This window comes from Parambassis ranga, chromosome 24 (assembly GCF_900634625.1).
Source record: "Parambassis ranga chromosome 24, fParRan2.1, whole genome shotgun sequence".
Classification (NCBI taxonomy): Eukaryota; Metazoa; Chordata; class Actinopteri; family Ambassidae; genus Parambassis; species Parambassis ranga.
The window spans coordinates 8,735,567-9,023,924 of record NC_041043.1 but is presented as its reverse complement, the minus strand read 5'-3'; the positions used below and the strand labels follow the sequence as shown (position 1 = coordinate 9,023,924).

Genomic DNA, 288,358 nt, shown 5'->3' with positions numbered 1-288,358 from the left:
ACAAATATGACTGGATGTGAAAATGGGGTAAAATGGCACCAGCACTAGCAGAAAGTAAGAAGTCAAAAAGATTTCTTATTAAAGACTGCCAACCTCGAGTTCTGTCAGTGATGTGAAGCGGTGCAGTAGTGAAAGCGAGATGGTTCGCCTCAATCATGTGAATCCTCTCCCTAACCATGTAAAACCATGTGGCTGCTGGTGAACTAACTCCAGCCTTACTCAGCATCTCATCATTACTCCCATTCTGACGCTTACCTGTCAGTTAGGCAGTGATATGTCAAGACTGCTGGACGGTATAGGCAGCCACCACAGCGTAGCATACATTGACTTGTGTCAGTCAGCATCCCAGTTAAATAGAAGCGGGGGGGGGTGGGGCAAGCTAATTGGCTGCTTCAGTTCAGAATAGCTTTCAAGGAGTCTGACACATATGGATAATATTAAAAAAGTAATTAATAAGTGCTGCAGCCGCTCAGTAATTAATCTGAACCACCATCAAATCATGAGTTAAAAACTTCCACAGACAGGAAGTTTGGAAGTTTAGGACTTGACACTTGGATGCAAATGTTATGCCAGATGAATTCTGGGATTGATAGGTGTTCCTTCCTCACTGTGTCTGTTCTACTACGAGGCAGAGCTACCATGCTGTGAGAGCTGTCACTCTCCTGACTGTCGCTCACCGCATGATGAGATTAAAAAGAAGCAGACAGGCAGATGGATGTCACTGCTAGCCTTCCAGTGAGCGCTTCACTGGACCATTTGGCAATAATAAATTACTGTGATGATCATACACTGTTGGATACCAATTAATCCTAAATCAGACTCCTATTTATATTTAGACAACTGATACTAATGTTTAGCACATATGGTGGATGAAGGTGGGATTGCCTAATTGTTGCAGAATATCAGTATGTGAAAGCCTGTAATTAAGTTCCTGATAATAGTAATATGATTTTAAAATTGCCCCTTTTTAACACAAATTCAACAAAAAAAAAAATCAGTCCTGGGTTCATTGGGTAGCTGGTACTGTTCACAGTTTTACATGCAAAATTAATGTAATCCACACAAGTAATCCCAGATACACACTTAAACTACATTTAGGTGTCTGTAGTGAGATCCAAAGGAGGCAATAGGTCTTTTAAATAACCTTTACTGTCTGATTAGTTTCTTATGACAGCCCTACTGATTACTCAAACTTAACTTTTTTTCTGTAAATGTATTTGTGGATCAAAAAAAAACTCCATGTAAGAAAAAAAAAATCTTCAAGAGGTTTAATCTGCAGGAAATTCAGAAAAATACGTAGACATAGCTCCAGGGTATCAACTCAGAGTACATGTGATTTGATAAGAGAGTTCTCCGCACATCTGAGAATAAGCAACTGAATCAGGTGTTTCCCAGAACAGGAACAGCCAGGAGATAAAAAGTTTTTTTTTTTCTTCCTTTTTCCTTTAATTTATATTAATGCGGAACAGAACAGAACACCACTTCTATTGAATCTGTTCTTGTCCCTCTTTAGTGTTCATTAAAACTTTCTAAATCTTACATTTTTTTTGCTTATATTTAATTAACAGCTGTAGGTGTGAATGTGTCGTGTGCACAGATTAATGTGTGTATTGATGTTACTACTGTAGTCCTGCAGTGTGTGCCTGGTGTGTCAGCAGTTCACAGAGTTCTTCGCTGCGTACTGTAATGGTGTGACTCTGGAGGTCAGAAAACACCTCTGTATCTAAATTAGAGATAAGGGAGGCTGAAAGAGAGAGGCAGAGTTTGAGGTGAAATGTACTCATTCTCTTCGCTCTCAGGCATATTCTGTCTTTTCTCCATCACTGCAGGGCTGACTCTTATCAGGGTTCAGACACAGCCGATCAAAAAATATCCCTGAGGTATGGTGGGGTGAGAGGTCGCAGTCAGTGTCAGGTGTGGAGTTGCTTGCACTGAAATGCCTATATCACTTCCATAATGTCAAACTCTTTGCTTCATATCATTCTCTGAATCCATTTGGAAGCAATTCAGATGGACAATATTGCCTTTGATAGAGATGGATACTGCCAAAAGGGAAGCTTTAGTAATAGACAATCTCTTGACCTATTTTCAGTCTTTCTATTGTAACTACTTCCATAGTCCACTTAAATTACTATATAAATTGCAGGACTCAGATTCAGCACCTGCAGGTCTTTTTCTAGCTTTTCAATAGTGTAATTTTATGCCACCTTATGATATTGATAGATTTGAAAAAAAAAATTAAAAACTAAAATAAGAACAAACCGGAAGGAAGCACAAACATGATGCTGGGACAAAAAAAAATGAAATAGCAATAATTGATAAACTATGATATAATCTTATATAATTACTACATTCATTCTCTCAGGTAGAAAAAAAATTATTCCAACACGAGAAGACATGCAAAGCTATGACTCATACAGATGACCGTTCCTGATCCTGGTCGTTACAATGGACGAGGTAGATAAACTGAAAAGAAAGTTCACTGCGTGTAATATGATGAGGGAGGCAGATGTAAGCAACAAGTAAACAAATCCAAACAGAAAGAGTTCCCAAAAGCATCTCTCTCTCTATATATATAGATATATATATATATATATATATATATATATATATATATATATATATATATATATATATAGAGAGAGAGAGAGAGAGAGAGAGATGAGCTGATGTATAGGTATAGATGTGTATGTATATAGGAGATATAAGGAGACCGACTTTGTGTTAGGTTTGAGTGCAACACGTCCTTCATAGTGACCCTGGTCACTCAAGGATCTCTTCAGTTATGAATAGAAAGCAATTTATATCTGAAAAGAGAGGGCTTGAGATAAACGTCCGATTGCTTGTAATCCTAAATAATATATAGTATGGGTAGATATCGGCTTATAACAATTATATTGCTTCTTACAAATGAATATTTATTCAAGAATTGTATTAGTTTTAACCTATGATTACAGATAGGAAACAAATTCTTACATAGTTTGTAATGTTTGATTTTTTTTTCCTAATATATGTCTAACATTACAGTACTTCCTCTTTTGCTGCAGTTCTAATTGAAAAACATCTCATGAGAGGAATTTTTTTCATCAAAATGAACTCATATTGTTTGGGGGCATGAGCTGAAATGACTGATGCTGCTTCATCAAACATTCTCTAGTCTGATGAAGTGGGAACAAAGCAACTGCTGTTTGGATGAAGAACACTCCAGAACAAAGGGTGAAGTGGAGGCTGCCAGGCAAATACATAGAAACTAGAATCATCACCATGCATGCCTCCACCATACAGTCAAGTTTACAGTATTGACCTTTAAACACCAAAAAGCTTATCAGTGCATCTTTGGGTCTCAGAGAACTTCAAAATCTGTAAAAACTAGAAGTGTGGGGAAGGGGGGGGAGTGTTGCCAGTGCAGAGGCATAAAAATATACTGGCTGACACCATTGAAGTTTTACAGTAGTAGGTCAGTTTACTTATTAATTTATGTTAGAGCGCTGTCCCTCATCATGCACTACAGTCTAGGCCAGGTTCATTTAATCATAAAGCAAAACAGAACAAAAAGGACAAAAGGAAAGAGACAAGAAAATGATGTTATTATTTCAAACATTTGGTCCACAGGGAAACCGGAGCCAGACATAAAGTGGCTTGTTCCTTGAGCTACTCCAGCTGCTATACTCACAGCCAAGTACAGAAGTGTGTAAATAAATAATAAGGCCTAAATTCACGCCTACAGAAACCTATGTGTAGTTCAGCTGGGAGTCCCTACGTTACTAAAAACTACTCTGGAAAATCTGCCACAGTTAGAAATCTAACATGTGTAGGTGCCGAACACCAGCATGCTTCCATTCTCAGCAGCTTACTTTAAAAAGCAAGGTCCACGCTGTCAAAAGCTTCAGTGAGATCTACAGAAGGAGCGTGCTGCTCATGAAAGGTCCTTGGGAGAGCACTTTCGTGCTGTCATGTGCTTTATGGGAGTTCCCCAACAATCATTATTTTCACTTGTAAGTCAAATATTAAAGAGAGATGAGAGACAAGTGATCAAGGCCAGCTGAAGTGTCTTCGAGTGGCATTGCTTTTGTTCTTCAAAGGAAAAATACCATCAAGAGCAGCCAAAAGGGCAATTAAGAGGATCAAATCTCCTCTCAGTATTGACCAGGAGCATGTGAGTGTGTCCAAAAAAGACCTTGAGGTTTTTTACTAGAAGAGGTAGCACAGTGTGTAAGGAAGGACACGGTGGCTGTGAAATTTGCAACAGGTGGACATATATAAATTTTAGATCGGCCAGAAACAAACAGGAGCAAAACCTCTCCAACATAGTTAATAAATTAGCAGCTCACAAAACAGTGAGACAATCACATGTTCTCAGAGCCTGTTTTTCTATTGTATTCTAAATACTCTGTCCAACCAATAGCTGGAAATGAAACATATTTCATCCGTGATGATCTGAGTGTCATAACCTCACTGTGTCTCAGGTTTCTCTTTACTTCCTAGCCTCTCTCTTGTTTTCCCTTCCTCTGTATCTCCTGTGTTTGCCTGTCTCGTCTTTTCATTTCTCAGTTTTCACCTCTCCTGCTCAGGTCTCGCCCACCTGAAGACAAGAAAGATACACAAGAAGCTAGAAGCTAGAGGCATTTCATACGAAGCATACACTTTTTTTAATGCAACATGTGGCCCAGCTGCATCGTTGATTTGTTATATCCTATTTAAGGATCTATGTTCATTATAGCATGTATTTATTTACACTCAGGTGCCCCAAAAAACATCAAAGTTGTCAGATTGCATCTGTCTTTTTGATATGCATTTTAGGAGCTGTGATATTTTTCAAGATGCTGAGATCAATTTCATGAGCATGGGCAGGAGGAGACAGAAAAGAGAGGAGATCAGATGGCACAAAATAGGAAAGGGGAAAAGACATGCCTCGCTCTCTGTCCCTTCCTGTTGCGTAGATATAAGTCTGGGTGTGGTGCCTGCACCTCCTCCTGATTACATTACAAAAGGCTCAGACTAAATCCCTGATCCTGAAATCAGTTTGTATCACACTGAAGTCTGAAAATAGTGTCTACTCGTGTAGTAACTGCTAAGACCTCCTCATGTTTTTGCTCTTCTTTCTTCAGTGTGTTTAGCCTTTTAAAAACCTTATGTATCCTGTTGCTCCATCTCCTCTCATCCTGCTTGCCTGTCTGCTGTTCAGCCACTCCTAGCCCAGCTTCACCTGTCGTCGGAAGCCACATCAAATCTCCCTTCCTGCCACCCTGCTTTGCCGCTTACGGCCTGTTTGCCTCTTTCATCCACCCAGCCATGCTTCCTCCTCTGCCAGCCTTCAACTTAACAGCCCCAGCCTTTAGCCATCCTCAGTCCCCTGCTTCTCATCAGCCAGCCTTCTATGCATGTGACAACCTGGCAATAAATTCAGTCTCACTTTCTTACCCCGAGTGAGTCTTTTGCTTTTGGGTTCAAGCAGCTACTAATAAAAAAACAATGCAGCAATGAAATCCTCCCCACTGAGACAGTAAAAGCAGGTGGTGTTCGACAGTTTTTGCTTGATTAATAATTGGAAACATTTAATAAATCCAAACATCTTGATGAATTTAAAAGATGAGTGCAATTCCTAGATAGGTCAAGTAGGCACTTGAATTTATTTGTAAAATAATTGCATGTATCTTACCTCAATTAAACTTTACCTTATCTGCAGAGAAACTAAAAACAGCACGTTGTTCTTTATCGTTCTGTGCAGCGGTGTTGCCATTTACATCAGAGCAAGAGGAGCTGAATAGCAGTTGTTTACTTCATTGTCATTTGCGTCTATTGTATCTAAAAGGACCACCTGCTAGCTGGGAAGTGTGGTGGAAAGCTGTGTTGGGTGCGACTCATAATTGCCACTGGGGGGCTGGTAAATAACAGCATGCTATTTCACGGGCTCACAGCCCTGCCGCCGTAATAAGCCACAGTGTTGTTTCCACTTTTCATTAGAGAAGGTCAAAGCTAATTTAGGATTTTTTGGGGAGAGAGAGAGTGAAGTGGTGAATGTGTTAGTAGGGGAGGATAGAAAAGGTGCCTGGTGACAGGGATGGGAGGAGGTAAGTATTTAGCTCGGTTGCTATGGCAGTGGATGGTTGGGGGTGGGGGGGCGTAGAGCTGCTCTGACACTGATAAGACAAGTAAAACAAAACAGTGGTGCAAAACACATGCACACACGCTAACCGCCCCCTTGCTCACACACACACACACACACACACAGACATAAATACAACAAAACATCTTTGCCTCCAGCAGCTAATGTCAGTAACCTCTGCCACTGTAATTCATCCCTAGTGACACGAAGCACAAAACAATTTACACTCCTCGTTGAGATGTGTGCAGTATTAATATGATTAAGTGCTGTCAGACATGATGCTAACAGCAAATGTCGGTGCTCTCACTGCAACTTGAGGAATGCCTGGTTAAGTGCACTGCAGACTACTTAAAGCAAGGGATTATATGCTGTAGCTGTATAGACTGTGTATGAGTAAGCAGGAACATAATCAGCTGCTCCTAGGCTGTAGGTGAAATTCATTTTTAAAATGAGTGGTATCTAAATATAACTTTTAGAAGACAAGATTGCTCGTTGCCAGCTGCGGAACCCATCTGGAGCGTGTGTTAAAATTAAATTGATCATCTTTAGAGGTATTTGCATCTAAAATGTGCACATTTAGCAGGGGGATACAGCTAAATATAGTCTCTTATAAGCATTTATAACAACCTGGTGATATTTAGGCAGCATTAGAGCACAGTGGTTAGAGGCTGTCTCCCCTCACAGCAAGAAGTTTCTGGTTTAAATGTGTCTTCCTGTGTGGAATTATATACAGTAAAAAGAAAGTTAAACACAAACGTAAAATCTATTACTATACAATTATCATATAATAATATAACACAACCAACTAACACAGTAGAAAGTGGCATCAAGGATGTTAAAATGGTAACTTTACAGAGGTTCAGTCAACACTGACTGGATGTTGTGGGAGGGCTGACTGAATGGATACATAAGACTGAGATGGCAAGGACTCACTGGAGACAGTAAAATATGAGAAAAATGGGCTTTGTATCAGTTTGGATAAACATTTTTCACTAACCTCTCTTTGAGTACATGGCAGACAAATAAATAAGCAAAAAAAATAAAGTCATGCATGCTTCACTCCACTTGTTTCGTATATATAATATGCTACATGACCTTGGAAAACATCCCAGAGATCTGCCTTCCACCTAACCTAAAAAAATCACAATACGACAACATATTGTTCTGTTTTTCCCCCATGGTTTATCACACCATGCACAGCACTGTCATTACAGGCACTGGACGAGGAGTGCAGAGAGGAGGCAATTACCTGTAAATTGGTTTCATTATGTACAAAAAACAACAGGAGGACAGCTTGAGAATGCATCGCATTTTGCTCTCAAGGAGAAACGAGAAGGAGGCTGAGATTGGAGGTAAATTAAGCGTGGATTTAATATGTCTTCTTAATGTGTCTGCATGATACCAAATCTGCTTTAATTTTAGATTTCTTCTTTTTTTAATTTGGATTACCCAAGATAAAGTCCCTTAGAGCTCTCCTAAGAAATACAGCTCCTTGTGGAGAGATAAACAGAGAGAAGTTTTTGCTGAGGCCAGAGATAAATGTACACAGTGAGTATAATGTGACCTTGTCACAGAAGGAAAAACAGAAGCACTAAAGGCTAAATGAATGTAAGTTTATGTGTGCTGGATGCTTTATCATTAGCAAATTGTATAGGAGAGTTAGTGATTAGCAACTTGGAAACATCAGGGTATACAGAGAGTCAGTGAACCAGAATGAGTCAGAAAACAGGGGAGGAAAGTTGTACACATGATAAGCACTTAGCATCAAGTATCATGGCGACAGTAATAATAAGAAACTGATATCATTCTGGTAACCATGAGACTATTTTTACTGTCTGTACCACTAAAATGGTTGCACTGTACTCTTTAATTTTTATAGTAGGAAGGGACATCGTTTTTAAGCTCAACAATAAGTCAACAAAGAATCCAAAAAACACTCCTACACATTCTCTTCCCTGAAGAAATTAGAATAGGGTTTAAGAAATAGAGCAAACAACTTCCTTATCTCTGCCGCCTGTGGGATGAAACTGTAAAGAATAATAGACTAGATATGTAGAGGCTGGCACAGAGTGAGAAAAAAAGGCAGAAAGGTATCAGAACACAAGTGGAAGCGAGATATAAAGAGAGATGGTGAAAATGAGCACAAGAAAAATGAGGAAATATGAAAGAAACGGAGCTGGTGGGAGAGCTAGTTGGAAATCTCCCCAGCAAAAATGTGGTTTAATTTAGTGTTATTGTGTAGTTCAGCCAGCTTGGCAATTTGATCCAATGGGCTCTTGGCCAACAAACTGCAGCTTCTTCCATCAGAGATTTGGAATAATTACATGTAGACATCAACTTACTGGCAATAGGTTTAGATAAGCTGACACATGGAATAAGTATTCCCACGTGGGAGGAAAGTATAAACTCTTTTTGGTTTTGTATTTATAGTATTTATAGTATTTATAGTGGACAGAGAGAGGTGGACACACAACTCAGGAACATGAAGCATGAGAGGTTTATCCCTTTACTTTTTTGTGTCTTCATAAGCTAACACACAGTCAAACACAAATAAAACTCAACACTTGTGCACACTGACAAAATGAAACACACACTCAAGTGTTTATACTGTAGTTTATAATGTTCCCAAGCAGCTCAGACTGTGCGCCGCATCTTGGCAGGAGAAGTACTGAGCCCCCTACTGCTGATCTCTGTAGCATAAGAACACACTCCGCAGGATACCAGGCCCACTTTCATAACCCACTTCAAAAGCCACCAGGACACACACCTCTGTCTATATCCCCCTCTTAGATCTGCTTTGCACCCTGCTAGCTGCCTCCTTACTTCTCAACCTTCACACCCTCTCTCACCTTTTCTCTTCAGTCACATGACCTCTCTCAATTCGATCTTTGCATTTGCTACAGTGCACCTTCCCCACCGGCGCAGCCCAGCTCCTGCCTCTCATTCTGCTTCACCTGCTGTCTACATCTCCTCCTCCTTCCAAGAGAAAGAGGGAGGCTTAGAGTGTTTTGTCAAGAGGGCTGATGCTAGTAAGCAAAACAGTGTGGGAGTTGCGGAAAAAAGAACAACACTCCTGGTAGAGAACTACAGTTCCCATGACCACAGAGGCATGCTTAAGAATGTCTCTACTCAGACACTTTACACTTTTTGAATAGCTATAAATCACAGGAAAAAAGCAGTGCAAGTATCTCCCATTGCTTTCGTAAGTGCTCTCACTCGTACTTGCACGCTCTGTACTGCAGCTGAGCCAAAATCCATTAAACGCTGCTTTGCTTTGCTTGAGCGGCAGACTCTGTGCAGTGATATTGCAGTTAATTGGAGTCATTTGCATGGTGCTGGGTTGCAGTGTCTGTTTGTCCTCAGTCAAGTGGAACATTGAGTTCCTGAACTCTAATCGTCTCCTGAACCGCTGCCACAACTTCTATAAACAAAGTGCAACCCATTATTTGAAATTCAAAATGTTCAGGTAGAGTCACGTAGAGGTGGATGAAAGTGTTGCTAAGCTCGATGATTAGACTGATCACAAATGATGTACAAAGAAAAATGATGCAAAATTTCCATAGGCACAACTACTCCTACATAACTAGTCATATGCCAGTGAACATCCGGGCACTGGACATTGAGATAGTGGACTCTTATAAGTACCTGGGTGTTCATCTGAAAAATAAACTAGACTGGTCTGACAACACAGCTGCACTTTACAAAAAGGGCCACAGCAGACTCCACCTACTGAGGAGACATTATGACTCTGTGGTGGCATCTTGCAGCTTCTATGAAGTGGTCTGCTGGAGCAGCAGCACCTCGACAGCAGACAGGGAGAGACTGAATAGACTAATAAGGAAAGCCAGCTCTGTGCTGGGGAGCCCTCTTGATCCTGTGGAGGAGGTGGGAGATGGGAGGATGCTGGCAAAGCTATCCTCCCTGATTGAGAACACCTCTCACCCCATGCACAGCACTGTCACAGCACTGAGCAGCTCCTTTAGTAACAGGCTGCTTCATGCACGCTGTGTGAAGGAGCGGTATCGCAGGTCCTTTCTTACCTGCTGCTGTCAGAAATATATATGTGTGTGTGTGTGTGTGTGTGTGTGTGTGTGTGTGTATACACTCACAGTTAGCTATTCTACCTCCTGTGCAATAACCTGGCTTTTTGGTCTTATGTAGGTTTTATAGTGTAAATTGTCACCATGCCCGAGCATAATCTGCAATAACAATTCAGTACTGAAGTCACTTTATTCTGTTATCATCACAAGCATTCATTCTTTTTGTTTTCATTTATATTTTTTATTTATATTTTTGCTATTTTTCTTCTTACAATATGTGCTTCTATCTTTCCTGGCTGCTGTAACACTGAATTTCTCCTGTGGGGGACTAATAAAGGATTATTTTTATCTTATCTTAAAACGAGCCTTCACTGTGATCTTTTACACAGGGTCTTTTATTTCAGCCAGATAAACACCTTTCATTTCTAACCTGCAACAATCAGCTAAAATGTTACCAGAGTTATTACGTTGGCCTGTCTTAAAGATGTTAAAATAGAGAAAAGCTAACATGCATGTGTTCATGAAAAAAACAGGATTTTTAACATCTCCCAGCAATGGAGACTTAGATGGAGGCATTATATATGTGCATCCGCACAGTGGATCATGAACAAGTCTTATTTTGTGTTCTATAACACCACAAACTAATTGCCTAGCTGTAGTCAGCAAGACCCTAACACTCATTAGAACAAATAATGTAACACTTCATCTGCTACAGTGGTCTCTTATTTCCCACATATCCACTCTTCTAACATACTGCTGTTGTTTGTCTTTTAACCCAACAGTATACAGTATTTATGTGTGGATGTGTGTGGATGTTGGTATCAATAGTCCAATTACACCCAAAACAAGCTTTTTAAAGCAATATATAAAAAAATTGTAAATTCAGGTGTGCGACTGGAGTATTACAAGATATTTAGGTCTGCAGGTCTGAATGTGTTAACTAATCCTTTTAAAGAAGGAAGGTTAGAAGTACCTTTGCCCTCTGAGCCCAGGCATGGCTACTAACCTGATCGGAGGCATCAGAGAGCCAGCAGGGACCCGCAGGCAGAGTGTTTTAGTGATGGATCACAGTGTGGAAGGGAGAAGGAGAGGGGGAGAGAGAGAGAGAGAGCCGAGGGGCCCGATACCATCAGTCCACCTGATGGTCTGAAACAGCAGATCTAAAGGAGCGATGTTGGAGAGTACACTGAGCAGCCTAATGGGACCCTAGATCTTGGAACCTTCTTGTCCCTGCAGCGGCCCTGATAGCCAGTGGATCAATTGATGGTAATGCCCCCCGCTGCTTTGCTGCCTTCCTCCAGGCTGTCTCAAAATGTTCATCCCAGATTTAACAGTTAAGTAGCTCAACTTCATTGGAAGATGACCGGCTATCTGTGCAATGGTTCCCAGATGATCTGTGGGTTTTACTGTGCAGATGGCTTAAAGGGTGCATTTATGTATTTAATAAATACTTAAGTAATAGTGCAAATAAATGTGGAATAGTGTATATAATCAGAATGATATCATGTAACAAATATGAAACTGAATGTTTAATACTAATATGAGAACACTCTCATTCTATTCCATAAAACATTTACTCAGGATTCCATCTCCTCCTATAAAGCCTAATATAATGAAGTATTCAGTGAATGTTAAATGAGAACTGATGGGAGTTTTAAATATGCAAACGTAAAAGATTTGCGCTGCAGGCTACATTATCACAAAGCTAAAACCCATCTATTTCAAAGGTGACACATTCCAATAGAGAAGGCCCCTGTCAAATAGCATTAGACAGGAAAAATCACTCTGTTGCATAAATAAAGATGCATAAAACGTCAGAACACAGAGCTAATGAACAATAATCAGAAACAATCTATAACATTTCATTTATAACAGTTCAGTCTGCACATAATAAGCTAAAGTAGAAACATGTTTTTTTACAAATGTCAAACTCTCTGGCTGATCGCTCTCAGGTCTTTAGGTCTACACTCTGACCCCCAAGTGCTTCTTGCTTTGTTTTCTGATTCCTTCTGTTCTTGCCTTTTTTGACTTGCCCTTATGCGTTTTGTGCTGCAGGTCAACAACTCATCCTGACTACCAACTTTCTCTGTTTCACTTGTTTCTCATGTTAACAGATTCCCTTCATTCATCCAGCCTGCCTGCCTTTCATTCATTCCCTAGCTACACTCCTACACCAACTGTGCTCTCCTCAGCCAGCTCAGCCTCCAGCACTACCCTCTTACTCCACATGCCCTCCTCTCCATCACCTCTTTCTTTGAACTTTGCGATAAGCATGTGTGCTTTTGGGTTGTTATATTCTTAACTCAAAGTCAACAGACCAATGCTCATTTGCCCTGTTGTCATGCAGAGTAACAGACACACAAACAGGTACATCCTATTTACTTCAGTTTTCTAGGTTTGCCAGGTGCACAGAGAGATCCATCAGTGTGTGTATATAATCCCTGAATTGACACTACACATCATGACAACAACCAAACCACAACACAAAAGCAACTCTCTGTACACCTGTTTGATAATATTGTGGTGAAGCAGCAAGGGAAAACATTTCCAACACACTTAATTTGCTCTGTCATCAGTTTGCTCACTATATTACTGTTGAAAACTTGTCACTGAGAACCCTACAATAGATATATATCCTTCATTTTTTGGAACAAGATTTCTCTTCCAAAACAGGATGTTTCATTTCTCAATCACATCCTTTTCCTGTCTGTAAATGTACAGTTAATATCCAAGTAAATTGAATTTGCCAGGATGCACCTCTATCTCCACCATATCTCAACCATATCTCCCAAGTCATCCATCAATGAGGCGCTGTTTTCAGGGCCAGTGTCCATCCCAGCTTCCATTATATGACCCAAACTCTCTCATAGTAATATTCCTTCCAGTCCAGAACTCATGTCCCTACAGTTTACTGTATGAAAAAGATTACTGGCAAAAAAGGGCGGTTACAGTAGTTCTTCCTGCTTGTATTTACTGTACTGTAAAACACATGAGATCAGGAAGTGTAAAATTTAATGGAAGAATATGAATAAAAGGTTTAGAAAAACATCTATTCAGCTCTGCTCTCATGCGTTATGCTTATGTGTGCTCAGAATCTGAATTTGTTAAAGAAAAAACAAATTTTTCTTACCGTTTTTGAAGCTTTTCTGCTTGTGAGGTTCTTGGTGGGGTGGGGGATAAATTTGTAGGAGCCACACAATCCGTTCTCCACCAAAGGAGCTGGTGACACAGGAGTGTGTGAAGACAAAGCATTGTGAGTTTAGGACATGCATTTTCAGCCCAAACTGCAACATGCATGCATTTATCATCAGCCATGTGGGTACAAGCAGCTCAGACAGGCACAAACAGTATGTATTAACACACACAACCCTTGCACACACATACACACACAGAGGCACAAGGTTAAACTCAGACTTATTAGTATAGCAGGAAGACATCTGCACATACAAGATGGGGTGAGACAATATGATCAGTGCTGTGGCAAGAGAGGGCAGCTTAAAGCTAATGGCATGTGATGCCCAGCTGCTGGCTTAAATCTGTTGCAGCCATCTGTTTTGCCTACTTTAAAACATTCACACACCTTAAAAGGAGCATTAGTTAAGAAGTCTCAAGGTGAATCTTCTGCATTTCAGTCTAATAACCTTCAATAAGAACAGAAGCTGTGACACACCAGTTGCAGCCAGATCAGTTTAAACAGCTGTATCTGGTATTTAGACCAACACGGTCTTGAATAATTATTGTTGCACTTAATTTTAACATCTATATTGATGTAGCTTTATGCTATTAATAGACACAGTAAGTGTGAAATCATCTCCATGAAACACTGCTGCCTTCAAAGTTGTTTTTTTCCAGCATTGAGAGGTACCTCTCGGGAATATTTGTGCTTTTAAGAGCACATCAGAGATCACTGTAAAAGCAATATTTTGTTGCAGAATGCCTTCTTTGTTTTATACATACACACACAGTCATGTCTGTGATTATAATGACTGCTAAATTAGTTGCTGCATGTGAACGTTTAAGCCTGAAGTTCTCATACATGACACACAATTACAAGTTGATTACAAGGGCAAAGGTGTGGTTATTATTATGTGCGTGCACTCCCATCCTCAGTAAATATAGAATGTCCCTCTGTGATAAGACGATAAGGTTATATGGGTCTCACACTTCACTGCAATACACGCTCTTCATCTGTTTTGCTTTCTCTTAACCTTTTGTATCCTGAAATCAGTGCACATATGCAGAATTTTCCAATGCAGATCAACCGACTAAAGAGGTGCTTGGCCTTCCAACTTGAGTTCGTTTCCCTATACTGGCACTTACAACCGCCTGAAGGCACACATTATTTCGCCTCATAACTTCAGAACTGTTGACATTCACTGCTTTCATCCAACTTTTCTTGTAAGTCACTGCAGGGTGTTAAAAAAATCCCCTGAGGCAGGATTTTCTTTTAACAGGGAGTCAGTTACAAGGCCTAGAGTTTTTAAGGATGCTTCATGAACATCTGTGCAGAGCACAGGCAATTTGAGATAAGCTTCGCACAGGGGAAGTTAATTAGCAATATGGATCAGGCCTAATGAATACATGAAGTGTATCTCAGGATGTAATAGCACTGGATGCGTCTATTAAATACAACTATTTGAAGCCACGTCTTGAAACTTACACATGTGCCGTTTTACCTTATAATTTAGCACACTTCCTTGTTTGTATAGTACAAATCATTCCAGTCTGGGAGCTATCACTAGTGCAGCCTTACAGACTGCAGTTCCATGGTTCACTTGAAAATGCACGCTGATTTCTTTTATTTATTATTTCCTTTTTTTTTCCTGTGCGTCGGGATGTAATTTGCTGTAATGCGTGATCAGGGTGTTTTTGAAAAAGCCATTTCATCTCACTGTGCTGGTCCCTTTCTCTGTGGGGGAGCCCGGCTGTTCCTGTTTCTCTATCAACACCAACCATTGAAGCTGAAATATTCTGCCGCCGCCGCTGAAACTAAATGAGACTTCACACCCCTTTTGCTTTCTTTTTCCTCTTTCTCTCTACTTCTTCTCACTGTGGCTTTCTCTAATTCTATATTTGTATCACACTCACCGTCTGACACCTGGAAATGCACAAAGCTCAGAAAAGGCAAACTAAAAAGCCCAGATGTCACCTAATAAAAGACCTAATGAAGAAAAACTAATTGAAAGAAAGTGTAGTAACGTCTTCATGGGTGCAGGTGTTTGTAGCCTCAATGCTTTAAGTTTAACAGGAGAAAAATGGTTTCAGCTATTGTTATAATTTGAGTGGGTGAAGGAGCAATTAGTGCAACCATACATACATACATGCCCACATTTGTTTTAATACGAGGTTTGAAACAAACCAATTCGGGCATTTAGCTCATTTTGCCGGGCAACAGCTGTGTCCTTAGTGAGAGCGATGTTTCTAGTTATCATTATAAAGCTGTGAAGAAAGAAAAATTCTTGCATGCCAGATGGACATACAGTTGGTGTAAGCAACATTTTATAATCAAATTTTAAGGCTGAAAAGAAAAAGAAAACTTCACAAAATGCTACACTTGTAAGCTCCACAAATAGTTTAATCCTCCATCGACCCTGTGATACATTCGTCTTGCCGTTTAGTTGCTAAATGCTCCACTATCTCTACCAGTGTGTTTACCTGTGAGGTTCAGCAAACTGAACCAAAACAAGGCTCAATAAAAGATTATACATTAGTTATGGTCCCAATCTGTCTTAATCCAAGTGTTGGGAAGCCCAGCACAACCTCACCAAGAAAGCAAATGCAACTGAAATGAGAAGTATTTATTTTGCAATGCGCCCTCCAGTGGTGGTATGAATAATGCATATAAAAATCAATTCATCGGCTCAAGATCCATAACCATGGAAGCCAAGAAAATGACAGAAAAGTTTGTTGTAGATGAGAGAAGTTTGTATCAGAAAATCACAAGTAAAGTAAGGCTCACAACAAGATATGAATATAAAAATTACTGTGAGGATTGTAGCGGGTACAGGACACAACATCTTTGTTTTGAGTTTCTTTGGCAATTGTCTACAGGCACAAAAAGTCTGAAGGTTATATATGCTGCTGTCACAGCTCTGGAAAAAAAGAAGGTACTTATCCTATCTGCTGCATACACACAGCCTCCCAAATGTGAACTGAAGGTGCTTCTCTATACATATAAAGCAGTATGTGTGTTTGCATTGTCATTTCTGATCTCCTTCTGATCTCCATATGACATGTTTTTCCCCTATTATGTCCCTAAAAGAAGCAAAGAATCAACTGACCTGATTAGTTTTATTGCCCGATATTTGCTGGTGATGTTTTCCAGAATTATTTTTTTTGTAAAGTCTGATAATGTACTTCATATTTAATCTGACATGGTAGAGAAGCAATAAAAACTATTTTAAAGACCTTTAAGAAAAAGTGGCACTGACACTACAAAAGCTGAAAAAACACAATGAAGACTGAATCAAATACCGACTGAATCTTTATAAAGCAATTGTACAGGAAAAAAAATCTCCAGAGGTTTTACCTCCGTGTTTGTGTTGAGACAGTATGTTGAACAGGTGTGATTGAGTTGTGTCGTGCCTCGCAGCTTTGCTCTCTCAAGTCTAAAGAGCTTCCCTTTCAAAGAGATGAAGGAGAGAGAATGACATTCAGAACAGCTATAAAGTAGACGTTTAATGCTCGAATGATTGCACCGATCAAGGCAAGGACATCAAATAATATGATGTGCCTTACCAAGGCTGGTTTCAATCATACAAAAGGTCATAGGTATGCTTGCTCTGACAAGTAGGCTTTGCACCTCAAATTACAGGTTTATTCACAAAAAAAAGGACAAAATTGCCTATGGCTCTGCTGAATGTGAAGCCTCTCAGGCCAGTTAGCTCAGCGGGGTGAAGTAACTTTTAAATCTGTTTAATACCGGCTTAACAAATGAGATTACTTAAAATGAAAGTAAATTAAAGTTCATTTTTATAGTACATATGTTTTATTATGAATGTCTCCGTTGTATTTTTTGCTTTTAAAATGTTTTAATGTGGATAGGACATTCTATAAAGAAGATTATGTGCCTTTAAGATTACTCAGATCAAAAGACAAATTAATAATTCAATACCGTGAATGAATGTGTTAACTAAAAAAAGACTGTATCAGGAGTCTCTGTAATGTATATAAAATAAACTTGTTTTATCTTCCTTGCTTTTTCTCAGCTTAAAATGGGTGAAAAGGAGATAAATAATAATATAGATCTGCAATGCAGCACAGAGCAGGGAATCTAGATCATGTACTATAGGGTAGCAATTTGACATCAACAATTTAGCAAGCTAGCTAATATGCTAACATAGACTACTAATAAATAATGGAAATTAGACAGATCTTGCAGTTGTTTTTCCATTGGTGTATCCCAAACATCCTTATATGAGAGGTGCTGGTCACAATTACTAATCTTCTGGCATTGAGCAGTTCCACTGAAGCAATTGGAGGTTTCTTCTCAGCTCAGGGACAACTTTACTCTTTGCTGAGGAAGCAGAGAGCCTCTTTTCATTTATTTTCTCAACCCAAACTGGCAACCTTTCAGTCTCAGGCCTATTCCCCAACCTCCAGGCTGCACCAGGTCTGACCTAATCTTTTTCACTAACACTTCACTTTACACTTACAGCTCTGTACAGCCACAGTGCAGTCACAACCTACTGTGGCCGCTCAGCAGCTCCACTGAAGCAGATAGGGGTTAATTGCCATTTTCAAGGACATCTTGACAGAAGCGGGTCTTTTAGGCTTGGGCTGCTCACACTGCGCCTTCCACATAATAAATGATAAGAAAAACCTTCCAAGCAGACAAAGAGAGAAACACGGTATGACAATAATATCTGTTTTTAAAGACAGTGTCTAAAAAAAAAGTATTGATGACACACAAAGAAACCACACATTGTAAGAGGGCTATGTGCTACTGCTGTGTTATCTCTTCATCTCCATTTCCACACACACACACACACTTACACACATGGATTTCCAATGATGAGTAATGGGCCATTCAGCTCATTGATACGAAGCTGCAACATGGCTGAAGATGACAAAGACGACCATCACAATGCTCCATCATTCATTCTCAGGTCCCATTTAGGACTGCAGGAACCCCATATTGTCCAGCCGTTCCGTTCATTTACACAGAAAGATGTATGACAGGTTCTATAGATCATTATCCATGGAGTAGAAGCAGGATTTATGTAGAAATATGGTGCTGTTATTATGTCACTAGAATCAAAATGACCTTAACTAACTCACTCTCTCGCACTCTTAACATTAGAAAAAGAAAATTATGACAATTATGACATTTCTCATTCAATCAATTTTTTGGACAGTGTAGCTGTTTATCTTTAATTACTTCTTGTGAAGAAATGCCAATCAGGCATCATATGTTACATTTTAATCAGCCTTGCAGGCAAATAACTTAAAAGACATTCCCTGCACTATCAATTTAAACAGTTAAACAGCTGGTTAAAAAGGTCAAGCAGCTGGAAGGCTTTACTGAGTACATTTCCATTAAATCACGTTCCCTGTCAAAATGAGATACGCTGCTGTAACACAAAGTTTGGCATGATGTCATAATGAGAAGCAGCTGTAATGGTACTGCATGTCAAATGCAAGCAGAATCTTGTCTGAGCAACAATATTATTGCACATCTTTCTTGTGGCTGCTTGGTGAGATCATTGTGTAAGTAAATAAGCACAGGTACTGGTATTTCTTTTAGTTAGGTGTGTTTCAAACAGCCAATGTTGATATCCTTGAAAAATCCAAACCTTAAGCAAGTTACCATGGTTTGGACAGCTAGCTACGCTGAAACAAAGCTCCATGGACAAATATCCTTTCCAATTATTTATTCACAAAACCAACATGCAAAGATGTAATTTTTATATTCCTAAGTGAAAAAACGACCCTTGGAAACACGTTTCATATATTTTCAGTCTTTATGCTAAGCTAGGCTAACCGTACTCTTTGTCCTGCACCAGAATAACCCCACAGACATCAAATGTATACTAGAAAAGGTGAACCACTCTTTTTATCCTCTTATAGCGAGCATGATATTACACCAATACACTCACACGCACACTTACACCCATAAGTTGTAGCCTGGCAACTGCAAGCTGACATCTTTGTTTCCTTGTTTCTTATAAATGACCTCTGGTGCACTACACAGTTTAAAACTTGCCTCTCAGATTTGTCTTTGTTTCCCCCTAACTTTTATTCTGCCAGTGAAAAATCAACTTGGGATGAACGGTGGTCTGGGAAGAGGGGGGGGGGGGGTTTGCTAAAAAAGATGCTATTGATCTCTTTATTCCTGAAATAATTTGTATGGCTTGGCAAACCGCAGCATCATCCCTTATCAACGTCTGCCAAAAGCCAGGCAGTAGCCTCCCGGGTGTAAAAGCTCTAAGAAATAATGCCTCTCATCACAAGTAAGAATGGCAGAATAGAAGAAATGAAAAGAAAGATGGGGGGAGAGGTGGGGCAGAGAGGAAAGGAGGCGGCGTGAGAGTCGAATGATAGAAATGGGGGGGGGATGCTCAGAAAACAGTGATTTAAAATTTTGAAATCCACAAAGGAGAGAGACGACATGGCAAAAGAAGTGAATGGAGGGGTGAGTAAAATGTGCGTGAGGGTGTTGTGCAGCCAGGTCTGTTGAGTTAATGAAGCGGTATATCAGGATTTGTTTACATGCATCTGAAGCCTGAGTAACAATTTACCCTTCAGGAGAAAATTATCCTTAAAAAAATTGTATATTTAGTGAAAATAATATTAAGCTCGGATATGTTCTGTTCTCTTCAGTGCATTTTTAATATAATTTTTCTGATGAAAGAAACATCCGATTATGTGATAAAGTTTTTGTTGTTTGTCCAAATGTGCAACAGAACTTGATAATTTTCAGTTTAATTTTCGTGAGCTTATCCAAAAGCCATTATGTCTCAATATTAAGATGTAAAAGTTTTATTGTGATGTGTTTTTTTTAAACTATGATAAAACTGAGCGGTATCTGACATATGTGTAACACATTTGTATTCCTTTAATGTAAATATTATTAATATTTTATAGAATAAACCCCAGTGGAACCACAGAGCTGCTACCAGTAGAATTATTTAGCATGGGAATGTGAAGCAATGTTAATTTAAACCACTTTTCTCGGATTCTTTCTACTAAGTAAATGTATGCAAATGCAAATCATGTTGATCAGTATTTGCAAAAAATAAATAAATAAAACATATCCACCCTTTAAATACAATCTTGGAGAGCAGAGTAGATGGAGCTGGTGGAGGCAGATGAAATCATGCATACTGTAGCCCCTGAGTGTAGTACATCACACAGTCCTGTCTCACCCAACAGTAACATCCACATATCAGCATTCCTGAGGTGAAAAGTTGTATATAAATCAGATTATCTTTGAAGCCTATTCTCTTAAATCACAGCAGTTTAACTGCCTCGAGTCCACCGGCCTCTGTGCAGGTACTGTTGAAACAGATGGAAAAGGATGGGATTTACGTACAGGTGCAGATGTAAATATAACACTGAATATGTAAGACTCAGAGACACTAAATTTAAGTGCAAAATGTGCTGGAGTTTAGATGAGTTTAAACATGCAATTATATCCCCAGAACCAAAAATTCAAATGTTAACCATGATAATGATTCATAAGTATAACAACAACCACAGCCATAGCCAGGATTTACCAAATACAGAGATCCAAAAAGGAATCTGGATAGCCTTTAAACTGGATACGTTCAGATGTCCCGTGTCGCTCGTTCTTTCATTTTTTTTTTGGTTCAAAAAGCAGTTTTTTCCCTTTGTATCCCTGTTTAAAATAAACTCGGGGCAAAGCTGTCTTTTGTACACGACCCGGACACTGTCGCTAGCTGGATTCGCTATCCGCATTAGCGTTCAGACCTGAGCCACATTTAAGCCAATCCAGCTAGAGCCACCTTCGAGAGGTGGATCGAGATGGATTTGCGTTGTTCAGACTCAGAAAAAAATTATCCGGATATATCCAGATATGTATATATATATATATATATATATATAAAATCAAAGCTAATAACTAATTACTAAACTCTGGACCTTGTTTTTACCATTTTTGGCTGCCCTGAGCACCCATACCATAACATTTTGTAGATGCAAAATCTAAAATCCTCACATTAGCTGGCTTGACCAAGCTGTTTTTCCTCAGATGATAGCTCACTTTACTGCAATAAAACCTGTGTGCTGATGAAAGATATTGTATTAGCAACAGAAGCATTCACTCCTCCCATCATCCACCCACTTATACAACAAACTAAGCAATGATGCCAGTCACCAGGACAAAGTGAAATATCTTGATATCTTTCCAGCAACCATTATAGGTGAGGTAATTCTTTTTATCACACACCACACCAAACAATCATAAACCACCATAGTTACATCAGAGTGATATTTTCATCATTCTATTTGTTTATTTAATTTCTTGTAGTGTTGTTTACAGAGGACTCTACCACCTACATGTCAGTGTGTCACCATTGTTCTGCAGTTTAGTCTAAACATACTGACCTTTGTGTGTTCCTGTTTAATTGACTTTTGTTAAAGGGCATTGCTATGCAGCTAAATGTCACCACTGGATTGTCCCTCTTGTCTGTCCCTTGTTAGGTACGAGTCTTTCCATCTGTGGCCTTCCATGTGGTCTGACAAAATATCCGTCAAAGTTGGTGCAACATCTTAGCAAAGAGCAATGAAAACAATAACAAGTGACTCATACTATCATGAACTTTGTTACTCACTGACTCAAGCTCAGATGAGACGTCGCAAGGCCAATATTATTACTGAGGCAATGATTTAAAATTTAAGTAGTCTGTCATACCACAGTGCAAGTTTATGATTTAATTCATGATGAATGTTTAATACCTTCCTCCAGGTGGTAGTGTGAGAGACACACTGATGCAAATCAGGTGGGACAATGACTGAGGAGGGAGGAGTGTTAAGACAGAATAAAGGTGAAGGAGATCACATAGTTTAGGGCAGATAGACATGTGTGGCTTGGATTTTCACGGGTTCAGGTGACACTCACCATCCTGATAATCTAATTTAATTCAAAAACACAGAGCATGCACTGGTATCAACAACGTGAGATTGATATCTGATTTTGTAGCTCCAAACTATGTGCAACTGCTTTTTTGCTAACTTTGTCCATTTAGCACACAGATTACAGAGGCTTCTCTACTAGAAGAAGTGAGTTTGCGAAACAGAAAATGTGTAGGAAGCGAAAACAATGAGCTAAAAGGCACTAAAATACTCGACTAAGCTAAGATGAATATTAGAGATGGGTAATAAGCACCGGTACATCACCTAAGACAGTTTTAGTGTTTGAGGCACACTAAAATGGAGAATTTGGTAACACAGACACCGTCTTAGTTTAAAACACAACATTAAGAATTAATTACAATGTTTGGAGACATTATGAAGTAAAATTCATCATTTTTTATGTTACTGCGGCAACTTGGGATGAAGTGAAGGTATTACTTGATCAATTGGCATCAATTCTGGCATCTACTTGTGTTACCAGCCATATGTGTTATTAGGTATGAATTGGAGTTATAGTTAAATAAATGCAGTATATAGAAAAAGCAGCTTTGAAATTGGTAGGCCAGTATATCAAGCTACCATTTTGTGCTGAATCTGAACAATTGGCAAAAACAACATACTGGAAATCTATTGGAATTCATATTTAATCTTGCTTTCCCCCCAAACCTCTGGGAATTTATTCAGCACATCCCCCAGTGATGCCTCAGTGCAGGCAGTGAATCTTAAAACAGGCCTGAGCAGAAAGACAGATGTCTGAGAGGTTGAGGCAAGAAACGGTTAAATCAGGGATAACCCAACTGAACCCACTGAAATACCAAGTGCACTGTTTCCCTCTGCTGAGGAGCTGAGAAGCTGCTCCTGCCATAAAGTGCCTCACCTCCTGACTACACACACTCACCCAGTACCATTAGCACTAGCTAGTCTATCAGATAGAGCAAACACTCCCACTTTTAATATTTAATAATAGCAAACAGTCATGCTGTGAATGCCTGTAAACACAGTACATACACACAGAGTGATGCACTAAATCAATAACTCGAGGCTATGTGAAGAGCAAAGCATTTGTTTTAAGGTACTTGGAAATAAAATGTTGGACTGCTCATTTTTTGCAGCATTTAAAGGTTAGAGCAGAAAACCCAGACTACTTGCTCTTACATTGATTAATCCCAAATATTTCTGGAGACAACCAAGAGAATCTAAACATATATACATCTCTGATTATAATCTTCAACACTATCAAAATATCTATCCTTTCAATGCCATATAGCTTGTGTCTGTATGTGTGTGAGACTATAGCAGCACCAAGTGAAAGAAGAAGGCTGGGGCTGCTCTATCAGTACCCAGGTCAGAGGGTATATTGTTCTGTTGTGTCTCATCAATCTACGCTCGTACAGTGGATGTATCAAGGAGCTAACCACAAAAGTGCTCATCCATACATATCAGATAAACACACACACACACAGCAATGCCCACTCCTGAGCAATCTGGTGTGACGGTCAAACTGCAGAGGTACCATCTCTATTCCTCTTTCACCTCTGTGCAGAGCCTCGGCTTCCCTGTCCAATCGATAATATGACAAATTGACAAAAACGGCTGTGATAAGGTTGAATAGCCATGGATCCTCCTTGCTGTCCACCTTACAAGTGATCAGCCATATAGAGTGCCTTAACAGTCTGTAACACTGGGTGTCTACACTGAGTAGAAAGGTCATTTAGTTTAGGCACAACGATTTGACATAATACAAATGAAAAAACGAGCTACTGGGGTGTCAGTTCTTCCTCTGTGGTGTTTTGTTTGCTAGTTTTTTTAAACTCAAAAGTTAGGAACTCCAACACGCCTCAGGTTTACCGCTTCTGTATGAGCCAGCCACAAATGCTCACTTTCTCGAAAACATTTCCAGTAATGACCCAGAATCCGGTTAGAGTGCTTGCTGTGGTTTTTCCCCACACACATCTATAGGTCTGTCCCCCACATTATTATTATTATTGCAGGCATCTCCGTTACTGCGAGCCAATTTGTCCCATTCTCTGCTCTTCCTTTCACTCCTTCTCTCTAGTACTACTTTATACATTGCTTTCTGGTTCTCATTGCACATTACATGCCCATCAAAGCTGTGCTGCACCACTAATTTAATGGGGAAACATTTAGAAAATGTTCATAAGTGCTTGTGTTAATGGGAGGAAGAGTCGGAGCATGAAGGCATTTTCACCTCAACAGTTAATAATTTATTTTGGTTGAATCAGTCAATTAATTGTAAACTTGGGTTGGTTTCTTCTTATACAATTATAAATTAAAGCAAAGCATCAATCACCAAAAGAGCATGTTCACACAGGAGGTGAATAGGGCCATTCTTTTGTGCAGAGACAACCAATTTGACAACTGCTGTTGCCAAACAATGGTACACATCAACTTTCTGCTTTTTCCCTTTACTGCAGAGAATTACTAACATTAGAGCACACTGTTGCACCATCATCTCAGTTTTTTTTAATATCTGCTTTCCCATGACATTGCGTGAGATACTCCCTCTAGCAGGATAATATCTCATAGTGTGTGTTGTGCTATTAAAACCAAGTCTCTTACTGTGAGCATGTTTAAGTTTAAATAGAAAATCTGTCAAGTTTCTCCTTTCAACCTCCAAACTAATGTTAAAATTCGGGGAAGCTATAAAGACTAAAGCACTTATGTACCATACATGATTCTACTTCTCAGTGTTCATTCACATGTGCGAAGTAGCCTATGAGTACAATAGGGGCATACGTACTACAGTGCTACTTTAAACTTTCCAAAGGAAGATGTTTAGCTTGAACTACAGCAGATTTTAATGACAGAAACAAACCAAAGACTGATATCGCTATGATATGATTCAAACAAAGTACACTTATCAATAAAGATCTGCAAACTAGTCCAATTATTTAGTCTTTTATGGGAAGATAAAGTGAAGAGGTCATAATATGATTATTATGAAAATGCATGAACCAAAGGGAATGAATGAACTTCTACTCAGAGGGCTGACTTCTAAACTGTGGACTTTTGAAGTCTGATGTAGAACAGACCAGAAAGAGAAAGCGTGGCCTGGAGTTGACCTCTACTGAATAATAATCCTTGAGACTTTCATCATATCCTTTGCACTTTTTGAAACTATTTTGAAGTGAATTCCTCTCTTTCTGTGTTATTTCAAATGGTGATCACATAAACAGAGGGAAAAACACAGACATTGGGGTATACATTTGAAGCATCCCAATAGAAATCCAGGGGTGAAATCAGCCCACACGTCTTTATGTTTTTATTGGTCAGAGTAAATGTTAAAATTATTCAACCTGCTGATTGGCAGATGAAAGGCAGAACTGCACACAACACTAACCCAAAGCTATAGCTGACTCATCAAGACCTGCACATGCACAGCAGCTACCCCGGCAAATCATCCATCCGAGCAAGAGCTCCCCCTGAAAGTCAATTATAAGACTCCCATTTCCATCTTCAACACCCACGTGGAGAAGAGGAGAGTTGTGTTGGAGGAAAAGAAAGTTTGGCTGCCATTTAAGAGCAGATGAGTCTGCAGGATGGATAGATGAAGATGTAAGTGAGAGGAGGAGGAGGAGGAGGAGAAAGTTTGGGGGAAGAACAGGCTATAGTGAAGGTGAGGGCCGGATCAGACCGGGGGAGTGCTGCGGTAGAGAAAGACAGAGGCAGTGATGGTGTGACAGTGCCCACTTAAGGCAGCCTGACAGGAGAAATCATCCACACTGTCAGTCTGGGGGAGTCAGCTCAGGAGAGCAGGATGAAGGAAATGGAAAAGGTGTGTGTGTTTTTGTAAGACAGCTGTATAAAGTGCCCACAGTGTGGACAGAGGAAGAAGCTGTCTATGTTTGGATATAATAAATTTCTGAGTGTTTTTCCTTCCCAAACATCATCAACATCAAACCATCTTTCAGGAATGACTAATCATGGTCATGATGCAGCATTTTTTGGATTTTATAGATAATTACACCGGCAGATGTAGGAGGAGCAGAACGCAGCATGCACATGCATATAACATGAGCACATGAGCATGTGATATGTGCATTTAGCACACAGCATATATAATTCATGGTAATTGGTAGCAACAGACATCCATGTCTCTGTGTTGACATGAAAACTCTTACAGTCTTTTAGAAGCCAGTGGAGACACTCCTCCAGATGAATGACATGAGACATTAAACAAGCAAACTGTGAACATGGAGAGGCATCCTAAAAAGACTGCTCCACTTCAATATTAAACTAATCCATCTGCCCCACGTCACTGAATGTAGATGGCTATCATGACCAGAAACAACCTTGAGCCCATAGACAGAAAAACCCTGACTCACATTGCCCAGTCTACACCTTCCTCTTGCATTGCATACAACTCTCTGACCAGTTTCTTACTGCATGGGCTCTGTATGCCTTCCCTCACTTTATACGCTGACTCTAACACATTTAATATATTCTCAATTTTATAAATTTATATCAATGAGCACTGATTGCATAGAGACCGCAGGGTTAATTTCCTGCTTTTTTTGTCCAATGTTTATGGTCATGCCAAATAATTATTCACCACTGCTTACGTAAATTAAAATTCCATCAAGCATTTTTCTTTCCACCATTCAAAAATCTTTATACTGCAAAGGCTACATCGATCAATAGCACAGAGGGGAGCACACAGCCCAGGGCTGAGGCAATGCAAATGGAATTGAATTCATTGTAGCCACAGTATTGACTCGAGAAGGCGAATCCATGTCTTGACTTTGTGATTGAGTTATAAACTGCTGCACAAAGCTTGTCGACTGGATGATTTCCTATAAAACTTCAACCTGTGGGATAAGAAATAAAATCCTGGCTAAACAAAAATAACAAGGATTTTATTTTCTCAAGTTGCTTTTCCCACTGCTTCTTTTTCAGGAGTCTTTTTCCTCAGCCCTCTGCTCCTTCATCAGTCTTCTATTCTGTCCACTTAGCATCTTCCTTTTCTGTTTTCCATGTCCTTTTCTGTCCCCTCTTGTTGTCACCTTCTGTTCCCCCTGTTATCACACCCTCCCCCTTGTTTCCATCCTACCTCCTGTATCCCTCCCCTCTCTGCCTCTGTAATCAGAGCTGTGACTGAGCAGTGTTTACAGGGTCGTCCCAGGGGCCTGCCAGCGTGGCACATTCACTTTACAACTACTCACCCCGCCTCACCCTACATTCCCTTCTCACGCTTTGGTCAGATTACAGAAGAAGAGACAGAAAACATGTTCACACACCCATTCAACTCCTCCCTCCTCCACCCTCAACCTCTCCCACCCCAGTTGCACGCCCCCAGCGATGACAGACCAGTAACAGGCTGCTTTATCTTTGTGCTCAAACAAACCCTCTACATTTGGGGCACCTTGGTTGCACAGCGAAGCTTGGTTAGACCATCAGACTGCAACATGATCATTTAACACTGACTAGGGGCGCCGCAACGTGTGGCCGAAATTTATCCAACAAATTACATGGATGCCAGTTAACACTACTGATGAGTCTGTGCACCACATTTGTGTGTTTTATGGAGAAAAGCGCAGATGTTTTGCTGAAGGACTTAACGTCTCTGGAGTGTGTAGCATGCTCTGTTTTTCCTCAGAGCTCCAAAAACCAAAAAGCTGGAGTATAGAGAGTTTTTTTTGACATGTCTATTTGTGTGAGCCTCAGATGAGCTGATTGGCACTGGAACTGACTGATTGCTCTTGAGGGAAGGTGGTAATTTCTCTGTCATATTGTGACTGATTATAGCTCTGAAATATGTCACTGTTCCAGCTCCATCAGAAGTTTTTGACAGGAGGCCGTGATGTGCGCTCGCACAGACTGGAAGACAGACAGCTATCTAGCACACATTACAAAGGAAGCAACACAACTGCTTTTGACTCTCTGCAGACACCTGTATGTTGCAAAATGTCATGAAAAGCTGTGCTATTATAGATGAATAAAATGTTTGAAGTTCTCCTGGTATGACAGCTCATCTGCTAAAAAACTGCGACGATGTTCACCAACATGTTGGGTGATAATTGAATACTGGACAGACTGACTACACACAGCAAAATATGCTGCTGTGCTTGTGCTTTTAAACCTTATTTAAGAGAAAATTTAACTTACTAACGCAGGAAAAAAATATATCTGTTAAGATCAAACTACCTCTAGAGTTTTTGCCTGGAGGATGCTGGAATGGCATAACAGCCGACAATTTACGGAGAGGCTCTTTATAAGCCGATGTTCCACCAGGGACGACTAACATGAAAACTGAGTCACATCCTTCGCTTGTGGGCACAATATTTAGCAAGTGATTTTTTTCCCTCTCACACCACACTAATAAATTCCATTTATAGTGACTGAAGCTCATATTTCAGGTGTATTAAATATAGATAGTTACATCAGTTATATTCTTCTGCAGCATAGATACATTATTTTGATCTTATAGCATAATAATGTGATACTGCAGCTCCTCAAATAGGTCATTTTTCTCATGGGTCTCTACTGGATAAGGCTGTGTTAATGACCATGGGTATTCACTTCATTTCAGGGGCCAGGCTGGAAAAAAAAAAAATTAAATTTCATCATCACACTAAATCTGAATAAGGAGCTAAGGGTCATAGTGTAGCATGGCCATTATCATACTCCTCATTATTACTAACTGGATTCATTCAGATCAGTTTTTTTTGTCCCTAAGCAGAAACCTTGGTGGAGCAGGTGATGATGGATCGGTGGGAATTTTATCAAGATATTGTATAGTATGTTTCCTGTTCCTTGTTAGCTGTAGGCTTCAGGGAAGCAGTGAGCGACAGCTTTCCAAGGGACACTCACAGCGTATTGTGTGTTGTGTGATAGAGCAGACATCAACTCTCCTGAGTGGAAGAAAAACTATAAGGGTGGAGGGAGTGTCACAGAGGTCAGATTCCTCCATGGTGTGTGATTCCCTCTCCGTCTGCACGTCTAGCACCAGTTCTTGTGGGGTATGGCATCAATACTCGCTTTTATGTCGGGAGACAGCGATCAATGGATCTCTCTCTTTCCCCGAACGGAAGCACTCCATATTCAGCGGTTGATTTCACGACTGGATATCCGACACGCCACGGTGTGTATGTGGTTCAGTGTACAGTTGTAGCATTGTAATTTAAGGTGATAAATTAACACAGTAGGTTTATTGAACTGAACAAGAGCAGACGTGATTTCTCACACTCAAATTAGTGTTGTCACAAATGCAAAAGGTAATGAGAGCGGTATGGCACATACAGTACAAACTGCTGTACTCCGATCCCGTTCAGCCCAGACATGTGTCTTCAGTGTTGTTTATTTGATAAACAACACTGAAGACACATGCCATTTTTCATGCAGTTTACCTTTGACTACAATTGGCAGCTCCATGAGCTTTAGCTGCAGCTACACCAGAGGAAGGCCATGGACCCAGAGGTGTGATGCTGCAACAATGGTTTGATTGCGATCACTTTAAGATCACTGGGCTGAAGTTAATGAAAGTAAGAAGCTGCATTTATTTTAGCATGAGAAATACTGAAATGTGATGTAGTGAAACAGTCACTTGATTTGTGTGCCTCTTATTCCCCCTGTCTTTGTCCCAGTTAAAGGGAGCATGACACTTCACATTCACCTGGTAGCTGACAACCTTGGAGTGGGTAACACTGCCACGGCAGGAAGGAGCGTGACTGATTGCACCCTGACAGCAGACGTGATGTTGATTATCAGCTTTTCTTTATTTACTTTAAATTGTTGAGAACTGCATCCTTGTCCATCTCTGACTTTAGTTAATGGGTTTCTACCATTAGTTTCAAAACAGAACCCTACTCTGAACTGTCTCTTAAAAAGTTATTTTAGTTTATAATAAATTCCATCAACAAGTCAGATGTCTGCTAATTTGGATAATCATGATAATTACAGCACATTATGGCTGTTGACTGATGATGACCACAAATAAACCTTTAAAAGCAACTATAAACTAGCTAGAATCTTCAAAAAAATCATCCATTGACTAACAATTCCACATTGTTGTTTGTGTAATTGCTTCATGAGACATTTTGCAAATAGACTGCTGTTAGGTTAATCTTTATACACCTAAGTAGGCATCTTCTGTAAAATATGGTAAAACATGGTAACTAGAGAATAAAAGAATGAAAGTCACACGCTGTCTTTGACCAACAAACATTTGGACCTCATTATGAAAAAACACAACTGAGAAAAATGTAAATGTGGGAAATAAAATCAGCGTTCATGAACGTATAAAACGGGCAAACAGCAGCAGTCTATTGAAAGATACTGAAAGTGAATGGTTGATTTGTGTGAAATTATGCCTGCAGGGGTAAATAACAAGAAATTCAGTTTCTCTGCCATTTCACCTGCTGCTCTTCATGTCCTGTTGAGATGCTAGGATACACTTAGCTTCGAAGCTGGGAACCGTAATCCGCTTTTCCACATGCAATTCAGCCTATAAATGTTCAGGTTATTTCTTCCTAAATTTTGCATGCAAGACTTTGTGGAAACTTGCAAGCTCAAAACCTGGAGAGATATCTAGAAATCTTCCATCATGACCCAGTGGGGGGAAAATTCTCAGGTACAGCATGATAAAGACTGCATCCTTCTTATGTATGACAGTAAACCATATACAGTATGCCCAGCAAATGTGTGTGAGCTTACACAGATAGCAGATTCTGGTAATGTGTAAGCTGTATGTAATAAAGGAGACTGCAGTTATCCAGTGAAAATGTGACTTTCAGGGCCAAAAACGAGCAAGTTTTGTAGAAACCCTACAAAATAATATCCAGAGCAAAAAACTGGCAACATTCCAGCACAAGTTTGATATAAATTGTTGTCCCTTTCTATAAATTCAATGTTTTTTTTTACATTAGCATGAATTACCTTTGGCTCCAAAGATGCTGTTTGTTTTCAAATGAAGTCCTGACGTACTGCATTATAAAGTGACTACAGTTCTTTTCCCACAGCAAAAGTGATGAATCAGCAATGGTGCTGGAAAGCGCAAGTTCAGAGTGAAAATCCTGTTGTGTGAGGAAAACTGTGCACACACATTTACAGAGCTCAGGCCCGACACACATCATCTTCCTCCTCTCTGACAGAAGGACATGCACGTATGCTTCCTTGTACACACACACACACATACAGAGTGCATCAGAGGAAAGCGATGGTTGTGCATGTGGTGCATGTTAATCATGGCCTTAACAGCCCATGGATCAGGCTGAGGTGAGGAAGGCTCGGTCTCAACTCTATGAATAGCAAAGCAGATCCAGCTGGCACTGCCAGTCATCAACATAAAAAAACAGATTAACATCTTTTCTTTTACAGATTAAACTTTATCTTCAGCCTGCATGCTAAATGAATCGCTGCAATTCAAACAGGGCTCATTTAGGATGGGTCCTGAACAGAGCACAGAGGCTGCATTAGTTTAGCTATGTGCATCTCATAAAGATTGAATTGCTAAGCTAATAAACATTCTGCAAATTAACTCTCCTCTATATGCCTTGCAGTTGCACGTCTGATCACTGTTGCTACATGAAACAAATCAAATCACAAGGTTATAAGCTTGCAGGTATCATAGCCTAAAATAGTACTTAACTAAAATGAAGCTAAATGAGACATTGTTTACATTGAGGCTTTTATTTACCGATAGCCAAGAGCTTTTAAGACTAGAAACTCTTCCTTTAATTTAGAAATATGTACCACCACTCAGTCACCAGGATTACAAATAGAAGAAAATAAATTGCTGAGCTCAGAAGGAAACCTAGCAGTGTGTAAGTGACGACAACGGTGGCTGATCGCACACAGATCAGTATTACACACTAGAGCAGACCTCCACAGCTGAGGGAGGGACTCGGCCCCAGCGCTGTCTGTCAGCCCTCTGATATGCATTTGGAGACAGCGGTTGTGGGGATGATGATGGGTACATGCTGCTCAAACAACAAATGGCCTAGGGCTTGTGTGTGTGCGAGACAGAAACCAAGAGCAAAAAAAAAAAACACTAAAACAAATGTGTAGCCTTTGAGAGATTGACTTTTATTTGTGGCATAATCCCACATTTTGAAGCGTCACACCGGCAGTGCGTTCTTTGTGTGCGCCCGAGGTTTTATAGCCTACCATTCTCTAAAATGCAAATGGTCCTTTCTGCTTTTTTTGTCCAATAAAGAGAAGAATCAAGATAGGGTAGAGGCATTGTTTGCTTGTCATCACACAATGACATTTCTCCTCATCTCTAGGCCTGCAGCAAGGTAGCAATTTAAATGTTAACATGGAACGGGTAGCACTGCCAGGATACAAAAGTAGACGTGGCATCTCCTAGACTGAAAAACCTATTCCTCCCCATGGGCTTTGCTGTGCTGTCTATCAAGAAGTTACTGACTGAATTTGCTAATAGAGATCTGAAAATCCATTTGGGAAAATTGTTAGGTAATCAAACCATCCAAAAAAATGACACGAGTTGCTTGTGAGTAAATGTTCTTTCACCAAAATAAAGTAGAATGGCTTCAACACAGTGCTGTTGGAAATACCTCCAAATTTAATTTCCCACAGGACCATTAAACCAAAATGCCACTGAGCAAAATCAAAAAATAAAAATCTCACCTAGGAATATTTTCCTCAGGTTCTCACATACACATGAGAAAATATGCTGTCACATTTAAGTGTTGCACCAAAGTGCAATCACAACAGATTATATGGTACTACGGTGCAACTTCTCACTGTAGATAGTTGGCATAAACATAACCATTTCTCGTTTCTAATGGATGGAGATTGGAGGAGAGAACGTGCTCACCACACCACTAAGTAAGACTAGACTCTAAACTGTGTTGACAATTAACAGCTACCTTCTCATAGCCGTGACCTTACGCAGCACTACATACAGTAGGTCATGTCCTCTTCTATAGGCCCTTACTGCTGCTCATTATTAAAGGCTTTCCTTCCAGACAGTGTTTAAAAGTTGTTGGGCATAGGAAGTGGCAGTGCTGTAACTACTCTAATTTCTTCAAACATGCAGTCCAGATGGCAAATCAAACACCCCATAATAAAACATTAAGTTTAACAGCACCACCGCAAGCAACTGAGAGTGACTGCACTACACCAGTTGGTACATTAACAGCCGTGAATCAAGTGGGGCAGTGTCGGTCTCTGAACGGTCTTCAAAAGGAACGTCATTTTAATGGGATCCTAGGGGCCCTGCATATCAAGGCTGAGGGTCGTGTAGGGGGGGGACGCCTGTTTCTGTAGGAAGTAATGGGGTCACCCGGTGTATAATGAGGCAACTGATGTGAGGAGGGGGAGAGTAGCGGCACACGAGGGATTTCAGGCTCTACTCAACATCAATTTGTCAAAACAGGTTTTGGATTGTGATTTCTCTCCCTGTGTTTTCTCTCTCCTGCTCTCTTCCTTCTCCTCTTGCTGTCTTTAACACACTGTAATTTTGTCGTGTCATCAGTACCAGCAGGGTGTGACAACCCGCTGCTTTTAATCATTCTCAATCAGGATGGACTGTCTCGCTCTCTCCCTCTCTCTTTCTCTCTGCATCTCTAGTACTGTCTCTCTCCCTCTGTCTCTCTGCAGGAGACAGACAAAATGGGGAAGAATGAAACATGTGCGTAACCTTTCCAAGGACAGCAGTGAGGATGGGCTGTCCGGCTAGAAAGCACTTTAGGAAAAGAAAACCACTGGTGCGGTTAATACAGAAAAGAAGAGAGGGAAAATAGATGAGGGGGCCTGAAAGCCAACTATGATGACTTCTATATATAGCAGCTCCAGCGCATGGTGAAGGCCTCAGCAGCTAAGACAACATGCTCTTCCAGCTAAAGGGATTTCACAGAGAATGTGTGTGTGTGTCAGAAAGAGTGTGTGCACGCACGTATTTGCATGTGTGCATGTGTTTATTAAGGCCAGAGATTACACTGAGCACTGCTGCTGACAAGAGGAGAGGAAGAGAGAGGTAAAAGGAAGAGGAGGAGGAGGAGGAGAAAAAGAGAGCCATTTAGCTGCAGGAGCTGTGCCGTCCTTAATTACAAAGCAAACAACCAAAGGCCTTCTCCCTTACAGGATAAATGCTTATGTATTTCTCTGAAGGGCTATTATTACAAAACTTTTCTACTCAGCAATTTCTAATAATTAAATGTTACAAGGACCCATTTTTCTTGCCAGGATCATATGGATTTTTTAGGTTGTGTATTATTCAGCAAAGAAGACATCTTTTATTCTCCAAGGACTACTTTATAAAAAAAAGGAGTCAGGCCACAAAATAACCATATAATTAATGCCACCACAGATAACACACAAAAGGGTTAATGTTCCCGGAATGGATAAAATACAACATGTTCTGTTAAAAGTGTTGCAGCAATCCATCTTCAGCTGGATCAGGACTGCAGCGGGTTTTTTGTTTTGTTTGTTTTCTCAGATGTTCATTGCTTGCTGCTGCTTCAGGAAGTGAATATGTGAATCACAAATAATCCAAATCTATCAGCCAGATTCTATATTAAACCACATATATAAGTCTAGTGAGCAGAAATCCTATTTCAGCTGTCTGATTCATTGATTTCTGTTGCAAAACTTTATACCAAGCTTAGAGGATACACTGATTCACATCACCTCATCAGGTTTCTCACAAGTCACATGAGATCACATTAACCCAATATGGCTGCGACTGCCAGAAGTGACAATGTAAACAGCTATGTACTAACAGTTGTTTGGTGAATGTGTCTTTTATGCTCACAGTGGCAAATATTACTACTTTTTTACTCTTTTCAGATTTTCAGGGTTAGTAAAAAGTAAAAAGCTGCGTGGATAACAACAACCTGTGTTACAACAGATACTTAAAGTCTTCATCAAAACATGACTGAACGAGTCACAGCATCCTGCTGGAGATGTTTATTTAAATCTCATAAATCTGACACCACTGATTAGAGCTGGAGCTGATAAATTCAAGTGACCAGTAAAGACAGATATTTTCCTAGTGGGTGTCCAGTGTCAAATGGGCTTAAACGTAAAGATTGTGTTTGAATCTTCTGATCCAGCTGAGAAACACCAAGCATCACTTCGTCTACTTTAAAACTATTTTGGCAGTGGTTTAACAACAGAATCTGCACCAAAACCAGATGTGCTATTCCAGTTAATATATCAGGATATGTTACACACAGGCCAAGCCTATTGCCGTGGACCTTGGAGAGCTCAGGTACTCAGCTGCTGAGCTATTCATTCTCTCGTATTCTCATTTTAATAGGAAAAACATTTCCATTAGCTCCCATAGAGACTAAGAGTGCCAATGGAGGTAAATAAAAGACTCCTGATTGTGAAATAATGAGTCCGCCAGTTGCAGCTTGCCAGCCAGCTGCTGCTGTCAGCAGGTTTTGAATCACTGTGAAAAGCAGTGGAACAAGGGAATAATGGGAGCTATTAAAATTGCTATAAAGATTACCAACATGTCCACCTACCAAACATTTTACTTGATGAAAGGAGATTGGCAGATAGGAGTGACATCCACTAGACACATTAGTTCATTCCGCTCAGATATAATAATGTCATTAGAGAATTAACAGGGTCATATTCTCAGAGCTCACACCTGCGGTGATGTGGAAACTGCCTCAGTGAAACTGGGTTTGCCCTAATACGAATATAAAACGACTTTATCAAACTGTCGTTTTTATTCCTGCTAGTCACTGTGAGAGAAAACTACTGATGGGGAGCAGCACTGCTACTAGGGCTGTGCAAAAAAAATATCAATAGTCAGATTACAAGTGATGCAAGTGAACGATTAAAATGTCAAAGAAGAGTCTTCATCACAGTCTCCCATGGAGTTAGATAAGTAGGATGCATTGACACACATTTTTGTGTCAATGCATGTTATGTCGTGGTCTGACCGCGCACCCACTAAGGTAACTTAGTCGACTACTTTGGACCGCTAACTTGTCGTTGATTCATCTGCCTCTGTGCTGCAGCTTTGATGTATGAAGCTGAAGATCTTGGGCCGAGGCCCTCAGTTCATGCCGTGTGTCCGTCCGAAGCGCATTACCGCCGATTCTGCACAGTTCTCATGGAGTCTGAAACAACCTTTCCTCCACACTGGCCTAACAGACGGCTCACCCTGGTTTCAAACCCAGAACCTCTTGCACCCAAAGCACCAATCGCCCCATTATAAAAACAATATGGAGCCAGCAGAGACATACTATAATGCATGAATTCAATTGACTGCCAATAATAGAAGTTCTATAGTCCAGGCACTTTTTTCATCACAACCTACATAGTCAAAGATTTGTAAAGTGTCAATATCAACACAAGGCCTGCTCAATGAAAAATGTTTAGTAAAAATGGAGGATAAAGCAATATCAACATGCGTGCAAAAACAATCAATGTATTTAACCGTTACAAAGACCTCAAACTCTACTCCAGAATTTCAAGTTAAGGTTAGTCTTTAGGCTCATTATGCCTTCTAGAGGTCCCGTATATACAGCATGCATGTGGAAGATGATTGATGAACACCTACTGTCTCACAGCTTAAAATGAATCCTAACAATGTGTGTTGCAATAGGCATAGTTTGTTAAATGTTCACATGGTAATCAGAGGTTTATTAGTGACATAAATACCAAGACCTCTGTGTTCACATTTAGTGGCATTTGCCATATGTTGAGAAGGGAAAAAAGCATACTGGAAACTATAAAAAAGCATTAATTATACTAGGCACAGCTTAGTTATAAAAGGCATGTAGGTTGGCATGGCCATGTTGGGGAAAAGTGATGTCACCCTTCCCAAGCTCAGTTTGCATCACACAGTGCATCACAATGAGGTTTACAATGAAAGGTTAGGGAATGCATAAAATGTGTCTGTTTGGTTTAAGCATGTATATGTGCACATGTGATTGAATCTGTAAGTACAAATCCCTGCTTTCATCTAGCACAAGCATGTGTGTGTGTGTTGTTATGCCAAAGAAATTGAGAGTAAGTGTGTGTGTGTCAGGTCTGAGCTGTGAGTTCATGGGCGCCAGACCAGAGCTACTGAGAGCAGTTAATGAGAGAGTTGGCAGAGTTATTAGCTGATCGCTGTAAGTCAGTGATCTGTGTGAGAGAGGATTAGGTTCCACACGTCTTGCACAACCTCAGTGGAGCCAGGAGCTCAGTCTCAGTGAAGCTCATTAGATTTAAATATGGCTGTCCTGAGCAAATAGTAGACAAGATGGATGTAAACTGCTATCGTGACGATGGCGCAATTCAAACGGTCAAGCATGAGTGTGTGTGTGTCTGAGTGAAGTGCTGGTGTGCATTAAAATGAAAAATGTAGATGTGCTTTGCCTAATCACCGCTTCACATTCAAATCTGATCATCTGCTGTAACAAGATGTTATTCACTAGAAGAGATAAACATAAGATGTCAGGGGACTAATTTTAGTAAAACCTTCTGACAGTTCATTCACATTCATTCTCCTTGGAAAAAATGCTCATGTTATAGTACAGCTGTTACATTAGACTGTTTTTTTTAAAACAAAACAGGGCAGCTCTGGAGACCTCTTTTGATGCTGCAATGACAGAATTCTGACAGGGAAACTAAGGTCTCATTTTGGGCTAAAAAGGCATAAAACAAGGTATTCAAATGTAAGCTTTGAAAGATTGATTAAACACATCATAACCATCAAAGATATTGTATGAAGTATACGGAGGGTGGGCAAATATATTTCAAACAGGTTTTCTGGTATTATTAGGGTTAAGGCTATTGCAATGCAATGCTGTAATGCAGCTCTAGAGAGTCTTGAGGTCTTATACTGGTTGTGTATTCTTGGACTCATGATGCCATCTAGCCTATCTGCCTGTGTTTCCACCAGCTCTGAGCAGAATCATTTTACCCATTGTACACCGGTGAGAAGTAAACAGTGGCAGCAAAGTGACAGATAGTATTGATTACCTACACCAGCTTTTATCTCTGGTATTTGTTTGTATCCAAAACAACTAAACAAAAAAACAGCATGGACAAACTGCAAGATGCTTCTGTATCCTTGCTTTCACTCTGTAGTATATGACACAGCCATCACCAGCTTTTGCTAAGAAAAATACAATTCATAAAATGTGGGGACAATGAATGCCACTCCAAATGTGATTTGTATGACAGTGGTTGAGTCTGCAAGGAATTGGTGGACAGATGTCACAGTACCATATCTGAACAAAAAAGGTCTTTATACTACGAATATACCCTCCTTATCTTGTAAATCCAATACTTTCCATCAAAGTTTGGCATACATTTAACACCCTACTACTAGACCTACTACTGGGTAATAATGTAAACACTACTCTCCAGTAACTCACCTTCAGATTGCCTGTGCTAACTGTAGGCAAGTGGCTGGAGAGCAGAACACCATTGAGGCCTAGCCAAGAGCTAGTGCATGCTAAGTCACAGCCAACAACTGGGAGACCAGCTGCCTTCGCTGGCTTGCTACCCAGTGAATGGAAGTTGAGTGGTATGCCTAGGCCAGGACAGCCTTTTACCACCAGACGTGACTTCAATTAGCCTGCTAGCCCCCTTTAACAATTATTGGCATTGTATGCTAAATGACACTGCTACAAGTAATATTGTAAAATAAATTGAAAATTTTTGTCATGAATATTTAGGCTTAGAGGAGAATTATTTGGGAATGATTGTTCTTACTGTTATTAAAGCAATGTTCTTCATCGGACAAAGGCAAGCCAGAATTGAGAGTGCAGTGTCAGTCTGAGGTCTGACCATTTTTATCGGCTGGTTATACATGTGGAGTTCCGCACCTGTTGCTGGCCTCAGAGGTAGTTGTAGATGCCCCCTGGTGGACAAACTATGAAACTTCAACAACCACAAAATGGTTAAATGCTGTTACTCTCTGTTTAGCTTTTTTTTTTACGGATAGATTGGAAAATAGCTCATATCGGCCTGGTCGATAACTGGTGGAGCTCTAGAGATAGGAGAGAATCAAGCAGGAACAGCAACTGATAGTGGAATTATGTTCATTTCTCATTTATTAAGCAAAAAATATCAAACAGAATAGAAAGCGTAGCAAGGATGGGGTCAAGGGTGACACAACAGAGAAGGTTATTCAAAAAGTTGCATGTTCCCTTCTCATGGTATTGTCTGCACTTCTGAATATCTGACTACAAATTACACACTGACACACAATTCCTGCTGTGTAGAGGTCATTATATAAAAACAAGGCCTTTCTGCTAGCATTACGCAACACAGTGGTGAATCAGGGAGATTATGACAAACACACAATGATGAGGACATCGCTCCTGCTATAAGATGCTTCTCTGCAACGCATCTCCTTTGTAATCTTTTCTCACTTGCTCCCACCCTTTTGGCTCCTTCTCCCTTTTCTCTGTCATTTCCTCTGCTCTTCTTCCTCTTTCTACCCCTGTAAAGAGCCACTCTTTAAACGCACCATGTGAGATCAGTGCAACCTTGCAATTTTTGGTTAATTTAAACAGGTGTACTTTCATTATGTGCGTCATTATGATGCTACACCGCTGAGCTGCATCCTCTGACTCTTACTACAACAAAATCTAACATATCCAAAACAAAACAATCAAACTTCAGTTTTGAGTCCATTTAAACATGTTTTTGATTGTGTGTGAAAAGTGAAAGCTTCATGGCCAAAGTGCACAAAAAAAACCCATAATTTGATTTTATCTATGTTTGCTGCAAGCACAATGAGTAGCTTCATTGAACAATCTGTCACTCGCTGGCAAATAGAAGCTTTGTGAACTCATGCATTATGATGTCTGTGTTCAAAAATGGCTATTTATTTACATATTTATTTATCAAAGTTCTCTTCTGTTTTCTGCCCGGCTGAAAACATCTACAACTCTTGACACATGGATAATGAGCAAAACATGGGAAGACTGAACAAGCACATACTCCATGTCTTAAAGTGATATGATTTGTAATAATAAATGGAACACTGTTTGCATTTGTCCCTATATAGACTCATGCTCTCTGAGCAAATCAGTTTTGCATTTAGGCAGAGAATAATACGTGACCTTCAGAGGGCTATGCACAGTCTAATAGAGCTACCCTCCTCCCATTTCTTCCTCTCTTTTTATATATATAATGAGAGCAATGACCCATGTAAGAACACTGTGCCAGCCACCACACTCCCTGGCTGTCCTTTTACTCTGTGTAACGTGTGTAAAGTGTCTTTTATCACCCTCTTCTCTGCACCCCGCCCTGCCCTGCCTCTCTCGTCCCCCACCCTCTTCATCCAAATGAGCCAATCAAGACGGGACAAGATAATGAATTACATAACGACAACTTCTGTTTAATCGTCTGCCTTTCTAACTCTTTGCCTTCGGCTATGGGGACTATAAGAAAAGAGAGAGAGAGAAAGACAACGCATGATGGGAAAAACACAAGTGAAGGATGGATGAGAGGATTTTAGAGTAAAAAAAAAAAAGGAACCACAAGAGTGCAAGAAAATGAGACATTTGACATTAACAAAGACTATTGAGTCATTTAAAGTTCATGTGGTAGAACGTTTTTATAACTACGTGCTCCAGAGACTGTGGAATAAAACACCAAAACATGGCATCACTGCAGAATCTGCGGTCAAAAGGTCAATAATAACCACAGCCTTGCATGGAGCACAGATACCACTTAGTTTGAGCAAGGAGGAAATTGTTCCTTGGAGACAACGGAAATAAAACACAAAACACAGTGATTAAGAGCACAGTGAGGTGGAAGTACAACAAACTACAAACAACATGCCACGCAGGCAAAAATGGACAGGTGGTTGTTCAATACCGTCGTCGGACTCAACATGCAATTTTTATATAAAGTTTGCTATGGCAATAAAGGACACTTCATATAGCAGATTGCTACCTTAGAGGCTGGTGATGTCAGAGCCACTTAATCTCACAGTCTTAGCTGGCTGTGTTAACAGTGACTCAAGTGACACCGCAGTCAGAAAGAGACTTGCTGTGAAATCTGGATGTCCTGAATTCTTCAATTCCTTAGAAAAAAACTATATTGCCTTTTAAACTTCCACAGCCTTTGGGGACACTATGGTCAGGCAAGGTCACCTATAACAGTGTTTCTCAAACTGGGGGGCGCGGACCACTACCGGGCTACAACCGGGTCCTCTTGTCGACCTTTGCGCCTTTAGACTAGCTACCTATAATTATAAGGTACTGTCAGTGTCAGTCAGAAACAGATCATGTAGAAGAGCGATTATGTTCTGTTGTCACTGCTTAATAGAGGTGTCTTTGACATGTCCAGCTGTCTATCATCTCTGGCTGATAAGGGTGGGAACTTGGGGCAGGTGCCCGCAGTGAACACCTTATCGAAACACTGCGTCATTTTGATTCTTACTTTCCATCAAAATCGCATCTCATGGAAAAGCAATGGGTCTGAGATCTGTTCACCAACCCAGATATGAGTGATCTGCCACCTGTGGTGCAGGATAAACTTCTGGAGCTCTCATGCGATGCTGACCTGCAGTCGAGAATCGTTTGGCTTTCCCTCCTGAATTCTGCCTGTTGTGCTGCGATGAATATCCCCAGCTGAGTGAGATGGCAGTGAAAACAATGATGCCTTTCCATTCAGCACACCTCTGTGAGACCACATTTTTACATTTGACAGCCAGGAACACAAAATACCAAAACAGGCTCAAGTCAGAAAACATGCTCCGAGTGGCCTTGTCCCTCCTCATTTAAAAATATACAAAAGAAATATTGGTTTCTTGGTTCTTAGGTAAATGACAACAATACTAACAGCCTAATTACTTGGCAAAATTACCAGATATACTGTTATGTTGGTACTACCACTAATAATAATAATAACCACTTAACCATCTATGGAGAAACCTATTGAGAAACCCTGACCTAGAATACCTTTTTCAATATTGTACAGCTGTGTGGAGACTGCTTAAGTTTGCTTAAGTTGAGACCTTTTTTTTCTTGTTGCTAAGGATGTGTCCAATAGGGGCTAACCTAACCCTAACCGAGCTAACGAAGAGTTTGTAAATGGGCAACCTCCTTCAAACTTAAGCCGTACGAACTTCACCACAGGCATGGTGACATTTGCTGAGGCCACTGATATTAACAATACACCAATAAAACACCATTGATGAAAAGGTGGAATGTAAAGGCAAGCAAGCCAGAGCAGTTCATTGTGCACCATTATCAAACACTCCAGAGCTGCGAGCTCTCTAGGCTACACTGAATCAACTGCACACTACACAGACTTTGTACACTAAGGATGACAGAATAAAGATTGTATAAGGACAGTTTTGACATTTGCTCACACAAGCAGTTCCTCTGGGTGAAGACTGAAGCTTCAGGGCAACAGTGACAAAAATGACTTTAGAGGTAAAATACACACACACAGAAGAGATCCTGGAAACTACAATAATCCTTTTCATTCACTGCAAGTTTCTAAAACCTATTCAAACTTGTTCAAATGTTCCCCAGTATAGTGAGCCCTTTGACCACATAGGCTAAAGCTTCTTTTAAATCCCTTTACAAAAACAAATGCTGGAAATACAAACATTTTCTATGATCAATATGCATGTCTTGTTCAGATTTTGAAAAAGGGAAATGCTGCTGTCTGTCACATTATTTTGCAGACAAAATAGATTATTGACTTTCCTCTGAAACACTATCCCCATATCTTTGATACCTTCTAAGTAAAATAAACAAGGAGAATAATAATGGATGCCAAAATGAGTCTAGTAAGTAAAGCAAGGGCTCCATCCATGCCAGGTAATAAAGACAATGGACCTGGATAAAGTAAAAAGTTTGAAGATATGAGGCCATTGTGAAGACTTTGAACTTTATAAAACTATTTTCATGCAAGAAAAGGCTTTAGGTTTGGACTTACTCCCTGATACGTGCAATGCATTAATGATTACTAAGCAAGTCCACCATTTGTGGACCTTTCACACCAGAAACACTGCATGCACAGCCCTCTCTGAACCAAGCAGCTATTTTTTAACACAGATAGAAAGTAAAGGAAACAAACGTTTAGAGGATCTGACCCACATCATTAAAATGTCAACCACCTTGAAAAGAGGGAGAAGGAAGTGGTGTCTTAGTTACTTGGTACCACTGTAAATGTTTGTACTGGTGTCAGCAGTAGGGCTGGATCCTACCTGCCCTAAATAACCAGTCACATCTGTGTAATAATTACATGTAATTATTCTGGTGCTGTGTTAAATGATCCTTGATTGAGGCATGTTGTTTGGAACAATGTGTGATTCAGATTGTGAGCCAAAAGACTAAACCTAAGTTTATATTGTTATGACACACAATTAACTCAAGAAAGTCAGCACTTCTGCAATTATTTTAGCATTTGCCCAGTAATCAGAATCAGAATCAGAATCAGAATCACTTTATTTATCCCCGAGGGGAAATTCTTTAAACAACAGACATACTGGATTTTCCTACCTCTACTGTGCCAAAGCACCAGTCCTGTTTAAATGAATTGGTGGGTGACAGTGCTGTTGTGTGTCTGAACAAAGCCTTAACTTGTCAGCTTTAATTTGATGGACTGTGGAGCAATTTTCCTGCACTCTGCTTAGCTGCATGATCGGCCATGGTGACTTCCAAAGTCATAAATAAAGTAAAATGGTGTCACTCAGCAACTGTTTCTAGCTTAAAGGTACTTTAGAAAAAGCGTGCTCTGTATGCTTGTACATTAGCCTTTAATATATATTTCATTACAACTGATATCTGTTTTTTTAGTAAATTCATAACATTAATCATGACATAAAAGACATTTGCACATCTCACTGTACTGCCTGACTGAGGCTGTGCTCCATGAGCGGTATTAAAAACACAGAGAAAGAGAAGGAAATTAAATGAAACTGCAGGATAGCGTGAAAGAAAGACGGTGATGAAGTGTGAACCTAAGGAGTGAGGACTGAAAGCATCACTAGGCGGAAAAGGGGAGTTAGATAAAGGAGAAGGAAGGAAATGAAGAGGAGTGAAGTGAAAGTAGAGGGGAGATGGAGTGTGAATGTTAAAGCGTCGCTGAGAGTCGCAAGATAGGAAAAGAGTGAGGGACAGCCTGAAAGGGAGATGAGGTGGAGACACAGGGACAGCTGTATTAATGGTTTTGGTCTGCAGCACGTCCCAGCAAAGGCTCAGGCTGGACTGAGAAGCCTGACGCTACGTGACATCAGTCTTTAAATTTGTAAAGGTGTTGGATTTTTCTTTAGCTTGACAGCAAACATATGAGAACACCTCCAGAATGGCAATTAGCTGCTCCACGTACAGTTTTATATGGTGTAAAACTGCATTCACTATAAATTACTCAAGGACTGTCACACAGCCCAAACCAGCCCCAACTCTAATATGTTTACTTCTTACAGTGACTCTGCACTTAGGAAGGCATGTAATACAGACCCAAAAAAAGGAAGCCATCTAATTTCCTTTTTTTTTCCTGACGGGAAAAAGGACCTTACTATCAAACATCTCACTGAGCCTGTCAAAACAGATTGCTCTGACACAAGCAAGGGCATCCTCTACTCCTCAGAGGTTCGGTAGGAGATAGAGAGATGTAGAGACAGACAGCGCTCATAAAACCTCCACTCACTGACAAACCCGATACCCCATAGGAACGGAGGCTGACAAATTGACATATAACTTTACTGTATCTGTCAGTATTTCTCATTTTTCAGATGCAATAACCCTCATACAGAACACACTGCCAGACAGCAAAGGCAACATTGAGTTTCTGACACCTATGGCCTTTTGTGTTTGTGATAAGTCAGATAAATTAGTCACGCACACACACACACACACACACACTTAGACTCACATACCTCATTCTGCTTATGTCATCAAATGTGGTGTTAAATTTGTGCTCAGAGCAAGAATACACTCTACCTGTCGCCATGGCAGCTGCGTGGGGTGATTGCAATCACAAAATCAGCCGAGGCTCTTGGGAAATAAGTTTGAGAAGAAGGAGCTCTCCTGAGGAACAGAAAAGACAAGACAGGAAGAGGAAAAGGGGGATGATGAAGTCAAATGGAAGAACACAAACAAGCTAAATACAGACAATAGAACAGGGAGTATCAGAATGACCTTTTGTCAACAGCGGCGTGAATAAAGTATTTGACTTTGTGTGTCTGGCACTGTGGTAAAATTTAAATGCTGCTCCAGTCAATGTGGAAAATGCGGGTATGAAAGAACAAATTACCAAAGAACAGGCAGGCTAAATTAATTATGCTTTTAATACACAATGCAATTGCCATTAAGCAGATAATGGGACAATAACCCTTTATCTCAATATTAGGCTAGGTCTAAGGACTGACTGATAAGTCAGTGGCCCTACAAAGAGGCCATCATTATTTCTAAAAGGTAATCTGTGTTGTTGGTAAAGTGCAAATCCACATAGCAGGCCAGCACATCTAGTGAGTAACCAGACAGAACAGATTTACAATTTTCAGTTAACCAAAATAGAAATATAACAAAAGTTACTGACACACATCTGTCTGCATCATCACTCAATGTGTTGAAAAGCAGACAGCTGTAACTTAACTACTGCTATGGTAGACCAAATAATTCTCAGTCACACCTCATATTCACTGTGACACTTTCCCATGTGAGAAACCACGTGGAATAAAATCCATGTAATTGTTGGTTTCCATTCTTTTTTGGTTTGTGGAGAAAGAAAACCTGTTTGTGCTTCTTGTTGCATTTCACAGGATTAGATAATGAGCGGGGTAATCTGAAGAGTAAACCACTTTTTTTAAGCTTGAAACTGACATGTGTGGGTGCTGTTAAATGATTTAGGTTCAATTTCTGACAACAGAAAAGGGGGTGACATTTCCCTTTAAACTGATTTTTGTGTATTTCTGTTCCAGACTTTAACACTAGCAGCTCCTTTTACATGTCATTATTCTCATCATTAATATCACAATTCAAACCCTATCCAAACACAGGGTTGAGACTGTATTGGTGAGCAGGCAGAGGGAGAACGAAGACAGAAAGGTAGTTTGTAATTCTCACTCTTGCTTATTAACAGCAGCCAAACATACCTCTCAACTACAAATGCCTGTCTATATTTGTTTTGAGACGAAGCCAAAATACTTTTACAACAACAACAAAACACGCAAAAACAAACAAACGTAGTACTCACCTGTGCAGGTGCAGGGTGCCACAGTACTGATGTTTAGCTTCCACATGAGCTGCTGACTTGATATGACAGGAAGGCTCGTCTCATTTCAAGCTAGGTCAATTAGCCCAACTGGCTACACACATCCTCCGGTGCTACATTTACTGAATGACAGCTCACACCAAACTGAGTGAGCTTCACGGGTCTGGCAGCATGTTCTGCTTTAGTTGTATATTGTATTTGTTGTATATTATTAGTGTAAAAACGTGAAAACGCCTACACAAAAATTAAAACTTCACTTTCAATACTTTACACCTGCCTGTTTGCACAAGATATAAGTCGCGCATCCACTTTCTTGTTTGACCGTCTGCTCACCACGAGCTCCGACATCCCAGCCAATCACGATACAGAACCACAGCTGGCTAATTAGCGCTTCCGCAACCTTCTTAAAGGTGAGAGACCTCCATCCAGGCTCCCACTGGAAGCTTCATCAACAAGCACAAATAGGCTGAGGTGTTTTTTCATTAAAAAAAATGGAAAATGGCTTCATGCCTCCACCTACATGCACTCTTTTTGACTTTGTGACATAAATGTTCATACACAATATATACTGTCGCCTCGACATATTTTCACTTAGAAAAGGCCTGACCTGCCTGAGTGCTACAGGTATGTAAAAGCAGATTTTGTTGTATCCATAAGAATTATCATGCATGACTGCCTGTGTATTTGTGTTTGTTGTGAATTGTTGAAAAGTGGGGAATTGCAGTCCCTCCTGTGGCCTCTAGGGCTTGGCTTCCCAACTGAGTTAAATTTATTAAAAACATGGCTAATAAAAAGGAAAATAAATATTGAATAAAATGACAAGTAGGTAGAATAGCAAATTGGTTAAAAAAGCATATATTTATTATTTCTATTTATTATTGTAATAAAATAATCATAAAACTGTCTGGGATTTAGAAAACAATGGATACAAAAATTATGCTGTTTTCCAATGTAAAAATAGACATGTTTCTTGAATTGCTGCAGCCCCCAAATGTTCAAATATCAGGTTAAATATATAATACCAGCCTTTCTTTTACTTTTATTGCTGTATCAGATTACATCTTCCAGCTGCATGCAAGAAAATAGCAAAAGTGGTCGTCTATATGCGAATGGAACACTGAATGGAATAGACTGCGGTGTTAGCAGGGGGCAGAACAGAATCCCCCGTGGTGGTGCAGAGCTCCATCCTGGAGTCTTAGAGGTGCAGACAGTAAGTCGTTTGACCCGGCAGTGGAGGACTGTGGGATAATAATCTCTTTGAGTTATTGGGCGGGATGTTGCTGTAGACAGAAAAGGCAACAGAGAGATTTTAAATTCAATCCTAGAGGAGACAAACTCCCACCTGACCCAATCTTTTTACAATTCTATGATGTAACACCCCTACTTATGCCCCAAGCTCATATTTCTCTTCTTCATTCCACCCTCCCTTTTTTTTTATATATCTCTCTCCCACCCACTCTGTCTGCCTCTATCTCATACGTTAGTCCTCTGTGGGAAAAAACTGAATGAGTGAACTTGACTGTTTGAGTGAGTCTACTCCATATCGCTCTACATTAGCCTCATTTTCATTCCCTCTCCCTCCCTTTTTTTTCCTTCTGGGTGCCAAATTAGCCTTTACCCCCCGAGCTGCTGTGAAACATGACAACACGATTCACCCCTTCACCTGCCTGATCCCATCTCTCTGTCATATTCCTCATTCCCATAAGCCCTGTATGTACTCATATCACCTTTTACATCCCTGCCTCTCCACCTCTCCCACCTTCTCTCTCTCCCTCTCTGTCTCCAGCAGCCACCTCCAGCTGAATGAGCCAGATTTAGCATAAGCTCCGGAAAATGAAAATGCTCTGTTGGAGGACGCCATCGCTGTGTGTTAGTGGGTGAAGTTTCACACCGGGGCCTGAGGTGTGCGTTCTCGCAACTACACAGCTGAAACCAACCAGATGCTCCACAGGGGGATGAAGGAGCAAGCGCAGCAGTTTCACTGTTACTGCTATTACTTCACGCTTCACAAGAGAGGGCTGAAGAGAGGAGGAGGAGGAAGAGAAGAACACACTACGCCTTCAAAGAAATGGAAACCACAACAATGCGGTAGATCGGGGGGGCTCCGGTGTAGGGAAAGAAGAGAGACAATACACCTCCCTGTGGTCAAGTGGCTTCCTATTCCTCAGCTTGTTAGCCACGTATGGTCATTTAACCACCATTATTCAAGGATTAGGATCATATTCATCTGTGACTGTCTGTCAACCACAGCACAGTCAAAAAAAAGTGCAAGCAGAGTGGAAATGCTACTGCCCTGGACAGGCTTTTCCTTGCCTTGCAGAACACCAAGATTATCATTGCCTCAAAAAAAAAAACATAATCTCCAGCACTGTCAATAGTGGAGAGAAACAAGAAAAAAAGAAACAAAACTCAGCCAATTCCAGAGAGTTAATTAGGGTTGGATGAGTGGCTGCAGAGGGTGTGGATGAGCAATGTGCTGCTCACCGATAAAGACGATTGGCTCTATTTATTGTTGTTTTTGCTGCTTTTTTCCATTTCTATAAAAAAAATAGCCTCCTTCCTGGGCTCGGCCGATTAATTAATGATGATTTCCTGATTGTTTCATTAATCCGATTACTGACCAAACTGTCTGTTATCTCTGTTTGGATACAGGACATTACAGAGATGAAGAAATGTGTGTTATCTTGCTGAGGCAATTGTAATTTGTACATGCATTTATTTGAAATTTAAGTGGAAAACTGCAAATTTTAGATGTGTATTGATATAATAAAGTGACTTTAATTGTTTCTGGGAAGTTGGTCCATCTCGTAGACGAGATGTTTTCCTCTCTGCCAATGACAAATACCTCGAGTTTGATGGTGGACAGCATCTACATTGGTAAAAAACAAAACTTATGCTAGATTTATGTTTTATATATATTACAAAAACTGCTGAATCATACTGTGCTTCCAAAGATTATAGATGTGCTCTGTCTTAGACAAATAGATTCTTTAAGGCATTAGTGTGTTTTTGAACAACAACATTTCCCATAGTTCCAAACATTAGGTTTGTCTCTGTGCAGAACTGGAACAAATAGAGCAATAATATCAGTTTTCATGCAGGTTTTAATGAAGTATTATTAACCTTCATGCACTGTTCGGGACATTTTTGTCCTCTGAGAGGAATTTCTCTTTTTATTTTGGCCATAACTTTGTCAATATGTGAACAAATTCATTTTTGCTCAACAAGCTTAATTTTACATACATTTTGTTAATATGATTTTAAAATTTTTCATAGGTCAACAGTACACTGTGGGCAAATTTTACCCCCTTATGTGTTGTTCGGGACAAAAACGTCCCCTAACTTTAACGGTTTTAAAAATATATCAGATAAATATTTTTTTGAATTTTTTTTGCATAGACCTTTTAATTAACTTCAGTTCTAATCAACAGTAGTGAAAAATCATTTTCCCCCAGGATTTTAACCCTTTAATCACCAATTTTATAAGGGGTGGTGCTGAAAATTGGAAAAAAACACACAAAATGGCTCATTTTTCATAGAAAAGGTGAATGTGGACTGGATTTTTTTAACCTTTATTACAGTCTTGGTCATGTCAAACATCAGTAAAAAAATTGACTTTATTGCATTATTAGTTTTTGCACAGCACTGGATTTTCATTTTTTCCAGTGGTAGTGTTTGCGAACAGTCCATGAGGGTTAAATATTGTGATGACATGCATGCAGGTATACTTTGTGTTGACTATTCCTGTATCATCTGTGTGTGTTTCCATGGGCTGTAAGGTACAGCTGTAAAGTAGGAACCCCATTTATAAGTATCATTCTACTGCATGTTATTGATGCTACATTTGCCTAGAATGCAGGAGTGTCATAGGCTCAAAGTTGCTGCACCGTGTACCGAAGACCCAGACCAGGTTGTACGTAAAGGCCCAGTCAAGATACACTCACATTAAGCAATTTCTTGACATTTAAATCTGCCTGTAGCTTGGAGGGAGTCTGCAGGTTTTTGTCATTGCAAGCGATGTTTCTATTGACTCTCCATTCATACCAAAACTGGCCCTCTGAGCTTTAATCAATGCACGCTAATGCCTCTATTATAATCCATGCTCTCAAATTAAGGTTGCATTGATCACAGGCCTTGGGTTGCTTCAGTGTGAAACAGCATGAGGGACTGGAAGGAAATTTTTGTTTAAAGAAAAACAGAAACTCCGAGAGGCAGCAAGAGAGGATGACACGAGTGTGTGTGTGTGAGAGAGAGAGAGAGAGAGAGAGAAAGTGTGTGTGTTTTAATTTGTTGTTGCCTTTCCCTCAGGTTTTCAAGTATGCATTGTCGCTCTTGGTTTAGAGAGGCTGAGAAAACGCATCATGCGTGTCGATCAAAGGTGTGCAGGATTTTAAACACCGCTGAGCTTTGGGGGGCGATCAGTGAAGAAATTGCTCCAGGTGTTTTTCAAACAAAACAATATTGCATCAGTAAGCCTCTTTGAGCATTGACATGCATTTTTTTCCCTTATATGTTTAGAATGAAGATCAACCTTGTGTAGGTCTGAAGTGTGGAAGCACACCTATACCTCTTTGTGTCTCTGCCCTTCAGCAACAATGAAATGAGATCTTTTTATTATATTTCATCACCCATGTTCCAGTGGAACAAGGACAAAATGTATTTCTTCTTTCTATAGCAGCAGCTTTGAGTCATCAAAATTCTTTTTCATTGTTCATTAGAAAATGCTTGGTTTTTAATCAGCTTTGTGTTTCTTTTCAAGCTGAGACATCCATCAATCCCACTAAGTGCATGTGCTATATGAACAGATAATTGATGCCATATGAAATGAGCCTCCTGTTCAAAGTATAAAATAATGAACACATATTGCTTTCTGTTACCTAGCAGAGCAATAAGTCCCATGTGTTAAGTTTCATCATTACAACTCCGGGTTTGATTAGATACACACAATCCTTGTTTCTTATCATGTTGTGTCAGAGAGCTGGGCTTCACTCTACTCCCCATGCTCTCATTTTCTCTACTTCTCGCCTGGAGGCCTGTAATTTATGCAACAATTCAAGTCGCTTCTTACTTTTCCCAGGTTGACCGGAGAAAACATCAGATGAGAGCAAAACATGACGTTGTAGGCAGATATACACAGAGAGATGTGGGGGCTTCTACATATGCAGGACAAAACCTCCTTCTTATCTATCAACAAGGGAAAGAATTACATATTTGTAAATAAGGTCTGAAACATTATTATTATTATATTTATTATTATTATTATAAGCTGGTATATACATAATATTGTACTTAAATTGAATTTTACATTGGTGCTGAAAAGCGGGATGTCTCTAAAGCCATGTTGTTTTCAGACATGTGATACACAATATTGACCTATTAGGAACAGCATTCTGTCATTCATTGGTCATTTACAGACCCGGTCACATTTGTCTTTGACAAACTTTGACAACAGGTCTGGGTGCCTTAATGTTTATATTGTTATATTTATTTATAACTCTTTTGGTTAAAATGTTTAAAACGTTTCTCTTTTCTTAAGGGTTTAGATTTCATGGACTGTCAAACACTTTGAGCTGCTTGTGTGTGTGTGAGGGAGCTCTATGTTATTGACAACCAGTATAAGTGTTAGACCTCCATATGGAAATTTTTGAAAAGTGAGGACATTTTGGCACAGCCATGACATTTGTAGACCCCTTTAAATTGTTATTTAAGGGTCAAAGGTTAGAATTAGATTTAAGTTAGGGTTAGGTTCTTATTGTGATGGTTAAGGTTAGGGTGTAGGGTGGGGGGGTATAGGGAACACATTATGTCAAAGAATGCCCTTACAAAGATAGCTGTACAAGGTTGTGTGTGTTATGAGTCATTGACCCTACACCATATGGTCCATCAACATCCTGTGTGTGTGTGTGTATGTGTGTGTGTGTGTCATAGCAATAACAGAGCTGACACTGAATCACTTGTACATCAAATACACAGATTTGAATACAGGACTCTGTGGCACAAAGCTTGGCCATGTAAACTGTCTGAATAAAAACCTAAATTATAGGAATTATCGCTTTAAGTCTGTTAACTTATCCCCAAAAAAGACACTTCCAATTCTTCTATTATCACCATTATCTCATGTCAACCCCTAAATTACATCTTCCTTTCTGTTAGCTGATCATTCCCACTTCTGTCTTTCTATTCTTTTCTCTTTCTTCCTCTATACTTCCCTCACACTCTGTGGTGACATTAATGAGGGGGGAAGTGATGGCACTCATTGCTTCAGTGTTGCAGCGGGTGTGTTCAGAAAACACACAGCCTGATGAAGTGTCCACTTCACACAACTCTGTGATTTATCACTTTTTTTGGCCGGCAGTGCTTATAGGCTGAGAATACTTATTCTATGCGTGGAATGACCTTAAACCATGTAAGGATATGTGCTCACCATTCCATCATGCACATGCAGTGACCTTTTGTTTTTAATGTAAAGATGTCCTATATGTATATGTCGTGGATAGTGAGCATGTGTATACAGTCCAGTTGAGTTTATTGCTCAGGCAAGCATTGTGCTCAGTCTGCAAGCCTACTTAAAGGGACAGTTAACCCCAATATCAAATATTAATACTTCTCCTGTGCTCTGCAGTTCTTCTTTACAAAATCCAGAGTAGTGCATGAAGCCTTTTGCTCAGTGAGATGGCTGCAGAGTGTAGTTCAGTAGTAGTTCCTACATTCAATTTTTCACGACTTTCTGGATGATAATTTCTGAAAAGACACATTACTATTGAGATTATGCTATATTTGGATGGCACTGATGTTGTGGGCTTTAACTCATCCAAAGGTTTTCACACAGGATGCCTCCAGTTTGGGTTAAAAATCCACACTTTCACAAAATGTTCCATTTTCTTCACACCCTTTTTTGGCTACAATGCCACACAAAGACACACTGTAGTGATACAACCATGGTAAAACTCTTAAAATGTTAACATATTATAAAGTTTCTAAGTGAGGATGGGTGATGTTTCTACACATGAAATCACATAGAAGAGAAGGAGGGACGACAAAACAAGAAAATTAATGGGCTGTATATGTTGGTGAATAGAAGAAAAAAGGGGATCCTGCTGCACATACAGACTGGGAACAAAAATATATTAAGACGAGGGAAGACAAGCAATAACAAAGTGTGCTTTATCAGTTTAAATTAGTCTGAATTCGGGGATGGCTCTCTAATCCTTTTTTCCCCCTCTGGCCTTAAATCACCTGCCATCCACAAAGTCACCGTCCATCCCACAGGAAAACACTCATTACAGGCTGCCATTACGTTTGACTGCATCTCTCTCCATAACCTTGAAACACTGTTCACTCAGCCAAAAACACTTCAATCCAGCGGGAGAGCCGGGTCAATTGAGTCAATGTCGAGTGACTCCCTTTCTCCCTCGGGCGCCGCAATTGACATGCTTTTTCTTTTTTGGTTAGGGAATGTTACTAGCAGGTGTAGGTATACAACACATGGGAACACAAAGCAGTCCGTGTAGCTACGTGCATTGATCTCAGCAAAACCTAGCCAAGACTGAAATGAAAGTCATGCGTGGAGAAATATCCTACAGAGTCAGTGTCCTTGAAGATCTTCTTTATGATAGCTATGCATGTTTCCATATTTTTAAAAAAAAAAAAAAAAAAGTCAATGCATAATCTTGCAGAAAGCTCTTTCATCTTTTCTGTCTGAGTTTATCGAGTGATATTTTCTTTTTTTTTAAGCAGTTATTTGTAGGGATTGGAAACCAGTTGGGACAGAAAACCTTGACATTTCAAGGCATTCTTGCTCTACTTTTCTCCCCTCATAAACAATTTCATACTTAAAACAAACTTCTCGTTAAATAATTCAAAGAACACCTCTCGGCTACTGCTATATCAAAATGTACAGTGCGTACTCATTTGAAATGCATTACTCATTTTTTTTAGTAGCAAAGCAAATGATGTTGCATTGCATTGTACTGTATGTACCCATTGCAGCAACTAATAACAAATCAACTTCATTTGTAATGAAAAATATAGCAGTACATACAGCAGGGATGTCTAGGGGAGACAGCTCGCAGAGGAGGGGAGCTGTAGCTAATTTCATGCCTTGTATTTTACTGTCATGCATGGCTAATTCACAGCGCAGGCCAGCTCAATGAAATGCATGCCCTGTGATCTTTCACATTCCCCATTCCTCGCCTGGGCGTCGGATGGTGGAGCCCATGCTATCTTTATGCAGGGAGGCCTTGAAAATCCATATTAGGGTTTGCTTTCATACAGCGCTAATTCAAAGAGAGACCAGATAAAGACCAACGGGGAGACAGTAGTGGCAGTTCCATTTGGGTTCGCTACCCATGACTGGCTCCTAGATGTAAATGACTATCCACCCCCACCGTCCAGTGTGCCTTCTCTGGTCAAGGCCTATTTGTAATTTAATACCTTTGACAGAATGCTACTATTGGCTGAAAAAATGTGTGGAAAAAAATGTGGACATCACTTTTAAAGAAATCATTTTAGGAACACGCCAGAGAATACAAATGTTACTCTCACGTCTGTATGGTACCACAAGTATCATTTAATTTAATTTAATTTTAACCTAATTTAAAAAGAAACAAAACACAAAGTTTTTGATGATCAGCCCAGCTCTAAAACCCACTATATACAGTATTATACACTGTTGTCAATGTGTTTGAAAACAAAATTGTTCCAACTGTATGGGCAACAGTATATTTAATACATGCAGTAGTCGGCCAGTATTCTTGCACACCTTCCAGTCCTTAAGAATAGGTAATATAAGAAAGTCCCTCTGCAACCATTGTGCTGATGTACCCAAGCTGTTATAGGGAAGGTATTAATTAGGTTTAAAGAGACTAATTTGTGCAAGGTTTTACAACACCAGTGTGTTCACTGCTGTGATCTTAGCAACATTAAGTTATAAATATGAAGAAAATTTGCTTCTGCCATCAAACTTTTGCAATGTTTCAGCTGAGGTGACCGGCAACATTATGGACTCACAAATTTCTATTCAGAAAGGTTTTAAGGGGTATTTTTTGCTACCTCGACATTCACGTATTTTGGATTTTTTGATACCATCATTTTCAAATGATACATCTGTAGAAACAATGTTTTTATAGATAAACAATATTGACTAACCAATATATTGGCTAACCACAACTGCTAGCATCCTGTCTCCAATAGATAGACAGAATGACAAGATATCAATATCCTGTCTCCACTTCCAGGTCTGATCAGACCACAGATATGTCCACTGCAATTTGAGAGAACAAAATTGATGATCACAAGTTCTAACTCCTGGTAAACCAAAGAAAAGGATATTTGACTTATTCACCTGCACATGCTATGATGATGTGTTGGCTGAGGCTCTGACTAAAGACAGTCTTCTTGGTAAGTTTACCTATTTGCCACACATGTTCAGAGAGGACAGATGGTTTGAAAGAGGTGTTAAGGAAGCATCTATGTTAGATTGGAAAAAAAAACTTCACCTAACACAGGTGGTGGACTCAGACATCATCGTTCTACCACATACAATGCAGCTTCCATCCACTCCCAGGACATTACAAAACCAACACAGGCAAGTATGGAGACATTTATATCTATTGTTTGTGAGTTTCTTACAGACCCACCCGCTGAGCTCCTCTAACACATATAAATCATGTTTCCCCCACCAAACAGTTGATGAAGCTGCTTGGAGAAACGTCTTCAAGAAAACTCTACAAGACCTCGCTTCAACTTTCTGAATAAAAATGACCTGGGCATGGTGTCCATCACTTCTTCTGGCTCCAATAAATGCATCTAAAGATCAGACTAATTAGTCAACACACATGTTTTGGGCTTGAGTATCTTGTGTTTCATGTGCCAACATTATGTCTTTAAATACCGTTTCTGCAAGGTGGAACGAACCCTGACTACCGCAGCTGTGTCCCTTCCTCCTCAGGAGACGAAGCCAGCTGATCTGCCACCAGGTACGTGCGGAGCGCAGCTGCATATTCTACCTCCTGTCTCCTTCACCTGTCGGAAGCAGTTAGGGTGGAGTGGCCCCACTGCACCACCCGCTACCAAAAACATGTCGTCTGGTTGCTGTGGACAATGCAGCTGTCCCTAGGTAAACCTTGTTGACGCTTATTATGATAATGCCGTCCAATTCAGAACACTGGCTGCCTGTGGTGAGGTAGTTAAAGGGTGGGGTTGAGAGGGCAGGAGGTGAGGAAATGGAGATTGAAAGGAAAGGAAGAACATTATTTGGGGGGTGGGGGGGCCTCTGGGAACCACCATGCATAAAGATGAAAGCACAGGGGCCAACGTTGCTCCAGCTAATCAATCAGACAGCGGTTGGAGGGTGCAGCAGGCCTGGCAGTAATATGCCCCACATACAGCTGTGGGTGTGTCTAATTTTGACCAAATTTGTGTGTGTGCAGTGACGTACATGGATGAATCACAGCACAAACATGCACACACACACCAAATAGATGTCTGAAATCTAGATGGATTGGAAACCTGATGTGTGGTATCTTGCTCCTTCTACTTCTTTGTCGTAAAACATTTCCTATAACAACTTCTCCCCATGAACCACAAGCGCAACATAACCTGATTTTCAGACTCGTCTACCTTGCCAACATATTTGTGCTACCTCTGCTGAACATCCAAAAAGGAGCAGAAAATGAGGCTGAACAGCAGATGCTTAAAGTTGCCTTTTAAATCCTTTGCCTCACTTCGAGGGCTCTCTCTAAAATCTGGAGCGATACATATCTCCACTGCTGGAGACGCTGCTGCTGCTGCTGCTCACTATCAGCACTCTTCATCGAGCAACATGCTCTGGAGATTAAGCCCTGTGTGCCGCTGCTCCTGCTAGCGCTGCCTGTATCTCCCCTTTCCCGTTCTCAAGGTCAGATCAACGAGGAGGCGCCAAGCACCAGCAGCACGTGTGCAAAGGCATGAAATGGGGGTTTATCAGGGAGCAGCTCTGCCTTCTTGTTTATGTGAACACACACAGCAGCATGGCTGAGTAATTGTGTTAAAAAAAAAGGCTGTCGTGTGTGCTGAGAGCATTTTAATTAGCTCTTGTTCGCAACAACCTCTCTCCAAATGACAAAGCATTTTGTGTGATTAGGAAATTAATGACTTCCTCTCCAAAGTGGGACGCCGATGATGGGACTGCTTATACTGATGAGAGCCCATTCCCCTTTCCTATAGCCCCCTGGATGGGATGCACACCATCCAAGCTGGAAAAAGTCCAACAACACAAGTGGCAATAGTATCTCAGACAGCCTGCCTGATGATCTAAAGAGGCCCTGACTGGCCACTGCTGGCTCCCTCTCTCATTTTCAGTTAATGCATTCTCTGGCACTCACACAGAATTGCACACCAGCACTTTCACCAAAAAAAATAAAAAATAAATACAACAAAAAACACACACATATATACAGTAGCCCACATCATCCTGTCATGTAAGTGTCTGTGTCTTTCTCATGCATAACAGATGCAGTGTATTAGTGCTCAGAGTCATGGAAACACCTGCAGGCATATTTTGTCATTTGTGAAAGTGGGTGTGCTTAAATTGGGGTGTGAACATTTATGTGTGTATATACGCACATGACTGACAACTCTTCTTTGAATGGTGCTGCCATCTAGTGGTGAATATTTAAATATAAGGATGCATCCGATTTACATGACAAGGTTCATTCATCATACAATAAGCCGAGGGTGAGTAAACACATGGCTGTGCCACTTTATCATCCTTTATTATCTGAAAAAAAGACACATGCCATTAAACAAATACATAATTGGGGCATCATTTTTTTATCAGGCCACTGAAAGATTTAAATATCTGTGATTTATACTCAATTTGGCTAATAGATTGTTCTGCCTAGCCACTGAAATGATGCAAAAGAAGGTTTTATTCATGCTGGTGACAATTTTGTGTATATTTGTGTTGCCATAAGCACTCAATCATGCAATCTTATGTAGCTATGTGTGACCTAATTGTGTCCATGAAATAAGCAGGGTTTGTTTTAATAGAATAAAATATTAAGTCAGAGATAGGACCATGTTAGGCATCACCTCTTCATCCGCATGGCTCCCACGGCTGCTCCACATGTAGTGCTTAATGTTTATTTTTTGCCCTCGGACAGTCTGCTCACCTTGCTTAGCCAGGTCTTTCTCTGGACTTCATCCTGATGCTGGCCAAGAGGAGCAGAAGTGACTCTAATATAACATTGCCTCTGGCTTCAACAACACTGGGTGAAAGGTCAAAGTTAAAGGTTAAGGACAATTTGGCTGCTATGAAAATAGCCAAACAACATGTTTCATTATTTATTTATTTTTTTCATTGTTGTGTTTCTGTGTTTCAAAAATAGTTTACTGTACTACCAAGAAATGTACAGATTGTAGAAAATGATCTCACACAATTGACCAGAGACTCTTCACACCTATCTCCTGGATTTATGCATGATAGTTTTCAGCACATCCGTGTAATTCAAACTGATTCCCTTCATCAACCAGCTGCAGAGGGCAACAGAATTGACATCTAGTGTGTAACCGTATTTGACAGGTTACGCGTGAATGGAAATAAACTCCTCTCACTCAACACCATCTCCCTGCCATCTAAAATCTAAGGTGACACATAGTAAAGCAGCTACCACATCCAACTGTGAGATCAGGTGGAGGACTGCGGTGCAACAACGAACAAACAAAGTGCTGCAACGGCATTTCTTTGCTTTGTCAAAGAGTAAACATCCTCTTGAGAACATTAATTTATACGTGTGCGTGTGTAGATTATGCATGCATATGTGCGTGTGCGCGTTCACCAGAATAGGACCTGGCAGTCTGACCCACTTTGAGTTGTTTTCATTTTTCACTCCCCATGAGCAGCCACGAGGCTCTTGCTTTCTTTCTGTGTCTCTCTCTTAGCCAAAAGTTCTTCCTGTTCTCCTCCCAGTATTTACCTTCTAATAATTGTGACATGAATCATTTCCAGCAGGGAGGAGCTCATCTCTGAGAACAGCTCCTCTACAAAATTCAGAGAGCAGAGGAAGAGAAAATATTCCTTTTCGTTCCATAGCACAAGCAACTGATAAGTTTTAAAGTACTCCCTGTGTCTCTGTGTTGACTACTGAGGTGAACATGATGTATTGTCTGCAGAGAAAAGATTGTGAATTTGTGTTGTTTGTCTTTTATTAAATGGTGTGACTTTGCAAGGCAAGGCAAGGTTTATTTATACAGCACCATTCTGTATTGCTTCACAGAGGACATTATAATCACAGCAGTTCCTTGCATGATAATGACTTTGTGTGATGCACTGTAAGTCTGAATAAATGCAGTAGAGTGAGGTTTATCTATGTACTGCATTTGTGTCCTTTGATCTTGCTGTCTTTTAGTTTCACGTCCCCTTTTTTTCCCTCATCAGTCATGCCCTACATGACACTGATATGCTGAGGAGTCTCGGGGCATGTGTCTCCTTCCTCAGCCCCACACACACACTACTGGGAGCCTCCACACAGCCGGTAGCCCTGCCACCTCCATGTCGGCTTGCATCAAAGCCCTTTGTCACAACCCAAATTAAGTAACACGGCTGGCATCACGTGGACGCTCTTTCCCATTGTCAGTCTGGCCTCATGATGAGCAGAATGAAAAACATTCCTTCATATTGTGGTCTATAAAGCTGATGAGTATATTCCATTAAAGGCTGTTTTTTTCTCCCCCAGATAACCTTTTCCATAGTCTTTCATCTAATTCTAAAGCCCACTCAAGAGACTTATACCAGAGTTTTTTATTTCATTCAGAGGACACCATTGGGAAAGACAGTCAATCAATCTTAAAAGCTGCTGTTTGAAGTGATGTGACAAATTTATCCCCAAAACTGATTTCCAACTTACCCCAATCGTTCTCAGGAAAAAAAAACACACACACACACTCCTTGTCTAAATCTCAAGTACCTCTAACTCCCCAGAGGGATATTTCAGTTGAGTGATGGAAAAAAGCCCATTCCATCAGTAATCATGATCCAGCATGTCCAGGGAGTGGAAACAGGATGTTGTAGGGCTCTTCAATGCCAAATGCCAGGCACATTAAAAAAGAGAAAAGCAAGCAGATGATTGGGTTTATTAAAAGCCTTCTTGTCTTGTGCCACAGCCTGTGATTGATCTCCTTTGACGTGTCCTTTTACCCTGTGTCACATTAAACTATGTCTCTGCTGAAAGACTGACAGACCGCCTCCTCCTCTGAGAAACACATGGAGAAAAAAGACACAGAAGAAAGAAATTCTTATACATAAGAAAGAAATTCTGTATAATAGTAATGTCTCTTAAATGATATTACATAATTCTACTATTCAAGCGTTTATATTCTTCCTCATTTTAGTATTTAGTGAAACACTTATGCCTAAATGGGACTGGTACAGCAGTAATGAATCAGTTAAGTCTAAGTAATGTTTCATTTGAAAAGTAAACTATAAAATTCATAAGCGGTTCTTACTAAAAAAAACTTCTGTTTTTTTTGTTTTCCCCCTCTGTACAACGTTGCATAAGTTACCTACTGTCTTTTCTGTTATTATTCTGTTCTATTCTATACTGTTCTATTCTGTATATAAACGTGTATATGTCCATGTATTCTGATCTATTCTGTTCATTTCTATGCTGTCTCTGCGCATGCGCAGTTCGTTGCTACGGAAGAAGGGAAAATGTCTCTGATGAGGTGAGTTCCACGACAAGGCCCTGTGTTTTTTTAATTTACGAAATAATCATCACGGACCTATTTCACTTCGTGTTTCATAATATAGAACTAACGCCGATTTGTTTTATTAGATCTTCCTTGTTGGCTTTTCCTCGCTTCCTCTATTTACCAAAGCTAAGCTATACTCAGCGTCAGCTAAGGCTAAACCTTTAGCATAAGCTAACTTGGTAGCACGCATCCATATTCACTATTCGTATTTATAGGTCGTGTGGTTGTAATGTAGATTTCTATTTTGATATTTTGTTTTACTAAATAGGTGTGTGGCTTGACCGTTTTGTGGCTTTTAATCATATTATGTAACCACTAAGTGCTGATATAACTCGTCAACGCCAAAGCGTTTGTCAGCAACGGCTAACATTAGCTAAACGTACACTTACAACACAACGTGCCTTCTTATTTTTCTGTCCAGCTTTTTGCCGGTGCCGACCCAGCTGTCCCAGGACCAGCTGGAGGCAGAGGAGAGACTCCGGGCACAGAAGTCCTATTCTACCGCCTTGGTTTCATCCCGTAGAGAGCCACCTCCGTACGGACACAGAAAAGGCTGGGTGCCTCGCGCCCTTGAGGTAAATCAGTTGTATTTGCTAATACGTGGGTCATTTTGTTTGGTGGTTGGGGATACCTATTATTGATCTATTATTGTCATCCAGATTAGTTTGTGCTGTGTTTTTGCAGGACTTTGGAGATGGAGGCGCTTTCCCAGAAATCCATGTGGCCCAGTTTCCTCTGGAGATGGGGAGGAAGAAGAAGACATCCAATGCCCTGGCAGTGCAAGTGGATGCTGAAGGAAAGATTAAATATGATGCCATCGCTAGACAAGGACAGGGAAAGGATAAGGTATGACCACATTTTATTACAGGCAAAAAAGCTCTCCTGTTCTGATGCCACCATTTGTGTGCATGGTAATAAAAGATCCATTGTTGAAAATTACAAATTTGAAGAGATCGTTCGAGTAGGGAAAGGGGCATTACTTTATTCATTTTTTTCTAAATATTTTTCATCATTTATTTTATAGGTAGTTTTCAGTAAGTACACTGATCTGCTACCAAAGGAGGTTCTTAATGAAGACACACCAGGACTAAGGAAGCCTGATGAAGAGGCTGTACAAGAGGTATGGCACAGTGCACTAACAATCTAAGTATTGTTTGGCTTGCCTGAGTTACATGCAGTTTAATGCATTAATAATACAAAAGCATTTAAATATAAATATTGCTGTTTGTCCTCTGTAGCTGACAGAGAAGACCCGTGCCGCCCTGGAAAAGCAGGTTTCTCAAAAGATTGCTGCTGCTATGCCTGTTAGAGCTGCAGATAAACAGGCCCCTGCGCAGTATATCAGGTATGTGTTTGATTTGATTTTGTCACTGGTTTCACTTCAGCAGTGAAAACCCCCAATATTGTCTTAGTAGCCACATGGACATTTTCTTGATTCAAGAGATTCAAGATTCAAGAAGTTTATTGTCAAATGCACAGCACTTTACAGTTACACTGAGCAATGAAATTCTTACTTTGCGAGTTCCCTTCATATGACTTTATACACAACTAAATTAAGATAAAAAAAAATAAACAGTAGACTTAGGCATAAGAATAAATAAAAATACGAATAAACAATAGGAAAAAAAAAATAAAATAGAGTAAGCAAAATGTGCAGTTCTATGTACAGAATGTGCAGTTCTATGTACAGAGGTAGGACGTTTAGAATAGCTAATAGACATCTGCTAAATTGGTTTTAGCAGATGTCTAATGGTGTACGATAGATTTTTTTTTTTCAAGAAATTTTAATTTTGTGAATAATTAACTTCTTGATGCAGCACTTAAAGTAAAAGTTATGGCACAATGACATGAATTTGTGTGCCACCAACATCCAATGCTTGCATTATTCATTATGTTATGTTGTGTAATGGCACGCAAAACTCCAGCCTCAGTAAGTTTCTACTACTGCTGAGAAAACAAAAGAAATGCAAGTTTTGCACAATGCAAATTCAACACTAGCTCTTAACAATGATTTAAAATAGCCATTAAACCCAGCAGCATAATTTCAGCTTTCTTTTCACCTACATATTTGTATGTTTGAGGGTACAGTCTAATGCCTTTTGACATATCTTATTTTCTCCTTTCCAAGATACACCCCATCCCAGCAGGGTGTGGCATTTAATTCCGGTGCCAAACAGAGGGTGATCCGCATGGTCGAAATGCAGAAAGATCCGATGGAACCTCCACGTTTTAAGTAAGTAAACGTGTCACAGAAGCATGAACCAATGTCCCGATGGCCTGTTTGTTTGATAGTAAAGGGAATTTGCTATGTTTAGTGATGTACAAGATGATGTTCAAGGTGCTTCTGTCTTTGTGAAGACTTATTACATATAAAGTTGTGATTAATATAGTAAATACTTATTAAAAGTGATTTCATAAGTAAAAAGTCATTAACTTCAATAGAAGTTATAATGTGTATAATTGTGTGTTACAGAATTAACAAGAAAATTCCTCGAGGACCTCCTTCTCCCCCTGCTCCTGTCATGCATTCTCCAAGCAGAAAGGTAGAGTGGACCGAAATGTTAGAAATGTTCTGATTTGCACTACAAAATTGGGTTAATGGCACAGTGTTTGATTGAATGTCTTTGTTGTAGATGACGGTCAAAGAGCAGCAGGAATGGAAGATTCCTCCTTGCATCTCTAACTGGAAGAACGCAAAGGTAACATGACCATTCGGTTTGTTTTGTTTTGTAGAAATTTTGATATCTATTTGACTTTTATTTGTTCCTGCTCGTGTTTTTTTTTCACTCTTGATGTGCTTGGTTGCTTTCAGGGCTATACCATTCCACTTGACAAACGTTTGGCTGCTGATGGAAGGGGTCTACAAACAGTTCACATTAATGAAAACTTTGCCAAGCTGGCCGAGGCTCTCTATATTGCTGATAGAAAGGTAATGTATAATCATCAGAAGTGGATGAGAATGGTACACTGCTTAAAGTATGAACCTAATGCTGATATTTAAATGCTTCTTGTGTATTTAGGCCAGAGAGGCGGTGGAGATGCGAGCGCAAGTAGAGAAGAAAATGGCTCAGAAGGAGAAGGAAAAGAAAGAGGAGAAGCTCAGGGAACTGGCTCAAATGGCCCGAGACCGCAGAGCTGGCATCAAGAGTCACGGCGACAAAGGTGAGTCCCAAAGAATAATACAATAAATTCCTAGCTTGTATGGCACATATGAGTCCAAGGTTTTTGAGCAAGATAAAAGACTGTAGTTCTTTAAAGGTTTCTGCCCCCACTGACCGTGTTTTAAATGATTATTTGGAGACAGGAAAATAAAATTAAGTAATAACAAATTTACTGAACCTACCTGTTCTCTCTCATTGTTTCCCCCACCCTTTCTGTGCTGTTCCACCTCATCTGTGTCTGATTTTCATTCTTTCTTTCTCTTTTTTTTAAATTTCCCTTCACAACCTTTCTCCGCCTTTCCATCCGTCTATTTCCCCGCTGTCTCATGCTGCAGGTGGCGAGGACAGCGAGGCCAGGGAGCGTGACGAGATCCGTCATGACAGAAGGAAAGAGAGACAGCACGACCGGAACATTTCCAGGGCTGCTCCTGATAAGAGGTGCTGGACACGCACTTTAAACACACCACATGTGAACTCACCCACTCCTTCCCCTCTGTATACACACACACAGATGCACGCCTCACTGCTGAATCATTCATAAGGCCAGCCGTAATACTGAACTAACACAGCAGGATCCAGCAGAGTTCCTTGTCTGCGAAAATCCCCAAACTGTTTGTGCATATGAGATGCACAATCAGTGTGTATTTGTGTGTGAAGTCTCTGTGTGCAGTGTCAGTTGTCAGTTGATGGAATTGTGGGTCCCTGGAGGAGCGCGGGAAGTGAAATTCAGAGGAGAGCTCATTACAATCACAATTCCAGCTGTCAAAATGCAGAGACCTTGTTATCTTAAAATTACCTTTCACTTAACTTTGAAATGGCTGTTTGCTGAAGGACAATCAAGATAAAGTCACCAAGAACTCAGTGCAAAAGTTTAACATTTTATACAGCTGTGTTTCAGCCTTAAATGCAGCTTTAGAGGCAGAATCCTAGTACTGTTTGGAAATATGATTTTATAGTGTACCCTCCATGTTTACATAAAACTCATATCCTGTCACAGCACTGAACCAATTCCAATGTCGATGCTACGATGCTAAACTATTGTGTGTTTTCTTTTTAATGGGACAGTCAGATATTATCTCATTGCTGTGGTTGTCTGTTGTTTCCACCGTGGATCCTTTGCTCAATCTTGTTCTTTGTCCTAGGTCGAAGCTGCAGAGGGACCAGGACAGGGACATCAGTGAGCTCATTGCTCTGGGAAAGCCTAACCCTCGTTCCTCCAGTGATGCTCAGTATGACCAGCGACTCTTTAATCAGAGCAAGGTTAGTTTCACTAGTGTCGGGTTTAAGTGGAAAAGTCTCTAGAGAGATAAAAATTGAAATCCTCAGAACATAAATAATAGATGCCTGGCTGTTTTATTCACTTAACTGAGATATTATATTTTTTCTTGGTGTAGAAAGGAAGCAATTGGCCAGATGAAAGAGCACATTCACTAAGGTTGTACCATTAAATCACTCTTTCTTGTCTCTTTTCAGGGTATGGACAGTGGTTTTGCTGGTGGTGAAGACGAGGTGTACAACGTGTATGACCAGCCATTCCGCGGTGGCAGGGACATGGGCGCGAACATCTACAGACCCAGCAAGAACATCGATAAAGATACCTATGCAGATGACTTTGACTCACTTATGCAGAACAACAGGTACTATGGATTGTTTTAATTCAGTGTGACAACATTGCTGCAAAGAGTTTAAATGGGTTTGAAATATTTTGTGGTAGACATTTGTTTTCTTGATTGACTGTTTCTGTATTTACAAACATATTCACAACATATTAGGTCACCAACAAGAGGACGAAACGTTATTATTTTCTAAGCCAACCCTTTCTAAAGCCTGAAACATTTTCAGTCATTCTAGCCTCATTTTAGGGGAAAAGACATGAAGTCCCAGCAGGAGCTCCTGTCCATGTGGCAGCCTTGCTCCCCTCTGCTAGCCGACCATAGCCTGTCCCATATGTTTGATCACCAGATTGTCATTGTCCTCTAGAAATCTTTGTTTGCCACAGGGTGCAAAACAGAAGGTTTAAAACTTTGTTGACTAAATTCAGGCAACAAAATACTTTGATGCTTTTTAGTGTTATAAAAATTGTTTAAGCCTTAAAGATGACATAAAATGACCAATGGTGGAATTTGCAGTAAATACTGATGATTCTTTTCCTACCCGTTACCAGGTTTGTTCCGGACAAGGAGTTCTCAGGTACTGACCACAGCCAGAGACGAGATGGGCCCGTACAGTTTGAGGAGGATCCCTTCGGTCTGGACAAGTTCTTGGAGCAAGCCAAGCAGCACGGCGGTTCAAAGAGACCCTCCACTAGCAACCGTTCAAAGGATGATTACCATGACAAGAAACGCAGGAAGGAGTGAGCGCAGCTGGGGGGCCTGTAGGACAGCTGATGACATGTTAGAAAATGAGGAGATAGCTGCTGCTGCACCCTCTCCTGGGTAAAGCAGAATTTGTAATATAAAAGTCTCAGTGGGAGAAGACATTTTACACTTTCATTTACTTTTCTCTGTTCGTCTTTTTTTAGTATTTAGTGTCAAGCTAAACAGGACATGAACGGACAAGTGGAGCGAAACAAAACCCTGGGCTTTGCAGTGATTTCACATGTACCTGGTAGTGTTTGGTGATATATGAATTAATAGATTTTAGTTTTTTTTTTTTTTTACATATAATATTAAAGGTTTAGAGCCACTAAACCCAGCAGATACTCTTTCTGGTTTGTACCCCTTCTTCATTTTTTTTAGCTTTGCTTTATTTAAGCCCCTCATGTCTTTGTAAGCGCAGTCTATATTTGTTCTCTTATATGTACAGCAGTATAAACCTGATCTGGAAGATGGAACCTGAAGCCAGCTTTACAATTCTACCCTAACTTCCAATGGAATAAATTTCATACAGTGTGTAATTTGGGCTTTCTGTATTTCTGTTTGAGTAAACAAATGTGTTTACGAATTTAGAAATGAGATGCACTGTTTGCTTTCTGCCAGTTTTTTTTGTTTTGTTTTTATAGTACTACTCAGATTTGCAGGATCGAAACATTAACAACATAGTGGGAAGTCCCAATTGTTGTAGTTTGCACAGAGTAGACTTCCATTACTGTAATAATTTCCTGAGTAATGTAGCCTCTTAACATAGATGATTAAATGCTTGATACGCATTCAGAGGAGCCATTAATTACAAAGTGTGAGTAGTTACAATTTTTTTTTTTTAAACTAAAAATGGGTTTTACGATTTATGCAATGATTAGACCAAAACTGGTTCTATTAATTCCATTTAATTATGATTTATGCAGCCTGACGTTTTTATTTTTCCTGGGCTTCGGAAAATAATCACTGTGGCATTACACAGCCCAGCGGACTCAGAAATCACTACAGCATGCCATCTTTCACTCATGCCCGAGTAGGGCTCAGACAGTTGTTATAGGAGCAAGATTTATATTGTCTCCGGTGGGCGGTGTTTGTAGTAACACTTTCCTGAATGAGTGCAGTCTTCTGGGCTTGATTGCTATGTTTTATTGCAGGGCTTTTACTAGCATCTGAGAAATTATAGCCTTAAGCTGTTCTTGCTTTGGACAGAGAAGGTTACATCGGTTGCAGTCGCTGTAGTAACATATGTAAAGATCAGGGCATGATGAGCAAAAGCACACTTTGGGTGTCAGTTATTTAAACAGGTATACTGTAGTTGTTAATAATGTAAGCCACTAGAACAAAATCAATCATAGCAAAATAGTAAGTTTTTATGTTCCCAGTTGGTGTCCATGTTGTGCACTTTTTCACTCTGGTGTTAAATGGCTCTTTTATGTCAACCAAGTAATAAGAGGAGGATAAACAACATCATAAATTAAACAAATACACACATATACAAGTGTTGCAAGTTATGGTTATAAATGTATCAACAGATATCATGAGTGGCTGAAATAATGAGTGTAAACAAACTGCAAAACAAAGACCAGCCATAAATAATCGTGCAGATTAAATCTTTCAATTCATTCTTCTCACTGCTGGTGATCAGAGTTGGCATCGCTCCCCTCCCTCCTGTTAGAAAAGGAGAAAAACTGTGGAGCAAACAGGCTAAAGCACATCGTTCCCTCACTCAATTACAGCAAAGTGGCTCTGATGTGATTTACTGTTGACCTATACTCATGTGAGGAGAAGCTGACACGCTCAAAAGTCAACCAATTCTTCACCAGCATGGAGGAAAGGAGGCGGTTTTTCAGAGTCTCCCTGTGTTCCTAATGAAACAACAGAACACCAAGATTCTGAGTTGCTCTGATGTCATTTTCTTCAGCGTTCATTTTCCCTCGCACTGAATCTTCGTGTTTGTTTGATATGTGTTATCTACTTTGCAGCAATGACACGGAAGGAGAACAGGCTCAAGCTGTGTGTGAATAAATGTTGAGTGGTTGGATTGGTGGATGGAAAGCAGTGTGAGGTGATTTAAGGACAGCGGGGGTTTATTGTGAGGACCTGGTATGAGTGTCAGTGTGAAGACATCGATATGACAAATACCAGCTTAGGGGAACTGACCCAGAGGGGAGTCATGATTGTTGTACATTGGCAGCAATGAAAGGGTCCCAGCACATTGACAAAGACACATAACACACAATCAGTTCAAGCTGTTCAGTGCAGCAGGTTTGCTATTTGTGAACAAGAGAAAAGGTGTGCCTCCGGTCAGCCTGGATTTTTTTGGCTCGGACCCCGCTGAAGTGCTTGAGGACAGCTTGATAATGGGTCTCCACTCCTTTCTTGTCTGCCTTTATGAATGTGCACAGAGGAAGATGAACGAGATCCTTTATTCATGAAGGTAAAAGGAAATTGGTTCTTTGGCGTTGCTTTTGTGTGCAGTTGGATGTAAACCTTGGACATATTGTGCTGGGCCATAATGGAATCCTCAGGTCGCAGACTAGAGACCGTGATGGATGGCTCCTTATCTTCACTCCACAAGGAAACAAACCCAGAAATAATAAACAATATTGAGTTGTTGCAGCACATCTTTTCACTTCTTCCAGTTGACAGAGGAGTGCTGGGTTTATTCTGTGATATTTCTCCTCTTCCTCTGTGGCAGCAAAGCAATAAGTTTGCTCATAATTTTTCCCCACTGCTGCCGTTGACCTGTTGAAGACAGTGGCCAGAGAGAGAGAGAGAGAGAGAGATCTTATCTGCCTTCATGAGATTTGTTCTTCTCTTTCAGTATCACAGGTTGCTGCTCTGAGTGACGCTGCCTTTTCATTTAGCTGAAAAATACACACCATCAACCACTTTTCATCACCTGTCTGTCACTGGCACAGTTTTTCACCAACAATCCCACACTGCATTACTAGCTGAAACAAGCTGGACATGACAAGGCCTGATAGCTGTAAAAGGCAAGTGATAAAAATCAAAGCAGCAATCTGCATCTCCTTAACTTAACTTTACAGTTTGTGTGCGGTCGAGCCAGATATGGAAAAAAAACAGCCAACAGTGCATGATTCCTATATTCCTGTGTGTGTCCTTGGAGCTATAGGGAGGCCACCTCTCTCCCAGTCTGCTCTGCCAGTAGTTTACTCTTGAGGAAAGATGGCTATTATCTCGACAGGGAGAAGAGTCATTAATTTCTGGCAACAAATTAGAATGGGATGAATGAAGGCAGGATTGATAAGATGCCAGAGCGGAGAAAACATAACAATGAGTATACGCCTCTGAGTCATCAACATTGTAAGAATAATTCAAAATAAGTGACATAAAAACTTTTTTTTTAAATCGAACCCAAAACTGTAACCTTTTTTTAAGTGTCACACATGTTCCCTGTGGACCTACTGTCCATTTTCACTCTTGTGCATACTATGAATTTATAGTTTGACAACAAAGTCTCAAATTCTGTAAATCTCGAATCTCTCAAATTTGACGTTCAGCTCTAAAAAACACACCTGAACATCCCATCCTTCCCCTGTCACTCAATCACTTTCTTATCATTAGTTCCTCATCTGTGCTCATTCAGGCCAGATTTCACTCATCATTATGTGAGCAGTCTAGAGTCGGACAGAGTCTGCTGCTCTCTGGGAAAATAGTCTGTGCCTGTCAGTCTGTTTGCCCCGCCTGCCTTACCTGTATCCTAGAGAGAAGAATCCATCCTCTCCTCAGTGGCTCCCTCTGTGGATAATCTTTTTACGGAAGGAAAGATTTAGACAGGTGTAACAATCTCTAATGGTTGTGTCAGTCAGGAAGCAGCCTACCCGCTCCACACATAGGCGGCTGAGCCCGCCCAACTGTGGTGGGAGTGCACATCATTTACTGCTCTGGAGTTTCTCGGTGTCAGGGACTGACTGATGCCTTCATTTAAAAAAAAAAAAAGGAGCAGCAGAACTGTAGTTTAAATGGAAGCAAGCTGGCTCACATGTTAAAGATGCAACATATCCCATTTTCCATTATTCTCCTTTTAGTGTCAACTAGCCAGGCAAGTGCTCAACAGCTGACTGGGACTATCAGTGAGCACTGGAATGGATCACTGATTGTGATGTGACTTTTGCAAATGCTCTGTTTGTGCAGGAGCTTAATTCCCAGCAATGAGTGCGCTCGTTTATACTCATTTACGTGGTTGCCTGTGTACTATTGTGATTTCATCATTTGTTATCTTGAGCATTTAGACGCCGCTGAAGTATGAAAAATGGCTGCTTGCTGAGACTTGTCCTAGCGTTGGGTCTTAATAGGCTGCTGCTGGAAAAGGAGGAGAGATTGATTTTCCCTGATGATTTCATTAGATGACATCAAAGCAGGGAAATTGCAACAAAGAGCGGGAAGCCTTCTTCAGTGAATAGGAAATAATATGCCATTTGCAATATGCTGTAGGAACATCAACCATAGAGACATACAACCTTGTCAGCGGAGGCTGTAATTATAATATTTATCAGAACACAGGGAAATTAGATTCAGCCACATCACACTGACAAAGGTAGATGGTCACATTTAGAGTTAATTATGAGTAATTATAGCCCATCGGATCAATAATATTTGGCATCCTCAGCATATAAATACATATTTAATCTTCTCTTTAGTCAAGAACAAATAAATGCTTATTTCATGTGAAGTATGTTGAACTGGCAGTGTCATCAAAATGGATTGCACTCATTAATGCTCCTGTATCAGTGAAAGCAGGTCGTCTTTGCTTTTAACCCTGCCTCTGATTCTGTTAAAGCTGGATCCTTATCACCTTCATCAGGTTTGGGAGGGATGGGTGTTAAACTGCCTTTGTGCACATTGGTAAGCACCGGCCTGACTGATGTTTTATTATTCCACGCTCAAGGTTACAACCTTGAGAAGAGGATTGAAAATTGATCTGAGAATCAGATCATTAGATGTTATCATCTAGTGTCTTAATCGTGGATGGCGACAGCTAATAAAACAATGGGCTCTTACACTGAACTATACAACCCACAGTACCAGCACATAACCTCGGACTGGACTCCACCTTACTGTGGCCCAACAGTGCCATCTAGGAGGAAGAAAAGAAACAGCATTGCAGGACTGCAGTGCTGATTTTTACTACTGACTGAAAATAAGCAGGCACTGGAAGAATATACAGGTGGTGTCCTGCACGGGCAATCACAAAAACACAGACTGTGCTGATACGCACGTTTCACCAGAACACATTTACCAAACAGGAAAAAGAACAGGAAGTACAACCTAGAGATAAACTGTGAACTCCTGCCTGTCACTCCAGGAAACTCTATTGTTGCTGCACTCTTAACAGAGGAGGTGTTTGCCATGAAGTGCAGCAGGAAGTCAGTAGCCTACTGACTGTTATGTAATAAATACAGTATGCAAACCTTTTATGAATATGCCCTGACTTTAAACCCAGATAAAATGCCTGAATGCCCAAATGTTTTAACACCAGCACAGGTCACATAATTCCCTCAAATATCTCCCAGACAAAAGATGTGAGAGATAGTAAAAATCTGATATTTAACTCGTTCACAGCCTGTTCTACACATATAGCCTTGACCTTTGTTGTGCATCCTCCCTGTTCAGGTGAGACAGTGGAAAAAAAAGGTGTTCCATTCACGCCTAAGCAAAGGTTACTGCAGGTTATTTCCACGGGCTGCTCTTTAGGACGTCCCACGCTGAAGGAGAGGGTGACGCCCAGCAAAGAAGGTGATGTAGGGTAAGAGCTCTCACTCTGCTCCTACATTAATGTGCCACTACTTTGTCGTAATACAGTTTCATGCTAAAGACGTCTGGGGCCGTATTCACAAAGATTCTTAGCGCTAGGACTTTCCCTTAGTGGTGAAATTCTAAGAAAATTCTTAGAATTATAACGTTTTCTAAAAATTTCCCATTATAGTTATCGTGGGATCTAACTGCCCAAAACTCATATATTATATTTTCTTTGTCGCGTAAAATAAATTAAATCAAGTAAGAATCTCTTGCCATCGAGAAGGTTTACTGATTTATTACCATTTTATTCTTTTTTTATTTAGCAAACAGGTGAGAGGAAAATACGTAAGCGTTAGTACACGTGTTTAAATAGACGATCTTTGTTATGGAGTAACCGTGGTGGCCAATGAAAACACTCAGAGGCGTGGACTTCCGGCAGGCTCCTGCGGGTCACCGCAAGAGTGGGCGTTAAAATCCGTCTCCTTCCAGCTCATACATGACTCCTCGATCAGCGTTATACAAGTTGAGCCACTTTAAATCGGGAAATTCAAAGATATAAGTGGTCGGCGAAGATGACGGAAAGCTCAGCGAATAAACAGGTTAACGGATACGCCTGTCACCGGACCTCAAATGGCAGAAAAGCCAGTAAAAATGGCTTCGTGAAGAACCACTGCCTGTTTCAGCAGCCACAAAAGTATCGTCGCCCCAGGGAGAAGGTAAGGCCCAACCGTCAAATGCTCGGCAGGGGAGGACCAACATCAAATGTTGTGTAGCACAGTAGAGCAAACGTAATTATTTTGCCTGTATTTGTTTTTTAATTATTCATTTGTAATTAGCTTGTCCACATTGCGACTCCACATTCTTGTACGGGAGGTTTTTTTCCATATGCCATATGAGCCATATGACGATGAACTAAAGAGTAAATTGCCATTGTAATGTAATTAGTCTGGCTTATAGCTGTGTAGTTAGCTTATATAACGCCCTATAGCTAGCATAATGTGTCCCACGATGCAACACATCAAGCTAGCTGTTTTCACTCGCTACGCGGTGTTTAACTTAAAAGTTTAAACTTAATTTGTCATCACTCGGTTTCAGAAGTTGTTGTTTGGTTTTGTTTAATGTTGAGGTCTGTTGAGAAAGCTGCAATACGGTTTAAACTTGTTTAGAGATAGCTGCCATCTGATCAGGGAGGACTGTAGTGGTGACTTTTTTTTGTAATTTAACACCCTGTTGTTTCTCTGCTCTTACTTGTGTGTGTGTGTGTGTGTGTGTGTGTGTGTCGGGTTAAACGAGGCGGGTCTGTTTACACTCACTCCAATACATATAGAAGACCTAGGTGCGTGTTTTTTTCCAACCAGCGAAGCCGTCTGTGTCCTTAGAGACCTCAGAGAGGAGGGCAGGAGTGCTTTCACATGACACTTTACCAGGAGAGGAATGTCTCCAGGCTATGAATGGGTGTGGTCTTTTCCAAGCTGGAATGAAAACCACAGGAACCTCTTTTGAGCGTGTGTTTGTAGTAGTAAAGGTGGGAGTATACATGTGCTTTTGGTTTTCACTGAAGAGAAATATATAAATCAATGAGTCCTCAAAGTAATACTCTACCTCTAGATTTGAGAACATCACATTGCAACTTTTGATTAACTTTTGATCGATGAGGTAGAGAACCCTTTGGTCCATAACCAACAGACCTTAATCTATATGAAGGACTTTTAACAGTGGATCATTCTTATGCAGTATCTCTGAGATGAACTAGACCAGCATGTGAAACAATACAGTGTGATATGATGCACAGCACTGATCAGATTCTGCCTATTTAGATTTGCTAACATTAGTGAAAACTTGTCATCACATTCTATTGTCATGTGGAGGGCTTGCTCTTTAAAAGAGGAAGGTTAGAGACACACAGGCCCAGTGTTTACAGTAGGAATCAGACTGCAAGAGAAGTCCTTCTCTATGCTGTACCATTAATGTTTGTTAAATCAGCTTGACAAATACCCACAAAACAAATGTGCGATTTAAAACATTTTTATAGTAAGCCTGGGTCTCAGTTATAGATCACTGTAAAAGTTTTCTACCCATAATACCTGTTTTTATTTAGAAACAGAATTTGTGCAGGAAAAAGTAGTCTCACAAGTGTCAGTAAAAATGATATATGCATTTAGTCAGCATCTAGCAGGAGGAGGACTTGTTCACTTACTTACTTAGTTGTGTTTGATGTGGAACGTTACACCATGTGCTTACACCATGAGCTTTTCTTATTGTGTATACAATGTAATATGATCATCATCTATTGCGCTGCAGAGCAAGCATGTGAAAGACCAGATGGCAAAAGACTAGTTTGAGTCCTCTGGGACAGTTTGTGTGACACTAAACTGTAAAGAAATGGCATAGGCATGTCTTGTCTCCATCTGTGTTTGTCCACAGATATAAAAGATTAAGCACATATGACATCAGACAATTTCCTCCTGGGATTAATAAAGTATTTCTGATTCTGATCAGGCAAACTGTGTGTAGCTACTGTGGCATGCGGTTGGTGTATTTGAATATGAATTTGATTTATTCTCACATTTTCCATAAACCACAGCTACTAAGCAGCTTTCAATTCATTTTCTATGAACCTGTTTGACTGGGTTTAACACAATCACATACAAACACAATCACATACACATGCACACACACACACACACTCACACTCCAGTGCTCTCAATTTCCCCAGCTTGGAGGTATTTCTTGGAAGGGCATGACCAGTCACATGATGTATGGTTGCTAAGCTTCAGGCCTGAGGCTGTAATGAGTGACCATCCTCATTGGTTTCGTGTAGGTTTTGTAGACAAATAAAAATCACTGAGTTTGAAATTACTCAGTTTTATGAGTATTTTTTGCAGCATTTCCAATGTGTGACCACATTTATATGGTCCCATAATCCAAGATCAATAATGCTATTCATAAAACTCAATGAATTAGAACCCTGGATTGATGGCCAGTTTGTTGCTCACTGGCCTACAGGGGCACAGGACTGGCTCCCCATGAATGCTTGTGCCTATTGTGGCCCCTTATTAGCTTCCTAACTCTCTTTCCAGGAAAAACACAGTTTTAACAAATCAGCCCTGCTGCTGTTTTGACTGTGCCCAGCTTATACTGGATTGGTCTGGTCTGCTTTCTTTCACAGTTTGCTCAGCTACATGCTGTGGCAGATATAATGAGAAAACAGATCTCAAGCATAGAAAAACCATTACCTTTTTAAGGAAGAACCCCCCCCCCCCAGTCAAGCGCACAAACACTTATTAATCTCTGCCTTGGGCTTAGCTTTGGTCTTTGTTATTTTGTGAAGTAATAATGACTTTGTTTTTGCTTTGTTGTCCTCTAGAATCAAAATGTGACACATAATTCCAGCCTGTATAAAAAGCCATTTGTGGAATCGTTTGAGGAGACACCTCTACTGGTTGCTGTTCTCACCTACATGGGTTATGGCATCCTCACCATCTTCGGCTACCTCCGAGACTTCCTCCGTCACTGGAACATTGAAAAGTGCCATGTGGCTCGTGAGAGAGAAGAACAGAAAGTAAGTCGTACTAACCTCAGTTTAAAATACCAATGCAGATTAAAACTAAAAACGTATTTATTGCTGCTACTACTAATGTTACTTGAACTATGTTTCATGTATTTATTTTTGCTGTCTGTCACACCTATTATGTCTGGTTCAACAGTCAAAAATCAACTGTTGGCCTTCTTTGCTACAGAAGAAAGGCTCCTTTTGGATATAAAGGACTGTGAAGAAGACATGAAGAAACAGTGTAAGCTTTTCCATTTTCTCTACAGGATTTTGTGCCCCTCTATCAAGATTTTGAAAATTTTTACACCAGAAACTTGTACATGAGGATCAGAGACAACTGGAACCGGCCAATCTGCAGCGTCCCTGGTGCTAAGATGGACTTGGTAGAGAGAGTCTCTCCCAACTACAACTGGACATTTGAGTAAGTTGTATGAGATTTTGAGGTCTTGTGGTTTGCTGCCTGCATGTTTACAGGGTTTCTTTAGAACCAAGGTGTAATTTATTCCTCAGATGTTTGTATTTCTCTGTCATTGATTTACACTTGAAGTCACTGACCTTGTATTTCTGATATTGAGAGTGACGTAAGCTATTATTCAAATGGCTATGTTGAAATCATCAGTATCTGTCAGATGCTGTAAGATACTCGTCATTCAAGATATAAAGAATCATTTACCACAAATCATTCATAAACAAACAAACAAAATGTTAGCAGTATTATGAATTCTACAACAACACACACTAACAGAAAACGTACTGAATTTTTGTGCTACAGCTAATACAAATTGGAAAAGCACAACACAGTCACTTCATATTTTTCCCGATTTATCTAATTAGATCGTACGCTTCAGAACAGTTAATTATCAAATGTAATCATTATATATGACAATTGTAGCAGTAAAGGTGCAGCTTTGAGCAGAGAAGGGTTGTGACTAAAAAGGCTTGAAAGATGTATGTGTTGAAGTTACTAATTGTTTGTATTAGCCTGAAGTATAGGTACCAGTTTTCTATTTCTGACACTCTCTGTTTCTCTAAGGCACACTGGCAAAGTGGTCAAGGATGTTATCAATATGGGCTCATACAATTACCTCGGCTTCGCGGAGAACGTTGGAACTTGTGCTGATGCTGCTGTCCAAGCCACACAAATGTATGGAGCTGGAGTGGGCAGCACTCGCTGTGAGATTGGTAAGAAGGAGTTTTCTTTCAGAGGCTTTCGGTGGATTGTGATTGCTTTCAAGGGCACTTCTTTTCTGATGAATCAAAAAGAGTTGTGCCGCCTTTCGTTTGCAGCAGTTTCAGAATACATCAAAAGCGGTTCAGGTGGTTTTAAAGAAATGAAAGATGAGTGATAGATATAATAGAAATATATTGTGAGAACTTTGAAACAAATTTTTACAAATTTTTAGCTTCTCATTTTGTACTTTTAATCTTTTTACCTTTGCTCAATATGGTGAGGTAAAGTATTATTATTAACAGAGTTGCTCATATTTTCAGGGAACCTGGACATCCACGAGGAAATGGAGCAATTGGTTGCCAGGTTTCTGGGCGTTGAGTCAGCCATGGCCTTTGGAATGGGCTTCGCAACCAACTCCATGAATATTCCTGCTCTCACTGGGAAGGTGAAGAATTTTGTTCACTTGCTCACTTCCTTCTTGTCCCGTTTCTGTGTATTATGCAGTTTATATTTTTATTTGATTACTTACAACATGTGTTTATGTTACCCATAGAGGTGGGTGAAATTCTAAAATTAAAAACATGTGGCATAGTTTTAAGAACAAAAATAACATATTTAAAGTATTATTTCAGCATTTCTTCTCTTTAATAACACCCAAGATATAGCATGTGAATATGTGAATTAGGGAAATACTTCAAGTATTAGGCATGGCTACTTATAAATAAAGAAAATTTAGGAGCCACGCACAGATAGTTAAAATGAAAACATATTGTATAAGACATTTTGCCATAAGCCATACAGTTAAAAGTGCAAAACGTAGTACAGCAAATATTGAAAGAAGTTTCAGTCACTGTAATTCTAACCCCAACAAATCACACATTCCTGTTCTTTTTCTATTCTTTCCTTGACAATGTTACTTGAACAGGATGTCGAAATCTGAGCTGACGTGCATATCAGTGTTCCTTGTGAGTCAAAGAAACGCACTTCCTGACACAAGGCTGTCACAAGGGTTTATAAATTCTTTACTATGGCTGTCACTTTTCTGCTTGCGCTGGACTGTGGCATAATTATGTATTATGTAACAAGCCCAGAAGATTTGGCTGATGTTTTTAGCGTTTTATAGCTTCCACAGATGGTTAATATTCTTCCTTTTAATGCGAAACTGCCGAACTAATTGGTTGCTATCGGATTGTAAAGAGAAGTTTCACTAATTTAACAAAAAGTGCATCAGAATGAAATCTCCTTATCAACCTGCTAAAACATCCATAATTGTGATGTGAAAAGGACATGTTTTTACATTTCCCTTTTTTTTTGTGGTAGGGTTGTCTGATCCTCAGCGACGAGCTGAATCATGCATCTCTGGTGCTCGGGGCACGCCTGTCTGGCTCTACAATTAGAGTCTTCAAACACAACAGTGAGTGAACTTTAATAATCATAAAAATGAACAGCATTAGTCACACATGAGCTAATCTCTGTACTATTAGATATATTTACCATTGGTGTGTGTGAATGTTTCAGCATATTGCAAAATCCAAATGCTATGTTACACCTGCTCAATTATTTCTACATAGTTCTGCATTCGCTCCTTTATCTGTTTGACTTATGTACTGTGTGGAATCTCATCTCTCTAGTGGGTGCAGTAAGAATTTACAGTTCAGGACAAGTACACAAGACATCAAAGATCCTGACTCACAGTTATCCAAGTTCACATTCAACTGAGGAAATGGTCTCAGTGCTCAGAAGCATTGATCAAAGCTCGATAATAAAATATTGATGCTCATTTATTAATTAATAAAGTTCTCGCATTACTGAAGAAAACCATTTTTTTTAATTTGCTGACAAAAGTCATTTGTCTTTAGATCAGAAATGTCATTTGTCAGTATCAGTGGGTCAGTTAAACAACTTGAAACTGAAAGTTGTTGTTTGCATCGTAGACATGCAAAGCCTTGAAAAGCTGCTGAGAGACGCTATTGTACACGGGCAGCCTCGAACCCACCGACCCTGGAAGAAAATTCTTATTGTGGTGGAAGGTATATACAGGTATGCACAACATAATCTTGTCAGTGTCTAATGCTTGTTGTTTCCACACACTGCCACATGGTGTATGATATTAACTGTACATAGAGGTCCCATTGATTTAATCAGTGTTTTTACATATTAGAAAAAAGTCTAAACAAAAAAAAAACAATTGTTTTATATTTAACTATATCATTTAATGACATTGTTTATGCTCACGATGCAAAGTTATTAAAGTACTAAGTCTGCCATGAGTCATGTTGCAGACTGGATATTCTCTGTTGGGACGAAATATGAGTAGGAAATTAATATGGCTTAGTTTTCTTTCTTTTGTATAATCCCTGGATAATAATATGTGATGTCACGTTCTTTAAATAAGTACAATAATTGCACTTTGAAAGTGTTCCAACTCTCTTGTAGACATAATGTATTCCCTCTTTCTTTGAAGGTACATGCTGTAAAGGCAATCAATCCTTTTGATCAATATGGTTGTCAGAGAAACTGCTTGTGTGTCTCAACGCCCTTTACTAATGCATTGTTAATGGAGTTTCATTTCCATTGGGATTTCTAAAGCAAATACATCAAGCCCTAAAATAGACACTGCTTGCATGTGTACACATTGACACCTACACATTTTTAAATCCTACAGTATGGAGGGATCTGTTGTACGCTTGCCAGAGGTCATAGCTCTGAAGAAGCGCTACAAGGCCTACCTGTACCTGGATGAGGCTCACAGTATTGGTGCACTAGGCCCCAACGGCAGAGGAGTGGTGGACTATTTTGGCCTGGATCCCAAAGATGTTGACATCATGATGGGAACATTCACCAAGAGCTTTGGTGCTGCTGGAGGATACATTGGAGGAAAAAAGGTTAGTCGATGGGTAACACGGGTAAAAAAAAAAGTCTTACAAGCTGCAAGTGTAATCAATGGTATATAACACCTATACTTAGTAGTATTGAAGCACATACTCATGCTTAGTAACCTGAACAGTCTCCTAGGTTTTTGTGAGTCTTTCAATGTTGGTATTGGTCAATATTGATTTACCAGAAGTGGTCAATTTAGCTTCCTCTTTTCTGGAAAGACGTTAGTGTATGCTTTCATTTTTAGTCAAATAAAACCTTAGGGTTACCACTTTAGTTAAGACAAAAAATAGGAAATATAAACAAACGTAAAACAAAGAAATGCATAGTGTGCATATATTTTCACAAGATGGAACTTAAAATAAAAAGTGGGAGCAACACACTTTAATATTGTGTCTTAAAAAACTATATTATCAAGTTCTCATTTATGATTCTCATTCACATAAAATTCATTTGTTTCTGTGTGATCAGGAGCTGATCGACTACTTGCGGCACCACTCTCATAGTGCCATGTATGCCACCTCTATGTCCCCTCCTGTGGCCCAGCAGATAATCACCTCTATGAAGATCATCATGGGAGAGGATGGAACCACGCTGGGTAAGTGCCAAAGAATGTGCTATGCTGTCTGTGTGAGTGAGATTTGTAGGCACCTAATCGGAAGGAATCGGCAGTGCATACCGAACAGCACTGTGTTTGATATACTTATATATATATATATATATACTTGATATACTTTTTTTATGTTGTTGATGTAGGCAAAGACCGTTTTAGCTGGCAAGTTATACATTGCATAGTTTAGTATAGCATGAATATTTATTCAGAAGAACCTTTTTATTCTTTTAAGTTCTATGTATGTTTCCTGTCTGGCTGCAACAGTTTGGACATAGCAAAGTCACTTCAGTTGTGTCAGGGTGATTTTAAATTTGACCACCACAAGATGGCAGCACAGATCAGTTTTATAGATTCTGTTCTGAGGACTGCAGCGGAAGACTTGTAGACTTATATATATAAGTTTTTTTTAGAAGGCCTACATAGTCTTATATCCAAAGATGGCTGCAGTGATATTGTATAAAATTGTTTTGAGATATTCCATCTTTTGGGCAAACAAAGAGCCTTGAGAAATTAAAGTTGCTGTGCCCAGTGATGATGGCAGAATATTTTGCATCTTTCAGTCAGGATTTTGTAAATTTGAAGATATCAGTGAAGACCTGCAAAGCAACTTTCTCCTGTCTTTCTGTATGACGTTTTGTTCGATTCAGGCCTAGCTGACAGAGGGTCTTCTCCCCTCTCCTTTTATGGCTTTCAGATGTGTGTTTCTTTGTATATGTCTGCTTCTTTGCCTTCATGCTGTGGGTACAAAGCAGCATGGTGCTTAGGTCCAGAGATTAAACTCTGCTGGACTCTCCCTCACACACAAAAAAGATGACAAAGTCTTGTTTTTCTGGCAGGGCGAAACCCCTTTTCTCCTCAGAGGACTTGATTGATTCAGCCTTTCTAAAATGCTGACATAAGATCGGATTACATTGCCTCACAGCTGTTCAATCGTTACCTGCAGGAATAAACACCTGGAGTAACCTTCATAGAATTACCTTTCACCAAAATGTTATCAACCCTTCCTTTAAACCATATCTGCGAAGGCCGGACTAGCTGACCTTACAACATATCATAGCTCAACAAGTCTTCCTCACAGAAGTGTAACAATGACAGTCTGATTGGTTGCAGGCCTGTCACTATTTGAAATTCAAGCCTTTGAATATTCAGATGCTGACACAAAGTCAAAGTGACAGCTGACTGCTAAAAGTTTGTTGTTGCCTCCATGTTGCTAAGCAAGGCCGTTCAGACAAAGGCCTGCATTAAAATGAAAGCTTATATCAGTAAATATGTTGATTGGGATATATAAAGTATATAAGACCAAGGCCAAACGATGTGCAGAATATCTCGATATTATAAGCTGTTGTTTTTTTTGCCAGCTGATCATTCAGTGTGGAGAACACCTTTAGATTCCTGAACTATGGAAAAAAAAATGTCAGATTTTGTGTGTCTCAGGGTGCTTTGAGGCCCTGTTGTTCCTGCTCTGTTGTTCAGTACTGCTAGGCAGATGTATGTTGCTGTTGGCGCTTTGCGCCATATGGTTATTTGTTTGGGTAAGATGCTATCTCTGGAGGCTCGGACAGAGGATTCAGCGAGTGAATCCACAGTGTGCATCAGACTGACACGTGATGATTGATGTCTGTTTAGTTTCAGCCTCTTGACCTCAAACAAAAAGAATTCTTGTTGTCTTCAAAGGATGTCTCCAAATAAGCGTAGGACATGGTATTTACATGAGAAGAGCCTTGCTTATTTACTGTGATTTCTTTACTTTGGATCACGGGTGCTAAAAGCAGATCGGAGAGTCATCACTAGTGGAAAAACTTCTGCAGAGTACGTGCTGTTTCACTTGGCCACAGAGCAATAGTTGATAATAAAATTGTATCAACCTTGCTGGTATTTAATCTTGCAATATGAAGGACAGCATCACAGGTGTTTTTACTCTGGCTGATTAGATGTATGCACAGGTTAACTAGAATGTGTGAGCTCACCAAATATTAGCTACTAATAGAAATCATAAAACTGCAAGTTGTCCTGTCCTAACAGGTGCTGATGAAGATTCTCAGTCATCCAGGTCAGTTTCATTCAGAAGGTTGAAGCGAGGCGTCTGGACTTATAGAGTTTTCTTGAAGACTTTTCGCTGCTCCTCCAAGCAGCTTCATCAGTTCTAACTGTTTGGTGGGGAAACATGGTTTATATGTGGTGGAGGACCTCAGTGGGTGGGTCTGTGAGAAACTCACAAACAATACTTCTAAATGTCTCCATACTTACCTGTGTTGGTCTGACTGAGTGTGTCTGGTGTGTCTAATGACTGGCTAACAACTATGAGACCAAAGGAGGGGGACTGGTTGACAGCCAATTGTTCTCGCTGGGCACATGTAACGCACTGGGCACTATGATATGTAGGAAGGGAAACTTTGAAGCCTTTAACCTGATGTTTGGTTCATTATTAACTGACCATCAGAACATAACTGCAAGCTAAATCTGAGTAATAATATTTGTACCAAAGATAAATCTACAGCTGGAATTCCTTCTGCCCTTTACAGGTGCTGATCGTCTCAGGCAGCTTTCAGAGAACACCACCTACTTCCGCAGGAAACTTCGGGACATGGGCTTCATCATCTATGGCAACGATGACTCGCCCGTTGTACCCCTGATGCTCTACATGCCTGCTAAAATTGGGTGTGTGATTTGTTGTCGTTATTTTTCATATTTAAAAAGATAGCATTGCTGTCCTAAAGATGGTCTAAGGTTTCTTTTGCCTTTTTAGGGCCTTTGGTCGAGAGATGTTGAAGAGGAACATTGGCACAGTGGTTGTTGGCTTCCCAGCAACACCCATCATTGAGTCCAGAGCGCGCTTCTGTGTTTCAGCTGCTCATACCAGAGAGATGCTTGACACTGTAAGTCGACCGATAATCTGAAACACGAAATGTTAAATCTGTCGCATTTTTACATTGAATTATATGTATTTGTATGTTTAATGTAAATATCTTTGGGATTGATTAATCATGTGGCTTTCCACCAGCATTTTTAAATGAACTAAAAAAAAATCAGTTTTTAAACCTTTTCGTTGCAAAACAGTTCAGGCGATGTTACTATTAGACACTGTTCTATTGTCAACAACATAAATTTATGATTTAAATTTAAATTCCGATCTCCCATTGGTGATCATGGATCCTTGCACTGTTAATCATCCAGATCTGACTGACAGCTTTGTGTGTGTGTGTTTCAACCCACGCAAACACTGCATGAGTACTAAATACTAAAGGCTTCCAATATGTCCTTTATTACGAAGGAACGCAGTAGACCAGGCTGTCTCTAATGATTACTGCATGGTACAGACAGGGACCTTTTGAGCTTCTTTGTCTCTCCAAAGACATTTCATTCATCTTACTGAGGAGCATGTCAACACCGTTTGTAAAAGTCCATTTAAAGGGCATCAGCCAGCCTTTGTAGTAGTACTTCGAGGAGCCGCTTTTTCCGTCTTTGGAAAAGCCAGCCCTCACTATTTCTCAAACCAAGGAATCAGAAAAAAAAGGTCAGGAGGAAGGTAAATTGTTTCCAGGTGCCCTGCAGTGTGTTGCAATGCTGATACAGTCTCCGGTGGAAAGAAGTGGAGTTTCTGTTCAGTTGTGGTTTGTACGGGGAGCTTTCTGTTCACCTTTGCTTTTGGAGTCCTCCACTTCTTTACCACTCTGACGACTGATGTTAAAAATCTAAGCATGAGGGTTTTTTACTCCTTATGTCACCTATGAACACAGGTTTCCTCCTAGTTGGGCTATGTGTAGCATCTGTCTGTGCCCTTTTTGACTGTATATCGACCAAATCTTTTGTATTTGGATTAATCTTGGTTTTTCTGTTCCTTTGTCAGGCATTGGAGGCCATCAGTGAAGTGGGCGACCTGCTGCAGCTGAAGTACTCCAGACGTGAACAACTTCTTTCCTCTCTCGAATAAATGTGTCCAAGGAGAGCCTGTTTCAGGACTGAGTCACATTATACCCTTCCTATCGACCCCTCCTCCCAACTCATTGTCCTTTACCTACCTTCAACTTTTCATTTTTAACATCCCCTCTGAGCCAGTCTCTCTACTCCACCACTCCTATGGACTCTCTGGAACCAAAGTCTTCATGAACGGGCCTGTGTGCAGTCTGACCTGTCCAACAGAGGACCAAAATTACCCCCACATGTACATCGATCTGTGTACATTGTTACAAAGTGCATTCAGAGCCTCTCGGTTTGTCCTTACTTGTTGTGGCTGCATTTGTCTTAACGTTGAGTCTTATTCCAGTGTGCACATTGAATGTGTAAGTTATTTGTGCAATAACAACAAGGTGTAATTCAAATAACCTGAAGCAAAGCATGCAGAGCTCTGCCATGGGTTCTTAGTTGTGCACTAGAAGGAGAAATAAATCTGAACATAACCGTTTCTGCGATGCACAGAAATGGAAGAAAGATATATGTAAATATTATTTATCACATAGTTGGTAAAACTGCCTTACCATCCCAAACCTCACAGAGAGATGCATCATTACACAGGAGTAAGCATGTTCTCCCTCTGATTTCCTAATCACTTTTACTTGAAAAGAGAGTATAGAATATATATATATATATTCTATCGTTTTCTGTTCAAATGCAAAGCAGATGTTCCAGAAGAAAACATTTAACAGGGAAAGAATTCCAGGAAGTAAGACTAAGGAATATTTTTTTTACTGCTTCTTTTCTAGAAATATTTTTCGGCCTTATTTAGTGTTTACACCTGCACTCAAAAACTTGAGCCTAGTGTCTTTAATATTTCTATAAGCTAATGAGCTACACGTGTGATTCACATTCATTCTCACGCAAGTGCTTTTCATGTGATTCAGCGATCTGAGCATGACGACACGCTGCAACTGAACCTGTATGTATGACGATGCTAATCCCATCTGACGTACAGGCAGCTTTATTTATTTAAAATGTACGTGTGAACCTTTAGTTATCCGTTTTTGTGAAAACTGTTATCTGAAAGGCAGCTCCACATGTGCCCCCCCAGTGGAAGGTGTGTATTTTAACTGACTACTTTAGATGTCTTAACTTCAGTGCAACACTACTGACAGGCATTATAAATGCACAGATGACGTAGTCACTGAAATTTAAAATATTTGTTTGGGTATGCTCCAGATGGCTTTGGTTTTTTCCTCATAATGTATCACCTGTGATATCATTCCATTTCAAACTGCATTCAGTGTCGAGTGTTTATCATGGCCTGACTCTTCGGTGTGAGGCTGCTGTCAACCTTGTTCATGTTCTATCACTTTATTCACGTGAACTGGAGGCTGCCGGTGTGAAAGCCGGGTTGTTGTCCAATTGTTTAAAGTGGTGAAATTCAACACAAGTTTGCACATGTGTTTTTGGCATTTCAGCACACCAAGTCAACTACTCAGTCGCATTTTTGTGTGTCATTCCATGACCCTTTTTTTTTTTCAGAGAAGTTTCTGCTTGAAAAACAACATTTTCTCAAAAATAATTTAAGTATAAAACATGGAACACTCTGATCTGGATGTGCTCTGACCATTTTTTTTATGTGGCGCCGTGCAGTATGTTAAGTGTAAACCTTTCTGTTTATTTTTCGAGGAAAAGATTTAATGCCCGGCAAAGATTTTTCAAGTGTAGAGTAATAAGAACTTTTCCAGCTGAATTCCACAATGACAAACACCTGAACACAGGTCTGCAGTGACCAATGAAAAAGTTGCTTATCAGTTGTTTTTGCCCTTGAAATTGTGTGTTTGGGTTGAAGATAAACCTCTTAGAAGAGTTTGTAAAGCCATGATGTTTGATGCTGATGGAAACAGTGCTGCAAGATTAAAACCCTTTCTTTGTACCAATTTGTGGAATGGGCTCGTGTTTATTTATCGCAAGTGCGCACAGATTGCAAGAACAACTTTAAAAGCTTGTGACGAACATGTTACATGTCAGTGACTGATACATCGCTGACATGAATAGCATTCCTCATTAGCTTAGTCAGTGCTCACATTGGATTGCTCTGAAACAGAAATAACTTGTCAGTGTTTCGCTGCAAAAACACCAGATATAGAGCTACGATTTCACAGGTTACTGGGGGAGTGTTTCATTTTGGTACACTGGTGTGCAGCACAACTTCAATGGTAGATTGTATCGTGTAAACTGAAACCTTTTACCTTATCAAGTACCTCAGTGGCCCAGTGCAACCCCCTCTCCCTCCTCCCTGCACACAGCTGTGAGCAATGAGCATCCAACCCCCAACTCCCTCAGCATCAACCCACTGAATGCGTGCGTAAAAGGCAAGTTTACCGAAACCGGTTGGCTGGGCGGTGCGCACTCACGTACACACACACACACACACACACATACACATATCTTCTGGAACCGGTGGATGAACTTCAGGCTGGATAATGGATTAACGCATCTGACAGATAGCTAGCAAAACGCACAGCATAGCTACTATGAACTCCAGATGTCAATGTATTGGAAGAAAGCACCCACCCACCCACGACGACGAGTGAGTCACAGTTTAAAGTAGCTGAATAAGCGAGCGCCGGTGCGGACGGGGAGATTCTTGCGTGGGGTGTTTGACTTCTTTCTGGTACTTAAAGCTCTACTTACTGTGGTTTTTATGGGGAAGAGAAACGTCGTGCTCGACCCGCCATACGGACTGACAGTTGCTGCGCGAGGCGCTGGTGCCAGATATGGATAGCGCGCGGGATACCTCTGGACGCTGGTGCGCATCTTCATAAAGTGCGACACTTCGTGAGTGACGAGGCTTAAAAAAACAAACAAACAAACAAAATTATTACCCCTGAAAGCTGGACCAAGAAGGAAGGGGTGGACTTCTTCAAAAGCCTGAAGCTAACTGAGTGAGAACAGCGCAGAGAAACGTAAACTTTTAACACAAGCTTGAAGTCTAAAGAAGATGCGTCAGGAGCTCGTGAGGAGATTTCAGATGCTGCTCGTGCTGTGGTCGATACTTCTAGCTAGTTTGGGGACAAGTTTTCCCACCAGACGCAAGAATGTTCTTCATAAGGTGAGTTCTTTTTTGTTATTTGTGTGTATTTTTGTCTTAAAAAAGAAGTAATAGGAATTTTAAAATCTGTTTATTAACCTGTCAAACTATTTTTTGCCTAACATTTAAATATTGCTACCTGTAGCTAAACAGTTAGCAATATCAAAAAAACATTCCAGTGTTTATGTCATCTTGGATTTGAACAATAACCTTTTTTTTTATCAAAAAAACATAAACAAAACTTAAAATATCAAAAAACAAAGCTGTTATTCATCATAAAATGTTGTGTATAATAGCATGATAAAAGTACAAAGGCACTAAAATTAAGCTAGGGAATATTAATGTAAGCTACTCAATATTTGAAACACAAAATACTTTTGTATATTTAAATGTGAATGTCAGATGGTTATTAATTTTTAATCCTAAATGTTCATCAAATGAATCAATCAAGAGCTCCACTTCGGTTGAGTTCTTTCGTTTGACTTCCCTCTCCATGTATAGTAAGGTTTGCCATCCCTGGGCATACACCCTGCTATCATAAATCCAAAGACTTTACACACACATACACACACATTGTGCAGAATGCGGTGTGTCTGCAGGAATGTTTGTGTTACACACAGACGTATTTGGATATCAAAGTCTGTTTGTGTGTGTTTGTGTCAGGGTTCAGTTTTTGCCTTTGAACTCTCCTTCTTGTGTGGCCTCCCATGGATGCCCTATTGGGACTTTCTCTCATCATCTGTCTGATTGATGTCAAAAAAGAGACAGAGAGGAAAAGGGGAAAGGAGGAGGGAAGTGGAGGGAATCATTAGTGAGAAGAAGAAACTAATCTCACTGATAGTGGGCTTGTGTTGACTGCTTGTTGGGCAGCAGTTGGTGACTCTGTACCTTTGCCTGTGACCTGTTGGATGTGTGTCCAATAGTGGCGGATGGAAAAGCGGGATTAGCAAAGGAAGAGAGAAAAAGGAGGGGAAACTCAAAGTGGGTGCCCAGTAACGAGATGCTTATGTAACCAGAATAAGGCAAGCCCCCGGCATCTCTCACACTGGAGCGCAGGTCAAGTGTCATTCATGTGATTGTTTACATTGGCTCTTTTTTGTGTTAATGTGGAATTTCCTGTTTTTGACTTTACCCCCATCTCTCAGCAAAGAAGAGGAGGAGGGCTGTGTTGAAGTGGCCTCCTTTCCAAATGTTGGGACCTGTTGCCCTGTTTGCCCTCTCTCTCTGCTTTGTACCCCCACTACCCACCCCAGCCTGCACAACCTCGCCCTGATTCCACCCTGATTGTTGTTCCGTTTCCATTTGCAAAAGATGGCGATCAAAGAGCGTTCATAGTTTATTGTTCTTCTGTAATGGTTTGGAAACAGCCAAGTGCAGGGGCCTTTGATATCTGCGGGCACATAAATCAGGGCTGCCACACTGCATGCCTTCCCAGCCTGCTCCCCCCCAAACCCCACCGGATCTTGTCCCTGCCCCTCACCTCAGCCCCCCCTACCCACATCCAGTCTCCTCTCTCTAACCTGAATGTGTGTCATCGTCAGCAGTAGCAGTGACAGTAGCCTGAACTGGATGCATTCTTCTTAGTCACTCAGGAGGGTTGTCTATAATGTCTAAGGAGAGAATGCACTCTCCAGGCCAGGTACCCCACTGCATCCATATATTCTCCCTGTTAAACACACTGCATGCCATCAGCCATCGGGCCTTTGATCACAAGAGCCCCACTACCGAGAGGAGGAGAGCAGGATCAGAGAGAAGAGGGGGAGGAAGAAAGGAGGAGGAGAGTGATATACAGGGCAAAAGAATACAGGATCCAGATGTGTAACAAGACGAGATGAGGAGGGTGTGAAAGTATGTGGCCTCTTGCAGGACTCTGGACTTAGTCTTTTTTTGTGTCTGTGTGTCTTGTTATGGCATGTGTGTGAATACTAGGTGTGTATAGTCATATTTGACAGTGGTGGACACTGGCCAGTTGCATTGCAGCATTATATTGGAAGATTTCTCCAACTATACATTAAACAGACAACAATAACAGATATTTTTTTATTGATTTCATGCCAAAGCTGACACCTTCTGCTTTGTCCTTGATACTCAGATTACAATAAACCAATTCTCTTACACAACTAATTGATTATCACAGTAGTTGCGATGATTGCTTGATACACTAATCAATTATCTGACCAATACTCTTTTCTCTATGTGTTAAAAAACTGGGCCAAAACATTTATCATCACAATTAAGAGACAGTTTCACCCAAAAATCTAAAATCTATAAAACAAGTTTTGTTGAACAAGTAAAGTGTCAAAGTTCTTTTAATTTATAGTTACACTGCACATTTATTTTCTTCATGTACACCAGTTGTTTTGATGTAAAAATGGGTGGTTTTCACTTTTACATTTGAGTAATATATCTATATCTATATTTCCGGAAAATATCCCAAGATTATTTATTTGTTCCGAGTTTAGGTGGGGGCTGGTTTCATCCATCATTTATCATGCCTGACAGACTTCTCCTCTAAACAGGCTTTATGTGTTCACATTCTTGAATTTGACCGACCACATAAGTTCTTTATGGGACAATCACAGGCAGTACTGACAAGTACACACTGTTCTAGAGGCCATAACCATAAATTATCAAGTGACTGGTCATTAATTCAGACATGTCTTCTCCTCTTTAGCCCTTCAACTGCCACTGTTTTGCTGAGCAGACCACAAACTGGCTCAGGGCCAATCTCATGTTCTTGTCCAATCATTTTTTTAGGCCAATTTAGCATTTTCAAGAGTGAATGGCAAACAGGGGTTAATTAGAGGGTTTGGATTTAGGTTTTGACCAGTGACAGGCATGAAATAGACAGACATGAAACAGGAACATTTTCGTGACTGTACCCCAGATACTTTATACAAATCTACATTTTTTTCCACAATCATAATGTCACTGTTAATCACCAGTATTCCCAAAGAGCAATGTATTTTCCTGTTTGTTTTCCTTCCGAGTAACTGTAAAACCTGAAAAGTCAAATTAAGCGGTGCCTGTAGTGGCGGCAGCACAGCAGGTTCAGACACACTTGCATCAGTCCAGGGGTCCCACGCCTCCCAGGCCCTCTCATTAAAGCTAAAAGAGGATCTCTTTGGCACAGGACCCTCTTTGTCCACGGCCTGGATGCCATGACTGTTGTGGGAAAAAAAGAAAATGGTTGGTCACTTGGCTAGTTTGTTGGATGCCTCAGGGGCTTTTTGGAATTGCTGACCAAGCTGTGAAGTGGTGGATAGTGTCGAGGTTCCTTCTTGGAAACAGAGCACTAATAGTATTTAGACTCAGTATAAATCAATATTCTTTTGTCAATAGCCCTGAATTCGCCAGATGCTGTTGTGTGTACAAGCTCTCTTTGTTGCCCCTATTTTTTACACTTATTGAAGGTGGTATCTGCACTTATTTAGCTCAGAATCAGGCTTGGGGGCATTTTCTGCATTGTGTTTTTCTCTGGTTTGTTCTCCACAAGATAATTTGAGGTCGAGATAAACAGTTTAACCCTCATATTTGTCTGTGCCTTCCAACAGACTCATGGCCACCCAAATCTCAGTGGCGGGGTGCAGTATGTTCCTGAGGCGTTAGAGCAACAAAACCAGGTTAAGAGTCTGCTGCCTGAGACCCACAGCCACCAGAGGAGGTGGTCCCACCAGCAGCACCGCTCTGTTGGTGTCCTTCCACAGCCTGAGCCTGAGGAGGAGACCAAACCCTTCATCCTGGATCTGAAAAACTTTCCAGACCTGGCCAATGCTGACATTAACTCGCAGAACCCCAACATACAGGTGAGTGGGGAGTCACATGTTTTTGATACAAACTGTCATGAAGCAGTTTTGTCTGTTGTTATGTTACAGTGATTTATAGTCTCTCACTAATCTCTTTACCAATTAAAATGTAATAAATGAAAGAAAGGTCTGTAATCAGAAAGGTTTAGAAAGTTTAACTTATCTTAAAGGACTGATTCTATCCAACTCTGGTCAGTGTAATCAAGATGTGGTTAGAGTAATATCATGAAGCTGGCTTTGTCTATATGGTTGACATATAGAAAAAAGTACCCAAATCCAGCATTTCCAGCTCATCACACTTCTTTTCTGACTGTGAAATTAATTTCACAGCAATTTTCAGAAACAATTTTCCTCTCTCTTCTTACTGTTGCCTGGTCTTCACATCAGCTGAAGTGGGCCCTTGGAAGCATTGTAGCATCTAGGATGAGTCATATTGAGGTAATGAGAGGTAGTTATCCAGAGTAAAGGTTCACATTCTCTTTCGGAGAGAATCGTTTGGTTGGCTGAGTACTCATGCTCATGTCTGACTGGAATGATTTAGATCCGGGGAGCGGGTTCGCTTGCTAAAAAAACTCCTCCAAGTAGTTTAGATGGTTGATTTTAAGAAGAGCTTGTAAGTCAAGCTGCAAAAAGTATTTGTGGTACCTTTCTAACTGCGTATAGCTATAAAAGCAGACAGCTGTATTGAACAGTCAAATGCTTGTTCTACATTCCTGCTACGGCAAAGTTCTAGTCGTGGTTGGCCAGTTTAGACTGATACTTCTGATACTGTCCACAATCATTTAATTGATATGGTTGGATGTGTATTGTGGCCCACTTAGGATTAACAAAGACACTCTTGTTCTACATAGGTAACCATTGAAGTGGTTGATGACCCCCAGATGGAGGTAGAGATGGACCTAGCCAAGGAAAAAGACTGGCTACCTTCCTCTTCCTCCTCCCCCTCTTCCTCCGTAGATTGGCTCGGAGACAAGAAGCTTTTCTGGCCTCTGTTCTGGACTTACACCGATGCTGATTCCAGTGAGGACAGCAACAGTCGGTCAGGCGTGGAGGAAACTGGCGAGGAAGAAGAGGAGGAAGATTACTCTTTGGATTATGGCAGTGAGGAGCCCCTACCCAGTGGAGTAGGCGGAGACTGGGATACTCGTTGGAACGAAGGCTGGGATCCAATGCAGAGCTACTATGGTAAGTTTTGCCAAGTGGTACAGTCTGCTGGGTATGAGTGCCATATAAACACAACTCTTTCATCAAACTGATGACATCCAGCAAAAATATTATTCTGCAGGAAATGAATGGAAAATCACTGAATTTATCATATCAGAGAGATAAAAGTATTGTCTGGAGGTAGAGAGAGAGAAGATGTGTGAGAACAACTGAGTGGCTTAGAAAGGCTGCCTGATAACTGTCTTCACAGTCACAGAGAATCATCTGATGCCAGCATGCGAGGCAGCATGAGCACTCGACCATGAGGACATTATGGGTTATGGGTACTTTGAAGTTGACACTGGTCGTGCTGGTCGCAGAGGCCTGTCTTTTGAAGATGGGTCCGATGCGCTCGCTAATGGCAGCGTGAGGCCGGCACTGTTCCGTGGGACAAAACAGCCCTCTGCTTGTGGACAATTAGAGGGCAGATTGGGAACACAGAATGACAGGGGCCATTTGGCCGGCCCTTTTATCCTTCCCCACTGTTCCTCTTGGACCCTCCCTCCCTCCGCTTCTCCCAGACCCTGGCAGCTCTCACTGCCCTCGCGGCTCAGCCTTTTGAGTGAGTTCAAAAATTTCGGGGGGCTTTAGGGGCTGCACATAACTTGTGTTGTGTCTCAGCTTGCACAGACAACTTATTCAGTGGTAAAAATAGTAAATAATGAGAGAGGAGGAGAGGTGAGAGACAGAAGATGGAAAAAGAAAGAAAGTGTCAATCCTCATGTCGACCTCTGGACAGTCACCACAGCATAAAACTTTATTTCTTCAAGATTTTTCATAGATTTCTAATCTCTTTTCTTACAAAGTAATGTGGTGGTAAACAGGTGTTCAAATTTAAGTTTGACTTCAGTCCTTTCCCCTTTTCCTTCTTGCCAGTATACTTTATCTGTTGTGCATATAGACGAGCCAGCAAAGGCCAACAATGCCCATGAAGTGGTCACATCTAAAGACTGAACATAAATCACGGATGTCTGCCTTAGCTTCTTCTGTAATTAAGACTCTCCTGAGCCCTCATTCCTGTATGGCCACATGGCGAGTTGGCAGCACCCACAAAGTAAAATTGGGTGCTCGCTACACCCAAGCTGGTATTTCTGCACCCACCTCGCCTTTAATCAAGAATGACTTGTTTTCAGTGTTATTAACACCACAAGGAAACATGGCGCGGAGGCGGACAGCCACAGCACAGCCTCTCTCTGTCTCTAATTTTACTGAAGCCTGCCTAAAAAGAACATGGGTTTGCATGGGAAAGGTTAGGCCAGGAGAAAATTGTCATTTGTGTGGACTGTCAGGGAACTTTGAAATCTTATGCTAGGTTTTCAGTGCAGAGGCACACATGCTGAGCTCATGTCAACACAGCGGGATTTGTCTGCTTGTGTTTATAATTCCAATCAACACTTTGAAGTTGTGTGCCATTAGTGCATTTGATAGAGTACATCCTGTAATATTCATCTTTGCCCAAAAGCATCATGTAGAGCTCTTTTAATCGTGTAAGTATTACGTAAGTATCTGGAGTGTGAACAGTTTGTTTTCTCCCCCACAGAGAAGGACACAGAGGAGTGGTCACCCTGGTCACCCTGTTCAGTGACATGTGGACAGGGTGAGAGGAAGAGGACCAAGTCCTGTGGCTACTCCTGCACTCTGACCGAAGCTTCAAAGTGTGACCTGGAGCCCTGTCCTGGTGAGGTTAATGCTTCCAATATTTGTGCTCAAATTTGCCAGTGAGTTTTTCATCTTATGCTGATGTCTTCTTAGGTGATGTCAACACTGTGGTAGAGCCTTTCCCCTTTGAGATGGAGAATGGCACAGAGCCATTTGGAACAGGTGCGGTTTTTCAATTACATGTTGTACAAACTGTATTCTGTCAGATCACAACTGGATTTGTGTGGCTTTCCTTGGCTAATGGATTAGTGTTGCATCCTGTCACAAGAGAATTCCCTTTAGATCTGGCCTGCTGTGATGCCTAGCATATGATGCTGACTTAATTCCAAAGTAACAACTGTTCATTCTATCAGCAGTGCTACAACTGTAACACAGTTTAATGTGGTATTTGTGTCCCCTCTCTGATAGATGTTGACAGCTGTGAGAAGTGGCTCAATTGTAAGAGTGACTTCCTCCAGAGGTACCTCCACCAGGTTTTGTCTGAGTTACCCAACTGTCCCTGCTCCTTCCCATCTGAAGTGTCATACACTGTGGTCAGTGTCTATGATGAGACTCATGGCCGGCCGTTCCGCTGGCGTGATGCCAGTGGGCCGAAGGAGCACCTGGACATCTACAAGCCTTCAGCACGCAGCTGCATCCGCTCAGCGCTTTCCAGCGACTCATCTACTCTTGCAGCACAGCACTGTTGTTATGACGACAGTGGACGGCTGATCACACGAGGGAAAGGCGCAGGCACGCCAAACCTTATCAGCACTGAGTTCTCACCTGAGTTACACTTCAAAGTGGATGTGCTGCCTTGGATCCTATGCAAGGGAGACTGGAGTCGCTTTCACGCAGTTCGGCCACCCAATAATGGGTTGAGCTGCCCAGAAAACCCTCATGAAGATGTGTTCATGAATGAACTGGAAGAGGCCAGGGAGTACTGAGGGACCACAGCCAAAACTACCACTTAACTCAGAGTGTCAGAGGGCCCAATCCTAATTTGAGAGGAGACAGCATCCCATAAAAAAGTTATGACATAATACATCTAAACCTGACATTGGATGAAATTTACAGTGTTGATTGGGAAGTTCGTGGGGTTCAGGAATGATTGTGAAGTCTGGTTGTCTCAATTTAGGATTTGGCACAGTGTCCTGATAGCAGGTTCAAGTGAATTGAACTAAAAGAAACACACACACATACAAAAAAATAACAACAGCGTTGTCCCATCGCTTGCCAACCTGTTAGACATCTGGCATGACATCAAGCTTATTCTTTTTATATCCAGTACTCTCTCCTGGGTGCATGTAAGCGTGATGTCTAACCTACTGGCTTATTTAATGGTATCCTGGAGTGCATATGATAAACATCCTGATCCTGCTTCTTGTAGGTTTTATATTAGGGAATATAATATAAATATGGGCCGGTTATGTTGATGACACAACAGTGACTATACAAACTATGCTGCTACAACGTATAATCCTTTGGGTTTTACAAAGGATTAAAGAGAGAAGGAATGAGACATCAAGATCCAAAAGACGCCACATTCATTCACAGTAATGTACTTTTTAGTCAGTTTTTAAAATGCATTATTTAAGAATTTGCAACCAGAGAGTAAAAAAGGAAAGGATTTGAAACATTCTATTGTTTTTGTGAAGCCTGCTAATACGAGAATAATCTTTATGGCGGTAAAGATACAGGAACAGCATTTGATTTCAGATGTTTTGACACGCAGATTGAATTCATGTGTTTCCTCACGTTTTCTTTCACAGCCAGGAAAAAAAGTCCTATGATCTGGGTGCCAAAGAGATAAAAATCAGACTGTTGGTGCCTGTGTAAATCCAGCCTCCAAGTCTCTACGGTGCAAATGTAGGGAGAAAAATAAGCAGCGATTAGACTGTGCTTGTAGATGTGTCTCTATAATGTTCTCAGGGGGACTCGTTCACCATGACAAACAAATTTGTTCTTTTACCTCGACATCGGAGCACTATTGGATCTTGTACAAAGTGTATTGGGGTAAAGATTAGTAGGGGTATATTGTGTGTGTAATCCAGATTGGAAGTGATGAACAGATAATGCTTTAGTGCAGTTTCGGTAAAGCAGGAACGCGTATAACTGTTGATGCATTGTGTGTGGGGGGGGCGATGTTGAAGCTGGTGGTTTTGGGTCTTTGGATTTATGTATAGAACTTGATTAGATAGAAAGGACATTCATTTATTACCACGGTAACTGCAATAGGAGCTAGAGACAGCATTACCAAATATTTCAGTCTTTTGCCATCATGAATGGAGTATGAGATTGATAAGGTTAATGTTTAACACAGCAGCAGTTGTGTTAAAATCCACACCTCAGTTAACAAACAACACTCAGTCTATCTAACAATCCAGGACTTGTCCTTTCTATCTACTCATATTCTATGTTTACTCCAACCCCCTTTTTCAGGAATTCTGCCTCCAGATGCATATATGCTAACAGCATTAGCATTTTGGAATCACCAATTTTAAAGGAAGGCACTTTATTTTTGCCATTTTGTTTTTTTTTTGATGATAGTGTTATTGTGAAGGGAAACTTGCCGGAAATGCTGCATTATTAGGCCTATGTGAAGGTGCATATACATGTAGTAAATGTTCTGTTGAGAAAAGCATGATCTTTTTGTGATTTCTGAATCTAGTATTACATATATGGTGTTGTACAGTATTTATTTGTCTGTTCTCTCTTTTTTTTAAGTTTGCTTAAGCTTTGAAATGACTCTATACTCAACATGGTGCACTAATCGGACTGAAAAAATGAAGGCACCCATTAACAAAAGGGAAACCTCTTGCCTCATATCACTTCATACAATTACAACAGGTGTCTGTGTTTCATTCTGTGTTGTACTACAGTGCTCTATGGATATGTTGTTGCAATTATACTGAAGAAATATATATATAAAGGACTCGCATTCATCATCTGAGCTCTTCATGTGTCGTTTTTCCACACTTTAGATCCAAGCATAGCAGAGCACTCAGAGCAAAACTTTTCAAAATAAGTGGTAGAGTAATACTTTGTATTTTAACGCCTGTGATAAGGAGATCGTAGCAAGCAAGTAGAAATATATCACATCTCTCAAATACCTTGCTGAGTGATTGAACCAGTGTTATCGTAGCCACGGTAGCCAAGAAAATAGCAGAAGCTGGTTCATAGACGATGATGAGTTGATTTTGTGTAAGACGCCTTGCCCAAACGATTACCTGTGTTGTTTTAGGAGCTGCATGTGTTGAAACAAAAACGACTCAACAACATCAAGAAGAGAGTCTTTGCAATATTATAATGTTCTCAATTTCTCAGCAAGAAACCTCTTAAGTTTGATTCAATTTATGTCAAAAATGTTCATTTAAGCATTGTTTATACTTGTGAAAATTTCTTTGATAATCACATACACAATCAGACCCTTAAAATAAAGTTCTTGTATAATGTTCTGAGTTCTAACCACTAAGCTAAGCTGATGTAGGTTGTCATATTAAATTGTTTAGTAATCCGTAAATACACTTTGTGGTTTTGTGAGTTAGGGCATGGGCTGATGAGAAGTAATGAGAATGTGGCTGCAACATCTAAATATCCTTTTTCAACATTCAACAGCGATGACAGGATTCCTTTAGGTATCACTGCTAAATCCTGCTAGTACACTTTAGCAGAGAAAGAAAGTGAAGACATAAAACATTTCATCAGATTACTTTCCATTACATATAACAAGGGGTTCACATGCAGTGCAAGTCAAAACCAACATTTTCTGTAAGACAATCCACCACTTGACACATTCTTTAATGTTCGGTTGTGGTTTGGACGCACACGTTTGAAGACAGAAGGTGGAAGACGTTCCTTTAAATTCCACAAAAGACAAATCGAATTTCTGCTCCGGCAAAACAGCATGAAACATACGTCTAACCTCTTAAGCTCTTGCATGCCTTTAACTAACAGCCATTGACATCCATCTCACACTATGGTTTCTAGGTTGATCTATGCCTATAATCATGCTTTCTGAAGCTATACTCTTTCCAGAGGATTAAATAACATTGAGATTAAAGGTTCAAAGGTCAGAGTATTGCAAATCCCTAGGCTTAGGCAATCCAAACACTCTTCTCACATACTCTAAATCCAGTAGGTCATGATGCATATCCTTTTTCTCGCTGCTCCCATTGACCTCAGAGAAGAGATGTAAATACATTTACAATAGAACATTAGGTCAAAAGAGGGCCCCAATTAGCAGAGGATGTGTACTGACGTGTGTGTTGAGACAAGGAGAACTCCATCTATGTGGAATGGACGATAAGGAGCTTGGTAGGTCTACTATGGTCCTCCAGTGATTCCTAAGTTGACTACAGATGAGTGCTGTGTGGAGGGAAGCCAGACACATGTTGACCACATTGCTGCCACAGAATAACAGATAAATAACCGCAGATGTGTAGACAGAGGAGAGGGTAAACAGAGGAGAAAGAAAGACAGAGAGAGGGAGAGGGAGAGGAAAAGTGAACATAAAAGAGAAGGGAGGTCTCAAAACTCTGTAGCTAAAAGATGTTATCTGTAATATTGAGTGAAGCAGGAGTTTTCCGGGCAAATGCAGATTTAAAAAGCTGATGACTACACTTCACAGCTTACGTGCACTGAGGTGGTTTTTACAGAAGCTGACCGATATGATTTCAGCTTCATGCGATTTTACACTCAAAATGTGAGCAGACTGAAACCAAAAAATTCAATGAACTCTTTGCCGTGCACCTTCACTTTAGGCGGTGAATGTGTGTGATTCATTCCTTTAGTTATAGCACTGGTGGCCCAGGCCTAGTGCCAGGCCTCTGTGGTTACAGATCTGTTTACTTTTGTAGGCTGGCAGGAACATGAGATTTCCTCTGGGTGTACTGCGGCCGGCGGACCTGCAAACACAGCACAGCCCTTCAAGTGCCTCATTGCTCCCGTTACACAGGCTGCCTCGTCCCACAACCTCCCTCCTCGATGATCGCTTGGTATGAGGTTAACTCCGCACAAACAAACATACTCACATAGTCCAACAACGAGGGTCTTACACAGCTAATCGAATGCTGCAACGTGCAACTTCACATGTGCAAAGACGTTCACATGCTTCAGTGGATGTCGGTGGATATTATGGATTATCCAGAGCTTCAATTATCCCATTCCTTAACCTGCTTGACACAGAGGAAGCCCTTGTTCTAAGATGATCAGCAAGACTAATCTCAAAATGGAGCCTCTGCTTGAGAGGAGAAAAACACAAGTTTTTCATGATAGAAATAAAGTTCCACTGTTAAGACGTATGTTAGGGGGGCCAGCACAGACATATGACCTGTCCCTTCTAAAAACAGTCAATGGGACTTTTCCATCGCATATCATGCACACACGTACACACTTTGTTCAGTCTTTTCCAACTCCTCTGCACCACAAAGCTTAGAGCACCGACCCTTTGGCATGACTAGTGTGGTGTGATGACATTTATGGTGTAACAATGTTCTCATTAAGCCACTTAGCATCTTTTTTAAAACACGTAAAACCTTAAAAGGAAGTGTGGTATTTTTTTTTTAATACAGGAAGTGACACAACACCCCATTTAACATCTGTCTGTGGCAAAATGACCTTTACTCCTCATTTTCCATACTCTTCATCTCTCTATAGCAAACCAAAGACTGGCAAATTGTTTTATCAAGCAAGAACAATATTCAGCATGATAATCCCAATGCTGGACATCAATATCCTCAGAGAAGTCTGAATACCTGACATTCTTCGGATGAACCAGACTCTACAAACTTTTGTTTGTTTACTCGTGTCCAGTGGGAGTCTTAATTTTCTCCCTCCCGCTCTCTCTGTTGATAATATAATCAAAAGAACAGCCAACACAATATCTTTGGACATGACAGGGGCCTGCAGATCCAGTAGTACTAAGGCGGCAGCCGGCCAGCCATAACAACATCAAACAGCCACCAGCCTCCAGCGTTTACACAGAGCCAAGAACCCTGGACCAAAAATATGATTGCTTGTTCTTTTTAAGATAAGAATGCAGACAAGCTCTGAGGTTATTGTGAACAATATGTACAGGTATGAAGTGGCTGTAGCGGTAGAAAATGGCCGGATTGAAGCAGAAAGTGGTGCTGTAGGTCAGATGAAGATTCCTGGATGTCTTAGATCAGAATGTATGATTTGGTCTTGCAGGAAATGATGAGCAGGAAAAAAAACTTGTTTAAATGTGCAGCAGACAGGTGTGTTTGGAAATTAGAACACATATTCTGTTTTTTTTAATAAATTCCTTCTCTTATTTTAACATAAGAAATGCACATACATGGAAGAATGATAGGAACTGGGGAAACTGACATAGAGCACCACCTGCTGGTCATCATGATTAAATGCACAGGCTTTAAAATACCACCACAGGCCTAAATAAAATAAGGTATATACTGTTGGCCCCTGCAATCCATTTGGAGATGAGAAACATAGACGCATGAAGGAGGATCTGATGTTTGGGGAGCTACGGCAGCCTGTTGGATACAAACCTGATGGCAAAGTTTTATCAGAAAGGAGGACAGTGTCAGGAGGACAGTCTTTCTGGTGTATTAGTGATCTAGAACACAAGGTTCTCAACAGGACAGGACAGACCCGCTTGTCTGCAGGGTTAAATTAAAAGTTATTTCAAATTACAATTGTATTTTACTTTCAGTATTGCAATGCCTATTGAAGTATTGATCTAAAAAACACACACTGTGTGCATATGAAGTCGTGGTGGAGTGTAATTAGCCCACACACTGTGCCTGAGGAGCTAGTAACAGCTTCATTTACCAAACTAATCCTATAGTGTGTGCATACATATCTCCATCCATGCATTGAGATTGAGATACATGTATCAGCATCTCTCTGTCAGAATGTAAAGTCAGTGTGTGTGAGTTTGAAGCTGTTTTATCATACATATAAATAGGAGGCTGCGCAGGCTGAGGCTGGGGATCAGAGGGAGAAATCAGTTAATAAGTTAAAGCAACAACTTTCACGCTTACTTAGTGACAGCCCCCCACTTTAGCAATGCAGAATGTGCGTATTTACATTTACACGAGCAAACATTAGATTCACAATGTCCATCTGCATCACTTAGCCTCTGTCTGCATTTCTTCATCACACCTATATGTGACATTTTGCTCTGACTCAGACAATTACACTGTTTTTTTACAGTCCTCCTGGAGATGTGTGTAATTGCATCAACTGAGTGAGAGGGTTTCCTGCTTCACCAGCTGGATGGAAAGCAGGAAGGAACCGATGCGTGAAGTGCATCTATCTACGTAGTCGTGTGCTCCTTTTTTAAGTAGTGAGGGAATTCCCCTGCCTCGGATGGGGGAGTTTGCAAAGATGTGAAAACTCAAATTAACCTCTGCGTCATATTATGAACTGATGGTGCCTTGTTTTGACTCAATCACTTTGTAAAGCTACAGAGAAAGTTCTGGGTTCTTATAACAGACTTATTACAGTGTATGTCTTAATGCATGAGCTATTTATGGTATATAATGAAAAGCCTATACCTGACTGTGTAACTGTTAGCATCAATACAGGCCTATCAAAGTTATGGTTCTACTTAACACGATTTGGCCTAAAAACATCTCTATCTGAGCTACATATGCATATAAAAAATAGAGAAAATATTGAAATCTAGTTCATAAGGGGGCGAAAAAATAAACATCCACAAATCATGTTCCTGGTTCAGCCTAAATATTTGATCAGACTTTAATCAATTTTTATTGTCTTTGTGCAAATGCTTGAGTTTTATGACTCATAAAAATCATGGTTTATGGTTAATACCGAGAACTATTGCCCTGTTGTATTTTATTGCACTTTCATGTTTTATACCCTAGATGGTGCTGATGCGCTTCATTATCTTTAGGATTACTGGTGCTGCACATTGACAATGCTTTTATGTGATGGCACGTAAACAAAAAGGGTCTCTTATTCCTGGTTTAATCTATCAGCCATCCTGACTCCATACAGTGGGACATATGATGATTTCAAATCAAAACTAATACACATGTAGAAACTCTCTACAGTACGGTCATGGTGAACACAGTGGACTCTGAATCTACCAGTCTGAGTCCAGATATCACTATCTATTTCAAGAATGAGCAAATAAGGGCAACACATAGTAAACACTCATCAGACATGGTTTAATTAATCATTGATTGTACGAGATAATATTATAATGTTGGATAATAACTATGTGTGTGTACATGTCCAATAATTATATTGGAAATGTGCACAGAAACCTTTCCATTATAATATCGGAAATGTCGTTTATTGTAATTGTGATGTTAGAACCGTAAAAAACTAAAAACACACATTTCACAGGCCCCAGCGAGGATCGAACTCGCGACCCCTGGTTTACAAGACCAGTGCTCTAACCACTGAGCTATGGAGCCCGTGTTATGCTCGGCATTCTACAATCAAGATTTCACCTCTACTTCCCCTTCAGCAGTAGTGCGGAAGTACTGTTGAGTTCAATGTAATGTACTTCACATTCGCGGTGTGCTCGCAAACAGGCAGCATAACGTCGTAGTAACTAGAACTTCACTTAGCAAAATGGCAATTTTCAGCCTGCTTTTAGGTTTGGCTGGTAAGGCGCTTATAGTTCTCGTCTTTCTGCTTGTCATAGCGTTCCTTGGTTACTGCTTGTATATTAGACACGTTCATATGAAATATGACCACATACCTGGACCCCCGAGAGACAGGTAAGTCATATTAGTTGCTAGCTATATGTAATGCAAACTCGTACTAAACGTGACATTTTTTTGCCCACAGTTTTTTCTTGGGACATACACCAACGATTTTGAAGATAATGAAAAGTGAAGTGTTGTTTCACGACAAGTTACTGGAGTGGTAAGTGCGCCATTCTGTGTGCACAGTCTTTGTCTGCAACATACAACAAATAGTTAGCTCTTGGCTATAGATGGCTAACTCCACCGTCGTTGGTTTCTTTTTAATGATATTTTCTTGTGTGTGTAGTTTGTTGTTGTCCAATAAAACGTAATCATTCTTGTACTCGCACTTAAAAATGTCAAGTACAGATGTTTAAAGTTATGCTTCTCCCATTTACAGGGCTGAAACGTATGGATCTGTTTTCAAGATTAATTTTTTGCATTCCGTGTTTGTGTGCACGACCAGTCCAGAGGCAACCAAGGTAAACATTACACAACAAACTGTGTGTAAGTGCACAATGTGATAGGTCTGTGAATGCCTTTGCAAACGAAATAGTCCAGTCTCAACTACTGGTCTCATTCTTTGCCATTCTTTGCCATGTATTATGCAATCGTAATTTGAATGGGTCTGGTTTCAGGAAATCCTGATGTCCCCAAAGTACCCCAAAGACAAATTCGTCTACAAGAGACTTTTCTCTCTGTTTGGTCGAAGGCAAGTTATTAGACTGTTAGAATTGTTGTGATGTTTTTAATGTACCTAAATGGCCTCGTGTGTGTGTGTATACTAGGGTTGGGCGATATTGGTATATATAAAATTAATCATGATTAATTGTGGCATTTAGCCGACACCGATTAATTTGACGATTAATTGATGATAATTGCACTTACATGTTTTTGACTCTAAATCACCACATTGTTCTAAAAATGATACCGACAAATCATCAGTCAAGTTAACTACTAACAGGTTAAGCTGTGTTCTTATCTTAAGGTCACAGAGCAGTGCATATCAACATTAAAATTAAACAGGACAAATTCACATCAGTGATTATTAAAGTAAAAAAATGTGTCTGTGCAAATTAACCTGTGACTGGAATATGTCCCACACTAGTGCATGTTTTCACTCACACTATAGAACAGCAGCAGAAAAAAACATTACAAACAAACCGGACAATTTCACATTTAAATCTGTGCAAATCAACCTGCGTTACGTTCTTCCAGCGCTTAGTTTGTTCGTAAGGAGCACAATGACTAAACGTATCGCGGATTCTCGGCTGAGTGGAATTCTTTCCAATATCTGCTGGAGGAGACTTCGCTGTTGTAATGTTTTCCTTTTTTTGTTGTGGAGTCCATAAATAAATATCGGGAGGCAGCTTTTCTAGTCGAAGTTTTCTTTTAAATACGAGCAAACATCCAGTTACTATGGCAACAACCAACGCTCCACGCTTCACACCTAATGCATGTCGCGTACGCATGCGCAGCATTATATACTACAGCGGTAGCCGGCGTTGTGGCCTCGTTGCTCTTTCTTCGGCTTTCTTCGTACTCCGGCTTATGGTGACAGACGTTGAACCTCTGTTAGGAACGTGCTGCTCCGCATCATTTAACTGAATACCACTGCCTTCCGCCATTATTGTTATTGTGGGCTCACATGTGCGCGCTTGCGGGTGATGGTGAGAGTAGTCGCACACAAAATTGCGTCATCATGACGGGCCACTAATCGCCGCAATCAATGTGGTAAATATTAATCAGTGACAGTTTTTCTGACGAATAATTGCACACGATACGATTTTGCACAATCCTAATGTATACACACACAAAACAAATATTACAAATATTACAAGTATTTGGCCTAAAGTGCAGGAACAGTATTATATCATCCATGGTTACAACATTGCTTCAAAAATGGCTGCTTGTTTCTTCACATACTGTGCTTCTCAGTAGGCGCATCCGACAAATCACTCATTGAGAGTGTGTTGTGCATAACTGCATGATAACATTTCTAGGAGGCCTATGCATGCATGTGCATGTAGTGAAAGCCTTATCTGGTGTCTATCACAAATGTATTTTGTCTTCTCACTTGTTGTTTTTCTGCCCCAAAGGTTCTTAGGCAATGGTCTGGTGACAGCACGGGATCATGAGCAGTGGTATAAACAGCGCCGGATCATGGACCCTGCATTCAGCAGCCTGTGAGTCATTTTCAAAATGATAGAATTGATCAGCTCAGTGCTTATTTTTCATCATTCTTATGATTTTGCCATAGACGTGCTATTCCTCCCTCCTCCCTTTAAACCTCCTATTACTTTCAGGTATTTGAGAGGTCTCATGGGCACCTTCAATGAAAGGGCAGAGAAACTGATGCTGAAACTTACAGAATTTGCTGACAGTAAAACAGAAGCTAACATGCTCCACCTTGTGAACTGTGTCACCCTGGATGTTATTGCCAAGGTACTGTGTTATTATAAATATTATAGCCCCTGCTGCATTAGCCTTTATCTAATCTGAAAAGTTTTGTAACTATATCAGTATCCTTGATAACCTTCAGGTGGCTTTTGGTGTGGATTTAGACCTTCTGACAAACAAATCTCCATTCCCCATGGCCATCGAGACATGTCTGAAGGGGATGATGTACTATCTTAGAGACACACTTTTTGAGGTATTACTTCAGTGTTGATTAATATAGAGAGAATGTAAAAACACCTGTTACATCTTAAGACTTTTTCTCTCTGTTATTCCAGTTAAATCCAAAGAACAGGCCGTTCATCAATGAAGTGAGGGAAGCGTGCCAACTGCTGCGAGCAACGGGAGCTCGATGGATCCAGGAAAGAAAGGCTGCCATGCAAAAGGGAGAGGATGTCCCCAAAGACATTCTCACACAGATCATAAAAACTGCTGGCAAAGGTCCATAATGTGTTATAATATTAAGAGTTATTACGTTAGTGCTTTAACAAGCATATCCTAACATGTTGAATGTGGACCATGTGTGATTGAGATTCTGGTCTACATGTCCATTTTCTTCTTATTTCAGAAGAAAGCATGACTGCTGAAGATGAGGAGTTTATGTTGGACAACTTTGTGACATTCTTCATTGCCGGTGAGTTTCAGGTGTCTTTTCAGGACAGAAATCTTCTGGTCTATACATGGACAATTGTCCAAAGATTACGGTAATATGACATTTTATCATGGAGAATGAGAAACAAAGTCACATTTATCTGAGAAAAGTGAAGTGAAATAGTCACAAAACATCAATAGCAATTAATTTAGGAACCTAGGTCTTGTAAATAAGAATTTACAGATGGTCAAGTCTACAGACAGACGACCTGACAAGTCTCCATTACCCACCAGCAACACAAATGTGTTACTTGATCCTGGAAAGACAGACAACTTTTTAGTGTCTGTTTTACATCTGCTCTATTCTATGATAGATTTTTGATTCAATCTTGTCAAATTGTGACATTTCAGGCCAAGAAACAACTGCCAATCAACTGGCTTTCTGCATCATGGAGCTGGGACGACATCCAGACATACTGAAGAAGTAAGAAGTCATATGAGTGCATTTCAAAACACAGCTGGTTAACACACGTTTCTTTAAGTTGGATTTTCATTTGCCAGAGTCAGAAAAGAGGTGGATGATGTCATCGGGATGAAACAGGACATAAGTTATGACGACCTGGGGAAACTGGTGTATTTGTCACAGGCATGTGTCAATGTGTTGTCGCACATTCATTCAGTTGTTGTTAATTAGACAACAAGAATTTTTAATGTTGCACCCTCTTCATGTTCTGGGCTTCGCTTAGGTGCTTAAGGAGACCCTGAGACTTTACCCGACAGCTCCCGGCACTTCCCGTGATGTTCTGGAAGATATGGTCATCGACGGGATCCACATCCCGGCAGGGTTCACCACTGTAGTGAGTCACTAAACAGCCACATGGTTAAATCCCTCATCACAGAGGCCATTTTTTCTTCTTCATGCACACATAATGTTTACTTGACTTGTCAGAGTTTTAATGATCCGCACACTTTTTCATACTGTTACATCCGTTCAAATACAATATGTATTATTCTGAAATACAGTTCAGTTCCTACACGACTGGTAGAATGGACAAATTCTTCAAGGACCCACTGACATTTGATCCAGACAGATTTCACCCTGATGCTCCCAAGTAAGTACCATGATGACATGTTTGTAAGGAGGAAAGCAGCACATAGTAATCATCTCTTATCTGCTTTGTAAGGCCTTATTACTGCTACTACCCCTTTGCCCTCGGCCCACGCTCATGCCTGGGACAGAACTTTGCTCAGGTGTGTGTGTGTTATATAATTGACCCAAGCCTTCAATATAAATAACCAGACTGACTAAATTCACCAAGTGGCGCTGTGTGTTCAGATGGAGGCCAAAGTCGTGATGGCCAAGCTGATCCAGAGGTTTCATTGTGTTCTGGTCTCGGGACAGACGTTTGACATCTTGGACACTGGCACGCTCAGACCAAAGAGTGGAGTGAGGTGTCACATCAAACACAGGCAGCATAATGAATAAATACATGGGTGTAAAGTACTGCAACATGGGAACAAGATCTTAATCCTCTGTAGGGGTGACACTGGGCTGCTCGTGCCTTAGCCACATGCTGCATAGTTATTGTTTTTTAATCTTTAATAGATCATGTTTTAATCAAACCCACATTAACCTCACAGTATAGTCTTATGAAATGATCAATAATAGGATGGAGTCTATCTTTTTGGGGTCTGATATTTTATCTTGAGCACTTGTTGATGTATTTTTTGCACATTAATCCTTTAACTCTATAATTACATTTCTATTGTACTATGGTTAAAAATAAACCACTGCTGAAACTCTGATGTCTGACAATGTTGATTTTATTCCAATTTAACTTGGACTTTACTGCTGATGTACACACGGGGGCGCTGCAACCATGCAGAGAAATCCTCAAAAGCACCTGTTAAACTGTTGTTTTTCAGAAGATTAAGACTCCAAACATGTCACTCCTCCAAACTAACACTAAGTGTTTGTAATAAGATGAAGGCTGTTGATATAAAGTATTTTTATTTTAAATAATTAGGGCAGTTACAAATCTTTAAATGCTTAAAGATGACATCAATTTAATAATTGGTAAAAATGCAGAAACGATACACAAATTACTGTCAAACTTCCTGGACATAAATGTGTGTTTAATGTAGTAGAAGTATAAGAAAGTGGCCTGTGTGTGTGTGTGTTCCCGTGGTTCTGCGCGCCTCACTGTTCCTTTAAGAGGGCTGAGCCTGGTGAGGCTTCGCCGCACTTTTCATCTACCTGCTGCCCTCTCCTCTCTGCTCCCACGCCTTGATTGGCCGTCTTGGACGAAATCCTCTTGAATGATTTCAAACCCTAGTGTTTAGACAAGAAGGAGGAGGAGAAGGGGGGAGTCTGCTGATAATTCCGAGCTGGCTGGGTGGAAAAGGATTGAGTCCTCCGTCCACCAACACACTACCTCTGCAAAGAGGTTTATCCTCTGTTGACGGTAAATCGCGGACCTGTAGAGGACGGTTTGTGAAACAGTACTTGTTCTCGGAAAAGGCAGCGCAGTAAGGGTAGACGTGTTTTTTTACCCTTCTGTTTATTTTTTTTTTCGTTGTTTCTTGTTTGCCACCGTTGGAAAGCGAGTGATGTCCAGAGGAGACGGAGCACATTGCGATGGGACGCGGTGTGCTGTGCTGACAGGACGCAGCGCCCGGACCAGGACCTGATTGGAAATCTGTGCAGCTCGATTTAAAAATAAAGCATAGTGTGTTATTGACGGAATGTGAGTAGAAACCTAGAAGCACACACACACACACAGGTTTTTACTTTTTCTTATTTTTTCTTGTTTTCTTGTAGCAGATTACTGAGAGGGCATTCAGTTCATGCACGGGTTGCCATAGCATCACATTAATATTTCCCTCTTCATTATCGGCCCGTGGAACATCGTGGAATATTTCAGGTCTGGATAATGTATTTTAACACGATTCCACAGTTGAGGTTAGGTTAAAATTTCAAAGTTAATTTCAAGCCGCGGTATAAACGAACTGAGAACCAGCTAATTCAGTCATGGCTAAGAATCCGTCCGAGGGGCCCAAGGATGACCTGAGCCAGCTGACAGACGATGAGCTGCTGCGGTGCAGCAAAGAGGAGCTGCTCAGGAAATTAAGGAGGGTTGACAGCGAGAAAATGAACTTGATGATTGAGCATGGCAACATGATGAAAGACATCAACCGGAGGCTGCAGGTGCATCTGCATGAGATCCGGAGCCTGAAGGAGATCAACCAGAAGCTGCAGGATGATAACCATGAGCTTCGGGAGCTCTGCTGCTTTCTGGACGACGACAGGCAGAAAGGCAAGAAGCTGTCCCGGGAGTGGCAACGCTTCGGCCGCTACACTGCCAGCGCCATGTGGAAGGAGGTGGGCACCTACATGATGAAGCTGAAGGAGCTGGAGGCCAACCAAGAGACTGTGTTGAGGGAGAACTCTGAACTGAAGGAGATCATCCTCATGCTGGATGAGGAGAGAAACGGTGCAGGATCCAGGAGCTCCATAGACAGTCAGTCCAGTTTGACCAACCTGAATGGGGGCACCAGCACAGTCAGGGATGTTGGAGATGGGAGTAGCACGTCCAGCACCGGTAGTGCTGGTAGCCCGGATCATCACAACCACAACCACATACACAAGCCGGCAGAGAACAGTAAGATAGGATCCACCATGAGGAGGTCCATGGACGACCTGTCGGCACCACACCATCACCGGAGCATCCCCAATGGACTCAACGGTGAGTACACACACAAAAAACCATCAACAAGTTCCAACATAAAATCTAACTTGGACACAAATGATGGCATTTTGTATCAATAATCTCATAGATTAACACAGTCTGGCTTTGAGCACGTGACAACATATGCTGATCAGAATTGTGGTGAAGGATTAAATGGGGGGTTGGCTTAACCACCACTGTGAAATGGTGATTGGGGCGATTATAACACACACACATACACACACACACACAGGATCCTTAAGTGGCTGTTTCAGTCCCATGCTAGCCCATCAGTCTGCACTGATTTAGGTCACTGCACCCACGGTCTTTAAGGAGGAGGACTTATCTTATTAGCTTTTAGATGGATCGGTGGGGGAGTCAAGCACATAGATATATTTTTGGGGTCATCTGATGATTATCATTGTCGTCTTTGGTTGCAGAACAGCACTCATGTCCTCTTAGGGCCCATTTAAAATACGTGGCATGGGACCAGAAATCAATGTCCCTGTTTTAAGACCTAAACACATGGCTGGAAGCTGCAAGCAGGGATGAAAATGCTATGATGGACCGGGAGGACACTAAGTCACACCACATGGACCCATAACACACCATGATCTGTTTGGCATGTGTTGGGCTGGTGTGGGAATCATCCCATCTAGGTAGCTGAAATTTCAGTTTTAATCTACACTGATGCAGCAGCAGCAGCAGTATATAGGAATTCAACCATTCAAATCACATCAGATGGGTCACATGATATGCATCAGACATTCCTGGAACTTGTGTGCCACGAAAACTGTGAAGGAAACAAATACAAAAGGATGGTAGCACGCATGAAGGAGAGCTGAGGGAGACCTTAATCTGAACACACACTCACACACACACACACTCACATGCTAATACACAACATTTTTGGTGGTGTTTAGCTGTCATTATGTAACATCAATATTGTGTCTGCAGCAGCCTAGTGCCTCTCTAAGCTGCTGTTTTGTTAGATGTGGGTGACATTGCATTCCCCTGAGGCTCAGGCTCTAAGGTTTCATCCCTGAGAATGATGCACAGACCTTATACGATGTTATAATCAATACATTGGTAATGATGAGAATGAGCTTTATCAAATCTGTATGTGAACTTGCTTGTAAACAGTGACTACACTACTTCACTATTACTCACAGTGTACCCAGAACCATGCAGATCAAACAGGTGTTTCATCACATTTCTCGATAAATACTTTCTATATCGTTGCTTAAAAATTCAAAAAAGAAAATTGTTTTGACGGGGGGTCAAAACAATTTTCTTTTCTGAATTGAGCCCCCTCTGGCTAATGCCAGTATCTTCATGGCAAGACTAGTCAGAAAAACGATCTTCCTTTTCTTCTTCTCCAGCACAGATTTACTCTAGTGGCTGTTTGAAATCTGAGTGGAGTGACCATGTTGTGAGGTCAGGTCTGTCCGTGCTGGGAGCTCTACAGAGTGGCTTTATATAATGCTGTCCAAATGCCAGTGGCTCCCCTGGGCATTTAGGAGACAAGCTCGAGGATTGCCGCTCAAGTGCTAAATGAACAGCATCTGTCTGCCTGCCAGACAGGAAAGAGGAGAGGAAGAAGTGGGTGTAAAACTTTTCTCCAGCTAGCTTTGCTCGAGCTTTCACACCTTTTCTGTTAAATGTGACATTATTTTTTGGCTCATGAGAATATAGATTCCTATCTGACTGGATGGCCAAAGAAGCACTGGGAAAGAAAGTGCATGAATGGGAACCCGGTAAAAGGGCCCTCAGTGGGTCATGGTAATGTTGTGGGAGTGGCTGAATGGCGTGAAGAGGTTGGCTGGGAAGCTTGAAGGGGAGTGTTGGGGACTGTTTGGAGGGCATATTGAGCTGAAAGGAGGTTGGTTTTCTGAGACATCCCGCTGTCTGCTTAATTGAATTTCTTGTGCATAGACACGGCTGACCAAACCCCCCCTTCTTTTTTTCCCACGTCTTTTGTGAATACAGACTGCGTGTGTGTGTATATGTTAAGTTGTAAACTGTGAGCTGAGACATAACAAGATAAAACAGTGGGGGCTGCACTGACCATACATTGACTTTCATATCTGGTAATGGGCAGTGACTTCTACTTCCAGACTTCTCGTTCACTTTTGGAGGTCTGGAACCCAGCTCCATTCAAAACCCCCACCTGAAATATGTAAATTTGCTTCGAGTCACTTGATGATGAAGATCATGTGTGGTTATGAAGATGTTCCAATAACATTTTTTCCCAATACTGACTGTAATGCTGGAGCTCCACACATCAGCTTCAGATACTAAACAGTGGCTTATCCCTCAAGTTATTTTGTGTAATTTTTCTAATGAAAAAACTGGGATATTGTATTGATGCAAATGCTTTCTAATACAGTAGCAGTGGTGTGATACTGATTTCTGTAGTTAATAGTTTTATTCCTGTCGTGCAGGGACAACTGGTTCTTGTACATTTATGCTACCACTGTGGCTTAATCCTTTCACGCAGACTGGAATGTGTGTGTTTGTTTTTAACCATGTGTGCCAAAGGCCAGTGATATTTTAAATCAGGCTTTGTTCTGGTGGTTTGCTAGAAAACAGTGCGCTGTAAACTTTGTTTACAGGGACACTTCCCACCGATTCTGTCATCCCTGAAGGTTTGCTGCTCCGATAAACCGACTGAGAAGTTTTCTATCAAATCCTTAGTGTCAACTTGTGCCAATGTTGATGGGTTTCAGAGCACTGTCAATCTTTGACATTTCCGTGCTGCACTGCGTGTTAAGGGTATATAAACGTAAATAAAGCAGTATATTGCAGTTATGAAGTGAGAGCTGATGATACAAAGAGGCCTGTGGAATAAAGAGTTTGAACTTTGTCCTGTTGAGTTAATGAGCTGGCTACCCGACATGTGAGCAGTTAGCGAGCCTGTTCACTGGAAAGATTTTTTTCTCTATTCTTTAAAAGCCTTAAGTGAAATAGTGCACAAAATCTGAAGGGGCCAATAAAAAGGCACAATGCAGAGGAAGTGGAAAGAGGCTCGGGAGTATGTACTGACTGGCTGGCAAGTTAGCTTTTCAGTGATATATAGTTATTAGAGTTACCTATTGTAGGATGAGTTTCCTTATGACACCGGCCTTGTTACTGTTCCGCCCATGTGTTGGCTCATTCAGCTGTGTTTCTCACTAACCAGTCAGATAGGTTGGTGAGTCACTGCAGATTAGCATTCATAGGATCTTCAGCGACATGTTGATTTAAGTTTGATTTATGTGTTCAAAGAAGACCGTGTGCCCTGGCCTCCTACATAATATACCCTCTTGAGTAAATTGTGCCATGTCTTCTTATGTTTAGTCACTCGGCTGAGTCACCCAGCCCACTTAAAGGCTTAAATTGGGTTCAAATTAGTCCTAATTAACTCGCCGAGAACTCATAAAATTGTGTGTTTAAACTGGGGTCTTTAGCACCTGGCCTTTCTACTTGGGTGTGTGTGTGTGTGCGTGCATTAATACATGATGTGCCGCAGTGAGTGTGAACTATTCCCCCGTCTCATTTTGAGGCTTTTCTCACTATGTCTCACTGTTTTTTTTCATTTTAATTTTCTTCCACCCTCAGGGAGTGACATGACCTAAAAGCTCACAATGAAACTGTAGAACCAGCCCTCCCAGTTGGCCACCAGTGATTGTGTGTGTGTCATCATGTTGATACAAAGAGTCTTGATGCCATTGTGTAATTTTCCATGTAAGCTTACAAGTAAAAATCAAGCACGTAGACTTTTTTTTTTTTAGATCTAATTTTTGATAAAGCATCTTTTAGGGTCACTATTTATGAGAAGGATTCAAATATGTGTTTATTTTGTTTACATGGCTGCATAGCTTTATTCTTAAATGTTCCTGAGTCGCTCAGTCAGCCACAGCCGGTGAGTCTGATGGTTCTCTGTGTCGAAGGAAACTCAAGGATCAGGAACACAATGGGGTTTTCCTCTGTGCTGGTGTTTCAAGTCATTGTGTAGCATATCTGTGGAGCTAAAAAGGAACATCTAAGCAGGAATGGGATGTTTCCTGTTTGTCCACACTCACTTTAAGTGACTGGCTGGGTTTCTTGTAACCTCTCTGCATGAAGGGTGAGAGTTGGCGTTGGTGCCTTAACTGAGACGGCAGCTCTGAGATTAATAGCATTGTCAGAAGAGATCACAGTGTGTCATGTTAAAACTTGTAGTCCTAATTATATGTAATTTGCCTCAGTGTTTAGTGTTGTAGCGCTAATTACTCACCATTAATGCTTTTTTTATGATTTTAAAAATAAAACTTTTCCACGCTGTTTTCCTGGATGTTTGGATCAGTTTCCAGGCTTTCGTTTCCCAGCACACTGCCTATCTGTGTGAGGCCTGGCCGCCTGATAACGCAGATAATGGAGTAGAAACACACACATACACACACAACACAGGAGGGGTTAAGAGAAAGAGCCACAGGGGGAACTCTCAGCTGTGTACTGTCAATGAAAAGCCAGCCTGTCAGGACGTCCCACATTCCTGAATAAACAAAAGAGGAAGTGGGTCTCTCTCTTCACTGGGACACAACAGGAATGACACTGTGTGGGAAGAGGAAGAGGAAGATGGAAAATGAATGCAGCGCGTGCATCTCCTGGTTACTCTTTGAACTTTCACCTCCGTGTCTTTTCTTAACAGGTTTCTTTTGGCCTCCCTCCATATGCATCCATCTCTCTCACAGTTCTTGTGAACCTGCTGTCTCATCCACTGTCCTTTCATTCCCATCAACACAGCACCCACTCGACAGAATGGGGTTATAAACCCAGCATGAGCCTTGCGCACACAGACATAGGTTTGCTCAGAGATCTAATGGTAGGCAGCAAGTTTTTACACAAGCCCTGACTGCTTTTTATATATGTGTGGTCACCACTGACATTTTGGAACACGTTATCGAAGGGCAGTCGATCTATCAGACCTTCACAGACACTCTGTGTGTGTGTGTGTGTGTGTCTCACTGATCTGAGTGGATGTCTGCCTCTTCTGATTGTTGGGCAGCTGGCTGCTGGAGGGGCTGGGTTGCTTGGGTTGCCAAGGCAACGGTGCTCATCAGTGGACGGCACCCACGCCTAGCCTCGGAGTCAATGAAGCGGAGTGAAGTGAGTGAGAGGAGTAGGGGGATGGGGTTAAGCTTGGGCATGGTTGGGCTCCGTGCCGGCTGACCCGTGCAGAATGTTGTGAGGTCAGCTGTGTGTGTGTGTGTGTCGGATTGCAGTTTCAATATTACACACTGATAGCAGACAAAAAGGGTGTGGTCAGAGTTGCACATTCCTTACCTACCTCATCAGGATTTAGATTTTTTATATGTAATCTAAGATAAAATCATCTTTAATTAACTCATTATTGTATGAATGTGATAAATACCTAAAAAACACAAAAGGGGAGGTGGTGGTATGTACTAAAGCAGAAATGGAAACCTCAGTTGAGATAACTGCACCTGTCAAACTGACGGATTAGATGATATTTACACTTCCTGTGTTAATACAAGCAATCTGTGACAGCATTCAATGTGATCAATAATCATTAACCCATCTAGTTGATACTGAAGCACACTATATGTGTAGTGTTTGGGGGATTAATGATATTTTATTTAGTGCGACGGTATGTAACACATTCTTTTTCCTCATTTTACTTTTTTATGTAAAAAGTTATTGATTAACCCTGTGTTTCTTTACATAGTGCTGTGTATGGCTCTATACTTAACCTTTACTATGGCTAACAGTGTGAACACAGGGTACTCCAGCAGTCCCCCCATGGCTCGTTCCTCTCATTGACAGCCTGCCCTTCGTTGACTATTGTTGATTTTATTGAGAGGCGCTGCCCTCGTGGTAGGACCCTTATTGATCTGTGTTACATTCCAGATGGCACAGATCTAAACAAGTGATTACAATGCAAATGAGAGATATGCTAGAGAGTGCAGAAGAGTAACTGGATTCAGGTGGCACGGTGACAAAAAGTTATCAGGGGGGAGCGCGGCTGTACCGTAAAGTCACCATCAGCAGTTTGATTCTGTCTGCACAACACATCCTGTGTGACCTTCGACAGCAGGACGGTCCCAGGTTGCCAGCAGCTCGCAGACAGAACGCCTCTTCATCAGCTCCTTTCGAGTCCTGAGAGGAACGAGGTGTTCATCTGGGTTTTCTGCCCGTCAGCTCTTTGGTTGGGCCGCTGTGACATTGGAGACTAGAGTCAGCAGATGTCACCTTACTCTAACCTCTAGTGTAACAGTTATAGATTGCTGTCCTGAAAGCTACAGTGAGCTTCAAATGTGGCCAGTGGGGCTTCAGTGAAAGAAGAATGCATTTGGAATTTGTAAAAAAAAAAAAAAAAGAATAAATAACTTGAGATAAAGAAATATTAAAACTTTGATTTGTTTCTATGATGATAACAGCCTTGGAGACATTGTTGGAACTTAACTGTATAACTCTAGTGCACGCAAAAAATGTGAAACTGGCAGCGGGCCATTGCGATGGATGAGATAATGTGGAGTTTTGACGGTCGGCTGAAGCATCTGGAATGAATTGTACAGTCTACAACTGTTGCTCCATCCTGAGGAATGTTTTGGGGATGGTTTCAGGTAACCTTGCTTTGCTTTTTCTGGAGGTTAATTTCCTCTCGGAGGCTGGACCGTGTAACTTGGGCAAACATGTTTCAGTTTTGGTTTTGCACAGGACTTGAGATGCACATTTCTCTTAACTAGTTCTCATGACTTTGACCCTGGAAAGATGTGTGTGGTGTGTGAAACAGCAGGATGACATGTGATCGATCAAATGGAATGAATGCAGAAATGAGATGCTTTAAATAATTGTAGTTTGTAGAAAATGTTATTAAGTTTGAGGGGTTGTGGTGTATCCAACCTCCTCCTCCTCCTCCTCCTCCTCCTCCTCCTCTCTGGTATGCCCTACATTGAGACCACTATGGCCGTCTGTCATTGTAGCCCATTGTTAGTGTTACAAAGATGCAGAGAAAAGCATTTTCCTTCATCTCTAAACTTTACAAAGTTTTCATACAGCCTCACATCATCTTTAACTTAAAACCCACAATGACCCTCTAACTTCAGCTGGGATCGGCTGTGATGTAAACATGCTGGTAAATGCCCAAAGGCTGTACCTGTCACCATTTAAGCAGCACATTTCAATTCACTAAATTAAACCATTCACCACAGAATAATCATTTGTTATTATATTTTTTGATCCATCAGGTTTTTGGTGGCATGTTTACAGCAACACATATGTGCCAAATGTTTTTTTACCGTGCACGTTTTTCCCATTGTTTTTTATATAAAATGCCGTAAATACATTGTGACCCTTTTACTATTTATTGAAAAAAATTGATTGATCCGTCTTTCTGTGCGTCCCAGTTGTGCTGTTCATGACAAATCCTCCACGGCTGTTTCGATTCCATCAAAAACGCATTAAGACCACCCCCACTTAGCCTGACCTCAGATTATATGAGCTGATCAAAGTCATTATTTATTTGAACTGAGCCAAGTGCAGGGCGTTCGATTCCACACCGACTGTGACAGTCGAAAAGCGCTTTTGGTGAAAGCTGATAATCATGAAAAAGGAGTTTGTCCGGCTTAATCAATTACTGGCAGCGGACGGAGACACATTTTTATCTTTTCATCATCATGTACTGATATTCATGGTATTGGAGGATATTTGTGCTGGTATTAGTGTTCGTGGAACAACCATCAGGCATGTCTGACGGTGATTATCTAGAAATCTGGAGATGGTCCTGGGTCTCCCTCGGATCCGCTTTAACTCCATCAGAGTTAGCTTTGGGTTCAGATAATGCCCGATTACACACAGGCTGCTTGGCCATAGCGATAGATCTTAGGAGGAGGATGTGGATGGATGAGAAGTGGACAGAGTACAATGATGGCAAACGGAGAGGAAGGGATGTTTCTTCCAGTTTTGGTTTATAGAGTCGGTCGGTGTTGCATGAGGCAGACGGATCTTCAGAGGGACATCATGCTGCATATTTCAAACTGGTCTCACTCACATGCAGAGAAGAGATGACGCTTATGACAGCCAATTATAGCCAGCCCACTTCTCCTCTGTGGCACTGCGGCCTCTTGGTTCTCATCTCCATTCCTCTGCTGCTGTTTTTTTTAGGTTTGTGTTTAGCATCAGCACATTTTGAGGGCAACAGAGGCTGCTTTTACATAAGCACATCATAATAGATATATCAGAGCTTGACTGCAGTAAATCCTTCATTACAATGTGTCAAGAAAATCTGCGATAAAGCTGTTTAATGTTGTGATAATGATTTTGTTGGTATTGTAGTTGGGACTATCTCCTGATTGGCTGAACTGGTGTTACCTCATCGTTCATCTAAACCATCTGAGTAAATAAAACTAGCAGTGTTTATTGCACATGTCTCTAATTTGGAGTGACATGATTGTTTTTTGTGTTTTTATGGACAACAATAAAGTGTGGTAATCCCACATGATTGTAGGTTAGCTGGGGATAGCTTAAACATCCAACCAGTGAGTAAGGAAAAAAAAACCCTTCACTGATGCATTATATTGTTACTGCTGCTGACATGATGGCTGAATTAAAATCCCCAGCACAAACATTCAGTTCTGAAATCCCACATTTTTTCCTCGATGAACTCACATTGACCCGTGTTTGTCTCCGTAGGTACTATCACTGTTTTTCATGCTCACAATCTGGAATGAATTGAGTAACGAAAATCAGCCATAAGGAATTTGAAGAGATGCTTCAGTGTGTATCTACTATCCTCTCTTTCTTGCTAAATCTCGCTTCAGTCAACAAAAAGATGTAAGGGGATTAAACCATTGATGTTGTAACTGTGCTGTGGTTCTCAGAAACATGGCAGAGGGGATGGCTTCTCCGTTAAAAGGATTTGTAGATCCAGTGCTATATCTCTGCCCACCACTCTTTTAAAAACATGGCACGTAGCCCTGCGTATGATAGGCACTATATAAAAAAATGGAGACACTCTCCTAAACCTTTTAGAAGACATAACAGTGTTAACTGGCTTGTGCACTTGATGAAAGTGCCCTTATTGGGGTGCAACAGAGTGTCCTAACAGGAAGTTATAAACGGTGTGTTGCAGAGAGGGGGTTTTGATGTGGAGAACCTTCTGTGAGAAGGATGCGAGGTGGAGGATCCAGGAGCATCAGAGGACACTGCAGAGCAAGAGTTCCTTTTTTTTCTTGTTGCTAGGATACTATGCCCTTTAATTCAGTATTATGGGCTTGTGTGCTTTCTCCACAGAGAGGCATGTCCTTTAGCTCTCAGCCTTTCCACTTTATTGTACATTTCCCACCCTGCTTTTATGTGTTTTTTTTTGAGAGACTTCTAAACAAGTAGAATCTTGTTGCAAAGGAATGCATCTAAATGTCTTGTTTGCTGGTGCCTTTAAATCTAGACTCAAGGAGGAATGTGTGCTTTGTACCTGTAGGGCCTCCTTGTAGTCAGCACATGTACAGAAAACAAAAGCAGTAGACATTAGATAGAAAAAGGATGAAGAAAAAGATGGGGGGAGCTGTGCCATGTGCAAGTGGTTTTAGTAATCCTCCAGACGCAGGCCTGCACATGGTGGGACACACATTCATAACAAGATGAAAGGTGCAATTTGTGCGTTTTCCATGCAGAGTCAATGATTAACTGCTTGGTGAATATTGGAGTAGATAACAGTGAGCAGAATTGCATTGAGTACACCACAGTCGTGACAGTGTGGTTCACCGAAGGAGCGGAAAGGCTGACGGAGGGGGATTTTTTCGGGGAGCCCGCATCAGTCGCCCGTCAGCTGGCCTGAGAAATCTGAATTAGAGAAGTTAAGAAAAATGTGGAAGATGGAATTGAGGAGAAATCAAGGTTATGGAGGGTGAGGAAAGAAGACCCTGAAGCTGCACGTGGAGTGAATAGGAATTAAGAAAACATGAAAGGGTGTGAATAAAGCTGGGGCTGTGGGAGAAGGATAAAGCAGAGGAAGAGCAGGTGAGAGGGAGGAGGCAAAGGAGGCCAGGAGAGGATGAGAACGATGTCACAGCTGGAAAATGGCCATCTTGAACCCTCAGCTGCTGCTGCTGCTGCTTAGAAGAAAAAAACACTTAAAACGTACCCAGAAAAAGGCTGAAAGGCTCAAAATATCACTGCACCTGCAGTGCACTAAAATATCCCCACCACCGAGCACTGAACTCAGCACTGACTCCTATTTTCAGAGAAGTAAATATTTCACTAGAGATCTCTTTTTTCTATCTCCACAGCTCATTGTGTGTATACATTTTAAAATAAAGGTACATTTTATCTTTTGCCACACAAGACTGAGGAGGCAAAGCAGTCAACTTAACAGATCCCAGGCCCCTGCCACACTTTTTACATTACACTGTTGAAAGGCTGCAGATTAACCAAAACCTCACAGAATCCTGGTCACAGTGAGTTAATCAAGACTTTGTAGTCCACTGAGGGCAATTTTTCATCTTTTGCATAATGTTTTGTCACATTTTTAGATAACTAACATTTTTCAACACATGATGTCTTCAAGGACCATTGAAAAAATATGATGATTCTTCCTGTTTTAATTATTTTTGGAAGTGAACAATGTAAATTCAGCGGTGGTTACAGGAACTGATCTGGATTATTTATGAGTATATGTTGTGTACCGGCACACTGAGATATCATGTCGTGCACACACGCCATACACACCCTTCCACATTCCATGCCAGATTCCAAATCTGTGTTTTTCATAGACTTATCACCATTCGTGTGTTTCACAACTTCATCATTTGGAACGTTTCCCGCTACTCGAATGATTTGCTGCTATCAAATTATCCAGCGGCGGTCTGGTGTTTTTTTCTCTCTTGAGTTACGACTTATTATTGTGAAACACTGAATGTAACATTGTGATTAATGCATAGATACAGATGTCAGTAGCTCTTGGGTGGGACGCCTCGCCTAGCCTTTTTAAAATATCATGGGGGGGGGGGCGTCAATACGAAGAGTGCGCTTGACAGAAACTTGGACCAAAGGTGCACCGAGTGCAGTTTATTGACATAATGTCGTAATGAAAACACTTGACTCTGTTACGTAAGTCCGTAATGAGCGTTTTGCCTCATGGGATTCCACATGTGGAAAGTAATGTGTGACAGAAGGGTCAAAACAGAGGTCGCAAGTCCCACATGTTGGAAAGTTCAAATGAAGCCCTGCTGTTTACTCATTTCAGTAACATTGAAATTTTAATTATAGTTTCTTTTTGGTCACATGTTAGACAAAATCTATAATCCACCCATTTCTTTCTCTCTACCCACTTTGAGCCTACACAGGGTTGCAAGGGAAACTGGAACCTTTCCCAGAACATATTGATTGAAAGGTCATCCACATCTGCCAGGTCACCCGTCTATCACAGGGGGTGATACTCGGACTAACACATTCACACCTCCTGCCAACAAACACCATTTATCCCGACCTGTGGGAGGAAACCTGCAGAGCACAGAAAGGCCCGCAGCTGAAAACACTGAATTTTTAAACAGAGGCGGAGAAGCAAGATAATTTGGTCTAAGACAAAAAGCGAGCATATGTTCCTGTTTGCTAATCTGGAGCTTACAGAGTAAGATGATTAGAGGTTTGATAAACCTCCATTTAAAAAGGCACAAAAAGGCTAAAGGCGTGTTTAGAACCAGTTAGAGCTGATTTACCGTACCTTTTTTTGTGTGTAGTTATTCAACTGTTTTACTATTTTTTTGGAATTCCCAGTGTCTCCCTTTTGTTGCACACTGAAATCTAGCATGCATATCTTCACTTGCTTCCTCAGTTAGGCTCTGTCATTCATTTACTGGTTCCCTGTGGGTCTGTTAGTGAGATCCATAGAATCCAAGGGACCACCTGGTCACCGCTGTCTCGTCGCGATCTGCGCCACTCACTGTTAATGTGCGCTGACATGGCTGCTCCCAGAGGACAGCTGGCTCTGCCGATGACAACGGAGGCCAAACTGCGTCTGACCCAATCGTGCTGTCCAAGATAAAGTTAGCGTTGCTTTTGTTGTTGACTCATGTCTGCAGCTTTTTGTTTCTCTGGCGCGACGTGTGAGGTAATTCTGGCTGACTTGAGTGTTTACTTGGTAGAAATAGTATCATTTTCATTAACATCACTCATGGTGTTGACACATTTATATGATATCACACATTATTAAATCTTCTGCATCCCTGCTGACGTTTATTTGCTAATGTAAGCTAAGCTAACCAGCTGCTGGTTGAGAACTTCAACAAGTTAAATCATCCTTGTCTATTTCTCCACTAATCCTGTATACTTTACTCACCTAGTGAAGTCCAGCGGCCTCTGAAACTAGCGGAAGGACATTGACTGCAGCTAGAGATTTTATAGCCTTATGTTTTATAGTTTGGCAACACATTTTGCATTTCATTTATGGCAGCAGGCCAAAAAAAAAAGCATCTTCAAAGACGGCTGTTTTCAGATCTGATAAGGGAGGCTTTGGATTCTGCCCCGTCAGAGTGTGCATCAAACTGAGCTGCCTCTGTTACCGCCCTGCTGTGCAAATGATAGCCATGAATCATCAAGTGAGAAAGCGTGACTTTGACGACCAGACGATGGGGTGCCAGGGAGGTCTTATGTAATAAAATTACCAGTTGATGAGTTCCCATTAGGCTTTATGAGGTATTTATATATATTTATATATATATATGTGTGTGTGTGTGTGTGTGTGAGATGGAGTCCTGCTGTAGTCTTCATCAGATTGATTCAGGGCAGGTTAACCATCTGGCTATAAACCTTTAGTCTCACTTGCTAATGGAATTTGTCCCTGTGATTCTCCCCTTAGTGTCTGTGTGTGTGTGTGTTTGTTTGCTCCCCTCGGTACACAAGCTACACTAATAAACCTAATGGCTATACAGTCAGAGGTGGGGTTTAGGCCTATTAAAAGGATGGAGTGTTTCTGTGCTGCAGTGCCACTTATGGAATTGGTACTTTTATGATATAGTGCTGCCTTGTGTTTAATAACATTTTTAATTCTCCCTATGCGCGGGGCTGCAGGATATATATAATGCCATAATCCACGCCGTTATCCGATCACGTTATGCCCTAAATTCTAACGTTGGTTGACACGAGAGGCAGTGGCCAGTTGTAAATATCATTATTGCCCCAAGGGTGGAAACAGGGTTTTGCCATTTGTATTAACACTCTGTGATGAAGCCATTCATTAGCTGCAGTTAAGTGTTTACAGGCATAATTAATCACTGTCATGTGATTGGTTGCTGCTTGTTTTATGGATTTGTATATTTTGTTTGTGTGCACAAACCGTGGGTTAATCTGAAGGTGCTGTGAAGACCAGGTCAATTAAAAACCAGCAACAATTAAACAAGCTGAGACACCTTGGGAATGCTTGGCAGCTCCGACCAAAAGCGAAGACGTGTGACGAAGACATGTTCTCATCGCAGCCGTCTGTCAGCACACGAGGCGACAACAACCAGGAGTGTAGCTTAATGTTTGGCCTGTCAGAGCTCGTAAAATGTTCTTCTTTAAAAGGTCGCTGGCGTTCACGCTCACTTGACTTTCTTTTCGTTTCGTTTCACACCTTTGACTTCATCTTCCTCACGTGCAGATATACACAGATGCGCAGCTGCAGTGTTGGAAGATTAAAATGTTATTTTTTTCTTTTGCCGCTTCTGCTTCATGTAACAATCTTAGGTTAGGAAAGGGGGGGGGGGTTAAAAATAGCCAGTGCCTGTCAACATGTGTGTCCCTGTTTTGACATCATTCAGGCAGCTCAGCAGAAGAGGATGAGGATGTCTGAATGCCAGACACACTGGTCACTTTTCTTCAGGGCATCAAAAGAAGGAAAATCACTGTAAAAAAAAAAAAAGAGAGTCCTAGCCAGTGTAGGCCTGGGATGCAGCCAGGATTCATAATGGGACGTAATAGAATTCCCTTTGTTATTATGCCTCTTTCTGCCCCGTCTGCACAGCATCTCTTCTCTCCCTACTGTACGTCTCGCTGTCATTCTCCTGTTTCCTTTCTAATGGCCTTTTTTTCCTGACGACTGCAAAGTGCTGTCGCCGTCGCTTAGTTTCACCACATCTCAAAACACTGTTGTCGAAGTGAGTTGAAAGGCGGCGGAACTCTGGTCATCAACATCAATCCAATTTTAGCTGTGGTCGGGATGAGATAACTGTCTATCTGGACAGCTCTTACATAAGGTTCCTTTCTCTTTGTTGCAATTACTGTGGTAATAGTCCTTCAGAGATCAGTTAAATGTTGGGGAAGCTTCAGATGGCAGACATAGACTTTGATTTAAAGTCTCTTCCACAGAAAGTGTAGTCACTGATGTTTTTGTGATTGTTGGGATTCCTTACATGTTGTCACAGGTAATGTTTAGAGATATTCTCACTTAAAACATCAGCGCTCGGATTCAGTGACAGAGCCACAAGTTGATTCTTGCCTGCCTACCCTTTTTGTATGATTTGCATTAGAATGAAGTCATAGCGGTTATTACTGGTGTAAACAGTATTGAAACCGCTAAATGATGTCACTGGAAAGAGAAGGTCATTTGCACAGGATTTGGATGTAGAGAAGCCCCTGGTTTGCAGATTGCATCAGAACCCACATGGTAGATGGGATTTTCAGAGGCCGATAATAAAGGGGTTTCAGGGTTGCACTTATGGAAGGAACGTCCTCTGTATTTACCATCTAACTGTGTGAGCTGTTAGACTCTGCTTACATAAGCACAACCTTTGCCAGCTCAGCAGTCAGTCAGTCAGACGGGCTTTTAAAGGAATGCAGATTTATGTAAATGAGGTTGCTATGGGGTTTGTGGTAGCAAAACCGTGGTAACGGAGGGAGGAATGAGGTTAAAGAGGACCGCGGGCTCTGGGACGGACGTCCGCTTACCCACAATGCCCTCTGGTGTTTGTTTACACATTGCGGTGGGTTGTGGGTTTGTTTGTGAGGTAAAAGCCAGCCATCTCTTAAGCCTCTTCTGCAAAGCCTTTCATGATGGGGTCTGTGGGGTGTCAGCAAGATGACATCCAGGCAACATGTCTGTGGATCTGTGGTTATATGCTGACATTGTCAATATGTTTGTTTTTTAAAGAGCAGAATTGAAGCTGCTAGCATAGAACTTATCATCCCATCTGAACAGCTAAATATACAGCATTTAGACAAAAGGGATTGTGCAGGTTTGTGTGCTGCCGCTAAAAAACAGACACGCAGTAATCCCGCCGTCTTCATCTGTGCCAGCAGAAAATGGTTGACTGATCTTGAGGAATGTAGCGTCCCATCCATGAATCAGTCAGGAGCTATGGCCCTTGACCTTCAGTGTCAAGGGCCATAGGTGTCATTGAGTGTGCAATAGCAAAAATCTTTTTTAGTCCTCTTGAAATAGACTACGGTACATGGAATTCCAAATGGAGCACATTTTCATTACTTTATGTTGTATTTAAGTGCCATCTGTCTCTTTACAAGCATGTTTTAAATACAGTTTGGTCCCAACCTTGTTCACCTATTTAACCTTAAGGGTGACAGATGGCTACAATAAAAAAAAGTCAGGATAACATACAAACTAAACATGTGTGGGCTCCAGAGTTGCACGACAACATTCAACAGCCCATAGTTAATCCATCTGCAAATGTCACTAATCCTTTTTTGTTTCGTCTTGCAGTGAATACCCATCACACGCTCCGCACCATGGACAGTAATTAAGGGTGTGGGCCAAATATAAGCCTACAGCTTTGATTTCATGGGATTAAACCCAACTGGCTGACTGATTGGCGTTCTTCTAACCTAATCAAAAGATTAATGGCATACTGCTCTAGACTGAGAAGTGGCCTGATCATGTATGAGGCGAACCGTCTGTGGCACCACATCGTCTGTTGACAACCTGAAAATCTCCCATCTGTAATAAACTTCTAAATCACACTAAAACATAGGCTCGATCTCACCTACGCAGTCACTGTCGCACACTACAAATACAGGCGCATTCTCAGCCTGCAGGCGCACAGAGGCGTCCGCTCGCCCTGCGAGGGTGGTGACGACGAGCTGAAGAGACAGCGCAGGGAGGCATCGCTTTACCGGACAGCATGTGTGATAGCAACCAGACACACGTCTGTGTCGCTGTCTGCAGGGACACCTAAAAATAAACAGGGTGTCTCCCGCTTTCATTGGTGCTAAAGATGTTGACAGACTGATCAATACAAGACGTGAGAAATTTAAACCGGTCTAATTACATACATAATATGATGTGGTTATTGTGGGCAAGCAGATCACATTGATGGTCATTCCTTGGCCTATTGCTCCACATCCAATTAGCTGTCTCCTTTTCACAGCATGCTCCGCATGGCTATGATATTCGTGTGGAACAACAAAAAAATCTGAAATATTTATGTCACTATAGACGTCACTGGCGGTTAGTGAGAGGAGCAACAAATGATTAAAACACTGACTTCACCTGGTTAATGTTTAAGTGCTGGTTTTTACGCACCCGTCATTGAAGTGTTATCCTTTTGACACTTTAACACTCAGCATGGGTTGTCTCTCTTCAAGCATAAACTAATATTGTGCTGTTATCACACGCAAAGACATTTACACATTCTTTTGCACATGAAAACACACATGCACACACCGGAGAGTGCGTGGGGAGGTGAGGCTCTCTCTTTCTCTCTCTCTCTCTCTCTCTCTCTCTCTCTCAGAGTGGGTGCCATGTCTTGTCAGATGGGGTTAGCTCCCTGCCAGCTGATGAGCCAGTGGAGCCTTTGAAGCCCTTCCAGGGGCCTGTAGTTTACGTGCTTGGGTTGCCAGGTTCTGCCATCCCCCTTCACTAATGCAGCATGGGTGCCCACTTAACTTGTTCCTCTCCTGTTCCTCTGCCCGGCCTGCCCCGGCCGTGACCGACCGCTGTGCATGCAGACAGAGGAGGTATGCACTAACTGGCTTAGTGCACGCATGCATACATGAACATAGAGAGACCAAATATTGATTAGACCTGGTGTTTTTCAGTTTACTACACTTTAATTGATTGTCACCAGGATGGAGGTCATGTCCTTTGTTCCTTGATTAAGCGATCACATTCATATTTTCAAAAACTGTGGACATATGTATGTATGCATGTGTGTTGTTGGAGGTGGGACTTATTGCCATGTTAGTTTTGAACTAACCAAACCAATGTAATTCTGATTTCTAATTTTAAACAGAACAAAAATACAGCAAGACTCAAATTACACCAGGGTCTGACCATCCAGCATAAACAAGGGATGTAATTATTGACTGTTTATTTGTGAGGATGTGCTGAGGGATCATACTGTCAAAATTGTTTAAGCATTCGTCGAACATGCAGAGGATCAGGAGAATCAGATCTGGATATTTTCACACAAGTAGCAAACAGAACACCGGCAGGAGGAGATTATCAGTAATCTGTGATGATGACTGTTGATACCTATAATGCATTTTTAATGTAATAATGACAGCGGGAAGCAACATACAGCCAAGCAGGAAGAGAACCAAAGAGCTACACTTCAGTCAGCATCAACACACACACACACTCACTCACTCGCTGGGGACTGTTGTATTTACACATCACTCAGTTGGAAGTTATATGTATTAGAGAGCTCACTTACAGCTGCTTTGGGTTAAGTCTGGAAAATTACAGGGCTGCAGCACAAGTGTGAGTGTGACCTATACGTAACTGTGGGGTTTGGAAACTGTAACCTTTGGTAAACACAATAACTAATCTCACTCACTTTCTATGTATCTGATGCTCGCACGAGTTCTGACTGGCTCCTCTTTTCTTTCCTCCTCTCTCAGTTTTTATGCTGGGCCTCATTCAGATTCTACTTCCCAGCATGAGTCGCGTCTGTTCCATGTTTAGTTTTTTGGAAGTTTCTGTTGAATCTAGATGTTTTGGTACGATAATTGGACTTTCTGTAACCAGTGAGGTCTTATTTCATGGAATCCACTGTAGTATGACTTGGGTGTTGGCTCCAAAGAAAAGGAGAGGGAGACAGTTTGGACTGTTTCTGCTCTTTCTTCAACATCTTGAGGTAATTGACCCAACCTCCCGCCTTGAACACACACACATGCACACACACATTCACACACATACAGTGTAAGCACAGATGGGTTTAAAAATCCCCTTTCTTGCTCATTCTCCCTCCCACACACACACACAGCTTAGACACCCATGCAACCCACATACACTCCCTGTCTTACAAATGCTGTGCATAAGCACCCATTCATACTCCATGCACACACACACACACACACACACATATATATATACTGCTAAGAGAATATCCATGTCTCTGTGCTAAAACACTGAGATACAGCTGTGAATAGGAGATGAAAGCCAGAGCCAGGCCAGGAATAATAAAAGCAGGGCGATTTCAATGCACTGCAGGCTTCTAAACAGCCTTGGGATCTGACTTGGAAACATATGGGGGATTCCAAAGCTTGGTCCTTTTTAACCATACTATTTTACCAGAGCTACTTTTGATGTAGCAAAGACTTGAGAGTCAACAGTGTTGAGGCTAACGTTCCCGTCAGAATCAGCAAAATGTTCAGTCAGTGTAAATACGTGTGGTCTAATTTTAACAGCAGTCAACCTAATTCTTCCAACAGCCTTTTACCAGCATGCCTGACTCCAGGCTCCCTGCCTGTTCTCCCCAATTTGTGCTTAACAGATCAGCGTTACTCGACCTCCAATAAACTCACTCCCACCCACTGTCCCATACTGGGATTTGAAGCATATGCAAGGAGGGTGTGACAGAGAGGAAGAATGTTTGCTGAGGTAGGAATGTGTATTGCCACAGGGAGTCCAATTGTCCCAAAATAAGGTATTTTTAATGCAGTTATAGTTGTGCAGTTGTGTTTTGGGTGGGGAACTGGGCTTCAATCCAAGTAGCACTCAAACTATCTGGTTAGCAGACGAAGTAAGATGAGCTGTTATGGACAGATGGGGATGTCTGGGGTCCAGCAGAAAACAAAAGAGGAGCCAGCGGAGGTCAGGACCTGTTTTTTCAAGTTCTTTTTTTGTTTCCCTCCTCCTTTTTCTTCAACTTGTTTTCATTTAGGCTCTGTTTTTTTTGTCCTCATTACTATGCAGCCAACTTGAGTTACTGCCCAGTCTCACAGAAACGTGTTTTAAAGAGCACAAAAGAGCCACAATGCAAAAAGAGTGGGTAATAGTAAAGGGATGCAATAAAACTGAGAAAGAGAGGGAAACAGGGAGCGGAGCAGAGTTAAATGAGGGAGTGGCTGCTGGAAGTGGGTCACAGTGGCACTGACGTGATACAAAGCGACATGCTGAGCGGTGGGGGGGGGGGGGGGGGGTGGACTCGCGCCACTGTCTGCGTCACCTTTTGTCCTGCACAAATACACTCTCACATACAGATACATCAGCTCAATTCATTGCTTATACATAGCTTTGCACTTTGAAGGCCGGGTCTCCCTCATCCTCTTTGCAGTAATTTCTTTTATGTCTCTCTCTGTGTGTTGCTTAGTGCTTAGTTGGACATATTTCTTCTTTCTTCATAGCATCTTGTACCCACTTAAGATCACATTTAGAGAATGCATAAGTAATAGCAGCCTCTCCCTCTGCGCTTGTTGTGTATGAAAGCGCAGACACAGAGCTGGGTGTATATTTAGGCTCGGCTATGAGATCCCTGTACAATCTGTAGCTTTTCCTCCAGCTTTCATAAGGCAGTGGTGAAGAGGAGAGGATGGTGAAGCCAGAGGGATGGGCGGTGATTGGATAAAAAGGATGGCGGAGTGGCAGGGGAGCCAGGGAACAGTTTAATTGCCTGACCCTTCTCCCATCAGGATGACTCTCTCTGGAGCCGGGTGTTAAAGAGGGGGTGATGATGACTGGATTCAGATCCCTGCGGCTCTGTGCTTGTCTGCTGTGTCTGTATAAATATATATATTTAAATATGAGGTGTTTTTGTGCCTGTATTGTGAATGTGTCCACAGCAGAGCTGCACATCTTTAAGAAGGACCACTCATGTCATGTGTAATGCTGGAGTGGATTTATCTCCCCTGTAGCACATCAAAGGCTTATATATGGGAAGTGGAAGGGAGACATGCTGAACAGGGATCCTCCACATGTGGCCAAGTCTGCTCAAATAAATTATATATATTAACATTATCTTTGATTGCATGCCTTCATTTTTATTTAATTGGGTTTCAAGGAGATATAACTAAGCTTGATCTTATTGGATCAGTGATGGTTAGATGTGTGTCATCTAAAATAATATTTTTTTTTCATATAACTACGTGTTTTCAGAATGTGATTCCTTTGTTTGTCTGAGTGTGCCGGTGATGACTGTAGGCTGAGGAACCTTCATCCTAATCGGCTTGAGATCTGGCTGCAGGTCAGGCCAGCAGATGAATACAGATTAGAGGGTCACAAGGCAGGAAGAGAGGATTACCAGCTCTGGCCGATGAAGCCTCCTCTTGTGGCTGCCCAGCCGGTGGCTAACCAGGACTGTCTGCACAAAGTCCAGGGGCTGGAGATAAATACGAAGGCCAGTTATTCAGCACAGTCTCATAGATTTTAGAGGGTCTCATTCTGTGAAGATTAGATTATGCTATATCTGGTGGAAAATTAGAAGTTTATGTTGTACTTTTTGTGTGTTTTAACTTCTTTAACTTTTAACAACCTACAGTGTGCATGTACATACACATTAGATACTATGTTATTTTGATGACTCAGTATTCATGTTTCACCTCCACCACTGCCGTATGATGAAGGTTTGTTTATAACAGAGAGCATTTGGGCTGCAGTGAGAGGATTTTGCTGTTTTTCTGTCCTCTTCAGTGAGGCTCAGACTTTGGATTTAACAGTTTTGGAAGCACGCCCTTTTGAAAGCCAGCTAAAAGCATGACATGACTAAAAAGTGTATGTACAAACCTCATGTTGTTCACCTATGTTGCTACATGTGACTGTGTTCCATGCTGCCACTAAAGTGTGTATAAATCTGTACAGGAGTGCCCCCTGGTTGCAAAGAGCTTAATAATGAGCTTGTATACATAACTGGTTAGAAGGGCCTGAGTTCCCTCAGTGTTTAGCGCTCACAACAGTCACTTACTCATCACAAGCTCGTCTCTCTTTCTTCAGATAAAATGAAGCTGTGTGTGTGTGGTTGCCAGGGAGCGCTTCCTGTGCATAACTCTCGCTTTGATCTCCCTGTAAATTAAACATGCATTTTTAGATAACAGGCTCCGTACCACCTACAGAGTAAAACTGCACCTCCGCTCCTTTTTTCCACGCATGCAGCTCCTGTCCCTGGTTTGAACTCAGCAAAGTCAATTCAGAATGCTGCTTTATCAGGATCAGCAGCGATTGTCTGATTCTCTGTGGAGCAATTAGATCCGCGCTTACACTGTTTGCGTGCGCGTCACAATAATATCAATTATTACTGGCGCAGGAGAAATATGGATCAGGCAGGGTGAAGTTAGACAATACAGAACATCAGTAATCTGTGTGGTCGCTCAGTGCTTGACTCTTAATGTCAGCCTACAAATAGTTTATGTAGCATGAGGAATTATAAGATTTGCAAGATAGGCAAGATAGGTAATTCAGTTTTTTGAAGATTTGAATGTAATCTTGAATGATTGGTTATTGATGAATCTTTATGGTTTCTAGCTGAGAGGACACAGAGCCCTGGGAGGAATTAGTTGGAATTGCTTAATGTTTGGAATATGTGCAATAACACTGTTTTTAATCTTCACCATCTTCAAACTATGCATAATATAATACATATATTGCATGTATTAGCTTTCTACTTCACATGTGAAGTTTTTTGGGTTTCTCAAAATGCACAGCAACATCCTGAGCTCTATGTGGTCCTTCTGCCTCAGTGGCCCTCTGCCTGCCTGTTTTCCGCTTGATGTCTTTGAAATGCTAATTACTTCTCATCCTCCTCCTCTTCCTCCTCTCTTCCACAGATTCCTCCTCCAACTACATCAGGCAGCTGGAGACAAAAGTGCGGATACTGGAGGATGACAACAATAAGCTCCTCTCGCAGGTGAGACTGGATATAATATGTACATTACCACTCATTCTTTCTGTGCAGTAGCACTGTTAAGCCCAATCTGAACTTCTGCTCTCACTAAAGTCCTCCAGGACAACTTCTTAACTCACTCAAAAACGTGTGATAGGCAGCTGTGATGACATAAAGTGGTTCGCTTGATGCCTCTGTGAAACCACCCCTTCGCAACAGGCTGCCTGTTAGTTGGAGAATATGTTTATCTATGTTTAATTCATAGGGAGTCAGTAAGCTTCAATAGCGAGCAGTGATGTTAGCCCCCGAGGCGAACTGTAGAAGCAGAGGAGAGATGAGAGAAGGGGAAAAAGGAGGAGAAAGAGGCATTAAGTGACAGTGACAAAGTAAAGCATTTCTCCCAATGTTGACCTTGCTTTGACTTCTCCTAAATGTGGAGGATGTGGAGGGGTTGAAGGAGCCGAAGTGGAAGTGTGAGAAGGGGGTGGGTGGAATTCTAGTGTGGTTCACCAGGAGGTCACTTATCTGTAGTATACACACAAACGGTGGACCACTGTGAAGCTGAAACACACTGATGGGACACATGAGGGGTTATCAGCCATTAACCCCCCTATATTCATTTAGATGGAAGTCAGCCTGCAGACGGTGGAGCCTGCTTTTCACAGCATACAGAGCTGTTTCTTTTGATTCCCCAATTGTCTCCCAGCAGATTCATATGTAGGCAGAGCGTAGGTTGGAATCACTGACATGAAACCTAAATGATCATCATAATTAAGTGGCACAATTAGGGTGCTGCAGCAGTTAGGGCATACAGTATAATATGAGCTTGCTTCTTAACCAATAGTCCTTATTATTTTTGGTGCCACAGGAATCAAACTTTAAAAGGTGCTTCATATGTGCAGTCAACTTTCTTTCCATCACTGCATAATGAAAAAAACCTAATAATAAACCATGCTACCATTATGTCTTTGTCTCCCCAGGCTTATAGCCGGTATAGCTTATCACAAATACAGACGAAGAAGGTAACTTCCTACAAATGTTACTGTTTGTTGGCTCTCCTGCTGCCCAGTTGGTTGAGCCCTCTCTTTTTTCCCCCGCTCTTTTACCTGTCTGGTGGTGGGACTCTTTCACAGCTTTATTGCCTTTTCTTAATCTGAGGGTTGGGACACAATTGAAGCAACAGCTGTACAGTGTAATGTGGAGCGGTATCATTCAGGTGACAGGTGCTGAATCAGCTCTGTGGTAATGTTTAAAAGACTGTGGAGTCAGTTTCATGTCTGAGCCGTTAATATAACCAGATAGCTTAGCATAACAAGCATCTATATGCTACAATCTATTACATGTTAAAACCTGTTTATGTGTTCGATATGAACTTCACGTAGCCTACAAATAGTGAAACACAAACCCACATAAAGCCATTTCTAGTCCTATTTAGCATCCAATAGTTACTGAGTGGCTGTAACTCTATGTTTGCAGCTAGCCACCTGAGTGCTAATATCTGCCTTTTATAAATAGAACTTGTTTTACAGTGGAAACATGCTCTTAAACTAAACTGCATTTATACCAAATTCCTTGTTATTTGTCAAATTAAACAATTAAAGTGTATAAAAAAGTCTCTACTTCGACCAGAGTGAGACCAGCTTTGACCTTTAGTTTCCAGTCTTTGTGCTAAGCTAATAAAAAAAAACTGTACCCTCAGCTTGTGGCCTCATATTAACTGTTCAGACATGAGAGCAGTATTGATTTCCTGTCTTGATTTCACAATAAAGTGCTGTCTCAAATATTACCACAGGAATGAATCACCCTTTTGAAACAGTGCCAGTTTTTTTATAACAATAAAAGGATTTAGATTGAATTACCTTCGCTTCTGTGTCTGGCCTCACTGTTTTCTGCGCTGCTAGCATGCTATGCTAACAAATGAACACAGGTTGGCCCTGCTTGTTTGTGGCAAAAAAAAAAAAATAAAACCCTCCTTTGTCTGTCCTTGGAGCTGCACCCCTCCAGTGTTTGGTACAAGGTAGCTGAGGTGAATGAATGCTACAATGTGCTTCAGTGCGTAAATGACACACGCTTGTCCTGGCTTGTCGAGACGTCTGGTGGGCTGAATAATTTAACATACAGGGGGCAACGCAGGTAGATCCAAGCATTCATTATGCATGGCTGACAACTGGTGTGTGAGTGCAACAGAGGAATGAAGGAATGTGAATAAACTTTCAAAAAAAAGTGTGCTGCAGTATAAATGAGAGTGTGTATTCCTCCAATGCAATGATTTGTCTGAATACCAGCAGGTGGAATTGTTACAGCACAATGGATTAGTTGCCTCAGTGGACTAATTGCTCAACATCCTGTGTTATGAAACCAGCCCAGTGAAACTAGTGTGGGTCTAAAAGAAAACAATAGCCTCCTATTGCAGGAATGTTGATCCTCCAAACCAGCTTGGCTGAAGGATTTTTTACTCTGCTGAAGGGAGTAGAGAGGGAGTTAACAACCGGGTGCCACGGCGTAAATTAACAAGGGGCCTATTACAGCACAGGTGGAAACACGATAAGAAAAAACAGGTGTGTTCACATGCGTGCAAACGTCGCAGAGTCCCCGTGTCTGCACCCCAGTTCCTCTTTAAGCCTTTCTCCGTTTGGCCGTCCTGCATCCTCTGACACTAAAGTGTGACTGTTCACACTTTCCCCCACACACTCACTGCCGTTTTCTCGTGAACATGTGAGCCGCGCTCAGTGTGAATCTGAAAAATCAAATGATTTATGTGACACATTCAGATGACGCTCCATCCATTAGCTGCTGGCTAATTGGCCTCATTTTATAAGCAGGAACTTCAGGAGGGTCCAGTGGATTAGAATCATAGCATAGAGTTAATGAAACCTGGCTTATACATGACGAAATGACTGATCGATATAGATATATTATATTTGCTGTCTACATCGTGCATAGCTGCAAAAATCCTGCATCAAACAACCTTAGTTTTAAGTATAGTGAGAATAAAATATCACAAAAAACTCAGATCAGATTAGATTGTTTGTGTACTGTATTAATAAAATGTGGTCTTCCAGGAACATGCTGCTATCCTTCGTACCCTTTTTGTCAAAGTGACATCACCCCTGCTCCTCATCACTCAAAATAGGAAGCCATGCATGACGTCCTCCGCTTCTTCCTGTCACCACCAAGTACACTGTGATGGATGGGTAGACAGAGAGGCCCGAGTTTTAGCTAAGAAGTCTGCAGAGGGCCAACTGTCCTCAGCTGTCGAGCAAACAAATAGCTTTGTTGGTCTCAGTGGTCAAGGTCAGCACAGGGTGGGCGCAAAGGTCGCTGACGTGTTTTTTTTTATTTATTTTATTAAGAGTAAAGTTAATGAGAATCAGATCTGGTGAAGTAAACCCTGATCTGATGTGTTTATGTCCCTCATCCTGTTGTGACATTTAGGATCTTCAGCCTGGAGAAATGATAGAAATGTTAGCTAAGGTATAGAATTGAGGACATGAATATGGGATAGATCAAGATGTGCCAAAGGAAGGATTGGGAAAGGTTAGAAGAACGCTAACGGGAAGAGAAGACAGAGCAGTGGGTGTATCAAAGGACAGAGGAAACAAGGGGAATGCTGATTGCGGCTTTGTGTGTGCAAACCGTACATGACTGTGCACCTGTGTGTGTGTGTGTTACGCAGAGGGAGATGATACACAGGCACACGACACCAGCACCACATCCATGCGTTCATAGATGCACACCCACAGCTCATAGGGTTTATTTATAGCTCCAGTGCTCCCGGGCGTCACATGTGTTTACACGCCGCGCCACGCACAGAGGGAATACTAGTGCGTGACATGAGAAATGTCATAAGGAACAGTGGTGTCGCCGTGTTCCTGCCTGCAGAGAGGAGCCAGGCTGGTTACTGCCCCCAGGAACCGGCGCTCTTTGCCTGCTAACGAGGACAAATCTCAGGAATGCTGTCCCCGGCGTAACGGCCTTCAATGATGGCGCAACGTGATTCAGCTGCAGCACTGCGAAGTGTCATCTGGACTCACACAGGCAAATGGCGTCAGAGTGGTGATGAGAGGGAAGGTGCCAGTGTTAGGAGGGGGGTGGAACCAGAGACCTTAATAAACCCTCACTGAGAGTGAAGTGTTGTTACAGAAAAGTGTTTTTTTAATTTTTTGCTTCATTTATTTTGATTAGTTTTCTGTTTTTCTTCTGTTTATGTTGCTATATTATCAGATAATATTATCATATGACAAATAGTATCTAAATTAACAACAAGAAACACCAGCAGTATCTAATACAGTGACTGTGCACCACAGTGCCTTATCATTTTGTTATTGACATGTTTTATAGTGAGTCCATTTTAGAAATCCTTGTCCCCTCCTACAAATACACACTTAGTTCAGCAGACTTGGAGCTTTTGGTTCTTGTCTCTCCGAGCCTGGAGGAGAATAAGAGGTCTTAAGGTGCAAAGGTCAAATCCACTTTCTTAAGACTGCTGTACTACAAAGTTTATGGCACAAATATATATATTTTTCTTTTTAAAAACATTAAACAACCACCTTTATGATTTGTACTTATCAATCTTTTGAGTTTATTTTTTGGGTATTATTTATCTGTGACGTATCATTTTGAGTCTTATCTCTTTTTGTTGTTTTTGTGTTTGTGTTGTGCCCGTTTTGTAACAGTGTAACCCAGGTGACCTTCGTGTCCTGAGGAAGGGGATGACTCTGTACCACTCAGAGTCCCAGCTGTCCTCACTGCCCCAGCGCCAGGAAGCCATGCACATGGTCAGTACCGGAGAGACTGACACACACACACACACAAAAGCACAGACTCACACTGATGCCCACTCACACCTAACTACTTAGTCATAGCCAGAGATCATTGCACTGCTTATACAAATGTGGTTTAATTGCACACAGACACACGCAGGCTTAGTTGTAGGACTGTGCTGCTGGTGCCTCCTCTGTGAAGTCATGTCAAGTCAGCTCTCATTTGCTTTACTTCTCCAATTATACCTCCACAGGCTACCTCACTCTCTTACACATGACAGGAAGGGAACACACACACACACACACACACAGGAAGAAAGAGAGAAAGGAAATAGGGCATAAGGAGGATGAGGTGGACCAGAAAAAAACAGAAATGAAGAAGAGAGGAGTCAGCCTTCCCTGCTCCTCTTCCCATATCCTGACCATTCAGCTCCTTCCATCTTCTCTGGAGGCTGTTTCATCCGAATCCCGCTATGAAAGTAATAATCCTCTACAATCCACCTCCACCCCCTGACCCTGCCGGTGTCTGGGGAGAAGAGGCTTGGTAATTGTTTTCTGACTGCTTAAAGAAGGTCAGAGTCGGGCTACGGCACTACCCAGAGGACTAAAAAAAAATCAATATTATGTTTTAATCACCAGCTCGATGTGAGGCACGGCTCTTACTGCACTGCTCGCGCCTTTGAAAGCCTGTGGTTCAAACCGCCCCGCCCACCCCTGCTTTCTGGAGGTTCGTGCCATCCAGTAACGCCCCTGAACTCTGACTCCACAAGAGGTTTCACCCTGAAAACTGCGAATTGTCTTATATGGCCTTCACACATTTAATATTACAGTGCAGGTTTTATGTGGTACAAGGTCATGCTGTTGACCTTTGGGGTGAGTTATACACTTCTTACAGATACAACATCCTCTATTCTGAGGACCAATACATGACAGAACATGCATACATGTTAGTGAATATATTCCATTTAATCATCTTCCAGCTATCTGCAACCAGCTTGTACTTAGGTCCTCTGCCATTTGTTTCACATCAATGTTTTTTATATTCAATATTAGGCACCAGCTTGTAGAGAGTTACCTTAGATTACCTTAGAGCTAAAGTATTAGAAATATTTATCCTGGCTTGGTCTAAAGGGAAAAATAAAACACCCACTAACTCATTATGAGATCAGTTGTTTACAAAAGAACATTTTTCAGCTGGGTGTGGTGACCTGGAATTTCACCGTCACTGTGAGGGTTGCCAAGTCAGTAGCTGAGGTTTCAGCAAACTTATCATGATACAGGACATTCAGTAGTGCAAAGCATCCCATTGTGTCCTCAGCTTTGCTGTCGTGACAACCCAACGGAGGGAGTTCTCGCGTGGCGATCGATTGTTGCTAATTTGTCTCAAGTTCATCCAAGTGGGAGGGAAGGAATGGAAGAGAAGATGAAAGATGTGGGCCTTTTTTTTACATTATGAGTGTGTGTGAGAGTGTGTGTGTGTGTGTACCCCTCCCAGTCTATCAGCTTGTCCTTTATATTTAGTCCTTTGTCTCGCTCAGACACAGTTTCAGGTCAGTGAACGTGCGTGAGATTGTCAGATAGAAAACGAGGGAGGAGAAGAAAAGATGCACAGAGAAAGGAAGCGGACAGTCTGCGTGATCCTCACAAACACACAGCAGTCTGCTCGGATTTTTATACGCTCAAACTCCAAAACCAGCCTTTTTTACCTCCTCCTCCTCCTCCTCCTCGTCCTTCTCATGTGAAACCTAAATCAGGCCTGTTTATGCAGAGAAGCTTTTTCCCCCAAATGTGCATTCGTATGAGCAGTAAACACTGCCCGGAGCTGCCTGTGTCTTTGCGCTGTCCAAATCCTCTCCCTCATTGCACAGCTCCAGCTCAAGCACAGAATAAACTGGAAAACCTGGCCGCAGTGCAAGCAGGAAATGTTTACACATTTCAAATAATAGCTGTAACCTGGAAAACAACATAAAAACAAGAGGCGGGCAGTGATTTACATTTTCTTTTCTTTTTTGTAGTTGACTTCAAAGTCCACAGTAAGAAGGGCTGCATGGAAATCTAAGCTCTTACATTTGTTGATGTGACCTTAAACAAGAGCAAACACACTTAACTCAGAGGGGAATTCAAGGGGGGGTTGTTATTGTAATTTTTCCACAAACGTGGCCATGGTGATGCATGTAATAATGAGGGGATATCATAAACAGCCAGTTCATTTATGGTTTTGTATGTAGTATCTTACCGTAAAGGTCCTACAGATCATTTTTCCTAATGTTATTTTAAGGTAAAAAAAAATAGACTGCAAGCAGGGCTATGTTTGAATTGTGCATTTAAGTGTTAAGTATTTCTGGCCCCTGTTTTAAAGGAGAACATTGGAATCCACCCACAGAAAGGCAGAGGCATTTAACATGCCAATATCTGCACAAATCAAAGGGACTGACAGCCATGACGAATACTAAAAAAAAGAGCCTGGACTGGCAGCAACAAGTATAAAAGCAGCCAGTGTGTGTGTGGAGTGTTTTGGACACTGTTTCGAGAGCTGCTGAAACAACCAAAATTCACATTCATTAAATTCAGGGTTTTCTCTAATAAAAGCTGAAAATTATAATCCTGCTGTGTGAGGACAACATATCTGTGCTCAAAAAACAGAAATATTGACACCAGTATTTTTCCTATTGGTTTTAGTGGATGTTAGGATAAGCAGGTGTCAGGCAGGAACAGCTAAGTAAATGAACGTTTCATGTGCTTGATGCGATGTGAATTTACTGTTGGGCCGTCTCCACAAATCGTCCCTCCTGGCTACACTGGGATTATTATTTTATCTCTGTGCTATCGGGTTATGTGGGCTCATTCTGGCACCCAAATGAGGGCCAGCGGGCTCAGAGAGAGAGGGAGGGAGCTGACAAACGCATCACTAGCTAGCGAAGAGAACTGAACCCGGGCTAATAGAGCCACGGAGCTGTGTCTAATGCAAGGCCCCCTGATGCCAGGTTACAGTGAATGGTACCATTGTGTGATCTGTGTGTCCCTCAAACAGAGAGCCACTGTCTGGAACTAACCGGGGGGTGTGATGAGTCAAGTAACAATCCTCCCCCGGTCCTGCTCCCCAGTCCTCTTCGTGGCTGGATGCTCCCATCACAGCAGGTTAAATCACTCTGTGCAGGTAGCAGACCTGGGTGAATGCAAATAAAAAAAGGAAGCAGAACACAAGGGGAGGAGAAGTGATCTGAGCTGGGCTGAAGGGGATGGCATTTTCACTGCTACACTACAAGAAACCTCTGAATACCCACTGATAAACAGAGTGTGGTTTCTGGTAAAAAAAAAAAAAGTTAGGCAGCAGACCACATCTTCCCAGATGTCAGAGGTTTAGAGTGGGCTCTTAACTATTGTCACAGCGTACTTACTGTTTACTCCACAAACCCTCAAATGTATATACATTTCTCTCTTCCTGCCTTCAGGGTACGGGTCGTCTGCCAACCAGCGAGTCCTCTCCTGCCACAGGCTACCTGTCCTGTGTCCAGAAGCCTGAGGCTGTGGTACATGCCATGAAGGTATTATATTATCCATTATTATGTGTAGGAAAATTATGGCTGTACTATAAATCAAAAACATAAGAATTAAAAAAGTATTTTTTAATAGTGACACCTGTGGCCATTAAGTGAACTGCAGTCATCTCTCTGACCCTTTAATGCTGCGAGAAAACTCATCACTGTGTCTTCCATAAGGTGCTGGAGGTCCACGAGAACTTGGACAAGCAGGCTCCTGAAGACTACGAGGACGATCTCAGTGAGAAAGAGAAGGCCATTGTGCGAGAGATGTGCAACGTAAGTGCAGCGCCTGCTCTCCGGCTCCCTCTGTCTGAATTCTATATAATGTAATAAAAACATCACGAAAGCATGTTTTATGTTACACAAGATAAAACGTCAGGGACATGCAAAATAGAACTACCTAACCCCATTGTGGTAACAGTATTGATGCACCACTACACTTTGTTCTGTCTCTACTAGGTGCAAATCAGGTCAGTGTTTGAGCTGCTTTTGCTAATGAGGAACTCATTTGCACTCATTTGGTTTGGAATGACACTTGCAGCAGAGTCCTGGGCACAGTGCTCTCCTTCTATCTCTCTCTCTCTGTCTATCTCTTTATCTCTCTTTCTCCCGCCTCTCCCACTTCCCTCAGCTCCCCGGTCTGAAGCCAACTCTAAACTGCAAGCCCTAAGTAGAGGCTCGTAGTTGAGCTGTCAAAGCAATTAAAGTGGAGCGGCAGGGAAAAGAGCACTGCTTCCCCACTCTGGTCGCCCCCCCCCCTCATTTCCCTCCCATCTTTTCTGTTGGTGCTGAAAAGGCCTGGTGTGGGATAAAAGGTCTGCTGATTAGAGAGAGAGAGAGGGGGAGAGAGGGAGAGAATCGGGCTATCTGGGCCCTGCAGAGGTATGTGACAGGCCAGGAATCTAGGGAGCACTACAATAGTACCTCTGTAATATCACAGGGGACCCCTGGGGCCCCCTTCTCCCTCACTCATAGAAAGATCGCAGGAGAATGTGAGGACAGAGACAGAGGTAGCTCTACTGTAACGTGTGTGTGTGTGTGTGTCTGTGTGTTTCAACTCGGAGTCAAACTGTGAGCATCTGAAGTGCTCACTCTTGAAGAAGAAAGTATTTCTTCCCAGCCTTACTCTCTCAGTGTGCCTGTGTGTCTCGCTGCTCCTCTTCCGTCTCTTAACTTTCCCCTCTCTGCTTCTGTTTGCAGGTGGTGTGGAGAAAACTGGGAGATGCAGCCGGATCAAAGCTGTCCGTCAGACAGCACCTCTCTGGGAACCAGTTCAAAGGGCCGCTGTAACATGGCAAAGACAGACAGAGAGAGAGAGAGAGATCAGGATTTACAGCACCTACACTCACCTGAAAACGCCACCTTTTTACCTGCGCCTACACTACCCATCATGCCATGCTTCCCTCTCTTTAAGACTGGCTGAGATGGCTACAGAATGGACCTGTTAGTCTGTCGTGTACAATTTTACAATGTTTTTATCTCTCAAAGCTTATGTTGACAACTGGCAGCTAGTTTCACTGATTCGCCACTTTTCTTCGCTCATTTTGAGCCTTTCAAATACACAACGGTCTCTCTCTACAAATAGCTACCCTGCTTTTAGTCGTCTTTAGCTTCTCGCTGTGCTATAATAAGCTAGCGATATATATAAATATATATAACATGGTTTCAAGCACAGACCTGATAAAAGACACAGGGGCAGAAATTCTCTCCACGTGTTGCTGAGATGTGATCTGGCAACAATGCGGCGATATTTTCAGATAAGTTTCCATAGTACCTCCTATAGAGACCCCACATGTATCGCTCCCCCCCTAGTGGTCAATGAGTATAACTAGCTATTAGCTTTCTAAAAATGTTAACTAAGTGAAACCCACTGTGACCTAGCGCCTTTTGCTCGTAAGACAAGTCTATGGATAATAAAATCTAGAGATCACTGTTAACTTGTGTATATTATGTATAAAACCATAGCACTACTTCATTGTTACCGCTGATTTGATCAATTTTGTATTCTAGCGTGGCCATGTGATCAATAATTCAGTTGTAAAAGCACACACACATACACATGCGGACCTTAAACAGGGTTTGTTTTTGTTTTGTTTTTATACTTTTCCATTATTAACTCTTCCTTCTCTCTGTAACCTCTGAAAAAGTACTCTGAAAAAGTATTAAGGACATTCTGAATCAACCACCTCCATTGATTGATGGACAGATCATTTTTCTTACTTGGTGTAACTAAAACCTGTATGCTGTGTGCATGCTTGACAATCATTTTCTCAGGTTGGGAGGGCTACAGCTTTACCTTTGCCCATTTGTGAGCGTGTGTGAGTGTGTGTGAGTGTGTGGAAGGAGTGAATGGCTCTCTTTGCAGCTGTAGCATCTGCCTGTGAATCCTTGCCATTTGAACCCTGGTTACAACATGGTTAAAGACTGCTGAAGACATTTTCTGAATCCACACAAAACATTTTTTTTTCCATTAGCTCTAGTGACATTTTAAGGCAAATAAAAAGTTACATTCCCATGTTCAGTTGGAATACACTTCTTTGGAAACATTTTATATCTACGAAGCAAAAAATAAATATATATCTTAATAAAGAAAAGTGAGATTATCTGTTGACATGGATTCAGCAGGTGTGTTTATGCAGTGCATGATTTTCTTTTTCTTAGAACATAAGAGATAAGTCTTCCCTTTTGATGTCTCCATAACCGTAAATCTTTTACGACAAGTATTTGTTGTTGATGTCAGAATGAACAAACACTGCGTATTTATTGCCAGGTGTTAGATAGAAATGGGAGCGCAGTGAGGATCTGAACAGTCATATATAATAATCTGATAGATTTGTAAGTGACTGACAGCTCAGGCTCTCCCATCTCTAGTGTTACTTGTTCCAAATTAGAACATTTCTGAGGCTGTGCACCTCTCAAATAATGGGGAAAAAATAATAATCAAAGTCTGATTTTTTTAAAAGTGTCCTTTTTTCTAGGAACTGATTTGAAGCCATGATACAATTTTGAATACTTTATAGAAGGCATTTGATTTTTGATGTGCCACGTTTTTTTCTTCATTGTGTTTTGATTTGGAACCCAACTTTTTTTTTTATTTTAATGCTATAGTGTTTCTTTTTTCTGCCTATATTCTCAAACCACACAGTACAGACTCCTAGAATCTACAGCGTAAATGTTATTCCTGTAGTAACTAGCATGACTGTATCTTCTTTTCATCAGCCACACAGTAAGGTGAATATTTGGCAGGTGAAAAGAAAACCACAAAATAGGCCACTTTTAGAGGAAAAAAAAATTGGGAGAAAATAAACCAGTTGCTTAATGATGCTGTGAACTGCTGTTTTTATTTGATGGGAGCGAGGCCTGTTGTTTTATTAACAGGATGAGCTAGGCTGCCCCCTGCTGGTAAAGCAATGGAAGTTAAACTACAATGAGAACCGATCGTTTAGCTGGAATATTTTAAATATTTCGTAAAAAAAAAAAGTAAAAGTAATAAGTAAAAATATCAATACTGTGACAAACATTTTACTCAGTTCAAAGTAGGAAAAAGCCAGCCTTTAATGTCATTGGAACCATTCATACATAAAACTGAATCTGTGGTACAGAAAAGAGAAGCCTGACTAAGGCACATATAGATTGAAGCTCTCAAAAACATAACTCATATGTACACATTAATGTAGAGAAAAGAAAGCGAGTGTGAGGGAAACACAGGAAAACCAAAGCATGTTCTAAGGGTGTTAGAATATATAAAGTAAACATAGTGCTATTAGTGTGAGGGGGAAAAAATGGAGGCTTATGTTTCCTGGTACATTCTAAGAACAAAAACAATGGACAAGATTTGTGATAAGATCCTAGAACTGGGCACTCTTAAGTACCATGCTGTACATGTTTGTGTTGCTAATTTCAAAATAACTTATAAAATAACCCCCCATCCTATGCCTATCTTCAGTTCTAGGTCTGCAGAGTTCACCGCTTTATCAGACTCTCATCTCATCCACCCACCGCGGTTTAGAGGCATGCCAGGTGGAGGGGGCAGTGGCACCTGTGATTGTCCTGGTGGCACAGGAGGTGGAGGAGGGTACCCAGCAGGTGGAAGGCCTATCCCTGGAGGGGGTACATGGCCTGGTGGCATACGTGGGGGTGGTGGCGGAGGGTAGCTGTTGTACCCTGGCGGTGGATAGGTGGGTGGCAAGTTGGGTGGTGGATAATTGGACGGAGGAGGAGGTGGGGCTGCAGGTGGTGGATAGACGTGTGTGTGATATGGTGGTATTGGGGGTGCGTAGCTGGGCATAGGAGCGTAAGAGGGGCCTTCTGTCTTCATCATGGACTGTAGGTTCTGGTAGCCTTCTCCAGACATGTTGGAGCTGGTGGTGAACATGATGTAGTAGGACGGCGGAGGTGGAGGAGGGCAGTGAGGCAGGGGTGGGGGCTGGTGTGGAGGTGGAGCATGTGGTGGTGGAGGAGCAGTTTCGCTTCCTGGTTCTGCTTCTGTGGGCGGGGCTGGAGTGGCAAGAGACAGCCGAGAGAAACAACTGGTTAAAATTCAGTAAATAGCACAAGGTGGCTCCTTCCATTATGATCACTATTAACCCCTCCATTCCCAGACAGTGAGTATACAGCCAGTCCACGTCTATCCGGCTTCATCCACATAGGAGGTCTCATTATCAGGCTCAAGCGCTAATCAGATGGGTCTGGCATAGGTTAGGAGTATGTGCGTGTGTGGGGAAACATAATGTCCAGACGAGTTGTGGTTATGTAAGCAGACTGAGAGGACTAACGACTTTGGGTTGCTTTCTGAGCACTAGTCCCAGGCAGGGGGTCCTGGCTGCTTATTACAGGCCTATTTGGTGGCACACGCCAACAGACAGCAGGGTGTTTAGAGGATGCCAGTGTCTTCCTACAGCACGTTCTAAATCATTTTAACTTCCTCACAAATTGCACAAGGACAGTGTAGTAACTCTTACCTGAGGGTGGCTGAGTTGTAGGCAGGGGAGGCATGGGGCTCTCCAGTCTGGGAATCTTTGATCCAACTTGTTCTGTAAGTAAAAACGGACTCATCAATAACATGCATAAGGAGCAAAAAATCCCAAGGTCTGCTAAGAAATACTAATCCAAGCATACAGTATTAATGTCTCCTTAATTCATCTTTCATGATGCGTTTTAGCAGATAAACATACATTAAACATTAAATGTATTTACAATCCAAACATAATGTCCCCCTGTATGACACTAAAACTAAATACCTGGAGCATTTGGTTCATCCTTCATGGATGCCTGAAACAAGCAAATATAATTAAGTTTGACAGATATCAAGTTAAACATATCTTGTATGCTGATGAATATTTACAAACAAGCAAAGGACTTTCTGCGGGTCTTATTGTTGATCGTTTGATCATTTACTTACATATGAGCGTTTAAGCTGGCGTGCAGGGCTGCCACCCTGAGGGGAAGTCTTCTTTGGTGGCGGGGGAGGAGGGTTGGAGGCTGGGGGCTGTCCCAGTGGTGTTGGAGGAGCAGGGATTGGAAGAGCTGCGGCTCGCTCTTTCTCCTGCATCTGCTGAGGAATGGGCTTGTTTTCTTGGGAGTACAGTTCAAGGATCTGGTGGCAAATGTCTGAAAGACAGAGATATGTTCTGGTTGAGGCGCATGTAAACAGACACATGCTTTAAGGTGTCATGTTTTTATTGAGGAGTACCTTCAAGCAGCTCGACTGGGACATCCTGGACAAACTGCTTCCACCAGCGGCGTGATGACTGCTTGGTGGGCCGCACCTGAATGTCAAACTTACACAGACGGCCTGCCAGGTACATGACAGCCACCGCAATGATCTCTGGCTCCCACTGCAGAGACAGCATGGTGCACAGGCTGCAAGGAACACAGTCATTGTGGTTAAAATATGCTTTCATCATAAAATATGTTTTGTTTTGTCAGCTAGGAGGAAACATGCTTTACAAATGAAAAATCAAGAAACCATTTCCACATCTATCCCTTAATGTGCCCCATTATGTTTCATTATTTTGCGGCCTTTGTCTTTTTTTGTTAGCACACAATAGAGAGACACATACAGGAAATGTGGGGAGGAGGTAGACGAATATGACACGCAACAAAAGACTGTGGCCGGAATTGAATTAAGTACAATGCAGTTATGTGGTATGCATCTTAAACCACTAGGTGACACTCTCATATGACTCTGTGTCTCACCTGTCATTAACAAAGGTCCATGCCATTTGTAGCACCTTGCACACTTTACTTTTGTCGCCTGTAACACAAAGACAAAACATGTTTTACTGATCAGAAAATAACAGACTATATACATTTTACCCAATATATTATTTTTGATCTTACCTTTGAGCTGCTTGACATAGCGCAGCAGGAACATGTAGGGGTGCTCCACCTGCAGGTCAAACTTTATGGTCTGTAGCAGGATCCTCTCTAACACCATCACCTCTTCCTGTTGAAACAAGAAAACTGATTTTCAGCGGACGCACTAGCAAGACAACTACAAGATGGCGTGAAGCCTATTTTATTTTTTTATATTCTTGCTGTTTATATTAAAACATGCATTATAGGGACATGTGGGAAAATGTGACTGAAACCTTGCTATGTTTACTTTTCATTATGTCAGGCTTTGGTGTTCTTATGGAGGTCCTCTAAATGGTGACATTTTAATACACAGCAACATGTGTTCTTGTTTTCCTTGTTCCTTTAACCATACGTGACCCTATTACATTATAAAAATGTAATACATTTTAAACATAGCAGCCTCTGGAAGCACACTTGAAGGTATAAAAGGTCAACACAATTTTTCAGGATTACATGGCTGTACTGTCTACTATTCATACCTAATATTTAAACATACATTACTCAGTTTGTTTTTAGTTTTAACAGGGAAAATATCTGAAGGATCAAGAATCAGTACCTTTGGATCATCTCCAAACTGGGCAAACTGCACATCATTCAGCAAACTGCGGGCAGTCTTAATGATATCTTTACACTTCTTTGGAGTCTCTTCAACTTTTCCAGCCAGGAAAAGGCAGCAAGCACCCGTCACCTGATGAGGCACAAATCGCAGTATTATTTGCACACATTCAGTATCTGGGGGTAATAAAAGAAACGAGAAAAGCCAACAGCTTAACTTACATATCTGGGGAATTGCTTGAATGAGTGAAACATGTAAAAACGATGAAAATATATGATGCCAGTTGCCAGCGTGTCATGATGGCTGAAGACAGTTAAGGAGTCACAAAGATCATTTGCAAATCAAATTCATCAAATATCAGCAGCTGTATGAAAAAGCCTAAAAGAAACATCACTTCTATATAATTGTTTAAGGATACAGGCCAAGTCGGGTCCCAACATCAAATATGAAGCGGGCCCCCTCTCTCCGATACCGGGCCTCTGTGCCAGGGTCCAGGCCCTCAGACTGAGAGGGAGTGTGGGCTAAATCCTTCTTGTCCCAGTACCAGCATGGCTTTATGTGGTCCAGAATTGCTTGGCCAGTCATTGAAAAGCTGTCCTTGGAGTCCTTCATTGATTGAGGAGAGGCGGTGGATGGACCCGCTGCACCAGACTGCTAAGAAACAAGAAAGTTAATGTGTGTTGGTTAATTTGAATAATATGTATGGGCGATATTGGCAAAAAAATAATTACAATTAATTGTGGCATTTAGCCAATAGCGGTTAATTTGACGATTAATTGATGACACTTGCATGTTTTTGACTCTAAATCGCCACATTAAATGTTCAAATCATCAGTCACGTTAACTCCTTCATTCTAACAGGTTAAGCTGGTAAGTAGTGATTAGGCACAAACCAGCCACATTTGAAATATGTATTGATAACAGATGCACAAACTGCTTCAAAATAATAATGAAGCAAAAAGTTAAAGTAACTTTGTCCTTCAAATGTTCTTATCTTAAGGACAAATAAGTTGAGAAAAAAAGTCACATCAGTGATTATTAAAGTTAAAAAAAATGTGTCTGTGTAAATTAACCTGTGACTGGAATATGTCCCACACTACTGCATGTTTTCAGTCATACTGTAGAGCAGCAGCAGAAAAAACAAACAAACAAACCGGACAATTTCACATTTAAATGTATGTCTGTGCAAATCAACCTGCGTTACGTTCTTAGAGATCTTTAGTTTGGTCTCAAGGAGCCTGATGAGTAAACGTAGCGTGGATTCTGGGCTGAGTGGAATTCTTTCCATATCTGCTGGAGGAGACTTCGCTTTTGTAATGTTTTCCTTTTTTGTTGTGGAGTCCAGAAATAAATAGTTTCCTTTAAGAACGCGCAAACATTCAGTTACTATGGCAACAACCAAAGCTTCACACCTAATGCATGGCGCGTACGCATGCGTAGCATTATATACTACAGCTGTAGCCGGCGTTGTGGCCTCGTTGCTCTTTCTTCGGCTTTCTTCGTACTCCGGCTTATGGTGACAGACGTTGAACCTCTGTTAGGAACGTGCTGCTCCGCATCATGTAACTGAATACCACTGCCTTCCGCCAATATTGTTATTGTGGGCTCACATGTGCTCGCTTGCGGGTGATGGTGAGAGGACTTCGCACACAAAAATGCGTCATCATGACGAGGCACTAATCGCCGTAATCGATAAGTGGCAAATATTAATCGGTGACAGTTTTTCTGACGATTCATTGCACACAATACGATTTTTCTCTACAAACAGCTACCCCGCTTTTAGTCGTCTTTAGCTTCTAGCTGTGCTATAATAAGCTAGCGAGATATGTATATATATATATATATATATATATATATATATATATATATATATATATATATATATATATATATATATATATATATATACAGATCATTTTTCTTACTTGGTGTAACTAAAACCTGTATGCTGTGTGCATGCTTGACAATCATTTTCTCAGGTTGGGAGGGCTACAGCTTTACCTTTGCGCATTTGTGAGTGTGTGTGAGTGTGTGGAAGGAGTGAATGGCTCTCTTTGCAGCTGTAGCATCTGCCTGTGAATCCTTGCCATTTGAACCCTGCTTACAACATGGTTAAAGACTGCTGAAGACATTTTCTGAATCCACACAAAACATTTTTTTTCCATTAGCTCTAGTGACATTTTAAGGCAAATAAAAAGTTACATTCCCATGTTCAGTTGGAATACACTTCTTTGGAAACATTTTATATCTACGAAGCAAAAAATAAATATATATCTTAATAAAGAAAAGTGAGATTATCTGTTGACATGGATTCAGCAGGATTCTTTTTCTTAGAACATAAGAGATAAGTCTTCCCTTTTGATGTCTCCATACTGTAAATCTTTTACGACAAGTATTTGTTGTTGATGTCAGAATGAACAAACACTGCGTATTTATTGCCAGGTGTTAGATAGAAATGGGAGCGCAGTGAGGATCTGCACCTCTCAAATAATGGGGAAAAAATAATAATCAAAGTCTGATTTTTTAAAAGTGTCCTTTTTTCTAGGAACTGATTTGAAGCCATGATACAATTTTGAATACTTTATATAAGGCATTTGATTTTAGATGTGCCACATTTTTTTTCACAGTACGGACTCCTAAAATCTACAGCGTAAATGTTATTCCTGTAGTAACTAGCATGACTGTATCTTCTTTTCATCAGCCACACAGTGAGGTGAATATTTGGCAGGTGAAAAGAAAACCACAAAATAGGCCACTTTTAGAGGAAAAAAATTTGGGAGAAAATAATCCAGTTGCTTAATGATGCTGTGAACTGCTGTTTTTATTTGATGGGAGCGAGGCCTGTTCTTTTATTAACAGGATGAGCTAGGCTGCTCCCTGCTGGTAAAGCAATGGAAGTTAAACTACAATAGGTACCGCTGAGAGTAATGGATTGTTTAGCTGGAATAGATATCTTAAATATTTCAGACAACACAAGTAAAAATATCAGTAGTGTGACAAACATTTTACTCAGTTCAAAGTAGGAAAAAGCCAGTCTTTAATGTCATTGGAACCATTCATACATGAAACTGAAGCTGCGGTACAGAAAAGAGAAGCCTGACTAAGGCACATATAGATTGAAGCTCTCAAAAACATAAGTCCGAAAGAAAAAAAAATCTGTTATGTACACATTAACCACAGACTGTCCAGTACTAGACATGGTGATGTGACGACATTTTTTCAGACGTTTTCCTAAAAATAATGCAACAACTACTGAGAGCGGTAAAACAAGAAAAGACTAATTCTAGCAGAAAAATCTTGAAGCATGACCTCAGTCATTTCAGAGTAAAGTGTAATAAAAAGAAGGAATGCACCGCATGTTTCTTTTCAAGTCTTTCACAATGTGACAATCCTTTTTCAGATTTCACTACTGCTTACTCAACCAACTGAACCTTTTATCACACTCAGGAAACTGGTGGGAATGTAGAGAAAAGAAAGCAAGTATGAGGGGAAACAGGAAAACCAAAGCAAATTCTAAGGGTGTTAGAATATAGAAAGTAAACATGGTGCTATTAGTGTGAAGGGAAAAAAATGGCGGCTTATGTTTCCTGGTACATTCTAAGAACAAAAACAATGGACAAGATTTGTGATCCTAGAACTGGGCACTCTTAAGTACCATGCTGTACATGTTTGTGTTGCTAATTTCAAAATAACTTAATTTGTCAGCACTTCTGGTTCTCATAACAGTACTGTTAAGACCTCTCTTTTGCCCCCCCCCCCCCCCAAGTTAATTTGCTAAAAGGCCTTCATTCACAAGCTCTGTTTATCAGAATTTGTACCAAAGATGAACCAGCTTCTTACTCCTTGGTCTGCATCAGGGTAACAGTTCCTGGTTGCCTATCTTCAGTTCTAGGTCTGCAGAGTTCACCGCTTTATCAGACTCTCATCTCATCCACCCACCGCGGTTTAGAGGCATGCCAGGTGGAGGGGGCAGTGGCACCTGTGATTGTCCTGGTGGCACAGGAGGTGGAGGAGGGTACCCAGCAGGTGGAAGGCCTATCCCTGGAGGGGGTACATGGCCTGGTGGCATACGTGGGGGTGGTGGCGGAGGGTAGCTGTTGTACCCTGGCGGTGGATAGGTGGGTGGCAAGTTGGGTGGTGGATAATTGGACGGAGGAGGTGGGCCTGGAGGTGGGGCTGCAGGTGGTGGATAGACGTGTGTGTGATACGGTGGTATTGGGGGTGCGTAGCTGGGCATAGGAGCGTAAGAGGGGCCTTCTGTCTTCATCATGGACTGTAGGCTCTGGTAGCCTTCTCCAGACATGTAGGAGCTGGTGGTGGACATGATGTAGTTGGAGGGCGGAGGTGGAGGAGGGCGGTGAGGCAGGGGTGGAGGCTGGTGTGGAGGTGGAGCATGTGGTGGTGGAGGAGCAGTTTCGCATCCTGGTTCTGCTTCTGTGGGCGGGGCTGGAGTGACAAGAGACAGCCGAGAGAAACAACTGGTTAAAATTCAGTAAATAGCACAAGGTGGCTCCTTCCATTATGATCACTATTAACCCCTCCATTCCCAGACAGTGAGCATACAGCCAGTCCACGTCTATCCGGCTTCATCCACATAGGAGGTCTCATTATCAGGCTCAAGCGCTAATCAGATTGGTCTGGCATAGGTTAGGAGTATGTGCGTGTGTGGGGAAACATAATGTCCAGACGAGTTGTGGTTATGTAAGCAGACTGAGAGGACTAACGACTTTGGGTTGCTTTCTGAGCACTAGTCCCAGGCAGGGGGTCCTGGCTGCTTATTACAGGCCTATTTGGTGGCACACGCAAACAGACAGCAGGGTGTGTAGAGGATGCCAGTGTCTTCCTACAGCACATTCTAAATCATTTTAACTTCCTCACAAGTTGGACAAGGACAGTGTAGTAACTCTTACCTGGGGGTGGCTGAGTTGTAGGCAGGGGAGGCATGGGGCTCTCCAGTCTGGGAATCTTTGATCCAACTTGTTCTGTAAGTGAAAACGGACTCATCAATAACATGCATAAGGAGCAAAAAATCCCAAGGTCTGCTAAGAAATACTAATCCAAGCATACAGTATTAATGTCTCCTTAATTCATCTTCCATGATGCGTTTTAGCAGATAAACATACATTAAACATTAAATGTATTTACAATCCAAACATTATGTCCCCCTGTATGACATTGAACCTAAATACCTGGAGGCTTTGGTTCATCCTTCGGGGACGCCTGAAACAAGCAAATATAATTAAGTTTGACAGATATCAAGTTAAACATATCTTGTATGCTGATGAATATTTACAAACAAGCAAAGGACTTTCTGCGGGTCTTATTGTTGATTGTTTTGATCATTTACTTACATGTGAGCGTTTGAGCTGGCGTGCAGGGCTGCCACCCTGAGGGGAAGTCTTCTTTGGTGGCGGGGGAGGAGGGTTGGAGGCTGGGGGCTGTCCCAGTGGTGCTGGAGGAGCAGGGATTGGAAGAGCTGCGGCTCGCTCTTTCTCCTGCATCTGCTGAGGAATGGGCTTGTTTCCTTGGGAGTACAGGTCAAGGATCTGGTGGCAAATGTCTGAAAGACAGAGATATGTTCTGGTTGAGACGCATGTAAACAGACACATGCTTTAAGGTGTCATGTTTTTATTGAGGAGTACCTTCAAGCAGCTCGACTGGGACATCCTGGACAAACTGCTCCCACCAGCGGCGTGATGACTGCTTGGCGGTCCACTCCTGAATGTCAAACTTACACAGGCGGCCTGCCAGGTACATGACAGCCACCGCAATGATCTCTGGCTCCCACTGCAGAGACAGCATGGTGCACAGGCTGCAAGGAACACAGTCATTGTGGTTAAAATATGCTTTCATCTTAAAATATGTTTTGTTTTGTCAGCTAGGAGGGAACATGCTTTACAAATGAAAAAATCAAGAAACCATTTCCACATCTATCCCTTAATGTGCCCCATTATGTTTCATTATTTTGTGGCCTTTGTCTTTTTTGTTAGCACACAATAGAGAGACACATACAGGAAATGTGGGGGGAGGAGATAGACGACAATGACACGCAACAAAAGACTGTGGCCGGAATTGAATTAAGGACAATGCAGTTATGTGGTATGCATCTTAAACCACTAGGTGACACTCTCATATGACTCTGTGTCTCACCTGTCATTAACAAAGGTCCATGCCATTTGTAGCACCTTGCACACTTTACTTTTGTCGCCTGTAACACAAAGACAAAACGTGTTTTACAGAAAATAACAGTATAATAACAGTATAATATATTATTTTTTGATCTTACCTTTGAGCTGCTTGACATAGCGCAGCAGGAACATGTAGGGGTGCTCCACCTGCAGGTCAAACTTTATGGTCTGTAGCAGGATCCTCTCTAACACCATCACCTCTTCCTGGTGAAACAAGAAAACTTGTTTACGCACTAGCAAGACAACTACAAGATGGCGTGAAGCCTATTTTTCTATTATTATTTTTTTATATTCTTACTGTTTATATTAAAACATGCATTATAGCAATAGGTGGGAAAATGTGACTGAAACCTTGCTATGTTTACTTTTCATTATGTCAGGCTTTGGTGTTCATATGGAGGTCCTCTAAATGGTGACATTTTAATACACAGCAACATGTGTTCTTGTTTTCCTTGTTCCTTTAACCATACGTGACCCTATTACATTATAAAAATGTAATACATTTTAAATCTAGGAGCCTCTAGAAGCACACTTAATGGTATAAAAGGTCAACACAATTTTTCAGGATTACATGGCTGTACTGTCTACTATTCATACCTAATATGTTTTTAGTTTTAACAGGGAAAATATCTGAAGGATCAAGAATCAGTACCTTTGGATCATCTCCAAACTGGGCAAACTGCACATCATTCAGCAAACTGCGGGCAGTCTTAATGATATCTTTACACTTCTTTGGAGTCTCTTCAACTTTTCCAGCCAGGAAAAGGCAGCAAGCACCCGTCACCTGATGAGGCACAAATCGCAGTATTATTTGCACACATTCAGTATCTGGGGGTAATAAAAGAAACGAGAAAAGCCAACAGCTTAACTTACATATCTGGGGAATTGCTTGAATGAGTGAAACATGTAAAAACGATGAAAGTATATGATGCCAGTTGCCAGCGTGTCATAATGGCTGAAGACAGTTAAGGAGTCACAAAGATCATTTGCAAATCAAATTCATCAAATATCAGCAGCTGTATGAAAAAGCCTAAAAGAAACATCACTTCTATATAATTGTTTAAGGATACAGGCCAAGTCGGGTCCCAACATCAAATATGAAGCGGGCCCCCTCTCTCCGATACCGGGCCTCTGTGCCAGGGTCCAGGCCCTCAGACTGAGAGGGAGTGTGGGCTAAATCCTTCTTGTCCCAGTACCAGCATGGCTTTATGTGGTCCAGAATTGCTTGGCCAGTCATTGAAAAGCTGTCCTTGGAGTCCTTCATTGATTGAGGAGAGGCGGTGGATGGACCCGCTGCACCAGACTGCTAAGAAACAAGAAAGTTAATGTGTGTTGGTTAATTTGAATAATACGTATGACCAGCCATATATATATATAGATATATAGATATATAGATATAGATATATATAGATATATAGATATATAGATCGAGATATATATAGATATATAGATATATATCAGGGTTGGGTGATATTGGCAAAAAAATTAATCACAAATAATTGTGGCATTTAGCCGATTAATTTGACGATTAATTGGACGATTAATTGATGACAATTGCACTTACATGTTTTTGACTTTAAATCGCCACCTAACAGGTTAAGCTGGTAAATAGTGATTAGGCACCAACCATCCATGTTTGAAATATGTATTGATAACAGATGCACAATGCACAAACTGCTTCAAAGGCCGGATACATATATATATTCAACCATAGAGTATCAGTAGCTCCACATGGTGTCAGACATTCCTTTACTCGTTTGAAGATCATATAAAGTAACTTACACTATCACATTTTCAGACTTTGACGTCTGCTTCAAAGCTGCTACCTTGACTTTACTTTAATACTTTTAAGTCCGCTGTAGCCACCATGAGAAAAGTGATAAAGTCCACACTAAATAGATATACGAGTCACATTAACTCTACATGAACATGGTGAGTGGATATTTAAGCTGACCCATAGTTTCGATAATCCTACAACATGGGGAGCAGCAAACTTCTGTCCTATTCATTCATTGATCGGGAAATCTGTCCTGCCAAAACAGCAGTAACATTAACCAAACCCATAGTTTAATTCGGATCGCTTATGAATTAGCATAACGAAACCGCTAGCTGCTCGCAACTAAACCCCACTGTTAGCTTACGACTGAAAGTTAGCTTTGCAGGATCTAATCCAGACATGGAAGTGATCGTGTAGGAGAGAGGAAGTACGCGAATGAATACATTTAAACAAAGAGACTTCAGAAAATGTGTAATTGTGGAAATAAACGCAGCCCGAGTTATAGATTTAGCCAGGGAGTCTCTCGGATAGCTAACCTCTGCTAGCAAACTTGCTCCACTCGAGGTCTGAGCTCCGCTAAAGACTAGAAACCTCAATACAAAATGGCAAAAGAAGTTAGAATTCATCGCCCCCTTGTTTCTAATGAGAGTCGACTCTTACCTTTAACATGTAGGCGTCGCAGTAAATCACCTAAAACAGACAGGTATACCAATAATCCGCCGTTATCCACAGTAAATTAGCTAAGAAGTGATCAACAACAGACCCCATTGTAACAAGGGCACCGCCATTTTGCAGGACGTCAGCGGCTGCTGGCAGACGTCATGACTCAGGGGAAACGTGCACGTGTTCCGTGGTGAGATTACACTTTTACATCACATCTGCTGAATTAATGCAGTTAATTCAATCAATGTATTGATGCTTGTGACTGTCCGTCTATGACAGACACATGAACGCTCCTCTATGGTATCAATAAAAATGTTTTATTTCCGACAACAAACCGCTAGAGGGCGACAAAGAGTTACTCGTGGGTCTTGACGGCCAGAACTGAATTAGCATATTCAATCTATGATGTGACCAGATGATTCTCTTCAAAGCATGAGCACGCTGTTTATAGTGGTTCAACACAAATAGGCACACAAAGCTTGAAGATAAATAATAGAAATAACTTAATAATCAATTGTTATTGCATTGGACAGAGCTAAACAACAATTTAATATACCCCACATTTTAATAATAACACACCTTTGTCATTTGTATAAATAAAAGCAATCCGACTAACAAGGTACTCACAGTTACACTGGAATGACACACACTGGGCCAAATCTACTGTCTGTGTCCGTTTGTGCAGACTTTAACCCTTTCAACAACTTTTTAAATGATTTCCAATCTGTTTTAGGAGTTTAAAGGAGAGTCTAATACAACAGAGAGCAACAGATAGAAATTTAAGTTTCTTCACACATCTTTTAGGAATCTGTAGGCTACAAATACAAAATGCAGATGACATAGTGAGTTACTTGTCATAAAAGGCTGCTATAAATCATTTAACATGCATTTAACAAATGTCCTTTGACTTTTGATGATGTTATAGTTTGACCTAAAGAGAGCACAATAATCCTCATCTGTGTTTTGCTTGTGCTTTAAACATGGCAGTATATGAGAGTAGACTACAAGCAACATCTCTCAGCCTCTTCACCCCCCCCCCCCCCCCATCTTACTTCTGAGAGAGAGCCAGCATTGAATCATTTACTCCATCCAAATTAAAATTTGGAATCTGCATGCATTATATATTCACCCCTGCTCGGACAAATCCTCTTAACTGTGGGAGGAATTGTCAAGATGTGTCCTGTATAAAAAAAAAAAAGAAAAAAGTAAGAGCTATGTCTAGATGTATTGCCTGTAGCCAGGGAGCATCTCAATCTGTCACTCAAATCCACACACACACCACAGTAAATCAGCTTATGAATAATATATACTTATACTTTCTTTATTAATATTAAACATTGCATAATGAAGCACGGACTATAAGCAAATCCCAGAGCAATATTCATATTACCATGAGCTCTCCTGGAGTGGACCTTTCATTGTTTATGTCAGTCCTGTCACATTGTGGTTAAACACATCAAAAATGGCTGCTCTGAAAGGTTTGTACACTTAACCTCCACAACACAAAAGCCTCCTTTTGTTCTTAAAAGTTGCATAAAGTGCAGTTTTCCATTATATATGTTAGTCTATTTTAAGATACTGTATTAATGTCTTTTTGTATTCTTTAGAGAGTAAACAAATGGGAGAGAGATATGAAAAATAGAAGATAAAAGGATGTAATGAAGGATGTATCCCAGAATCAAAGCAGCTTAAGCTGCATGTTCATGTTTCCCTCTTTAACTTTGTCACTGCTGTTTTTTTTAGCATACATTATGTGTCTGCAAGTTCCTTAAAATCCAGCAGATTTTGCAAGGGCGGGTTGCATGTCAACATAAATGTCTCTTGTTGGTTGGACAAAACTTTCTTTTCAGCTTACCCTCATGTCTTCTTGTACATATATTGCCCTGCGGTGCGTTCAAGTTTCTCTTATTCAGCGGTGGCACTTTACCACCAGAGATGCATGTCTCCTCAGAGGCAACACTTTGGACTTAAAACCTTTCCTGTGTCCACAAGCAGGGTATTTGTGGTATGTTGGCCCTGTGCAACCCAGCTTAAACTGCCTTTGCCCGGAGCCTGCAGATACAAGCTATAATGGAGACATTGATGTATTATTGAGAAACCCATGGGTAAGGATCAAGGAGCTGCTCGCAGCCGGCAGGGATGGCGAGAGAGAGTCAGTGTGTATGTGTATGTGAGTGTGTGAGAACTGTTTTCCTTCAATGTTCAGTATGTCCACAACTGATGTTGCTTCCCTCTGCCCCAATGCGTGGAGGGAGAAGACATTTCATGTAATATCACATACTGAATTTATGCTCTCCAGTCAAAGCAATATGCTCGACAACATGCTTTGGCCTATCTGTGAAAGATAGCTGTTGTGCTGTAGTGTTTCCATGTGGCGTCTGCTGAGGTTATGTCTACTTGAGCCAGAGCTGAGATGACATTTCATTTATATAAATAATTACTGTCCTGAAAGTCCCCTAGGCCTGCCCTGAAGCAATCAAACTTCTAATGCTCTTAAAATTGCCCACCATGTTTTATTAATGGCAGCCTGTAAAATGTATTGCTATATAGCTGCACACTTCTCTGCTGATCCACTGCTGGAAACGGTGTCAACTTTAAACGGCCATGCGAGGCTTTTATTTTTATTCAACAATGCATTTTTACCAAATTACTGCAGATTTGAATTGCGCATTAATGTAAGAAAAAAAAATGGGGGAACTTGAGTGTGTTCTATAGCTGGGCTGCAGCACTTATGTGTGCATACACTGATCTAAATGAACACAGTGAAGTGTGTGCAGAATGATTGCCCATTAGTGCCATTAATTGCCTCAGAGTGAACCTGATCTGCTCTTCAAGGACTCTCCTAGAGTCTAAATTGTGTAAATGGTAAAATAAGGAGGCTTCATTTCTAAAAATAAAAAGTATATCAGTGCTGTGTTAAGGCACCATCTGCAAAGCAGATTTTTTTAATGTCTCCTGACTATGCCAACAGAGGGTACTGTTGCCTCACAACATCTTTAAATTATCCCAACAACAAAGCTGCAACGTGCTGTGCCCCCCTCCCCTTTTTACCCCCACCCACATACAATGTGTAGAAATGTGTGCTTTATATTTATACTAATTATGCGCAGAAGCATTATTGGATGACATGAAATGCGTAAAAGTATCAATTATACAAATTAAATGTGACATTTGAACCAAATTTGACCAATAAGGTAATCAATGTGACAAAATCATTCTTTCTTCCACGCACAGGGAAACTCTGCTGGCAAAGGGAAAGTGTCGGTGTAGGAAAACATTCATGTGGAAAGGGGAAAATAATCAGACTGATGGTTTGTGAATAGAATAGACAGAGATGTTAAGGTGAGAAGGCGGATTTTAAGGTGGTTATACTCCACACTATGGCTTCAAAAAGCCAGACAGCGTGACCCTGCGTTTGAAGTAAGTAACCACTGGTGAGTGATAATTACTTTCTGTACACAGCTCAGGGGAGCCACCGCCAGTTGCCCCCAGTGTCCGTGTATGTGTGCTGTTGTGTGTGTGTGTGTTGTCCGCCGCTTTCACACGTCTGTGGTGTCTGACGCGTGAAACGTCTCGGACGCACTTAAACTTGAATCCTTTCCCACTCGATACCGGAGGCGAGCCCCCAGCCACACACACACACACACACACACACACACACGGAGAAAGAGACTGAACACGCACAGAGATGCGAGGTCGCCTCAGACAGAGCATCTCTCATCGTGTGAGTCAACAAGAGGTAGCCTCAACACTGTAGGAAACTGGGAAACATTGGACCTCAGCTCTTGTTGGAAGAAAAGGAGGAGGAGGAGGTGTCTAGTCTGCCCGCCTGCTCCCTCTCTCTCTCTCTCTCTCTCTCTCTCTCTCTCAATCAACGAGGGTTCTGCCACCAGAGCCAAGAGTTGCCGTTCCGCGCGCTGATGCCAAAACGCGCAGGAGGAGTCAGTGCCAAAGGGTCATTTTAGCGCGCCACTGCTGAAATGGAAGGACAGTAGGGAATCCTGTAGTAAACGGCTGTCATTTGACCCCAGATGATATAATTATATCACTAGAATTAAGAAAAGAGAGAGAGAGAGGAGCCAAATAGAAGCCAACATCCATCACCGGTGGAGTGCTCCGTGCTGTCACCACGGTCGCTGCAGAGGTGGGCAGCCCAGGATTTTTGTCTGCAAAAAAAAAAAGCGCATTGCAAAAAAATATACATTACCTGCGCACACTATCAGCTCAACGGTCGCTATAGCCAACTGCTTCCTAAAACTGCACTTTTGGCTTCCTCAATCCAGGTGTTGCTTCCTCCGAAGACGCTGCTGCAGGACACTGTGGACAAACTGTCCTTATTGCGCTCCCGGTCCGACTGTTCACCTTCCGAACGCGCATCAAAGTTGCAGCTACACAGACTGTGTTGAAGCGCAGACGGATTAGAAAAGGGGGAAAGGAAAGTTGGTCAGCTGCGATCCAGGGAAGACCGACACCACGGTCCAAGCCGACTCCAAGTGCCGTTCACCGGGCGATGCCAGAGTAAATGCCGGGGCAATGTCCCGCCGCAAGCAGGTGAACCCGCAGCACTTATCGTTGACTCACAGGGAGACAATACAAGGTGAGTTTGATTCTTAAGACTTCTCACTTTTCATATAAATAATTAAATAATGCATACTTATTTTGCCATTAATATTAGTTTTCAAGGGGGGATTTGTGCAATTAATGGACATACAAGCCGATTGTTTTTAGTGTTTTAAATGCGCAAATGTGCAAAGTAAATTGCGGACTTTATGAAACACTTGTACATAAACTTGAAAAACACTCTCTTCTTTTGACACATTTTAACACTGTGAGTGGTTCTATAGGTTGTTTTTACACTTTTTAAAAATGTTTACCATACAGCCTCATAGGACTTTACTCCAAGAGATGTCAAGGAGGGGGGTGTCTGACTTCTGTGTCTGTGTGTCTGTGTGTGTGTGGACGTGCATTGAGTGTGCAACATTTCACCACACAACAACACAATTTAGCATTTTTATTCCCAAGGATATTGCAACATGTGGCAACGTGTACGTCCAAGTGCACTTTTTGTTTAAATTTTTCTTCAAAAATAAATAAATTAAATTTTAGCTGCACGTTTCCAAAGATGTATATGGATACTTTGATTGAGGTACTTTTGTTTTTAATTTATGTATTTAAATAATGCCTCACCTTTCACGGTCTGTCACACAAACACACACACACACACATTTGAACACAATCTACAAATCATTTTTTTTTGACACACAAAAGGGCCTATCGTGACTCTAACATCGAATTAAATAGCAATAATTGTGCACTAAAATAAGTTTAATTTGCACAAAAAAGAGAAATCATCACCCACAAGGTAGAAAAAAGTATTGGAACTTTTATTAATACGATTTTTTCAAAGTCAAAATTTGTTTGAAGCTGCGACAAAAAAAGAAAGAAATGTGATTAATTTGCGCAGATGGAATCTGTGACAGGATTTTTTTTGGAGGGTGCATATGATTAAAAAGTCTTATAATCCAATTTCAAATCAATTATATCAATCTAACCTTCATCTCCCAGCGCTCTGCTGTGCCTAAATCCAATTTCATAGAGGCCTAATCTGAGTAATTCATTGCAGAAGTTCATGATGTAATCTTTGGCCAATCTGTTTTGTGTTGAAAACGGTTAGGTGCATTCCGTCCCACCCGACACATTTAGTATTTAGACTAATCATTTATCCCATTCTCTCTCTCTCTCTCTCTCTCTCTCTCTCTCTAATCTCACTGACTTCTCTCTATACAGTTGAAATAATTACGCCACTTTTAAAGAGCTATGTGAAATCCAAACGTTGGCTCCAGCCGCTCTTGCTGTTGTTGTTTTTTTCTCTAATTGAGAAAGCCTGCAGCATCTTCAGCAGTTTTGTAGGCAGATGACAAATAATGATCTGCTGTGAATATTTATTTGTGTATTCTCTCACCGGTGGAGTCCATTCCACCTCCCCTCATCATGCATTTTCGACTGAACTAGAGTCTCTAACCACAGCTTCACCTCAGTCATGGGTTAGTCTAACGTTTGTCTGCAAATAATTGCAAAGTCTCTAACATAACATTCAGAGAACAAAGACAAATTTGCACTAACTCTCAAATATTTGGCTCTGCTTCTTCCAGCCATGGTCACATTTTTTAAAATATATATATTTGTGACACGCATCAGTCAGCTAATTGTTAGAGCTGTGAACCTGTGGTGCTGAATGCAGATCCTTGCATAATTAGCCTGATCATTAGTTGTGACAGATTAGCCTTACATTGTCTTTGTCCGAGGTGATGCTGCGTTGGAATCTCCCCAGGATTGATCTGTTTTTGCCTGAAGCTTTTTAAAGAATAGGTCTTTTTCTTTTTAATCATCTCTGACCTGAAGTGTCAAACAACAATTTTTTTTAAATGTTCAGGCTCAGTCATGCAGGGTGTCAGAGTTGTTGCTTGTATTGGAACAAGTGCAGTTTGTGGGGATGCTGGAGACAAAAAAAAAAAAAGAAGCTGGGGCAATCTGGAGGGCCTGAATCTGGTCCTACCTGTTCTTTCACATGATATATGCTGTCTACTGCTGTAGCCTGGAGCGGTGACACTGCCTGGGTCTGGAAAGGACCAGGTTCAGGCTGGAACATTCGATAAAAACTAAACTGTAAATTTGATTGAGTCAACATACGTTGAGGAGTTTTTTTTTAAACATATGTACAGCGGTAAAGTGAGAAAACTTTGTAATATGTATATAACATTTTAATATGACTTCAGACATCAATAATGCACAGCAGAGCACAGATGTTTCAAACTGTCAGAGTCAATCACAAAGTATCTCTTTACACAATATGAAGTTCTTGCAGGGTGCCACCATATATCAACCACATGTCATTTCAGGGTTTTTTTTCAGTCATGTGAGCACTGCCTTAATCCCTGCAGCCACAGACCTACTGTATAGGTCATGCAGTACTTGGAAGTTCACACAACCAGAATATCAGCATATTTCTGGACAGGCTTTTAGTGGAGGGCTACAGTATGTGAGAGAAATCTACTTGCCATGCCAGACATCATCTTGATGGACGCACAAATGAATACACTCAGTGCAAAAGTATGCGGCAGGGAAAGTATAGGCACACTCACACTCCTAAAATACATGTATGTTCACACTGTAGCATATCACATGTAACAAGCTATTCTGCGTGCTTCTGAGTTTGACCTTCACTTCACAGTTCATTCTTTGTGCTGGTTGTGACTTCTATAGAGAAAACACCCCCCTGGGATTCAGCTTGGAGTCACATCCACGACAAAGACAGACCCTATCATACAATATCCTTGAGTTGCTCCCAAATGGATGTGAAATGTTTAGGGTCACATGTCTCCATTGTTCATAATATATATTTGCATTATTAACAGAGAGTTCATTTCTGCATCCAGCCATGGAAAAAAAAACACCTCGTGATGACTGTTTACTCTTACAATTGGCATGCTACTTGTGAAACAGTTAATGTTTTCGTCTTTATTCGCACCATATGTCTGTCAAATGATGAGAAGAAACCCACCGTACACACTGCAACACCACACTAAATATTCACACACATTGTGGTAACCGGATGATAATCTCACAGGGGATGATTGGTGAGCGTTTTATGATTTACTGTGAGGCACTGCAGCTCGTTCTCAGATTTTCTTTCATACATTTCAAGATTATTGAACACATGTAACCAGTTTTGCATTGCTACAAAGCTTCTTTTTAATTTTATATCTCTAAAATGTGTTGATTTATATCTCCAAATGTCATGCCTCATAGGTTGCAACTCATTTATAGCGACCTAGTGACAACTCTCAGTCAGCTGCGGAGCTGTATTTTGCTCACTTTTCAGGCTGATAATCTAAGATTTATGATAAGTAATGAGACTGGTACGGATTAAATGGCGATAAGATAATGAAACACACAGGCCTGGCCTTACACAACACACACTGTTGCAGTGCTCTCCCTGGCAATCGTGAGCTGAGAAAAAGGGATAGGCTAAGCGAGGCCGCTTGTCGTTTGAATTTTTGATTGCAACCATCTGCAATGTTGCTGGTGTCATTTATTTTCAATGACAGCGTGAATCGTATTCCACTTCCCCCTGTGGGGTTTACACATAGGATTGTGTGTGTGTGTGTTTTTAGTGAAAAGGGGGGCAGAAAATAAAGAACAGGAGACAGGTCTGGAACCATACTGTATAAGGTCGACATGTCATGTTAGTGCCCATGGCCTTACTCTCCCTTTAACAGAAGCAGAACAGTTTGTGCCGAGCTGGTATTAAAATGACATGTAAGGTGAGGACTTAACGGAAAATAGTTTAATCGTGTCTGTTCGACATGGCTTCAGGGGATGTCATAAAATCCAAATGATCATTGTTTGGATTGCGTTATTTTTGCCCTCTTCTCCTTTCTATCTCTCCTTAAAGAACAGAGGAGTCCAGTTTGTAACATCATATAAGGAGAATAATTAGTGATAAGTAGGACATATAACATCAGACAGGAGGTCAGAGTGCTCATATACATATACGTCTGACAAATAGGATGTCACTTCTGACAGCATAATTACAATGTGACTGTAACCAAACTGCACGAAAAGGACTTTAACATTTGCAATTAAAAAAAAAATACCTCAGCTGCTAATAAAACAATTCCAATCATCTGAAAACATTATTTCTTTATTAAGTGCTTTCTGGCCACGCACTTGAATATTTTTTAAAACCTTTTACATAAATGGAAATATTTGGTGAAAGAGGCCCATTGTCTTTGGCTGTGTCTCCCATCTGGTACATATTGTGCAGTGGCTGTGTGCAGCAGCAGCAGCAGTAGTAGTGACTGACTCTCTCCTCATCAAACTGATAGGGGGTGCTCTAAGGCTGCCTGACTTAACTCACTCTTGATAAGGCAGGACTGTCATTGGGTGAATCTAGCTCAGTGTATGTGTGAGGGAGAAAATAGAGGAATAAAGTATGTGTGGCATTGTGTTAGACAGTCGTTTTTCAATGCTATCATCACACCTTCTTAACAAGGGCATGTTTGACAGTGCGTCAGCTACGCTCCTTTACCTATCAAGCTTGTTCCTCTCACATAGGAGTTTATACAGAGGAATTAAGCATTGTCTGTCACCATGATAGGCTACATTAGCATGTTGTTCTTTCATGTGTGTGTGTTTCCATTTCAGCATGTTAGGTTGTTTTTTTTTCCTACAAGCATTCCATGTTCCTTCTTGCACATATGTTTTTCTCACACAGGTGAGCCTCAGGATAAAATGAGCGAGCGGGTTTGAATAGAGGGGTGCGGTTTTCAGAAGATGTCCGACTTCTATTCCACTGGCACAGTCGCTGCGTTAGTTCCTGCTGTTTTACTGTATTAAGCCCCCAGGCCGTGTTACTCAAACAAACTTTATTCTATTTGTCTCTGACAGGGAGAGACTCAAGTTCAAAATGCCCAGGTGTCTGTCAGCTCCTTGTCTTTTTCTCAGGAGGATCTGCGTCTTACACCACCTGTCTTGTTTTCAGAGTCTGAAATGAGAGCGCGCCATGTTGTGAGCAGCAAAGATCCCCTGCTACAGTCCCACTTATATGCATTGCACATATGTGCACATTTACATGGCTTGTGTGAGCACTCTGGAACATTGCTTCTAGTGAATTATGGTCACAAGCTGTGAACTGTAGGTAAATATGTGTTTGTGTTCTTTCTTTGCCGCCAAAGATTATGAGATGGAAATTATTTGGCAGGCATCCAGGAACCCATCGCCATTTAGAGAAAAGATATTTGGCATCGGATCATCACTCCAGGGCGAAGGGAGAGGACTGGAACGTGTGTGTGTGTGTGTGTGCATACGTGGGTGGATGATTCGGGCGTGGAGTGGGGGGAAGGGGGGGGGGCGGATTTATAGTTGCAGAGAAATATTCAAAAAGATCAAATTCAATAAAAAGATGGGTAAGAATTGGGGAGAATTTAGAAGTTTAGTTATGACTGGTAGTTTAGAGGAGCGGAGCCTCCCTGACTGTTTGAGATGAGAGATCAGGTGATAAGAGAGTTTAGGATCTCTGCTCTGATAACAGCACACCAGGACACAAGCGCACACAAACAAGCGCACAACCACTCTTTGTCTAATCTTTGCAATTATTAGGGTGTCATGTTTGGAGAAAGAGAGAAAAGAGAGACAAAGAAGTGGAAAGAGGGGGGTAGGGGAGTGGAGATGGGAGTGCTAAAAGAAGTAGTGTTGATGCCTGGGAGAGAGGGGACGGCTGGCCCCTTCTCTCCCAGGCATCAACACCTCTCCCTGGGCACCCGCTCGCTCAGACACTCCTAGAGTCTCTGGAGCTTCAGGTTTCCTCTGGGCTCTTTAGAAAAAGAAGACACATTTTCATACTGGTGCATATGGGTAGTGTTTAAAAAAAACTGAAGGCTGTCCATGAGGGATTGACATTAAGCTGAGGGACAGATTCTGCACCATAGGGGAGGATAGGGGGAAGAATGTGTAATGGTTATTAATGACCGTGTCAGATTTGTGAAGAATGAGATTTACTCTCTTAACAGGACCCCAGGTTGAGCTTTATAGATTTTCTGTCTGTGGAGAATACAGTGTTCAAACTCACCTGATCCACACACACACACACACACACACCTCACTGTTTTTTTTTCTTCCTCTTATTTTTCTTCTGTGTCTTATTCACACAAACATGAACACACACACACACACATGCGTGCATTGGTGGATGTGGCCTCCGTTACGCTACACTTTGTTCTGCACAAGCTGGGGCTCCCACGTGGTGAAGGCAGCCGTCTAGCTATGACAGCTTAGTGCAGCAAAGGCCCTCACCGGAAACCCAGCCTGCACTCTGAGATGAATAGCATCCTGGCCACACACACAAACACACTGTCAGATACACAAACACACACACACACGCACATATAGATGTCATGTAGGGCTATGTGTTGTGTCCCACCCACGCAGATCTTTCACAGATAAGCTGTGCAGGTGTTTTCCTCAGCAATGTAGCATTACAGAAGTGCTGTTTTATGCAGTGAAAGTGACACGATTGTGTGTGTTATGATTATCTTGTGTGGTAAGGAAGGCCTTTATCAGGTTAATGGTTTTCAGGAATATCTAAACTTTGCTGTCTTGACCTGTATCTTTGTTTTTCTTTAAAAAAAGAAAAAAGAAACAGAAAAAGGACAAACATCTGACTCTGTTCTCTTCCTATATTTTGCAGCAGACGGCAATCATGACTCAGGGGCGCGGTCTCCATCTCCAGGGACATCCACCCCTAGCCCTCGGAGGTTGGGACCCGGAGTGCATGATCTGTTGACCTGTGGCCAATGCCAGACCAACTTCCCTCTGGGTGATATCCTGGTTTTCATTGAGCACAAACGCCGTCTATGCCGGGGGCCTGGTGGCACACCGGGGTCCTTCTCCAAGCCAGGGGAGGCCGGTGGTGTCATGGGCATTCCCATCTCTCCCAGGGCCAGGACACTGGAGCTGGGTAGAGGGTCCATTCCAGTGGAAGTGGGCATCCAGGTGACCCCAGGAGGAGAAGAGGATCAGGAGAGGAGACTGACGCCGGCCAAGGGGATCTGCCCTAAACAGGAGAGAGGAGGTAAAGAGAATCAAACTTACTGTGTAGTTCAATTAGAAGACACGCGCATTTAAGCGCACACATATGTAGGTGCACACAGATCAGCATTCATACTCCTCTTACCTGTCCGAAAACAGATAGCTCTCTTTAAAGAATCCCAGCTGTTTGTTATTTTGGCAGTGGCCTTCAGGTGGGATTCATGCAGCCAGAGATTATTTTATTAGAGTGAGTGAGAGCTGGACTGTGCGTCTGTTCTGCTCCATTCTAAGTAAAACATCACACATGTAACCTGCACACACCAGAATAAAAAAACAGACACACACACAAGTACAGGCCTGAAGGACTTCTTCAGCTGAAACCAATTGTGAAAGGCGAGGAAGAAGGTGATAGAGGAGCCACCCTCAGAATGTGTGTGTGTGTTTGTGTGTGTGTTTTTTTTTTCGTCTGAGTGCACATCACGTGTCTGAACGTTTGTAAAGAAATCCTGCAGCATATGAAGAGGTTAAGAAAGCTGATTAAAATTCATCTGTATGCGCGGTGAGGAGAAGGGGATTAATAAAGCAGCAAGGCCGTTCATCTGGCTATGAGGGGTAAGGGTAGGGGGGAATGGGATGTGGAACGGTGGTGGAGGGGTGGGAGGGGGGGGTGCAAGGTCTGTAGACAGCCAGCGCTGCAGGGAAACCAATTCAAAGTTATCAGAGGAGACAGTCACCATTGCACCCAGGAGCTGGGAAGGCTATCCAGGATTACACAGACTAAGAGGGAGCTGGTTAGAAGTGGGGAGGTGACTGCATTGTTGAAGTTACCAGCCAGAATTTCATGCAAGATTATGCAGTTAACACGGAAACCGGTCACTGTGGTGTTACACCAGTGGACGAGGACAGACTTAAATTATTATATCAGAGTTGTAATCAAATTATTTAAAAATGTTCTACCATGACACATCCAAAATAAAGCCAGTGGTTATACAGGTTTAAATACATATTTACACATTTAAAAAGGTGTGAATGTGCACATCAGAACAACAGAAGGAGTTCTGTTTTCCACAGACTTTACTTTTTAAAACTCCACGAAGCAAGCCGATGGCGACGAAGGTCTAAAGGTTCATTTTAGTTCCTGCAAAGTATCAGTTTTTCAGGTTTCTTAGGGACCAGGCTGCTCTTTCAAAACATTGCGGCATGTCCTGTAAAAGTATTCACATTATGAATCTGAACATTTTGTTTGTTTCAGAATCAAAAGCTGGTGAAGACATCGCTTGTCATCACTGCAGAAATCAGTACATACTATGCACGGTTTCTGTGTGTGGCCAGCAGCTGTGTGTGTCTGTGTGTGTGTGGTCACCATCTTGCACTGTGGGAGATTTCTGTTGAAGGAGATCACAAACAATTTGTGACAGCACAGTTATGGATGTCACTGCTAATTTCAAAATATTAAAAAGAACAAAGATTCTTTCCCCCCCTCTCCCACTAGAAAATATATTGATTGGAAATCAATAGCTACTTATCAACCATTAATAATGTGGCTTTTGATAATTTTACAGTGAAATAATAAACTTGAAAACACGTCATTTAGCATTTTGGCTGTTAAATGGTCAGAGGGAAAACAGAGAGTTAGGCAGAGGTAGTGAGTGAGTCAGCCTGTAAGAGCAGCAGTCAGTTAGTCATTCAGACAGACAGCCTTATCACTAAGAGAACAGGACATGAAAGCACTCGAAGCCCCAAATGAAAGAGAGGAGGAGAGCTTTGTTCAACACATTAGATTGCCACTCAAGGCGGTCTCAAGTTTCAACCAAATTAGATTACATTATTAGGTCTAATTAAGTCCAATGTGTTAGAAGCATTTGCGCACACACACACACACGCACACTGGGAGTGAGGAAATATCCCATTTGCTTGCGCATTGTGCATTGAGGAACTCAGGGGCACACCACAACCAAATATTTTGTTAAAATAAATAAATAAATAACTTCCATGAACACATTCTGATGATGCATGAAATGCATGTGCTGTATGCACAACACATGTTTAACCCTCTCCACTCCTGGATTGTGTGTGTGTTTTTTTTTTATTTTAACTGGCTGTGTTTTATAACATCCTGTCTGGCCTCTTTGTCTGTCAGCCTGCTTGCTTAAACTGCAAGCATGCTGCAAGGCTAGCAGATTCAACCCCAAAAGGTGCACACACACACACACTCTCTCACTCACACACACACACACACATATGCAAGCATACTTTTTTTGTACACAAGGTGTAGATGAAAAATGGCCCCTCTGTGCCCTGATTTTTTTTCTTCCCCCAGTCTCTCTTGCTGATGCATGCACTATGTGTGTATATGTGTGGACTTTATCAAACAGTATGTTAATATATATGTGTGTATGTGTGATGTGTGTGTGCACCTTGTATGAATTTGTTTATGTGTAAGTGTGCGCTTAGTGTCTGTGAAGAATGATGCGTGTCATCAGGCAAGCGAAAGGTTGTCGCTAGGGGAGCATTACCACACTAAGTCGACCCTGGCCCTGCTTTGAACTCCTCCCAGGACGGCTGGCGGGCCCCCTTGGAGCACTTTAAGTCATCCAGTACATACGGGCGAAGTCAAATCGTGACATACTCTCTCACTCTCTTTCTGTCTCATTCCTTCACACAGTGTATGGAGAGTAAATATTTCATGAGATGATCTGAATGACAGCGACATCCACCAGCATCTCTCTCTCTCTTTCTCTCTCTCTCTCTCTGGCCGAATGTGATCTCCCCCCCTTCTTGTCCCTTTTGTAATCACATCACTATATTAGCCTTTGCTACACCGATACTTGTAACAGAACCAAACTGAAACACTGAATGCAAATTTAAATGAGAAATCCGCCAATTTAGAACTGTCACACCCACATGTAGAGAACTTCTGCAGGTGTGAAAGTGTGCAAAGGAGCATTTTAGCACTATGAAATCGTTTCTTATTCTTCATCTAATGGGCAACGAGGGAGTTTTTTTTTCACCTTAAATGAGTCGTTGTGGTTTTAGGATAAAAACCTGTGGTGTTACAAAAAACGCATCAAACGCGATAATGACCTTTGTGCTCAGAGAGGTCAAATCTGCAACGTTTGACACTCTGCTGGCGCTAAATAACTGTGACACTTTACCTCTTCACCGGATTTGAAGGTGCCCCCCCCCCCCACCATCTTTCTTCTTCTTCTTCTCTCTCTGTTTCTCTTCTCATTTTTTTCTTTCTTTCTGTTTTTTTTTTGCCCCACCACCCAATGCTCCTTTAATCACCTGGCTTGCTCTCATTTCCATATTAAATAGGCTTTAATCATGAAAAGCAATCAGGCTTTTGCATATTCATACCTTCCCCTGTACGCCGGCTTCCCTGTCTCGCTCCAGTGCCAAGCAGCCAGTAATCAGTAGGCAGGCGGCGTAATGCCATAGCCCCGGCCCATCGCATGAAAACACACACTGCGTGAGTTAGAAATAACTTCACATGCTACTTACGTATTATCTCTACTAGAGAGAGAGAGAGAGGGAGAGATAGAGGGAGAGGGAGAGGGGCAGGAGATAAAAAAAGAAAGATGGCGAGACTGATCCCTGATTTGAGCGGCGAATATTTGTACAGAGGCTCAAGGAAAAGTCGATTTGCATAATGACTTTGTAGTTTTGCATTAATCACATTTGCATATGAAAATGCGTTAATTACTCCTGATGATTTTTTTTAAAACTTGCTTCATTTGATGTCCAAGCTCTGGGGTTGTGATTAGGGGTCACATGGTGGGAGCTGTGTAGGTAGTGTGTATGTGTGTGTGTGCCTGCAAGTGTGTCTTCTGGTGCAGTTTGTGTGCGTTTATGTGTTCTTACATGAGTGTTTTGAATGCTTGCCAGGGAATTTATCTCATGTCTGCTGTTAGGCATGTGTGTCTATTTTTTTTTCTAAATTTATGTGTGCAAGTGTGTGTCAGTTTCTGTGAGTGGCAAATATTTCCTTATTCCTCTGTCAGAAGAAAAAAACAGAAGCACACACTGTCTGTTTTTGGACAGAGTGAACACAATTTTTTTTAGATTGATGATTTTATCTCATCTGGCTGAGCTTTATTTTATTTATTTTTGTATATTTTTATAACAAAATACTGCAAACCCATTTGTAGGAAGCCTAATGCTGAACGTGAAATGAATAATTCACCACACATTTTTATTAAACTGCAAACTTAATTTCTGTGTTAATGAAAGCAACGTGTTTTGCAAAAGAAAGTTTTTGCATGAACACAAAAAAATACAATAAAAGGCAAAACAATTATTAATTATTTCTATATCAGCATTTGGCTTCACAAACACATCTGTGTGTGTGTGTGTGTGTGTACAATTACAGTATACGTGTTCCTGTCTGTGTATGGGCCCCTAGTGTTGTTGGCCTATAACACTGTGCCTCAGACAGGACCACCCCAGGGGCCGTCTGACTCTGCTTGTGTCTGTCTGTCTGCTCTATGCAGCAGGGTCAACTAGGTCTATAAGGGAGCTGCTAAAATGGCACAGCTGCACATACACACTGCCACAACCATCACACACACACACACACACAAGTGTATGCAGGAAAGCAGTGATTTACATGCAGGAATATATACACACACTGATAAGAGCTACACACGCACAGAAAACATATGTGCACGCAAGAATGCATACAATGACTCTCATCTCCCATTAAGGCCTGCGTCTCCCACCGAACACACTCACGCACACGCACATACACACACAGCTTAAAGGCTCCCACATGAAGGCATCAAACACTCCACAGCCAACTTTATGGCACTCATATGGCAGCAGATTTGATATTTTCCTACCACAGCGGGGGAATAAAACTCGCCACTAATTTGGACTGCGAGCGCCACCGCTAACTTTCAGCATGTGCTGACTGACTGTGTCTTCCAGATGTGTGGACTCTTTGCTCCTTAACAGCCTTTACTGAAGAGGCATTAGAAACCTCACACCCCGTCCCTGCTACGCATGGAGAGTGATGATGGGGCGTTGGTATTCAACACAAACACAGCGTTTTGTGTGGAGATCTGAGTGAAGTGCTGATGTAAACTTCATGGTCTCGCTGCTACGGGCCATAAGTAGTCTTGTGTCAGTGGGACTCTGCGAATGTGTTTATGTTCTTTGTGTAAATACCTATAATCAACGTATTTTGACTGCGGCGCTTTTTCAGTTTCCCCGTGCTTCTCCCCTCTCTGGTGGTGACATTAGATAACAGGTGTGCTTTCATCCGGGCTGAGTAATGTTGCACATTTTTTAAAGAACTAGCTGTACGTTAAGTTTAAGTTTAATAAATAGACAGACGAGCAAGACAAGAGCGGAGAACCTGTTTTGCAACACCTGGGGTGAACATGTACAAAATGTGTGTGCAGTCTTAGACATCAGCATATCATGTGAGGAAATAGGAGGATCTTCTGACCAGCGGTGTTCTCTTCCATTATATAAAATAAGAAGTAGTGTTTGGCTTTAGAAGGAAAAAGGGTCTACCATTAGTATGTTTGAAAAGAAAAGAGATGGTGCTTGTTAGCCGGTCAGACTGGAGTAACCCTACTGTACCACACTGTTGTTGTTCCTTTTCCTCTTATCTTATTAGTGTTCTGTTCTGATTGGGTGGGACTGTGGGAGAAGAAAATAAGTAGACAGCGTTTATGCTGTATTTTCCCTTTTTTTTATTTTACAGGCTGTTTCACCACAAGAGATATTGAAAGCCTTTCATGGTACGCTTACACCATTCCTCTTATTTCATCCACTTATTTGTCTTGTGCATTTACTCAGGGAGAAGGAACATGGGTAAAGGCATGACGAACATAAGGTGCCTTTATGTTGGTTTTCTGCTTAAATATAAATCAGGGCTACAAACAGTACAAACAACATAATATTGATGCACAGTAGCAATTTGACTGTAGGCAGCAAAAGTTGCTCTTGTCAATTTCATTTTTAATCTAAGAAAATGACACATGGTGAGGTTCACTCAACAAACATTTTTATATATATATAAGAAACCCCTTAAATGACTGGTCATGGTGGTCCTCTGGCTTTATTCATTATGTTTTTGTTTTTAATCTGAGTTTACAAGAAGAGAAAAGGAGCGTCAGCTCAGGTCTTTGTCTTTGATCAAAGAGGGCTTGCACTGTCATGTCCATAGATGGCTTTGCAGACATGGAGGGAGTTAACTGCTCAAGGTTAAGGGGCTACACACTCCCTGTATACTGGCGTAATTCATACTTTTCCAGAAAGCCCTCTTCTCTGTGCCGGTCTTTCCCCGAGCAGAACAGAGCAAGCCAAAATGAAATAAAGCCTAAGATGTTATCAGGGTGATTGGTGCCAGCGGAGCTTGTCTGGGCCTGTGGTCTGGCGGGGCAGCACTGGCCCATACCAGCGCTTGTATATGTGTGTGTGTGGGTGTGAGTGTGTGTGTGTGTGTGTGTGTGTGTCCTAGAGGCACTGGATAGATGAAAGCTTTCTTTAACCATAAGCTATGCAGGAGCCGTGCCAGGAGCAGGAAATGTATCAGCGTGATAACAGCCAGAAAGACAGAGAGAAAACGAATAAAGAAAAAGAAAGAAAGAAATAAAAGAGAGAGAGAGAGAGAGAGAGAGAGAGAGAGGGTGAGGCCACATAGAACCCACAGGGGGAGGCCTGGGGCCAGACTCAGCCCAATCATGTCACTTCATAAATATGTGTTGGGTGATGAGAGATGAATCTATGTTCATGCCTGTATCTGTGTGTGTGTACGGGAGTATCCGAGGCTACGTGTTAGAGACGGTGCAAGACAAGAGACCGTTTGACACACCTGAGTATGTTTCGGGACCCATAGCAGAGGGAAAGAACAGAATTCCCCTGGAGACATGACCGTTGTAACGTTAATAACATTGTGCCGCTGGCCTGCAGTGGATCACAACAAGATGAGAGTTACATGGATGGATAACAATAATCACAACAAAGGAGAGATTTCACATAAAGTTGATTGATTAGTTTCCACTTTTAATTATTTAAAGATTTATCTGAGATTTTAGCACATGATTAATGAATCAATGGGAGGTTTTTTTTCATTAGATTATGTACAAATATTTTTCTCAGTTAGGCACGGAGCTACATTCAAAAGAAAACTTTATCAGCTCATCTTATCCATAAAAAGTGTAAAATGTGGCAGGTTTGCCTTGTTTGCCATCTCCATTTAAACCTCCTGCCCAGTATTTAACAGAAATATGACACGTCTTCACTTTATGATCACGTTAAGATATCATATCCTGCTTCTCAAAAAAGGCTTCACAGCCTCGTCTTTGTGATTGAATAGTTAGATAAGAAAATATCTCTGACATTTGTGGTCTTTTTGTTGCTTCAGTTAAGCTAACGCTAATTAGACACTCTGCAAATTGGTGTCAAACGATGCAATCCTCCTCTCTCCTGTGAATCTCACAGCCTCTGCTTTGTATCTGTGCACTCTATCCTCTCATAGCCTTAAGTATCTTGAACATGAATTATTAATTTGGGGGAAAAAAGTGTGGATTAATAGTGAATTAGATGACAAATGTTCTCTCCCAGTCACCAGAATGGACTCACCTTGCATAAAGCATGTAAAGGGCAGGTTTTATAGGGGGTGGAGGGGTGGGGGGTGATATGGTTTTGAAGGCCCTTGTGTGCCATTCAAGGCCATGGTGGTATCTTCCTGTGGGCTGCTAGTTAAGTGGAGCTGGCTGCTCGGCTCCAATGGGCAGAAGCCAGCTGGGAGCCATTACTACTGCTGAAAGAATATAGCACCCTTTCATTGACTAAAGACACAGGCAGCGTGCACAGGAATATGTATGCAAATTCACACACGCCATACATAGAGTGCATATATATAAGTACATAACACACAAAGGCATTGTATAGAATATAGAGTGTGACACAAAACACACCTGCTTGTTATAGAGATGCGAATACTGTATGTATGTGTATAACACTTAATCTAATAAAAACAAAACACTCAAATTATTGATCCAGGTGCAAAAGCATTTATTTGCAATTGAATTACCAACACAAATTGTGAGGCCCCTATGGCTATAACTGCTCATTTGGATGTAAAACCTTAAGCAAACATTTTGTGAGACCACAGTGTCAGTCTCCATATCATGGTTAAAGCAGCTTGTCTTTGATGGCGTGACCTTTTATTTTATTTTTTTTATTTCACCTTATTCCATTTGGCAACACTGCATCTGCATTCATCTCACCCCCACTGTTGTAGATGGTGATGGTTTCTTTTCCTTTCTTATTTTATGTTGTCTGTTTTCCCAGCTGCTGCTGCTGTGTCATGGTAAAATGGGTAGGAGATGGAATGAGAGATTAAAGTGGATGTAATTTTGCTGAAAATGGCGATGCAGGTGATAAACAAAAACAATTCTTCCTCTTCTTTTTTTTTACCCAGAACAGCCTGCAATTCTATTTTTTTTCTGTTTTCTTCCCTTTTTTTCTGAGATTCTCCCACCACCCTCACCCCTTTTATTCTCTCCTTTAATCCTCTCCTCCATCTTGCTCTCCTCTCTTACATCTTCTTTCAACCACAAGCACGATTGAGTGTCATCCATTTGTCAGCGTCACATGATAGACAGCAGACCCCACAAGTGTGAGAGCGCACATCCCCAAACACACACACACACACACACACACACAAGGCGCTGGGACCAGTTAGGAGCTGATGGCGATGACTCAGGCTTAGAGAAATGCCACAGAGAGCTTAGCTAATGCACTTTATGGAGCTCCCTTTTTCTTGTCATTCTCTCTCCCTCTTTTTTTGCCTATATTGCTCCCTCTTTGTCCTAGAACTCGGGCCAAAAGTCATAGCTCTTTACTGACAGAGAGGTCTTGCCAGTTATTTTTCACAGCATGTCCTCTGTGCCCTAGCTGGAATAGCTTGCCTCATGGTGGTAACATGCTCCCTCAGTTGTGCAAAAGGAGAGCCTCCTTTGGTCATGCATTGTTGTACAGCTGGACTTGCTCAGTGTGTGTGTCTGTGTGTGTGTGTGTGATCAAGTTGTTGGAGATACCTAATCCCTTTTATTGTTCATTTGACCCACATTTCCCAGGAGGCATGAGGGTCAGGGTGGAGTACCCAGATACCCTGTACAGGTGCTTAGTGTGTACGTGAAAGAAAAGGAAGACAGATAAGGTAAATGAAAGCATAAATAAAGGATAGAGATAAAATATTTTTAGCTCTGGATCCCACACATTTTCCAGAACTAAAGAAGCACTGTTTCTTTAAATCCTCTCTCAGGCTGTCAGGCATTTCAGCTGGTCATATTGGCTGCAGACACACACACACACACACACACAGATGTATATGGTTAGCAGGCCAAAGCTGGTTTGAGTTAGCATGGAGCCAGTCACACTGTGTGAGAGCCTTACCCCCTGCCTGCTACTGCCACCCTCCACAGTCTCTCCGCTCATTTCTTTCTCTCCATATCCCTCTTTTTTTTACTACATGTGTGTGACAGTACTGTAGTTCACTGTCCGCACCCCCCATCCTCTGTGAAACACACATACACACTCAGTTGATCTGCGTGGCCCTGTGTGTCCTGATTAGACCCCCTTCATGACAAACAAGCCATCAGAGCAAAGGGGAGTGGAGCGCAGAAGAAGAAGGAGGAGTAGGAGGACTAGGAAGAGCAGGAGGGATGGATGGGCGAGGTGAGAGGCGGAGGAGAGGAGCAGAGGTGTGAGGGTGGTGCAGGGGGTGAGGTGAGGAGGCTGGGACCCCTGGGGACCCCTAGATCACAGCCATGCTAATGAGGAGCTGCTTTGCCAGCAGCAGAGGTGTCAGCTAACCCCTGACAGGTGCACACTTGCGTACTCCCAGGGCTCGTGCTGGTGTGTGCATGTGTGTGTGTGTGTTCAGACAGTGTTTGTGTGCGCAGAGGAAAGTAGGGGGGTGCAGGGGCAGGTTTGTGTCCCAGTGGCCTAGCCTGCGGGCGGCTTTGTTCTGTATGCAAATCTGTCGCTGTGGCGTTCTGTCGCCCTTGATGGAATGTTGGAGCAGTACAGCGAATCTGAACTCCAAGAAAGCTGCAGAGCAGACATGCACACATGCACACATACATACACACATAAGCATACACACATGACTACAGTACATCCTCTGCTGCCATCTCCTTTTTAACGACCACAACCTACACTGGCCTTTTTTTCTGAGCCTTCTCCATTCATGGATGCACTGCTTTAGTGGAGGTGGGGGGCTAACACTTAATCACTACTTATTTTCAGTTATGATTTATTTTTCCCAGAGCTTTGTGAGAGTTAATTTGGCATCAGTGAGCATTCATTATCATGCACTCACTGTTCACTGTCAGCTGAGGAGCTTCCATTTGCCCATCTTGTTGAAGACTGAGCCTGTGGAATTCTCTTATTCTTTTGTGGTCTTATTATAAGTCCCTCTGGATTAGTGCATCTGATAAAGGTCCCAAAATGCAAGTGTAACATAAATGGAGGGGGGGGGGGGGGGGGGGGGGGGGGGGGGGGGGGCTTGCTTTCGAAATATAATTCAGACTCAGGCTGGCGGCTGGAAGGATGGCATATGTGAATTCCTAAATTAAACACAAATCCACATGTCTGCAGTTTACGCCTGGTATCTACGCCAACCCTGCCAACCTCAGACCAGCATCACACCAACATTTCTACACTGGCCACATGCAAACAGTCAATACCATGGCTCCCCTTCATTCACTGGCATTTTGTTTGTACTTTTTAAGGCAAAATAATGGCTATAAAAGGCAATCTGGAAAGAATAAAATCTGATGTAAAGCTCAGATCTTAGTCCCTGAAGACTGGGTTAATTGGCCCCGTGGTTTAGTAAAAAAAAAAAAAAATAACCCAGGAGAGAAGGAGAGCATTATTACTGGCCCACCTCAGCTCCATGCATGTGCCAATGTTTTAATAACTTCCTCCAGGCCTCCTGGCCCTTAGCCCTCGTTTTGTTACACAGGACAAAGAGCTGCCCTCCTAAGCTGGTCTCAGTTTTGTATTGTGTTCCTCTGTTTCATGGGAAAGTCTGCTGGAGTGAACACCTGGGCAGAAAAATAACCAATAGTCTTTTGTAGGTGAATCTCATTACACTATAACATTTACAAATAGTGGTAGTGCAGGCAAAATGGCAAAAAGCAGCAAAATGCAGTGTAGCATATTAGAGAATCCTGCTGTGAATCCATTCCATTTAACCTCTCATCTCAGTCTCATTCGCACGCACAGTGGAAGTATATATGTGTGTGTGTGTGTTAGGATTGTGTGACTGTGTGTATATGGTGTGCCGGAGTAAATTGGGCGATTAAGTCCAGCATCAGTGACTGCGTGGAGAGGAGAATGTAACTATTCTAACTGGTAGTTGACCTTGGCAGTCAGGGGTGGAGGGGTCCCTGCCTGTGTGTCAGGCAGACGACTGTAATTACCACAAACTGAAGCATGACACGGCCCATCGTGATTCTTTATGGAGGCTTTATTGGCCGGAGCACTGAGCAGCGACAGTCACAGCATGAGAGAGGAAAGAATAAAGAGGGATTGTGTGCATCTATCTATCTATCTATCTATCTATCTATCTATCTATCTATCTATCTATCTATCTATCTATCTATCTATCTATCTATCTATCTATCTATCTATCTATCTATCTATCTATCTATCTTCTTTTGATTCTTTTATCTTATTGCTCTGTTCTTTCTCCTCCCTCCGCCTGCTTGCTTGTTTAAGTAGTTGATGAAATTTGTCTTTGGCCGTCATTAGGCAGCAGCCATCAGCTGCCACTCTATTAGCTGCCACGCTTCCTTTAACAGCATATGGCACGGCTGTAAGATATGACAAGATGCAAATGTGTTGCTGTAGTGGTGGTGGTGGTGGTGGTGGTGGTGGGGGGGGGGGGTAAGGTGCTATTTCATTGGGTAGCTAGAGGCCATGTGTGTAAAATGAAAAGTACACTTTGGAAAAAAAATCAAGAGAATATTAATCTGTCTCCCAATCTCATATCTTCATTTAATATTGATTCTTGTGTGTTGATGAGATTACACAGCCTTCAAATCTATAGACCCGACTTGGCCCAGAGGGACTAATGTAAATAGTGTGTATGTGTGTTTTAACATGCATGCGTGTGTACCCAAGCACGTCTGGCCCTTAAAGTCCCTCCACCTCTCTTCTTACCCCCTCTCCTCCTCTTCTTTCCTTCCCTCTCTCGCTCTCTTCTCCCCGTCCAAGCTGTTAAGCTGTCCAGCTCTCTGCTGCCAAGCGGCCGTGTGAAGCTTAGCCAAACTAAACACGGGCAGGCAGCCCGCCACTCGCCCCACACATATACACACGTGCGTGCACAGACGTACACATATGAGCACAAAAATACATCCACATACATGTCACATGCCGCACACATGTTCGCGCACACACATTTTTGTAGCAAGACTCGCGTCCCAACCCCACACAAACAGTGAGAGCGACGGCTACACCAGAGCCCCTCTAATAGCAGAGAAAAACAGACAGAATCAGTAAATGAGCCCCTCATTAACTTTTTCTGACCCTGTCTCCCCTGGGGAAAGCCAAACCAATCACACCGCCAAATCAGCTTCCTGTACTAGACACTGATCCAACCTCAGCTTTCCCTCATCTGTTCAGCGCAAGTGTGTGTGTGCATGTATTTGTGGGTGTATTTAGGTGTACAGCAAAAGAGAGGAAAGGGAGTAAAGAAAATATTCCTGTGTATGTATCGGTGTCTGCATGTGTCTTACATTCCATAGCAAAGAGTGGCTTCCAGGCTGTCAGCCATCTTAACGACTCTTTTCTTGATCGCATAAAAAACTTTTGAGCAAAGAAGAAACTACCCCCGTCTTCGTTTTTGCCCCTCTGGGCTTCAAGCTATGGGACCACCGTACCAACTTGACTCCACTTGCGGTAGCCGCTGATGATAAAGTAGATGCAGATGCCTTGCAAGCAAACACAAGACTGTGGAAATGCCTCTTCAGTGCCTGTGTTGAATTAGATGAATCCTTACCAAGGCTCCTTTTATGAGTCAGGCAAGCTGACAGGGCCATGCCACAGTGACTGATAGATTCATTTGGCATTATTAAGTCACACCATTTAAAGGGGCAATTTGTCAGTGTGTGACGCACAGTTCTGTGTGTGTGTAGAGCCACAACAGATCACTTTACTGTACTCTTTATTACATCAGTGACGTATAGCTTTATTTAATGTGGATGCTGCGTTCACTCCAGCGGGGTCTTTCCTGTTTACACGTTTCCATCACCTCTCCAGTCTCTCCTTTTGAATGTCTCTCTTTTTTTTGATGTCACATCTCACCTCCTCACTGCAACTCCAGCCCCTGCCTCCCATATTTCCGTTTTTCTCCCATTGGTGTGTTTCTTTTTTTTTCCACAGCTGCCCCCTGCCCCCCCCTCATCTCCATATGGAAATGACAGAGTAGACGAGATGGATCTGTATATTAAAGCCTAGCTGACATTAGAATTAGCATAATGTGTTGTGGCCTAAGGGCAGTACCTGCCACCTACATTTGCCTGCAGACACACACATCCTCTCTGTGTGTATACTTTGCACATAGAAACACATGAAGCACATAGACACAAAAAAGCAAATGTAGAGGTGCTACCTATTTTCACACACCTGTTCATACACACAGAGAGACATTGTAAAGTTTAAATTTTGGCATATTCTTTGTGACTTTGGATGTTACACTGATGGCTGTTTTTTTCTCTTGTCCCACAGATAAAGATGAGCCATCCAGCTACATCTGTACTACCTGTAAGGAGACCTTTACCAGTGCCTGGTTCCTGCTTCAGCATGCCCAGCACACTCATGGCATCCGCATCTACCTAGACAACCACCCCATCAACTGCTCGCTCACTCCCCGCATGGCTCTGCCTCCACCTCTAGGAGCAGATGCTTTGCCACGCTCCCCTCTCCCTACCTTCCTCGGTGACGCAAGTAACCCATTCCACCTCCTCCGCATGGCTGCACCCCTGCTCAGGGAACACCCCCCTCCTCCAGGATACATGGAGACCCGGCTGCCTGCAACACCGCCCTTTGTCAGCCCTCCGCCTCCTCCTAGACCACCTCTAGAGCGGCTGGGCCCAGAGGAAATGGGGCTGCTGTCACAGCACCCCAGTGCCTTTGAGAGGGTGATGCGAATGACCCCCATGGAGCCTCCTTCCATGGACTTCTCCCGTCGACTGAGGGAATTGGCAGGCAACACAACTAATAATGGTGGGCCCACACCTCCTCTCTCTCCCAACCGTGTGCCACCCATGCACCGCCTGCTAAGTCCCACGCTGTTCCAGGCTGGTGGCAAGCCCCCAGCATTTCTCAACTACGTCCCTCAACCACCCACTTCTCAGGGGGGCCATGGGTCTGCAAGCCCCCCAGACACGCAGGGACAGAGCCAGAGCCAGACCCCGGGGAAACTCAAATCCTGTGAGTTCTGCGGCAAAATTTTTAAGTTCCAGAGTAACCTGATCGTCCACAGACGCAGTCACACAGGAGAGAGACCGTACAAGTGTCATCTATGTGATCACGCCTGTTCCCAGGCCAGCAAGCTTAAAAGGCACATGAAAACACATATGCACAACAAGTCTGGGACCATGTCTGGCTCCCCAGACCATGGGAGTAGAGGAGAGGGAGAAGATGGAGAAGAAAAAAATAGGGATGGAGATGTGAGGGGAATAGGAATGGACATTGAGGAGGAGGAAGAGGAAGAGGAGGAAGAAGAGGAGGAGGAAGAGGAGGAGGAGGAAGAACTAAGGAATGGAAGTCGACCAGATTCCAACTTAAGTGAGGACTCTCAGGAGTTCAGCCAGAATAGGGAAAATGGCCCAAGACAGTCTCCTGAAGAAAAGTCCCTGAGCGGAGATAGAATAAGTGACAGCGGTGGGGTGGGCATCATGCACCCATACAACCATCTGGACAATCACCTTAGACTTAACCCTAACAAAAGAAGCTTGGAGAGACAACCTAATGGAGACGGTGGAGAGAGGGGTGAAGACAGACAAAAAGAGAATGAGAGGGAACAGGGCAGGGATCGAGATGAGCAGGAAGACCAGAGGCCCATGATGAACGGCAGGATCAGTGTGTCTGAAGCAGAGTCATTTCCTGGTTTATTCCAGCGTCGGCCCACTCCTATCACCAGCCCAAGCCCTTCCAATAACAAGAGGATCAAAATCGAGAAGGAGCAGCTGGAGCTTCCCCAAACCATACCCCTTATCTCCCCCGAAAACGTCTACTCTCAGCTCCTGGCTGGCTATGCTGCTTCACGCCACTTCATCAGAGAACCTTTCTTGGGATTCACTGATTCCCGTCAGTCACCGTTCGGCACCTCCTCTGAGCACTCCTCTTCAGAGACGGGAAGCCTCCGCTTTTCCACCCCGCCTGGGGACCTGATGGAAGGTGGAAGTGCCTCAGGGCGGAGTGGCAGCAGCACTCCTCACCTCCTGCGGGGACCTGGACCCGGCAGGCCTCCAAGCTCCAAAGAGAGGAGGAATGACACCTGCGAGTTCTGCGGCAAGGTGTTCAAGAACTGCAGCAACCTGACGGTGCACCGACGCAGCCACACAGGGGAGCGGCCCTACAAATGCGACCTGTGCAGCTACGCATGCGCCCAGAGCTCCAAGCTGACGCGCCACATGAAGACCCATGGGCAATTCGGGAAGGAGGTGTACCGCTGCGACATCTGCCACATGCCCTTCAGTGTCTACAGCACACTGGAGAAACACATGAAGAAATGGCATGGCGAACATTTGATGGCCAGTGAGGTCAAATTGGAGCAAGCGGACAGAGGTTAAACCAGCGACTATTAGTTATACAGTGTACACACACACACACACACACACTCTAACACACATGCGTAAAACACACACATACACATGCACACACAAAATCCCTAAAAACCACTTCTTCAGCAATGGGGATTGGCTGGATAATCTCTTAAAAAATGAGATTGATGTTCATCTTTTTTTTTCTTGTCACAGAAACTGCCACCTGAGAATATAAACAAAGGGAAACTTTAGGGACAACTTGTCTGGAATGCCCAACTCGGTGTTTCTTGGCAAACTGTCTGAGGATTTTATCAGTTAGGATTCCATGGAGCCTTTCTACTGTGCAATAATTTCTGTATTTATTGGATTTTTGTAATGATATTTGGCATGTGCAGGTACATCTTTGTGGGATTTCATATGGAGTTAGTTTTGAAATGTGCTAAAAAAAAAAAACATTTGTTTTCTAAAATGCGATAACCCTTAAAACAAATTTTCTTTTTTTTTTCTTTTCTTCCTTTAAGGAATCATGTGTGAGTACATTTTTGTGAAGCAGTTAGCTTTTAAAATAAAAAAAATAAAAAATGTTTTCTATATTTACTGCAGCAGCGGACTACAATCCATTCCCTCACAGGCCTGAAAGCACTGAATGTTAGCCTGACAAAAAAAAGATTAAAAACAAAACATCATGCTGGATTTTAGAAATCCAACATTTATCTCTTAGAGACCTGGTAAGACCTACTATTAATTTATTCAGGGAAGTTTGTCCTTTTTAAACATTGGCATGTGAATAATTTCAAAATGCAGTTACTGTATTGCCGTCCCCTGTGCCGGTAAGGACGTAAATAAAGGTTGCACTTAATGGAGATACCCTTAACTGATGCTCAGTACATTCCCAATGTAGGATTAAACCACCATATTTAATATGCTTAATAAGTTAAGACTACTTGTGAGTAATGTGAGAAGGAGAACAGTCCTGTTTATGGTTTGTAAATATAGTCTTTTTTTTTTAAATATGTAGCCCTGACTGTAAGATGGCCTAAAACTAAACAATCAAAAGACCAGCTGCTTGCATAATCCACAGTATATGCTAAAACGTAACTACCATTTATTATTGCTCATCAATATCAGACCATTTGATTACCCCCCCCCCCCACCCCCCCCCCCCCCACCACATGTGCTTGTTCAAAAGTCAAACGAAAGCTACTTCAACAGTTACATTGCTTTCTAACTCTCCATCTCTCTCTTTTTTGGTGTGTGTGTGTGGTGTGGCTGCTCAGTCTTCTTCTCTTTCTGACCCAGGCTGACTTCCTGTGTCCCCCCACTACACCACTACCACCACAAAATGGTTCCAAATGAAATTCATATCAATACATGTTAGCGTGTGTTCTTCTCTCTGCAGTGTGCTCTAAGCCTCTCTCTCCGACGGCGTCTTTTCACAGTTCACTAGCTCAGATTCATGCATTAGAGCGGCTTTTTAAAAGGAAGCCTGTTCATTCGCCTCACAAAGTGATATGGGTTTAACACCCAGTAACAGATTTTGAGACAGTGTGCATGTTCGTGTCTTTTGGGGATTACGGTTTTTATTTTCTGCATCGTTCATCCTGAAATGAATCTGGTGCACAAAAAAAAAAAAATGTTATATGAGTTATGATAATTTTGAGCACAGCTGCTCTAGGGGATGGCCGGGCGACCTTGAGTAGGGGCTATTCTTATAGCAGAAATGAAAGAGAAATGAAGAAGTGTGAGAAAGAAATGGAGAGAGAGAGAGCAAGACCTTGACCAGGGAGAATAGTCATTCAAATGAAATTGGAAGCATATGAAAAGTGTATTTTTTTTGCACCCAAATGCACATCTACTGCCCACATCTTATAACAGACCATCGGAGTGAGACAGAGCGAGTGTGAGAGAGAGGGGAGGCAGCAAAGCCACATGAAAAGAGATTGAGATCTTTCATTTTAATGCAGCATTTCTCAATCATCAAAATCATCTTCACTTGAAGGTTTGACCTGCTATTTCGGCCTATTGTAAGGTTTTTATCAGTGCCACTTTGTTTTGACAGAAAAAAAAGAAACATAGTGTACCTTGAATGCAAATTCCTTCTCTTTTTCTTTTTTTTTATGTGCGATCTTTAGAAAGGAAATGATGTTGAGGTCACAAGAGCTCTCCATAAGCTATTCAGTTCTCATGTAGTTCAATATATTTGAGTGAATAAACATGAAAAGCGAGATTGGCTGAAGAGGTACTTTCAGCTTGCTTACACATGTTGATGCATGAGTGCAAAAATCAAGGTCCTGTTGCAAGTGAACATTAAATCCCTGAGAACTCAGCTCTGAGTCAGGCCACAGAGAGCCATACAGCTATGAAATATGACAACAAACAGATCCAAATGACACATGGACATTCAGTCTTACAATATGTTTACAGTGTTGAAGTATGCCATTAATGAAATGCTCTGTGTAAGTGTTTAAATGATAATAAAGTATTGTTTTCTCCAATGTTCTTTCTCAAAAATGATTTGAATGCCATAGCAGTTTTTGTATGATTATCCTGGTGGAGGGATTTTATCTACATGAATATGTTTCTGTATGATTACTTGTCACTGTATGGACTATTTTTTAAATGTAATATTGCAGATTCATGCCAGATTATTATTTTTTTTTCACAGAAGCAGTGGTGCCATTATTGACTTCTTTTTCTTTCTTTCTTTTTTTTTTTGGAATGAGTTTCCTGTTGTTGGTTTGGTGAAGCTATCCTTCGTGGATGTAAAACAAAATGCTTAAAAAAAGAGGATATTGAACCTAAAGGAAGAACCTTCAGCAGGGGAACCACAAAAAAGTTTGAGCTTTTCTAAATCAATTTTACAAAACATTCATGGACATTATGTTTTTGCTGTTTTTCCCTCATGGTTGGTTGAAGGTCTTGTGATGGCACTTACAACTGTAATTTTAAATACATTTTTCATATTTCACTTTTCACAAATTTCACTTACACTCTTTGTACAAAATAGTTTCCTTGTTCTTTTTTCGGGGAGGGGGGAGTGCATCATTGTGGAAAAAAAAAGTAATTTCAGAACAGTACACATCTGCTGTTTTGAACATATATGTATTTTTGTAATGTGTTGAAAAATCAATACAAGAAAGCCAACACTTCAATAAATGTTGCAATTGCTCTATGATTGAACCAACTTTTCATTCTGATTTTTTTTCAAGCCCCTCTTGAAAGTGTAACATAACATGTCGGGTGGATTAAGGATATTTGGGACAGATTTTTGCATTTCCAACTAAAAAATAATAACAATAAACAAATATAAATATCTTATAATATAGTTTTGTTTCAAATGTTTGTACAATTACAACAAAGGCCTTATAAGGCAAACTAGGTAAAACCATATGTTATTTTCCTCACCTCCTGCACTGTGTGATGCATGCCTCACCCACTTACATGATGACACAACAATAAGAGCATTCACTTTTAATAGATCTCACAGCTGAGATTTAGCAAAAACACTTTCAGTTTTTACACTTTATGTGAGAAAATATGTGATGTGATATGTTTATGTGAAATAAATACTCAGTAGTTAAACTGTCCAATACAACCTTATGTCCCAATCACCATGAATTCACTGCACTCAAAATGAGTTGGACCAGCAGAGCATGCGCAGGTGATTACACCCTCTGACCTCACCGGCGTCACCTGCTCAGGCAACAAGAGTGACGTCCCGGCTGCAACTCATACTGTGGGTAAGTTTTTGGCCTTCCTGTCAATAGACTTTATATCTTCCTGTGACATAATGTGTATGCCTTAACATAAATGGACATGTGTGACAATGCTGAGAAGAAATTTCAGTCCTTGTTCAAGTTGGAGTTGACGCGCTCTACAAGCAAGCTAAGATCATTTAAACACGATGTAGCTAACGTCCGCGGCTGTTGTTGTAAATTAGAGCCAACATTGTCTGGCTAAAAGCTAACGGCTAAAGCAATGTAGCTACGTGTTATGCTTCTTAGAGTTTCCTAAAGAGGCACTTTGAGTTCTGTTCATGCTTAACACATGAGAGCGCAGCTTGTCGCCAGCTAACTTAATGCTAAAGTGCTTTGCTTTACTCTTATAGTCAAGCTAGCAGCTAGCAGGCTAGTGATAGCCTAAGCAACGCTTCTGTGTGCGCGTGCAGGTTTGTGGCCGTGAATGCAGTAGTGCGGGGATTTATGGAAGTAGGCGGCATGTTTTCGTGATATGTTTTCCATTGTGTGCTCACCTGTGTGTGTGTGTGTGGTTGTGTCTGCGTGTGCGCGTCGTGGTGGAACTACACTATGAGGGGCACAGATGTGCAGAAATGACAGAAATTGAGTTTGTTTAATAAAAGGAAAAAGGTGTAGACATGTTCTGTAGTAAGCGTAAGCTAAAATGACATCTGTTGTGATTTGGTGCTACATATATGTATACATATATATGTATAATATATATATATATGTATACATATATATGTATAATTTATTTTCAGTAGGAAATATAATTGCTGGGGAAGCATTGGTTGTCTCTGATTATTTTTTGTTGCGATTAAAGGTTTGGGTGGACTTCAGAAGCTTTTCAGATTTGAAACTGGGCTCTGGCCTTGTGAAATTTGGGAGTGGCTGCTGCAGAATAAAACCTTTCACATATTTATCATATTTATACCTCAAATATATACTTCATATTTTGCAGACATCTAATGCTGTGTAATTTTTGCTCTTTTCTGTATTGATGCAGGATACTGTATGGATGTGTGAGGAGTGCAGTTTGGAAATGGCTACCAGGTACTTGTTGTGACATTTTAGGCATCTGCAGGGTAGTTATCGATGTCCATACACAGATTGCCCATGTACATTTAATACATGGAGTATGCTACTAAATCATACTTTTATTTGTCCATGGTAATTACTGGATGTAAAATTATTTGTCACATTTGTTACAGCCCTTCTGTGACAGAGTAATTACAGCTAACAAATACTTGATACTTTGTACCATTGTTTTTTCAAGGTGAATGATGGGTTCTTGTGGATCACCACGAAGCCACTGCGATTGAAGTTCCTGGCCTTGCTAGACCACTTCTCAAAGAAGCTTCTACAAATGTTCCAGAACAAAGGAGGAGTGAAGGGAAAGAAGATAAATTAGATCCTAATGCAGTTAGTGAGAATGCAGTGATCATCCTTTTGCTGTAGTGGAGAGGTATTTCAAGATGTTATTGTACATAGTTGGCCATTTAAACATATTATATATTTACACATAAGAGTGTATAAACGTCATTGTCCTTATTTGAACAAGCACCTCAATGCTGCAACCATGTGCTCAGTCACAGGGTACTGTTCCCAGTTAGTTCTTCCAGTAGCACACGGTCGTGGAATAGGATAAGCTGCAATGTTAATGAATAAAGGATTCACATTTTGTGAATACCAGCATTGTATATAACATGTGTTGTGTTTTTGTGTTTTTCAGCCTTCTGCTGCTGAGGATGCAGTGAATGACATTTCCACCACAGTTCTGGGCATTTACACAGCGATGTGGGGCACCAGTTGTCATTCAACTTATTTTTGGTGTATTGAAATACAAAAGGTAATGTCTTGAAGGAATGTCACCTTGCTGGTGGTATTTTTTATTGCATTTAAATAAAAGGACCTCAATCAGGTATAGTGTCATGTTTTTCTTAAGGGTTATTTCACAAATTTTAATTATTTTTTTAGGTCAGACAAATGTAGATAATTTCGATTACTTTAATGTACTTCATTTTAGCTCTATTGACACAAATTATAATAACTAACTCAAATTATGTTTCAAGTATATGCAATAATAACAATGATACAATAATGTGTGTTATCCTTTTATTGAGTTTTTTTCAAAGTCAATAAAAGGATTTTATATAAGACTTTATATAGGGTGTAAGACAAGTACAAATACTTTAACCCTCCACAGGTGTAGACTCTTGTCTACTCTGGTGTACATATCTCTTACCATTACATAAGCCACATATCCGTTTTGTAAGGTGTGTGCTTTGGAGCTTTCAGCAATCAGACTTGTTGCCATATATCTGCTGAAATACATCAGTAGATACATGTTTGTAGAGATGTTCTGCATCAGCCATAAAGATTTGATTGTTGTCAGAGCTGTGAGGTTTTTATGAGATGGGACTCTACTCTTACCATACAACAAACTTACATTGTTAAGATAATCAGTGAGATTCACTTTGATGATCACTAGCTGTCACTTGTACTTTAAAAAGTTGCATTTGCATTTCTGTCTGTGTTTACATGAGTGTAGCTTATAGGTTGAATAGGTTGTTTTGCAATGCAAAGTATAATGTTCAGATAAGGGCAGTACCAAGAAAATGCAAGATTTTTAAAGTTTTGTGTAGATGTGACCATTTTTTCACTCATCATCTGTATTTTAGATAATTGCTTTTATGAGGTATGTTTCTGTTTGGGTAAAATCAGCCGAGTTTTATATCTGCAACAAGCATTTCTTCCTCTTTCTTATGCTTCTTACAAACAGGAGACCACATAGCTACAGAAACACTGGTTGTCCATAGCTGGCAAGCAAAGGTAATGATCAGAGCATTGTGTCACAGCACTGCATTAATCAGAAGTCCAGAGAAAATAGTTTTCACAGTTTTTATTATTTTATAAGCTGCAGTCTCAGCTTGATCTCCAGTCTCAAATGAGTCTGAGTCTGAGTCTCAAATGTGATGTTTTATGGGTGAAATTCAAGAAATACCTATCAAGTTGTCACTAAGGAATCTTGCTAGCTTGCAGTTATTTGGCCAAATGTTGTTGAGGCAAGATGAGACACAGATGGATGGTAAATACTGAATCTTGATCAGAATCTGACAAATAATATTTCACAGTGTGCCACTTTACTACCTCATACACCAATTCCTGAATGTAACCTTACAGATTATTTCTCTGTCCGTCTGTGCCTTTGTTCTTATACGAATACTATGATAGTGACTCATACATTACTTTTCTAATGGTAGTTGTTGACAATCTCACGCTTCACAAATGAGTCTTGGCATGATTGTAGGGACCCATCAGGTATTTCTTGATATGAAGCCAACAGCAGTCAAGTCTGTCCTCACTTGAGCCTCCAGGCCATTGGATAGCATAACAGAAATAGTGCATGTACAGGATGCGTGTGTTCAAAGACAACGCTCGAGACAAGAGAGAAGAAACAGAACAATGAGGCGGAGATAGAGGAGTAAAAGAAATAAAGGAGTCTTGTGCAGGATGGGTTTGTGTGAGAAAGTCAAACCAGGAAGAATCCTCTGTGCTTGCCAGCTCTTGCCACACACAAAGAGCCCGTAAGTGCTCATGAAGGATTCAATGTAAAAAATATGATTATTACTTCAAAAATATTCTCAAAATAATCAAACGAGAGGCTCCAAATTGCCGACACAGATGATGTTTGGAAGATTTGGTTTGGTTTGTACAGACCTGATTGACTTTCCCAACTGTGTGTGTGTGTGTTTGTGCCTGAAGGCTGACATCTGGGTGCCATGTTGATGATTCTGGTCTTCTGGTCAGCAGAAATGTGCATGTTGAGAAGATGTCACAATCCCACAGCTCTTATCCTAGCAATGGCACATAACAATTGGATGACTGTGCAGATGGTTAGGCACTGCAGATGTTTTTAATGATAGCAAAAAAGAAAAAAAAAACACTGATAAAAGCTGATTTTCTTGGCCTGTTATTTATTTGTCATGCATCCAAGCGGGTGATTGATAAGTTAATGGGCATTAGAGAGTGATTGGTATTACAGCTGTTATTACATGTATGTGCAGCTCAGCTGTTTAAGTGATATTTCTGTTTTGGGTAATTAAACATTGCAGATCGGCACTGTCTGAGTCCACAAGTAAACTTTATTTTTGGCTGCCATCCAGACATGTGGATCTATGTATGTCCACAAACCCATAAAACATATTTTTCATTAATATGTTTTTATCAAATAGATATATTGAAATACGTTGTTGTATATTTTCCTTCAAAATTGCAGCATCTTATTATCCAGCTTATTTTGGGCCTATTTCCATGCCAGTCCTTGAAGATCTCTTGCCGCAAGTGGCTACTCTCCATATATTTAGAGGCCACACAAATGCCTTCTCACAGAGTCATTCCGGCCACCAGCCCATTTTGCACCGTTTACATGTGACAGTAGTTTAAAAAGCTCTCTTTAGAGCTTGTTTAGAAGAAGGCCCCCTCCTGTGCCCTGCTCCGTGGGAGAAACGCGGCCACAGGCACCATTGGTGAGGAGGTGCCGTATCCTCTTCACACAGAAAGCACTGGGCAGAGGCCTACAGTCACAGACAGAATGTCGCTGAGCAGGAGATGGGAAATCATGATCTGGAGTAAAACCACGTCCTCGGGGAATAGGGTGTCAGCAGGGATTGCGGTTCACGTCTTGAGCCACACACAACCACAAGGTCACCACAGAGACCCTACTTTCCACTGGATCACAGGGCTCAGGCCCCGCTGGCCTCCCTGTAGATATCCAGTTACTAATCTACTAGCCCTGACCAGTACCCAGTCAAATGACGCTGCCCGCCCAAAGAGCAGCTTCGCCCTGTGACACAGCGACCAGACTCAATCCAGCCCAGCTGGCTGCTGTTGGAAAAAAGAGGGGGAAAGGGGTAGAAGTAAGGCAGTGAAAGAGGGGAAAAGTGGAGGGGAGGAATGGATGGAGGGAGAGCAATTTAAAAGGGTGGTCAGGAGACAGAAAGCAGTGTGGTGGAGCGTGGTCACTCAACAGCTGTGGCTTGGGCAGATTCTCTCTTCTTGGGAGAATTTGACCCAGAGGAACAAAGGCTTTGTGGTTGTGTCGGGCTTGTAACTAAAGGACAGGAAATGCAGTTTTTTTTTTCAGAGGGAGGAAAACACTAAAGCCGCTCAGTGGGAGGTTTGGTCGTTTACAGCATAACCATGTCGTCAAGCATCAGAACAACACTCATCTCAAAACACAAATGACAACTTTTGGTCACCATAATTGCCTCTCTCATATTCCGACAATTCTTTAAATCTTGAATCTATTGTTTGATAATCCAACATTAAACGTTGCTTTTTGTATATTTTGGATAAGCAATGGCTGTGAAGACACCTAATGTGTTGTGATTTTTTATCTCTACAACAACTTAGCCGGTTGTGATTGCACAAGCTCTCCTAACCACTGGCCATCACCTCCACCATGGAGACACAGCCAAGCAAAACATTTATTTATGTTTGCGCTGCAACCACACCCTATTTCAGTCTGCTCCTCATCTCTTTACTGCTCTGACTGTCATAACCTCAGATTGTATAAACTTTCTCGTCCTTATATTCTCTCTCGCACGCTGACTGCTTCCCTCCCTCTATTCCACAGACAAACTCTTGTCTCTCCCTCTCTCCTCCCTTCTGTCCCACTGTCAGTGTAATTCCATTGGTGTCAGACCTCCCAGGTGGGCCCAGACACAGGTAGATAGCTACCGCGGTGGGGAAGCTTCTCTGCTGTCGGCTTCCTGACGCCCGACCTCCCTCCCTCCCTACTGCCCCCCCTACCCCACCACACACATACACATTCACACACATACACCTTGCCTCAGGGGGGTCAGTGTCATTGTTGACATTGGACACATGCTCGTCGTGGTGCAATATTAAATCTTCTCATTTGATTTGGACTGTAATTATGTCGTAAAAACAAACTGGCTGTGAAGCCATGGCCCGCCAGTGTGATCTACTTTCATCAAGTGCAGACTGGCTTAATTACAGAGTGCGCCGTACACCCATCTTTCACTGGGCAGCTTTTCCTGCTGCTTCTTTAAGCCATCACATTCTTTTATTGTGCGTTAATCACAAGGCAATTGGGCCGTTTGCAGTGGCTGGGGGTAGATTTTAACACTGGTCTCTACACATCCTGTGAATTCTGTTAAAAAAAAGTCAGGATTTAAGTGGTTGTACATGGTAATGGAATCTGATGCCTCTTTTCTTTCTGTGGTATATTTAATTATATGGTTTTTACACCACAAAGGTATTCAAATGGAAGGAATCTCTGCAGAGAATAAAGACTGCACTTTACATATTCAGTTTAGGTAGAAAAGTATATTCAACAAAATATGATCAATGCTTGTCAAAAAAAATCAGACTGATGTCATTTTTATATGATATATGCTTCATTATCTTAACAAGCAGCCATAAAACACCCGAGAAATAACACACAAGTATCCATGAATTTTATGAGCACATTATTTCTCCATATAGTTTCTGCTTTTAATCTACCTTCTACAGACAGACATCTGAAATATCGGGTTTGTTTAGGGTCTGTATTTGCCAAATGGTTAAATCAAACCAGTTCCACCTTCACATCAATGCGCACAGGCGGATGCCAGATGCCAAAACACAACATATGGTCATATGTATATTCATTTTTCCCCCCTTGTAGCCTACTTTGTGCAATATGCTCTAAAACTCTGTTTCATGTCACTTAAATGATTTGTATTATCTTTATTTGCATTATTTCAGTAAAACTGTGCGATATACTCCAGACCTACAGCTTATATTTTTTAATAATAAAAAGTCACAAAACAATTACAAAATAAAAACCAGGCTACATTTATAATCTTCACATCAACGCTTAGTGGCTACCACTAAAAGAACAGAGCAGGGTCTATGCTAGAGATGAGTGTGTGAGTGAGGGATAAAGGCTGGAGCTGTCTGGGGACTGACCCCTTTATGCTTTAATAGTTGAGCTGAAAAGAGGGGAGACTATGAAAGCTGAAGGGTCACTGAGGGAGAATTCCCTCGTTTTTGTCCCTCTCCACCGGCCTTTTATGATGGGTTCATCTGTGTTGTGACAGGTGTGTGAAGTGGGCATCTTACTCGAGGTAATTGCCATTTCTCTCCTGTGGGTCATTGTTTGTCCCTATGCCTGAAAAGACCATTAGGAAAAAAAAAAGAATTTTAGGTTGTTATGATGGCAAGAGTTAGAGATGGAGACTCTGTAATTCTCTTATTCGCTCTTGAATAAAAAAATGCAATGACAAAATAGTCACAATTTTCTGAGCAGATCCATTAACAGTGTAGTGTGCTGTACATAAACATAGACAGTAAACACAGCTTGCTGATGCTGCTGTTCTCTTCCTCTAACAGACTGCGGTGGCTTCACTGCAGAACTATTATAGTGCCACCGAGGAGAGTCATAAAGGTGATTAACAGCTGCTTCTAATTAAAGATCAATGGAGAGTCTTTCTGCAGTGATTTGTTATATGAATTAGGATGCCTACTGTCCATTAATGACATCAGGCAATGTCACTGTAACAGTGGCTATTGATTTACCCTTGTTTTAGGAAGCAGGTCAAACCAAACTATAGATCATGACAGTAGGATTTGTTCATGAATGCCTCTTTATTTATAGCAGGTTATATAGTCCTACCCCTTAACAGGCCCCACTTCACAAACCCCCAGATGTGTGTTTGATGTATGGCATTTATTTTTATGTATAAATTGCATCAGAAGATGGATATGGAGCGTTCAGCTAATGATGGTAGAGCTGAGGTAGTTTGATTCAAAAACCTAAAGAGCATTACCGTATGTCTGGTTTAGTCACAGACCAGCATCAGAGGGGGGAGGTAAATGAACTTGTAGAGCTGATTGTGCTCTTTGTATAGGTTCAGTGTGTTGCTATTGAACACCTCATGTTGTTCAGGGTTGTCCCTGTTTTCTGTCACAAAGCAAACCAGAACCACAAAGCCTGGGCCCTGTTAGAAAACAGGTGATCTAGCCAACTTTAGCCTTACTAAGAAAAGGACTGCAATATTACCTGTGCAGTCTAAAAATAATAGTAATAGAGGCAAAAGGTTAAAATTACATTGCATCTTATAGGATTTATATTAATAAGGCAAAAATATGGTGCTGGTGTTGGAAATCTTGCTTGCCATCATTGTGCCTTATACCCCTGGGGGGCTGTGCCAGTGTGGCTGTAAAGAGAAACCTTGGACACCAAATCCAGTGTAGGTCTCCACTTGGGCCACAATCTGCTTTGTCTAAGTGGCAGGGAAGGTCTTGACTACCTGGGTAGCTGGGCTCTCAGGATAGTGGTACTTTATGTAGTGAGCATCATGCCAGTGGTCTGCTGCTGAAATGAAAGCATGCCTGGGGGGATCCTTGCCATACAGAGACATGTAGTCAAAGTAAGGGTGTGACAACAGCTTGCTTGGGACCAGCAAGGACTTCGGCTTTCATAGCTACGACATTTGAATGTTGGGATGGAAAACCCAGCTCTTCAGTTTCAGATTTGTTGTGCTATCGGCGAGTCTGATCCATGTGGGACATTTCACCTTCCTGGTATGCAGAAGGAAATGAGCCTGGTGGACCCACAGGTTCAGATTCTCTAGAGACAAACCCTTCAGCACTAGTTTCCTCAGCAGAAAGACTGGTCTAGGAGCATGTGTTCGATCATCATCAGGGATCCTTTTGTCAATGTGATGCTATGAATGTTAAGGAAAATTTGTCCAGTCACATCATTAGTTACCTTGTTTTGATGATCTTGTTTTGATGGAGGCCACACACCTGGCTGTGGTGAACCTGAAGGAGTGCTGCTGTCATAGACTACAGGTGCAGCATAGCCACAGGATTAGCTCTGAGAAATAGGTGCTTGTCCTCTCTGAACATTGGGCTGTCTGTATTTAGGCTTTCTATGGGCAGCAGTTTGAGACCAAGCCGGATGTGAAGCAGCCTTGGAAGCAGAGGCTGCAGATCCAGAAGGTTCTCCCCAGTTTGAGCTAGCATCTGGATCAGCACCATACAGTACATAGCAAGGCAATGCATTAACATTTTCTTTTTCCATGCAGTAGTCTAACAAACAACAACTTATTTTTGTCTGAATGATTACAAAATGTACTTTTCCCTTTGAAAAGTAATAACAAAAAAATCTTTGCGTCAACTTAACAGATTTTTTTTAGATGATCACATGAAAAAGAACACTTTCACCTGAAGCTGATAAACTGCACAACTGTATGCAAAATCTCAATGTGTTTGATAGAGCACATCCCTTCATTAAGATCTCACTCCTCTATACCCAGCTTGAGACTGTGCCAAATGTGCCGTGGCTCTGCATTGTGACAATTTCCGGCTCTTCAGATGTGTATTTCCTGGCTTTCTAATCAGAATGCTATTTTGTATCTCAAAAGGAGCTCCATTCAGCCCAACATTAACAGCCCTCGTCTGTGATAATGTGGATGCTTCGGGCCATAGGCCACCAGCTGCATCCACTTGTCAGCCTTTGGTACAGATGCCCTGTCTGTCTGCTGTGCGAATGAAACTCATGGACTAAATTGGCACTTATTGTGCCGAATGATTTTATGTACGCATTTTAATGTGCCTCATCCAATTCCTTAACATGGTTTAATTTTATCTGCTGACAGCTATCTGAATTTTTAAAATGATTTAAATGGAGAACTCCTGTCCCACTTGTAATTTGTGTCTTTGAGTGGCCAGTGGAGACCAAATGGAAAAGTTATAGATCTTTGGATTAAACTAAAATACTCCCAGGCAATTTATCCAAATCTGCTGGATTTTCTGTGCATCATATTAGTTTCTCATACAAATCAAATGAAGAGAACTCAATTATGATGGATCAATAATTCAGCATTCTCAATTATGCTTTAATTGTAAGAAGCAATATCATCCAATCTTATTGTGTGGATAGGTGTTGTTGCTCTGCAGAGCTTTAGCTGATTGTTTATATGAGATTAGGGCTGTGTATCAAAGAAAAGATCAGGCAATGTCACAGAGCCTTGGATAGCCGGCAAGTGACACGTACATACACACACTCCACGCACACGCTCAGATACACTCCCAAATACACAAACGCTCAGACGCACACACACTCTTAATGACACAAACACATAACATAAAGCCAAATGCTGCCACTAAAATTTGCATGGTGCTCAGTAATGCATTAGTGAACATCACTTGGCAATCTGTTCATACGGGCTTAATTGGATTTTAATACCGCCTCTGATCTTGTTTTCTAATTAACGGCGGTGGCTGGCAACCAAGCAGAACCATGCACCCAGCAACACCTTTGATCCCGGCCATATGGAGTTCCTCCAAGCACGCCGGGGATGTAAAAATCCCTCACCTAGACGTGGGCGAACAACAGGCCCCCGAATCAAAATGGATGGGGTGAGGAGAATGAAGGAGGGTGGAGAATGGAGGAGTGTGGCAAGGGGTGCTGGGGGGGGTTGTGCACAAGGTGGCGGATGCGGGGGGGGGTGGGGGGCAGTGGCATGTGTCATCCACACATCCTGGCGGCATTGTTATTGATTAATTTCTCTCACGATCAGTTGTGATCACAGATACATAAAACATGAGAGGGGGGACTAAATGCCTGTACACCTTATCATCCTTGCTGCCATTCGACACCCCTTCCTTGCTACGGGGAAATGTCAATAGCTTTTCTAATCTGTTTACTTCTCCCCTTGTGGCCACTGCTTTATGCTTTTGATGAAGGGCTGCCAAAAATGTGTCCTTTTTTTACCCTTCCTTTCCCATTTTTTTGGCAGACAGAGTATGGGTATTAAACTTTACATCTGCATAGTCACCCTAGCTCTCTTGCTGTTATTTTGTTACTTAAAAGGATATCACTTAAAGACCCAGTGTGATTTTTACAATTTACATCATTTAACAGATACTAACAGTGCAGGCTTAGGATCATGGTAACATCACCATATTGACTGCACTGGAAAATGGCGTTTTAAAGCTACATAGAATATAAAGCACATTAACCATCTAAATGCCAAATGTTTGTGTCAGGTGTCCAAATCAGATCAGCAATGTGATGCAGTCTTTAAAATTTTATTTTAATAGTTTAAAAAAAACAAATATATTTGCATGATTGCACAATTAACAAATGTTAGTGGTTGTGTGCTTTAAATAGACTTGGCATACATCCAATTGGCACTATTCAATTCAACTGTCAGTTGAAACACATGCAAAGCTAGTAAATTTGTGTGCATGTATTTCATTAAGTCACAATACAGGGAAATACATTTAAAGATCATTTATTGGAGAGAAACTAGTAGCCAATGTAAAAAACACTAGTGCCAATTGTTCTTCCTGGATAGCTGGGCTCTCAGGATAGTGGTACTTTATGTAGTGAGCATCATGCTAGTGATCTCTGCCCTGTTAAAAATTGCTGCTAAAATGTTTGTGTCTGGGGGATACTGGCCATACAGGATCGTGTAGTCAAAGTAAGGTTGTGACACCTAACTGCTGCCTTGGCCAGATTGTGCAGGTTCAGCTTCAGCAAGGACTTCAGCTTTCATAGCTACCAGATTTAAATGTTGGGATGGAAAACCCAGCTCTTCAGTTTCAGATTCATTGTTGTGTTCATAGGTCTGCTCAATGTGGGACAGTTCACCTCCCTGTTATGCAGGATGAAAAGGAGCCTGGTGGACCCACAGTTTTAAATTATCTGGTGACAAACCTTTTAGCACTAGGTGAGATTTTCTCAGCAGAAAGACTTGAGGTGTCATTTCTCTACCTCCAGTGATGCCAATTAGTTACCTTGTTTTGATGGAAGCTACAAACCTGGCTATGGTGAACCTGAAGGAGTGCTGCAGTCATAGGCTACAGGTGCAGCATAGCTGCAGGATGAGCTGTGAAAAATAGGTGCTGGTTCTCTCTGAACACCAGGCTGTCTGTGTTTAGGCTTTCTATGGGCAGCAGTCTGAGACCAAGCTGGATGTGAAGCAGACTTGGAAGCAGAAGCTGCAGATCCAGAAGCTTCTCCCGAGTTTGAGCAAGCACCTGGATCATAGCACCAAGCACCATAATCACTGTTAGTGGAGAAGCTAGGCTCTGACACTACAGTACATAGCAAGGAAAAGCATTAACACAACCTTTAAACAGCCTGACTTAATAAAGAGTGATAATTTACCTTTCTTTGTAGGGTAGCTGTAACTCACACCACTCAGCATGACATTGAACAGAGCCCTGTTCAACAACAGAAAAATGTCAACCACTTAATAGAAACAAGTCAAAACAGTAACTCACTGCTGGTTCTTACCCTGATGCAACGCAAGCTGCCACCATGTTAGAAGAGCTAATGCTTTCAGCATCTGGTGCAAGATTTTAAAATGTTGCAAATGAGCTGCCCTGTCCAATCACAACATATAGCTGGTAGCACATTAATTCTGACGAGGGTGGAGCCGTCATCATCCTATGTGGACAGATGTGGTTCTTCTTTAGTCTGACTATCATTTTGGGTGTCATCACAGAGGCCTGAACAGTTGCTGACTGGTGACAGAGGTCACCAGTATTTAACCTATATGAATGGGTTATAAATTTGACATCAGGTGAGCGTAATGATAATATACAAGACAATATGGCAGTCGTCCATGCATGGAGATGTTAGTTAGTTCAGCAAGCTGCCATTTTAGTGCTGCCTGACAGAAAGAAGCTCATTAACTATGTATACTAATTAAAAAAAAAAAAAACACTGAGATCTACAACAAATGATTGACAGGCAGGGCGGGTGGTGTTTGTTAAAGAGTCACATTTCTGCACTGATGACAGCACTGTCAGTGTTTTTTGTGAAAGTTTACATCAACACACCAGCTTGAAACAATATCATTAGACTGAGGTTTGTGATTCTTAGATAGCAGATAGCATCTTAAAGTGTTGATCATGGCGGCAGAAGCTCTGATTAAAGACTGTTTAAATCCACACAGGCACTCATGCTGCTGTATGGCAAATCATTTTGGCACTCTGACATCAAATGGCCTTCTACAACAATAGCAAAGAAGAGGGAAGGCCTGAAAGTCTCTGCCAGTGATTTCATCTAAATAATGCTGCCTTTTTACATGCTGCTTGTTTGTCCTTCACAGGGCAATTATTTGAACAATGTGTATATATTCTTTTGAAGAGGACTGTGACATATTGTGCCCTGGGTAATGACTAGAAATGCATTAAGACTAAAGTGGGGTTTCTAATGAAGATGGTTGACAAGGCCTGAAGGCCTTCTGTTTCTTTTATATGGAACTCTTTTTCTTTTTAAGAAAAAAGAAATCCTTGCCCTCCTTAAATTATCAAATTGTCCTTCGACCTTAGCGTATCACAAAATTTCTCATCTTTCTATCAAAGACACTTTTAAGCACATTGAGTACTGCGTTTGCTTAAGTGCCAGCCCTTTCTTGTAAAACCTTCAAGCATTATATACACACAAATGTATTTCTCAGTCACCATGCGGTATATTTTCTTGAGGTTGTATGCATAATAACGCTTTAAAACCATTTAACCAAGCGTAGACATTAGCACAGCTATTACACGCATTCATAAGTTGCTTTTACAAGATAAATTATGAAGTAAAAACAATGAACACTCTACTATTGTCTGAGAAAGTGTACATTGCTTATACTAGGATTGTCATGTCACACATCCACATCCAATGTTACACAAGAGCTGCTCCACCAGTTTGCATGCCACGACACAGAGAGCTGTTAACCATTACTACAGACAAAGACTTACTATACTGTGGCACTACTACAGTGCATTAAATGCAAAGCAAGAGTGCTTAATTTCATTAAAGACTCACAACAGAGATAAACCTCCAAAATATGACAGATTTCATAACATTACACATAAATATATATTACAATTTCACTCACAGTTACTGTGAATACATTTATTTTTACAATTAATTGGAATATTTTACATAATTTTAAAGCAACTATGCTACTGCATTTTGTTCCTGTGGTGGATGACGTGACCTGTGACCTGTCACTGTGTGCTGCCAAACCTCTGGCTAAAGAGGGACAACAAGTATGTGAGGACTAGAACAGTTGGATAGGTAAATAACAATTGCTGTGTAAATGAAAGTGAATTGCACTAATAGACCCTTATTATTATTCGCCCTGTCAGGAATGCATGTGTTAAAGGTAAGAAGACATAAATAATACTTGAGCAAGTTAAAGATGTACCCCTCATCTGAAATCCCACTAAGCTAGTACATGATTTCACAAGTACTTCCTGAAGGATTATGCCTTTCAAAGAGTCAAAAAAGTAGTTATTAAGCATTCCATTGAATTAAAATATATCTCTACATTAATATTACCCTTTTCAACAAAATATCAAGTACAGCAATTATTTCATTTCTAATTGAATGACAGTAAGTTTATAGCAACAAATTGTACATCCCACAAAAAACATCTTTGCTATGTGATGACTGTGTCTTATTTTCTTCATGATTACAGTCCAACAGTGTTTGACTGAAGTTTGGACAGGGATTTTTAAAAAAAAGTGCATACAGTGGAGTTGTCATCTCAAAGGATCAAGGTTTTAGGCTTAAAATGCCTGAGGCTGCATTTAACAATAAATGGAATTAGTGTTGCACCTTTAAGCTGACTTGGCCCCTCAACAACAGAGCTCAGTTTGTAAATCAAGATGATAATTTGACCATAACATGATAATTGTGGGATACTGAGATGAAACAAGAGCAGATTTAAATTGATCCTAGGCTTAATCACAGAGAGTAAAAGAAAGATGAAAACACCCACATGGGATCATCTCTATATTTCTGCTGAAGGTAAATGTTGTGTAGCCTACATGTTTTCTGTGTATAGTATGTACGCACACAGAAAATATGTGTTTGCCTGGGAGTCTAAGAAGAGATCTAATTATGGGTTCCTGAGAATGGACGAAAAAAAAAAATCGTTCATTCCTCTTCTCACACTCGTACACGTAGACATGTATGCATCAAGCACATCGCAACGTCCAAAGAGGCATACACGCCCAGTGTACTTAGCCTAGGGTGATTCTGGCATGGATACAATAACCAAAAGACAAGTCATATCAGCAATGCAAACCATCCCTCAGGATCAAAAGTCATCAGAGAGATACCACAGTGAGTTACAAACTGAGGAGCAGTTAAGTTCAAACACTGGAATGAGCAACCTTGCTCAATCATCGTTATAAAACGGAGGGTAATAAACATATTTACACTTTTGATTTACAGCATGTAAATTGGTGTCAAGCTAGAATTTCCTGTTTTGTCCTTATCTGTCTTACTATTAAAAGACTCAAGAAAATTTTAATTTTAACACAGTAAGTCTTTGAGGGGGTCACGCATGTTTATGCTAGTGTATAAAGGACAGGACTAGAGGTTGTCTCTCGAAAAAGAGGAAGGCATTTCTAAAGAATATGGTCAGACGCCTTTTGTCACATGGCAATTCACTCCTTTTCTGCCTGCCGTCAAAGAAGAGATTAAGTTGTCAAAATGTGGGTCCTGGTCCAGACTGGTCTGTTGAGTGGATATTCACTAGTCTGATCTCTGCCACTGCTAATAGACTAAGCTCAAAGGGGAGCAGAGAGAACAGGGGAGGGAGAGGGGTAAGAAGGCTTTAGGATCACTTTACCTGGATTCGGCAGTGTGGCGCTGGTGGATTAGTGCCCCGGGCCTCATGGCACGCTAGTCTGCAAACACCCCATAACACTCCACAACAGGTACAAACACACACACTCATGCAGTGGGAGCGCAGTGGCCGGCAAACACACACATTTAATGTTTTACTCCCAAACACACCTTCACTATGTATACTCTGTGAACATGCCAGCACACATCCATATGGTAGAACACACAAACAAACGCTCTACAGTTTCACAATATCGCAGGTCTGTGCAGCAGCAGATGGAACAGCACCAGATCAAACAACTACTCTTAATTCCACTGGCTTCTAAAACTTCTACACTTATTCCTGGCTTGGGTACAGTTGGGATGCCTCACATAAACTTTCTTCGACATCCTAGAAGCTTTGAGAAGTCTGTTCCCAGTCTGATACCACTCTGTAAGGTCACTCACTCATCCAGAACTGCAAAACCATAACCCATAAAGGAGAAAATACAGGTTGTTCTTGGCAGGGAGGAGAGAAACCAACCACAACTCCATCCCTCTCTGCCGCCTCTGCCTGCCCCCCCCCCCCCCCCCCCCCCCCCCCCCCCCCCCCCCCAGTCACTACCTGATGACTTCTCCATCCGTTTTAATTGGTAATTATTTTGCGGGGTTTAATGCCTTTATTCAGACTGTCAGTGTGGAGTCAGGAGAGGAGGATTAGGTGCCCCAGGGGGACGAGACACTGGCACGGCCAGGACAGCTCATTTTTACACGGGCAGGGGAGGAGGACAGCTCATCTTTGATCCGGTTGGGGCTTCGCAGGCCAGAGGGGTGACAGCTGCACTTTCTTTAGCCCACATTTGAATTTGAATTCTATCTTAGGATGCAGCGCGCCGCGGACTTGGCAGGGCAGTGGGGTAATCTGCTCGGCACAAACGCCCGGGCCTTTTCTTCCTGTGTGCCCTCGCAGAGATTGGAGTAATTAAAGTTAAATGGAATGCATTAAAAACTCACTTGTGCCGAGGCTGTGGCGGCCGTGCCAACAGTGAATGGGCTGGGGCTGTCCTTTTACGCTGCTCTAATCCTGCGGAATATATGTGTGCCCCGTGACTTTGATGCTACGCTACCAAAGCATCGGAAACGGCTACCAGTGGAGCTACAACTGACTGCTGGCTTTCACCTCAGAAGAACATCTTGCAAAGCAAATTCAGCTGGATTCTGACATTGGCAGGAGGTTGGATGGAATCTGCTCAGGAAGGCTATTAGCACTTTCCAGACTCACATGTCACTCTCAAATTGCCATACTTTGATGTATGGTCTATTTAAATACCCACACACTGCTTTTTCCCTGACCTGTGGTAATATTTAGAGAAACTAGCTGTCCATAACCAGCACATAAAATACTTGTACTGTCAGTCACTTCTCAAAGGGCTGTCCTATACATGCAGAACAGCTTTCCAAGCCAACAAATGCCAGCTTTGAACACAGATAACTTCGAAGAAGCAGTGGGCACACCCAGTTTGTTAGGCATTTTAACATGGACAGTAATTACTGCAAAGGACAACCAGACCTGCTCTTCCAGGTAGACTTGAGGCATCAGACGTTAAGGTAGTGCCGCCTTTCATTTTACAGGAATGTGGACAGAGACAAAGGGAGGGGGGCAGGCTACAAAACTATCATCATAATCTTTTCCTGGCTTTGTGTGTGATCCTCAAGCCCTTCTAATGAGAGGAGATAGGATGGGGAGGAGGGAAAATGGGAAAGGTGTTTTCTGAAAAACAAAATGTAGAACAGAGTCGATGGAAAGAGAAGCTAAGATGTCAAAGAAAATATTTTTTGCACATTCACATTTTTTAAGCTCTATATACCTTCCATTCTACCTCTAATTAAACACCACATCAGTGATCAACACTGAATCTTTAGACCACTCACACAACTCCCGAAAAAAATAAATCAAAAGAAAATCAAAAGAATGGGCCAAACTAGGAAACACTCATTATACCTCTGGGTTTCACAGTCAAAAGTATCCACCAGATTGTCACATAACACAACATCTTGCACAAAATATTTCCCCTTCCCCTAACCCATAAAGGATCAGACACATAAACATGGTGGCCAGCTAGTTGTATTATTTGACATTTTGTGACTATAGAATAGTTTGGTCAAAACACACCAAAACAAGACATGCTAAAAGTATCAGAGAGCCAAATTTGTGGAACATTCTTAGAAGGTCAACAAGTCTAAATGACAATGATCTCCACGGTTTTCAGTATTTCCAAGACTGAATGCTCTATTACATCCTGCCTGGATCTTTCACTGCAAAAAGAATAACATGTCACTAATGATAAGGTATCTGAAGATAACGTTTGGGCAATGTAAGGTTGTAGAGGTTGCCTAACTACTTTTTAGAAAATGCACCTTCAAATTTTTGTTGTATTCAGTATAAACATTTAAAAACATTTTGTAGTGTCTGACACCATCTATCACAGGCTAACATCATCCAGTCAGATTGCTTCTTGCTCTTTACTGACCACTGAAATGCCTAAAACACTGCCTCATAGGACAATAAATGTTCCACTGTCCTTATATTATTAATGGCCATTAAATGATAATGTTTTTAATCCATCCAATAGGATGTGTTTTATTAAAATACCAGTTGGCTGACGTATACTGTCTTTTTCATATCTACGAACTGGTCAACACTTTTCAGGTAAAAGAACATAATTGGTGTTTTAAACAGTGCACCCATGATCATTAAGAAGATGCTTCCTGATGGCATACATCATCTGTCACAAATATACCTGCACATATTGTCTAATTCTCCTTTGATGAACACATGAGTTGTTTTAATTTGAGTCTCCTTTTCTTGTTGCCTTGAATATTTTGCATCAAACACCTAAATTGGATTTTTAAGACAGCTGATGTGCTGGAGTCTTCAGGCAGATTAGATCAAAGACCAGAGGAGAAAGGGGAGGCAGACAGAGCAAACCCACAAACTAGACGGAGAGATAGACAGGCAGGATAACACACCCCAACAGACAGACAGACAGACAGACAGCTATCTCTTCCATGCACTGTCCTACCTTATTGTACACCTACACCCATGCATCTGGACATTTCACCTGCAGGTCACGATTCAAATACATCTGCAATGCATACATCCTCTCTTTAATGACAAAATCAAGGGAAAGTGCCATGATTACAATCATACTTCTATTGTCTGTAATAAACAGGCGAGCTTGTGCTTCTTCGGAGGAGGGATTCAAGTGCTTGTTCACTTAAAAGTGAAAAGAATCCCTGAATAACTAATTAAAAAGCATCTGAATAACGGTGTGGTTTATACTTTTGTGGATTTGATTAGTGGTGATTTGTCTATTCGCTGACAGACGCTTGATGGTGGCGAGATAAGGGGGGGGAAGCCAAAGCTTTTGGCTGGGAAGCCCTATTATTCATGGGCAGCAGTTGAGTGTGTATTTCCATTAGATGTGCGAAGGCCTCTAAGGTCTAAGAATGCACTTTAATAGATACCTGTCAAATGTAATTAACTATGTTTTTCCTATATCATACGCTTTCCCATCGCCTCCAGCCAGAGACTCCACAGTGTGTTTGTGCGTGCGTGCGTGTGTGTACAAGTACACATGCATATGTGTGTCTGTGTGTGAGAGAGACAAGAGTCTGTCTCAGCGCCTTTTGCCACCCAGCGATTGGAGACAGTTTTAATTGCAGCATGACAACCACAAGAAAGGACCAGAAGCCCCATAAAAGCCAAAGCAAGCTGGCAGCCGTCCCACAGTAGAAAGCTAGCCATGCCATAATTACAGGTAAAAAGACCTCTAGCACTGTAGCTCAGCACTGTGTTTATTTGACACCAATCATGCAACTATGCAGGTATCCCAACAATAACGTGCTCTGTCCCAACAGGACCGAGGTGCCTCTGAGAAAGACTTGGACATCACCGGCAATCAAAGAATGTCTTGTGGCTTTGAGGCTGTACTGTCGACTGAACATGAAAGCGAGCGCAGAGACCTTGATTTTAAAGAGCTCGGATGAATTCAACAGTGCAAGTTACATTGTTCTCAGTCAGAGAGGAGCCTCGCATGGCATCAATAATTCATTTTACAAGACTCACTTCTGCCTCCAGTGAGCAGGTCGATTTAAACGTTTTGATATCAGCGTTCTGAGGGTGTAACATTAAAGACACAAAGTTAGCAACACCTACTATTGAAGAGGGACTTCACTCTTCCCTCCATAAAACAGAGGTGATCACAGCGCTCACCGTAGCAGGAATTTTGGGATGCATCAACTTCTATTTCTCAGTAGCGGTATTTGATTTTTTGCACATATTTAGCTGTGTAAATAACAACAACAAATAACAAAGACTACAATAGGATGTCTCCATTGGGTCTCTTGCTTAACTGTGTGACGTGAATAAATTGAAATTTTAATGCCAAATTTTTAATGCCAATATTTGAGCAGACTGTGCGTCTTAAGAATGCATCCTGCACATACAGTATATACAACATGCAGGCCATAGACAGTATGGATGTGCAGATAAGGAGTCTGTGATAAGGTGACATCAGCTTGACACATATGTAAAATGGTTATAGGATTCAGAGCAGTCTGAAGGCTCACAGGGATCACTGTCACATATGTGTACCTCATATATTTAATATGAATATCAGACACAGAATAAGATTTCAACTATAAGCTCACCTCATTCAAATCAAACTCTCAATCTGAAGCAATCACATTGGTATTCATGCAATACACTTGCAGCATAAATCACAAACAATTTAGACACAGCATTGGTCTCTATTTGGAAACCCAGACCCCTGCACATAAATCTCACCTCTGTAAGTACTTAACGAGAGCACAATGTGTGTTTTATGTGTTCTTTATGAGTGTGGAAAGGCCACATCTTGAATGACACTCGCTGCCAGAGCCACAAGGGGAGAAAAAAAAACACAAAAAAAAAATTTTTACAGGCTCATTTTCTATAACATATGTTCACTTTAGAATGAGATTGTGGTAAAAGGCAGCAATGTGTTTCCATTTGCTGATCCTCACTTCCTTGTGTAGTGTTATTCTACCACTGCCCCTCTTACTTACTTGCATCCTTTTTGTGGTCATTTACTAGTTAACTTGACAGTTAATGACTGTCAACCCAATTGGCTGCTAAAGTAGTGAACTGGGGCTCAGGTGAAGGACAGTGTTTATCATAGTATTGACTTTCTGACAAGGGTATCAAGGGGTCTTTTGTCACAGAGGCTAGGTTACTTAAAGAGTTGTCAATAGGAGGTCACATGACACACAAGCTCCAATAACACATGCTGTTTTACTATTTTATCAGGTTATGTTTTTTCTTTTTACAGTTGTAGTAAAAGGATTAAACTGTCAATGAGCCTTGGGTGAGTAAGTCAGAATGTGAACACCTACTTTGCATAGGGTTGTACTGCTTGCTGTTTACACCATATAGTTTTCAAAGGACCACTGACCCCTGTCTGTAGACGTCATCTGAGCCATTTAATGTGGTATTTACTGCCATCAAATTGCCTTAAAAAGTGCACAGCCTATAAAATGTGTCCCCTAATTTTCATTTCCATAATAATTTATAGGTATCTCTATCCTGGCCAGTTATATTCAGTTAAGATTGTTGGTATTTATTTTGAAAATGGACATTAAGTCATCAGAATTATGCTGTATAAACTCAGATTGTATCACAGAATCACATTAGATGCTACCTTTGTCAGTACAAAGTTGATTTCATGTACAGATTTTGATCTGTGTTCCCATGGGACTGCTACCACTTACAAACATGTGGTGTCCATCTGTCTCTTTGCAAAGATGTATTTGATCAGCTGTCAGATGTAATAGGTGAAGATATATACAGTTAATGATATGCAATGATAAATCTACGCTGTTGATGCTACATAAACTGCGTCAGTGACGAATATGCTGCAGTCTTTTACTGCTTAAACAAAACATAAATGCTCCATTAATGAACACAGGACAAGACATCCTGTTATATGTTACACTATGACTCTCTCCCACCACCAATAGCATCAAAAGTGGGCGTACATGCTGTGTTTGACACATTTAAAATAACGTGGCAGCTCTATTTACTTGCAGTAGTTCCCCATATAGGTAGAGCATGTGGGCTCATAAATAGACAAACAAAGACACACCCACACACATATGCACACACTCAGAGACTTAGCATATGCTGCTCTGAGTTACTTAAATGCTCCTGCTTTGCTAGTATTACAAGATATCCAACCATACGTCCTCCTCCCTCTTGTTTTCAGCACACACATGCACACACAGACTCACACACACAGTTTTGGTCTCCCTCCCTCTGTCTCTCTCTCTCTCTCTTGACTATAAATTTGCATATCTAGAAAGTATTTCCTGGTAAGTAGAGCAATGGCAGCTCTCCGGAGAGACACAGACACAGATAGAAATTTGTATTAAAAAGAAGAAACATCTAAGCAAAAAAGAACAAAACCTCAGTACACCATTACTTTAATGATCCATCATGTTCAAAGGAAACTTATTCACAATCTTTCTTCAATAAACAAGGGAATGAAACACTAGTGTAAAGCCCTTTTCATTTAGTGTAGCAGATGTTTGTTCTTCATTTCTTTTGTGTATTTTTTTTACCATAGTCTCTCCATATACCCATAGTCTTAAAACATATGTATTACAATGCCAGATTCTCCCCTTCATTGTAGGTATGTGGGTGTAGCTTCTTCAGTACAATGTCTCTTTTCCCTAGGAGCCAGGAGGTGTCAGCCTCATTACCCCAGAGTGCATCAACCCAACCCAGAGGCTTTTCAGAGTATTTACGTAACCTATGACCTCTTGCTACCAGGGCAGCTCCCTACTCTTTGTCATTCAAGCGGCTCACTCTCCAGTTTACTTCTTTCTTTCACGAGTTTCATAGTTCAAGTTCACTGTCTGCACGGTCCAGACATGTTGAAGCTATCCAGTACTCCCCCTGAAGCCAAACATACAACTTACAACTATTTAGCTTTAAAAAATGTCAAAATGATAGCTTGACTATAAAAGCTCCAGGTCACACCAACAGGAAACAGAGGCCCAACCACACCAGAAATGCTGCAAAAAAATGTTCATAAAATGTTTAAATCACATAAGATTTAAATTTAATAATGTAATGTATAACTAAAGCTGTATAGCTCATCTGCTTCTACCTTAGGTCGAAAACACATCAATCATTGTAGCTTTCAATCACCTTATCATCATCAGCAAGCCTTTCTGAGCACTTTAGGGGCTTCTCATCTATAAAGTCAAAAAGAAACTGAACTTAAAATCTCAATACTATCATTAATACTAATCATACATGTATTGGCATGCCCCTGCTGTTCATAACAATTTACCAAAGTCAACAACCAATTGCAAACTTTCAGCTCTCACAGACAAGAAATTCATAATAATTTCAGTGCAGTGACACTACCAGAACAACAGTGGACTCTGTGGTGAGATTGTTTTCTCAAGGATCAATCAGCAATACAGATGTGTCCCTCTTTCCCAATAGACACAACCTGAGTTGACACCATGGCCTGCGTGTAGAAGAGTGGCCAAACTGGATTTGCTTGGACTGATATACGGAACAGAAAATCCCAGTCCAGGATCCTCACTTTCATCCCCACACCTCTTCCTGTTTAACGCCTGATTGTTTAAGTGATAAGTGACTGTGATGGATGAGCCGAGCTTTGTGTAATTATTGTCCTGGTTATCATTGTCACTGCTGATAGCATACATCACGGTGTCCCAGCCCATTTTGCATGTGATAAATAACCATAGCCAGGAAAAAAAAATACATTCAAATCATTTGCGAACAGACCCCTGGAATGTAAACACATGGGCAGGCTAATCGAGGGTCCTGGTACGTACAAGAGCGAACGCTGATGGCGTGAAATTAGGACAACTGTATGATGTTTTCACTGTGTCTGAAATAGACTACACAACCAAACACACATAAGCTCTCTGTTACCTATGAGGACCTAACATACTTCCTCAGTTGCAGCATGTCCTACCTAATAATAATAATAATAATGCATTGGTCTTATATTGCGCTTTTCTGCTCTGTTGGGCAGGCACTCAAAGCGCTTACATTGAGATGCATTATTCTTTCACACCACATTCACACAGTGGCAGTGGTAAGCTGGTATGCGCCTACGGCCTCTCCGACCACCGCCGATTCATTCATACGCATTCATACACCAGTGAGTGCACTGGTGGCAATGCGGGTAAAGTGCCTTGCCCAAGGACACACAACAATGACTAGGGAGGAGCTGGGGTCGAACCGCCGACCTTCCGGTTATTGGACAACCCTGCTCTACCACTGAGCCACTGCTGCCCTCCTTATCCAAACAAAGCTTTATTCAGTCATTTTATATACTTTGTCAGAGGTGATTAACGGATCTCCAAGCTTTATCATGCATCTATGATAGTTGACAGCCTTTGGTTGATATAATCCCTGAGGATGATATATGGATTACGGCAATTAGCACTCAAATAATGGCTATTATTAAAGTTGATTTGCCTTTTACAAATGACTGTGTGAAGTGTGATATAAGGAGGATTTATGCAGTACCTCATTGAACATAATGTCAGTGTTTCAACTACAGGCTATCTCAGTTATTATCTGCCCTTTCATACATTTACATGTAATTAGTATCATTTATAATATAGCAATAGAAGCTCTTTTTGATCCTTAACATTAAAATGATCCTCAAGGCGGTTTATTTTTTGCCTTTATTTGCCAGGTTAGCTCTGGCTTTGTCTCATTCTCTCTTTCTTAGACTAAAGCGATCATGACCTTTGACCCCAAGCTCTGTGGTTGGCTGAGCATTATGAGATGCTAATTGGCCATGTAACAATACATCAAATTGTGATATACGGGCATGTAAAATGTGGAGAAACACATTGTGGACTAATTACCGTTGCAAATTCTCACAAACTGTTCATCAGAAAGGCCATTTTAAAGCCATCTTATTCGCTACTTTTTAAGCGTTCAGCCAATAATTTTGAGTTAGGCTTAAATGCATTTTTTGACTTTTCTAAAATGAGTAGGTTTTTAATATATTTTAAACGGAAGCATGTCCTGGAATGCATCCATTGTAACATCACCTGTGTGTTTTAGTGCTAAAATGGCATACATGGTTACATTGTGTGAATTATTTTTGCAGTTTAAACCAAAGGCAAAACATTTTGCTGTTATATTATTATGTTGTGTGACAAACCGCAACTAGCTTTACACTTTCATCACTTAGTTCCATGCCCGTGCACCTTGTGAAGTAATCCGTCCTCCTCTCATGATTTAGAAATGTCATCTGATCCCATCAGTTACAATCTGCTCTACAGACAAACTCTCCCTCACATTTTAATGGATGTTTTAGCGGCTTAGAGGTTCGGCAATCGATTGAAAAGGTTAAAAGAAGTCAGCCAGGGGGTCATTTAGGAGGAATGTGACTTAACAGCAACAAATTAGATGAACTACTGTAAAGGGCTTTCTGCTTGTTTATAGGGTCTTGTTGACATAAAAACACATGGTCAAATCCGCCATTGATTATTCAGTTATTAGATTATTGCACTTAACATCCATCCACTTCCCATTTGTGTCCTTAGACTCTTTGTCTCCAGATATTATTGTTTTTTTACTGATTGTTTTTTGATATTAGTCATGTGTTTTTGTTTGTCGTTACTTATCGGTCATTGTTACTTAGCATGAATAGTTTGGGAGTTGAAAGACAACCCTTTTGTTTCATCTTTGTGGACAACAAAACAGCATTGCATCATAAATCCACCAAATCAGTTTAATCACATAAAAACAAATGCGTAAATAAACACATGTGAGTTGTATAAGTTTTTTGGGGTGAACTGTCCCTTTAAGTTGTCAGCACACTGACTTTGTGAAACTATTTCAGGGCTTAAGGTGTTGTACTGTAAGCTGATACATTGGTGATAATGCTTCATTCTCTTCCTAAGATTTTATATGAAGATCAGTTTTCAGTGAAGGAATTGCTGATTTTTGTTCCCTGTCTGCAGAAGAGACAAGGAGCATTTTAAGGGCCCTAAAGGCAGATCAATCAGTGCTGGTCTGTGGAAGTTGAACTGTTGGATAGGTCAGACGGGTCAGGGAGCACAGAGAGTTCACTGCCTGCTGCCTGAAGCCGTCTCTCCGTCATGTTGAACAATAGGTCATTGTCACAGGGAGGTAGAGTCACATATCCCAATTTAATTGGCAGTCTTGGAGCAAAAAAACAAAACATAGATAGTTATTTAGGTGATTGGGAAATTCAACATTATGCAGATAATCTTGGAGAAAATCATATGCTACGCACAGTACAATGGATGACCTGAAATGACAGCAGCATGGATACATGAGCCATTAAGTACCCCATAAAGCACCTTCACACCTCTTCTTCTGTGTCTCACTTTCTACCCCCCCCCCTCCATCTGTCTCTTTCTATTGCCCTGTCTTACTCTCTCAGTCGCCCCTTCTTTTTTTTTCTTCGTGGACAGATGATACGCTGTCTTCCTTCCAACATCCTTGCAGTAGCATATTTCTCTCCCTGGAGCAAGTAACTCTGTCCCCTGCCTGTGTCCACACTCCTGCCCCCCAAACAACACAGCCCAGGACAAGCATGGCCTGCAGCTTCGATGGCCCTCTGTGGAACAAAAACGCACGCTGCCTCTCAAAAGCCTCCTTTATCCGGGACGAACAAAAAGAAGGCTTCACCTCCGCACTGTTCCCACCATTAGACCCTGGCCTGGGCCCTTCTTCTTTCTACGCTCCTCTCTCCCTCCTGCTCACACCCCCACTGGGTCCTTTCACCATGGGGTGGTGGGGGGGTGTGAGGTACGCCCTTTATGTTCACATGTGTCCATGCTGGTTTACTCTGTCAGACTTGCCCCCTTTACAATAGACGTGCAAAGAGATTGACCAGCAGCTTTTGACGCAGCCACCCCCATTGAGATGTGAATACACATGGGTGGAAAAACACACCTGCACCTTTATGTGTGTGGGTTAATGCTGGAGGGGTATGTCTGTCCTGGCTGACTTATACATTTGGAATTAAGCTTTAAAAAAATCTAGAATAATTCTCTTTGACTGAACTTGACCAGATAGGCTGCAAAATCAAAACTTTTTTTCACCTCCGTTTGTCATAATATTTTGATATCATGAGCAAATTATATGTTCTCTTGTTCAACATATGGAAGCGCCACTCAATCAACGAGGTCTAACGATGCGGTGGCAAATTTGCATTACGTGAATACAAAGTGGGTCATTTGGAAGCGTTATTGGCATGTAGACCCCGTCATAAAACCAAATGCATTTACATATTCTGCAAATGTCCCTGTTCAATGTAATGTTCACCCTTACATTCATTCCTCCTTTGAAAAAAAAAGAAAGAAAAAAAAAAAGATGCCCAGGCCATTTGACTCTGACTGGGTCCATGAAGAAATCATTATCCCCATGACCTGAAGCTATTAATTCTATCTCTCACTCCTCCCTCTGTCTCTCATTTCTCTCATTCTCTAGACAAATTCATTTACATGAAAGACCACTCACACTGGCACGGGCCTGCAGGTAAATGACAATCTAACCAATGATTTCAGGCAATATTTCCATTTCTCAGCTGTGCACATGGTCCACGGCTGTGTTAAGTGTATCATTAATAAATCTGCCCCTTCCCCATGACTGAAGGGATCAACATGTTTTAATTATCCTGCCGTGATTTGAACTCGATCAGCGTAGCGTTCAGTTACACAAACATTCCACCAGCGAGCGAGATAAACACTGCCTGCGCACTCTGCATACAGACAGCGGTGCAGGGACAAGGTAAGACATGGTCAGACTCTTTTTTTCTTCTCCTGTTTGTCTTTCTGTCTGTGTGTCTCAGAATCGTACAGCTGTATGGTTTGTTTAGTGCAGCAGAAAGGCAGACAGTGGATCCTGACAAGTCTGGACCTGGTGGTGTCTGATCAGACACAGCAGAGGCAGACATAAAAAAGGGGGAGAAAAGAAATCTATAAATCTGGGTGTGGTTTCAATATTTAAATCAAATCCAAGTGCGCACTTAAATTCTTTGCCTTTACCTGGGTTCAGAATTCTCCTAAGGGGGTCCTTAAATCTATATAAAATGTGCAGATATAGTGAGTGAATAGAGTGAGTTTTTCTTGGTGCAAGTTTTCAAAGTTGTTCTTGGTTTGCACCTTCATTCACAGCAGGCAAGTAACCTAAATACTTGGACCAGGACTGCAGCATTTTACAGTAAACAGGCTCAGGCAGTACGTCAGTCAACTTGCGACGTGTGTGTTTTCCCATCTCATCATCCCTCATCAGGAAATACTGCAGCATTCTTTTTTTTTTTTTTTGCTGCTTTGGTATCTAAGTCCCGTGGGGCAATGGGCAGCTTATGTAGTTCACACAAACACAGACACACAAAGCAGAAATGTACACACACCCACATATATATGCACACTAGAAACACACATAACACACTCACGCAAGAAAGAACCTGTTATCAAAAGCTCGTCCCACTGGCTGGCTGCCAAAAGAAACGTGCTGAGGCGAACACTAATCCACTTTAAATTACAACAGTACTGAAAGCCTGTGACCACAGCCAAATATTGATATGGGGTCATTAGTCAATTATGGTGGTGGTGGTAGTGGTAGTGGTGGGGGGACTCGTGCTGAGTGATCGGAGGGGAGGCACCGGGCAGAGGTGGCCCGAGCAGGAGGTGTCAGAAGTGGTCTGAGGGGAGGAGGTCACTACGAAAGGGGGATTATAATGGTATTAGCAGACGGAGGGTGAAACTACACACCAAAGTTAGTTGAGACAGAGCTGCAGCAGTAGTACAAATAGACATGTGACCACATTCTTCTGCTTTTTTCCTCTCCTCATTCTCTCCTTTTTAAATTCAGCCACTATCGCTCTCTCTCTTTCTCTCTCTCTCTTGTGTGTGTGTGTGTCTGTGTGTGAGAGAGAGAGAGAAGCTTATTGTATTGTCAATGCATACCAACCCATGTGCTTGCTCTGCCCCAAAAAGCATCACCACCCCCCCTAGTGGTACACCACATTTTAGTCTTTCATTACACTGCTCATCCAAAAATCTATTACAACTCATTAAAATAAAATATATCTAAGAAAATGAAATTCCGCTTGTCTTCAGAACACTTCTTCTCCAATTACAGCCAATTATAATAATGCATTATTAAATTTTGCGTGATTGAAACATCTTTTTTGCTTAATTTTTACCTGGTTATATTTGTGAGGTATAAATTGACATGTAAGGCACCCGCTTTTCCTCTTCAATTGTAATTATTATAAAGATGGATAGAAAATCTAAAGGAATCTAATCATTCAATTAGGACTATAGTGTTTCGGGCTAAGTGAAACTACATCAATGCCTTGACATAGATGATATCATTAATTTCCTCTGGGTTAGTAATTTGATAAGGCATCAAATTGGAGAGATTGCATTGCAAAGGGCATCATCACAGCCAAGCCAATTTAGACACTGCGTGGGGCAAGTGCTGCAACTAGAAGATTAAAGAATGGATGATAAAAAGACGAGCTGTGTTTACTTTTAATCACTTCCTTGTTCAAATGAAGTCCTAAATTGTTGCATTTTGTTTAAACCTGTGCAGCGACATTTTATTACAATAAAAGTGTTTGCACGTGTATAATTTGTCCTTGACGTAGAATGTAATATGCCTTCACTGTCCAATACCCTTTAACAACATGCTCACATATATAAACAGTGAAATGTGTGCAGCTCTCAATGGCACTAATAAGAGAAAGAGAGAGCCGAAAAAGCCCAGTATAACAGACCACCAGTAAAGTAGAGACCACCTATAAATGCTTTCCATCGGTGGGTTCACAGAAGCACTTCAGCTGTAATACTTTAATTGCTCAGGGACTCAAAGTCTAATAAGGTTTCTAAATCGAGCTGCTTTATTTGTTTTCCTTTGACTCGCGGCTAGAGCAAAAATGCAGCCACTCTAATTGCAGTGCCGTCATTAAGAGCTGTGGGTATTAAAAGTTTCTTCCTCCAAAAACGAGCATGTTGCAATGTGTTTTTTCTTCCTCTCTCTCTCTCTCTCTCTCTCTCTCTCTCTCTTTCTCTCTCTCTTTACTCCAGAACTGAATTATGAGGCCTTTTCAGTCAAGGCCAGGTTCATGCAGGAAGTAATTGAGTTTAATAGAAGAAATAAAAAATTCTCTTTGCCTGAACAAATGTTGAAATACTGACGAATAGAGTTCATTTTCCTGTTTTTACTAGTTGTGTGTGATGCAGTTTCATGACAATTATCTGCTGGCTATTAAACCAACCTCAGCGCTGCGTTCCTAATAGAGTGTTTGCCCGTGACAAAGAAGGACCCTGTAATTCTGTCATTTATTTATTTATTGATAACAGTCTGATTTTGTTTAAGTGCTGTCGGGAAGCACTATAATCTCAACGCGTTGAGGACATTTATTCTCTGGTGGATGTCTCTGGTGATTAAAATAAATATAATAAATAAATAAATAAATCAGAAATTCTTTCAGATCTCACACAATCTGTAAAAATATGTATTATCAGACTTGTGTTTTTGTTCACATTTTAATCAAACTCATCTTCTTCCTCTTTGAGCTGCTTACTTTTAATTGAGTTTGTATTACAGTAATTATCAAGTGAGAAGGAAACGAAGTATCTGTCAGCTCGACGTGTCACAGGTACACTCTCACATTGACATGGGAAGGGGTGGAGGGGGGTCTTGTTCATCCCCTGATGAGGAACACAATGGCAATCACAACTCAATTAACACTTTCTATATATACAATTGTGCATGCACAGAAGCACACACACGCACAAACACACTCACAAACAGCAGGGAGAGGAGCGAAAAGGATGTTTTCTAACCCCTTACTATTGATCCTGTGACTTTGACAGCTACACCTGTTTGTAGGACCTGTGAAATTAGACAGGAAGAAGAGCGCTCTTAAGAGTTGAGATGCCTGATGCCAATTAGTTAACTGTTTCTTCATCCCTTATTACCTCCATGCAAAAAAAAGTTTTAGAAAGTTCATATTTAAGAGTGGAGATGAGGAGGAATTAATTTCTCTTCTCACTGGATAAGTGGATTTAAAAAAAACATGTCAAATGATATGATTAATAAAGGCAGACACAGATAAAGGTGAATGTATGTTGAAATTCTTTTATTTTCCCACACTTGATGCACACATTTTCTGCATTACTGTACATGTATAACCTGCTACGTCTGGTTGCCATTTCATTTCTAAATTTCCTCGGCTTCACAGTTGGTCAGCCTTTCTTTATGCTACACCTGATACACTCTTACAGGGGGTGGGGGGCAGTCAGAGAAATCTACCTGAAGTTATTTTTAATACTTCGTCCTTCCACTCCCCACATGCCTTTCTTCACTACCACCCCCCACCCCCTCACCCCCACCCTCTATTCTTTGCTTCTGTCCCCACTCCCTCCCTCTTGCTTTTTCTGTCTAAACTTGCTTTCCTTGATGAGTCCTAGCAGGGAATCACAGGCTCGGAAAAAAGGTAGGGGCCTGACAGAGATTGATGTCTGAGCGCTCCCCCTGATTCGCTGATTAAACCCATCAATCAATATGCAGAGGAGGTGTCCAATGCAAATGGATCCAATCAGGCGGAACGGAGTGGTATTGTCTGTGTGTTGTGGCGAGTGGCAAAGTTAGAGGTGGAGGACGGGCACTTCAGCCTGCTTTGTCTCACTATAGGACAGGGACTAAAAATGGCCTCAGAAGGAGATAGAGGAAGACAATTTCAGATCGTTAAGATTTAGTTGTGAAACTGTGAGACTGGAAACATGGCAGATGTAGATTTCAAACAATTACACGTGACTCTGTTTCTTGATATCACAAACACAAGCACTCACTCTTTGCTCTTGTGTAAACAGGAGAAAAATGCACATAATTTCACATCAACCCCAAACACACAAACACTGTCTCTCAGATGCACACAAACGTACACAGACACACACACATAGATCATCAGAACAGCAGTCTCCTTGCACCGTCCCCATCCTCTCACACACACCATCATATTTTCCATGTTTCCATCTTCATCCAATCTTACTGTAATGGTACAGCAGGGACTGCGACTGGATCTCCCCTCTGGGCCCAGCTGCTCCCTGAAGTATCTGCCTTGCTCTCACTTCAACCCTCATTTGAATACAAGTAGCATCCTTGGTCATTAAAGTGAGAGTGTGTGTCCTGCTTGCTTGTCATTGAGATTGGTGTGTGTGTGTGTGTGTGTGTGTGTGTGTGATAGTCTATATGGCTGTGAAAGTGACACAGTCGGGATGGATACCATTGTACCCAGGGGTCACGGCCTCTGAGAGCTGCTCAGCTTGCAGTCTCTTCGACTTGTTGAAAAAAAACATAGCGTCTGTCGTACTAACCCAAACCAGCTTTTATTTCTGTCCAGTTCAAGTTCATCATTCATGATTGTTCCATAAGTGTTCTATCTCTATCATTCGGCAGCCTCACCCTCCTCATTCAAACCCCACAGAAAGAGGCTGATCATTTGTTTCAGTAAATGACACAGATGCCTCTCACTCTGCTTATAGACTTATTCCTCCCCCTTTTTTTTGAGGGGTAAGGGGTGTGGGTGAGGCGGCGATGCATGTGAGGGAATGATACCATGACACGTTCTTCCCTCCCTCTTCCTCCTCCTTCATCTCCTCCTTCTTTCTCTTTCCCCCGTCCACCACTCTATCCATCCCCTCCCCTGCTTCCCCCAGCTCCAGTAGGAGACGACGAGCCCCCAAAATGGCTGCCTTGGTGCCAGGGGGACCACAGGCTGCTCTCCCATCTCCCATAATCACCGGGGCGATGCTCGGATGCCTCCCCCATTTGCATAATGCCATCCTGACACTTTCACTTCCGCCATCCATCACCGGCGGCGTGAGTCCCGCGGCCTGCTCCGTCGCTCCGTCTCCCCCTGATTGCGTCCTGTGTTTATCTGCCCAAGCACAAAAGATTGATTCCCCGCTGTCTCTCGGCCTTATGTTCAGCAGATAGGGATTTTCGCCGAATGATGAAGCACCCAGTCAGCTAATGATAAACAGAAAACACATATTCAAAAGGACGGTCTCCCACCCCCCCACCACCTCCCCCTTCTCCGGCTTTAGTGTGGCTGCCGCTCGCCTTGCCTTCTCCTCTGCCATGTGTGGGGAAGGGAGGGATGTCAGGTTAAGGAAGTGAACACACTCTGCAGGGAGTTCAATTTGAAACGCAATTGTTTTCCTGTCAGTCCTTTTACATTTTTTCTGTTGATTTGCTCCAGGGGTAAGGGAAAATGAAGGACCGGGAGGAAAGGGAGATAGCAATTAAAATAAAACTGTCGTCTTGATGGCTGCTCTTGTTCTTCTACACACCACAGTGCAGGCGGATCTGACAGACCGTGCTTTAAGAACATATCCTGGCTGAAAGATAAAAGCATACATGAGTGCAGCCCAGTAGCTTTTAAGAGGATTGAATTGGTACAAGAGTCTACCTATATTGCAACAAAAATAGGGACAAACCAAACCCAATAAGTGCATTATTCATCTAACTACATCTAACATAATGTTGTATTTAACCTCTGAATAACAATGTACCAACCAGCGAATGCATGTAGTAACAGTTACATATTACATCATTACATCCATTAAATCAGCAGATTGAATGTTTTGACATCATGCTTCACTTTAATCAGGTGGGCCGGAGTCTTTTAAATGTGCATGTGTACGCGGTTTACAGCGTGATTCCTCACCGTGCGCACAATGATAGCGTGCGCCTCTGCAGAATGCCAATGCAAAGCATTTCAAGCAAGTGCACTAAGTCTGCAAAGTTTCACTCCACGATAACAAAATACTATTAGCTGCTGTCACGTACAGGAGAAGAGAGATTATTTTATTTATTGAAATGAGATTGAAATGATAAATCTCTCTCCCCATGATAAAACACTGGGACTCATAAGCCTAGTGTGGGGGATAGGGATTAGAAAAAGATGGAGGCGAGAGAGAGAGAGAGAGAGAGAGAGAGAGAGAGAGAGGGAGAGAGAGGGAGGAGTGAGAGGGGAAGAAATTCATAATGCATAATAAAACAAAAGGTGTCGTGGGAAACATCACTGATATTAAAATCAGAGGCAGACAGATCTATATGAAAAATGCAGATTTGAAAATGTAAATAACCATGGCCCTAGGGGGGGAGGGGGAGTGATTCAAAGATAGGATGACAACATGAAGAGAAAGGCATTTATATGGGGGCTTTGATGTTTCTCACATCCAAATTTATGCTTCTGACGACCAAAATAATGCCACTGAAGGGGATTTTACACAGTGCACTGCTGGCCCTGTTTCATACCATGATGATATAAAACACATTATGCTTCACATTATCTCAGTGTGAGAATGCCTGGTAATGAGATGATTCACATTCAAGAGGGATACTTAAGATTGCATTTCAACATTCCCAAACAACAACATGTTATCTGCACATTAAAGTCCTGTTCCAAAACAAAGGCATTTGATCCGTACTCAAATGCATGTTCGTTCAATGGGAAATCCACATACGGGTGTGCCTAACCTTAGCCTGTGAGGATGACCCTCTCACTTTAATCCACATGCATCCCAGATTGCTTTGATTTTCTGCTTGACTCAAGTTGTCAATCAAAATCGGAAGAAGACCAGACCCCCCTCCCCCTTTTCCTGTCCCTGTTTTGATGAAATATCCATTTAATAAAACTGACTGTCCTCCCTGCTCAAAGGGCAAGGAAAGATCCTTTGAAATTTTGCTCCTGTGTCTGTCGCTTTGCAACGATGACGGTGCAGTTAAGTGAATAGTGTTAGAGGTGTATTCTTATCATTGGTGGAAGTACAGTTTTATTTCTGCGCCTCCAGTTCTGGATACTGTCTTTCTCCCTCTCTCTCCCATGATAATGTTGCATTTGACAGAAGGTTTGTGGGAGTGTGAAAAAAACTATACTAGGACACCGTGTTGTCTGTTGCAACCCCCCCCCCTCCCCAGTCTGGATATTGAGAAAACAAGAGTGGGAGTCACAGGCTATTTCCCCATGTAAATCCACCGCACAACTTTAGCCTTGTTCTTTACAATACTCCTGAATAACACTATTAAGGAGCTCTTTCACAGCCATTATTTTGAATATATCTTTATTCTGGCAGCCCATCACCTTTTTTTCTCCCTTTTCTTTGTATCGAATAGATAAAAGCTTCATGGAAACACATCAAGTCACTTAAAGCACTGACACCTTAAGACCCAGATTTATTGACACTTGAGGTACAGTGTATATTGTCCATGTCTTTGCCTTTGATTCTTGATCGCTGGATTACTGCAAGTATAAAAGTGCAGGTTACTCTGTTGCAAAAAGTATCATAAATACAGATTTATTGGAAGCCGGATTTCATCAGTATCAATTGAGTACATTCACTCTGTTCATTTCATAGATCCATGAATATGCCGTGCCAGGCAAAGAGACATAGGTTTTGCATTGTTTATTCACGTGCTGCAAAAGAACTTCAGAAGATATACTGTGTAACAATTTAACCCTTTCACTACTATAATCACAACAGTTCGCCTTCTTTTTTTGTAAATGATTCTGTCAAAACATTTTCTTTGTATTAATTATCTTAAATGATGAAATATAACTTTCAAAAGCTGGCACATATTTGCTAATATGTTATAAATGCTCAGAACAGTGTGCAATCACAAGAAAAGTAACAAAAAGGATTTGAATTTTCATCAAATTTGTCTTTATAAATAACTATGAATGTACAGCAACAAGACTAGACAAGACAACAAGAGATTACAAAAGTTAAACTCAAACTATTTTATATCAACTCTCCTACATTCCACAAAACTACCGCCCCTGGCACACACGCAATTTGGTAATTACCATAAAGAATGAATCGAAAGATCCAGAATCCGTTGAAATGTATTCGATAGTGCGAACATCACCAGAGATACGGTAGTTTTAAACAGCACATGTCAATTTCCGTTGCCGGCATCAGCTCTGTTTTAGGAGGGTTAAAGCTACAGCAAAAAATGTTGGTCTCCCCCTACTGGCAAGAGAGCAATTACACTAATATTGTATATGACAGCCCATCTGAAGCTGTCCTGGAGTAAATGAGAAAAACTGTGTTGTCAGCTCACTTTGGTTATGCACCAGCTGACATATCAGCGCTGCTGTTTAAGAAATAATGCTAGCTTGTTAGCTCGCTAACAATAGTTAGTATACGATAGTTAGTAACATGTGGTGTGGCTTTTTCCTCTTCGGAGAGCTTGTCATGGATGTCACTTTACAGTATAGTGTTTGTCCTGTACTTAAACTGTGATCATTCTTCTAAATGCCTAGTTTATTTTTCTGGATGATCAGACAGTTTTTTTTTTTTGGATGGTTCCAACATTTTTCTCACCAGTGGCTCCACTCTACTCCTCATTATTGTAGCCAACTCATTCTGCTTTATTTATATGTCAAAGTCACATAGCTGTAAACATTTATTAATGAATTATCAGACAAAAGCATCAGCCAATGATTTGTTAAACATCAGCGAATGATTAACTGTTTATCATTAACAAAACTATTTATGACAAAATATAAACCGTTTACAAAGAATGACTTAGAATGTGGCAAATAGTAAAATTGCTTTAGGGCGCTGACTTTTACTTCCAAATAAAGATAATCAGGATCAACTTTGTTTACAGCATGTCTCATTGTGTTTCTTGCCATGTCAGACTTAATTTCAGCAATGCTGTCATGGCCCCTGATCTCAGTAATTACTTTGGTGAGCACAAGTTATCACTGAAACAATAGGCAACGCTACAAAACAGACCAGCTGTAAGTTGTAATAAACCAGAATTATCCTTTAAATGAAAATCCAGCACAGGAACATGTTTAGAAGCAGAGCTTGGGCCAAGCTAGCTAACATCCACGTGCAGCACTGCTGAGGTCAGTCTCTATGAGCCCTTAAAGAGCAAACAGGGCCTTCACCCCAGCCCTCTCCACAGCTGCTTTTAGTCAGGGCCTGAGGTCCCTCCATCCTCTCGCCTCCCCTTCCCCATCCCTCCTGCCCCTCAGCTTTCTGTTCTCTTGCCAGGACTGTAATCAAGCCTTCAGCTTGTGGCCAGGACCTACCCCCCCCTCCCTGCCCGAAAAAGCCACCAACAGACTAAACTATGAGAAAAACGAAGGGCAGAGACACAAAAAGGGAAGCGGGGTGTTAGAGAAATTCATTAACAGTGCCCTTTGTGCTGAGAAAACACAAGGACAATGTTTTAAACACAATGAATCGCTGCACTTTAGTTGCCAAAAGTTTTTTTTTTCACATTAAAGATAGCACTGCAGGAACAGTACACAAGTGAGGACTTTAATCGAAAACACATGCACCTCAGATTCCAGCCATAGCATTGTCTGATTATGAGCTTTGCTAAGATTGTGGATACAGTCAACATCTTTTTAGTGAATTTATCCATTCTCGCCTGGGGGTCCACCTTTTAGAGCCATTCTCAGGGGCTAACTGCACAATACCTGTGTGCTCTTCCCCCGTTCCAGTGTCATTTTCCATGGCCACAGGGAATGGTGTAACCACCATAGTCATGTCCAAACAAACCCCCATCATATTCCTCGCTGCTGCTCCTGAATACAACGCCCTCTCAGATGACATGACTGGAACAGCAGCCCATTATTCCGGACAGCCTTTTGGTTTGCTCAAGGATGTGATGTTGTCAGTGATGCCTTTCAAGGCCGGGTTCATGTCAAATCTGTCAAGGCCACTGAAAAACAATGCTGGGGATCATTACACAAATATTTTGGGCCATAATCCACTTTTTAATTTTTTTTTTTGCATGCAGACAATTTGAACCATGTGGGTGCTGATAATCTAGGTGAGGTGGGCTTTAAATGTGGCTCAAAATAAAGTTCATTTCCCATAAAAAAAGATTAGCTGAAAAGTAAATGCCAGTATGGGCAAAGAAATCATATAAAGTTGAGTTCTTACCTTAGAAGATCCCTCTTCAATATTTTTAGCATCTAAATATTTGTTTGCCTCCTTAAACCGAATTTAAATAAAATAGGTTCACTTTATTTTCTAAAGACATTTGTAAAGGAAAATCCATGGCAGGAAATCCGCCCAAATCCTTGGAAAATCCAATAATATTTGCATAGAGCTTAAAACATGCAAAGTCCCTGCGTACGAATTAAGCTGGAAAGGAAAGCCCTGCTGGTTATGCATTAAAATGGATTGGAAGCAGGGCTTGACTCCTACAGGTAAAAGCCCTGGAGTGACGACTGAATCTGCACTTTGAGGAGACAAAACCCGGAGATGTCCCTTCACTTCTGTCCAACTCCTTACTGTGCAGAAGGATAATCTGTTTGGCAAGACGGTGACGCTGCTCGCTGACCCTCCCCAGCTTTTACACCTACTTTTTGAATAGGAATAGATGAGCACAATGAAATCTATCCTCTACTGTACATATCACAAGGCCATTGAATGATTTACAGTGCAAATGTAACTGATGGATTCTGTGGTGATAGAAGCTGAGCTCACACAGACCGGATCACAATATAACCCATGAATAGAATAGAACAGAGAAGAAAAGAAAAGAAGTGCATTATTCATCCCAAGCTGGGAAATGTCACTGTTACAGCAGCAAAATACAGGCACTCAGCATAATATACATAGGTCTCTAAAAGTAAAGAAAACAGTATAAACATTATTTAGAAGAAAACAGAGATATAAAACACATGTACAAATACAATAGTCTTATACAACACAATAGCAAAATGTGTCAGTTACAACAATCGGTCAGAACATACAGTTAAAGACGGGACAATGATTTCTTTAACTAAAGTTCTTCCAAGGCCAGTGCTGATTAAAGGGCAAGGCCCGACACAATATGCCTGTGTGCTGTCAACTTGAGGAAAACAAACATGGAATTTATAGCACATTAAGAATTCAACAGGCAATCTATTCAAGCAATTAATGGCGTATGAAAATAAGCTCTGTTGGCATTGAAAGCACTGCAACATGAATGTAGGCCACGAGTGTTGTGAGCTTTTGTTTTTCGCTGATTCGCCCTTGAGGATCACAATTCCAGAGCTCACACTCTTCACACACTAGCTTCCTTGCAAGTTCCTCACTTTCGTACTCACATAAAACACAGCGTGTAGCTACCTTAGGATTAATTCTTTCAGTACCTCCTCTGTTTGCCCACAAAGTGCAGTCAAGGTGATTTTGATTATCTTAAACAATGTTTGACATTGACAAGATATTCGGTGTCTTTTGTCAACTTACAGTTGAAAAATTACACCACTTTGAATAAGCTGTCATCTGACAGTTGAAACAGACCCACGGGGTAAAATATAACATCCAGATATCTCACACACACACACACAGACAAACAAGCTTTAGGCCTCAGGGCATACAGGTACTGTAAAGTGACCTTTGGCATGACTGTGTTTTCTTTGCACTGCACCATTGTCACTCACATCACATTCCTGCCATACCTGTAAGGTCATGTTTAAGTTCCCCTGTGGGGCTATTCTAAATGCACTTTTGCAATGGGGAAAGATTTTACACAATCCTAACGATGTTTAGAGAAAGCACATTTTACAATCTTACATATGAAATTCTTCCAAAACCCACTGTATAAACTGAAACATTCATGTTATCCTCTTTTTCTAAACAGTTTTGGGGTTGTATGAATGTAATCTTAATGTAATAATGAAGCTACCTGCAGTAGAAATACAAATTATTCTACAAATCGGTCCTATGGGTTTTTAAGCCACATTGTGGCCAAGGCTGGTAAACATCGGAAAGCCATACAGTAAACTGAGTTCTGACACTGAGCCATGACCCATGAGAAGGATTATAGTGAGGCTTTGACAGCTCAGGAGTTCCACAACAACCACTTAAAACAGGAATCCTGCCAATGGTTCTGGGGGAATGTGTACACATGTGTGTGTTGGCCTAAGGTGTTCCTCCTGTTGGTCAGGTTAAAAGAAAACAGCCATGAGTTATGCGAATATTGCAGGAGAGCAGCTCCTTAAATACATCTGAGGGTTACTGTTGTATAGTAAAGGATATAGGATATAGGATAGGATATAGTAAAGGGATCATATACAATATTTCCATATGTACTTATATACTTAAATGGCCCTTATTGTATGGGTGGCCCATTTAAGACAGCACATTCACTTTTCATGATGACGATACCACCAAATTTACACATGATAATTCCTGAGATTCACACATGAATGACACTGAAGTGATCATTTCGGGCTGTTCACACATGCCCAACATTAGTATCACATGTTGTAGCCTCATAAAATGATTCTCAAGGAGAGCCTGGTACAGATTAACACAGTATACATTATAGACCACTGATGCCTCCCTGACATGTGACCAAAATTAATCAGATTTAGATTCAAGTGATCAAACTGTAATTAATCATGTGAAGAGGGAAATGATCCTTGACGCGGCTCCAGCTGCGAGATGCCTCTGTTTGGTCCCGCGTGCCCCTCTTACAGGGGGTCCACCGGGGCTACATTAAGAGGCTTTGTGCCAATGTCACCTAAATTACAGTCACTTAACACAACAGATGTACTGAATGTCGAGCAAATGATGTGCTCGGGTTGGGGCGACACATTCGCATGCATGGAATAAATTTTACCCAACGTATCGAACATGTTTTTGTTGCATCCTCTCCCCCTCTCAGTGAATTTGCATTTTACTATATACATAGCATGCTCCACTAACCCACACATCGATGGCTCTTTTATTTGATGGCCTTTACAGCCTCCAATGCAGTCTGCTGCATAGGTAAATTAAGCGTATTTATTTCAGTGCATCAGTTTGAGGAGATTTTCTCCGCACTTATAGACTCAGCAGTGGATATGCCAGACAAGCTTAGTTCAGAAGATTATTTTTTTTCTTTGTGTGTCAAGACTCGTCAGCAGAGGCACACGCAGATACAGGTATTCAAACGGGAGCCAATGTGGACCGGGCCATTGTGTTTCTCTGCACACAGAGAACAGAGCGTTCCAGCATTACAGGTATAAAGGGGGACAAAAACCCAGGGTTGCAGCCACAAATTACATTCATCAAGTTTATCAATAGCAAGTTGAGATTTAAGCCAGCATGTTCACCCTACCAACACCTCCTCTCCATCCTCTATAAGTCTGGTATTCAGTGCACAAGTTAATTCTAAGAGAAATGATCTGCCCACAATTATGCCTCCTTGGATGGATATGTTATGAAACCAACACCGCTACTGCTACTACCCTGGCAACAATCCCTAAACATGAGTGAAGATCTCATTTCTGTGCATAAATACTAAGGCAATGCATTGATACTGTAGCCCCTCTTTTTATATGATAGATAGAGAGAGGGAGAAAGCGATTATAGGCAGTTTAAAAGATGATACCCTTCAACAGTTTGTAATTGTACTTTGCTGGGAGAAATAAAAAAGTAAGAGGAGATATATTCTGAAAAATCATAAGCCATTATGCTCCAGAAAGGGTTTGTGGGGCGGGGCGTATATCCACATAAAGCACTGCCGAGAACCTCCAGCAAATTACCCCGCAGGCCTGCGAGGAGGGGGAAATATCACTAATTGCCCTCCATTCTGTCAGGTCAATTGACTCTAATTGGAAAAATAATAAAAAGCATACTACCCCGGGAGCAGCAAGCTCTGAAAACGACAGGGTCCTTTTTGGAGAGAAAGCAAAGGCGGGAGAAAGAGCTCAAATTCCTCAGTGCAAATATGCCATCTGAAATCTATCTTTGCCACTGCCATTCCTCCCTCAAAGACAATTACAGCATGCCTTCCTTCTGCCACTTGGCTATAATTACAGGAAAAAGGGGCATGGGTTACATACCAAGTGAGCATAATAAAATGACATGTGATTAGGCATTAATGTGCATAATCCGGCTCTTTTTACACCTTAATGCGCGATCTTTAATAGTAATTGAGAGAAAGAGTGTATGCAGGCTTGTGTGAAGTGAAGGGAAGTGGGGGGGGGGGTTCTTCTGGTCAGCTGCTATTGAATTGTCTCCCTGGAGAGCTCGGTAATTTGGAGTCAAATGAGCGTAGTACGGAGGCCAGGCCACCTACAACAGTTCGAATATACAGTAGAAGAACAAGGAGGTATTGAATATGAGCTATGCCCCAGGTGCTGGCAGACAAGAGGGAATAGAGCTAATCTACTATCTACATTACTAAATTATTGGAGATGAATGTCTCTGCTAATATAATCTCCCACCCCGAGGGGATGATCCAAAGATTAAGGGTCTGACTCAGTATTCATTGCAGTATTCAGCCCTTTGAGTCACTCAGAAGTTGTAATTTTGTTTAAGCCCAGTGCTTACCACAAACCAAAAGAAGGTACTTGGCAAGCAGAATCTTGTAAATATATTTTTCTTCTCTCAAAAAACTGAATAATTGATAAGTTTGATCACAGTGGTCAATTACATATGAGAATTTCCCATGATGCATTGGCCAGCTTAATTTGTTTTAAAGTATTACCAGTGATCATATCCCAGATAAATGATTTAGGTTACTGAGAATATTTATGTCTGCTACATTTTATTTAGAAGTTTTATATAGCTTCTTTTCAGCTTCCTATCTTGTGCTTGCACTCTAACATCCACTGATGACCACAACCAACGTGTCATTTTATCCAAGTGGCCAAGATTTGCTGTAACTTCAGAAACATTGTAGTTATTGGTTTAGATTCATGCCATCGCAGGTGCCTGTACTTAATTCACTGGTATGTAAGGCTTCTGCTTGACAAAGACATTCTCCGGTGAGACCCACTGGCACATCCCCCGCCAGCGACGTTTTGCCCCCAGAGACAAACTTAGGATAAAACAATGACAGGAGCCCAGCAGCACACAAACCGATGCCAAACACACACACCCACCTGCTTATGATCAATGAAACCTCACTGTATACTATCTCGGCATACCATGCCAGCCACTGATGAAAGGCCTCATCGTTAGTGACCGTCTTTGATCGGCTCATCGCCTGTTTTGAAATGTAAATTGACGGGAAAAGGAAAGGGCTCCATGAAGGAGTGGCATGCAGAGGAGAAAGGGGGACCCTACCCTCTGGGGAGATTAACGCCACCTCAGTCAGACATATGTCAAGTGGGGCTTGATGAATCCTGGGAAAATGAAAAAAAAGGTATAAAAAAAAAAAGAGTCGGAAGAAAGAAAGCCCTTTCTCTTTCCTTCTTGCCTCCTTCTGCACATCCCTGTCTCTCAGATCATCATCTCCCGCCCTTATTCTGTCAACGCCCTTCTTGATGGTTACTGTCAGAGGTGCGCATCTCTTTTGTAGTGTGGTGTTTTGCTGCTGCCACAGCGGAGATGCTTCCTTCCTCTGCATATGCACAAGTAGGCAGGGGTGGGGTCGGAGGGAAACAGGAGAGGACTCGGTATGGGGGGGGGGCACAGCAAGGATGCCTGTAGTATCTGCTGATCATGACACACCTTTGGGAATCAGAAACCAAAGGACAGAGGGAACGCTTCGCGAGAAACAATGGGTGTAAGATATGGGAGTAGAGGGAATTGGGTGGTGGGGTGGGGGGGGGGGTGATGCAAGGGCATAGCCATGTCTGTGACATTGTGGATGATAACACAGGGATGACAGCTAACCCATGAGTTGAAAAAAACCTTACAGGAAAAAGGGGACAGATGCAGAGAGGATCGGCTTGTAAGGGTGTAATCCTAGTCCATATGTGGTCAATAGAGTGAAGGAAAGACAAGATGAGTCATGGATGGATGCGCTTGGTCATTCACACTTGTGAAAAGGAATGCCTCTCTAGCCACAGAAGGGTGGAGGTGTCACCTTCTCGGTTCAGTCCCGTATCTGTCTGCCTGTGCCTGAAAAGACCATTGCATCATTTGAAGTGACGATGAAATAGAATAGCTAAATAATGTCCCAGCAGGAGGCGGCTTGCAGAGATGATACAATGCGCAGGGCCTGCAAACTAATGGCTAGCTGTCTTATAATGAGCCCCAGCGATCCAGGCCTGCTCATTACCCCCCTCGCCCTATTGGTGTGGCCCAGTGTGGGACATTATGGAGGGGGAAGGAATGCAGAGGTAGAAGATAAGGGTGGGACTGTCCCTCGCTCACACAGCACACACCCCCCAAGCCCTCAATCACCACTACTGAGCACCCAAACCTTCTCAGTTAACGAACTGTGAGCTGTCTAATTAGAGCTCAAAAATTCATGAGGGTCCTCATTAATATTGAATATCTGTTGTGGGCCACGACTTCAAAATAAGCACTTGCATATGCAGATGGAAGGTGAGAGAGAAGGAGGGTGAGAAGGAGAGAAGGAGGAAAGGCTCCACTAAAGTAAAGGTAGTGAGGTAAAGGTGGAGGGAAGGAGGTTTGGAGGATCTAAGGGGGTAGGGAGTGGGAAGTACATGAAAAGAAAAGGGTGACGGACTGGGAAACAGACGAGGAGATGAGATGGAGGGAGAGCCGAGAAGAGTAAAGGGGAGGAGAGGGAAAAGGATGAGAAAAAGTGAAGGACCCCAGAGAGCTGTACCTGTGGAGAAGAGTTGTAATGTTGGAGGACTCTCCTGGGAGAATATGCATGGTCTTTAATGAGGAGGGTGGAGCGCAATGGTGAGGAATAACAAGGAAAAAGAAAGAAAAAAACATTATGCTCTTAATCCCTTGCTGAGAGAAAAAAAAACTCTTTCAAGCAGGTACGCAGAGGTATCACTTTTCAAGTCCCTCACTCCTTCTGTTTTACCCTGGAAAAGGGTACACAGATAAAAGATACAGTCATTTGAAGATTCTCTGCTACCAACAACCATCATTTGCCTTTGAGATAATTCTGGGTATTCCACTTCAGATTTAGAGGCATATGGGTAAGGCAGAGGAGGAGGGGGGATACACTACATTAACTATATGTCAGCCACTCGGGAAGACATCAAGAAAGTTAGGAGAAAAAAAAAGCTGATACAAATAAACTATTTTTTCCTCATATTGCCATAGATGTTTTTTTGTTGCTTTGTATTACTGCAGCGGGGAACCATGCTGACATATGCCAGCCCTAAGGCCACCAAAGCTTAGGACAAAAGGCCCTATTTATACTTGTCAGTGGAAACATCTTATACCAAGACCAAATGCAATTTAATACTGTTTTGTTTAGCCACATACAACAAAAGTGTCTCCATTAGCAACATCCAAAATCTGAACGAAATCTATCATATCAGATAGTCAGCCTCATGTGGCCACTCAAGAAACTGCAGGTGTTTTGCACTTAAGTATTGGCTTCTGTTCGCAGCCTCACTTCCAAAAGAAATTACATACTACATACATACAATTCTTAATATTCTTAAGGTAAATATATGTTTGGAACTAAAGGATTCAAAGAGTGCGCAGCAGCTTGTGAGCTAAGCTTTAAACTCTGCGTACCTGTGTATCTATAAGCATGCAAATATGAATGAGCATGTACACAAACGCGTGTGAGGGCAAGTCTGGTTGTGTCAGCTCAGGCAGCTGTTTGCCCATGTGTGCTCAGCGCTTTGCTTGTGTCCATGTGTGTATTGTGTTGTGTAAGCGAGGTGACTGTGGTTGGGGCCAACCTGAGTGCTTCTTCTTAATGTGTCTGGGAGGTCCAGGGGAGTCGATGGCTTTTAGAGGGCGTGGAAGTGTCTGCACTAGGAGATTTATAGGCTTCAGCCAGGATCACTCTCTTTTTCTGGTGCCAAGTTAAGCAGCAGCATAATTAAAACCTCGGAGGAATCCTTTTGAAGTCAACAATGGGCTCATAGGCAAAAACCTTAATGCAAACGCGCATACTGTACACAAACACATACTGAAGTTGTGCACACACTTGCGCTCTGTCTTTGCTCTCACACTTACAGGAGTACACATGCGACCACACACATATACCGTATGTCCATGTGTCTTCACACACTCTGGAAAGATGCAGGGTAGATTAGATTAGACCTCTATTTGTTGTCCTGGAGGAAATTCATTTCCACAGCCAACCAGACCATGTTGCAGGTACATTCATACAAGACAGTTATTACTCTGGCACGTGAGTTGACACAAAAACACATGCAGGATTAAAAAAAAAAAAAAAAGCACCCCAAGGTGTTGACAGCATGTGGGTCAAAATTATGCATCAATAGCATAAAGAAAGAAACAGCATTTATTTAAGTGTTCATCCTTTGTGTGTGCTAACATTAGCTTTCTCTACGCACACACCTACACACATGGATACAGTACAGGACAATTACTCACATTAAACACCAACAGATGCCAGCTTGATTAAATTTGACCGCACAAACACAAATGGAGGCGAGCGGGTCTGCGTCAAGTGTTCCCAGAGCATATGCTGCGCAGGTCGTCAGGAGCCGGGGAGAGAAGGAAGGATCTGAAACCGCCTGCTGTTGTTGCCTTGCTGACAACACACCGTGGAAAATACCCTCGGAGCTCTCTGGCGGCAAAGGATCACGACCCGCCATCCAGCCCTGCTCCAAGATTTGGCCCAAAACACTGAGAGATGTAAACACAGGCGGGGTAACTACAGTAGATGTTGGTAATTCACAGTGCATGTTGGTCCTGACCCTGTTAAGTGAACAATAGTTTTGCTGTGGAGACAGGATAGAGGTGTAAATTGGACAATCTGGATTTTTTTTTCTATAATGAGATATTTCTGTTCATTGTTTTGTTCACAGCTTTAGGCTCCGGATCAAAGTGAGAAATGGTATAGATTGCATATCCCAAGGTTGCAAAGTCAAGTTAGACTCATGCCCTGGACCCATACCAGCATAGATCAAACGTACCGGTCCTTGTAATATGATCACAGTGGGAGTTCACAATGTGAGTTAACTCTCTCTTGGAAGAGGGGGTTGGGGAGGAGATGAAAATAAATGTGTGATCCTTATCTTCCATCGCCCATAACCCATGCAGGCATGGTGGTGGTATGCATCGATAAACTCATAAACAAACTGTAATTACTAGCCCATTAGAGTCAGACCCTCACAAACACAGGCTCATAATCCGTACACAGGAGGGATGGAGGCTTGTCGCTCATTTTCATATAACCCACAGAGCAAAAAAAAAAAAGTGGAGCAAAATACTTAATGATTTGTGACCGGGGGACAAACAAACCATTTTGATATAAGAAGCTTACACGCTCTCAAAAGACATGTAGCAATATTGATGCTCAGGCTCTTCATTGTACACCCTCCCTGTGTTTGAATGTGAGCGCGGCTTAATTTAGAGGGGAGGTGATCTAAAAAATGCAAAGCAAATTGGTGTTTTATTTGAGGTAAATAAACATGTCTAACTCAGCCTGGGAGTAATCAGGAAATAACTTCAGCCTTGAGTAACTTTCAAGACGATAGCCTTGTTGTCTGAGCTGGACTCTGTGGAGTGCAGTTTGTTTTCTCCCTTTAACGTCTAGACGGAAGGGTCTCTTGACAGTCCAGGCCATGCTCGCTCAGAGACAAACCCAAGTCCGGAGGGATTGAAGGCAGGAACTCAGAGTTCATTCATTATACGAGGCGAGTCTATCACTGGCTCTAGATGTCACTCTGCAACCCTAACCAGGCCTGTCGCATTTTGAATGATGCCGTGGCTTTTCTATGACATTTTAAACATTAATATTGCAGGGATTTCTTCTATCCCCTCTCCAAACCCCATGTGTTTTTATGGAGTCCTTCACAGGCGCTGGTCAGGTCCTCTAACCTGGGATATACTTCATGCTCCTCCCTTGCCTCCTAGTTGGACAGGAGGGATATGCTGTGATCTGCAGAGACACTGTGTGTGTAGGTGTGTGTGTGTGTGTAGGTGTGTGTGTGTGTGTGTGTGTGTGTGTGTGGCTACCTAAATCTCTCCCACTCCTAACCTTGACTGGACGCGGGAGGACTGAGTGATCAAGCAGATCAAGCCCTCATCTACCTCAGCTCCTCTCTGTGCTGACATTTTGCCAAACCACAGACAATCCAGGCCGCCCTGATCCTTTTCACAGTCCATGTTTATTCAAGAGACAGGAGGGCCAACCAAGCCTAGAGACGGCTTGAGTCTTAGGAAAAAAAGGAACGTTATCCAAGGAACATGAGTAACATTGCTAATAGGGTGGAGACAAGAAGAAAATAGGTGTGCATGGCAAAAGAAGAGAAAAAGCTATGTTTAAAAATACAGTCTCAGTTGGTTTGTTACAGTAAATAGAAAAATTGCAGAGCTGCAATTCTGCTTTTCTTGTTTTTAAAACACTCCTTTTCTATTTTGGTGTTTCTCAAAGGAACGAGTCATTGATTATTCATTTTAATTGTATAATGTGCTTTTTGTTGCAATCATCGCAAATAGGAATAGGACAGCGGGCATGGAGTTGAATGATAAAGTGACAGATTGCATTTTCAGACTATTGATCGAGCAAATTGTTACACGTTATCATGTTAAAGTGCTGTTTTCTCACTTTATTTTAAATGTCATTGAGCTTTTGATCAAACGTGCACACATGGAAACTGTCACTTTGGGCACTGTTCTTACTGAATTTAAGACCAAAGTTTATTTGTAGAACCTACTCACTTGTTTCCTAGAAATTAATCTGTTGAAGAAGTGCAAACACTTTCACTTCCTTCTGCCTGTCTGGCATTAAAAGACCTTGATTTTACAGCAGGAAGCTTCTCAAACAGGAAACACAGTTTAGAATTGCACACATCCTTCAAGTTCCTGAAAAAAAATGCTTGTTTTCTGTTTTACAGTAAAATACCTTTAGGTCACATACGGTAAATAGTAACAAGTGATGCTTGAGTGAGTGGAAGAGTAGTTATTAATTATAGTACGATGTGTTCCAGCACAAGGTATTAGGCTGTGTTGCGCTAACTGCTAACTGGTATTTGACCGGCTCTGAGCTCTCTAATATGTCTGCAGGGACACGGGAGGTTCTAATTAATCCTGAGCTGACGGCCAAGCCAGGCCATCCCCTGGGAGGCATCAGGGAAGGCACAGAGTATCAGCGCACTTATCCACAGATTAGACTCAACGCCCTCACTGGGATGCTGAAATGGGATGCTGGGCACAAAAAGAAAAAAAAGCTGCAATTGTTCTTCTCTCACCTGGTTAAGTGAAAAGATTTGGTAATGATCTCTTGTTATTTTTTTTAAATATTTTACAACTAATCTGTCAATCAAATAGGAGTGTCACAAGAGTGAGTCATGAATAAAAAAAGAATATTCATGTCCTGTCTGACTCACTGAAAGTTTCCTCCGCTGAAAAGGTTGTCTGACAGAGGATGAATCTCATGCATGTTTGTCAATATAATTTGTTCTCTCCTTCACCCCAGAGGAACACACCAGTCCCTTAAGGTTTCTGACTCAAATGCCAACATCTGTCTGGCAACGGAGCCAGAATGAGACAGACTAGGACACCTTCATCAGAGGCATTCTCTGGTTGACAGAAGCCACAAGGTGGAATTTCAGAGATGAAATAATGGGTGAGCTGAAAGAGGCTCGAGTATGCAAATCCCCCCCACAGCACACACCCCTGTGTTAAACAATCCATCTTGATTAAGTAAATTTAAACTATTAATTTCTAAAAATATATACTGTAATAATAAGTTTATATTTTCCCTGAAAAGTAGCTTTTATGTTCTGATATGTCTATATGATGTAATTTTCTGGATGTGACAAAACATATTGTTATAACAGGCCAAAAAGCAGCAGCAGCAGCCGCTGCAGCAGCAGCTTTTCTTTTTCTGTCTGGAGCTCATGATAGTCAGAACAAAACAAGGGCAAAATGTGCTGAAAGTCCAAAAAGCATTGAGATCCACAAACAATTTGGCATGGCTGCTCACACTTATCCCCCATTCACTAACCTTCTTTTATGTACGTCTTACTTGGCACCATGCTGCCCCCTCCTCCTTCCTCCCCAAGCCCCCTCAACACAACTGATAGCAGAGTGGGTGAAGAGTAGCACATCACAGTACCACACTCTCTCTATACCTCGCTGCTTTCATTATATTGTCATTTTGAATTATCAGCAGCGATGGACTGGCAAGGATGACTGACACATTCCTGCGAGCGGAGCAGCTACAGCCTGGCTCTCCAGCGTGTTCTGGCAAGCCTCGCTTTACGCCGTGCCAGACGGGAGAGGGCCGGCCAAGTGTCTGGCCAAGGGGCTGCACTAATACTGCATAAACAGGGCGGGGTGGGTGGTGGTGGTGGGGGGGGATCCCCTGCCCCTATGCTGGCTGAAAACAATACATCTGTGTTGGAGTGGAAGGTGATATACCTGGGAAGACATGTGCTCATCCTATGATTATACGTAATTGAGTAGAAAAGTCACATTTAAAAAAAAAAAAAAAGCTGTGATGCGGATATGGTAGGGTGAGTACATTTTAATAACAGCACTGTATCCATTACCAAATGTCAATTTCAAGTCAAGTGACATAATTGAATAAAACAGATGCTCTCTTGCCAGAAATATGAGGCACTATAACTAATGTGTCAGTGAAAACCTATCTGAAACAAGCGAGGGTGACAGAAAAGATATCACTATAAAATGCGGTTTTAGCAGCAAATTAGATCGTAGAGCAACGGATTTCACCATAATTTGCATTTTGCATGTAAGCATTGTCGAGCCAAAAATACTTGGCGCAACACCACAGTGGCGGTCTCAGAGGGCTTAACAGCACCAGCAGACAAGAGAGAAAATGGGAGAGAAAGACAATGAAAATAAAGAAAAGGGGGGGAGCAACAAAAAAAGAAAAAAAAGAAAAAGGACATGCTAATAAAAAAAAAGAAAGAAAGAAAAAGAGTCCCAGCACAGCAGGGCGATGGCCAAGATGGAGTCTTGTGGGACGTTACATTTCACAAGACGCTGGGATCCACATCAACCAGTTAGCAGCGGTTTTACAGCTATGACTCTGTGGTGAAAACCACTTTGTTGCCTCGGATGTAAATTACGTGTTCATACAGAATCATAGGCTCTGACACTGAAGGGATCCAAAGCACTGATCCTCTGTGTTTTTTCACCAGACAAACTATGAATTTGTATTACAAAGCTCGGGGTGTAGGGGGGGAGAAAAAAAAAGTAGTCGGACATCTCATAATAAGAAAAGTCTGAGCATTATTAGAGTTGTGTTGCCTGGTAGGGTGGAGTCACACACACTGCTACACACACTGTGCTACTACACAACCCTGACTGTGTTCCTATGCTTTATCAGGACTGCAGCTTTTCATAAGACACTTCATCTGATCATCCTCACGTAAAAATAGTTGAAGTTCTGAACAGCTTTGTTTTAACTGATATGTCAAACAGATGGAGGGCAATGTGTTGACAACTACAACTGCAAGGTTATGACATGACGACATGAGGTTGTTTAACTGATATTCTTAAAAATATTGTTGTCTGATTTGTTAATAGAGAAAGGAACACAGAAATGAAAATAATGAATGAAAATAAAAAAGTGAGACATTAGGTAAACCACATCAACAACTTCTACCGTAAAATGATTATCTTACTCTGCCCTTTAGTTATTGATGATACACAAGAATGTGCTGGTTTAAACTAAACAAACAAAACAAAGAGTTTAAAAAAGATAAGCAAGCGTTCTACAAGACACCTTTTAATGGCTTCCCATGCAGTGATGCAAACGTCATTCACTAATTTGTATCAGGGAAAAGAGAGGGATTGTTTGTACCTCATTCAAGCCAAGTTGTTTTTGGCACACACACACACACACACACTCTATAGGTTTTCTGAAGAGAAGAGTTTGCTGCGTCCGACTGTCACATCTAAGAACTTCCAGACCACCCCAGGTAATCCAAATATGGGCAAAGCAGTGAAGCATCATGCAGGCCATGCCATCCCCAAGAAGTCATGCCCTCAGAGACCAAAACGATTTTTTAACTGCTCTTAAAGGTAGGGTAGGAGATTTTGAAAACTCAGTGAGAGTCAGCCAGATATCGAAAGTAAACACACACCCCTTTCTCTCACAGCTCATCCCGAAGCCACGCCTCCCAATCACATGGACGCGCATTACCTGAAGACGAGCTGCGGTCTGTGACTTTGGCCATCATGCACGTACCTCTCTGGTGCACACAGAGCAGGAAGAGAGTGACAATCAGCCAATACTCCGCGCAGGGTCGTCCCGGCGGATTGGCTGATGTTTTTAGCGTTTTATAGCTTCCACAGAGGATTAATATTCTTCGTTTTAATGCGAAACTGCCGAACAAATTGGTTGCTATCGGATTGTGAAGAGAAGTTACACTAATTTAACAAAAAGTGCATCAGAATGAAATCTCCTACCCTACCTTTAAACATGTTTTTTCAACATGGAGGTCAGTGTGGGTTGATTTGCTGTTGGATTTAGCCTCAAGTGGCCATTTGAGGAACTGCAGCGTTGCCCATTTTTGCATCCATTGGAGTTGTATGTGAGCTGCTCTTGTGTGTGCACTTGCTGTTGTCGGTCAATGTGCTTTGACCCTGCTAGACTGAAACTAAAGCCGACCTTTCACCTGTTCATCATGAAACCAATAAAGCAGCATCACAATGCATTATTGACATGTTGAAGAACTGCAGTCAAATGCATTTCCTTCATAAAGAGCTATACAGAGCTGTAAATCAACATCAGTGGAAACACTTTGACAAACAATTTGAGGCAGCTGGGACAGGATTGTTCCTTTTCTGGTTCACAAGCATTGAGTGTTCTGAGGAAACACATTTTTAAGGAGCTGCTGACTTCTCACACTGCAGGAATCCTGCAGAAAAAAACTAAAACAATTCAATTACAAAGACAGAGCTGTCCTTTGATTTTGGTGTGAAAAGATGTTTCTATGTTAAAGACCTCTGAGGGTTGGGAAGGGATTATTAACACTTTTTTTTCTCCGCATAATTTTCAGTATTAAAGAGAATGAGTGTTTAAGGCCACAGCTGAACTGACTGAGGACCAGTCGCTTAAACTAACTCTGCCCATAAACATCCTGACGCCAGTTAATTGTTGGTTTGAAGATCAGAATCCCCCTTTTCTCCTCCTCTACTCTGCTTTCCTTTCTCTCACACACTCTCTCAGTCTTTCTCTCCATTCTTCAGCAATGAATGTAATTTTTATAGAGAAAGTTAGATAGAGTGGGTGAGGCCTGGAGAGAGAGAGAGAGAGAGCAGTGAGAAAACAGGGAGAGAGAGTGAGGGAGAGATTGCAAGCAGTGGTGGTGTGAGAAGGGGCGTATGGCACCCATTATCTTGTTTATTAAAAGCAAGTTTCTTTCCTTCTCTCCCTCCTCCCCATGCAGCTGACCACAGATATTTCCAAGGGCCTCGCTCTGCTGCTCTGTGCCTACTTCACAGGCTGCTGGAAGGGTCACAGAAGTTGAAACCAGAGGGTGTCAATCGTCTGTTTCGTTTTGTGACCCACAGGAGGCATCTCAAAGCCAAAGAGAAGAAGTGTGCATGTGTATTGGTGGTATGTGCTCGTTTGCATGTGCAGAGAAGAAGTATAATTTATGTGCGCATGTGCGTTCGGAGATGAAGCTCCAATAAAAGAACATCTTATAAATGGGAACGTCACTGGTGCTCGTTCAGTGTTAATGGGGGAAACTGCAGCGCCTGCAGCACATTACGCTGCTGCTGAGAGGAAGCCAGTGTTGTTTTATTATACTAGATTCAACTGAAGATTTAACTTGTTGTCATAGTAAACTTTAACTGACCATTCACTAAGCCCTGCAACAACAGTTGTGTTACAGTTGCGTCGTACTTTTCATTCTTGTGCACAAAAACGTTGGGGGATTTCTCCCCAAACTTGATGTCATCTTTGACGTGACTTTTTGATTCATTTTTATCCAGCACCTGTCTATGTTGCCAGTTTTTACTGTCTATTTAGGTACCATTATATCTACGTGTTGTAATTAGCACCTCATACATACATAAAGATGCAAAATTGTATTTTTAAAAATTGGACTAGTGAGCTTTAATGCTTTTTTGGATGCCTCTTAAGGTTTTCCACCAGAGGTTTACCCTCCTCCTTGTGGCTGTGGTTGCTCTGCAGCTCTAGCAGTCCAATCATTATTGATTGAAAGTCAGCAGTATGTGAATTTTAGCTTGTCCTCACCAAGAGAAACGTAACATGAGGTGGATATTTCACTCCTTTAAAGTGGAACCAGTAGTTTTTAATGTCTCTAACTCCAACTGTGAGCGAAAACAAAACTATAAAGTCAACTTTTGTAGCATATAATCATACTGTATTTCGTTAGAAATACAGTATGATTATAGTATTGTTGACCAAATGTGACATTTTTTGAGGATGTGTTGGAAAATTTTTGGGATATATGGGTTTTAATGTGATAAATACTTATTTCTTACCTATACTTACTTTACATGTTGTAACACATTGTCATCATCAACAATAAGCTTACATCCAACAGATGGCACACTAAGGATAAAAGCATGGTCAACACATACTCACACACAAAAAAAGAAACAAAAGACACGACAATATGTTACTTTTAGGCTAAAGGAACATAAGATCATATGTGTAACATTAGGGACTGATACAGACACAAAGGGCTGTGTTAGGAGGTAGGGGTACATGCAATGCTGTAGACTTTTACTATTCCCCTTAACACCACTAGCTGTTTTGCTTTCACTCGCTGTTAACTTTCATTATTGTCTGCAGAAACATGTTGAAACAAAATGTGCAACTGACAAACAATTGACAATGTGCATTCACACTACCTTAGTAAAAATAATTCTTATAATGTCTGTTGCTCGAACTATATTAAAAAAAACTATTTAGTTAATAGACAATTGTCGATCAATTCTAAACTTATATTTGGGATGACAAGTCTTCATGGTTGCATTATGCATACAATACATATGCTGCATAGTATGAGTGTGAGCTTCATAGTGACTCCATGTTCAACATGATTCATCCACTTAGAGGTGAATTCACATGCTAACCAAATGTGATCTCATGTAGTGTGTGACCCCACACGCTGTCCGCGGTTCTGCTTTATATGTTTTCCATACTTTATCAAGATGCCCACATGTTACCCAGCAGACACTGAACAGCACTACTGTATATGAAGTGAGGCGATTTTACTGCTGGTAAAACTGGCTGTAAAACATCTGAAGCATTTCTCTATCTCTTCCATCTTCTGTCGCAGCAAATGGGGTTCAGATTTTAAGCATTAACAGTGAAAATCTATGCTGGAACTCAATTCATGTGTTTTTCGTTGCTAGTCATCAGTTCACAATATGAGATGTGCACATGAATGAGTTAATCCCACAGCTACAAACGGGGCAAAAGGCACTTGTATGTTCTGTGAAGTGTTGACACTGTGTAGACGGTTCTCAGGGAGAGTTTCTTGTGTTGTGGGTATTTCTGCTGGAGAACTGTTAACGCAATACAGATTCTAAAAGTATTTATGAGTGATTTCAAAAAATATTTTTCTATTTTTTTTATTTTGCTAGTCTCATATTCAGTGCAGTTGTAGCAGCTCCAGATCATTTCTGTCATAAACATCACAAATTAACATTCTGGTATGTGTGGTTTACAGTTTTGGGAACGACTTGGTCATGTTTGCATACACAGACTGAAGTGTCATCAGGAGATCATTAGAAGAAGTAGTATTTCAGCTTTTGTGCCACAGTTTTAGCCCCTTAATCTTACAGACCCAGACTCTATTTCACTGCACAAAACTTCACTTTATTGTTTGTGACTTTTCTAAACGTTGTGAGAATGATTCACAGGCATGATGTTTCAGAAGTTGGCTACTGAAGAAAAAACATAATGCTTCTTTTCTATGCATTTCTAGCATTTCAAGTGCCTTTACTAGTTTGCATACAAGGACAGGGAAGCAATAGACATGATTTCTACTTTGCCTGTGGTCCTGCTTTTTAATGCTTACCTTTAACTAGTAGTTTTTTATGCTTAATCCTTCATTTCTGTTTTGGCTGGAACCAGAACAAAGTAAGATACATAGTGTTGCATGGTATTTATATGTCATGGCATGATATCTCAATGCTGCTTCTGTGTGGACTTTACCTTCTACACAGACCATCCCACTAGACTCCCAGTATAATTTCAATGACACAATCTGGACCAAAGTTTTTATTGGTTTTTTTTTTTTTTTATAAAAAAGGTGCCACAAGGTTATAAGACAAAAAACAGTTCTCGCTTTGAGCAGCAGGGTCTGTGGGGCCTCGACCAACACCGGGGCTAAACAGTCTTTATACTGTAACGTACAAGAGGGCCAAGTACTCCAATGTACACAAACACACTGCATGCACTCAGGTCATTGTGTGCAGTATCATTATCAAACACATCTACAGCAGGAAAACAACCGTTATTCAATTTGCACCAAGCAAATCTCTAAGGCTGTTCAATTCATCAGGGCCAATTACGGATACATAATGCTGGAGGTTATCTCCACTCACCACATACTGCACTCATTCAGACACAGACCATCAGCTCTGTTATGAATCAAAGTGCTCCCTGCACGGCTGCACAATGGCCTTTTGGTATAGCTAGATACTGGGTGGTCCAACTATTTCACTCTATTCAGGGAGCCTGCCGTACTGTAAGTCCAGTGATGGTTTATCAAGGACACGGATTCCAGGTCAGTTTGACTTAGATTAAAATCTGCACTGAAGTGGAAGGCTAATGCTGATAACAGATAACAGAGCAAGGGAAAGTGAAGTCGCTGGTGGCCATGACAGGGCGCAGCACCTTCAGGTCTGGTATGCTCGGTTCTGTTTGCATGTCCTGCTTTGTGATCCCTTCTAATTGGCCATCATTACACCCCACATTACCCTATCAGGGCATGGCTAGAGGGGGAAACAGACCATGGTGGTGAATGGTACGCTTTGGTAAGTCTGAATTACACAACTCCGGGGCCATGACAAATATTGGTGCAGTCGATAACTGCTAATGTAAGCAATGGAACAGATGCCCACGGTAGAATAACAACAAATATAGTCCGGTTAACCTTCTCGCAAGGCTGCCTTTGACCAGCCAGAGAGGCACAGGCTCGGTCAAGCGCACATGATGGCTCTCATTCAACTGTGATTGTGTTTCAGTCTGTTGTGTTAAGTGTTTATTAGTTTTAGCTGTTTTGTGAGTGTGACTGCATATTTATGTGTGTGTGTGAGGTGTCTCTTTCTCTGTGTGGTCAATTGTAGTGTGATTTAATTGCAGCCAGTGTTTATGAAACCCACTACCACAACATTAAAAGTGGAAAAGTAATCCTTTATGGTAATAATCGGTCCTCAGACGAACAAACAAAAGTATGTTTATACAAGTAAATGCATGAACAAGGAATCACTTGAGACCGGCCAGAAAGTAAGATAAAGACGAAACAACAAAGATTACTTCCATACTTTTTTGTGACTCATGAGTTTAATTGTTTGTTTTTGTTTGGAGAGTCTGCTTATGTTAATTACGCTCTCCTCTGTTTGAGAAAAATAAGAGTCAAAAATATTTTTCGGCACAAACACAAACACTTTGACAGAATGCAAACATGAGAAGCCCCTCCAACACCACCCCACTGCACCACCACCACCACCACCACCACATACACACAAATCCACACCTCTCAGCCCCACCGCTCACACACTGAAGGAAATTAAACATCTGTCTTTTCTCTTCCTCACTCCTGAAAAACTTGGCGTCTTTGAGTAATTTTTCTTTTTTCTTCCTTTTTTTTCCCCGGTCAGGTCTGGGATTCCCTTGCCACAGCCGAATTCAATTTACTTTAGTTATGTTTTTTTTTTTTTTTTTCGGGGAGTCTCATACAGGAGACTGGGGGGGGGGGGGGGGGGAAGTGATGTGAGTGGGATGTTAGGACTCAGAGCTCAGTCCAAACCCACAACAGGACAAGCCTTGGTCAACCCGATAGATGAGTCTCGAGCCTTGACCCATGTGCTGAGCTGCCGGGTTGCTTGATTGAAGTGCACCACACTTGAGAACATCAGCGCCTTGCATCCATTGAAATAATAAGCTGACCCAGAGAGCTGCTCGCCTTTGAGCTGTAGCCAAACCATCTGAATCCACTCTGCCCAAATGAGGGCTTATTTTTCAAAGCGTCTCTCTCATGTGCGCCGGCCCGACCCCGCACCCATGTTCTATGTGTGCTATATGTGCTCAAGTTAGTGAGTGAAAGGGCGATGGAGGCCGTGTTGGAAAGGAGCAAATCACGTCTGTGGCTAAAGAGTTTGTTTGGTGACTCACATGTTCCTGGAGTGTTGTGTTTTCACAGTTTGCCTAAGTCAAGTTTTTTCTTTCCACTTGTTTCCCCCAAAGTTTTGTTTAGTGTTGGTTCATAACCTTTTAAGTCACAGAGATGCAGTATCTCTCTGTTGTCTGTTTTAGAATGTCAGGCTAATACACAGCTCTACAAAAATGTACTGAATGTGTGTGTGTGTGTGTGTGTGTGTTGTTACTTGGTAATGAGGAATCAATTAATAACTGAAGACACATGGGGTTGTATGGTTAGTGTGGACATGGGATGACTGGTGGGTACTTTTGTAGACACCTGCAAAAACAAGTGCAGACACAATATTGACATATTTGCATATTTGGACAGTGTCATCACACACACACACACATCATCATGAGTCCAGATTTAAACTGTATAATCTGAATGTTATCTGCAGTTTGAGTGCTCCTACAATGCATGTATACTGCATACACAAGTACTGTAAGGTGGTTAAAAAGCAAGCACTCCAGCCTGCTAACACTTATTGTATTTTTGATAAAGCATCAAAGAGATAGATATCTCTTTAGTGAGACTTCTTTTGACTTCTGTGTAGCTGCTGTTAAAAAAGTCACACTTTTCTGTCTGTCTTTTGCTTCCTAAATGTGAGAATGTGTTGGTTACCTCCTAATAAACACTTACTATCCTAATACCAATATCGGTATCTAATCCTTAAGACATAAATCAACGTGGGAAATATTTTGATATTATCTGACATTTTCCACACCAATCAGATTTATTGAGAGAATAAATAGCAAGTTAGCTGATAAGTTTCCTTTAAAACCCCCCAAAACAACATTAGGCTTTTGCATGTGTTTTAGATGGAAAATGTAATAAAGGCGGTGTATTAAAGATATAGATTTACATAACAACTTGACACTTGGTGAGTTTGGGAATGTAAATTAACCCTCGGTGGTCAGAAAAGGTCAAGGAAAGTTAATCTGGACAGGTTCTCAATATGGTTTTCATTTGCAGTAATTTCATATGTCCCACTAGGAGTCGGTGTCAGAGTCAGGCTTCACTAATAGCACTGTCTGTGTCCCAGCATTCCCTCTGTTTTGTTCTTGGTCTTTACAACATCTGACATGTGTTTAAATTCAAAAGGCCAAGTGCAGACTCCTCATTTTTCCATGCTCATATCCATTTGGCTTTTTCATCTTTTCTGCATCTCCTTCCTGATTAGAGCTGTCGGTGGGCCATCGTCACTCTGCAGCCCTTAAATCTGCCCCACCCACACACACAGTAGTCACTCAGCAGAATAATACATGAATGGAAATTAATCTGTACTGGACATTTCCAAGAGCAGAAAACTTTTCTGCGGGCAGAAAAAGAGTTTGAATCATGGCAGAATCAAGACATCTATCAATCAGCGGTCACTTGCGACACCTCAAGATGGGAGAACAGAGAGACAGAAGAAGAGAAAGAACGGCAAGAGAGGAGGAAGACGTCACCATGCAATCTGCTCCCTCAGCACAGCTTCTCAGATGTGGTCTGGCACCTAGTTCACAAAGCCAACCAGATCCTCACATTGCCCTCATATATCTCTGGAAAGGGGTGAGTGGAGAGTGTGTGATGAGGAAGGAGGGGTGGAGGGGGAGAGACAGAAACTGGGAGCGAGTGACAGAGGAGGAGGAGGAGGTGGTGGTGGTGGTGGTGGTGGGTGGGGGCTGAAGAAGAAAGAGAAGAGCAAGTCTTTTGTGTTTACTCACACCGAGTCGCTGCCAGAAACTTTAGACCACATAAGCGATTCACTTTTGTCATCTTTGCTGACCCAGGCCCATGTTAAAGATTGATGAGCGAGATGATGAACTAAAATAAACCAATCTCGCAGTCAGTCACACAGACAGACAGCCAAGGAGGCAGGCGAGCAGACAGGCAGGCCCTCTTCACTGAGCAAAACCAGACACACACACACACACTCTCTCTGGCCAAATCACACTTTATTTCTCAGCTGGTCATTCAGTAGCAGCCTGCTGCCCTCTTTTGTCAATAACATGGCTGCACTAAATGGATCAGTAAAACTAAATAAAAACTTATACACATGTGTGAATAAAAAAATTGAGAAATCATTTAAGTGATTCGTCAACAGCTGCTCATTCATTTGGATTGAAATCAGTATTACCCCTGTGAGTGTTTTGTGACAATTTAAGCTGTTAAAATGTGGTTTTGGACTCAAACTCCATCTTTATCCCTTACCAGAATAATAATGTAGTATTAAATAAGATGTAACAGAATATATGATGCAACTGCTCTGCTTTTTCTTTTCCCCCGGTGTTCCTCCGTAGCTTCAACAGTATGCACAAATGGAGCTTTTATGAATCTATAAAATGATGTCTTGTTTTAACGGGAAAAGAAATTCATAGCTACCGTAATTGGTAAGTGCCCAAATCATTAAGCCCTAATGTGGGGCATTTTCTTTGGAGGTAGTTTCCATTTAAGAGACAAGTGTCTAATTGGTGAGTTGTTGAAAAGCACCACTACCTCCCAAGAGATCGTTTCTGAAATCATATAGAGGATAATTCCCTTTCAATTAAAAGCTACAGTATTCCAGGTTTTGATTTAATTGAATGCGTTTATTCAAATTGAGGAGAGGGGGTGGTGGAGGTAAGGAGGGTAGGGGGGTGGGAGCACTGTGATTCCATTAAGGGTGGTGTAATATTACGAGGCCAGTGTGAAAATAGCGCTCTGTCTCAGGGAAAATAGAGCAATATCAGAAACAGATTGCTCGAAAAACAGAACACTCCAAAAAGGAGACGCGGCCAGCAAGGGTGCAGATTGAATAAACAATGTTCAATGCAGAAAGCATAATGCTGAATAAAGATGACCTGCTGCAGCCGCTGCTGTATTTGAACATTATTGGATTTAATTTGTCAGGCGATGCTGAACATTGACTATTTCTCTTCAGGATGCTGATCTCCTGCGGTTTTCAGTGATATGTGGAATATAGTCGGTGTGAAGCCACAGTAAGGATAAATCATGTTTTTAGTGCATCATGGGTGGTAACTACTCCCTTCAATGGTTGTAGAATCTGAGTGTTCAAAAGTGGATGCATTAGTATTACAGTATGAGGAAAACCAGAACTGACAGACAGACAGATGACAAATTTAGCTTCTTAAAAGTTAAAGGTGAAAAGTTATCTCTGTCTCCTCATCTCTCAGTTACTTCTGTCGACTCCCTCCCCCTCCCTGCTCCCTCCCTCTCTCTCTCTCTCTCTCTCTGCCCCCCAACCCCACCCCATATTGCTCGCTTTCTCCCTCCCTCCCTCCTTCCTTCTCCCTGGCAGGTGTCACACCCACACTGTGGCCTCTGGGCTGCAGTAGCAGTGCAACGCGCAGAGATAAGGGCTGTACGGAGACAAGCGCACATCCTGTATGAGGTTAGGGCCCCACCAGTGCAGCACTCCGCTGCAATGTATGTCTGTGTGTGTGTGTGAATGTGTGTGAGACCGCAGGCTTCTTCCCGTCTCCACGCCAATGAGGACAGAGCCTGCGGTTGCCAGGCGCAGGTGTGTGCGCGGCGACAAAGAAAAGAGACCTGAGAACCTCCGCCGTGTTCTGATCTCATGGTCGTTTTGATAAGTCTGTAAGCAAACAAGGTCAGAAAGGGTGAAGGCGGCCCTGCCGTTACGACGGCGGTCTACAGATGTCGTGATCTCACTGTACTCACCAGCTTTCAACTCCCCCAGTGAGGCTTGTCTGCGGTTTGAGATGACATTGTTCAATACAAAGGTTTCTGTCTCTATTTCATTGTCAAATATCCTCACTGATCTTTTTGTGCTGTTTGGCACTTAGGGGGGAAGGAGGTCTGTGAAACTTGTTGGTGGCCCAGGATTGAAATTCAAATCAGAGACGCAAAAAAAGAAAAAAAAGAAAACCTATTTGTCAAAGACAGTGTGTGTGTATGAGCTGAACTTTGACAGGAAAAACCAAGTTTATTCACACTTTCTTCACACATCTGGGACTGCAATGCCCTCTCATGGCTGCACAAGTATACACCCAGCATGTGGCTTAAATGGAGAAGAAAAAGTGAAAGCAAGCCTCCCCACAAAGCCAGCGAGATATTGCATAGTATGAATGTGGACGTGTTCAAGGGGGAGACATCACATGTTGTCAATATGGAAAGGATTTTGAGCTTACTGTTCTGTACTGTAAATTGCTCTGCCTTCATCCGAAACCTCGCTGTGAGGATGGGGCGTCTAATATGTGCATCATCGCTGTGTGTATATGAAGAAAACCTGTGTTTACCAGCTTTGTGTGAACTTATGAATTTATGTATGCACACATGTGATAACAAATTTTCCAATATTCCTAAAGCTGTGATATTGCATGAAACTACTGAGGTTCACACACACACACACACACACACACACACACACACACACACACCGGATATCATCTACAGGCCATCTCACAGGCCATCCCATCAAAGGAGCGATGATTTCTCCCACTCCCTGCCTTGCTTTTTCTCTCTAAATCTGACACTGCTCTCATAATAAGCAGCCTTGCATATCAGCTCCTTGGAAAGAGATGCAACTGCTCAACTGAAGGGAAGAAGGCATGAGGGAAGGAAAGAGGGGGAGTAGGAAAAGGAAGGAGGGAGGTAGAGGAAAGGAGGGTGGTGGTGGGAGGGGGTGAGGATAGAAATTGCGAAGACTTCTGTCACTTCATGAAAAATAGCTTCCCCTTTGGACGGAACTTCACAGGCCACAATCAAGCGGTGCCAAGACGCTGCAATCGTGGCAAATCAAGTCAGCATCTATTAATAATATTTCTGGGGCTGCTGCGGTGAGTGCGCGGCGTGTCCTCCCGCTGTCACAGCCCCGTGATGGAGCGCTGCCTTTATCTCAGCCCTGGCACGCTTCTGTCACCGTGATAAACAATTCACACACAAATATGAATAAGGATCCTCCCAGTAGGCCCCTACACACCCTGCCTTTTCCCCTAATTTTCTAGATGGGGGGAATGTAATCTTCGGGCTTGCTCTTTCTCTCTTTTTCTCCCTTTCTCACTCTCTCTATCACTCTCTTTCTCTCTATCTATCTCTACCCCCCTCCCTTCCTCTTTTCTTTTCCACCTTACCTCCACCCCTCCTTTCCCTCCTTTCTCTTTCTTTTCAATCTGTCTTTCAAAGATATGTAAATGACCTCGAGATGGGACCCCAGTGCGTAGGTGGTGTAGCGTGAATGTCAAAGCCTGGGCCTGTGAACCCTGCACACATACTTACTGGCACACTCGCACACACATTCATGGACACATACACACACCTGCACTGTATAGATGTCTACTTTGCATGTTCATTCACAACCTTATGTTTGAGAGATACACACAAACACGAATAAAGTACACATTTTGGACATAGTCCACTTGTATCATAACCATTGTGAAACTCTATCAGTTATATTAAAATTGGTGAGCAAAAAAAAAAAAGTAAAAGTGATAATTAATTGATGATGTATTTCAGTGCCTGCCAGCTGTGCTGACTGTCATACCGAGCACCACCTTTAATGCTATAATTATTCAAAGATAATTCTTTCTTTATATGTGTTTCATTTAAAAAAGGATGTACACCATGATGGTATGTAGAAGTGCAACAATAGAACACACTAAAAAATTTGCTTCATCCCTCTGCCACCAGTCACACACACACACACGAAACACTCACCTGATCATAAGGATGGTTCAACTTTGAGGATCTACTTTTGTCTTTTACAGTAATGATATATGTATTGGCCTCCAGTTGTGTGAGTAAATGTACTTCAAATAAAAGCTTTTTTTAAATGAACTTCAAGTAACAAAGTCATTTCATAAGCACTTTTGTGGTATGGCTACATTATACTTCTTTACATGCCAAAAATTGTTCTGCTTTGGACACTATAGATTAGGATTTTACGGAGAAATAAAAGATTAAACTATTGAAAAGTGACATCCTCTATCATTGCTGCCACAATAGATAGATAGATAGATAGATAGATAGATAGATAGATAGATAGATAGATAGATAGATAGATAGATAGATAGATAGATAGATAGATAGATAGAGGAAGTTTGTAAAGTGCAGTGTTCTTCGTCTTCTTCTGTGGTGTGCAGCAGCACTGTTCACACCTGGTCTGTTTGGTGTCTAATTGTCAGTGGCTGCACCCTGCCAGGCCCGGTCCCTCCATGTCCGTGATGTAATTGCGTATTTCCGCAGTGAAACATCCAAAGAGGCCTAAATGAGATTTCACTCAGCAGGATGGAGCCTGCGGTGGGGTGCTGATGATGAATGTATTGTAAGATTGATTAGCGCCAGTAAGAAGTGTGGCGGATATGGCCACCAGAGGTGTGTGTGTGTGTCAGCTTGTGTCTGCGCGTGTGTGTATGTGTGTGAAAAGTGAGAGTGAATAGGTGTGTGTGCTGAGTGCAATGCAATGTGAGCGTGCTCATTTGTGCATGTGTGATGTGTGTGTTTGTGTGTGTGTTTGGATGGACTGCCGAGAGTGTCATTCAGGTGAGAAATGAGACATGCTGGAAAGCTGAGAGGTGGAAAAAGCCTGATGAAAGAAAGAAAAAAAAACAAACATGATCTCTGCTGTTTGGAATCAAAAGAATGAGACGAACAAAAAAAAAAACATGTGAAACAACCCTAACAAGTAACTTTATTTAGTATTTCTTAGATAGAAGAAGCTCTGGATGCTTCAACAGTTTCCCGGCTTTCAATTATTGGGTATCAACTGTCATGGTCCATATGATGTTACAGTGATGTTCCTTATTCAGCCTTGTTTCAAGAAAGCACACATACAAAACCCACAAAGTCCCCCAGAGCTGTATTTATCTCTACATTTAAAAAAACACAAACAACTGACAAAATAATGTCCTTTCTAGGATTGTCAATGAGAACAAATTAATGGCACATTATTTATACACCAGTTTTGATTAATCGCTATTAATGTCTTAATGCAAAATCATAAACATATAGATTAAACCAAAATTAAATTCAGACTTTGTCTTCAAAGAAGCAATTTGTAAAAGTATCTAAGTGTCTAAAACTTCCAGGTCTTTGTTGTTTATGTGAAACATAGAAGCCACATACACCATGATGCGCTGTTATGTGACGTACACATATTTGTGTAACAGAATTATTAATTAAATTAGAGTAGAATTAGTAAGAGTGTTCTGGTCATGTTTGTGAGCTGTATAACAATTGTGTGCAGCCTCTGACTGGTGCAACCCGTCCTCACCAGCAAAAGGGTTGATATCTGTTCTTCAAAATGGAACTTGTGAGTGTGTTTTTCTGGCTATATCTCTGCATGTTCATGGGGGTGGCGACTCCTTACTAATCTGTAAACGATGTTTAGCCTGTGTTTACTGCCTAACCTTCACCAGTAGCTTTTATGCCAATCACAGTCGTGACTAAAATGAAACTTAACTATGGGTGAAAACAAAACACCTTGTGTTGTCAACGCTAATAGAAGCCTTGATCTCAAATGAGAAGATGCAAACAGCTTCTGTAACATGCAAAAAACTCAAGTTTAGACCTTATAGACAATATACACTGAATAGGCAGACAGATTCACACAAACACATGCTGTATATTCAAGTTTATTTGATCATCTTCCTGTATGACACTAACAATTTGGTGAAAACAGAAAACAGGCTGTGTGCTGGATTCAGCCCACACTGGTTTAAGATTGCAGCGCACTTCTTTCCATAGAGCCAAAACACCTGCACCTACAACAGCAAGATGCAAGTAAATGCTATCATTTGACACACTGTAAAAAATCTCTAAATTCTGCAGTTTCAAGCCTTTGTTGTCTTTACAAACCTGACAAACACGGTTTGTGTTGCTGAAAGCAAACAAGCCCACAGATTCCCTTTAAGTCTGGCATAGCATAGAAGGACACAGGCCCCCGGGTCTGGCATGGGATCACTGCACCTCCTTCATAAGAGGGAAATGTCTGTACAACCCTTTCTACTGGAACCCAGCCACCACTCAGAGAGCCAAAAAACGCTGCACGGACAATTCCCCCCCACTCTGTTTTTAATGGTGGTACACAGAGGCAATAATCATAAAAAGCCAGGGTCTCCTTCTGAATGGTTACTGACATCCGTCTCCTACAGTAACCATAGCCCTGATGCTGGGCAATTTCCCCTCAACATGCAAAACTGTGGGGACAAAATGTGGGACCTGCCATTCTCCATGCATATTAAAGACACTTGTCATCAAGACGTCACCCAGGAGCTATGAGAACAAGAGGTACAGTTCCTCCGAGACAGACTCACTCACCATCAAAACCATGAAATTAGACCCGGGAAAATATCCTTGTGATGGGAAAAATGCTACACTTTAGTGCATTTTGCATATAAAAAAAACTGAAACGGATGCATGTAAATTGCCCGTGCCACAAAGACAAATTGGTAATTCAGGTTTGGAATGAAAATGACACTAAAGTGCAAAAAGGAAATGGTGCAGCGTGAAAGGAATAAGGGTTGTTAAAATGTCACATTTGAGATTCTGTGCCTTTAGGAATCGAGATGTATTGTTAGAGGAAATGTGATAAACACGAGCCAAATGTACGAGAAGCAAATAGAGCTCCATGTATAGCATGTTGTCTTTAGTCAACGTGCTCAAAGCGACGCCCACAGAACAGACACAAACTGATGAATGCACAATTTGTGGTTATATACTTCCCTTACACCTTTCTCTTAGGAACTCATACATTTTCTCTATAATGACGAAAAAAAAGAACATGTACCCACACAGTGACATTCAAAGCATAAATGAAAACCAAATGTTGACTTGTTCAAAGCATTGACAGATTTGAGTATACAGCATGCTGTGCTTATGTACTTGTGTCAAGTGCATGCAAACAGAAATGTTTAAATGGTTGAAATTCTACAGGCGAAATAAATGTTTTTTTTTTCATTTTGGACATGTTCAGTCAACTCTTCCGTCTTTAACGCCTACTCTTAAACCATGTGTCCTTGGTGATTTTACCTGTTTGTGTTTAGCCGATGTACTGTAAGGATGGCGGATCACTTCCCCCAACATGGGTGACACCGGCTCCCCCACTCCCCCACCTCGATTTGTCCCTGGGCTCCTCAGGGCCTAAGACCAGTGCCCTCCAGGATGACAAATGGCCTTAATGAAATTGGACAACTCAGCATACATGCATAAGAGGATGTTAAATATTGATAGTGAAGATCAACGTAGCGGTGCATATTCCACTCTTTAATATTTTAAGTGTCAGACAGGCCTATTGTCTATCTATTGGGGAAGGTGGTGGGGGTAAATCACCGTCTGTGTCCCCCAGGTCTCTTTGAGACACATATGATGGCCGGTGCTGCGTTCCTTCTGTTATGGATGAGATCACCCAGGTCTCTGTTTTGCATACATGCTCAACAAAAGTCAGCCAAGGCAGGACACCTTTTCATAAATTTTCATCCTGATCTAGCAGGCGTATGGAGGCCACACGTGTAAGAAACCAAATGAAAACCATATATTTATTTAGGGAGCGACAATCAACGGTCTGAAAAGACGAGTCTCAAGATTTTGTAATAATCCATGCCCTTGCAATCTCCTTTGTATCTCTTAGCCTTTAATGTATTAATCATTTTACATTTCTCAAGTTATGAAAGAACGTGTAATATCAACCAGAGTGTGCATGCCAACACTTGTGTATACAGTGTACTTATCACAGTGGCAGTGCTGCACCTTGAGGGCGTGTCGTTGCGCAGCACTGTAGCAAAGGCAAAGATCACATGAATAACCATTATTCAAATCGATTCAAATTAGGGGGGCACTCAAAGTAATCGGCTAATATCCTACAAAAAAATCAATTCCACTCCCATTTGGACACAATTGAATGCGTCTGAAGAGGGCAATTATTAAACACACAGATCAGATCCATAATTGGCGGGGGAGGGGGGATATATTGTCATGAGGGCTAATGCACTTCCACTGAGCCAAGAGCTTCGGAAGACACTTAGTTCAAGCTAGGTGGTAGATGGAGCTGGCAGCGGAGAGAGGCTGAGGAGCTGCCAGGAGTTTAGGAGGGGTTATGAAGGCTGGAGTAGGTGGTGGAGAGGGGTGTGTGAGAGGGGGGGGGTGCACCTGGGGACTTTGCCTAACGGCGTCCATTCCCCCTGAAACCTCCCTCTTAGCTCACACCCACTACCACTACCACCCCCATCCTTACCCACCCACCTTCTTCTACATCCCCTGGAGGCTTGCTTCACTACGGGTCCCTGACACACCGGAGGGATGACCCTGGGAATCTCATTATGCATACAACCAAAGTGTGCCCCCCCACCACCAACAGAACCACTGCCGCCGCCACCCTCAACCCTATACTGCCAGCCACCCCCCACTATTGCATTTGCATACAGAGGACAGACCAAATAAGGTAATAAATCAGCGGCCTATATTCAAATGGTTTGCAGGGAGATTGAAACCCCTGCATACACTACCTTCGAGTAAATTCACCCACATGCTGTAGAGCCAGATACCCATTCTCATCAGCGGACACAGGCACTGCGTCCACCGGACACCTAGATATAAATATATATCCCGCTTCATTGCATTGCTGAGGGACGAACTACCTCAATATATCAATATACATATGCTTATATCTCATATGCCTTAGGCAAACTAACTGCCTTGGTTATAAGGCTGAGCTTTCATGGCACCCGAAGGTCACAGCTCATACTGAGAGAGGGGGACAATTTGAATATTGCGCTTAATGTAGGTCTTTGGACACCACCTCTGCCAATTCACTTTGCCTCATCAATAATGAAATTGCCATAACCATGGAAATCAAAGTAATTTCCTTAAGGTGGGATTTCAATTTTCTTACACCAGGACAACATGTAATCGGGGCCTGTTTTTTCTTTTTGTGTGTGTGCAGGCAACAAAGTGATACTTTACTTTAAGCCAGTGTGATACACATAGGACATGAAGGAAGTGTGTAACGGCGTTGCACAGGCTTGATACGGCTGATTATAAAAGTCTGAGAATAAATAAATAGGAATGTCTGGCTGTTGTGCATGCTTGAATAGGACACAGTGAGATGGAATAATAAAATCAAATCCGATACAGAGTAAGATATATTTGTGTGTGCGTGCATGTGCTGACTGGCACAATAAAGCGGGCTCACTATGATTGCATTATGATCTGGTGGAAAATGAATTCTGCTTAACAAGCTAACCCCCACCACCCCACCACCTCCTCATGCAGCCAGCTCCACCTACACACACTTACTTCCATTCCATTATTTTCAATAAAAAATAGTGGGGAGAAAGAAAAAAAGATGCATTTTAAGATACATGCAAATAGCTATCCATCAATCAATTTGTTGGTCCCAAAACTACCATCAAAGGGGCAGAGGCTGTGAAGTATGCAATTCCCCATCAACAAATGGAGGATTGAAACTGAATCCTTCAAGCTTAATTAATGGGAAGTCTGCCACTATTACTTGGTTTGTTTAACGCGCCTCACGCAGAGGGCAAGTTGTCCTTTTTTGAATCACTGCACTGAATTCCACTTGTTCAACACCACTGAACTGCTCTTCATGCAAAAAAAACAATCCATCTCATTTTTAATCCTTTCCTCTCATGGGTCGACATGTCATTATTTTGATCCCCACGTACAATGGCTTCACACATTCATATCGCATCACTCGCTGAGTGTGTGGCAGTAATTATCACGAGGCAGAGATTTCTATTTGTAGAATAACTACCTACAGTTAGGCAGAAGCACTGAGGCAGTAATTTCTGTTTCATCCCAAAGTTCAGACCCACACCAAATACCTCTCTTCTCCCGATAGCCAATTACATCTCGGTAAACACAGCCTGAAAATCCTATTTTTACCAGAGCATCATTGCAAATCTATAATAAAAACTAATAAGAAAAAAACACAAAGTTTGTTCAAAAATGTCAAGCTTGAACTTTCTGTAGGAAACCAAAATGGAAATGAGTCAATGTAAATAATGGTTTAATAAAATCCCCCTCCAGTGTAAATCCAATGTGAAATTCACCAAAATATGGGAAACTTTTTCACCCTCTTGAGCTAATAACTGGTGACAGGAAGAGGGCTTAAACAAAAGATCAGTCAAGCGTTCATTTGAATATTCAAATCCTTTTTAATAAAACTCGGCTTGATTCATTTCCCATAGATTTGCCAAAAACACTCATTTTGAATAGGGGGGGAACATCATTTGATTTTTCGTTTTGCAGAGAAGAGAGACAGAAGGATTCATCCGTTTAAGGTCATTGTCCCAAAGTATGAACATTAGCAGATGTTTAATTACTTGACCTCCACAAAAAAACAACTTAAGTGTCGCCATTTACCTTTATGTTTTGTTATAGTGATTAGGCACTGACACACGATTGCCCAAAATCCACTAAGATAGCACCCTATTGGACTCTTTTTTTTGTGGTCTCCTCCATCATCACACAATTATACTTACCTCTTGTACAAGGCGTGACCTGTTTTGTGAGATAAGGTTTAACATCCTTGACAACTTCTTCTCCGTCTCTTACAGCTGCTGAGCAACCACACTTAAGTAGGGTGAAAACATGAAATTGTTGGTGTTGACCTGAGATCTTAAACACACCTAAAAAAACAATTCAGCTTCTGGACAAGAAAGCCAATACAATAAAGCTTCAGACAGCCTTCTGTGTGAACACAGACACAAAGAAGCCAACAGTGTGTTGTTTGATAACTCCAAAAAGATAGCATTTACACACTTAAGCAGCTGGTTAAAACCCTCTCTAAACAGAGGAGGAGGGTTGGGGCATCAGCTCTCACCTGTTTACAACTCCATTCAAACCCTAACAATGGACCGTAGTCCTGCACGGGGCCCTGGCACAGTTTCTGGTCGTTAGCCAACAACCAACCACAATCATAGTCATGTGAGTTCCTCCAAGATCCACCCACTGAGGTCCTGAGCACATAAAAACACAGATTTCCCACCAGAACAGCAGCAGAACTGAAGAAGCCACGAAATGTCTCCTTGGGTCCAGTTGCCTTTAAACCCTCGGACATGACTATGACCTGGATGAATGAGAGCATCCACGGACCTATTGTGAACTTGCCATATATTATACCAGAACACTGTCAGAACTTATGCACAAGTGCACACAAAGTGTTACATATACAGGCCTATATCTCCCTGGATTTGCACTGCCAATAACATTCCTACCAAAATGAACTAACTTAACCAGTTTGTTTCTTTTCTGCCATGATGCTCATGCTGCAGGTCAAAGGAATCATCTAATGTGTGGCATACAAACAGCTTCTTGGTTCAGCTGTGTGCTTGTCATTTGTCACAGTTTTTTGTGTGACACATTCTGGTTGTGCACACATTTGGTTTAGGTGGTTTGATATCTGATAGCTTGTGTCTTTTTGTTTTTTTTTCTCGCCCTGCGGGACTGTTGTGTTCCCAGATATGAGTGTACATTGTTATCATAACAGCGAGAAACAGCAACACACGTTGTATTACACCACAATTATCTTCTATAAGACGTTTCATGTCTAAAGATCAAAATCTAATTTTACACTTCAACAGAACTGTAGCTAAACTGTACGCTGGGAGTTTCTTTTTCTTTTCTTTTGGGTGGTGTGAACAGGCCTCGCTTTTGACTCCTCCTGTTCTCAAGGCCTCAGCACTCATAAACAAAGTGATTTATTCAAACTTTCCATATCAGAATTCTGCTATCTAATTACTTCAGGGGGGGACAGCATATTCCACCCGCCTATGAGTTATGGAGAACCTTCTTTATGAGTGAAGTTGATGGAGGATCAGGCGAAGAGCTCATCATAAATCCTCAATAATGCAAACGTTTGAGGAATATCTCAAAATAAAAATGCAAATGTGATTAAGAATGGGTTAGCCTGTGCTGATATGGCAGCTTGTATCATCTAAAGAGATGCAGAGCACCTTCAGGAGAAGGGGGGGGCTGCCACGTGCTAAGGAGGCACTCAAATAAATAAATAACATTGACTAGCATAGATGCTGTATGGTAATATCTCCTTTAAAGCATGCACAAATGCACATGTGCCCTACACATGTACACACACACACATAAGAACACACTGGCACAGTCACTATGCTTATGAAAATGAAAGTGTGCCCAACATTTTAATCTCACACCTACGTGGCCCTAACGAGGAGGCATAAACTTTTAGGAGGGAGGATGAAGTGGAGGCTTGCAGATGCAAATGGAGCACGTGGAAAATGGCGGAGGTACAATGCAGAAGCTTGTTAGTGACTGAGAGGCGAACAGTGAGGACGATCGCGACACCTCGTCACTCGCCTTTTATCTCTCGTCACCGGCAGATGAAAAATCACTGTGAATCCGCCACATCCGTCTGCATTAACATAACAAAGCCTCCAAGGAGGGAGAGGAAGAGAGAGAGGTAGAAAGAAACAGAAAGAGAGGCCATAGCAACTGTCCCTCTTAAACCTACCCCAAAGTCCAACCAATGTGCAGGTTTGACAAATTCTCTTTCAGTTTTTCTTTTTTAGTTATTGTTATTTATTCTCTCTCTCTCTCTCTCACTCTCCCTCTCTTTCCCCCTCTCTCTGTTTTTGCACACACATACATTCACACAGGATGCAGACAGTGAGAACAGATGCCGAGCAGCCACCTAAAGAAGATCCTCCCCAATCTTAGCATCATCTCACCACTCAGGCAGTCTTGTCAGCACAATAGACAGGACCAGAGAATTACAGACAGGTCTCTCTCTTTCTTTGAAAGAAGGCACAAAAAAGAGACTCATCACCTCTCCCTTTTTTTTTCTCGCCGTTCCTCTCCAGCACCACCTCACCCCCCCACCTCTCCTTCCCGCATCCCTCCATACAAAGCTCATTGGGTGGAAAGAGACAGAAAGAGGAATGGGAAGGAAGGGAGGGGGGATTGGAAGACATTATGCATATGAAAATGTCCTGAAAGAGGTGTGATTTATGTATGCATTAGATGCAGATTCCATTACGGGCCAGTGGCTCAAGTGAGATCTTTCCAGGAACACCGGGGCGACCTGATCAGACTCAGTCTCATTACTGGCCATATGGGCAGCAGGGAAACTACTGACGGAGGAGAGAAAGGGTGCAACAGAGGGAGAGAAAAGAAAAAAAAAACAGATAGAGGAGGCATATTTACAACCTGGACACACACACACACACACACCTCACCCACAGGGAGAGAGTAAATTGCAATCTGCCCTCCAAGACCGCGGCGGATCACAGACAGGCGTTCACCTGAAAGACGAGTGGGAGAGAAAGAGAGGAGCTGGGAGAAGAAATAGATGGCGAGAAAAGTGTGAATATATGTCTGTGGAAAAACTGTGGTCAACTCTGAAGATAGTTGAGTTGTGTTTTCTTGTGTGTCTGTGTCAGTCTTCCATCCGGCAGCATTATTTTTCATAAAAAAAAAAAATGCCCACGTGCCACTATGTACTGTATGTGCTGCCATCCATATACATTCTGAAAAAATATATATATTCAAGTGCACGCCTGTAGGAAGCCCGGGGTGGTGGAGACGGCTTGTTTGACTTGATAATCACGTGCCTGCTCGAGATAAGGAAAAAGTGTTTTGTGAAAAGAAAACATGGGCGGCAGTCCTCCATCCTGACTGACCCAGGCGCTGTAGCCCTTGTGATTGGGGTCAGCTTGGAGATTCCTCTCTGGCCAGCTAATGTGATTGCATCGGAGCAATCCCCTTAAACGCCATCAGCTCTGATCTGCATAGTAATTGGCTCGCCTCTCCTTGGACGTGACCTTGGGGAGGGGCTCTGTCACTCCCGCCGCTCTCTCCTGTACCGGCAATCATAGGCACACATATATATACAAACTCACACGCACACACACACACACACATATAGAGTGGCAGCATGGCCATGCATGCAGGCGTGGACAGACAAGGTGAGGAAACAGCCTGCTAGCTAGTGAGTAACTGACAGAGACATTCAGCTGACAGGTGTTAATAAACTACCAGGAAATGGCTGATATCACGTAATCAACATGTTTTATAAGATAATACACACATACGTCTATCACTGTGGCGGGAAGTCTTGTAGAAACATGAGCAGCGTACAGAGTAAAAGTCAGCTTTCTACCCTGAGAAATGCCCTCAAAGCTTCTTTAAGAATAAATGAGTGTCTTTCCATGATTAGAAGTAATTCATAAAATACAGGAAGTTAAGTCATTCTGTTGCGATTGTATTCCTCAAACACCCCGTAACCTTCTCTCTTTTTGTCCTTCTTGCATCAGCACTATTTGTTGAAGATCTTAACGAAAGACAAAGAAGCAGATGTATATTTTATGAATGTATGCCTCTGGTTTATCTTCCTTTGTGGCGCTTGTGTATACAATCGAAACCAGCTCTGGAAGAGAAAAAGCGCTTTTTCTTCTCCTGTCCCCCGATGTCAACGACAAGGTAAGTTGTGGCTTTGGCTGGCTTTTTGATATGCATTTCAAACGGGGGAAAACTTCACAACCATAGAGGCTAATTTGCAATGGAGATTTCTTTTTTTTTTTATTATTATTATTATCGTTCTCTGCTTCGGAAAGCAAAACAGTCAAGGGTGTCAAGCGAGTGACAAGTTTGTTTTCCTGTAATGATTTCCGCAAACTTGAGGTCTGTTCTGTTTTGTTCCTTAGACAGTTTGACCTAGTTGGAGTGCGAGCACGTCCCCTCTCTCTTTCCCTCACTCATGCATTGTTAAAGCCGTGGGCCCGTATTAGGCACTCCCAAGTCATCACATGTCAGAAGGAGCTAATACAAACTGTGTGTAAGTGTGAGTGTGTATAGAATTGTGAGATTTATTTGCATTTATAGGGAAAAAATGAGATTTTTACTCAAGTTTGAGTGAAGGAAAAACTCATCAAGAATCTTGAAATGTTTTAGTAAATTTCCTTAAAGTATAGCTGAAGCGGGCTGTCACCGCTGTGCAGCTTGCTACAGTGAATTAAGTGACACTCCCTCTGCTGCGAGGCTGACATTAAACCGCCATCTATCCTCACTCCCCAAGTAACCCCTCTGCATGGCCACAGCAGCATTGTAATATTCATTTGAAACATCAGCTCTGAAACAGGCCCAGTGTCTGCGAGAAAAAGTTTCTGAGGCATCCTCAAATGGCTGAGGGGGAAGACTGGGGCCCAGAGGATTTGACTGGAGCACACCCAGCAATACTCAAGGAAAAAAAAAGGCAAAAAAAAAAAAAAAAGAAGTGCTTTGTTAGAAGAGCGAGAGGCATCCCTTGGGCTGTCTCTTTGAATAAGCCAGGAGTAAAGCATCCAGCAGCACCAGCAACCCCGCACACCCTCCACTTCTCCTCTCACTCACTCACTCTCGCTCTGTACCCAACATCCACCCCACCCCCCCACCCCCATGCCCCCCACCCTACTCCCCTCCTTCCTTCTCCCTTCAGAGCGACAGAGGTATAATTGTGCCACAGGGTTTTAGGTGGTGTGACATATCTGTCACCTGGAGACGAGCCGTATCGTGCTCTCCGGAGGAGCCTTGCCTTCCTGTTGGGTGTCGTGCGGAGAGAGAGAGAGAGAGAGACAGCGAGAGAGAGAGAGAGAGAGAGAGAGAGATGATGGGATGGTGGCTGGCTGGGGCTGTTTGTTGACTTTTGTCATCATATTGATGCTTTGTAAACTTTCCGCCGCCACCAAAGTTTTGTAACCACGCTCCAGTACATGAGGTGCCGTGGCGGCCACATGTGTGCTCAGTGGTGAGGGCTCTTTTTGAGTGTCATTAAAACTAATACAAAGCCACTGAGAGCAAACAATGTCTCCACACGCCTTCATGAAATCAGGTGTTATTGCAGAGACACGTCACACTCCTCAGCACATGCTTGACAATATGGCTCTGCTTGTTGTCCCCTCCTAAGAGGATAGTCTGACTTTAAATGAAAAGTCCTCATTTTTTACATAAATTATGAAATGTATGTGGTCCTGAGCTCTCTCTCTCTCTCTCTCTCTCTCTTTCTCTCTCATATAGGCCTTCTGTTTTTTTTTCTTTCGCCCTCTCACTTCACAGACCAAATCAAGAATTCTGTTGGCAGTGAAATATATTGAATTTGACAACTCCAAGAAAGACTTTCTGGAGGATAGCGTTTTATTTTGGGTGACCTAATTGTACGCTCCCCATGGCTGCTCCTTGTGCGGTATCTCACTCACTCCTGAAACAGCTTCATTTCTACATTCAAATTATTCATCATCGCCTGGATTTATTTCCTCCTTTCTTCACTTTTCATACCTTTGGTGTTCTCTGCGGGGATTTGAGATGAGGAGGGAGAAAAAAAAAGTGCTTCTTTGTTTTTTTTTGTCTGTTTTTTTTTTTCTCTTTTTTTTCCCCCTTCATGAGCTATTGTTGAAACACCTTAAGTCTCTGGTGTATGGCAGAAACTGAAGTGATAGACAGGGCTGCCCTATTTACAGCCAGATTAAAAAGAATCACACAGGAAGACAGTGTTAAATGATGATTGTCTATGACATTTAACAATTGATTAAAGAAAGATAAGTTTTAATAGGTGGTGGTGGTGGTGGTGATGTGGGCGTGGGGGGGGGGGGTAGGAGGAGGAGGAGGAGGGGAGGAAGTGGGGTGGGATTCTTCTCAGCAACAAAATTTTTTTTATACATGCCATATTCTGCTGCTTGTAACAATGAAATGATAAATTTAACATAAAACATCTGAAGTGTATCAAAAAGTCTTGAGGTATTGAAACAAATGAGGATGTTTTTAAACTTGTGGAAACTACAGCGCAAATAAAAAAAAGCAGAATAATATATTACATTTGTGGACATATCATATTTTTGCTAACTTTGTGTCATTTTCAAAGTTTGAAGGCTGTATTCACTCTCACTTATGGTAAAACACCTCTCACTAAACTTTTCTGGAATAGAAAGCAGCAAATCTGTAGCTACATATTGGACCACAATGCAATAAAGTTCTCTTTATTTTCATTGTTTTCCAGCAAACGTATTTTTTAAAGAAAAAAAAAAGTTGTCTATTTTGATGCTTTCTCATGTTGTACAACGTCAAAAATCATCATAGTTGTGTGCATTAGTAACGTCTGTCAGCATTGTCAAACATCATGTCAGGTTTGTCTCGCTGCATGCTAATTACAAGCACAAGACGGGAACATTACAACGGTGGCAAAAAAAAGCATGAACACACTTCCTGACACGACCATAGATAGAAAGTAAAAGACACTGACAAGGAGGCAGAAAGACAGACACCCAGGCAGGCAGGCAGGCGGAGAGAGTCATTGGTGGAGAAGTTACTCACTGAAACTCCACTGTTTTCACAACCAAAAGGACAAAAGTGACAGATAGCGTGGGATATTCATGTTTTCAGAAATAGAGTGACAAAGAGGCCGTCAGAGAAGGGCTGCCGGCAAATGTCTAGGTCAGTGGTTATCAAAGTCTGACTCAGAGCAGCAAGGTAAAGATTTGAAAGAATGATAAATTATTTTTAGAAGGGTGTTTTTTTTCAAGGTATGACAAACTCCAGAAAAATCTGCACGGTTGACTCAATAATATACTCCCTCGCTAGTGCACAGCTAGTTTTCTGACATGATAAACGTTTGATATATGTTGCCCACACAGAAGCAGCCATAATTTTCAGGCAGCGAGGAAACGTCTTAAAAATTGTGCGCAGGAACAAAATAAGAAGCGGTAATAGTTTAAATCCCGTTCACACGAACAGATAGGAAACTAATGGCTTGAATTCATGCTAGCTGATGTTTTCATGCCTACAAGCTACATTAATCCACAGCGAAAAAGATTTCCTTCCCAAACTGTGCCATGGATGTATAAATTTCACAGAAACAAATCAAGTTTCCTACAAAGAGTCAACACTGACAAATACAACTTCATCTGAGAGTTTAATGAGTTGAATTGTATTGTGCTGTAAATAGTCTCTCTCCGTAGGGCACTGCATTGGCCTGCGGACGGTTCCTGGCATGTCTGTGAAGTGTGGCGGTGCCCTGTGGGGACTGGAACTCACTCTCTCACACACACACAAACACACAGAGACACACACACACACACACCAGCCCCACCAGCATCCCCCCTCGCAACAGCTGCCGTGCTGCAGGAGGCAGCCGTACCCCTCGCTGATCAAATCTTGTCCGTCACATTTCCCCTAATTAACGGGCATCTGCTTCCCCCATTTTCCCTACATGGCTACACCCTTTCCCTCTGTAGTTCCAGTCATCTGATCGTTATGACCTTTAACCCCGCCGAGCTCATCTGCCTCAGAGCGTTGCCTGGCTGCTCGCACCTCGCCAGCACCTTCCTTCCCGCTTTACCTGCCCCGCCACACGTGCCAGCTGGGTAGACGCAAGGGCACACAAACAAACACGCCAACGAGACAGTGTTCATCTGGAAGACAGACACCACACTTCTGTCTTTTTACAGCGGCTGTTATTCCTGCCAAACATCTGATAGAATTTACTCATTTTCAGAAACAATCATTCACAAAAGGAAACTGTAACTTACAGAATGAGGGCTTCCTTCTTTCTCTGCAGCAGAGAGCCAGCTTTTCTTTGTGTGGCTCTTTTTTTCTGCTTCTTAGAAAAACTTACACTTTTCTGTTGGTTAAGAAAACTTGTCTCTTAATGGTTTTCAATTCACTAAGAGCAATGAAATAATTAAAGAGTGAAGCCAGGATTAACAGGAGTCACTCAAACACCAGAGGCAGCCTGTGAGGAAATCTCTTTTTGCTAGAGGGTTTTTTTATGTGTTATGCTAGGGACAGAGGATGATGATGATGATGATGTGTGTGTTTCTCTCTCTCTCTGTGTGTGTGTGTGCATTCCGTCATTCACAACACAGAAGCACCTGAGCAGGCACCAGCTGGCAATGTGAGAGGTGCGCTCTAATTTAAAATGCATCTCATTAAAGGCAACCCATAGCCTGTCACTATATACTTTCCTCTATATAGACACAGTGAGGAATTGCTAATTTTCTTTAAAAACAAAAAAGTGAGTGTTGAAATGTTTCTCCCGATACATTTATTTATTATGAGGAAAAGAATTACAGTAAATCGCTATTTTAGTTTTAACCAGTGGGAGCGTGTGCAGACTTTGCTGTTGAAGTTTGACCTTGGATTATGTGCATTTTGACTGAGCAGAGATTGAAGGCTTTTGTTTGTTTGTTGCTATTGTTTAAAACCCATTTCCCATTTGCAGGGAGAAATATACTTAAGAGAAGTGTTTATTCATTTGTAGAGATGGCTCCACTGCCAAGGAGAGGAGACTTGATGGAAGCTCAGATTCATTAAAACTTAATTAATATGCATCATTATGTAAATGAGGGTGCAGTTAATGAGTTTTTAAAAGAAGCATTCCTTAATTAGTTCACTTTTAATGGCATCATCATTTATCTTTTTCTTCTTTGAAGCAGAATGATGCACTAGATGCAGGCAGTTCTAAAATGCTAATCTACGTTTTATCATCTTATTTTTCTGATTTCCATGTGATAGCAATGACATCTCCAATCTTGTCACTAATGAGGGACGTTTACACGTTTTAATGTCAGATATTTCAATTCAAGACTATGTAAAAAAAAGAAAATAAAAAAAAATCTGAAAAAAAAGGATTCCAAACAAACACAGAATGCTTATCACATATTCTGAAAAATGATAATTAAAAATGTATCGACCAGGAGAAGTTAAATCCAGACCCTTAGGCTACTCACAAATTCAGTGTTTTTTTTTTTTCTATTCCGTTTGGGGAGGGGGAAAAAAAATCTCAACAGTTCCATTTCCCAGAGAACAACACTGGCAGGGTGTCAGAAGACTTGACAAAACCTGGAGACTTCTGACAGCGTCACACTTCTGGATAATTGGTCCTCAGCACTTCCTGTAAAAAAGCGAGCAAACTTCCTCCTTTACAGAGGTCCCAGTAAAAGTTTCTTCACAGTGTTGCACCTTACCCAACACCACATTTTCTTATTCATTGTTATGCATGCCGCTCTACTGTTTAAGCTATAACGTAAACTGCACAGGAAGTGTTTTTTTTTCTTTTTCTGTTGTTGTTGTCAGATTTCACTCAAAGTCTGAGAACCTGTGAGGTGTCAGGTGTGAACGCCTCATTTCAGAAAGTATTTCTGTTATCTTACAATGCAACACATTTTAAAAAAAAAAAACTTTTACAAATAAATAAGTGAAAGCGGTCAATTCATTTTTTTTCTTTTTCAGGTGTCTTTAAAAACACAACGTGAACTGTGTGACCTCTGTCTGGTTCGCATCCTCGTGCCCCCTTTCACGTCTTCTTCTCTGATGAGCAGTTTTGATTGTTCCGCCTGAGAAGGAATCAGTTGCATCATTTCTCTTAGGGCACTGGCACTGGGCGATACAAGCTTTTTGCATTAACAATATATTTATCATGCATGAGTATGGTCCTCTCCTGTGAATTGATAAGTAGGATGTGAATAGGAAAATGCAGCATATTGGGGCTTGAGAGTGAAGGAGGGGACGAAATGACAGTGAGCCAAATGTCCAAATGTGGACACTAATGTCATGTCGAGTTTATATTTTCATGCTTTGATTTTCTTGACAACGGCAATTTACATTATTACACTTTTATGTCTATTCACACAGTAGCCACAAGAAAAGTGTAGTTTAACTTGTACATATATTATTATTATTATTATTATTATTATTATTATTATTATTATTATTATTACAGCTGTTGTTGTTGAAGTGCCTTTGTTTTGCTATTATTATCCCTCTGCTGCTTCTTACAGATGAAATGCAGCAGTTTCTCTCATTATTTAGATGTGCATTCCTGTGGAATCAATTCTCATAGACACATATAAATTATTGTTTAACGAGAAGCTGTATCCTATAAATTATTCAAAGCACCTGGGATTACAATACGAGATCAAATGATAGGAAAGAAAGAGCACTCTGCTGGAGGCAGCCCGCACACGAGCCATCACATCCCCAGTTTGATGTTCCACACAATCTGCTTATGCAGGAATAATTGGGGAGTAACAGACACCATGTGTACAGATACACCGGCCCAGCTTTGTAAGCCATATTTGGAGAGAGGTAATTGGGCCGCTGGACATGGTCAGCAATGTCACCCCGACACGTGTACACAAGTTTGTCCTCTGCGCTGGCAAAGTTATCAAGTAAGCTCCCGAATAACAAGGAAACAAAAATAATAATAATCAGCTTGTTTATTTCTCTCCTGCAGGAAGTCTTACAAAACTTACAAAAAAAATGAAAGTTGAGGAGGAGCTACTTGTTTACAACTATCAGACTGATATACGGAGGAGAAAACTGTAATATTTTTTTTTTCATAGCCACTTTCCCCATCTGGATGAATTTAAACCGCAGTAGGAAAGAATACAGAAACAGTAGAATTTATTGGTGTGTTATGGTGCCCTGATGTGTTGTAAAAAGGACACTCCAGTAGATAAGGAGAAAGCAATTGTGTGGCATGTGACTGATGGAGAAAAGGAATTTAAATTGAGTCCTCAGTCATAAAATAAATAATGTGCATGTCACCAAAGTGGGGAGCAGATAGAAGGAGAGTAGAGAGAGAGATGACAATGATCTGCTCTCAAAGGAACCAGGGTGTTGTAGGCCGGTAGACGGAGGGCATTGTGGGACTGTTAGAAACATGAGGGATGCAGGTGCACTGAGGGATGAATGTGGTTTTGCTGAGTGTGTGTGTGTGTGTGTGGCTGCGCCGGGATGAGAGGGGGGCATATAATTGCCCCCACAGATGGGTGAAGAGTAAAGAGGCGAGAGGCATGTGTGTGTGTGTGTCTGTGGAAGAGGCGGGGAGCAAGTGTGTGCCATGGGTGCATGAACTACCTTATGTGCATCTATTTTGCTTCTGCAGAAACCTCAAGCAAATGACTTAAGAGCAGAGTGAGACAGAAAAAAACAGGTACGGTGAAATATTAAAACTTCAGCAAGTTACTGAGAGGATGAGAAGTGTGTGTATATGTGTCCAACACCAGCATAAGAGATAAAAGATGTGAATAACTCTTTCTACAAAGTTTAACAGGTGCTGCAATACCCACACTGGGGCTACTGTTTCTTATGAATCCAAAACTCATTTCTCAAAAAAAACAAAAATAAAAAGACACAGAGAGTAGAAAACTCAAGGAATAAGAGGGATTAAGATGAAGGAAGGACGGGCCGTGGGGAAGGAGAGAGCAAGAGAAACAAAGATAGAAGGAAACAGATAGAGGGAGCGAGAGAGTGTGGGAGGGAAACAGGAAGAGGGAGATCATAGCGAGGGAAAAGAAGAAGACCGAAAGATCATAAGAGATGGATGTGCATTTGCACACGAGAGAAAGAGGGGAGGTGGTGGTGGTGGGGAGGAAGGGGAGCAAGGAGACCGTAGGGGACTGTCCCCATTCCTGCACCCCACGCTGAGAGCTCCTCTCCTCGACCGTGCCACTTCCGATCAGCCACGCAGACGAGACTCAGCCCCCATGATAGAGCTGCCGAGGCTGGCGGTGCCAGCTAAAGGCTGGATCCCCACTGAATATACTGACAAGAGAGCGAGAAGTTTGGGCTCTCTGTAGGCATGTTCCTCCCTCTCTTATTCATTTCAATTACAAGGGGCTTGTATTCCTGCAGGGCAAGGCCATGTCTTGTGATCCACTGTAATGCAGCGAGGGGCGACATGGAAAAGACACGCTGATGCACCATTATCTGCATATTATATGGAGATGGTTACATTAGTGGCTAGGGAATGAGGGCAGAAAGTCTCTGGCTGAAAGGTGAAAGAGGCCGATGATGTAAAAAAAAATCCAAATGTGTTTAATGCATCCTGAGAACTAAAAAAAAGTATGCTTTATTCATGGTTTGTCACAATTGATTCACCAGTACAGCCCAGTATGAGTACTTGAAATATATAAAACCTAAACGAAACACATTTGAGCTCCCAGTACATTTAGATTTAATCATAACATAGGCGCTACAAATTCTGTAGGGCTGCTTAAAAAAACACACACAAAGCACTGTTGCACAAAAAGAAAATGCATTTATGGATCACATATTATATTGATTAATCTCCAACTCGGATGTGCTTTCTCTACCTGAAGTCATTTACTTCGCCTAATCTTTGGCTCAATTTCAGAGAAATGTGGGTGTTTTGTAGTCTGACTTCCTTTTCAGTAAGGCCTCTCTTTGTGCAGACAAAGAATGTGTTTTATTTGTATTTATGCATATGAATAGCATACGCTGAATGCCAATGATTAGATGGCTTAAGTTCCCCTTCAGAGTTCATATCCTCCATAAAACTGTCCAATTATCTGTTCATGAGCTGAGGCCAGGATATGTATGCACACGTCTGAAAGCATGCCCAACAGTGCCACCTAGCCCTTGAGAGCAGAGGGTGGGTGGGTTGATGGGGGGGGAGACAGTGTTTTTAATGTCTCCCTCTGTTTTTATGCATTTCATGTTTATGATTAATTTGCTGTTAAGTCAGCATTATTTTGTGTTTTCATTCAAACTTTGGCCAAATTTTCATATCCTACACCTGGCAGTTGTTTTGGAAAATATGCTGTGTGCAATTCAAAGTCATTACACTTGGGGCTTTTTAACGATCGGGGTGATACTAATAATTTCCTTTCTGTACAAAACAGGAAACCACAAGAGTCTATTGTGAAAATTCTAGTGAAATTCCAACACAGCATATAATATTCATACCTTGTCAGTGGTGCAATATAATACCTCACTGTGAGCGAGTGAGTAATTTTTCGCTGTGTGAGTCTGAGTCTGAGCAGGGGAGTTATTCTCTGCCTGATAACTGCCAAAATAACAGCAGATAATTAGGCCCTTTAGAGCGCTGGGTGTCTCTTAACAAAGGCACCTGCGTTTCCTGTGGTGTTTGCCGTGCACCCCGAGTGATTGTCATTTTTAATCTAGCACTCCCGCTGAGACTTCTTCGGGAGCAGCCTAGTCTGTAGGGTGCCAAAGGTACCTGCACGGGAAGCACGTGGGTGTTTGTGTGCGTGTGCATGCTTGTGTGAAAGAGTATCCGGTTAGCCAAGCATGTGTCAGTGCATGCACATAAAAAGCCGACATGTGTAAAATAAAAGGAGGATGGATGCCTGTGTGTACGTTTTCTAAAGGTGTGTATGCAGCTTAATACTACGGGGTGTTTAAATCTGGCATTCCTTTCATAACTATGAGATAATTGCCATAAGTTAAAACGTTTGACATTAAAATTGACATCACACTGGAGGTTAATGTTATCAGCCAGCCTCCGCAAGAATTAAATGACTTCCTCAGCATTCAGGTTTGTGCACTTTCTATTCATGACTGGCAACTTTAACTGCAAATGTTTGCAAATGTAAGGGATTGATTTTCAGTTCAGTCTGAATGAAATAATTTGTTCTGAACATCCTCCCTCGTCCGACTGCTCTGACAAGAAACAGACGCCCTCCATCCCTCCTCCTCCTCCTCCTCCTCCTCCCTTTCTCTCTACTCTCTCTTCTCCCAATAAAGAAACAAACTGAGAGCCAAATAAACCCGTTGCAGTTCCTCTCCAGTGCAGCCATCCACATCCTGGACTGTGCCAGGTTGGGGAAATCATTGGAATTGTCCCCCCATTCCACCCCCCCTCCCACTACAGACCTCCCATCTTCATCTCCCCCCACAACCCCCCCCCCCCCCCCCCCCCCCACACACACACACACACACACACACACACACACACACACACACACACCCACTTTTACACACACACACACACACCCTCCACCCCACCCCTCCTCCTCCTTCTTCTTCTTCTACTTCTTCTTCTTCTTCTTCTTCTCCTCTACAAAATGAGATGCCCGTGTCTGATCGCCTGAGCCAATTTGCAGACCCATGTGGCACCCTTCCCTTCAGACCTGGGCATTGTGCCTCTCGCTCCCTGGCAAAGAGGCGAGGAATTATTTTTATCCCCCAAACACACGGATATGCACCGATGATTTCAAATGCCTGCCTCGCACATTGTCAGGGATGATTTTGGCCAGGTGCCAAACCTATTATATTGATCTCTCTTTCTCTGTATTTCAATAGCCTCAGACAATGCAGATTTACTGCAGAACATATTAGGGAAATAAAAATCAGTCTCAGGCTCTAAACTCACTGAAACTGATGGCATATGTGTGTCTATCCATGCTAAAAGCTTCTACCTAAATTTGTGTTTAACATAATAATATTCTCAGGTTTGCCCCTTGCCTTCATAAATCCAGTGTTGTCATTGGTTTAATATGCCTCTCCCTTGAACCAAATGTCTAATTACATTCTGACATATTCTCATCACATCAATGACTATCACAATATTTGAGCCATTCTTTTTTTCTACTTCATCTTATTGCTTTGGCATCTAGATCTTTTTCCTTGGAGTGTGTTGCTGGCATGTCGGCTCTGGCTTTGGTTGGAAACGATGAGACCTCCGATGTTTGCTGAGGTACACACGGGAATATTCAAATGTTGAAACTGGCAGAGAACGGGCTGTCAGCTAATGAGCGTGTCTATGAGAAAATGATTTGGTTGTTTCCTGAGAGGGAAATCACAGAGAATGGCTAAATGGGAGCTCTCCGAAGAGACTCTGCTGAGGCTCGGTGTGCGGCGATGAGACCGTGTTGGGAGGCCAGAGGATTGGATGAACGCTGTCTGTCTGCCTCGGTGCCAATGTCATTAGTGTTGAGGACTGAGAACGACCACCGTGTCCCTTTTGATTGCCATTAGAGCCTGGAGCCAAACAAAGAAGCAAACAAAAGGCCCTGAATAGACTTGGAGTGGAGGTCATGCCAGCCGCAGACAGACATCAATAGCAGAGCTTTTGGTGTCCTTTAGAGAAGCAATTTTCAGCCTGTTTGGCACAACAGAGTCCTTTTGCAAGACAAAACATACTGTATCAATCATGCACAATAAATTGATTGATCATACACAGTTGATCATTTCATGTAAAACCCCTTTGGCTAATCATATAAAGTGAGTGAATCCTGTATGAACAGCAAAAAGGCTGTTTGATGCTGGGTTTATGCATTGTTGATAATGTTATGTTGGGCAGGTTCCAGTTTTGACTAGAAAGCAGGCACACACCAGGGGAGAGAAATGCAGCTCATTGTCCAGAACTGCAGTACCATCCACAGCCTCCAGGGGTTGGCACCAAAAAGGAAGCGATCTCTTACAGACTGGTTAAAAATGCCCATCCATGCACAGATCACATATGATTACACACTTTAGGTTGTGTGTGTTGTGAACAGTGTGGCTATAAACTCAGACATTAAAAAAACACAGCGCAGCACCTTCACTCTTCACCCACATCCAGAGTCTGAACTCTCATTTATTGTGTGTTGCCTCAGCACTTTAGTGTGTATGTGACCCCAGCTACTGTTGATTACAAGGGTCATCTTCGTCTCTGTGCAGCAGTGTTTTAAATGTGAAATATTTTAGAATAAGGAAAACTGCTAATGATGGTGTTCATTGACCTTTCAAGCGTCTTTGACAAGAGTAAGACCTTAGTGTTTGACCCTGAGTTCTTACTGGCTTGGTTAGACAGACACGCTCTGGTAATTGAGGTCAAAATGTTTTTGCAACCATAGACACCGTACAATGTGTTTATTTCATGTTGATATTTATCTCTTTCGTAAGTTTAGAATGGTAATATACACTAGGTGTGTGTTTCTGCCTGATTAATAACATGTATTCATTGTATACTATACAAGTAGCTGCTGTAAATTGTGAGCAGATTCTTTATCTAACTAAAGCAAAAACATGTGGATTGATAGGTCTTTGGCCTAGAGTAAAAGAAGACAATTTGACAAACCTGGCAAATTCATTTTTTGCCAACGCTGTCTGTTGACATGTTGGGCTGAATCTACTTCTCATTTGGTCCAAGGAGTTGTGTTGCCAGCATGCCCTAACAGATCTCTTTGTGTAAAGAGTCTGATGTAGAAAATGACTGCATGAAGTTTATTCATTCATTCATTCATTCATTATTCATTATTCATTATTCATTATTTTTCTTTCCTTTTGAATGATCTGAAACACAACAAAAGTTAATGTCTTTTGCATTTTATCTATATTAACCACTGAAATAGTGATAATACTGGGCTATAACATTTAAGAATAATCGAATATTTTAAGCACTATAAAGAAAAATCCCCATACTTAGATTTTTGTGTAATATTTGTGATTCTTTGCATCTATTCTTTTGCAGGATCTCCTTGCAGATCCCACTAGACTCCTTTGGCTGGCATCCCATCAGAACTTGTCTCTTGAATGAGAAGACGGCTCGATGGTGCTCAGATGGAGAGAGTACTGTCAGAGGAGCGGCATGTGACTAATCAGGACCGGGCTGGGCTCCCTGCCTCCCAAACCATATTCTGCTGATTCAAAAGGCCACTGAGACTCCATGGTAATGGAAAAGCATGATGGGAATCAGAGAAAGTCAAGACATATTGTGGCTGATATTGCTTTTGGTTGGTGTCCAACACAATATGGGGTAATATATCAGCAGAGCTGTTGAAAGTCATTATGGGTTTCATTACGTGATGTAGATAAACAACTGATTGATCCACCCTGGAGTCAATAATCAGCAACAAGGCGAGTTACAAATCAAACATATGGGTTACTCATATCTAACCAGCGGTCTGTGTTGCTGCTGTTTGTGCCTTCTGCCATATGCTACCCCTGTGTCTATCTTTCTCTCACTTCCTTTTTTTTATCTTTTCCTTTTCTCTCCCTGGTCATTCTCTGCCTTGCTCCATGCCTCCACAAACATAAAATGGAGGGCAGCGGTGAGGTTCCAATTCAGAACTCATTTGTGGTGCTGCCGGCCCCCTACCCGCTCAGCAGTTGCAGAGGGGACCCAGGGGAGCCCTATCACAGCTCTATATGCAAATGTCCTTGCACCTGGGCAACAGCGTGGGCATGCTGGGACTGGGAGCTTATTTATGCAAATCTCAGGGAGACAGTCGCGGCACAACACAGAGCCGGCCACAGACACTGGTGGCCATATCTCCCCGCCAGCACAACAACTAGTGGGAAAAACGTGGAAAACATCAAAATATGTGAACTGAGTGGCAAGAGGAAGGAGTGGAGTGACAGCGTCAAGGAGATTAGGAAATGTGGAGCTTATGGTAAATAAAATGTATGGATGCTGCAGAAGGTATGTTGGCATTTGGTGAGCTGATTTTCTTGTGTTTCAATGAGATGCCTGGTTAAATGTCTTATGAGACCGTACAGGTAGGTAGGTGCCAAGTAACAATTAAAAGCTTGATTTCTTTAGGATATTTTTGGCATACCCCAAACAGCCCCACACAGGAGAGAACTCATAAAAAAACATGCATGTACACACACAGACACACACACACACTGCAAAGGTGTTTGTTTACCATCACAACACCACTGACAAGAGGCAGTAACGCTGAATGTGTTAAAGCGCTCCACAGCAAAAGGAGAACAAAACCAATCTTTGTGTTGTTACGTCCACTGGGGTGTTCGTTTTTTTGGTTGGTTCTGTGCTTTGTTTCAGATGCCCAATCAACAGGGACCTTCTAATCAGCTGCACCTGGTCATCTGCTGAGGGTATAAGAAGGCCCTTCCTCCACTCTCTCTCTCTCTCAGCCAGAAGGAGCAGAGCCACACCACACCACCTTGTTTATTTTGTTAGTTCCGTTGTAAATTAATTTGTAAATAAATGTAAATCTTATTTTAAACCACTTGCTGTGCTGTCATGTTGCTACCCCCTGAGCCAGGGTCGTAACATATGGGGGCTCGTCCGGGATCTTCTGAAACCATTTTGTTACTTTTTGAGGCATGGCAAGTGTTATTGAGTTTATTTTAATGTGGTGTGGTGTGTAGGTTGTCCTTCCCTTTTTGTGGTAAACCCTGGTAAGGTAGGCGCCGAGTGAACCAGCTGGACTGATCTGTCAGTTCTTCCGTCGGTTTACTACTTTGTTGTTTTGCCTTTTTTGTTTTGAGGTAATCCTGGGTGGGAACATCAGTTCCTGTTGGGGGTATGTTGCACAGTGTGGCTGCTTAAGACTAGCCGGACACACTGTGTAGCCCTTTGCCTCGAGCCCGGCACGCCTCACAGAAGACAGTTAGGCATAAGGAAGTCCTGAAAGATGTCAGGGACTGGGGTTTACCTTTTTGAGTTTTGTTAGTATTCCGTTTTCAATTTTGTTTCTTGGGAGGACTGTGGCTGGCTTGAACTGTTAAGTTGAGTGTCTGCAACTTGGCAGGGAGTTCTGCGGCTTCATTATGGTGCTTAAGTTTTGTGTGGCTTTTACTAATGAACTTTGTGTAGCTGGGTTTCTTTGTGTGTGCATCCTCAGATGATTCGTGGGCAGTAATGCCATTTGTTTCTGAAAACCCATTCGTGTAGCTCTTAGTTTTATGGGTTTTGTTTTGTGTGCATCTGAAGATGATTCGTTGTTTAAGGAAACCTATTGGTAAAGTTCAGTTGGTTTAAGGCAAATTTAGTACCTTTAGTGAAGAGAGCACATGATGTTGCCCCTTTGTGTGTAGTAATACTACTCTGTGCAGACACTTGGAGTAAAAAAAAAACACATTTTGATGATTAAAAACTGTCCATTTTGGTTAAGGTCTTTCTTTCAAAGTATTTTGGCATGTCTTTGTAAATTAAGTAGATGTGGTGTCTGCTGGGGCTGAAATTTGAATGATGTTTAATGGAAAATATGAGATGCCTTGTGTGGCATCTCTTCTATGGGGGGAGGTGTTACGTCCACTGGGGTGTTCGTTTTTTTGGTTGGTTCTGTGCTTTGTTTCAGATGCCCAATCAACAGGGACCTTCTAATCAGCTGCACCTGGTCATCTGCTGAGGGTATAAGAAGGCCCTTCCTCCACTCTCTCTCTCTCTCAGCCAGAAGGAGCAGAGCCACACCACACCACCTTGTTTATTTTGTTAGTTCCGTTGTAAATTAATTTGTAAATAAATGTAAATCTTATTTTAAACCACTTGCTGTGCTGTCATGTTGCTACCCCCTGAGCCAGGGTCGTAACAGTGTCTCAGCTGGCCCTGCCTCCCGACTGGGCCGCACCACTGTGTGAGACATCACACAGGAAAGCTCAGCCTTTCCGCATACAGCAGGCCACATTAATGTGCAAATGTATGCAAGAAATTTTCAGAAAAGCCAAAATTACTGAGCCAAATGAGGTAGCTGCACTCAAATTGTTGGGATTATGAATAATTACCACACGTTTTCTGGAACTTTCCTCAATTTCCTGTGAAACAATGACTTCAGCGGTTTAATTGAGGGAAATCCAATGTGGTGTGAAGTTATTGTGTTCCACTGGCTGGAGGTAGGAGCTACCAGCAGTTTTGTACACTGAATCAGTGGACATGGAAGGAGCAGATATCATCCTGTTTTTTTCCACAGATGATCTATCATCTCACTACTTGACAGCTCTACAAACCTTGTTAATTAATCACACAAAATCCACTAACACCAGCCAACATCTGGTGGAAAAGGGCACAGTCAGCACTCCAGGGTCAAATGACAGTCGTCCCAAGTATTTATTATTATCTTCTGCTTTGATTGGCAGTTATGGTAATACACCCAGGTGGAGTTTCATGGCGTGCATCTTGTTGCTTCCACTGGTAACTTCTTTGCAAATCAAATTGATTTACTGGATTCTACTCACAACATATACTCACAAAAAATGACATTTGGTTGGCATGTACATCCCACAAATATGAGCCATGGTAACATGTATACTGAATGGCCAGAACGCACCAAGAATGTGGCATCTGACCAGGGGATCAAGCCACTAATGTCCATATAAGGCGGATGAGTGGTTGGTGGCACTAAGACCCCGTTCAGACCTGTGTAATCAATCTGGCTAGAGTGGGATTCGGGAACATGGCTACAAATGAATCATCTGCGTTCCAGACCAGAAAAAAAGGAAAGAACGAATGACACAAAAGAAACCGCATGATCCATGTGTACACCTGATCCTACGCCGGTCTGAACAGGGTCTGAATTTTCCGACGTGATACCTGCCAGTTTGGAGGACAGCAAAGACACCAGATTGAGTTTGATTGAGCATGGACACGTGTGTGATTTGAAAGTAGGTCTGAACGTATCCAGCTTAAAAGCCATCAGGATTCGATCTCACTCTTGCCAGATTGACTTTCTCCAGTCTGAACGATGCTAACTCTCTAGCAGACTTTAATCCAGGAGTCCAGGGATCATGTTCCCATGATACTGTTGCTTTGTTGTTGTTACATGAATGCAATGAACATTACTTGTCACTTGTGGTCATGTATTTCTTACAGTCACAGTTGGGTTTAGGCATTAAAAACTACTGATTAAGGTGTGTTGTTAAAGAAAAATCGGGTTAGGTTTAAGTAAAATCACGTTCTGAAATCACTAACTTATTCCTTACTGGAGCTTGTTGTAGGGGCTTATACAGTAAGCTCATCTGGAAAACGAAAAATACATTTTGGATACTACTCATTTTCTCTGTGACATTAATTGTCTCATTGCTGTTGCATAATTAAAATGCTCCACATTGCCAGCAGCTAAATAAATATCACACACAATGCATGACGGCACTACAGCAGTGACCATCACATGTAGATTACTTCACATTAAGCGTTGTGTGATAAATTATGGGCACGATGTTGTGTCTACAAATTCTCATAAGATATTTGGACATTGCTACAAAGTGTTGAACACATTACTTAGGGCCCTATATAGTGAGTAGGGGAGTGAAAACACAGGCAAATACTTAGGAATCAAGTCACTGCAACAAGGACTATAGTTTCAGTTTATGGTTTATCATGAAACAGTTTCAGATTGTTAAACTGCACAGTATCTTTTTACTGTGTGTGACAAAAATATTAAAAATGCTTCTTTAATCTGAGTATTTGAAAGGAAAGCCCAGATGTTTTTGTAGCAATTAGGCCAGTAGTTGATATGCTGTGCTTTAAACAGCAGTGGTCATGGAGGAAGGGGCTCTCACAGTGCTTTAATTCACCCTGAGAATGATGCGCCAGCCTGGAGGCTGACTGGCAGCTTTGATGCTCTGATCACCAGGACGCTGCCTCTCACCTTCTGGTTCAAAACCTGGGGAGAAGAAAAAAGACGAGAAACAAGGTGGTTAAGAGTGATGGCTTCCGACTCTTTGTGGTTTGATTGAGAGCAGCAACAAACTCGGATATGACGTAAGATGGTTTAAAAAATGTAGATGAGTCCATCATGAAAAGCAGATGAAAGGAGTCTTTGGTGATGTGGACCGAGAAAGAAAAATGTCAGAGAAGAAAATGACTTAAAGAAAGAGGTAGAAAATGGAGGGGAGGGGATGAAGGAGGGCTAGGATGGTTGTTGTTATTGTGTTTGATGTAGTGCTTGACAAGAGAGAGAGTTTAGACATCCTTGTGTAGTACGTGGCAGAGGAAGAGAGGGTTCATTTAAATGCATGCTCACTCAGGGCCCATACGGAGTGGGTGTCTGCTGAGAATTCATCATGGCCTCACTGATAAAGCCTCAGCCTCTTAGAGAGGGGAGAGGAGAGACAGATCACTCTCTTGAGGTGAGATTGCCTCGTGGATGGACACTTGTTATGTAGAAATACACAACACTGACGGATATTACCATGGCACTTTAGGACTGGTTAGTCATCCCTCCGTTCACCATCCATACCTTCATCCATCTTTGCCATTTCCCCTGGTTGAATAAGAAGTGTTCTCTATAGAGACTGTACGCTGCAGACTGCTTCAGACAGTCACAACAAGTAGGACAGAAGTTTTCAGAGAAATCCGTCTTTACAAATCATCTATTTATTGATTGGTTACAGTTACAGACCCTCTGCTCTAACATAATTAGACATAATATATACACAATTAAGACATGTGATGAAGCTGACTGCAGTTCAGTACGTCAAATGTTGAAGGTTTATGGAGATTTACCTGTTTTTACAGCCTGCTCTGAGGGACTGCAGTGTTTAGCACTTTGTTGGACACTTTTATTACGCTGCATGCAAACACACTATATCACTATAGGCACCAGGCAGTAGACACACAAATGCTAACTAGCAGCATAGGCTAGTATAAAAGTTATCACTCTGCTGGCTGAGGTCGGCATTAGTGAGGTTTTCCCAACTTTCTGTGCCAGAAAGCCAGTTAAACATTTAAATTTCTTACTGCAAACTTGGAAATTCTGTCCAGTTTTTGCTCTGTTTTTACTTTTCTCTGTCAACACCTGAGGGAAATATCTATCTGTTAGACTGCTAAATGCTCTTCTTTGCTTTCTTCCTTGCTGGCTGTCTGGTGCTGGGCAGTGAGCTCTTTAAACAGTAAGCTAAAAGTTTCCAAAGCCTCAGTAGAGATGATCCTGCACACCATTAGCAGGTAGACTGCAGTCTTGATAAAATGTTTTATACTGTGTGCCAACAGCTTTTGTGCATTTCATTGCATTAAAGGAGAGGATGGCTTTATGGGGCAAAGCAGATGTTTCTAGCTCAGCTGGGGCTTTGAATATACCTAGGGCTTCTGGCAGTATCAGATGCAAACTGGGGGCAGATGATAGATGACAAAAAACAAAGCTGTCTCAACAGCTTAAGTGTTACAAGTGGCAGTAACTATACAGTTTATATGACAGTTACCTTTATTTCAGAAAACTGGTTCTTAACTGACTTGCCCTAGTGTTATTATTATTTTAACAAATTGTTTCTACTGTGCTTACATCTAATAATAATCCTTTTGTTGCTTTATCTAATAACTGATAAGTATTTTACTAATAAACTGTAATTAGATTAAGAACCTTTCTTTGTCCCACAATGGGGAAATTGCAGTAATATAGTTTGTTTTAATATCTTGAATGTCAGCTATGTTTATATATCATAATCACCACTGCATGTGTTTCATGTATGTTCTTCTCCTCCTTCCCTACTGTCTCCTTCTCCTCCTCTCATTCTGTCATCAGAAGGGTCCCTCTATATGAGCCTGATCCTTCCTGTTTAAAATGAACTTTCATTGTGATAGAAGCTATGCTAATAAATTTGAAAATTAAAATTGAATTTAGCCTTCTGCATTTTAACATACAGTAGATCATGTTATGGGGTAATTTATATTAAAATGTAGGTTATTGTATCAAGGACTCTGGGTTTGATTTATTTGCCTGAATTACATTGGTGTTGCTTGTAACCCCATTCATTTTCTATTGTGTTTAATGTTATAGTTTTTTCTGATTTTCTGATGCATTTATTCATCGTTGACATAATAATTACAATATTTCGGTTTTTGAGTATAATTCTCTAGTACAAATGTGCCTGTGACACAGCTGTTATATAACGCAGGTGCTGGTGAGGTTGTGTTTAAGCTGAATCAGCAGGTTGTGTTTTTTCTTGTTTGCTTGCTCTGGCAATTAGCTTTTGAACCTCCATCATGTCCTTGGACAAAACTATCCAACGTACATGCACATGCCCCTCCAGAGAGCGCTCCTAATGCTTATTACAGTGAAATTTCAGAAGCAAAACAATCCCTCTTTGTCACACACATAAAAAAATAAGTCAAACCAATTCAAAGGCAGCCTTCCATCTGCTTCCACTCCAATGTCCTGAAAAGTTGCAGATTTTTATGCCTTTTTACTAATGTGAGAGACGGACAAACTTTTTTGGAGTGCAATGGGGGTTTGGGGGGCTTGCATGGCTGTGGCGGTGGTGAAGTAGTCAGCAATTAGCATGGCGCTAATGAACTCCCTCTCATTATCAGTGAATCAACAGGCCTGTGCTAATTACGGTTAGCAGGACAGACTCCTCTCTCCCACTGCGACGGGCTTCAAGGTCCCTCCGGAGCTGCAACACACCGGATGGTCTGCCAGCAGCCACAGGTGCAAAGCGTTCACTGCCAACGTTAAAAACAGCACATTACACAGGCACACGCACAAAAAACACGGAGCCTGACTAACACACACCAATATTTTCTCTTTCATGTTGTGGTCATCTCATGCAGATGGCCCTTCTGCACTGCTATTCCATGTGTGTGTGTGTGTTTTAGAAATTAAAGGGCTGTTAGCCCTTTACAACCCAACATGAGAGAGGGATGATGCACACATGCTGGTTCTGCTGAAAAAAAATGGGAGATTACAGGGGAATCCTAACAACACCTTTAATCTACATTAATAATATTTTCCTATTTTGGATTAAATCCCTGTCTGACCACAGCCAATTATCACCAACTCTTTTGTAACACTTACTGTGAAGCCATAGACTACAAATAAAGCCAAAAAGAGTCACACTTGTCAGAATATGAAACATTTGCTCCAACATGTCTAACCACTGTAGCTGATACTGTATTAGTAGCATACCTGCCGCTTGTGGCCTGTGCCTCCATGCATAACAAACAACATAACAAATTATGTGAAGGCCTTGACAACTTTATCAACCAAACACAACTTGTATCTATATATAGGGAAATATTACAACTACAGACAATATCAGTCAGGCCAGTCAAAGAAAGTATAGAATAAAAACAAAGTTTAAGCTAATGTGTTCAGGTCCTGCACTGAGTTATGTACCTTTTAAGTGGCATGTAGGCCTGTCGTTTATCTTAGAGCAACCTCCCAACATTCCCCTGCTCCGCAAACAAGTGTTTTACAATAGACACAGCAAGATCCATTAATCAAATGCCACTTGTGCGCAGGCAGTGGCCCGTGCCTATCAAACACTCTAAATACTTATTGAAAAGTACAAGTTTTAACTCCCATTGATAAAGGGACTAAAGGCTTCTCAGGGAGTCACTGAGGCAAACAAACACCAAAAAGATTTCCGGCGTCAGCCCACAGCATGAGCCATATGATGGGACCTGGGCATGTAAAACAGCCCCCTCACCCTCACCCCCTCCCTTCCTTTGCATCCATAACTTAAGCAGAGATCAGTGGCTAACACTCTTAATCCCAAGGGGGTGCTTTCTGAGCTGTAATTTAAAAATAGCGTTTTAATAACACACCACTGCTACAGTACATTAATCTCAGAATTAATTATCTACCCCACCCCCAGCCTATTTGCTTGAAAGAGGCTCTTTGCTGCATTTCTTGTGTTTTAGTTCTATTTATTCCACGAATGAGCGGATAAAGAGATGCATGTGGAGTGTCTTGTGTCGAGTGCAGTAATTATGCAGTTGCTAGTATATTACCAGTATGTATATGAAAACCAGCAAGTGAATTAGAGCTGCAGGGTGCCTTAAATGGCCAGTAAGGTGAGATGTTCTTAAATGGCTCAGTCTTGATGGTGCGGCATAAACAAGAAACAAATCAATTAGGAAATGCATTAAGTAAAGATTGTGAGCGTAATCTAAAGATATTGTTGCAAACAGCTGCGGCGTGGAGAATAACTTGGTGTTCGTTTGCATTTTTATGCAAGAAAATGTTTTTAATCAAACGTCACTCCTAGCAATAGAAAGTCAATTCCAAAGAGAAATTAAAGAGCATAATGTGACTGTAAGGCAGGCCTAAAGGCACCGCAAATATTCAAAAACAATATTAAACTGCAATAAATAAAATATGAACCTTCTTTGGCAATATAGCATTCCAAGTGTCAGGGGACGTGGGCACTTAATGCAAGTTAATGAAACAAAAAAAAATCATGTTTAAAGATACAGCAATCACTGAGAATTTGTCGAAAGGTGATGATGGTGTTGCTGAGCCCTCTGGCAGAAGTTGCAGGCTGACAAGACATCAAGTTGAACTCTGACAGTGATTATTAGTATATAAGCTGGGGATGTTAATAACAAAAGGACAAATCTTCTTCTTCTTCTTCTTCTTCTTCTCCTCCCTGCTTCCTGTTTCCTTGATTGACTGACTGACTGACCTCTATTGTCATAGCTCTACAGCTGACAGCGATCTTCACACATACATCACTTTGTATGTTCTCGACTGAATAGCAGCAACGTGCGCAAACTCTGCATGAGGCAGATGCCCCCGGGTCTGTGTATCACAGATAACCTTTACAAGGAGGTGCAGTTCACGCCTCCCGGCCCCCGCACCTTCCCCCTATCACATCAAAGGATCTGGATGTGGTTAAATTCAGACACTGGAGAGACAGTCGGGGCTTGGCATGCATGATTGATGTCGAGTTTGTAACATTAGGTATCATAAGGTGTAATATAAAAGATAGTGTAAGATTGCGTTTGAGCGTGTTGAAGGAAATAGGAAAGTGTTTGACAGCTCTGGGTGTTTTATAGCATCCTGCTGTTCTCTTCTCTGCTCTGGATATCTGACCATAGCTATAAAAACTGGGACCTGCTATTAATTTGTGTTATGCAATGTGACTTTTCATCTGACCGCCCTTAAAGAAACCCCTCACACAGAGAGAGAGAGAGAGAGAGAGAATCCCTTTCTGACTTTAATGTTTCAATTAACGTTTGATTGAGTTATGAAATATACAAGTCTTGGAACCAAACCATGAAAAAAACGACATACATTTTCTGTTGTTTGTGACATGACTCTACTCAGATTTCTGTGTCTCCCACATGACATCCTATTAATTTTGTTTATATCAAGGCAGGTGGCTGTCAGTAAAAGTCATTTCGTCAATCAATTTTTTTTTCGGACTGACTATTTTTCAAATGAAAAAATAAGTTGCTAATTTTGTCAGTGCTCTTTCTAGACACTGCAGGTTTAATTGCTAATTGTTAACTGGGAATGAATGCATTTGCATATTAATTAGTTAGCCCATTTGCATTTTTAATTTGCTGCCTTCAAAGGGGGTGAGATAAAAGGTCGCACAATTCTGAATAATTTAAATAATTTATGCTCCATTGGTGAAAAGAAGCTGAACAGAAGTGTTCTGCGGATATTAACCCCTGAGAGCTTTTACCGAATAAAGCACTCCAAAAATTGTTTTAACAAATCTAATTAAACGGAAAAAGGTCTGAACACACAACCACCCAGAGCACCAGGAGCTAGAGTGTGTCCTCGGGAACAAAAAAAAAACGCTCAGGAGAGAGTGATGGAGGGTGCATGGATATGGAGGACGAGACTTCCAGCCCTCTATCCGGATATGAAGGCCTCTCGTAGTCTTTTCATCATTCAGATTGATCAAATACCCCTACAGGAATGCTGATGGAGTCGGTGCTTGGTAATAGTAATTCTCTCTGAAGTTAAGCTGCTCTTTGCAACGTGACATGCTCCATAAGCAATCAAAGAGATGCATGTACTGTGGTGGATCCTTGAAAGTTAGCCGAGACTAATTTCAACTTCACGTCCCAGTTATCATTTTAATGAATGGACACTGCTTGTGCAAGCACATTTATCTGATCATCACCAGGAAGCAGCAACAAATAAACAGTATGTCTAACTGATTTTAACTTTACTCTTAACTTTCTTCTCCTCTTCTAACTACTCCAGTGTCCATTAAAAAAAAAACTTCTTTTCCATTTTTGGGTGCTGGGAGCTGATATTTTCACTCCCTCTTCTTCAACCAGGTCCCGACTGCATTGTGAGACTGTCTTCTCTCCTTTGTCCCAGTGATCTTAATTACAGGCCCTGGGCCCTGAGCAGAGAAGCCCATTTAAATCAGAACACATCCAGCTTCCATTATGGGCTTGGCATTTGGTCTTTGTGCCCATGCTCTTAAATTACATGCTGCCAATCCTAGTGGGCACGGGCAAGATGAGGAGCGGAGGATGGGTGAGAGATGAGGTGAAAGGGGGATGAGAGAAAGGAGAGAGGGGGCTGAGAGTAAGAGCGGAGGGGGCCACAGGCTGCACTTGTCGGCAGAAAGATCACCCCCTCCCTCTCTTCTTCTGCCCTCTTTATCACCAGATAACTTATGTAAAGTAGCAGATGAAACCCATTCCTATTCACGTCGGCCTGATTGTCAGAATAAGCTTGCATTCCTTTGAAAAGTGATTGACCGTCTGAAAGGGTACAAATTAGGGGCCTGTTCGTCTTTTCTTCTCCGGTCGTGGGGTTTATTTGCGGCAGATTCACCCAGGCCCAAAATTAAGTGAACTCAGGCAGGGATGAATGGGAGAGCTCTGATTGAATAATTGATTTCCTTTGTGTGGTCTGTGTTTAAGAGGGATAACTAGACATCCTTTGGAGTGTAATGATTGTAATTACTGCGATGACTGGTCATGTCAAATATGACACAGGAAAGGACTGTTATTAACCTTTATTCTCCACATAGAAAAAAAAAACTCACCAAATATCCTCTTGTCTCGCCAGTCTGCATATGGGTTTCACCTCTGGTGGAGCCATGGCTGCTGTAGGTTGAATGCATGGATGAACTCATTCCCTGTCTTCTACTCCTGTCCCATGAAAGGTAGATGGGTAATTGACTGTGCAGTCAGAGTCACTGGTGTGTCAATGACTCACACGGCTAGTGAGCCTTGGGGTAACTCTCAAAGTACAATGCATTATGGCTCTAGAATTTAAGTGTAAAAGACTGGAGTTATAGCCATGTTCATGATATCTGTCAGATTCTCATATGCCTTGACCTCTCAAGCAGTGCGGCCTGAAATAGGCTGTAATGCACTTGATGCATTTGAGGCCCTCATTGAAACAGACATTCATCACGCAGTGATCAGACACAGTCTGCTGAAGCCACTGGACCTGTGGTTCATTTGAATGACTGAGCTATTGTCTGGCCTGAATCGTGAGGTGTAAACCACAGTTAAACTTGAAGAGATATTCCACCCCAAAAGTCAGATTTTTATATGTATCATGTGGCCTGGAGTGCTATTATCAAGATTGTTTTGATGTGAGTTGCCAAGTTTTGGAGCTATTAATCATATAGAATTCTACCTTTTGTAATTAAAAACATGATGGCACCAATCTTGGTGGCTCAGCTCTAAAGGATAATAGATTTTTTGGTTATTATTAATGATCAGATAGGGCTAGTAAAGAAATCTCTACACCTAAACAGAGGCTTTAAAAAGTTTCATTTTGTCAAAAAGAACTAGATAATTCATTATTTATTTCTGCATCTTTCATATCAAGCTGTAAACAAAAAAAGAGCATCTTATAACCTATTTAAAGTTGATATGACACATATGTTTAAAATTCCATTTCAAGACATCAAGCACATGCAGCACCACACTTTATAAATGTTGCAGCACAAAAACAACAAAACAGCTTGCTCGGAACAGATGAGAAGAGTAGTGTTAGATGATTATCATTGAGTTGACCACCAACATAGTCATGCAGGAAATATTAATTTCTGGAAGTGGCTCAGTGGTGAGTCGAGAGTTAAAATATTATCCCACTGGAAAATGTGACTGACGTGTGAATTTTTAAATAACCAGCCTCATTTATATTTATATATATATATATATATATATATATATATATATATATATATATATAGAAAAAGTCTCTCCTTAAACTGAACAATATGATACAATATTACAACGATGAAGTCAAACTGGGACCAGTCCTGGAGCAGCTCCATAGATGGTGAATAATTGAACAACTGCAAGGCCACTTTGATAGCCCCCATGGTGATTTTACTGGAATATGTAGACATTTTATGATCCACAGCTGTAAGGCCTACAGTCAAATAAAACTCATTTGGATGTAAAATCTAAAACATTCTAGAGTCCATGGGCTAATTCGGTGTCAGCGGACCAACTCATGTAAAGACTTCTAGTGCAGGCAGGCAGTTGTCTGTGTTTGTGGATGTTGACTCCTCACAGTTCAAAGTTTGGGGCACATGGGAAACTTCACAGTAGCTATTGAAGGTTTGAATTGTTTGTAACTGCACCATATTTTAACAGCTGGTCCGGGGAATATATAACTGACAACAGCTTCCCGATCTTCTTGATGCCAGACCCATGCAGCTCCAGGCAAAACTTTAGAGAGACATTAGCGTCGCTTGTTTCTAAACTGTCATCAGAAACCGCAGGCCAAGTTCACCTTTAGTTGAACTTTAACAGTCAGTGCTGCCAGCCCTGCCAGCTGTGGAGACAACTGAAAAACTTCATTTGCAACTTCATTTGAAGCCCTTAATTAGGTACTACAAGTACAGGGGGAAGGGGGGGCAGCATGGTGGTGCAGTGGTTAGCACTGTCGCCTCACAGCAAGAAGGTTCCTGGTTCTCCAGCTCCCTCCCACATTCTAAAAGACGTGCTTGTTAGGTTAATTGGTGATAGATAGCTGGGATAGGCTCCAGCACCCCGTGACCCTGCACTGCAGGATAAAGCAGGTTCAGATGATGGATGGATGGATGGATAGATGGAAGGAAGTACAGGGGCAGTGTGACCAGACAGATGGCACCATAGTGCATGACCTGGGTGGAATGGCATATTAATTATTGTACATATACATGTACATGTAAAACCTTTCAAAAGAAAGTGCCAACGGCCATAACAGCATACTCCACACAGTGTAAATAGCGATCCTGGTGGTGTTCCCCTGACTTTTATGTCCACTGCATTTGATTATGACTAAATTAAAGGCACGAGCTGTGAACTTCTTTGAAACGTTAACCAGCCTTGTCCACACAACAGTTTCAATTTTTTGAGGTATGCAATGAAGAAAAAATGAATCAGTTGTTCATCTCGAGCTAAAGGCACTTTGAATCAGCTATTTTTAGTAGTTTTAATCATTTCTTGAAATAATCTCTGAGCTGAAGAATAATGCAAGAAAAAAAGTTTAAGAAGAAAATCTGATTTTGAAAAGTGACTATGATCAATTCTCCCATGAGTCTATAAATGAAGACACACATTTAGTCTGGAGTTGGTTGCGACTGTGCCATCCTGCTATTTGTGTTCCTTAATGA

The 288,358-nt window shown here is 41.6% G+C and overlaps 8 protein-coding genes, 1 long non-coding RNA gene and 1 other non-coding gene across 15 annotated transcripts; 7 read left to right on the top strand and 3 right to left on the bottom strand.

Moving 5' to 3' along the window:
- Window positions 1-61,011: 61,011 nt before the first annotated feature.
- Window positions 61,012-67,155, top strand: snw1 (SNW domain containing 1). The gene is made up of 14 exons (XM_028398092.1): window positions 61,012-61,071; window positions 61,520-61,673; window positions 61,783-61,944; window positions 62,123-62,218; window positions 62,337-62,443; window positions 63,227-63,331; window positions 63,572-63,641; window positions 63,732-63,797; window positions 63,911-64,027; window positions 64,119-64,260; window positions 64,595-64,697; window positions 65,402-65,519; window positions 65,733-65,896; window positions 66,424-67,155. Exons 1-14 carry the CDS (start codon window positions 61,058-61,060, stop codon window positions 66,614-66,616), a joined length of 1,611 nt encoding a protein of 536 aa, XP_028253893.1. The 5' UTR covers window positions 61,012-61,057; the 3' UTR covers window positions 66,617-67,155.
- A 5,676-nt stretch (window positions 67,156-72,831) lies between these two features.
- On the top strand, window positions 72,832-86,430 carry sptlc2b (serine palmitoyltransferase, long chain base subunit 2b). The gene is made up of 12 exons (XM_028397202.1): window positions 72,832-73,095; window positions 75,747-75,941; window positions 76,199-76,353; window positions 76,966-77,114; window positions 77,424-77,548; window positions 78,424-78,517; window positions 79,038-79,143; window positions 79,769-79,988; window positions 80,452-80,578; window positions 83,116-83,251; window positions 83,340-83,469; window positions 84,441-86,430. Exons 1-12 carry the CDS (start codon window positions 72,952-72,954, stop codon window positions 84,522-84,524), a joined length of 1,665 nt encoding a protein of 554 aa, XP_028253003.1. The 5' UTR covers window positions 72,832-72,951; the 3' UTR covers window positions 84,525-86,430.
- A 478-nt stretch (window positions 86,431-86,908) lies between these two features.
- ism2b (isthmin 2b) lies at window positions 86,909-107,247 on the top strand. 2 transcript variants are annotated; one of them, XR_003669609.1, is made up of 7 exons: window positions 86,909-87,605; window positions 91,139-91,390; window positions 92,242-92,575; window positions 94,134-94,271; window positions 94,346-94,414; window positions 94,661-96,363; window positions 107,236-107,247. XR_003669609.1 is itself a non-coding variant. In XM_028397337.1 (6 exons), exons 1-6 carry the CDS (start codon window positions 87,495-87,497, stop codon window positions 95,176-95,178), a joined length of 1,422 nt encoding a protein of 473 aa, XP_028253138.1. In that variant the 5' UTR covers window positions 86,909-87,494; the 3' UTR covers window positions 95,179-97,179. The 2 variants fall into 2 exon arrangements, 1 of the variants encoding a protein (XP_028253138.1); XM_028397337.1 differs by lacking the exon at window positions 107,236-107,247 and having other exon boundaries at window positions 94,661-97,179.
- trnat-ugu (transfer RNA threonine (anticodon UGU)) lies at window positions 102,588-102,660 on the bottom strand. Its single transcript has one exon. It is a non-coding gene; the product is annotated as a tRNA-Thr (tRNA).
- LOC114428698 (cholesterol 24-hydroxylase-like) lies at window positions 102,732-107,790 on the top strand. The gene is made up of 15 exons (XM_028397335.1): window positions 102,732-102,969; window positions 103,040-103,117; window positions 103,337-103,418; window positions 103,575-103,648; window positions 105,036-105,122; window positions 105,243-105,381; window positions 105,479-105,589; window positions 105,672-105,834; window positions 105,962-106,027; window positions 106,396-106,468; window positions 106,546-106,630; window positions 106,731-106,841; window positions 107,008-107,096; window positions 107,169-107,235; window positions 107,321-107,790. Exons 1-15 carry the CDS (start codon window positions 102,821-102,823, stop codon window positions 107,468-107,470), a joined length of 1,524 nt encoding a protein of 507 aa, XP_028253136.1. The 5' UTR covers window positions 102,732-102,820; the 3' UTR covers window positions 107,471-107,790.
- Window positions 107,791-108,240: 450 nt separating this feature from the next.
- Window positions 108,241-141,961, top strand: ccdc85cb (coiled-coil domain containing 85C, b). Of its 3 annotated transcripts, XM_028398188.1 has the most exons (8): window positions 108,241-108,731; window positions 108,806-109,730; window positions 131,664-131,743; window positions 132,700-132,741; window positions 136,396-136,497; window positions 139,935-140,027; window positions 140,202-140,300; window positions 141,225-141,961. In XM_028398188.1, exons 2-8 carry the CDS (start codon window positions 109,016-109,018, stop codon window positions 141,312-141,314), a joined length of 1,221 nt encoding a protein of 406 aa, XP_028253989.1. In that variant the 5' UTR covers window positions 108,241-108,731; window positions 108,806-109,015; the 3' UTR covers window positions 141,315-141,961. The 3 variants fall into 3 exon arrangements, with proteins under 3 accessions (XP_028253989.1, XP_028253988.1, XP_028253991.1); XM_028398187.1 differs by having other exon boundaries at window positions 108,241-109,730; XM_028398190.1 differs by lacking the exon at window positions 132,700-132,741 and having other exon boundaries at window positions 108,241-109,730.
- A 1,945-nt stretch (window positions 141,962-143,906) lies between these two features.
- On the bottom strand, window positions 143,907-147,590 carry LOC114429243 (cyclin-K-like). Its single transcript, XM_028398186.1, has 10 exons — window positions 147,359-147,590; window positions 147,162-147,243; window positions 146,941-147,072; window positions 146,367-146,472; window positions 146,223-146,280; window positions 145,717-145,886; window positions 145,426-145,634; window positions 145,265-145,295; window positions 144,978-145,057; window positions 143,907-144,537 (listed from the first exon to the last, which is right to left on the bottom strand). The coding sequence occupies exons 1-10, from the start codon at window positions 147,550-147,552 to the stop codon at window positions 144,007-144,009; spliced, it is 1,593 nt and encodes a 530-aa protein (XP_028253987.1). The 5' UTR covers window positions 147,553-147,590; the 3' UTR covers window positions 143,907-144,006.
- A 2,363-nt stretch (window positions 147,591-149,953) lies between these two features.
- Window positions 149,954-155,704, bottom strand: LOC114429241 (cyclin-K-like). 2 transcript variants are annotated; one of them, XM_028398185.1, is made up of 11 exons: window positions 155,566-155,704; window positions 154,199-154,431; window positions 154,002-154,083; window positions 153,781-153,912; window positions 153,227-153,332; window positions 153,091-153,148; window positions 152,583-152,752; window positions 152,292-152,500; window positions 152,130-152,160; window positions 151,851-151,922; window positions 149,954-151,386 (listed from the first exon to the last, which is right to left on the bottom strand). In XM_028398185.1, exons 1-11 carry the CDS (start codon window positions 155,572-155,574, stop codon window positions 150,863-150,865), a joined length of 1,626 nt encoding a protein of 541 aa, XP_028253986.1. In that variant the 5' UTR covers window positions 155,575-155,704; the 3' UTR covers window positions 149,954-150,862. The 2 variants fall into 2 exon arrangements, with proteins under 2 accessions (XP_028253986.1, XP_028253985.1); XM_028398184.1 differs by having other exon boundaries at window positions 154,199-154,434; window positions 155,566-155,700.
- A 3,592-nt stretch (window positions 155,705-159,296) lies between these two features.
- On the top strand, window positions 159,297-186,096 carry bcl11bb (BCL11 transcription factor B b). Of its 2 annotated transcripts, XM_028397220.1 has the most exons (4): window positions 159,297-159,712; window positions 159,852-160,165; window positions 166,817-167,200; window positions 180,916-186,096. In XM_028397220.1, exons 2-4 carry the CDS (start codon window positions 160,102-160,104, stop codon window positions 182,982-182,984), a joined length of 2,517 nt encoding a protein of 838 aa, XP_028253021.1. In that variant the 5' UTR covers window positions 159,297-159,712; window positions 159,852-160,101; the 3' UTR covers window positions 182,985-186,096. The 2 variants fall into 2 exon arrangements, with proteins under 2 accessions (XP_028253021.1, XP_028253022.1); XM_028397221.1 differs by having other exon boundaries at window positions 159,297-160,165; window positions 166,820-167,200.
- A 553-nt stretch (window positions 186,097-186,649) lies between these two features.
- LOC114428994 (uncharacterized) lies at window positions 186,650-188,512 on the top strand. Its single transcript, XR_003669623.1, has 4 exons — window positions 186,650-186,697; window positions 187,701-187,747; window positions 187,971-188,159; window positions 188,427-188,512. It is a non-coding gene; the product is annotated as an uncharacterized LOC114428994 (long non-coding RNA).
- The last annotated feature ends 99,846 nt before the right edge of the window (window positions 188,513-288,358 follow it).

Coding starts and splice junctions, on each gene's coding strand:
- LOC114428698 (XM_028397335.1), top strand. CDS start 102,821: ATGGCAATTTTCAGCCTGCTTTTAGGTTTGGCTGGTAAGGCGCTTATA. Junction 105,123..105,242: donor GACCCTGCATTCAGCAGCCT/GTGAGTCATTTT, acceptor TATTACTTTCAG/GTATTTGAGAGGTCTCATGG. Junction 107,236..107,320: donor TGGGACAGAACTTTGCTCAG/GTGTGTGTGTGT, acceptor CTGTGTGTTCAG/ATGGAGGCCAAAGTCGTGAT.
- LOC114429241 (XM_028398184.1), bottom strand. Junction 154,084..154,198: donor GTTGGGACCCGACTTGGCCT/GTATCCTTAAAC, acceptor AACTGTCTTCAG/CCATTATGACACGCTGGCAA. Junction 152,161..152,291: donor GCCAGCTCAAACGCTCACAT/GTAAGTAAATGA, acceptor TGCTTGTTTCAG/GCGTCCCCGAAGGATGAACC.
- sptlc2b (XM_028397202.1), top strand. CDS start 72,952: ATGACGGAAAGCTCAGCGAATAAACAGGTTAACGGATACGCCTGTCAC. Junction 73,096..75,746: donor ATCGTCGCCCCAGGGAGAAG/GTAAGGCCCAAC, acceptor GTTGTCCTCTAG/AATCAAAATGTGACACATAA. Junction 76,354..76,965: donor AACTACAACTGGACATTTGA/GTAAGTTGTATG, acceptor TGTTTCTCTAAG/GCACACTGGCAAAGTGGTCA.
- ccdc85cb (XM_028398188.1), top strand. CDS start 109,016: ATGGCTAAGAATCCGTCCGAGGGGCCCAAGGATGACCTGAGCCAGCTG. Junction 109,731..131,663: donor CATCCCCAATGGACTCAACG/GTGAGTACACAC, acceptor TCTCTTCCACAG/ATTCCTCCTCCAACTACATC. Junction 136,498..139,934: donor GCCAGGAAGCCATGCACATG/GTCAGTACCGGA, acceptor TCCTGCCTTCAG/GGTACGGGTCGTCTGCCAAC.
- snw1 (XM_028398092.1), top strand. Junction 61,674..61,782: donor GGGTGCCTCGCGCCCTTGAG/GTAAATCAGTTG, acceptor GTGTTTTTGCAG/GACTTTGGAGATGGAGGCGC. Junction 62,444..63,226: donor GCCCCTGCGCAGTATATCAG/GTATGTGTTTGA, acceptor CTCCTTTCCAAG/ATACACCCCATCCCAGCAGG.
- LOC114429243 (XM_028398186.1), bottom strand. CDS start 147,552: ATGAAGGACTCCAAGGACAGCTTTTCAATGACTGGCCAAGCAATTCTG. Junction 146,281..146,366: donor CTATGTCAAGCAGCTCAAAG/GTAAGATCAAAA, acceptor TTTGTGTTACAG/GCGACAAAAGTAAAGTGTGC. Junction 145,887..146,222: donor TGGACCTTTGTTAATGACAG/GTGAGACACAGA, acceptor TGTTCCTTGCAG/CCTGTGCACCATGCTGTCTC.
- ism2b (XM_028397337.1), top strand. CDS start 87,495: ATGCGTCAGGAGCTCGTGAGGAGATTTCAGATGCTGCTCGTGCTGTGG. Junction 91,391..92,241: donor CGCAGAACCCCAACATACAG/GTGAGTGGGGAG, acceptor TGTTCTACATAG/GTAACCATTGAAGTGGTTGA. Junction 94,415..94,660: donor CACAGAGCCATTTGGAACAG/GTGCGGTTTTTC, acceptor CCTCTCTGATAG/ATGTTGACAGCTGTGAGAAG.
- bcl11bb (XM_028397220.1), top strand. CDS start 160,102: ATGTCCCGCCGCAAGCAGGTGAACCCGCAGCACTTATCGTTGACTCAC. Junction 160,166..166,816: donor TCACAGGGAGACAATACAAG/GTGAGTTTGATT, acceptor TATATTTTGCAG/CAGACGGCAATCATGACTCA. Junction 167,201..180,915: donor CCCTAAACAGGAGAGAGGAG/GTAAAGAGAATC, acceptor CTTGTCCCACAG/ATAAAGATGAGCCATCCAGC.